The sequence below is a fragment of the Lissotriton helveticus genome, chromosome 2_1 (genome assembly GCF_964261635.1).
Source record: "Lissotriton helveticus chromosome 2_1, aLisHel1.1, whole genome shotgun sequence".
In the NCBI taxonomy this organism is placed as follows: domain Eukaryota; kingdom Metazoa; phylum Chordata; class Amphibia; order Caudata; family Salamandridae; genus Lissotriton; species Lissotriton helveticus.
In genome coordinates, this window is record NC_136059.1 from 622,144,989 (window position 1) to 622,433,346 (window position 288,358).

Below are 288,358 nucleotides of genomic sequence, written 5' to 3' on the forward strand. Positions count from 1 at the left end.
CTTTTTTCTTCCCTTTTTTTTCTCCTCTAATTGTTCTATTCTCCTTTCTTCTCCCAATGCTTGATTTCCTTCATTCCATGTATGATTCCGTCACCTGTTTCTCTGCATTTTCCTTCTTTCTTCTTCCTTTTTTCTTCTTCTTTCATGTTCCTTTTTCTCTTATACCCATTGTCATTCTCTATGATGTTCCTAGTACTGTAAATGTTGTTCTTGACAGATTTTTAATGTTTTTGCATTCAGAGTTATCTCCTGGAATGTAAAGGGTTTTATCAATCCTATTAAAAGACAGAGAATCCTTTCCCACCTCGCTTCTTATAATCCTGATATAGTCCTCTTACAAGAGACACATCTTACAGAAACTGAATCACTTAAGTTAAGAAGAAGCTGGGTGGGTACGGTCTTATTCTCTCCATCTACTAATAAAAAAAACTGGGTTGTCATTCTATGTCATAAGAAATTAAAATATAAAGTGTTATCGCAAGAAAATGATACTGAAGGTAGATGGATTTTAGCTAAATTGTCAATTAATTCTGTTCCTTTAACTGTTTTTAATATTTATGGTCCTACACATCCTGATTGTTCTTTTTGTCCTTTGATTACTCAAAAATGTATTCAATTTCAAGATGATTTGTTTATTCTGGGTGGAGACTGCAACCAAATAGTAGACCCTTTTGTGGATCACAAATCGACAGTTTGTTTTATGCCAAACAAGACTCACTAGCACTTACTTGATACTATCTCCCAATCACATCTCATTGATTCTTGGCGACTTTCTCATCCTGACACTCTTGACTATTCCTTTTTCTCTCCCCCTCATTCATCCCTTTCTCGTCTAGACTACATCTTTCTTTCTCAATCTTTGTCTCAAAAATGACTGTCTTCATCTATTGAACCTATAGTTATCTCGGACCACGCTCCAATTGTAACAGACCTTGATTTGTCCAATCCGCTTCCAAGATCTTCCCAATGGCGTTTCAATCATTTCCTTCTAACTGATCCTCTCTTTTCTTCCTCTTTTCGCTCCTTCGCTAATTAATTCTTTCTCCTAAATTGTGATTCTAGTACTCCCATATTATCTGGGATTCTTTTAAAGCTACTGCACAAGGTTTCATTATAGACTTTGTTTCTAAGCAAAAGAAACGCTTTCTTCAGAAACGGAAAACTGTATTAGCTCAAATTAAAATTTTGGAACACTAATTTTACACATCTTCACAAACTTCTGTCTCACCAGAATTGATAAGAGCTAAGCTGGAGTTTAACAAAACTTCAACTGACAATACTTCTTCAATACTCCTTCGCAGTAGTGCTTGCTTGTATGGTGGTCGAAATAAAGTAGGGAAACTTCTAGCAAATTCTGTTAAAACACTCAAAGAACGTACTTTTATTGATTCGATTTTTTCCTTCTACATAAAGATCAAGAAATACTTGATGAATTTAAACTTTTTTATCAAAACCTCTACACACCAGAATCTCCCCCACTCCCCCACTCCTTCTCTCATTCAGACTTATCTTGACAAACTCCCTTCTCCTTCTTCTTCACATCTTAATCTTCTTGATCTTAAAAATGATCTTTCCCTTAATGAACTTTCCAAAGCTTTAAATACCCTCACTAAGGGTAAGTCACCTGGTCCGGATGGTTTCCTTAGTTGAATTTTATTTACACTTTTCTGATTTGTTACTCCCTAACCTTTTGCCACTTTTTAACTCATTTTACTAATCTGGTAAGACAGAAGGCATTTTTCAAGAGGCAACCATCTGCCTCATTCCCAAAGATGTTCGGGTTCCTACATTTTGCAAAAATTATCGCCCGATTTCTTTAGTTAATGTTGATTATAAATTATTTGCTAAATTGCTTGCTTTACGTTTAGATCCTCTCATGCCCCATCTTATTGGAAAAGAGCAATATGGTTTTTTCAAGGGTAGGCTAACTTCCGATAATTCTCGTCTTGTCTCAATGTTTTAAATAAAGTCTCTGCCCTCTCTATTTCGCAAGCTGCTATCTCTGTTGATGCAGAGAAAGCTTTCAATAGAGTCGATTTGTCCTTTCTGTTTGCGTCATTACGCTGGCATGGTTTCGGTCCTAAATTTATATCACTTATAACTTTATTATGCTCTGCTCCCAAAGCCTCGGTTCTAGTTAATGGTCACGTTTCATCTTCTTTTTCTCTCCGACGTGGCCTTTGTCAAGGATGTCCCTCATCCCCTCTTCTCTTCATTTTAGCTCTTGAACCCTTTCTGACTTCTATCCATAACAACAATTCTATTTCCGTTTTTCCTTATAGTGCCCACCAACTGAAACTTTCTGCTTATGCGTACGATATTCTTTTTTTTATTTCTGCTCTGGAGACTTCTATTCCTCCTTTACTTCTCAAATTTAATTCTTTTTCACAGGTTTCTGGCTACAAGATTAATTCTGACAAGACTGAAATTCTCCCTCTCAAGAAATTCTGTCTTCCCCATTTCTTCTCTTCCACCGGTTTTGCCTGGAATAGTTTAAAAATAAAGTACCTAGGCATTTGGTTCTCGAACTCTATTACCTCTTCTATTAAACTGAATATGTTGCTGCCCTTTCTCGAATTGAGAAATTATTCACCTCTTGGAATCCCCTTTTTCTTTCCTGGTGGGGCCGGCTGGATTCGATTAAGATGATGATCTCCCCAATCTTAATTTATATCTTCTCCATGCTCCCCGTTCATATCCCCTCCATCTACTTTAAATGTATTGATTTGTGTCTCTCTAGATTCCTTCGAAACAATAAAAAATCCAGAATTGCTCTATCTTCTCTTCGGAAATCAAAATCTAATGGTGGTGTGAATTTCCCAGATTTTCGTCTTCATCATAAATCCTTCTCTTTGCTACAGGCCTCACGTTGGCTTACATCGGACCCTTCCTCCTTTTCTCCTCTTTTGCTGTGCATTGAACAAACCCTATTATTACCCTCAAAGAAGTTATTTGTTTTTCTGCTAAAAATTCTCATACTTCCCTCCCCATGTTTCGACATACTTGTCTCCTCCTGAAACCTTTAGTCCATCCCTCTACCGTTTCCTGTGCATCTTTCTTAGACTCTCCTATTTGGCATAATTTGCTTATCCTACTCAACAACAGACCCATTTTTTGGAGCGCTTGGAGGTCAAAAGGTATTTCATGGGTTAATCAGCTTTTTGATGGCATTTCACCTTGCTCCTTTCCTCAATTTCAATCCTTGTTTCATTGTCCTCGTTCCTTTTTATAGAGATTGACGGCTCTTATGGCAATTATTCTTGACATCTATTAGTTCCTTCCTCATTCTTCTTCATCTGATATCCAAAACCCCCTTCTTAATATACTTCTTACTCTCCTCAAATGCTCTCTCATAAACAAAAAAATGTCTGCCCCTATTCCTGATCGCGCTAAGTCTAAATTAGAACTTTCTTGGGAATCGGATCTTGGATGCAACTGGCCTACCACTTTCTGGGATAAACTCTGGTCCAGAGCTTTAAAAGTTTCTTGCTCTGCTTCTCTTTCCCAATTTATGTTCTTTCTTTATCACAGACTTTATCTCTCCCCTGTCTCCGTAGCTTGCTTTTCTTCCTCTACTGACTCCAACTGTTGGACTTGTGGTTCTTCTAATGCTGACCTTTTTCATCTCTTCTTTCTCTGTCCTTCAGTCTCCAAATTTTGGGAGAAAGTTTGGTCTTACATCTCTCGTATGTTTACAATTTCCATTTCCTAATCGATACCTCTTCTCTTTGATGGAAGTCTTTCCAGTTCTTTAGACCTTCCTCCACATGACCATGGTCTTTTCGACCTCATGCTTGCTTTGGCCTTTCAACACATTTCCTTTAACTGGAAACATCTTGACAAACTGTCTATACAGCACTGGTGGAATACTCTCTGTCATTTCCATAGACTTGATGTTGCCTTTGCTTCTTCTTGCAAACCATTCATGAATAGGGATTTATTTTGGTTGCCCCATACCATCTATTTGGACCAAATTGTTTTAAATAATACTCTGCATATATCGTCTGAAAATTTCAAACACCCTTGAAAAGATTTCGTCTCTGTTCTTTTTTTATCCACCCTGTTAAGCTAATATATATATGTGTTTGACTTGGCCCTTTTTGCAGGGTCATCCCTGAACTTTTTGCCTTCCTCCTATATTTTTTCTGACCTGTTGTTGGCTATTTTATGACTCTGGGCACTTTACCACTGCTGACCAGTGCTAAAGTGCATATGCTCTCCCTATTGTAAATGAATATATTCATTGGTGATTCTATGATTGACTATATGGTTTACTTGTCAGACCCTAGTACAGTGCACTGAGTGTGCCCAGGGAGTGTAATTCCAAATGCTCCTAGTGGGCTTGCAATTCAGAAAAGGGGGTGGTGATGAACAGAGTGTCTGAATTAAGCAGAGATCCCAGGATGCACTGGGCCAGGGACAGACTAATTTGCATACAGCCAGGTTCTGAAACTGGGATGGTGCAATGAGCTAAAAAACGGTGTTGGATCTAGCCCTGATCTCTTGACTGGGTGAGAGTACTCTGCTTAATTCAGAGACTCTGTCCATCACCACCCCTTGTTGTAAATAATTTTGTCCACCCTAAGCGTGGAAGGGTATACTCAGATGTGAGTCCCTTGCTCATTGCACCATCAGGATTCAAGCAAGCCGGGCCGAAGACGGCTGTAATGCCAGAAACCGGTCCCCGGAAGCTTGTTTCCTTCCCAGTGTAAGAATTGGCTTTTGTAGTCTGGTCTGCCCTGTTCCCAGGATGCACTGGGCCAGGGACAGACTAATTTGCATACAGCCAGGTTCTGAAACTGGGATGGTGCAATGAGCTAAAAAACGGTGTTGGATCTAGCCCTGATCTCTTGACTGGGTGAGAGTACTCTGCTTAATTCAGAGACTCTGTCCATCACCACCCCTTGTTGTAAATAATTTTGTCCACCCTAAGCGTGAAAGGGTATACTCAGATGTGAGTCCCTTGCTCATTGCACCATCAGGATTCAAGCAAGCCGGGCCGAAGACGGCTGTAATGCCAGAAACCGGTCCCCGGAAGCTTGTTTCCTTCCCAGTGTAAGAATTGGCTTTTGTAGTCTGGTCTGCCCTGTTCCCAGGATGCACTGGGCCAGGGACAGACTAATTTGCATACAGCCAGGTTCTGAAACTGGGATGGTGCAATGAGCTAAAAAACGGTGTTGGATCTAGCCCTGATCTCTTGACTGGGTGAGAGTACTCTGCTTAATTCAGAGACTCTGTCCATCACCACCCCTTGTTGTAAATAACCTAGTGGGCTTGCAGCACTGGTTGTGCCACCCACAGAAATGGCCTTGTAAAACATGTCTAAGGTCTGCCATTGCAGAACCTGCGTGCAGTCTGGTACTGTCATGCTGACTGAGGAAGTGCACCCACTTGCCAGTCCCTAAACCGTCCTTCATATTAGTCACCCCTATGGTAGGCCCAAGGGCAGGGTGCATTGTAAGTACAAGGTTGGACAAGCCCTGATGTGTGTGGTATGTCCTAATAGTGAATTACAGCCATTTTCGTTTTTCACTATTGCAAGGCTACCTGTTCTCCATGGGCCAGAATGGACAGCTGGATTGTTACATGTTTATATTCCTAGCAGACTCAGAGAACATGGTAGACATTTAAGTTCAGTATGCCTGGACTCAGAATAATAAAATACATCTTTTAGTGAAGTTTATTTTAATATTCTGTGTTTGCAAATACCACTTTTTGAAAGTAGGTATTTGCTTGCCAAACCATTTGAGCCTGCCTCTGCGAGGTTGTATATTCCTTGTCTGGGTTTGTGTGTGACAGGGCTGGGGAATTCCAGGAGACAGGCTGGGGCTGCCCGGTGGTGAATAGGGAGATCTGCATCTAGATGGGAGGGAAGAGTTGCACCTGGGACCTGAATAGGGCTGGGCCTTCCCTCTATAATGCTGGCTCCACCCCCTGTGGTGTGTCTGATGTATCTGCCCTTCACACTGAAAGAAGAAGAGGAAGACTGTCAACAAAGTGTTCAAGGACTGTACTTGTCTTCCACAATGCTGGCTCCACCTCCTGTGGGGCGTCTGATGTGCCTGCCCTGCGCTGTGAAAGGAAAGGAGAAGGCTGGTAAACATTGTTCGTCAGAACTGTCTTGAACTGGGCACAGGCCCCTCTCCCCTCAGAGAACAAAGGATTTTGGGGTATAAATATTGGGACCCTGATCCCATGAAATTAGATCACTTCTGGACTTGCAGGACGAAACCTCTGCTGAGGAGAAGGAACCTGAAGAAACTGAGGAGAGACTATTCCCAAGCTGAAGTGCTGCTTGGGGGATTGGCCTGCAGTGGTTGCCTGACTGCCAAGGAGAGGAGAAAGAACTTTGTGGGCTTTTCTTTCAACTTGTGCAAAGATCTCCAAGGGCTTGGAAGAGAGCTTGCTCCCTGACCGAAGTCCCAGGACCAGTGGACTTCACCAGCCTTTGTGAATTGCTGCTGGAAACAAGTGGTTACAGAGGCAGGGAGCTGTGACCGACTCTCAAGACCGGGTCGGTGTCCTGTAGGCACCCCACCAAGCAAAGTCAGCCTCGAACAACGCAAACTCTGCGCTCACCGACTCCGTCAATGAGCTGTAGCCTGCACCGCGACTGGAAGGACACTGCGACGTACAACGCCTCGCTACACCGAATCGAACTGATCTGACCGACACAGTCACTGCTGCTGACTTCGAGTCCTGTGACCCCACCGGAGTATGGCACCGCCTCGCACGCTTTGCGACGCACCGCCCGACTCGCACCACTGTCCGGACTGAATGACGCCAGCTCCCGAACTCCGGGTCTGTTGCCGCACCGTAAAGCAGGAAGCACCGCAATGAGCAACGTCCGCCTCGAACAACGCCACCTCTGAGCTCACTGACTCTGCCTCGACGCCGCCAACGAGCCGTAGCCTGCACCACGACTGGAAGGACACCGTGACCTGCAACGCTTTCTTTTTCTACACCGCGACGAACCCCGGAACCGGCTCGCACATCCGTGCCGGCCGCCTCAAGGAAAAGGTACTGTGACTGAGCCTGTCGACATTTGAGTGGGCCCGGACCGCCGCGGTCCGCTGGATTTGTTAGATTCTGTGTTCTTTTCAGCAACGCTGTAGCCGGACAAGGCTACCGACTCGCACAGAACCTAGAATTAAGCCTTTTTAACCTGAACTCTTGAAACATAATAGTACTGTGGATTCTTTTTGTCGTTTATTGGTCTTGTGATAACTCTATATAAAGTATACTTATTTTACACTGGGTTACTGTATGTGGTCATAAATGCTTAAATTACACCGCCTCTGAGATAAGCCTTGACTGCTTGCTCAACGCTACCTAGAGGGTGAGCAGGGGTTATTTTGGGAGAGTAATTCCCTTGCCCTGACTAGAGGAGAGGGTCCCTGCTTGTCACAAGTACCTACCTGTGCCAACCAGAGACCCCCAATTCTAACAATATTGATATACTCATTAGATGTATTTATATTGACTTATAACCAAGAATCCAAGTTACTGAATTCGTAGACCTAGCTCAAGTTGTGGCAACTGACCTGTGTGGTCGGTGGTGCCTACCAAGAAAGAAAAATTTCTTTCTAGTGTCCCCTCACTCACCGGAGTTTCCTCACGGTGACATGCTTCATCATTGGGGCCCTCCCAATTCTCTACGAAAAGGGGCGTGCTACGACTCACGGACTACGCAGGAGCACTTTTGCGTGAAAAGACTATGTGTGGTGCAAAATGATGGAGTGGGTGTAAGTGGGTTAAGAATACCGTGATTAGTGGGCCTCAAACAACTTTATTTTGCTCCTAGTCAGGTATGTTAAAAATGGGGTGAAATCACTAATAACCAACCTATAATGGGGATTGGTTCAGTGATGGTCGACATGTTTCATGCTACCCCTAGCATTTCTTCAGGACCATGTAGGGACCAGCCCTACATATACCACTCCTGGGTCTATTATTTAGACTGTGATAAAAAAATTAAATACAAAAAATATGGCATGCGTTCATAATAGAATACATAGGTTTTTTTTTGGCTTTTTCCAAAAATTGATGCTGTGCTCAATGGCACTTCATGGTCTCTTTGAGGGTTCATTTTCGCCACATGGACTCAATGTTCCTTCTTGGATAAAACGCGAGGTTAATACCTACAGACAGCTCCCCTCAGGACCGCATCTTGACTTATTCATTTTTAGTATTTTATCTAGTTTGTTTTTCTCTGTTTTCTTTCTTTATATTACAGTATTAATTTTCTCCTTTCTTCTCCCTTCTTTTCCCTCTCCTGCTCTCCCTTTCTTCTTCCCTCCTCTTTACCTTATATAAACCTCACAAATTGCTTTTACTCTTTTCTTCCAGGCATCAGCCAATTTATTTTTGACAGGAACATTTGCTGCTGTGGTGTGGTGCTTTATGCAGTGTACCTACATGATGTAGTCAGCATTGTTAGGATCTTTGCTCTGATGAAAAATAGAGACTTTACAACTAAGGGCAACACTTCAGTGTTTTCAAAGGCCAAATGTGTGCCATTTCAATGGCTTATGTGTAACACTTTGGGTCACAAACTATCACAAGTAGAAAGGGGCACACCGAAGACACAAGCAGGTAACAAATAATAACAATCAGCGAAGGGTGGGATGTGATGGGGGAGGCGCGGTATGGGGTAGTGAGACTAAGTGAACTGCAATCAGCAATAGGCAATGACACTGAAGACATGAGCAGGAAAGAATTAATAAAAAAGAGTTCCCCAAACGAATCCATGAACTCAAAAGCATAAAGAGACCAGAAAATGGGCAGTGCTCACTGGGAGGATACAAAAGGGAAAAAGGAGGGGCACAGAAAAAGGATTAACCACTAGCAAGCAAGCCTTTTTGAAGGACAATTAAAGTGAACAATAAAAAGGCAAAGGGTGGGCTGTAAGCACACAGAGTGACTACAGCATGTCTCGAAGCGACAGTGCATGCAATGCATATGCTCGCCCTAAAAAAGAGAATGCTGTTCTGGAGGGATTGCTCATCAACAGATAACTTGGGTATTACACCTTTGAACTGTAAAATTTGCCAAAACATAGCCAAGTGTCCAAACTCTGGACAAAGCATGGGCTGCAGAACAGATGATTTGAAAGGTAGAAAAGTATTGGGGTCTCACTTAGGCCTGGGCGGAGATTGCAGAGTTCCGCTACATGGGGTTCAGCTAAGTGCCCCTGAAACTCTGAGGAGTTCCACAAGAAGGTGGAGCTGCTCAAAGCACCCGTATGCGCAATGTGTTTACGGTCTGGACTGCGTGAAGTGTCTCCTTGCGCTTGTGCACGAACTGCACCACGGGGTTTGCATGGGTGAGGTCATTTTATTTTGTTTGTTAAGAATATTATGTGATCCAGTTTGAGGTAGCCAGGTGCTTGGTGCTACCTAATTATACTTGTCTGCACTAACTTTGGCTGATTATTCAAGAAGCCATTGCAGACTCCTCCTGCCACCAAGTCAGTGATATAATCGAGTTAGCATTCTCTGTGACTTTCTTTATGTAGCTTGTACAGTCCCAAGCAATCTGGCAGTGATGTGTAGTATGCATCTACGCATTGCAAAAAAAGGAAGACTAAATTGGCCCTTCAAGAGGGTTGAGAAATGAGAATAGAATCAAAGATCATTCATTGGAATCTATTAGTTCCAAACGTAGTTTTTGTTTAGGAAATTTGGAATAGGGATTTTAGGATTAATATGGCCATCTCAATAGTCCATACTAGTACTATAGGTGATCTGATTTAGAAAAAGTACAATGTTACTGCATTTGCCGGCCAAAATATTTTTAGGGAGATTAACTGTACCACTAATCAAATTTTTGTATCTTCTTTATTTCTTACATCAACACCCAAGAATAAGAAGAAGGGGGTAGTTCAATGGCTAGTTCAGGAGCCGGAAAGGAGGCCACCACAAGCCCTGCTGCTGAAGGTTCTGATCATCCCAGTCCCATTATTATTATTATTTCCCTAACTTTTACCTCTGCCTACTATTAGACTAATTTTAATTTTGCGTTTATACTGTCTCCTTTTTTTAACTTTCTTATTGAATTTCTGTTCAATTGTTGTTATCCCTGCATTATTCTTTTTTCCATATGTCATGTTTTTGTAGCTGACTTTCTCCTGTCGGTACTAGTCTGTAGTTGTCTTCTGCTTAGTTAGTAAGCTTTCCCTCTTGCCTCTATATATTTTGGTACTGTAAAACTTAGAACAGATGTTCAGTACTCTACTGCCTATTGTGAAGATTGTAGGCCCATATATGCTCATATTATTCTGCGCGCATGTTTGTTGACAAGGCTTTCTTTTTCTTGCCCCTGCTGTAACAGTTAACAAGAGAGTGGCCATGGTGGCGCCTCCCCTATACCAGCAGGCCCCATTGTATTTGTCAGCCATCTCCGTATGTCCTTCGTTGACCATTATTCCACCCCTTCATTGCACTTCAATGATTCAGATTCATCTTCGTAGGCTATAGCTCTGCCCTCCCATTACGAAACGTTTTTGGTTCCCTTGACTACCTTCTTTGTCTAGCATTGTCTACCTACAAAATGGCCAAAGTGATATTTTTGATGGAAGACACTGCTAACAAACTGTAGTAATGTAATGCAGTTGTATTTTAAATAAAAACGTATAATAAGGGGCTGCGTATCTGGTATCTAAAATGTATAATGTTTTTTCTAGCCACACAAGCCACCAGTGCCAGTTCTGCTGCAGACACGGAGGTGGTTGGAGAGGGAGATACAACGGTGGCAAGGACAAGTGCTGGTAAGTCACATTGCTTGCTTATTAAAAATGACTATAATACTCACTAAAAGGGAGTCATGAGACTTGTGACTCATGAACCCCATGCTTTACCAGCTACTGTGTTGGTTGAGTTCTGAAGGCCTCTTATATTTGAATCTCAGCAGACGTCAGCTCACATAATCGAAGCTAAAAATGATGGGATGATGGAAATGGGAAAGAACAGAAGGTTACAAGAAAGGGTGAATGAAATGGTATATGAGTGAAATAATGTGTGGAGGAATCATGGCTGGGTAAATAGATGGATGAATGAATGGGTGGATACTGAATGGATGGATATATGGATTGGACATGGTGAAAGACTGGATGAGAGAAAGTAAAGCTCAAATGGTGGCTGTCAATGGGTGCACAGAACAATGAAAGAATTAATGAATATTTGCTTGGATGAAGAAACAAGGGAGTTTTCCTGAAGAGGAGCATGTTCACCTACTTTGCTTACTTGATTTTTATCAAATCTATAGGTCAAAGGTGAGGGGAACTTACATTTTGTCTACTTCCTTGACTCACTGTATTTGTTACATGAGGCAGATATGAATCCCACTCATCATCATTCATCACCTCCCTCCATGCCCATGGCATTTCGCTACCCATGACCTAAGTGCAGCATGGTTCAATTTGTGACTGCAGTTTTGGCTGTGCAATGTGCATCTGCTTCAGTTAATGCGGCATTGCAAAGTTTTCAATGTATTGAAATCCATACACAAGGTGTGTTTCCCTTCGCTCACTTAGTCACCTTTTATTACTTCACTCCTTTACTCTTTCCTAAGTTCTGTCCCAGCCTCCCCAAAAATTTAAAAATCCATTCTTGGCATGCAGCTAATTTTTATGGCCATGTGAAGTGATTCATTATATATTTCATGTTTTCCATAACAGATTTGTACCTGTTGAAATTTTTCCCTTTTGACTTTCGTCAACTACTGTGACTGAATAAACCAAAGATTAAGCATGTGATGATGATCAGTGACACCCCTCTACGCTATATCAAAAGCTCTACCTACCCGGCCTAATCCCTCTAACTTACCCTGCAGAAGAGTAAGTTAAGTTTCCTTTCCGTACCGCCATGAGAATGACTTTGTTGGAAATAATTTGTGGTGAAGGGCAAGGCCAGGAAGTGAGTGGGACTTGGAGCCTGATTTCAAGTTTGGCAGATGGGATACTCCGGTGCGAACATCCTTTATACAATATATATATCCCATTCCTTAATCTGTAGTGAAGTACATAATTTTTCCCACTCTCTACTTACAGCAGACAGTATATCCGCAATTTATACGTGACATGTGTGACTTAGTATGTCATTTATTATTCATCTGCCTTTTCGGAGTGACTGCATAATTTGAAAGGCATTTGGAGAAGAGCAGGGGCATTGGAATTAAAGTAAGGTAATTTTCCATTACAGCTGTTTCAGCTGCAGAGAGTACCAAATTTCCAGATGCACTGGATAGCACGCCTCCATTAATTTAGCACAACAACTTGTACTCAACAAGGATAATGCTTACTCATTATTGACAGGTAATTTACTTTTATTTTTCCACAAGGAGTGTCTGTTTAGTTTTTTTTTTTAACTAGGAAAGCCTTTAGAAGAAAACAATTAAAGTCACTCGGTTTGGAATGTGGTATAATTCTGCCTTAATTTATTTCAGCCAGTCACTGCTTTTTATGTGAGGCATGTATGGGTAGGAAATTGACCTGTGACTCTCCTAATCACATCAAATTCCAATGGCCTTAAAGGACCAGTAATGTGCTGCTACTGTGCCACTATTTAATTTTAAACAAGTGTTTGCAAGGAGCATTGCTTGTAATTTGTCTTTTTTCTTTTAGTTTTTTTCTTGATTTAGCTACTCCTGCTGGTCCACCAACATAGCAGTAGATTGCAGCACTGCTGCGTTGGCGGAGACTGGAGATGATCTAGCAAGAATATTACCAGCTAGTGGCCCTGGAGGAGGAGGAAGCATCTGCCACTGCCCCGTGCTCCAGTTCTGCCAGCCTGCTGCAGCCTCCAGCCTCCCGCTATCATCACCATCATCCTGCAGCCACAGGCCCTCTTAACCACCACTGCTGCCCCCGCTCAATCCACCAGTTGCTGTGCTGCCTCCCGCAGCGTATGAGGCAAATAGAACAGAGGATGGCCAGGATGGAACAGAATCTTGTAAGCCTCTAGACCCATGAAGAGAATGCCCTCTTCTGAGCTCTTTTCTAATCTTTTGTATTGGTAGAGGGACTTTTGTTTTGGGTGTAGAGGGTGAGAAAGGCTGGACCAGAGTTTATTCATTCATTTTTATTTCTACATTTATGTGGAGAGGGGTTGTCCTGTTCTTGGTAGAAAGGATAGGTTTTATTGTTCAAAATAATTTAAGGGTAATTATAATTTCTAATGATTTTACTTTATTTATGCCTCAAATCTTCTTTAGGGTATTTTACTTTGCACTGCTGCCTTTCAGAGCAGCTTGTTTTTTTACAGCTTGAAAAAGTGTATTCTAGTTAGGTATACCCTTGTCCTACTATCATCTGTAACTATATGGACCACTAGGGGGGGATTGCAATTGCCTATATTGCATACAGCCACGCTCTTACCGCAATAGATGAAGAGAAAGCAGCTACCTCTCTCAGCCATCTTAATGCAGGGTTTCCCAAGGAACTATCTCAAAGTGGTGGTAGTAGTAGCAGGCTAGCACGCTAATAGGGAAGGAATCACAAGTGATGTCCCCCTTCCACCTAGGTGAACTTAAACTGTAGGATGAATCAAAGTATTATCCATCACAGGTAACTAGATTGAAAGAAAACAGAGAGTGAGTGGGTTTTATTATTTATATCATAACTTTAGAAAGACTGACACCAGATTATCACCATGACACAATAAAGGAGACCTGATATGGTAACAAAAACTAGCAATAATAACTTGGGGCCCAAGTAATTAATGAAAACTAAACTTATGATATCCTCGAGTCAGAGTTAGGAGTGGACAACGTTAAGTGTTTACGCAAGACAACACAAGGCCCGAATGATGATGTTGATGAATGATGTTCTTCTAAATATAAAATATGGATCACTTTTATGCGTGGGTGGGTAAATGGGGCCAGTGGGGGCTATTGCTCAGGTAAAAGAAGATGCCGCAGTGGGTTGAAATCGATTTCACCTCATCCACTCCACCAGGTATGATTCACCTATGGTGTAAATTAAGTCACACCTTAACAAATCACTCACACAGCCTGGGGAAAGATGGTTAGGGGCTTGATGACATTGTTATTCTGAGCAATGGGCAGGACATCATAATCGATCTGTTGTAGAAGGAAATAAAGCAATGAGTATGACACAGTTCATGTAAATGTTTTGCAAATTGTCCTTCAGCACCAGAGACCCAAGTTATTATTATATATCTAAATGTTCTGTCATCTAGGTTTCAAAATTCCAAATTATGGAGAAGTGAAGTGAATCCACACAGTTTTACACAATGATTCTTTTTTTTTAATTTAAAAAAATATATATTTTTATTGAAGTTTTTTTGTCAGCACACAGAGCATACAGAATACAGTTTAAGTACATCAGCTAATATACATAAAAGGGCCTATAAATGTACCAAAATACAACAAAGCGACCAGCATGAATAAAAATATAAGGTTCTGAATAATTCAAATTAATGCAGTCACTAAATCTTATCATGTATTTGTACAATTAATCGCATTATCTAACACTAAGATCCCAACCATGTAGCGATTGGATCCCATAGCTGGTTTCCTTGCCTTTTTTTCCGAATACCCTTAGTTCTATAGAGTGCCATCTCCAGACGATATATTAAGAGCAGCCTGGTTTGCCAGTTAACAAAGGATGGAGGATCGGTATCGAGCCATTGTGAAGTAATGCAAAGGCGATACAAAGCCATACATATGAATATCAGACCCTCCTCTGCAGCTGACAGCGCGTTTCCTTGCCATCCAAAGATTGACAATATAGCAGTAAGTTGCACTGGAATACCCAGACTGCCCGAAATAAACGTTTGAAATTCCCTTACAAAATTGCTTAGTTTAGGGCAGTTAAAGAACATATGAGAGGCATCAGCAGCATGCTGGCCACAGCGATTACAGCTAATTCCCCGTCCAGTGTTCCATTTTGCCAATTTTCCCGGAGTGTAATAAAGCTCGAAAATTGCCATATAGTGCTGGCTCTTCAAAGGGCCATTAAACAGTACATTGATTGAAATTTCAATGCTTCTAGTCAGATTAACCCCTTCCATACCTAATTTATTAGCCCATTTTGTCTCCTGAAATTCTAAATCATCTTTAACCTTATTCACTAATAAATGATAAAGAGGGCACATTTTGCATCTAGACTTAAGTAGTTCAATAACCTCGATTTGTTTTTTTTTCTGCTCACAGTATCTACGCAACTGCAAATATTTAAAAAAATCCCCTCGAGGTACCTTATGTTTGCTTTGTAGATTTTCAAAAGAAGTAAATTGTGATCCCAAAAATAAATCCCCTAAAGAACAAATTCCTAAATTGTGCCATCTTTTCATCACAGAATCGGCAAACATTCTTGGTAAAAAGTACAATCCTGGAGTGGGGTATAGATGTTCAAATTCGGGCCAATACCCAACCTCTTTTTTGTTTTCCTCCATATTGCATATGCGGCTATCACTGGCTTAAACCTAGTTTTTTTAAAGTAGCTAGGCTCAATAATACGATTAATGAACTGCTTAGATTCTTGCCCCAGAAGCATCTCATAAATTGAGGGGGCGGCGTAATCAGGAGTTGGATCTATAGGTAATAATAACACCCCCATATTTAGTAAAATTGAAATCCAATGATATAATTGGAAATCAGGCATCGCCCACCCTCCTCTTTCTCGAGGCAAAATGCATCTTTTCATGGCACGCCGGGCACGGTGATAGCTCCAAAGGAACCTTGAGCACATTCTCTCTATACGAGAAAAAAAAAACGCAGGTATTAAAAAAGGAATAGACCGGAAAACATATAAATATTTCGGAAAAATAAGCATTTTAATAACATTACTACGGCCAAAAAGGGAAAGATGAATATTATTAATTCTTTGCAATGTTTTATTAGAAAAGGTAATGATCGGGTTGAGGTTTTTAGCAACTATATCCTCAACGTTTGCTCTAATCTTTATACCTAAGTACGTTACCTCTGAATTAAAAGCGATATTCACGGGTCGGCCAGCCTTTGAATGAATCACCTGAGTTTTTGCGACGTTTAGTTTATACCCTGAACAAAGTCCAAAAGCTTCGGCGGCCTGGATGATTCGAGGAAACGCCTCTGTAATGTTAGCAGTAACCACGGCAATATCGTCCACGTATGCGTAGACTTTATGACATTGTGTTCTGATCTGAACCGGGTTGATAATACTGTCTGTCTCCATTGTAGTGATAAATGGGTCGATATATAGCGCAAACAAGAGCGGGGAGCAGGGACACCCTTGTCTTGTACCCCTTGCTATCACAACCTGCTTAGAGACCTCGCCCCCTACCCGGATTGCCGCTGTCGGATGAATATACAACGTTTGTATTGCTTTTATAAATTCAGAGGGAAATCCCTTCCAAGCCAAGACTGCCCATAAAAACCGCCATGTGACCCTGTCGAATGCCTTTTCGGCATCCAACAGGTCCACTCCGACAGATGAATTACTGCTCTGAGCCCAGTCCAAGATAGATATTATTCTACGAATATGGTCCGTTGTATCTCTACGTTGAATAAACCCGTGTTGACGGAGTGATACTAATCCGGAGATCAAATCATTGAGCCTGTTGCCAAGAAATTTTGAATAAATCTTGTTGTCTGCATTAAATAACGAAATGGGCCGGTATGAGCCCATTTCCATTGGATTTTTCCCTTTCTTTTTAAAAATAACTATTATAGCCTGAGACCATGACTCAGGTGCCCGACCGAGAAAAGCCTGTTGACAAACTTCCAGCAGTTCCTTCTGAATTGCATTCCGGAACTTCCTATAAAATTCTAAAGGAATACAGTCCGGGCCCATCGCTTTCCCCTGTGCTAATCCCCGAAGCGCGGTTTCTACTTCATCCCAATCCGGTGGTGTAGATAAAATTGCCCGATGATGTTCTGACAGAGTATTGGTTACAAGAGGGGAGAGATATTCTGACTCCTCCTCCCCTGTCCTACCTACTACCGACTCACTATATAATGATTGATGGAATTCATGAAATGCATGGTGTATCCCTGATTTCACCTCTTGTGTCCTACCATTCATGTCTATAATTTGAACTATATCATTATATACAGCCTTCTCCCTCAATCTTTTTGCCAGAAATCTTCCAGTATTTTCACTATACTTGTATGCCTCTTCCTTATATTGTGTGTACTTCTCCGCTATCTGTTCTGCGATATTAGCGTAGGCCAGAGTCTTCGTAACTGTACGGTCTTGCTGAGCCTTTTGAATTAGTTCTGGATCTCCACCCTGAGATATTACATCAGCTAAATTATGTTCTTTCAGAACAACCTCAACAAAATCACGTTGATGTTTGATCAACCATTCTTTATGTTTAAATTTAGAAAAGCTGAGCGTTTCCCCAGGGACAACAGATTTAAATGTGTCCCACACTACCTCCTGGGAAGCTGTACCTTTATTTAAATCAAAAAATTCATGGATATGTTTAACCATTAATTGACAATAGTCCTCATCACCCAATAGCTTCCTATCAAAAGTCCGAGTCCGTGGGGGAGCCCTCTGAGCCGACTCCAAGGTTAGTTCTAAAATCACAGGGTTGTGATCGGAGACCACTTTCGGATGGATAGCTATACTAACCTTAGTCAACAAACCATCAGAAATAAGAAAATATTCTAAACGAACAAACTTAGTGTGTGGAGCAGAAAAATAAGTATACCCAGGGCTTTCAGGATGTAAGGTGTTCCATACATCATAAAGACCTTGTTCTGACATTAAACCCCGTAGGGCACCGTACATTAGTGTCTTTCTTCCAGTATACCTATGATTCAATCTGATATTTAAATATGCAGGGATATTTATATTCAAATCACCGCATAGTATCACGGGTTGCGCCATTGGGCCAATTCCACATTAATAAAGTTAAACAATTCCGCATCATCCAAATTTGGCCCGTAAATATTACACAAAGTAAACATGCTGTGATCAATCTTTATCATTCCTATTGCCCAACGGCCCCATTTATCCGCAGCGGAATCCTTACACATACCTAGTCCACTTTTCATCAATATAGCAACCCCTCTTTTTATCCCAGTTTGCCTAGAGCAAACAACCAATTGCATACCCAAATTCTTCAAAATGTCCCTTTTTAGCCATGGTACATGTGTCTCTTGCAGACATATATACCATTTGCAATATTTGTACAATTTTTGCCAACATTTGTTGCTTTCTAACATTGTTCAAACCGGATATGTTCAACGTACATATTTGAATCTTTTTATCCATCATAAAAATAAAAAGTTCCCCCCTAACTTCGAAGCCTTAAATGATGCCTCTTCCATTCTCGGCACTTAAAAAATTTCTAAATAAACATTACTCTTATTCATCTGAATCTTCATAAGCTGCTTCACAAACTGCTTGTCTTCTCATGCTGACTTTTGACCCTCCCACCACCACACCTCTTCCCCCCTACCCCCCTACCAACTCCCTCCCTGAAGTCCCCCTCCCCCCACCCTTGGACCCCCCCCACACATGAGGCCCAGGGACCAGCAGTCCCTGCATAATATGGGGTACCGTGCCCCCCTCCATCTGAGTCTGTCCGGAAACACTATATCCAACTCTAACAAAATAATCTCTGCTAAAAGAGCAATAGAGTAAGTAAATGGAAAAGAGAAGTAAAAAGCAGAAATAACGTATAAGAGATCTAGTTCATCTAAATCATAACTCATTAGTCATTTCCCTCATGACCTACTGCTAAATAGATTCCAGATACTCTTTGGCCTTGACCTCACAATGATTCTTAAATGAAAAATGATACTGTATTGCCAAATTGGGCAGTGCATCTGCATTCTTCTCGAATTTTCCATCAATCTTGAGTGCCTGCCTGAAATGGTCTGGTAAGGTAGGCAGGAGTGTCATGGAGCTTTTTCCTTTTGTGCAGGTGCAGAGAAGGCCTGCAGATTGTAAAACAGCTTGTAGAGTCAAGGAGAAGGCCAGAAGGGAAGGGAAGCTTCACAAGGAGTGCACCAGGAAGACTCAGACACAAAGCAAGAGTATAGTCTCATGCAATCATTCATTGTATTACTCATGTGTGATTGATTCACTGAGAAGTGAGAGCAAATTACAAACGATCATGGACACGTGGCTACATGTACTATTGGGCTGAGCAATCTCAAGACTATCATCATAACATTTAGAGAAGTATGTGCATAATGTGATGATGTGACATCACATGTCTGTCTCCTATTACATACAACAACAGGCCCCCCACCTGGCTACACCACCACATAATAGAGGAGATTCAACTTTGAGCCAACACACACTAAGCAGCATTGAATTTCCCAAACCACCACTCACCAGTCCACAGACCTGAGTAGGCATGTTGGTTTCCCTGAAGTTGCTTCTTTCTTCTGGCTGTTGTTGAGGTAGTGCAGCATAAAGAGATAATTCCAATTTTATGTCACTGCTCGTCGGTATAGACATGATTGCTGTGGTTGCCTCGCAGAGAGACATGGCCTTGAGATTAGGTTGGGATGGTGTTGTTGATGCTGGAGGGCTGCTCCAGCTTGCTCCAAATAGGTTGGTGTGGCAGGCACAAGTTTGCTGAAAAACATTCTGGCTGGTACACCAGTGGTGGAAAACTGCTTCATCTTCTTCTCCGCACTGGCCACTTTCTTGGCATCACCTTTCTTTGATGATTTCTGTTGGCAGCAGCACTTAGCTGCACAAGCGCAAGAGATTTTAGGACTCACATGGCTGTCTGCCATTTCTGTGGGTGATATCTCTTGTGCACCTAGAATAAAACAAAAAAGAAAACCATCAGCATTGCTGCTGTTCAAATTAGTACAAACAACATCATTTAGTGTGGTTACTTAAGTTATGATTTGTATCCTAAATAATTAACAGCAACAGTGCATTATAAATTCAAACCGCACCACTAAAACATAATATTTAATTTCCAATCAGGATAACAAAAAGGTACCATCACCTTTCATGAAAACATCAGTCACTGGTACCGTTTCATAGATGATATTATCTTCATCTGGAGCAGTGACAGTAACCATCTAGAAGAGTTCATAGTTTGGATAAATCTAGGTGATCCAAACCTTACATTCACCTCCCACTGGAGTAACTCTCATGTTAACTTTTTAGATATTTGCATCAAAAGTAACGATAATGTGCTGGCGATTGAACTATATAGTAAACCAATAGACAAAAATACTTTACTACACTACCATAGCCATCACCCGAACTCGCAGAAAGATAATATCCCCTTTGGGGAATTTCTGCGACTTCTTAGGAACTGCACAACGCTGGAAGACTTTTATGTACATTCAGACAATCTCAAGAAGAAATTAGCTCAGAGGGAATACCCGAAAAAATTGATTAAAAATTATTTTAAAAGAGCTAGGTTTTATGATAGAGAGGCCATGCTCGATATGAACAGAAAGAGAGAGAAGAACAAAACCACTGAGAAGATAGTGTTTGTCAGCAAAATCTCACAAGTGAGTATTCAAATCAAAAACATGATCAATAGAAATTGGAAGATCATCAACGATGAAAGAGAAGAACCCTTTGAGAAACCTCTCTTCCCCTTCAGGCGTAACACTAATCTTGGTACATACCTACTCAGATAAAGAAGAACATTTTCAATGCACTATGTTCCAACCAAGAGCAATAGGGAATAACAAATGTGGATACTGCTCAGTGTGTGAACAATGTCTAGTTCATAAAAAGGTAGAATATAGGGGCAATACCTCCTTCTCCAAAGAATTGACTAACTGCAGAACCAAAAACAAGGTTTACCTCCTGGTCTGCCCATGTGGCCTAGGATACGTGGGCGAGACAGGAGAAAAGCTACGCTTCAGACTAACAGAACATAAGTCTGCTATACGCACCCAAAAAGAGAATGCACCGCTGATAGCACATTTTTTCCAGAGTAACCACAAATGTGAAGATTTTAAGTGGTTTATACTAGAAAAGATCAAATACGCGGTGGCAATGTGTGTAAATTGGACCCCATTAACAAGGGTCTCAATTCAAGAGAAGACTGGGTGTCATTTATTACTTAGATATTCCCTTCAATGCAGGGAATATGCCGGTTGCCTCCCCTTTGTCTGTATGTATGAGCGGGGGGTAGTAACTAGCTCTCATATCCTTCCTGGTAAGGTGTAGATATGGGGCTACCCACCTACTGGGTATTAAGAAATCGGGGGTGGTAGAGTAGTACTTTGATAAAAACCCATTCCCTTATATGTCTATATATATGTGTAGGGATGCTCTGGGACTGGGAGCAAAGAGAACATGAGGGACAGAAGGGACTCAATTCAGAAGTCCGTACCTCTTTCTCTCTTTATATATATCTATCTGTGACATCGTAGAATTGGGGTCATGGGCTACCTCTCAATTTAATAAAAGAGAACCGTGATTAATGTAGCAGTCTGTAGTTAGAACTGCATACTCACATACATCCATAATAGGATGGCGTATAGTGGCAGTGCAGAGTAGGGGCCATAGGTTTTCTCTGAATCAAGCAAAGAGAACCATGTTTCGTATAGCAGTCCAAAGCTAGAATTGTAGATTTGTATACACAAACAATAGGATGGTGTATAGTCTTTTGACAGTTGGCGTTATCTATTCGAATTACATCGGGGCTTTCGAAAACTTCACTTGGAACAAATGAAACTGCTTTTTAATTGGAAACAGGAGTTGTCATCGATTCCATTTGAAAACCTATACAACTAAAGTGGTAAACGTAGTAGTAGGTTTGTTTAATCTTTTTTGGGAAAAAATTAGTTTTTCTAAATGTGAGAAGCCAGGGATGTATAAACCCCATACATTTAAAGATGGTACCTGATTAAGACGTCTTTACTCCACCATTTGCTCCACGGTCTCTATGGGGGGGGTCGAGTCCGGAAGTTATTGTATATTTAACCCGGAAGCCATGGCGCCCCACTCGGAGACGTATAGGCAAGGATTTGGAACAGGTGTTGCCCTAGAATCGACACGGTATATAAATACCAGGGGACGCACTACCTCCCTGATACTCTTTTATTACTCCGCTGAGAGACTCCATGCGGGATCGTGCATCCATTTAAGTAAGTGGCGGATTTATGTGGTCCGAGTGACTGCTAATATAGAAGGGCAGTTCGGGAGTACTAAAGAGGAGCCTGCGTAACAAGCAAGTTGGCATATAGGCTTACTTAAGAGGGATTGCTCCCTACAGAGCGTATCTATGTGGATCTCAGGGTAACATAAAACATACAGCCCGGCGCGCTTTTATTTAACATCTAAACGCGCAATGGCAGGTTGATAATTTGACCTCCCAATAGAAAATTTGACTCACTAAGTAGAACACATTGGCAGAGGGTAGTCCTCCGATACCCGATTTAAAGTACAATAGTAATGGATTTTTCATATTGTTTACCTATTATGATATCACCCCCTAATTATAAACAGGCATACAAGAAGACAAACTATCCTGGAGTTACCTCCAACAAAAATTGTGGCACGAAACTAGGAAGCCTTGGCTTCATCTGCATATTACTACTGCTTTAACTAAAGGTAAAATACTAGAAACATCTTGTCTCTTAATTAAAATCAACCACATATGTGTTTGACCACCATATAATTACGTGTCATTTACAGGGGTGAAAACAGATGTATAATTCTCTGTTCATACTGTATATATTGATTCCCTGGAATCACCAGAAACCGATTAGTATGTCTATATATATGATTAAAAAAACACGAAGGTGAGGCCCCTATTGTCCCAATTTGATTCTAGTCAGTATTAGGAATCCTTTGAGGGCAGAAACTTATAATGAAAAAAATCCAAAGAATAATATTAAAAGAAAGCTTAAATAAAATTGAGGGTGTACTAGAGGATACTAGGAAACTATGAGAAACACATTGGAGGCAAGGGGTTACAGGTAATATAAGACTGTTGATATATAAATAATACAATGATCCTCAAGCATAATATTAGACTGATATCACGAGAAAAGTTAAAAAATTAAAAAACTCAAAAAGGTATAGCCCTCTCCTATAAAATCTCCCTTTGGAAACTGGAAAAAAGGGTGGCTGCACAAAATACCCACCAGCCATATGGTCCACCAACAACAGCAAGCAAGGAGGAATGGCCACAACAAAGAGCACATGCAGGCCTATGGCAAAAGCACACTGGCTTGCTAAACAAAATGACCACCGACCACATGGTGAAACAACAGCCAGCAAGGAGGCATGGCGACAACAAAGAACACATGCAGGCCTATGGCAAATGCACACTGGCAGGCTACACAAAAGGGTCACTGGCCACATGGTCAAATAACAGCAAGAAAGGAAAAGGGCCAAAATAAAGAACACATGCAGGCCTATGACAAAAGCGCACTGGCTGGCTACACAAAATGGCCATGGACCACATAGTCAAACAACTGTAAGCAAGGAGTCATGGCCACAACAAAGAACACATGCAGACCTCTGGCAATAACACACTGGCTAGCAACACAAAATGGACACCGGCCACATGGCCAAATAGGCAGGAAGGAGGTATGGACAACAAAGAAGAGCATATGCAGGCCTATGGCCAAAGGACACTGCTGGCCACACAAAATGGTCACTGGCCACATGGTCAAAAAACAACAAGCAAAGAGTCATGGAAAACGAAGAACACATGGAGACCTATGGAGACTAACTACACAAAATTGCCCCTGTCCACAAAATATGGAGAACAAAGACAAATGGTGGCCTATGGCAAACACACATACTCACACACTGCCCAGATAAAGGAGGCATAGGTAACAGATTCATTCAGCAATGCAAAAATCGAAAATTAACTAAGCTATAAAACTGTTACAGGTCACTACACATCCTCCCAAGACATCAAATATTACCCCACATATATACTTTTGCGCACAAAAAAGATGTGAAATACAAAAAAACACTACATTTTCAATGTAAACCAATGCCATCTGAGCCCTAGATGAAGTTTTAAAATAACTTGTTACACAGAAATAGTTGTTTCATGCATTCATGACAATTACTGGCCTGGGCCTACATACTGGATAGGCAGTTGGCAGACTAGGCCACATAGTAAAATAAATGAATATTGCAATTTAACAATCATGGAGAAAATGTACTGAACTATGAAACATTGTTCTTTAACCAAAGAAGACAAATGAAATGCAAGAATATAACTAGGCCCCTATGTCATATGGTTTATTACTTTTTCAGTAAAAACTGTGCTTTTGTTGGACAACAGAAACATCAGGATGCATGAGACTGATTCTGCGTACACCATAAGGATATGTTGGCATTTGTCCTGTTAGCTCAAAGCACACCATCTGCACCCCAAACCTGACAAGGTAACAAATGGATTGTGCTACCTCGGAACATGACAACCCTGACTCCCCAAGGAAATTGTGGTAACAGACCTAAAACCCTTTCATTGGGGTACCCAAACAGATACACAAGAAATACTTAGCATGGTCTTTCAATATTTATTGAATCATTGTGATTCTTCTATGAAAAATGTGTGCTGCAGTAAGCAATAGAAGGAAATGGATTAACGTGATCAGCATTACGAGAATGGTGAAAAAGATAAAAATTAAATCATTTTGCTGTAACGGAGAATATATGCATGCATAAAAGTAGTATATTATATTGTACTCCAACCTAGTGCTTCCTAGTCTAGTGTACCTAGGGTGGGTGAATCTGATAGAATACCTGTAGGGTGATCTAACTTCCCTGTTACCTGTGGGTAAGGGTCAATGCAGTGCCTGTATTGGTGGAGAGCTGGACATTGTTCCTCGCAAGAGGTAAACAGGAATCAGCTGGGCTGGAATTCCAGCATGGGGCGAGCTTTCAGTGCCAGCAAAATTCTCCTCTAACTAAAAAAGGAAGTGATGTCATTTATATAATTAACATCATACAGGTTACCATGCTGAATTCCCAGCAAGGCTGCTCTTGTTGATTCTTCCATGATAGCTTAGTTGAGGAGAAGACAATAACAAATAACAACAGTTTGCACAGTGAACTTAGCTCTTGGACGGAATGTTCAAGGTAATTGATACTATGCCTATGAAGTGGAAATGAAAGCAAAGCCATGTGTTTTAAGAAAAGAAGGCAACTTAAAAACATGAGCATGTAAAATGATGGGGTTCCTACCTGTGCCTAAATGTCTGCACATGACACCTACTGAAGCTGTAGGCCATCCACAACAATAGATTTTAAAATTCGAATAAACGTACAAATAAATACGGGTGCATGCCCTCTATCAAACAAACAACACCCTTATACAAGAGTTTTTTAACTTACTTGTGAAATCTCAAAAACAAAGTCCTTTAATCCAATAGTATATATGCAGCAGACAAAAAGAGTGATCCTTCCAGCTCCAGGAGGAGCCTGACGGACAGGAACAGTAAATTGGAGTCTCTAGAGCACTTCTTTCTTGTTGGGGAAAAAAGTAAAATAAGAAGAAAGCCTGTTTGCACTAAAAAACAACTTGAATTGTCACTCAAAAATCCCTTTTCAAGAATATATTTTGCTGCTTTGCGAGTAGAAAATATGCTCCTGGTGCGGCTGAGGACGTTCACACTTGCCAATGTCATAAAAAAAGCACTGGAAGCTGTCCTAGAGCCTCCCAAGTGTTGCACTCGCTAGCGTCCAAGAAGTCTTGTTGTGCTCTTTAGCTCACCTGAAAACAAGTTTCAAACATGCCAAAAGAAGAATAAAACTCTGCTACGTAGCAGAAGTCGCAATTTGGCTGGAATTATTTATCAATTGATAGCTAATTATTTCATGGAATAGTAGTTTTGTAAATTGATTATTTTTTTTACTCTTTGTTACGAATGTATATATATTAATGTTAATTCATATTTTATTTAGGAAGAGTTTAATTTTTTTTCTACATTCATAGTGCTATTTATATATGTATTGAGTTTGAAGTAAAGTTATCTTCCTACCCTTGTTGAGACTGCAGTAGGAATATTAAAATTAACCTCTTTGCAGTTCAACACTTTGCCTATTGTTGAGCTGTTTGCAGTGGAAATAGTAAATGTCACCCCTCCGAAATTCAATGCTTTACCTATTGTTGGGCTGTTTGCAGTGGGAATAGCACATTTCACCCCTCAAAAATTCAACGCTTTTCCTACTGTTGCACAGACTGGACTGGGGATAGTACATTTTACCCTAGTCATGCCAGAGAGTTCAAACCTTTCCCTACTAATATGCAGACTGGAGTGGGAATAGTACATTTCAACCCTCCGAACCCTAACGCTTTGCCTACTACTGCACCGGTTGACCTCTCCTAAACCTACCCAACACATTCCCTACAGTTCCGATCTTTGGAGTAGGACTAGTACATTTTATTCCTCCAAAATTCAACGCTTTTTCTACTGTTACAGACTGGAGTGAGAATACTAAATTCTACTCCTCCAAAGTCCAACACTTTCCCTACTGTTGCATTAACTAAAGTGGGAATAGTATATTTAATATTGCTAGAATTCATTAGTTTTCCTAATGTGGGTTAAATAGAGTTTATAGCATTAATTGTTTTATTTTCTATATTTTCCGTTATTTGTTTATATTTTTAAGTTACTGTAATGTTAATAGTATTTTTTGTAAATGTGTTTTCTTGATTATTCAATTTTTTATATCATTAATTTTCTACATCAATCAATATATTTCAATATTTTTTTTTAATTCATATTGTTATTATTTGCATGACTTTATTATGTATGAATGTCATGTATGACATATATTTTTTATACATATATATATATACATTTATATATGATACATATATGTGTGTATATACTATATATATATATATATATATATATATTTATATATATATATATATATATATATATATATATATATATATATATATATATATATATATATATATATTTATATATATATTCACTGAAAAAACCATAGGTGAATTTCAATGTTTTTTTAATAGCAAATATCAAAAGCTGTAAAATGTATTCTTCTTTTAAAGGAAAATTATATTTTATATGTATTTAATATAATTTTTTTATGTATATCAATTTTTTGAGGGAACGAATTTATCAACTATCATGCTGAAGAAGAGTGTGGGGAAAAAAAACAAAGCGGAGGACTAAGAGGAAAGAACAATCAGTTCAAAAATACAATTGCTTTAAAGCATGAAGTGCTTTTCCACACATTTACATTTAAATAACCCATATTAGAACATACAAAATATCTACAGAGGAGACGGTGTACATTGAATTTTAGACTCTTCATTGGTACCTACATGTTGGTACTTACATCACCCACACAACACAACAACCGGGACGCTGTCACAGATATATATATTTTTTTGAACGTTAATTTCTCAAAATCCACTGGAGCACATATCTTGAGACCTAGCAAAGGCACATCGGGCAAACAGTCTCTACAATTTTGCCAAGTTTCATAGAAATCCATTCAGCCGTTCGAGCTAAGAGTCCAACCACCCTATGGAAAACTCAATGTTAAAAACACGTTTTGGGACTCCCCTTTTTTCTCGGCCCCCGCTTGACGAAACCCCTCCAAACTTTAAGGGGACGCTCAGACACAAAATGTGCCATTTTCCTGAAAATTTCAGCCAATTCCGTCCATCAACGCCAAAGTTATTCAACATAGAATTTTCAGAAATCCCAATTCAAAAAAATCCTGACTATATATACCTACTAGCGACCGCCAGTAGGTAATATATATATATATATATATATATATATATATATATATATATATATATATATATATAAACAGACAACCATTCCCGGCTGCTCCTAGTCTCTCGTCACGGCGAGCCTGTGCGGGTGCCGGCCACCCTTGATATGTAGAAAACCTTCTTCCTCCCGTTACGAAGAAATTCACAGGCTACTCATGATGCTTAAGTGATTTTATTAACACGAAATCAGCAGCTCCCTTGGTAGGGAGCTGCTGATTTCATGTTAATAAAATCACTTAAGCATCATGAGTAGCCTGTGAATTTCTTCGTAATGGGAGGAAGAAGGTTTTCTACATATATATATATATATATATATATATATATATATATATATATATTTATATATATATAATATATATATATATATTCACTGAAAAAACCATAGGTTATAGACCATATATAGTTAGGAATTAGCATTTATAAAACCTTGAAAATTCACTGAAAAAACCATAGGTTATAGACCATATATAGTTAGGAATTAGCATTTAAAAAACCTTATTTTACTCACACAAAACCATTGAAATTCCATATATAGTTAGTTGCACTAACTATATATCGCGCACCCGCAATCCACTGCTGATCATGTCACATATTACATCATTCATGACATGGTCAGTGACATCACTGATGACATCACTGATGACATCTCAAATGACATCACTGATGGCATCACTGATGACAACATCCAGTGACTGTATGTTTCTGTAAAGTTAAAATATGTCTTACATATTGAAGAATGAGTGGATGTATAAGTGTCTGGATGAAGGATTTAGTAGGTGCGTGACTGACTGTATGAGTGAGTGATTAAATGTGTCTCACTGAATGCATGGGTTAGTGACTAAACTGTCTTAATTTGTGCATCATTATGTCTGTTGTGATGTAAACTGCTGCATGTGTTGATCATTAGCTATACGAGAGGCTATATGTGTTATTAATTGGTTGCCCAAGTATTTCTATGGGAGATTGAGTTTGTGTGGGGGTGGCTGGAAGGTGTGTGACTCTGTGCATAGATGTGTGAGCAGTTTATTCACTAGGTGTATGAGTTCAAGAGTGCATGTGGAAACAGCTACATGGGCAGTTGACTGTGTGCATGAGTGTATTGATGAGTGAATGGATATCTCAATGCTACATGTCATAGTAAGTACATATGTAAAACTGTTGAAAATTAGTACGTTTTGGTGAACATTATCTGCGCCATCTTGCCTCTTCCCCTGATGCCACACTTTTGTCGTGCGCGCCCGCCATTTTTTTAAGATGCCCCGATCAGAGCGAACCCTTTTGCATGCTGCTGGCCCCTGACATAGCCCTTCGCCTTCACTAAGCCTGCACGCTGACCACCCCCTGCTTGCACCTGCCTTGAGTCATAAACCCCTCTTCGGCGCTGCTCTGCCCCAGGCCCTCATCCTGTTCCCAGCGCGACACCTCCCTGCTTCCCTTTCATGATCTCCGGCCCTAAGATGCAAACCCCCTTTTTCCCTGTGTGCCCGTTTTGTCTTCCCCGTTCCCAGGCCGACACCCAGCTCTGCCGATACCATTCCTTGCCCCTCCCCGTACAATAGAAAGTTTCCCCCATCAAAGGATCCCCGGGTTGATCAAAGCCCCCACTCCATGAGATCCGATCAAACCCCCCACATTCCGTGAATCGGCGGAATATCCAGCTGCGTGATACTCATCACCTGTTGTGACTAGGGTGGGGACTTCTACTGTAGATATGTGTGGGAACGGGCCCAAAAGGGGGATTCCGGGAATGTCTTTCCGTATATCAAAGCTTTGTCATGTGTATGTAAACTGTAATAAAAACCACCAACACTGTATATAAGGGGCCAGGCCTCAAACGTAAGTTAGAGCACCTCAGAACGATACCTTCTGTCCGTTTCGTTGTGTTCTCCTCCGGAGAGAATAAAAACCTTGTTTCCTGCTTTCCAGTCTCCAGCGCCTGCCTCTTCATTGATTAAATAACTAGAGGGTCACAGAGGCAATACCGCCGGGCAAATATCGATTGCCCCCGACCCGCCACAGGTTTTTACAATTGGCGTCCCAAGCGTGGGGCCCATCAGCGACTCGTGGATCCAGTGGGAGAGGTCCCGACGACAGAGTGAACGACTGCAACGATCGGGAGAGCTCTTGCCCAATAGACCCTCGTCTGGCAGCCGATCATCCGAACTTCACTAGTTCCGAACAGACCTCTCTCGAGTGATCTACGGTCCTGACTGGGGACCATCAGGAGTGCCGTGAGAAATACGAGAAAAAGAGGACGATCGGGCGCTGGATTCGGAAGACAAGAAACTGTCCACATGGTCCGGGTAAGGTCGTGTAATCACGACAAGTTGCGAAATGATTGCTTGATTGCTTGATTGTTTAAAAATACTAGTATTGCTCTTTTTATTTATTTGGAGATTCACTGTCTACAAACGGAGAAACAACGGGCTCTCTCTTTGCAAGCAGTGGAGGATAGGTAGGGCAGCAGCCGTGCTTATTTTTTCTCCCCCACTCAATAATTACTTGAAACTGAACTGTTGTTCGCAAAACTATTGTTTCCTGGAGATTCCCTGTCTGCAAACAGGGAAGAGACCACCCTTTTTGCAGATAGTGAAAAGGGTAGGTAACGCAGATCTTTGCGGACCTACTCATTCTCCCCATTGTTATTTATTGGTCTTTTTATTATTTTTGATCCATGAGGTATTCACTGCCTGCAAACAACGTTGAATAGAAATATTCTGTCCGGTCTTTGCACCTAGTGATAAGATAGGCAGTGCTGACTTTTTAGTCCCTCGTTACGAGCCGTCATGTCTGTCTTCTCCCCACTGATTAATAGCCTGTTTAGCCCGGACCGTGTATTAGAGGTGGACCATATAGCTCCACTAGAAGGCACCCCTAATAAGGACATGTTCATAAACTATGGATTAGTCACCATAGCCTATAATAAATTGTGGCACAGGTATACCGAAGATAGTCAAGACAAACAGTGGCCACTGGCAGGATCCTTTGACCTCGATAAAATAGAAACGTTAGAAATAGCCCTTCGAAATAATAAGACAACGCCAATTATGCTCGACCGTCTCGGTATGTGGCGCAGAGAGGCTATGCAACGACAGAGAAAAGACGAGGACAAACCAAATAGAGAAATATACCGACAGGACAACCCCAGGACATCGCTACCCACGACTTATCCCCCGACACTATGCAAAAGACGACCAGACTTAGGGCCAGACCAATGCGCTTTTTGTAGGTATGTCGGACACTGGAAAGCCCAATGCCCGACTCTACTGAGCGTGAGTAAAGGCAAAGGGCCGACAGGAACGACAGACCGGCAGTACGAGAAAAAGCGCGAGACAAAGAAGAACCCGACTTACATAGACAGACCAGACAGAACCACCACGTTCGATTATGCCCGATGGCACAGATTTCGCCAGGACAATTTCAGCGGCATGCTCAAGTTCTCCTAGGTCGGGCAACGTCAAGACGGGAACCCAGCCTCATTTCAAATTCACAGACGGAAAGAGATAATTATGACCAATAACTGTTTTATATTCGTCTTGGGTCTTTGTATGTCGTACTTGTACTGTCCCCCCGTCTGAGTTTGTGTGTATGTAATGTACAAATCTGCGTCATCCCTCTACACGTGTTTCCGTGTTACTCAACCTCTGTTAGCAGAAACTTAGCATAAAAACAACCTGAAAAGAAAGAAATGGTAAAACAAAATCCGTAGACCATTAATGAACTTGAACTTTTAATTTAACACAACAAACAAGGAATAATAACGGTAAACTGTAGAAAATGAAAGTCAAACAGAACATTCGCCCCCCCCCTCATTCTGGAACCTTCCAAAGTAGGGCAGGGTTACGGCTACGCCCAACCAACGGCAACCCATATAAGGCGGGCCCGGCCGCCAACTCTTGGTCAGGAAATCTTAACGTATGGGGGAGCCGGAGGAGAGGCAGGAGCCAGCAGCCGGGGCAGTTGTAGGTAGTCCCGCCACATGTCTCCTCAGCCAGCCGCAACGGGCCTGGATAGACTTAAGTAGTCCCGCCACATGTCCAGAGGAGAACGAGGCACCTTTTTTTCCTTTTCTCTTCCGTCACAGCCGCAGCAGCCCTGGACGGCGGGATGTCCTGCACGTACCTCCACAACAATTTGTCCAGGTTGGGCTGGGAGGGAGAGGCGACGCGGACGAGCCTCTCCCACCTCCACCGATAGGAGGTCTCCCAGCCCCCGGCCCGACGCCGAACACCCCCAGTCAGGCGATGGTGCCAATACTTCCACAGCACCGAACACACCATGGTGGCGCCCCAGTACTTGCGCAGCACCGAACGTGCAATGGTGGCCATATTTTCGGAACACCGAACCTGCAATGACTGCACTGATACTCGTGCCGCGCCGAATGCGCGCCACAGGTGGCCATACTCCCACAGCACTGAGCACAGGACTTGGGGAACGCCGGATGTGGAGAGACCTTCATGCGGGGCGATGAAAAGGAGCGGCATGGAGTGCACCGGGAGAAGGAGACGATGCGAACGAGTCTCCCTCGCCCCCCCAGGTGGGGGCATCACAGCTGCACCCCAGCTGAACGTCCCGCCTTCACACAACAGGGACCTCTTCCTTTCACTCCGAAGGATCTCTCCCACTCTTGCAAACTCGACGAGAGTGGCCCCTGTAGGGCCCCAAAATGGCGTCTGGGTCCGCTGGAAGGCGGGCCCCGGCCACTAGAGTAACTTTGACCAGCAATATAACTCGAACATTTGCCCCCTGGAGCACGAGCCCCCATCTCCGACAGCATCTCCGCAGCCTTGAAGATCCTACAAAGGTCCCCGGCGGAACCTTCGGCCTTTGCAGGCTTCCGGTAAGGGACGGCTGCCTTGATCGCCAACGAAATAAACATGACATTGCCACTCCTTCTGTTAGCATGAATTCTAGAACTGCCGAAAAGGACTCTGGTCCAAACTGCCAGTAATGGGAAACATTTCCCCCTGATGCTGCTTCCGGACTGAGCCGGCCCCGCCCAAAATGGCGCTGGTATCAATCGGAACTTACGAACACCTCGTGGTGTTCCTTCGCACTAATATAAACCTGATGTTCTGAGACTTTATATGATCCTTTGTACACTTGGCTAGAAAAGACAAGGAGAACTCACTCTACGAACAGTATGAAAGGATCCCCGTTACAAATGTTGATTACAAATGTACAATGTATTATATTTTTATAACTGATGTAAACCTCATTTATGACGCACACGTACGGTATGCATATAGGAAATCTGATTACAACTATTATGATTATGCTTCTAAATTATGTAAATAAATGCCCCCGAACCCCCAGCCAATTAATAGACGTTTTAGTCTCTTACAAATGAATAAGTAAAACTTTCCGATGTTTTTATTGCTGCAAACGACACCCCCCACTGTACGCACTTTAGCCATTGCCACGACCGGCCAAATACGACCGCACCCTCATAATCCAAATGCTGAAATGATTTTGCAAAATAAAGTTTTTGAAACTATGAACGGGTATTGCATGCTTTATTTTAAAAATGTGGGATCGGTGGGAAAGTTCTTTTCTGTGCACCCTACTCTGCTCTCTCTTTAAGGTTAAAAGAAGATGGTTGCCCAGCCCTGGAGGACGGATCGGATCGACAACACGACACTCCGCCTTCTAAGTACGCGACTGACTCATGAACTCTCGCGTAGAGGAAGACCTTGACTTCCAAGGATGGGTAAAACGAACGGTGTAAATGAGGGAATGTAAAAGGAGGGTGAAATGAAATAATGTAAATGTGATAAAGTACAACGTTCCAAAGTATCAGGGAACGGAGCTGACCCAAGAACCGAAGAACCTTAGAACGCCACAGCGTTGAAAGAGGTTTGAGGATCCCGATAGTGAGATACATCCTTTGACTAGATACCTCGCACTAGGCACCTCTGGTTTCCTTTTTACGTTTCCCCGCACACGACCTATATGGACACACTACCCCCCTCGACTCCAGAAATCATGTCCCCGGGGACCCTGCCCCGAGGAGGAAAGACGAGTAAGAGGTAAGTAAAGACCTTATGAATCCATGTATTTGAATATGCGCGAATGCTGTCTCCCCCACCCCCCCCTTTTTTCCTCCCTCTGCAGGTTACATCAGAGATTACAGCCGAAGTGTGGCGAAGATCTAAAGCCTTGCCATGTCTAATACACGAAGCGGACTAGCGCCGCAAGGTGGTGTCTAAGCACGCCTGCAAACTACTCACGTATCGAACAAACCCGGAAAATTAGCGCAACCTGATAAAAAGTGATCACCCTTAAACCAGACCGGACGAATGAACCCATGTCACGTATGATGCGAAACTGTGAGGGAATGTGTGTGTGTGACTGAAGCGTCGACCCAACTGGTCGAAGGACCGAGAATGCGAGAAGTGCGACAAAATGGTACCTCCTTTCTTCTTTCCTTTTTCTCAAGGCACGTCCCCTCTACCCTGTCTAATGCTCAAACTGCATGATTACAAGATTCTAACGCAGACCCGTGAATGCCCTTTACTGTGTAATGCACTAAATAGCCTTTCTTGAATACACCGCCACCCTCTCTGTCGCACGTATACTATTTAGCCTGCCGTTGCACTCTCTCTCTCTCTCTCTCTCTCTCTCTCTCTCTCTCTCTCTCTCTCTCTCTCTCTCTCTCTCTCTCTCTCTCTCTCTCTCTCTCTCTCTCTCTCCCTCTCTCCCTCTATTTTTGCACTCCCACTCTTCCGAGTGATTAGCCCCGAAATTGGCAGATTGCCACCCCTAGCACACCACCTAATTGGCTTCAAATACCGTCAGTATTTGCACAAAGACTTGTCTTTAATACAATCACCCTGAGGCCGCGTCATTACCTCTCCTTTTCCGCTAGAAGTCAATGAACCAAGGTTGGGCCGTAAGGGAAAGGACAGGTAAGACGACAGAGGTTCCCTAATCTGGCCCGAAATAAGGGAACTACATGTCGACGGCTCCTATGGTATAAAACAAGGACCTCAGAATACGCGACCCTCCCCTCCCCGAATTGTCGCAATACCCAAACCAGAAAAATGATCACCCCTGTTACCCCCCCTATATCAGCCGCCCAAAAACTGGAATTATGAAACTACCCCTCATTTCCGGTTGTGAGAGATGGGTCGATTTATGCCCTTACCACAAGTTTCCTATGTCCCTGGTTGTTCCCCATAAAACCCCTGTCCTTCCTAATTAAGTAATCGGGCTGTAAAAGGTTACGTAGGATCCAGAGTGATGTTTTACAAGGTTAGCAGACTAGTCCAAGGTAAAGAAATCATCGAAATGAACCCCGTAGTAGTTGAAAGGCAGGATGTATCGATAGAAAGGAAATGTTTAGCCATGTTCGTCTCTCAGCAAAATACCTGTGTAGTACTATGTTGACGACTCACAGTACCCTTTGTAAATATAAAACTCTAGAGAACGGCATATCTTTGCCAGGTTCGTCTCACGAAGGTGGGTCACTATCAGATGAACTGTCGTGACTGTGATAAATAATTGTAAAGGAAAGTCATAGTAAATCCAACAGGCCCGTCACCGGTCATTCATATGCCAGTTGTGAACACTAATATAACGGGCATTTTTTCATTCTTTGCCTGGAGCTGGGAGAGAAATAGACTTTTTGATTATCTTCATCTGCAAATTCTCTAAAGACTGTCTTTTCAAACTTGTTTAAGGGTACTGCTGTTGGAGGAGAGAAGGACCGGATGTGGGAGCACGAGGCCTGACTACAGACTAAGGAACACCTGCGACATTAGCCAAGGCTAGACCACGACAGAAAAGAGCTGCAGGACGAGGCACTGTTTTCGACAACATGAGAAGAAAGGGTCGACCTGATGCCCCTGCTCGATGTCCAGTGTCTGTCGACAAGTCCCCGCTCTCTGAATTCGGTCACACGCCCGCCTATTTGAAGTCTCTCGTTCCCCTAGTTTGTTCCTAATTTGGCCTTGCTCCATCCCCCTTTTCCTCTGACCTACCCTATGGACTGTTTTGTACGCTCTTCTTCCATCTGAACTTTCTGACAAACACCTCAAAGGACACAGGGCGAAAAGGACCTTTCCGACCAGTAACGCGAGGAAAGGGTCGTGCCCTGCAACGCAGAACTTAGAACAGAGCTGGACTTGTAGCTCCACCGCCGGTGCTCAACAGCGCCAACGAAAGGCAACAAAGAATGATGAGAACTCGTTAAACTTCGAACATTTGACATCCCCAATCGCCGTTTCTGCTAGACCTCATTTCTCTCCCAGCCGCCATCGTATTGATCATGCTCCAATCCGAACCTGATATATATGTAATCACCTGCCTGTATGAAATACTTGCTCTCGCTACAGAATCGTTTTTGTATTGCATTCCTATGACTTTCCTGCTAAACAAATTGATCAAAGTTTATCAAATAGGCCCACCTCCTAAAAACTAGAAATGTTAAAATGTATTGTTTACAACTCTTTTCCTCTAGGGTTCCTACCGTTTTCTTTCTCATGCCCACCACAATAGAACCGAGTAGAAAATGAACCAGCAAGATGTCTTGAATATGTTAAAGGGAGGACTGTTGAAAATTAGTACGTTTTGGTGAACATTATCTGCGCCATCTTGCCTCTTCCCCTGATGCCACACTTTTGTCGTGCGCGCCCGCCATTTTTTTAAGATGCCCCGATCAGAGCGAACCCTTTTGCATGCTGCTGGCCCCTGACATAGCCCTTCGCCTTCACTAAGCCTGCACGCTGACCACCCCCTGCTTGCACCTGCCTTGAGTCATAAACCCCTCTTCGGCGCTGCTCTGCCCCAGGCCCTCATCCTGTTCCCAGCGCGACACCTCCCTGCTTCCCTTTCATGATCTCCGGCCCTAAGATGCAAACCCCCTTTTTCCCTGTGTGCCCGTTTTGTCTTCCCCGTTCCCAGGCCGACACCCAGCTCTGCCGATACCATTCCTTGCCCCTCCCCGTACAATAGAAAGTTTCCCCCATCAAAGGATCCCCGGGTTGATCAAAGCCCCCACTCCATGAGATCCGATCAAACCCCCCACATTCCGTGAATCGGCGGAATATCCAGCTGCGTGATACTCATCACCTGTTGTGACTAGGGTGGGGACTTCTACTGTAGATATGTGTGGGAACGGGCCCAAAAGGGGGATTCCGGGAATGTCTTTCCGTATATCAAAGCTTTGTCATGTGTATGTAAACTGTAATAAAAACCACCAACACTGTATATAAGGGGCCAGGCCTCAAACGTAAGTTAGAGCACCTCAGAACGATACCTTCTGTCCGTTTCGTTGTGTTCTCCTCCGGAGAGAATAAAAACCTTGTTTCCTGCTTTCCAGTCTCCAGCGCCTGCCTCTTCATTGATTAAATAACTAGAGGGTCACAGAGGCAATACCGCCGGGCAAATATCGATTGCCCCCGACCCGCCACAGGTTTTTACAAAACACAGTACATGTGAGAGTTGGCATATATAAATAACTGTGCATGAGAGCCACTGAATGAGTGAGTGGTTGTATCGATCATTGTGAACTTGTATCAGGGATTGTATAAGAGAGTAAATATGTGTTAGTATATGTTTCAATAAGTAAGGTGTGTATAACTGTATAGTTGAAGAAATGGAGGTGAGATTGTTTCTTTGCATGACTGACTGGGTGTGTGAGTAACTCCATGGATGAGTGGCAGTGTGTGAGTGTCTGTATACACTGAGTGTATCTAAGGTTATATTAGAGTCTGAAGAGGTTTATCGTATTAGCACAAGAATGATGTCAAATGAGACGTCATCAGTGATGTCATCAGTGATGTCATTTGAGATGTCATCAGTGATGTCATCAGTGATGTCACTGACCATGTCATGAATGATGTAATATGTGACATGATCAGCAGTGGATTGCGGGTGCGCGATATATAGTTAGTGCAACTAACTATATATGGAATTTCAATGGTTTTGTGTGAGTAAAATAAGATTTTTTAAATGCTAATTCCTAACTATATATGGTCTATAACCTATGGTTTTTTCAGTGAATTTTCAAGGTTTTGTAAATGCTAATTCCTAACTATATATGGTCTATAACCTATGGTTTTTTCAGTGAATTTCAATGGTTTTTTATTAGCAAATATCATAAGCTGTCGAATGTCAAGTACGTGGTAAGTAATTTTTTTTTCGTGTTTATGCACACTGATCTGCTTTGAATGCTGCCCCCCACCCCTCATTTCTATTAGGAGTACTCTCTCTTTGCAGATAGTGAAGGGTAGTTAACGCAGGCCTTTGCCCCCGTTGTAATCCGTCGTGCCTGCTTCTCTCTCCATTTGATTGATTGTTCTCTTTGGTTCATTCTCTATTTACAAACAAGCACAGAGTCGCAATACTCTGTTTAGTCTTTGCAGATAGCGAAAAATCGTGTAAAAAAACAAAAGGAATCGAGCAAAATCAGTAGGCCACTAATGGGATCTCTTTTTGACCTCCCTAAAATAGAAACATTAGGAACAACCTGTTGATAATACCAATGTGTATGTACATAAGCGGCGTTCATTTGTGTTCACAGTACCCCTTGTTGATTGTTTGAATCGACCATTGAATTGTTCGAAGTTGGTTCTCTTAAGAATCTTCTCTGCCTGCAAACGAGGAAGAATAGGAATATTCTCTCTCCCTTTGCAGATAGTGAAGGGTAGGTAACGCAAACCTTTAACACGTCGTGCCTATTTCGTTCCTCATTGATTGATTGTTTCCCCAAACATTGACTGTTTGGGAATTGGTTCTTTTTGGAGGTATTCCCTGTTTGCAAATATACGTAGGAAAATCTTTGCAAATAGTGAAAGGGTACGTAATGCGGACCTTTCTCCCCCGTTGTAATCTGTCATGCCTATCTACTCCCCACTGATTGATGCACCTGTTTCACCCGGACCATTTACTAGAGATACGTCATCTGGCCCGACCAGAGAGCACCCCTAGTGAAAAGGACATATGCAATAATAACGAAGTGATCACTGTATCCTGTTAACAGAAACTTTAGCATGAAACAACCTGGAAAGAAAAGAATAGGAAAACGAAAATCAGTAGGCCACTGATGAACATGAACTTTTATTAAACAACGAACAAAGAAACGATAACATAACGTAATGATAAAACCTATTAATGTCCTAGAAACAAGAAAACGTTAGAAATATGCCAGTGGTGAGAGACCAGAAAAACAGTAAGAGAAACCAAATCACCCCTCGCTGTCCCACCGCCTGCCACGCCAAAAAAATCGATAGACTAGGGAAAATGCAAGTCAATAGAACATTCGCCCCCACTCTGGAAACTTCCAAGGTGGGGCAGGGTTGCGGCTACGCCCAGCCGGGAGCAGCCCATATAAGGCGGGTCCTGCTGCCACGCCTCGGCCAGGAGATCCTAACGTAGGGTGTAGCCGGAGGAGAGGCCGAGGCCAGCGGGACCCGGCCAGGGGATTGCCTTTACAATGCTGAAGAGTTGCAGGGGGGGAATGTCTCCTCGACCCTCCCCTCTCTCTCCCAGTCCGGCCGCGGTGGCCCTTGAGAGTTTCAGGTAGTCCCGCCACATGCTCTTCCGGTCCGGCCACCAACGGTCGGGGGGCCGAGGCCGACGGGATCCGGCTGCAGCCGATAAACCAAGGAACCCGTTCATGGGGCCAGAGCCAGGGGCGTCCGGCCGACATCCACCGGAAGCCCGGCCCAAAGACGGACGGGACATTTTTTCTTTTCTCCTTCGTAATAGCAGCGGCAACACGCCAGGCACCACTTCTTTCTTCAAAAATGGCTTTGACAACACTGGGGGGGATGTCTTGCACATGCCTCCGACCCCCCCCCCCCGTCCTCTTCGCCACCGGCCATAACAAATGTCAAGCGGGGCGCCGTGGGGTGCACTGGGAGGGAGAGATGGTGCGAACAGGCCTCTCCCGCCTCCTCAGGTGAAGGCTTCCCAGCTGCACCCTCAGCGCTCCAGGCACCCCGAAAAGGGTTCGTCCACTGTGGCGATGCTGCAACGTCTCGCCCGGCAGGGTGGAGCCCGTCCGCTCATGTGACCCCGCGATCGCCGGTAGCTGCCGAACTCTCAAAATGGCGATCGACCTGGCAAGAGCGGGCCCAGCATGAAGAAATGGCCCGGTCACTGGTTGACTCCACCACCGTAGTCCTCCACGACCTTGAAGATTCTACAGGAGCCGCGGAAGTCTCCGACCCCCGATGGGGAATGACTGCCATGATCGCCCGTGGAGTGACGAAACTGTATCCGCGGGACGTCGGCGCTCCCATGCTGGCGCCAGCCTCACTTTGAATTACTAGAATCCTGCAGACCTCAGTTCCGGTGAAAGCACAGTGTGACCCAGTAGGAAAAATTGTTGCACCCCCGCCCCTTTTGAAGTGATAGTTCAAACCACCGATCCTTTCCTTTGCCCTTTTAACGGAACTTTGGACTGCCTCCCCCTCTTTTACATTTTCTAGAGAAAACAAAACATTAACCACTACATTACCATAGCAGTTGACACCAGAACTGTTTTCAAATTGAAAACCAACAACATCTTCAACAGAATCCTTTTTGTTTCTGCTGTGACCCTGCTACAGCACAGGCATTGTCCCCAGCAGTAATTCTGCAATGCCGGTAAGAATAGCTGTGGTGCCTACTGGACTCACTCACCCCCGCGGCGCCCCACGCCGTTATTTGCTGGGCGGCAACTTACTAGACATCACTTTCGTGCCATCTAGATTTCAGCGCGTTCTGCTGCCTTGGAACTATTCGCACAACAGACTGCTACTGACGACCCACCCCCAGGCAACATCTTCTGAATTTTCATAATTTAAAAGAACTAGTAACATGTCCTCATCAGGAATTCAAAAGAAATTGCCACGGTCTCTTCGTTGTTTAAATGTTTTTACTGTTTTTGTTTTGTTGTATATATTTATATGTTATTAAAGTTTTATATTCCTACTACTTTGTTGGAGTGCTATATATTTTTAATGTGACACATAATTGTAAAAACTTTGATGTACAAAGAGTCATTCCTAGAATCTTCCGCTTCAGGCTCCCCAATCACAATACAGGATGGTTTTCAGATAGTAGGAACACGTGTGGTGTGACGGATCTCATCGGGTGTGGGCCTTGATCTACTATAACTCCTTTGAAGAGGGGTGATTCTTTACAGCTGGAGCCATAAACTACATCTGCAGGGCTAGCTGATAGCCTGGACAATCGGACACAGAGGAAGAGGAGTGTCAGAGGGTGCGGTAGTGAATAGGGCGAAAGGGAGGTGTCGGGCGGGCACAGAGTGTGATTCTCAGGGAAGAGCAGCGCAGATGGGGGGAGGTTTATTGCCCATGCATAAGACAGAGAGCGGGGGTGACCAGTGCCTGGGGAAGATGCTTGCGAGGGTGGGGAGCCATGCTACGAATCAACAGCGTGCAGAGAGTGGGTCTGGTCAAGGCATCTAAAATGGCTGCCGTGCATGACAAAAGTGTGGCATTTCAAAAAAGGCAAGATGACGCAAACAATGTTTTTCAACACTTCCTCATTTCCTTCGAATCGAACGTTAACAGACGTTGGTGCATATTACCAAAGTTAAGCGATATTTATCGCTAACGATGCTTACCAACGAATTTTTTACCGCTAAGGATCGTCAGAAATTATCGAAGATAAACCTTGCTATTATCAAGGTTTATCGCAAATGCGATAAAAAACGGCCGCAATGCATGAATATCGCTAAAAAGTCAGCGATATTCATGCATTACCGAGCTAATGCTCTTAGCCATGTTATCCACCTCCCATTGGATAACATGGCTAAGAACTGCTCAGGGCAGGTGTTACTTTTTGGAGATATTCGCGCTTAGCGCGAATATCTCCAAAAGTTGGTAATAGGAGATATATATCTTGCATGTTGTAATGCAAATTATTGTGGTATATGGAACTCATACCATAATCTCTCAGGAAAGCAGAAACTGATCCTTTTGGGACCGCCTGAGAAGGCCTAGGGGGTGAGGGGTACTCTACTTTGCCCCCTTTTCACGTTCCGAACTATTTTATTTTACTCTCTTCTGTAATTACACAAAATAGCAGCGATAAGATGCATCAGAGACACACAGTGAGAGAAAGGAGGCCGGAGATGAAGAAGAGATGTCAAATACACATTGGAGATAATATAGTGGGAGAAGGGAAGTAAATATGAGTAAACTTACCATGTAACATAAAAATGTTGCACTCTATACTATAAGTCTCATTTTATACTACAATCACTTCGCTACAACCTCATAAATTAAAAATAAAAATGAATAATGTCTCAAACAATTTTTGATTTCTAAATATAAATTTATTCTTCAGAATTTTCTAAATTTGAAAGAACTAGTAACATGTCCTCATCAGCAATTTCCTCTTCAGTCATCTCATCTGGAATCTCCTCATTAAAAGTCTGCAATGATGACTCTTGTAACTCTATGGTCTCCAAACATTCGATAAATTCGCCATCAACAGATTGATCAAAAAAATCATTCAAGTCATCTCCTCCTTGTGACAATATTTCATTATTGGTGCTGTCAATTTCAATCAATGTAGTGGAATCATTCAAGTCATCTCCTCCTTGTGACAATATTTCATTATTGGTGCTGTCAATTTCAATCAATGTAGTGGAATCATTCAAGTCATCTCCTCGTGACAATATTTCATTATTGGTGCTCTCAATTTCAATCAATGTAGTGGAATCATTCAAGTCATCTCCTCCTTGTGACAATATTTCATTATTGGTGCTGTCAATTTCAATCAATCTAATGAAATCATACAAGTCATCTCCTCCTTGTGACAATATTTCATTATTGGTGCTCTCAATTTCAATCAATGTAGTGGACAATGCAAAAGAAATTGCCACGGTCTCTTCATTGTGAGCCATTTTATTTTGAAATTGCTTGCTGTAAATTGCAGAAAAAAATAATCACTTTCATTTATCGTTTTTAGTAATACATAATATAAAACTAACTTTATCAAGTATTTAGTATAACAGAAGGACTGCAAATAAATAACAGAAAACATTTTTCAAATTATCTTCAAGTGTACAACATAGTTCCCCTTACAAATTAACAACTCACCTTTTTAAAAGTAGGAGAAGTGTTAGTACTGTGTAAATCAAACACCAGAAATTCACCACCAAAAATTCCTCACAAATGTACCTCAGACAGTAGTATCACAAAATGGCTGTGGTTTCCTCTCATTTGAGATATATACATAACCAATTAACTTTCATCACACACAAATACAAAACCAAAGTAACATTTTAATTGGTTCTAAATTTCAACACTTTCAAATGTGTTTTCCCCATGAAATTTTCCATAGGACATTTACATACGTCTACAGCCTGAATGGCTGAACGGAATTACACCAAACTTGGCAAAATGGTACATCAAACCTAAGAGGTCAGGAAGGATCTACTATGCCCCCTTATGGTCATTTGCCCCTTCGCTTTGGCCTCCTCTTGTCTCTCGATCCTACCGAGAGACAAGATGGCGGCCGCTACGGACTGTTTGTAATGTTGACAGATGCCGGAGAACCAATCAGCTTCGCTTCACAAAGCTCCGTTGCGCGAAAAGTACGCGAACTGGAGCGCTGCCCGGTCCGCTGTTACAGATATATATCTTTTTTTAAACGTTAATTTCTCAAAATCCACTGTAGCAAGTTCTATAACTTCCTAAAAATTAAGACAGCAATAACAAAGGCTAACCTATGCGGAGGAGAGCCGGGGATCATCAAGTATCTGCAGCTCATCGACTCAGCAGGTCATCAAACGGCAAAAATCTATAAACTACTCAGCCCATCCAAGATGGCGCAGAACAAAAAAGCAACCAACACATGGGAAATGCGCCTGGGCAGGCAATTAAATGAAAAGGAGCGAGCGATAATGTGGAGTTCAGCGACAACAAACAAAATCACCCCACAACTAGCGCAAACAAAATACTGGCTGCTCCACAACGCATACTGGACGCCATCCAAACTCCACAAGGTCGGCATAGCAGACTCAGACAAATGCTGGAACTGTCTGAAAGAGGAAGGGACCCTCGAACACCTTATCTTCACCTGCGTGAAAGTCAGGAAGTTCTGGGCACAAATCAACACTTTCCTGAACGATATGCTCAAAACACATCTGGAGATCAGCTTCGTCAGCCTGGCTACTGAGCACCTAACAGCGAACCTAAAAAGTAAAGAAGAAAGAGAACTCCTAGACCTACTTCTCACAGCAGCCCTCAAAATGATCCTAACGAACTGGAAAAACACAGCCAAAGCAAGCTTTAAAACATGGATCAACTGGATTACCTTCCTGAGGGGAGCCGACAACATCACAGGCACCTTCTCGAAAGAACACAAAGCCAAGCTGCACATGTGGGACCCGCTTGATGAGCTCCTGAGGACGACCCAATAAAGGACAATCAAAGACAACTACGTGCGCACCCCCCCCCCCCCTCTCTTCTCTTTTCTTCTCCAGTGGAGGGAGAACAGTAGATATATATGACCGTCGTCTGTGTACCTATATCTGTATATATATATTTTTGTACGACCTTCTTTTGTATACCAATAAAAATTTCTAATAAAAAAAAAAAAACCTAAGAGGTCAGGGAGGATCTACTATGCCCCCTTATGGTCATTTGCCCCTTCGCTTTGGCCTCCTCTTGTCTCTCGATCCTACCGAGAGACAAGATGGCGGCCGCTACGGACTGTTTGGAATGTTTACAGACGCCGGAGAACCAATCAGCTTCGCTTCACAAAGCTCCGTTGCGCGAAAAGTACGCGAACTGGAGCGCTGCCCGGTCCGCTGTTACAGATATATATCTTTTTTTAAACGTTAATTTCTCAAAATCCACTGTAGCACATATATTGAGACCTACAAAAGGCACATCGGGCTACCAGTCCCTACAATTTTGCCAAGTTTCGTGCAAATCCATTCAGCCGTTCGGGCTAAAAGTGAGGCCAACCGCCCTATGGAAAACTCAATGTTAAAAACACGTTTTGGGACCCCCCTTTTTTCTCGACCCCCCCTGGATGAACCCCCCCCAATTTTCAGGGGCTGCTCAGAAACAAAATGTGCCATTTTCCTGAAAATTTCAGCCAATTCCGTCCACAAACGCCAAAGTTATTAGACATAGAATTCTCAAAAATCCCATAGAGAAAATATCCTAACTATATATACCTACTGGCGACCGCCAGTAGGTTATATATATATATATATATCTATATATATATATATATATATATATATATAGATATATATATATATATATATATAGATATATATATATATATAACATTTCTATGGCAAAATGAAACCCCTCCCTTTGTTCCTTTTCAAATTAAATGTATTAAGTGTTACCACTTTATTCCAATCAAGATGACTTCAGGTGTGCCATACCTTTGTCATAAGTAAGACTGTTAGCGTTCTAGTTGTTCTTTAGAACACTCTGGGACATTCTGTCATTGGGCTATAGTTGGGCTACATCTGGCTGATATTTGGGCTACATTTGGTTTTTTTTGTCTCTGGTGGCCATCTTTGGGCTACATTGGGCTACATTGGGCTACACTGGGCTACATTGGGCTACATTTGGGCTCTAACATATATATAGCCCAATGTAGCCCAATATATATTTTTCAAAGTTAATTTTCGTAAAAACCACTGGAGCATATATCTTGAGACATAGCAAAGGCACATCGGGCTACCAGTCCCTACAATCTTGCCAAGTTTTGTGGAAATCCATTCAGCCGTTCGAGCTAAAAGTGAGTCCAACCGCCCTATGGAAAACTCAATGTTAAAAACACGTTTTGGGACCCCCCTTTTTTCTCGGCCCCCGCTTGACGAAACCCCCCCCAAACTTTCAGGGGACGCTCAGAAACAAAATGTGCCATTTTCCTGAAAATTTCAGCCAATTCCATCCATCAACGCCAAAGTTATTCAACATAGAATTTTCAGAAATCCCTATTCAAAAAAATCCTAACTATATATACTTACTGGCGACTGCCAGTAGGTAATATATATATATATATATATATATATATATATATATATATATATATATATATATATGTGAAATGAAATGAAATGAAAAGTACATTTATAAAGCGCGGTTGCTGCCCAGGGGCGTCCAAGCGCTAGAGACCAGAATGGAAATAGCTTGACAGATGTAACTTGCTGAAATTACTGAGGAGGGTTAAACAGGAATGTCTTCAGCTGTTTTCGGAATAAAGAGAGGTTGGGGTTGGATCTAAGCTGAAGAGGGAGTGAGTTCCAGGTCTTGGCGGCATTATAGGTGAACGTCCTGCCGCCCGCCCTTGCCTTTTTTATTCTCGGAGCTATAGCCATGAAGGACTGGCTAGATCGAAGGTTTATGCTGGGTTGGTACTGTTTTACTAGGTCGCGGGTAATCATAGGACCTGTGTCCCAAAAGGCCTGATGGGCAATACACATGGCCTTGAAGACGATTCTCTGACGCACTGGAAGCCAATGCAGGCTAATCAGTCCAGGTTTGGCTGATAGTCTGCGTGGAAGCTGTGACAGTGTGCGGGCCGCACAGTTCTGCACTATCTGTAGTCTACGCAAGGTGTACTCCGGGGCGCCAAGGTAGAGGACATTGTTGAAGTCTAAGCGGGACTGTATCAGACCCTGGATGGCCACCTGCTTTGCCTCCATAGGTAGAAGAGGGAGGACTTTCTTTAGCATCCTAAGAAGGCCGAAGCAGGTAGCCGAGAGTTTTGTAGCCTGGATGTTAAATGAGAGGGTCTTATCCAGCCACACCCCAAGGCTCCTAATGTTGTCCTTAGGTACTGGAGGGGTGCCTAGACAAGGGGGCCACAAGGAGTTGAAAAAGGTGGGGTTTGAGGGGCCCAGGAGCATCAGCTCCGTTTTGTCCCCATTGAGCTTAAGGGATGACGAAGTCATCCAGCCCTTTACCTCCTCTAAGCACTTTATTAGCCCCCCTGACGACGGCAGGTCGGCCTCCTGCGCCAATGGGACCACCAGCTGGGTGTCGTCCGCGTAAGAAATGATCTTAACCCCAAATGGACGAACAACCTCAGCCAGTGGTCTCATATAGATGTTGAAAAGCGCAGGGCTTAAGTAGGAGCCTTGTGGGACTCCACACCTCAACGGCCTACTCATGGACACTGTCTCTCCATCAAATACTTGAAATGATCTATCACTCAAGAAGGATTTGAGCCAAAGCCAAGCTCCATCCACTATTCCGACACTCGAAAGGCGGCTCAGCAGGGTGTCATGGCTGACCGTATCGAATGCTGCGCTAAGGTCGAGGAGGATCACTGCCACTGATCCCCCCTGATCTAGGATTTTTCTGGTTTCCTCGGTGACTACTAGGAGGGCAGACTCTGTTCCATGTCTGGGTCTAAAGCCCGTCTGGGTGGCATCTAACAGCTGGTTGTTTTCAAGAAAATTCACCAGCTGGAGATTGATGTACCTCTCAAGGATTTTGCTCACCCAGGGGAGCAGAGAAATTGGCCGATAGTTGCTAAAGTCAGAGGGATCCAGATTAGGTTTTTTAGCAGGGCTCGGACCATGGCCCGCTTCCAAGTGGGAGGGACAGTACCAGAGGTGATGGATGCGTTCAGAAGGTCCATAATGGTTGGTAAAGTGACCTGGGATGCTAACATCATGACATCTGGAGGTGCCGGGCCGCATGGAGACCCAGATTTTACCTTGCGGCCACGGACTCCAAGGTTTCACGGTCTAGAGGGGGAAAGTGGTCCAGTGTTGGTAGGGGTTCTGATAAAGTGTCTCCCAGATTTGTTTGGTCCTGAGCTATGGGGACAATGGCTGTAGAGGGGAAGGATGAGTAGATTTGATTAACTTTTTGGTGGAAAAATTCTGCCAAGTCGTTGCAGTGGGCTGTTGTTTTTACCTCGTGCAGGCTGGAAGATGGAAGTTTTGTAAGTTTTTTCAGTATTTGAAAAATGTCCTTAGGTTTGGATTTTGCTAGTATAATTCTATCAGAGAAGTATACAGATTGGGCAGCTTTGACTTCGGCTTTGTAGGTGTTAATTGCCTCTCGGTATCGTTTTTTTTCCTCCAAAGAGTAATCTAGACGCCATTGTCTTTCTATTTTCCTGCATTGGCGTTTCTTTTCCCTGAGAGCCTCTGAGTACCAGGGGGCAGTTTTATGGGAACGTTTCAGCGTTATTTTACTCAGGGGGAGAGTGGCTTCAACGGATTGTGTGATCCAGTCTTCGTAAACCTGGTTGGCCAAACAAGGATCCTCATTGTAGAAGGGTTGATCACTTGCGAGCCTACTTGCCCATTCATCAGCTGGTAGGCGCGCCCAGGATCTGGCATGTCTTATCGTGGGTCTTACGGGGGGTGGCTTAAATGTGGTCCAGGTAAAAGGCACCAGTAGATGATCAGTCCACGGGAGGGAGATAGGTAGTCCAACCACAAGGTCTGCACAGTTACTGAACACAGGGTCCAGTAAGTGGCCCTTAACGTGAGTCGGGGTCTTCACTCGTTGGACTAATTGTAGAGCGGCTAGGTCATCTGCAAGTGTCGTAGCTGTATGATCCAGAGCAGTATCAAAATGAAGATTGAGATCTCCTAGCAAAGTATAATTAGAGGCAGTGCTAACCCGTTCAGCCACAATCGAAGGAAGGAGATTGTGGAACTGTTTGGGGGGGCCCGGGGGCGATATATTACTGTTCCCGAGAAGCAGTTGTTAGGGGAGTGTTCCAGAATAAAAGCTAAGCTCTCGCAATCTGGAATTGCTTCCGGGATAACTCGGCAGTGGAACTGCTCTTTATATATAATTGCTAGGCCTCCTCCTCTCCCCTCAGGACGATCCTGCCGGATAATTTGGAAGCCTGGAGGGAGGGCTGTCACTAAGGCAGGGTCGGAGTCTGTCACGAGCCACGTTTCAGCGAGAAACACTGCATCTGGGATGCGTTCCTCTAACAAAAGGGCAATTTCCACCCTATGTTTAGGCAGGGATCTGCAGTTTAGCATAAACATACAGTACTCCTGTTTCGTATCTTGGACCTGCTTAGGCTTAAGAGCTAGTTTACATTTTGGACAGATATCTGGGAGCTCTATAGCATGATAACAGTGCAAGCCACAATCAGTTCCTAAGGGCCTTATGCTGCGGAGAGTTTCCGCGCTATATTGTCTGGTCTTTTGAGGCTGAGATGTAAGGGGTATGGCCCTCGGCCCGGTCCAGGCGCGGACGGGCGCAGACGGGCTTGCCTTAGGCGGCCTTCGGCGCGCAAACGTCGCGCCCGCTGCGCTCTTCTGCTGCGCTTCCGGTAGGTGCACATACTTTATGGGAGTGGGGAGAGTGTTGGAAGGGGACGTGGCCGGCACAAGTGGGTGTGTCTTGTGGCTCCAGGAAATGGCGGCAAGAAGGACAAAAACACTTGCCCGCGGCAGCGATAAATCCGCTGTGCGGGGATGCCTGTGCCTGAAGGGATTAGATGCCCAGGCGATCGGTAAGTTTTATTTAAAAACAAAGTATAACACAGTAAAAAATCACTAGCTATCGCTACTCCCGGCTGCGCCTCAGGAGGTGCCAGTTACAGTGCGGCGCTTGTACTCAGCGCGCGTTATTTACCTGGTGAAGGGGGCGTGGCCAGCACAAGTGGGCGTGTCTTGTGGCTCCAGGAAATGACGGCAAGAAGGACAAAAACACTTGCCCGCGGCAGCGATAAATCCGCTGTGCGGGGATGCCTGTGCCTGAAGGGATTAGATGCCCAGGGGATCGGTAAGTTTTATTTAAAAACAAAGTATAACACAGTAAAAAATCACAAGCTATCGCTACTCCCGGCTGCGCCTCAGGAGGTTCCAGTTACAGTCAGTTATGTATATATATATTGTCTTGCAAAAAGCCCTTGAGCTTTAGAGGAGCACACGACGCTGCCTCCAGCATTCCAACCTTGATTGTCTCGCTGTAGCTTGCCTCCTGCACGCCTTTATTTATTTAACCTGTTCCGACGCGTTTAGAGGCAGCAACGCCCTGTAGTCATGGAGAGCTGCATAGAAGAGTCAGAAAAGCAGCGCTGTCTTTCACAATTTATTCAGTGGAATGTATCCACCCTCAGTGGGCGTGGCACATTCAGGACGCTGGAATGCTGGTAAATTGAGTCCTTACAACGCTGTTCAGTATTCACCTTAAGTAGGTTCTGGCCTTCTGTGACATATTGCGCATTATTTTAACCTACGGTTACGCGTACGTGCGCGTACCTCTCCGTGCACGAGCTGCATGCTGATTGGCTGCCACTGTCGGTCAACACTTCAAAACAGAAATTGGCGGCAGCCATCTTGTGCCTCGGTAGACTGAGGTACAGGAAAGCAGAAAAACAAACGTGTAGAACTCAAAAAGGGGGCAGGGTAGAAGCACCCTGACCCCCTAGGCCTGCTCAAGGGGTCCCACAAGGACCCCCAAGGCCCAAAAAAATAATATTTTTTTTTAAAAAAGGTCGCGGGGTACGCGTACCGTACGCGTACGTACGCGCGCGGTACGCGTACCCAGCAATTAAAAAAACAATATATATATATATATTTTGGGCATGGGGGGTCCTTGTGGGACCCCCTGAGCAGGCCTAGGGGGTCAGGGTGCTTCTACCCTGCCCCCTTTGGGGGTTTTCCACCTTTGTTTCACTGCTTTGATGGCTGCCAACACTTCCTGGTTTGGCGTGTTGACAGACAGTGGCAGCCAATCAGCATGCCTTCCCGAGAAAGCTGCATGCTCATTGGCTGTCAACACTTCTAACCAGGAAGTGTTGGCATCCATCTTGTGCTCGGTAGACTGAGGCACAAGAAAGCAGAAAAACAAACGTGTAGAACACAAAAAGGGGGCCGGGTAGAAACACCCTGACCCCCTAGGGCTGATCAGGTGGTCCCACTAGGATAATAATATATTTTAATGTTATCCGCTAGTAGAATTAGCATTTAAAAAACCTTGCAAATTCACTGAAAAAAACATAACTTTAAGGCCTTATATAGTTAGGAATTAGCATTTAAAAAACCTTTGAAATTCACTGAAAAAAACATAGGTTTCAGGCCTTATATAGTTAGGAATTAGCATTTAAAAAACCTTTGAAATTCACTGAAAAAACCATAGGTTTCAGGCCTTATATAGTTAGGAATTAGCATTTAAAAAACCTTTGAAATTCACTCAAAAAACTATAAGTTTTAGGGGTGTTATAGTTAGCTGGACATTTCACTCATACAAAACCATTGAAATTGCTCCTATATAGTTAGTTGTACTAACTATAATTCGCGCACCCGCAATCCACTGCTGATGATGTCACATATTACATCATTCATGACATGGTCAGTGACATCACTGATGACATCTCAAATGTATAAATGTAAAAATATAGGGCCTGAAACCTATGTTTTTTTCAGTGAATTTATACATATATATATAAATCTTACTTGCTGGAGGTCACGAGTAGGTGGTTATTTTTAGGACCTAGTTTTCATTGAAAAACCATTATTTGACTGGCCAAATATTTGGCGCTGGTTTACAAATCTTGATGAAAGTTTCACACAAAAGTGCACCGGTGATTCTAGTTGTGCATGGAAAATTTAGGGATTATCCATCAAGCGGGGGCTGACAAAAATGGGAGAAAACCAGACGACAGTCATTTATTTTATCTATTTTGAAAGTTTTATATAGCGCGAACAAGATCTTTGCAGATATCAGAGCGCTTTACAGACGAAAAGGTACAACTTGTGAGTAAATAACAATCGGGGGGGAAGGTACATGAGGGAGCATAGTCATACAGTTACATCAATAATGATACAAGTACAAATAAGTGGTAGCGTAGACACTCAGGTAGGTCCATAACACGAGTCATACAAAAATGCAAAAAAACAAAAAAAAGATCAGTAGAACTGAATGGTACAGCGACTGTAAATATCATCCCCAGTAATAATTCAAGTGTATTTAGCCATGAGGATAGCTTTTACTTCTTTCTTAAAGAGTATGGTAGAGGAGATGAGCCTGATTTCAGGGGGGAGTGAATGAGTGAGAAAATGAGTGAATGAAAATGAGTGAGCAAATGAGTGAAAGCAACCCCTGACACCATGAACAAGGGTATTTGTTACCCGAAACGCGTCATGCAGAGTGAGAGGAGGGATAATAAACCTACCTGAGAAGCTCTACATTGCCTGGTGGTCCGTTATTTCTGTGTTGCCGTCCTGGATAAACAGAAAGTACCTGAATATATATATATTACCTACTGGCGATAGCCAGTAGGTATATATAGTTAGGATTTTTTTCCTATGGGATTTTTGAAAATTCTATGTCGAATAACTTTGGCGTTTGAGGACAGAATTGGCTGAAACTTTCAGGAAAATGGAACATTTTGTTTCTGAGCAGCCCCTGAAAATTTGGGGGGGTTTCGTCAAGGGGGGGCCGAGAAAAAAGGGGGGTCCTAAAACGTGTTTTTCCCATGCAATTTTCCATAGGGCGGTTGGCCTCACTTTTAGCCTGAACGGCTGAATGGATTTACACCAAACTTGGCAAAATTGTAGGGACTGGTAGCCCGATGTGCCTTTGCTATGTCTCAAGATATAGGCTCCAGTGGTTTTTACGAAAATTAACTTTGAAAAATATTTATTGGGCTACATTGGGCTATATATATGTTGGAGCCCAAATGTAGCCCAATGTAGCCCAATGTAGCCCAAAGATGGCCACCAGAGACAAAAAAAAACAAATGTAGCCCAAATATCAGCCAGATGTAGCCCAACTATAGCCCAATGACAGAATGTCCCAGAGTGTTCTAAAGAACAACTAGAGTGCTAACAGTCCTACCTATTACAAAGGTATGGCACACCTGAAGCCATCTTGATTGGAATAAAGTGGTAACTCTTAAAACATTTAATTTAAAAAGGAACAAAATGAGGGGTTCATTTTGCCATAGAAAGTATGATTAGCGAATATATGACGAAATCCCGCATACCATCAGTCCGCAAAAAAAATCCCGCATGTACTATTAGGCCGCAAATTAAAATAACGAAAACTTTTAGAACGAATATGCCTTTAGCATACACTAAACAACTAAACTACCCTAAACCCTAAAACACTACCCCCAGCATGACCCTACACTACACAAACAGTACAACACTACCCTAAACCCTAAAACACTACCCCCAGCATGACCCTACACTACACAAACACTACAACACTACCCTAAACCCTAAAACACTACCCCCAGCATGACCCTACACTACACAAACACTACAACACTACCCAAAACCCTAAAACACTACACCCCAGCATGACCCTACACTACGCAAACACTACGACACTACCCTAAACCCTAAAACACTACCCCCAGCATGACCCTACACTACACAAACACTACAACACTACCCTAAACCCTAAAACACTACCCCCAGCATGACCCTACACTACGCAAACACTACAACACAACCCTAAACCCTAAAACACTACCCCCAGCATGACCCTACACTACGCAAACACTACAACACTACCCTAATCCCTAAAACACTACCCCCAGCATGACCCTACACTACGCAAACACTACAACACTACCCAAAACCCTAAAACACTACACCCCAGCATGACCCTACACTACGCAAACACTCCAACACTACCCTAAACCCTAAAACACTACCCCCAGCATGACCCTACACTACGCAAACACTACAACACTACCCTAAACCCTAAAACACTACCCCTAGCATGACCCTACACTACGCAAACACTACAACACTACCCTAAACCCTAAAACACTACCCCCAGCATGACCCTACACTACGCAAACACTACAACACTACCCTAAACCCTAAAACACTACCCCCAGCATGACCCTACACTACGCAAACACTACAACACTACCCTAAACCCTAAAACACTACCCCCAGCATGACCCTACACTACGCAAACACTACAACACTACCCAAAACCCTAAAGCACTACCCCCAGCATGACCCTACACTACGCAAACACTACCCAAAACCCTAAAACACTACCCCCAGCATGACCCTACACTACGCAAACACTACAACACTACCCAAAACCCTAAAACACTACCCCCAGCATGACCCTACACTACGCAAACACTACAACACTACCCAAAACCCTAAAACACTACCCCCAGCATGACCCTACACTACGCAAACACTACAACACTACCCAAAACCCTAAAACACTACACCCCAGCATGACCCTACACTACGCAAACACGACAACACTACCCAAAACCCTAAAACACTACACCCCAGCATGACCCTACACTACGCAAACACTACAACACTACCCAAAACCCTAAAACACTACACCCCAGCATGACCCTACACTACGCAAACACTACAACACTAACCTAAACCATAAAACACTACCCCCAGCATGACCCTACACTACGCAAACACTACAACACTACCCAAAACCCTAAAACACTACACACCAGCATGACCCTACACTACGCAAACACTCCAACACTACCCTAAACCCTAAAACACTACCCCCAGCATGACCCTACACTACGCAAACACTACAACACTACCCTAAACCCTAAAATACTACACCCCAGCATGACCCTACACTACGCAAACACTACAACACTACCCAAAACCCTAAAACACTACCCCCAGCATGACCCTACACTACGCAAACACTACAACACTATCCTAAACCCTAAAACACTATGCCCAGCATGACCCTACACTACGCAAACACTACAACACTACCCTAAACCCTAAAACACTAGCCCCAGCATGACCCTACACTACGCAAACACTACAACACAACCCTAAACCCTAAAACACTACCCCCAGCATGACCCTACACTACGCAAACACTACAACACTACCCTAAACCCTAAAACACTACCCCCAGCATGACCCTACATTACGCAAACACTACAACACAACCCTAAACCCTAAAACACTACCCCCCGTATGACCCTACACTAAACAACCACCACAACTCTACACTACACTAACACAACACTACACTACACAACACTACACTACACTACACAATCACTAACCCACGAAAAAATTAACACAAACCCACTTACCTCTCTCGTCATCGTGGTTTTCACAACGCAAATGCATTTACCATACATGCCTTTAAAACGTAATTCTTTGTAAAGGCATGTGCGATAAATGCACATGCGTTTTGAAAAAATGCGGGATAATGGTATGCGAGGTCAATGACCTTGCGGGATAATGGTATGCGGACTGAAAGTCTGCGGAATAAAAAATGCGGGAAAATGGCTGCAAACCATGATTAGCAGCAGACTTCCCTGGTGAGCACTAGCTTTACTACAGTGATCTAATGAGCAACTAGAGTGCTAACATTCAGAATTTATGGCAAATGTGTGACACATCTGAATGCCTTCTTGATAGAACCAAAGTAAACAAGCATTGAAAATGCAATAGATCTCGCCCTCGTTTAAGTTAAAGCCATTCTGTTTGTAATGAGGTGGCTTTTTAGCTTTGCTTTTATTAGTGTTTTTAAAACTTTCATGTAAATAACATGCATATGTATATGTATATGTATGCATGCATTTATATTTATATAGATATGCAGATTATATATGTTTATATATGTATATTACCTACTGGCGATAGCCAGTGGGTATATATAGTTAGGATTTTTTCTCTATGGGATTTCTGAAAATTCTATGTCTAATAACTTTGGCGTTTGTGGACGGAATTGGCTGAAATTTTCAGGAAAATGGCACATTTTGTTTCTGAGCAGCCCCTGAAAATTTGGGGGGGGGTTCGTCAAGGGGGGGCCGAGAAAAAAGGGGGTCCCAAAACGCGTTTTTCCCATTCATTTTTCCATAGGGCGGTTGGACTCACTTTTAGCTCGAACGGCTGAATAGATTTACATGAAACTTGGCAAAATTGTAGATATGGTTTGCCAGACGTGCCTTTGCTATGTCTCAATATATGTGCTCCAGTGGATTTTGAGAAATTAACGTTTAAAAAAATATATATATGTGTGACAGCGCTCCGGTTAGCGCCCCGTTTCGCGTACCTGACGCGTAACGGAACTTCGCGAAGCGAAGCTGATTGGCTCTCCGGTGTCTGTCAACATTCTAAACAGTCCGGAGCGGCCGCCATCTTGTCTCTCGGTACGATCGAGAGACAAGATGTGGTGAAAAACGAAGGGGGAAATGAAGGAAAGGGGGCAAGGTAGACCACTCCTGACCCCCTAGGATTGATGAGGGGGATATTAAAGTCCCCCGCGATTTTTCGCGGTAGAGGCGCTTCCCGGTACGCGAACCGGGCAGCTAACCGGCAGCGTAACGGGAGTCCGCCATCTTGTGTTTTTGGAGCGTCCGGTTCGCGTACCGGGTAGCGTCCCGGTAAGCGTAACAAGGGGAAAACCAAGAGAAACAGTAAAAAAAAATTAAGGGGATAGATTTCCAGCAAACTTGGCAAAATTGTAGGGACTGTTTGTTTGATGTGCCTTTGCAAGGCCTCAAGATATGTGCACGTGTGGATGTTGTCTAATTAAGGTTAAAAAAAATATATATATCTGTAAGCGTGCTCCGGCACGCTTACGTTACGGGTTTTGTTTGCGCTGCAGAGCCGATACGTCACGGTTATGCGACGCGTCATGAGGCGTCTCACGTGGCTACGTGATACGTCACGTAATAAAGAATATATTTTACAGCTATAGATATTAGCTTTTAAAAAACCAATGAAATTCACTGAAAAAACCATAGGTTATAGACCATATATAGTTAGGAATTTGCATTTACAAAACCTTGAAAATTCACTGAAAAAACCATAGGTTAGAGACCATATATAGTTAGCTGGACATTTTATTGACATAAAACCAATGAAATTCCATATATAGTTAGTTGCACTAACTATATATCGCGCACCCGCAATCCACTGCTGATGATGTCACATATTACATCATTCATGACATGGTCAGTGACATCACTGATGACATCACTGATGACATCTCAAATGACATCACTGATGACATCACTGATGACATCTCAAATGACATCACTGATGACATCATGACACACCAATACCAGTTACTACATACGCACTCACTGATTCCTATGTCTACACACACATTCACTCATTCACCCATACAATCACTCATACATACAGTCACTCATTATTACAACACTATCATATGCACTCATACACCTATGCAGACACTCACACACTGCCACTCATCCATGGAGTTACTCACACACCTAGTCAGTCCTGTAAAGAATCAATCACACTTCCATTTCCTCATCTATACAGTTAAACACAGAACACCATACTTCAGTGACATCACTGATGACATCACTGATGACATCACTGATGACATCTCAAATGACATCACTGATGACATCATGACACACCAATACCAGTTACTACATACGCACTCACTGATTCCTACGTCTACACACACATTCACTCATTCACCCATACAATCACTCATACATACAGTCACTCATTATTACAACACTATCATATGCACTCATACACCTAGTCAGTCCTGTGAAGAATCAATCACACTTCGATTTCCTCATCTATACAGTTAAACACAGAACACCATACTTTTCACACATATACTAACACATACTTACTCTCTTATACAATCACTGATACAAGTACACATTGATATGCACAGAGTCACACACCTCCCAGCCAGTCACACACACACTCAGTCTTCCATACATCCACTCATTCTTCAATATGTAAAACATATTTAAACTTTACAAAAACACACAGACACTAGATGATGTCATCAGTGATGTCATTTGAGATGTCATCAGTGATGTCATCAGTGATGTCACTGACCATGTCATGAATGATGTAATATGTGACATCATCAGCAGTGGATTGCGGGTGCGCGATATATAGTTAGTGCAACTAACTATATATGGAATTTCATTGGTTTTATGTCAATAAAATGTCCAGCTAACTATATATGGTCTCTAACCTATGGTTTTTTCAGTGAATATATATATATGCTGGGCGTCCCACTCTAACGAGAGTGGGAGGGAGTGGGTGTGGACCAATCAGAACTGAGCGGGACATACTTAGTAGAACAGGGATGGGGCACGCCTACTGCATTGATACTGGGCACTGAAGAAGGCCTTACGGCCGAAATGCATTTGCCAGCTGTATATCTTTGAAAATTAAAGCGGCTCCCTGGAAACTCCCCCGTTGTGGCTTCTGTACTCTCTTTTGGCGAAGGAGTTCATCTGTTTCATTTACTCACCGTGTTTGCCTGTGACACGGTACCAGAAGCCCCCGCATCACAAGTGGCTCCGGGCGCATTGGCATTAGCGGCCTCGGCTGTCTGTTCTTTGTTCCCGTGGTAGCGGATATGACCGGAGCCCACCTTGCAAATCCGGGAGGAGAGGACGCGATGTTGAGGTAAATCCTGCCTCACGCCGGGTCTGGTGCACAGCCATTCAGACCCTCGCTGACAATATTCCTGGAGGAAGAGGTTGATGCGGTGTTGGGGACTCGAGGGAGTGCTTTTTATTTTCATGAACACAGTGGGATTCCGTTAATATCCTTTTCCCTGACTTACCTGCCAGAAAATAAACATTTGTGGTTCTTTCCTGCCCTATGGATCCCCTTTACCGGAACATTGCATTCTGGGGCTTGATGTCCGTTGAACTTTCGTGGACAGCTTGCTGGGCGTCCCACTCTAACGAGAGTGGGAGGGAGTGGGTGTGGACCAATCAGAACTGAGCGGGACATACTTAGTAGAACAGGGATGGGGCACGCCTACTGCATTGATACTGGGCACTGAAGAAGGCCTTACGGCCGAAATGCATTTGCCAGCTGTATATCTTTGAAAATTAAAGCGGCTCCCTGGAAACTCCCCCGTTGTGGCTTCTGTACTCTCTTTTGGCGAAGGAGTTCATCTGTTTCATTTACTCACCGTGTTTGCCTGTGACACGGTACCAGAAGCCCCCGCATCACAAGTGGCTCCGGGCGCATTGGCATTAGCGGCCTCGGCTGTCTGTTCTTTGTTCCCGTGGTAGCGGATATGACCGGAGCCCACCTTGCAAATCCGGGAGGAGAGGACGCGATGTTGAGGTAAATCCTGCCTCACGCCGGGTCTGGTGCACAGCCATTCAGACCCTCGCTGACAATATTCCTGGAGGAAGAGGTTGATGCGGTGTTGGGGACTCGAGGGAGTGCTTTTTATTTTCATGAACACAGTGGGATTCCGTTAATATCCTTTTCCCTGACTTACCTGCCAGAAAATAAACATTTGTGGTTCTTTCCTGCCCTATGGATCCCCTTTACCGGAACATTGCATTCTGGGGCTTGATGTCCGTTGAACTTTCGTGGACAGCTTGCTGGGCGTCCCACTCTAACGAGAGTGGGAGGGAGTGGGTGTGGACCAATCAGAACTGAGCGGGACATACTTAGTAGAACAGGGATGGGGCACGCCTACTGCATTGATACTGGGCACTGAAGAAGGCCTTACGGCCGAAATGCATTTGCCAGCTGTATATCTTTGAAAATTAAAGCGGCTCCCTGGAAACTCCCGCGTTGTGGCTTCTGTACTCTCTTTTGGCGAAGGAGTTCATCTGTTTCATTTACTCACCGTGTTTGCCTGTGACACGGTACCAGAAGCCCCCGCATCACAAGTGGCTCCGGGCGCATTGGCATTAGCGGCCTCGGCTGTCTGTTCTTTGTTCCCGTGGTAGCGGATATGACCGGAGCCCACCTTGCAAATCCGGGAGGAGAGGACGCGATGTTGAGGTAAATCCTGCCTCACGCCGGGTCTGGTGCACAGCCATTCAGACCCTCGCTGACAATATTCCTGGAGGAAGAGGTTGATGCGGTGTTGGGGACTCGAGGGAGTGCTTTTTATTTTCATGAACACAGTGGGATTCCGTTAATATCCTTTTCCCTGACTTACCTGCCAGAAAATAAACATTTGTGGTTCTTTCCTGCCCTATGGATCCCCTTTACCGGAACATTGCATTCTGGGGCTTGATGTCCGTTGAACTTTCGTGGACAGCTTGCTGGGCGTCCCACTCTAACGAGAGTGGGAGGGAGTGGGTGTGGACCAATCAGAACTGAGCGGGACATACTTAGTAGAACAGGGATGGGGCACGCCTACTGCATTGATACTGGGCACTGAAGAAGGCCTTACGGCCGAAATGCATTTGCCAGCTGTATATCTTTGAAAATTAAAGCGGCTCCCTGGAAACTCCCCCGTTGTGGCTTCTGTACTCTCTTTTGGCGAAGGAGTTCATCTGTTTCATTTAATCACCGTGTTTGCCTGTGACACGGTACCAGAAGCCCCCGCATCACAAGTGGCTCCGGGCGCATTGGCATTAGCGGCCTCGGCTGTCTGTTCTTTGTTCCCGTGGTAGCGGATATGACCGGAGCCCACCTTGCAAATCCGGGAGGAGAGGACGCGATGTTGAGGTAAATCCTGCCTCACGCCGGGTCTGGTGCACAGCCATTCAGACCCTCGCTGACAATATTCCTGGAGGAAGAGGTTGATGCGGTGTTGGGGACTCGAGGGAGTGCTTTTTATTTTCATGAACACAGTGGGATTCCGTTAATATCCTTTTCCCTGACTTACCTGCCAGAAAATAAACATTTGTGGTTCTTTCCTGCCCTATGGATCCCCTTTACCGGAACATTGCATTCTGGGGCTTGATGTCCGTTGAACTTTCGTGGACAGCTTGCTGGGCGTCCCACTCTAACGAGAGTGGGAGGGAGTGGGTGTGGACCAATCAGAACTGAGCGGGACATACTTAGTAGAACAGGGATGGGGCACGCCTACTGCATTGATACTGGGCACTGAAGAAGGCCTTACGGCCGAAATGCATTTGCCAGCTGTATATCTTTGAAAATTAAAGCGGCTCCCTGGAAACTCCCCCGTTGTGGCTTCTGTACTCTCTTTTGGCGAAGGAGTTCATCTGTTTCATTTACTCACCGTGTTTGCCTGTGACACGGTACCAGAAGCCCCCGCATCACAAGTGGCTCCGGGCGCATTGGCATTAGCGGCCTCGGCTGTCTGTTCTTTGTTCCCGTGGTAGCGGATATGACCGGAGCCCACCTTGCAAATCCGGGAGGAGAGGACGCGATGTTGAGGTAAATCCTGCCTCACGCCGGGTCTGGTGCACAGCCATTCAGACCCTCGCTGACAATATTCCTGGAGGAAGAGGTTGATGCGGTGTTGGGGACTCGAGGGAGTGCTTTTTATTTTCATGAACACAGTGGGATTCCGTTAATATCCTTTTCCCTGACTTACCTGCCAGAAAATAAACATTTGTGGTTCTTTCCTGCCCTATGGATCCCCTTTACCGGAACATTGCATTCTGGGGCTTGATGTCCGTTGAACTTTCGTGGACAGCTTGCTGGGCGTCCCACTCTAACGAGAGTGGGAGGGAGTGGGTGTGGACCAATCAGAACTGAGCGGGACATACTTAGTAGAACAGGGATGGGGCACGCCTACTGCATTGATACTGGGCACTGAAGAAGGCCTTACGGCCGAAATGCATTTGCCAGCTGTATATCTTTGAAAATTAAAGCGGCTCCCTGGAAACTCCCCCGTTGTGGCTTCTGTACTCTCTTTTGGCGAAGGAGTTCATCTGTTTCATTTACTCACCGTGTTTGCCTGTGACACGGTACCAGAAGCCCCCGCATCACAAGTGGCTCCGGGCGCATTGGCATTAGCGGCCTCGGCTGTCTGTTCTTTGTTCCCGTGGTAGCGGATATGACCGGAGCCCACCTTGCAAATCCGGGAGGAGAGGACGCGATGTTGAGGTAAATCCTGCCTCACGCCGGGTCTGGTGCACAGCCATTCAGACCCTCGCTGACAATATTCCTGGAGGAAGAGGTTGATGCGGTGTTGGGGACTCGAGGGAGTGCTTTTTATTTTCATGAACACAGTGGGATTCCGTTAATATCCTTTTCCCTGACTTACCTGCCAGAAAATAAACATTTGTGGTTCTTTCCTGCCCTATGGATCCCCTTTACCGGAACATTGCATTCTGGGGCTTGATGTCCGTTGAACTTTCGTGGACAGCTTGCTGGGCGTCCCACTCTAACGAGAGTGGGAGGGAGTGGGTGTGGACCAATCAGAACTGAGCGGGACATACTTAGTAGAACAGGGATGGGGCACGCCTACTGCATTGATACTGGGCACTGAAGAAGGCCTTACGGCCGAAATGCATTTGCCAGCTGTATATCTTTGAAAATTAAAGCGGCTCCCTGGAAACTCCCCCGTTGTGGCTTCTGTACTCTCTTTTGGCGAAGGAGTTCATCTGTTTCATTTACTCACCGTGTTTGCCTGTGACACGGTACCAGAAGCCCCCGCATCACAAGTGGCTCCGGGCGCATTGGCATTAGTGGCCTCGGCTGTCTGTTCTTTGTTCCCGTGGTAGCGGATATGACCGGAGCCCACCTTGCAAATCCGGGAGGAGAGGACGCGATGTTGAGGTAAATCCTGCCTCACGCCGGGTCTGGTGCACAGCCATTCAGACCCTCGCTGACAATATTCCTGGAGGAAGAGGTTGATGCGGTGTTGGGGACTCGAGGGAGTGCTTTTTATTTTCATGAACACAGTGGGATTCCGTTAATATCCTTTTCCCTGACTTACCTGCCAGAAAATAAACATTTGTGGTTCTTTCCTGCCCTATGGATCCCCTTTACCGGAACATTGCATTCTGGGGCTTGATGTCCGTTGAACTTTCGTGGACAGCTTGCTGGGCGTCCCACTCTAACGAGAGTGGGAGGGAGTGGGTGTGGACCAATCAGAACTGAGCGGGACATACTTAGTAGAACAGGGATGGGGCACGCCTACTGCATTGATACTGGGCACTGAAGAAGGCCTTACGGCCGAAATGCATTTGCCAGCTGTATATCTTTGAAAATTAAAGCGGCTCCCTGGAAACTCCCCCGTTGTGGCTTCTGTACTCTCTTTTGGCGAAGGAGTTCATCTGTTTCATATATATATATATATATATATACACACACACACACACACACACGCGCGCACACACACACGCACGCACGCACGTACACACACACACACACACACACGCAACATCACAACAGTGAACAAGCATAGGAGTGAAAACCACACTGCATTTATACGGGATGTGTACAAAGGCCGGTTTTGGGATGTTTGCCACTGTGGTCATCATGGATGAGATGCCCAGCACGTGGCACATGGGCGAGTTCACTATGTGTTAAGTTGCCAAAAAGCTGCTCCTCCCTCCCACGAGCCCCCACACTTTTATACAGTGCGCTGTTGTATCTTGTGCACTCGTACAGCACACCGTTGGATCACTGAAATAATATCGACTACCAAAATATCGACTACTCAAAATATCGACGAGAAAATATCTACAACCAAAATATCGAGTTTGTATGTACAAACAGGTAAGTACAAAAATATCAAGTACAAAATATCGTTAACAAAAATATAGTTGTAAAAAATATCGACTTTAATAAAAACAATGTTTAATTACATTAATATAAAAAATTATTACTAAAATATAATTAACAATACTTAAAATAACTTTTAATAATTAAATAATTAATGAAAGTAAAAAAAAAAATATTTTTTTAATCATATTTCTTAAAACATATATATATATAGTAACAAAATTTAATTAAATAGCCAATATTATTAACGTACAAATACAAAAGAGTAAAAATTACTATTCCCACTGCAAAGAGTGCAACAGTGGATATATGACGTTACAACGCAACTTTTACAACGCACTACCATTACAACGTAAGTATTGGTAAGTATATAATAATTTTTTTTAATTTAAATTATTTAAAATTATTTAAATATAATTTAATTTCATTTCATTTCATTTAATTAAATTAATGTAAATTTAATTTTACTTTATTTTTACACTGTACCCCTGTACCCCTGTACCCCAAAACTGACCCTGAACCCTAAAAAAACCCTTTACCCAAAAACCCAAAACTGACCCTGAACCCTAAAAATACCCCTTTACCCAAAAACTAAAAACTGACCCTGAACCCTAAAAATACCCCTTTACCCAAAAACTAAAAACTGACCCTGAACCCTAAAAATACCCCTTTACCCAAAAACCCAAAACTGACCCTGAACCCTAAAAATACCCCTTTACCCAAAAACTAAAAACTGACCCTGAACCCTAAAAATACCCCTTTACCCAAAAACTAAAAACTGACCCTGAACCCTTAAAATACCCCTTTACCCAAAAACTAAAAACTGACCCTGAACCTAAAAATATTCCTTTACCCAAACACTAAAAACTGACCCTGAACCCTAAAAATACCCCCTTACCCAAAAACTAAAAACTGACCCTGAACCCTTAAAATACCCCTTTACCCAAAAACTAAAAACTGACCCTGAACCCTAAAAATACCCCTTTACCCAAAAACTAAAAACTGACCCTGAACCCTTAAAATACCCCTTTACCCAAAAACCTAAAAACTGACCCTGAACCCTAAAAATACCCCTTTACCCAAAAACTAAAAACTGACCCTAAACCCTAAAAATACCCCTTTACCCAAAAACTAAAAACTGACCCTGAACCCTAAAAATACCCCTTTACCCAAAAACTAAAAACTGACCCTGAACCCTAAAAATACCCCTTTACCCAAAAACTAAAAACTGACCCTGAACCCTAAAAATACCCCTTTAATTTAACATAATTAGCAATTAATCAATTAAATTAAATTATTTAAATATAATTTAATTTAATTTAATTTCATCAAATTAAATTAATGTAAATTTAATTTTACTTTATTTTTACACTGTACCCCTGTACCCCTGTACCCCCAAACTGACCCTGAACCCTAAAAATACCCCTTTACCCAAAAACTAAAAACTGACCCTGAACCCTTAAAATACCCCTTTACCCAAAAACTAAAAACTGACCCTGAACCTAAAAATACCCCTTTACCCAAAAACTAAAAACTGACCCTGAATCCTAAAAATACCCCCTTACCCAAAAACTAAAAACTGACCCTGAACCCTTAAAATACCCCTTTACCCAAAAACTAAAAACTGACCCTGAACCCTAAAAATACCCCTTTACCCAAAAACTAAAAACTGACCCTGAACCCTTAAAATACCCCTTTACCCAAAAACCTAAAAACTGACCCTGAACCCTAAAAATACCCCTTTACCCAAAAACTAAAAACTGACCCTAAACCCTAAAAATACCCCTTTACCCAAAAACTAAAAACTGACCCTGAACCCTAAAAATACCCCTTTACCCAAAAACTAAAAACTGACCCTGAACCCTAAAAATACCCCTTTACCCAAAAACTAAAAACTGACCCTGAACCCTAAAAATACCCCTTTAATTTAACATAATTAGCAATTAATCAATTAAATTAAATTAATTACCAATTACATTTTAATTAATTAACAAATAATATTTAATTACCAATTAATTAAATATTACTACCAATTAATACATTTACATATTTAATAAATAATAATTAAATTACTTCCCACCCTATTCCCCTATAAGCCCACAACCTGCTACAGGAAATACATTATTTTAATTTACATAATTAGCAATTAATCAATTAAATTAAATTCATTACCAATTACATTTTAAATAATTAACATATAATATTTAATTACCAATTAATTAATTATTACTACCAATTAATACATTTACATATTTAATTAATTATAATTAAATTACTTCCCACCCTATTCCCCTATAAACCCACAACCCGCTACAGAATAAAATTACACAATAATTTAAAAAAAATCATTAATTAAAAATAATTATAACATAAAATGACACTTTTCACACATATTATAACATACAAACACTATAAATAATTACATAATATATAAAAAAAGATATTTTTTACTTTCGATATTATTTACAGTCGATATTACTTCACTTACCTTAAAAACGATATTTTGGCTGTCGATATTCTGTCCTGTCGATATTTTCTCCAAACGATATTTAAAACTCGATATTTTGTCCATTCGATATTGTGGAGTCGATATTATGTCTGTGCACCCACACCGTAGTAATGCCTATTCGCGCATGTCCTGCTACATTCCAACTACACCATGACAGTGCTGTTTGGAGGTGGTGCATGCCACTTTACAACATCGACTGCTGCTGGCCTTGTGGCAGGTCACACCAGAACACAGAGACACACTTACCGCATTTCTTGTACACGGATATGTCAGAGACACCCCGTTCCTCTTGCCGGATAGGTACACCCCTGCGCTGACCTGTGTACGCCAGACCAGCACACGACGATTGTGCATGCAGGAGGATGCAGGCGTAGCTACATGTCCAGGCTCACTGCTAACGCTGAGGTAACAGCACACTGTGATGTTGTAGGGCCTGTGCCTATCATGCTAACACAATGACCACAGGGACACACTTGCTCAGAGGGTTTGGGGGGCGTTGGCGGTCCTGGAGTTGATGCGATGAATCTTGTAGCCCTCATGGGTATCCCTTTATCATGCTCATTGACTCTATGGCACCTGTGGGTGTTCTGGTGTGGCTCTTGGCTGTGTTCCCTTTCATGGTGCAGGTAGTCGTCCTACTTAACACCAGCAGAAAGCAGGTGTAAAATCCCTGGTGCTGACGTGGCTTATCGCCGAAATTTGTTTCGCATTGCAGTTGGTGTGAAAGTTGTGATGTAATTTTTTTCATGTGCAGAACAATATACCATCAAATAACAGTAATAAGAACAAGAAAGAGTCACACAGCAGGTAAGAAAACAACCAAAAACGTAATTAATTATTTTTTCAAACTTTATTTTTTTATAAAGATATATATGTAAATGATTAACTATTTTCAAACTTTATTTTATTATTAACATATATATGAACGATGAACTAATAAACAAAAATGTAACGAAAATAAGAGAAAACAACAAGGTGGAACACACCTGTGGGGACCATGGATGTGGACGACAGAGCCTGGAAAATAAAGCACAAAATAAGCACGTGTGGAATGAGCATATCAAAGGAGAAAGACACAGAGAAACAGAAGGAAAAAAATCTAGAGAGAAAAAGAGAGGGAAGGAAAGAAAGGGATTGAGAAAGGGAGAAAGAAGAGAGAGAGTTAGAGAGATAGAACGAAAAGAAGGAAGAGAGAGAGAGTGAAGAAAGGAAAGTGTGAGAGAGAGAGAGAGAGAGAGAGAGAGACACTGCTGCCCCTGCGCATCCATGAGCAAATAATTACCTGGTGCCACCGGAGTGTGCAGCAGTGGGCACTCCACATGCCCGTCAAAACTCCGTGCATATGTTGCTGAGTCCTGAGTCATGAATAGCAGAGACCACATCAGCTTCTTCACGGATCGCACAAATGTCGCTGAGTCATGAATGGCGGAGACCACATCATCTTCTCCACGGCTCGGCAGATCTCACACATGCCGGTGAGTCCTGAGTCATCAATGGCAGAGACCACATCAGCTTCTCCACGGCCCGGCAGATCTCACACATGTTGCTGAGTCCTGAGTCATCAATGGCGGAGACCACATCAGCTTTTGGTGCCGCTAAGCCTGTGGAACTCAAGACTGTGCCAAGTGGTGGTCGGTCCCTGATGGCCATATGAGCTTCGGGTAGCACTATCACTGTGCATCTGAAGTCCGCACCAAGGGGATGGTAGAACCCTGACGGCTGTATAGATTAGGGTGTGACTAATCTTCTGTGACACTTTTCAAAGACTCTTTATGGTTGTGACCCGTGGTGTGTCCGCCATCTAGTCAGCACCGGCAATAAAGGATGTGACGTTGTTGATCTATTTTATTTGCCTGGTCACATGGCCTGTGACGCATGTGCCGGATGGGTGTGGTGTGTGTGCAAACCTTCCCTCAGGGAGTGGGCATGAGATGTTGAAAACTAGACCACTGACCTGCACACCAACAGCGAGTACGCCTGTGACAGGTAGCTATGTGGGGCCAACGTCAGAACGTAATCGGAGTAACGTCGCGTGGCGTACGACGGCACAGGACAGGGATAGCCACAATGATGCGGGTGGCTTGCAGTACTGCATCTGTGAGTCGAGTGCACGGGCTGCAGCTGTCCCTCTGCGAGCCTGGGTGCGAACTGTTCATAACTCACACTACATAAGTATTGAAAAACCATTTTGTGATTCAGTCCGTCAGCTGGCAACTGTCCAAGGCATTTGTAAAAACATATCAGAGTTCTTACTGTGATAGATACCCATTTGACGCTGCCTCTCCCCACCTCAGTAGGTAACGCACCCTCTTCCCATATTACCATCATACCTCGAACAACCTTCTTGGGCTTGGAAGTGTCCCTGTGCAGAATCTTAGTCATGTATAGATTTACATATAAAAAACATTATTTAAAGAAAAGAACAACAAAAAAGACTGAAGGGAATCTGATGCTATGGTCGCTGCCACAAAGTTGTGCTGACTGTCATTCAGGACTCAGGACACAGTTCCACATGTGGGATCGGCTTGTGTTAAAGAGGGTCAGTGGGACTACATGTCGCCAGCCTTGCATATCGAAATATGCCTCACTGATCGAAGGGAGTGTGGTGCTGTGGTCGGTGCCATGGACTTGGGGTCACTGTTATTCAGGACTGAGGAGACAGTTAAAGAGGGTTAGTGGCACCAGAAGCATTGAGACTGTATGAGGCTGTGATGATGCTTGGTGTGGACCGGCCACACTGGGAGCAATCTGTCTTGACTACTGGACTGCATCATGTGGAATCAGGACTCTATCTGAATTGTGCTGACCGTAGTGTAGGCCAGAGGTAGCGATGGGCAAGGGCCCACAGCCACGTGTATACGTTGGTGGCCCCATCGGCCTGCGTAGTGCAGGTTCAGTGGCACCACGTGTCGCTGGTCTTCCATATGCAAATACCCCTCACTATTCGAAGGGAGTGTGGTGCTGTGGTCGCTGTCACAAAATTCGGGTCACTGACGTTCAGGGACTCAAGACACAGTTACACATGTGGGATCGGCTTGTGTTAAAGAGGGTTAGTGGGACTACGTATCGCCAGCCTTGCATATCGAAATATGCCTCACTGATCGCAGGGAGTGTGGTGCTGTGGTCGCTGCCACGGACTTAGGGTGACTGCTATTCAGGACTCAGAACACAGTTACACATGTGGGATCGGCTTGTCTTAAAGAGTGTTAGTGGGACTACATGTCCCCGGCCTTGCATATTGAAATATGCCTCACTGATCGAAGGGAGTCTGGTGCTGTGGTCGCTGCCATGGACTTGGGGTAACTACCATTCAGGACTCAGGACAAAGTTACACATGTGGGATCGGCTTGTGTTGGACAGTGTTAGTTGGCACCAGGTGTCCAAAATTTAAATTGCGAGCTCTGCTACCCGCAGTGTAGACTGCTAATGATTGTTGATTTGTACTTGAAAATGAATTTGGTTATTGTACTAAAGCTATAACTGATATAAAAAATGTTCAAAAAGATAGGATACTAAAAGGATATTATATAGATTTGAGGCCTGTAATAGTTACTTGCCTAGTGGACTCTGTAGTTAATGAATGAAGAAATAATTTTCATTGTGAGCCCTACTGAGTGCAGTGTAGGCGTATGATGAAAAGATGAAATAAGTATAGAATACATTGATGAAGTGTTGTATTTTCTGAGTACAATCTTGTTGTTAGAAATTAGCATTTAAAATTAGAGTTGTGAGCTGTACTGCCGGCAGTGTAGACTGCTATTCCATGTTAGTTTACATTTGAAGGGTAATTTGGTCATTGTAGTAAAGCTATAACTGATATAAAAAAAGTTATTGAAGCGAGGATACTAAAAGGATAAAATGTAGGGTGTAGGGTGTAGGACTGTGATAGTTACTTGCATACTGGAGTCTGTAGTTGCATATGGAAATACCCCTCACTGATCGAAGGGAGTGTTCTGCTGTGGTCGGTGCCATGGACTTGGGGTCAGTGCGATTCACAACTCAGGACACAGTTAAACATGTGGGATCGGCTTGTGTTAAAGAGAGTTAGTGGCACCACGTGTCGTCGCCGTTGCATATGTAAATATGCCTGACTGATCAGAGGGAGGGTGGTGATGTGGTCGCTGCCAGGAACTTGGGATCACTGCCATTCAGGACTCAGGACACAGTTACACATGTGGGATCGGCTTGTGTTGAACAGAGTTAGTGGCACTAGGTGTCGCCGGCCTTGCACATGGAATTATGCCTCACTGATCGAAGGGAGTCCGGTGCTGTGTGTTGCTGCCACAGACTTGGGGTCACCGCCATTCAGGATTTAGGACACAGTTACACATGTGGGATATGCTTGTGTTGAACAGAGTTAGTGGCAGCACGTGTCGCCAGCCTTCCATATGGAAATATGCCTCACTGATCGAAGGGAGTCTGGTGCTGTGGTTGTCTCATGGAGTTGGGGTCACTGCCATTCAGGACTCAGGACACAGTTCCACATGTGGGATCGGCTTGTGTTGAAGGCGGTTAGTGGCACCATGTGTCGCCGGTCTTCTACAGTGTAGGCCAGAGGTAACGGTGAGCAAGGGCCAACAGCCTCGTGCATACGTTGGTGGCCCCACCGGACTGCGTGGTGCAGGTTCATTGGCACCACCTGTCCCCGGCCTTCCATATGCAAATACTGCTCACTGATCGAAGGGAGTCTGGTGCTGTGGTCGCTGCCATTCAGAACTTAGGATACAGTTACACATGTGGGATCGGCTTGTGTTGAACAGGGTTAGTTGGCACCACGTGTCGCCGGTCTTCCACAGTGTAGGCCAGAGGCAGCGGTCAGCAAAGGCCCACAGGCAGGTTACGTTGATTTGAGCTGCACAGATTGGGAGCATTTGGTTTCCTTAACCCAATATAGTCTCTTACACAATTTGCAATGCTACTAATCTTGAATTGTGAATCGTGTAACGCCAGTGTAGGGCGAAGGCACCGGTCAGGATGGGCGCACAGCCACGTGGTGTTGAATTGAGTACTCAGCGTGTGCGCACCCTGTGATGATACATGGTGCTGGCCGGCTGCACTGGGAGCAATGTCTTTTGTCTAATGAATTCTGCCTTGATAAGGCCACGTGCCGATGACTTATGGTGCAGTGAGTTAGTAGCACCTGAAGCACACAGCTTGCGTGCACACTGCGATGATACGTGGTCCAGACGGGTCGTACTGGGAGCAATGTCTTTTGTCTAATGAATTCTACCTTAATAAGGCGATGTGTGCGCAGCCTGGGATCATGCATGGTCTGGGCGGGCCGCACTGGTAGCAACGTGTCTTGCGAACTGGACTGTGTCATCTGCAATCCCCACTGCATCTGAATTGTGAGCCCAGCTGTCCGCTGTGCAGATCGACCACCACTCCCCGAGGCTTTGTGTATTGTGGGACGCTCGGCTCTTGCAGTGTCCCGGGGTGTCCATCCCACCCTCCCATAACAAGGAAATCTGTTCTCTATTTTAAAATATAAATCAGATTGCTTTTTCACATTGGGAGCTGCATGTTAGTAGCTCCCCATGTGGAAAAGCAATGCCGGCTCCCAAATGCGTAGAAGTTGTGCACCAAAGGCGCTGGAGTCGCGCACCCTATAGAGTCGTGCATCCAGCGAGTGCACACCAGGGGGCCACACTGAGCGCTGCGCTGTGTGCGCGACTTTTAATTTTACCGTAAAAAAACAAACCCCTATCAGTAATTTCTAATATCCCTGGGGACCCTATCCCCTGGCTCTAATGAAAAATGTTGGGGACCGTGGTGGGAGCCACAATGCCCCTACGGTCCCACCGGCTCCCTGCGTCCTTTGGAAGCCGGCATTGCTTTTCCGTATGGGGAGATGCTAACTTGCATGTGGAAAAGCAATCTGGTTTGGATTTTGAAAGTGAGAACAGATTTCACTGCTGTGTCTTTCAAAATGCAAACTAATTTTGCTTTGGGAGGGCAGGAGCCGCTAGATTCCCGCCTTCTCATAGCACTGCAGGAGCCGGCCCTGGGGAGTGGCGGAGGGCCACACAGTCTGCCTCCCAGGGAGAGGTGTGGCGCCGCGGCCAGGGCGACTGATGCTGGAATCTGGGGATCAGGGTTCGATCCCCGGCTCCGGCGGCAGGTTAGCCCAGCACCATGTGACTCTGGGCAATAGCTTGCTTAATCTTCCCGACGGCCCCCAGCGCCTAGAGACCCTTACGGGTGATTGTGCGCTTTACAAATGTGGATTATTATTATTATTACAATACACAAATCCCTGGGGGTGGTGGTTCCCAGGGCTTGAGGGGGGTCGTTGAGGTCCCCACACTTCTAATTTTGCAGGGAGGGACCTTGGAGCCCCCCAGAACCATTTATTTTATAGCTCCGGGGGTGGTTCTCAGTCTTGTATAGGATACAGCAAGTAAGAGAAAATCTTCCGGTAAGATAACAAAGGATTTTGAAGTCCATTTTCGGCGTTTTTGTTGTAGTTTGCAGGTGTTAAAGCGACGACAATTTTAACTCCGTCTTTGTAAATATGCCACTAAGTTTTGTAATGTCGACAATCTTGTCTTCCATTTAAATAAGCATGAAGTATTTATTGAAGTTCATTTTCAATCATGAAGCAACACTGTCTAATTGTGATCGATAAAGAATTGAATGAGCTGGGTACTTGTTTTGCTCATTATTGCTCGTAATGTGCATAGGGGCATATTTACAAGTTCAATGCGTTACTATTGCATCACTTTTAAGATGGGAAAAGTGACGCGAAAGTGGCGCAAGGGGGCTGTATATCTGGTACACAGTGTTCTGTTTTACAAAGTTTGTCATACCTCGGCACTCAAAAATTAATGTCATAGCAGCTAATGCTCCTAAGGGAGTTTATTCCCCATCTTGCCCTGTTTAGAGAGTCAGGACCGCTAATTGCTCATATGTACAGCACCAATATTTGATCATAGACAGAACATCCGAAACATAGAATGGCTTTGATATTTTAATAACTTATTTAAGAAATATATCTGTACAGTCCTTTGTAGTAGTAACACACAAAATATTGTTGTCAAAGGTCCTTCTGTACTGACATCCCAGAAGAGAAAGGATGAAGCGAGCAGCCGACACGTGTTTTGTTACAAAAAAGTTACTTCCCCAAGGCTTTTTTATTGGTAGGGTCAAATGTGTAGTGACGCATGCGATGGATGGGTGTGTTGTGGGTGTATACCAGCCATGAGGGAGTGTGTGTGTGCCGTTCTGACAACTAGATCTGGAACTAAGAAATCAGTACAATGGAAATCTGGGCAATGATTTGTTTTTGTTTTTTCCTGGTAGCGTAAGTGGAGTGGGCTGGCCTGACGTATGCCAGTGTTGCCTGAGTTTCTAAAACCATGATTCCGGAGCTATGGGCGTGGTCCCGTCGTGAGCTATATGAGAAATCAAGTGATTCGGGTGTCCGTTTTCTATTGTTTACGTCACCCTGGTCTTAAACGCAAATGTATCATTATATCTGTAAAGTTCCACAACTTGGCCAACATGGAAGGTACGGGGTATCACTGACTCTATATTCGTTCATAGTTGCACACATAAAAGATGAAGGACATGACGCATTTCTGCGATTATGAATGTTTGTTGTACATTCAGTGGAGTGTTTTAGCTGTAGTAATACAGGGCTGTAAAAGGTTTAAGTTGCAGTTTTGGCACATGAAGGGCAGCTAAAATATAAACGTATGTGGTTATTCAGGTGCTCTGTGGAACTTGGTGCTGGAAATCAGTGTTCGAGGCTCGGAGTTGCGTCTACATCCTGTTATTGTAGAGTAATGCCATAATGTACGCGTGCCTGAAAATGTATTAGTTTTGGGTTGATTTTGCGCTATATAAATATGCTTAAATAAAAAAGATGTAATAGCCCACACTTACTGTCACAGGTAAGATGGTTGCATACGCTATGTATAGCACAATATAATGTGGTAGGGCGGAGGAGCATCATTTTACAAACGCAATAAATACACAGACACAGATAGATAGTTGAAGTGGGTACGGGCACGTGTGCTCGACTACATTTTATTACGTTGTTGTTGGTAACAAGAATAGTAATCATGATATCATATACAGATATTGAATCATAAACAGTTTATGACTTCTGCTGTACAAAGGTAGGAGCATTGTATGTGAAATAATACACAGAAGTTTCTATCGTAAAGAGTTCATGAGTTGTGGTGCACTGAGGAAGGGGCGGTTTGTGTGGAGCCTGAGATGATGAGTGGTACAGGCAGACCGCACTGGTAAAAATGTGTTTTGACTATTGAATTTTGCCTTAACAAGGGCATGTGGCGATTATTTACGGTGTACTGAGTTTGTGGTACGTCTAGTGTTTATCGTGTGCTCACCCTGCAATGATGCATGGTCTGAGCGGGCTGTACTGAAATCATTCACTGTTGCATACTGGACTATATGAACTTTGAGGGAGGAAAAAAAACTAGCATTGATGGTTATCAATTACTGTGCAAACTAGGTATACTGATTGCTCCCCATAACAAATTAAATGATTCCTCTTCACTCAGTGCATTGTAACTTCACAAATTGGGTACGTATGTCTGGTGGCGATGTTGAAGGTGATACCCGAGAGGTACTTGGTATTGCTGGTGGTGGAGGTACATTTTGGTGCAATCTTCTACATTCTTTGTTATCATAGTTCACACAATGCAGCTATTGAAGGTGCTTGCACATACTAGCAGGGCAACAGCACTATTTTTTTCTCTGCTTTAAATAAATCGAGGCTGAATTTAATGTTGTTTGCAGTGTAGATTAAAAGGTAAATTCAAGTTGTGAACCCTAGTTGTGAACCCTACTGTGTACATAGAAGCTAGTAGTCAGTAGTTATAGAACAATGTTTTTTCACTTATTTAAACAAAATCTTAATACATGCAGTATAATTGTCTCTGCATTAAATACATCAAGGTTCAATTTCCTACTGTCTATATTGTAGATGCAAAGGTGAATTCAAGTTATAAACCCTGCTCTCCGCAGTGTAGATCTTAGGGTGGAGTGCAGATAGAACATGTATGCAGCATGCATTTTATTATTCAACTAAATCTATAAGTGATATAAAATAAGATTTTCAAGGAAGCATAATAAAGGGATATTGTGTAGGGTTTGATAGGTGTTATACTTAGTTTGGTTTACACTGAGTTAGTGGTATCTAAAACAAGAAGGTTCTGTGGAGCCTGCGATGATTCATGGTCCGGGCAGGCCGTACTGATAGTAATGTTTTTTGTGTTGTGAATGGTGCCTTAGTAAGGCCGCGTGATAATCATTTTTGGTGCACTGAGTTACTAGTACCTTTGGTGCTTAGCGTGTACATATTCTGCGATGATGCGTGGTCTGGGGGAGAGGGGCACAGTAATTGGAGTAATGTCTTTTGTCGATTGGATTCTGCATGAATTCCACTTAAAAGGGATCGTATGCCTCTTTGCTGACATAAAACTGTTCACTCTTCTTTCCGATGATTTATGGTGCATTGAGTTAGTAGTATCTTTGGCGCTGAGCTTGTACGTACCCTGCAATAATGCGTAATGCAGGGGGGCTGTACTGGGAGCAATGTTTTTTGCCTAGTGAATTCTGCTTTAATTAAGCTGCGGGAAATGACTTGTGGTGCAGTGAGTTAGTGGTACCGAAAGAACTCAGCGTGTGCGCACCCTGAGATGATTCGTGGTTCGGGGGGGTCGCAGTGTTATAATGTCTCTTGTCTACTGGAATGCATCATGTACAATCGTCATTCTATCTGAAAAAACGTGAACACATACAGTACAATTGTCTCTGCATGAAATTAATCAAGATTGAATTCCTTACTGTCCGTAGTATACATGCAATGGTGACTTCAAGTTGTGAACCTTGCTGTCCGCAGAGTACATCGAAGGCTGTAGTTGACACAGACATCGAGGAATGCTTTTTTTTGTCACATACTTTAACAAAATCTGACAACACAGTACTTTTTTTCTGCGTTAAATAAATCAAAACTGAATTTTATGTTGTCTGTAGTGCTTATGCGCCACTGGTATCAAGTGGTAAACTCTTTTGATCGCAGTGTACATTTGAAAACAGAACTCACTACAGTCATTGAGAAATGTTTTTTGTGGCATCCTTTACCAAAATAGTCTTTGCCTTACATAAATGAAGCATAACTTGAATGCTGTCCGTAGTGTAGATGGAAAGCTGAATTCAAGTTGTGAATCCTGTTGTACGCAGTGTAGATTGAAGGCAGTAGTCGACACAAACATCGATGAATGCTATTTTGTCCCAGTTAACAGAATCTGAGGACACAGTACAATTGTCTTTGCCTTAAATAAATCGAGACTGAATTAAATGTTGTTTGTAGTGCTTCTGCGCTTCTGGTATCCAGTAGTGAACTCTGCTGATCGCAGTGTACATTTGAAGGCAGTACTTTGTACAGACATTGAGGAATGTTTTTTGTGGCATCCATTAACAAAATTGTCTCTGCCTTACATAAATCAAGGCTAACTTAAATGCGTCCCTAGTGTAGATGGAAAGCTGAATTCAAGTTGTGAACCCTGTTTTACGTAGTGTAGATTGAAGTCAGTTGTTGAGACAGACATGGACGAATGCTTTTTGTCACTTATGTAAACAAAATCTGAAGACATATAGTAGAATTGTCTCTGCATTAAATAAATGAAGGCTGAATTTCCTACTGTTCAAACTTTAAGAAAATTGTCTCTGCCTTACATAAAGGAAGGATAACTTCAATGCTGTGCATAGTGTAGATCCAAAGCTGAATTCAAGTTGTGAACCCTGCTGTCCGCAGTGTAGATGGAATAAAGTAGTTGTTACAGACATAAGTCTGCGGTGCTGTGGCGCTGGGTTCGCAATCGGCCTGTATCGAGGAGGCACATGGTCAGGGCGGCAGCCACGTGGCAGGGTGAGGACCTTCGCTGTGGTAGTCTTTTCTCTTTGCAGAAGTGAACCACGCCCAAGGCGTAGGCTAATTATTTATACTATTACGCTGACGTTGCGTACGTTGGATCAGCCCACTTCAGTTCTGTTTGAAAGGGGGGGGGACAACACAGCAACATGACCGAGATATTACCCAGAGTCTGAGATAATATGGTTGCGTCCACTGTGCAGTACACTACACGTATCAATGGTATATCTACACACGGAAAAGTTTTTGGTTTGTATAGTGAGTTGTGTATAGAATATCACCGGTAGTGTTAGCATTGTGTTCATTATTGTTGATGTGCGAATTCCTTGCCTTACACATAGTTGGTTGCTCATCTCTGAACATTGAGCTAGTGTACTGGTGAGGGGATAAAATATTTTGGGAAGGTCCGTTGTCCTGTTTTGCGCTGCCTCTGAGGTAGTAGAGGGGGAGGGGTCAGGAGGGGTGGTTGTAGTGGTAGTGGCGCTGGGTACTGTGATTTTGTTGGGTGTCGGAAGTGTAAAATTAGTACCTCTATCATATATTGCTCTTTAAATATGGGTGTGAGTTAGATGTAATTCACGCAGTACATAGTCCACGTCCTTACACTAGTTAAATGTTGATGTTAATTTGTTACTGGTAAGTGGAACTATTGCCTTTTTTTTTAAGTAGCATTGCTAATTTAGTTTCTTGTTGAAGATATGGGGAAGTGGTTGACAATATATTTAGGAATTGTCATTTAAAAACCCTTTGAAATTCACTGAAAAAACAATAGGTTTGAAACAGGTAGGTATTATCATTGATTTGTATGTAAAAGTAAAACAAAGCAGTGCAAAATGAGGCTTTGCATTACTTTGCATCAAGGGGGCGTTACATGGGTGGTACATGAGCATATTAATGCTACCACCCATGCTTTTTTTACTCTGAACCCTATTCTCAAACATCAGAAGAAACGTAGAAAGGGGTTAGCAGCAAAAATGTTTGCCACTGAAAAGCAAGCGTTAAACTGAATTTTCTTTTCATTTCTCTGTGCTTTGTATGTGGTTTTCTGACTTTGTATGCGTGCTGCACTGTGTTCACGCTCAGGTCGCAAAGACTTTACATGTTTGGATATCCAATACATTACACCAAACATCCAGGCTTGGGATCCAGACTGCAGTGCTAATTATTACTGAAATATTTCCTTTAGATTTATATGTGGGAACATAATTGTGTTCCCAATTATGAGAATTTGAATGTATGGAAACACACACCTGTTGCTATCAAGTACGTGTAATGAATTTCAGGAAAAATCAATTCTTCCATTTAGATTTTTTTGTGTCTGGAGTGCTCCTATATACTACTACCACACAAGGGTAGAGTCTATCCAATGTATCACCATCCTGTGTCAAAAATCCAGAACACATTCTAGGAATTATCACAATAGTCCCAGGATCACAGTCATTTCAAGAGTGGGCATCAGAATGCCATGAATGCCAACAGGACAGTATGATTTAGTGGTAATATGTTAATGGCACCACTAATGCCAAGTGTGGGCATCGAGTGGGCACAATCACTTTGTGGATGCCCAAAATGTACCAAAAATGATCACCAATATGCTGTTGTCTTCATTATACCCAGTTTCACACAGGATGCTATAGATAGCAAAAATAAGCTAAAAACGTTTATCATTATATAAGAGCAAGTACAAATTCCTTTTCATTTTCAGGAAAAACATGTAATACTGTGCAGCTTGTGATTGAGACATGTTTCTCAGTGGCCGCAAATCCTAAGAATTCTTTCAGGACTCTAATTTCCATGTCAGTCAATGTATTGTTGCTTAGGTTAACAACTCAGTGGCTTTCTGATGATAAATCACTTCATGCGCCCTCCGTCTGCTCCGGGTTACTATTGTTGGGGTCTTTTACTACCATAGGTTATTGTATTTACCTTTCCCATAACCACGTCCATGCTTCCATAAAGGCTCTGGTGCTCTGCCATAAAGTCCACCAAAATGTGGGTATTGCGTGTCTCCATGAATATAAATATTTGTAGCTTCCTTAGTATTGATCATCACTACTCCCCTCAACTAAAAGTCACATTTTGGGGAGTAACTCTTCATTTTAAGTTAAGTGTGTAGCATTCATCGTTCAAATAGTGATAGGTGACATCAGGTTTCAAATTTTTTGCATCCTAGCTCAGTTTTTATTTTTGGAATGTGTGAGTACTTCAACTGCCATATTTCCTCATTGATTTCTTCAAACATCTTTGTATATACCGAAAGGGATTCATGGCTCTAATACTTTCTTCCTTTTCAGTTATTTTTATGAGTAGAGTATCTGAAAGACATTTAGCAATGTTAAGTATAGGGCTGAACGAGCCTATGGTTAATTTCCACACTATTCAAGACCATTCTCTTCTGGTTTTGGGTACATCTGGGAAAATCTTTTGTTCATTGGTCACATCCAGACTTTGGAGGGCTGCCTTTGCTGTCAGATATTCTGTTGTGCTTACCTCAGGCAGGGCAAAATTGACCTCATTCCTTCGTAACTTAATTAAGGACTCCTATTCATCAACATGGCTGAGAACTTGTGGTATATTGAGATCTTCCAGGAGAGAAAGAGGTGGACCATTTCATTTGCTTAAGCTAGTCCGATTTCATCAGAAGTATTAGTAGCAACCACAGTTGTGGAGGTGTTCTGTGGTGGTGCCTGCACATTTGTGATTGTAGTAGCCATTAAAAAACTGCTATCAATAGACCAAGAACAGGCAGCATTGTCAGATGGTCCGTTATCAGTATACATCTATTATAACTCGACATATGAGCTGCTGCACTTAGTCATATGCACAAATGAGGGCGAGAGAGGAAGTGAACACTTGTGTAAAAAAGGTGCACCCTCCCTAACTTATAAGCAACCACAACAAAGTCTGACAATCAGATAAACAACAGCTTGGAACGCCTATTAATGATGTATGGAAGTGGACAGATCTCAGCAGATTGGGCATGAAGGGAGGAGATGGCTACAGAGAACCATGCTTCCAAGTAGCCACAGGTGACACTGCCCCCCCCGCCCCCCCATCAATGGAGAAATGGAGCTTGGCGCTCCTTGTGTGAACGCGGGAGGAAACGCTTTCTGTTTTTAAAAAAATTGAGGGAAAAAAAGCACAGAAAGAAAGGAGCTCCTGCTGGTCTCTTCTTTCTTCGTTCCCCCGCAGGAAGATAGCGGGGACATTGTACGGCTCTGGATTTTGCCGTAGGTGTTCTTGGGGTCTCTTTCCGTACACCGGACATGCCTGCACCGGGGCTTATGAGGCGCTGGGGCTGGAAGTAGGGGCCAGTGATTTACTTGTTGGGGGAAGACACAAGGGATCCAGAGCACCAGGAACATCTGCAATGCCAGGAACAACATTGGAGTTTCTATGGAGGCTGCAGGTGGAGGAGGCTGAAGGGGCATCGTGGCTCAGAGGTACAAAGTTGTAAATAGGCGGAAGGCGGTGGGACAAATTTTCTCCTGTGTGTACAACTATACAATAGTATGTAGAAATCTGGGAGCAGTTTTTTGCCGCTAGGGGGGGACTTGGACAGATTAGAGGGGAAAACTGAAGGGGGTGAAAAAATGGGAAAGCATTTTAAACACTCTACTCGGTAGCCAAGGTTGACTCAGCGGCCGGGCTGAAAGCCATAACTCAGTTAGCCCAGGCAAAGGCAAACACACTGGTAGCTAGAATGGAGCACAGCACCAATCCTCGGGGCTCAGGTGTTAGATTTGAAAGTTCAGAAGAAGATCTGCCCCACTCTGTCTCCGGAACAGGTAGAAGAAGAGATAATAGCTCCACCCAATTTGAGGGAGGTTCCATCATTGTCGGCCAAGGATCAACAAGATGCTCCAACAATCAGTGGACATAAAAAGGAGCTAAAAGGAGCCAAGTAATTTCCTCTTTTTTAAAAAAAAGCATCCTTACCTGCTCCTCTTGCTCCTCCCAAGATAACTACAAAAGTACAAGATGTGCCAGCATATTCACTAAAGGACCACGCACAAGGCCCAATAGCATATTAAGGTGCCCAAATGCCCTGACAGGCTCCATTTCCTTACCCAAAAAAGGGTCCGGCAGGCCAAGACCAGGATGGCTCAACAGAATTATCAGCTCTGGTAGAAGAGAAGGCTTACAGCCAGACCCAGATAGTGATGTCTCTGTTCAAAGTCAACAAGAAGACATGAGGAGAGGCGCAAAAACCTCCACAACTACGGGATCCGGTCCAGCCCCAGTTTCAGCCTCAGTCCCAGCCTCTGACACAGGAGGTACTGCCGGGTGAACCGTCCAGGAAATTGAGAATTCATCAGCTGAGAATTTGAACAGGATGGAATGGCACCGCAAACCAACTGCAGTATTGGGGTAGAATGGTATTTTATGTAACAGATGGACATAAGAGATATATTTAACTTTATTCTGGAGCAGCCCTGGGAAATGAAAAAATCACAAAAGCTTGAGATTGCCTCCCTTTATCAGCGGCTAGGCAAAATTGAAAAGGCAATGGCATGTTTCCCAATTAAACTGCAGGAGCTGAAACAAGAATCACGCTGATTTTAGATCAAATGAACGAGATGCTCGGCAAGGTGAATAAAGCAGCAAAAGACAAAATTTCCCTGGAGAACAAATTAGAGGAAATTGAGAATCATTCCCAGATGTCGAATCTTCGAATAGTGGTGGTCCCCGAAGGAATCTTCAATGGGTCAACACGTTTATTAAACAAAAGGTTCTTCCCGAATTTGACGGAGATTTAACTATCACAAGGGCACATGGAGCTCCTGCTCATCCTTTCCCGAACTCAAAGATACCACGAACAATTTTGCTGAATTTCACAGACTTCCGTGTTAAGGAGCTCATTTTGACAAAGGTGATACAGCAAAGACTGTTTTCTATAAAAGAAACCTCTAAATGTTGAATATTCTGACATGACAGCTCTGGCAGCGCGTAGGCAAAAGGAGTTTGTAAAGATGTTATATCTGTCTAAAGCACAGTGTGCCCACGCCTCATTAGCACAATTCAAGCTTTGTGTTCTGGTGAAGGGAAAGTTCCATCTATTTTCAAATTTGTAAGATACCCAGTGTTTATTGAAAGAAATCTCTTCTGAAAGTGGAAAATGATTTTATACAAAAATTTTAAGCTTCTTTTTTTTCCCTTTCTTGCTGGGGGTAGCAGGGTCACCAAGGGTGTGGTTCCAAGACACCCATGAAGTCAGTAGGGAGGGTAGGAATGTGGCTAGCATGGCTAGTGGGGTTCTTCCACATTTCTGTGGGTGGATTCTTTTTCCAGGGAGGGAGGGTGGGTTGGTGGAGCGGACTATTAGCCGTAAAAAGAGAGGTAGCAAAAGAAGCAAAGAGTGGTAAATGCAGGTGCTTGTATCCGAGCAAACAACTAGCTTATTTAAGAAATAGAAATCGCTAGTAAATGTAGGATTTTGTCAATCAATGGCATGCTCAACAAACAAAAATATGGTGGGCTTATTAGGTGGTTTGCTTCTTTTAATCCCCATGTCTTGTTTTTCCAAGGGACACATTTAACATCTAATTCACCTAAGCTGTATTTGCAGAGGGTATTTTCTGACGCTTTCTTCGCATCAGCAGGCCTAGCCATGAGAAGTGTTGCTATTTATTTCTCTAAAAATTTGCAATGGGAGTTTGAACTAATTCGTAGGGATCCACAGGAGAGATGTCTATGGGTAGTAGCAAAATTGAAGGGGAGGATTTAAAATTTTGTAAACTACTATGGCCCAGTTATGGATGACGCCTCAGGGCTGGTCAATCAATCAATCAATCAAAGACATTTATAGAGCGCACTACTCACTCGTAGGGTCTCAAGGTGCTGGGGGCGGGGGGGGGGGGTGCTGCTACTGCTCGAACAGCCAGGTCTTGAGCTTCTTCCTGAAGGAGAGGTGGTCCTGGGTCAGGCGGAGGTGGGTCGGAAGGGAGTTCCAGGTCTTGGCGGCCAGGTAGGAGAAGGACCTTCCTCCTGTTGTCGCTCTTCGGATGCGGGGGACGGCGGCGAGGGCGTGGTTGGTCGATCGGAGGTGGCGTTTGGGAGCGTAGAAGTTGAGGCGGCTGTTGAGGTATCCTGGGCCTGGGTTGTTTAGGGCTTTGTGTGCGTGGGTGAGGAGCCGGAAGGTGATTCTTTTGTTGATCGGGAGCCAGTGCAGGTCTCTCAGGTGTCTGGAGATGTGGCTTCTTCTGGGGACGTCGAGGATGAGTCTCGCCGAGGCGTTCTGGATACGCTGTAATCTCTTCTGGAGCTTGGCGGTGGTTCCGGCGTAGAGGGCGTTGCCGTAGTCCAGACGGCTGGTGACGAGGGCCTGGGTGACCGTCTTCCTGGTCTCGGTGGGGATCCACCGGAAGATCTTACGTAGCATGCGCAGGATGTTGAAACAGGATGAGGAGACGGCGTTGACTTGTCTGGTCATGGAGAGGGAGGAGTCCAGGATGAAGCCCAGGTTGCGTGCGTGGTCTGTCGGTTTGGGTGCGGTGCCCAGGGCGGGGGGCCACCAGGAGTCGTCCCAGGCGGAGGGCGAGGAGCCCAGGATGAGGACTTCCGTCTTGTCTGAGTTCAGTTTCAGGCGGCTGGTTGTCATCCACTCGGCTACGTCTTTCATCCCTTCGTGAAGGTTGGCTCTGGCGGTGGCGGGGTCGTTGGTGAGGGAGAGAATCAGCTGGGTGTCGTCGGCGTAGGAGATGATGTTGAGGTTGTGTTGGCGTGCGATGGCCGCGAGGGGGCTCATGTAGACGTTGAAGAGGGTGGGGCTCAGCGAGGATCCTTGAGGGACGCCGCAGATGACTCCGGTGGCCTCTGACTTGTACGGTGGTAGACGGACTCTCTGTGTTCTTCCGTCGAGGAAGGAGATGATCCATTCCAGTGCCTTCTCATGGATTCCGACGTTGCTGAGGCGCTGCACTAGGGTGCGGTGGCAGACAGTGTCGAAAGCCGCGGAGAGGTCAAGGAGGATGAGGGCCGCTGTTTCTCCGTTGTCCATCAGGGCTCGGATGTCATCAGTGGCAGCGATGAGGGCGGTCTCGGTGCTGTGGTTGGCTCAGAAGCCAGACTGTGAGGGGTCGAGGGATCCATTCGTCTCGAGGAAGGTGGCCAGCTGTTTGTTGACGATCTTCTCGATGACTTTGGCTGGAAACGGGAGGAGCGAGATGGGGCGGTAATTCTTGAGTTCGGTGGGGTCCGCTGTAGGTTTCTTGAGTAGAGCGCTGAGTTCGGCGTGCTTCCAGCTCTCCGGGAAGGTGGTGGTGTCGAAGGAGGTGTTGATGATGTCCCGCAGGTGGGGTGCGATGACAGCGTCGGCCTTGTTGAAGACGTGGTGAGGGCAGGGGTCGGTTGGAGATCCGGAGTGGATGGAGTTCATCATGCGGACGGTGTCTTCGGTGCTGATCGGAGTCCAGGCGCGGAGGGTGTGTGGTGGGGGGCGGTGGTTCGGTCGTGGCGTGCGTCGGTTGAGTGCTGAAGCTGTTGTGTATGTCCGCGATCTTGTTGTGGAAGTAGGAGGCGAGGGAATTGCAGAGGTCTTGCGAAGGGGTGATGTCGTTGTTTCCGGCGTTGGGGTTGGAGAGCTCTTTCACGATGTTGAAGAGTTCCTTGCAGTTGTGTGCGTTGTTGTCCAGCCGGTCCTTGAATGCAGTTTTCTTGGTGGCGCGGATCAGTTGGTGGTGCTTCCGGGTGGCAAGCTTGAGGGTGGTCATGTTGTCCGGAGTTGGTTCCCTTCTCCGGTCTTTCTCGAGGGTTCGGCAGTTCTTCTTGGAGCTCATGAGTTCGTCGGTGAACCATGGGGCCTTCTTGCTGCCGGGTCTGTTGGGCGGGGTCCTCAGTGGGGCTAGTTCGTCCGCGCAATTGCTGATCCACTTCGTGAGGTTGTTGGCGGCCTGGCTGGGGTTTGCTGAGCTGGCGGGAGGGTGCTGGCTCAGGGAAGCGGCGAGCTGGTCGGCTGTGATCTTGTTCCAGCTTCTTCGAGCAACCTGTTGCTGGTGGTGGTGGATCGTCGTTCTTCTGAAGGTGAAGTGGACGCAGCTGTGGTCCGTCCAGTGGAGTCCGGTGGTGTGGCTGAAGGTGATGTCTTTGCTGGATGAGAAGACGGCGTCGAGTGTGTGTCCGGCGAGGTGGGTGGGGGTGGACACCAGCTGCTTGAGACCGAGGTTGGCGAGGTTGGCGAGCAGGGTGATGGTGTTGCGGTCGTTGTTGTTCTCCAGGTGGAAGTTGATGTCCCCCAGGAGGATGTAGTCGGCGGACGGGAGGGCGTGCGGGCTGACGAAGTCGGCGATGTCCTCGCTGAATTGTGTGCGTGGTCCCGGGGGTCGGTAGATCAGGGTGCCTCTGAGGGTGGTATTGGGGTCTGTGTGGATCTGGAAGTGCAGGTGTTCGGCGGTTGTCAGGGTGTCGTCGGTGTTGGTCGAGATGCGGATGGTGTCCCTGTAGATGATGGCGAGGCCTCCTCCAGTCTGGTTGTCGCGGTCTCTTCGGGTGATCTTGTAACCCTCTGGGATGGCGATGGCGATGTCGGGCGCTGAGGAGTCGTTCATCCAGGTTTCCGTGAGGAAGGCGACGTCAGGGGCTGTGGTGTCGAGCAGGTTCCAGAGCTCGACGGCGTGTCTGTGGACGGAGCGGGTGTTGATCAGGATGCACTTCAGGTGGGTGGTGCTGGTGTTCGGCTTGGTGGGTGCTGGTGTGGCGTGGGTCCGGTTGAAGGTGAACTTACAGGAGTGGCAGCTGAAGGATCCGTGGGTGCGTCTCGGTGTGGCTCGGTAGCAGCCCGGGGTTCGGCCGGTGTTGAGTGCGTTGAGTTCGGTGGCGTCGTAGGTCCGGCGGGTCGGCTTCCGTCGGTGGGGGCCAGGGGTCCTGGCACTGGGCGCGGTCCAGGCGCGGACGGGCGCAGACGGGCTTACCTTTGGCGCACCGTCGGCGCTCATTCGGTGCTCCCACTGCGCGCGTCCGCTGTGCGGTCGCTCCGGGGGCGTCATAAGAAGGGGGACGGGAGGGCGGGTCTGCTGGGCAGGGCGAGCGGCTGGGCCAATGGGCCGGTGGTGGGCGGGGCCGCAGGGGGCCAGCGGCGGGAAAAAGTGGCGAGCGGCCGGCACAGCTGTGGCTGGGCCGCTCGGGGGTGCTGGGGGGCGACGCTATCAGCAGGCAGGATCAGCAGGCGAGGCGAGGCGGCAGGCAGGATCAGCAGGCGAGCAGGTGAGGGGGTAAGGGGGTGACCCGGCCTCGAGAGGCACAGTGGTCACTCCCGCGGCTACCAGGCTCTCCCCTTAAGAAGGGGGACGGGAGGGCGGGTCTGCTGGGCTGGTCGAGCGGCTGGGCCAATGGGCCGGTGGTGGGCGGGGCCGCAGGGGGCCAGCGGCGGGAAAAAGTGGCGAGCGGCCGGCTCAGCTGTGGCTGGGCCGCTCGGGGGTGCTGGGGGGCGACGGTATCAGCAGGCAGGATCAGCAGGCGAGGCGGCAGGCAGGATCAGCAGGCGAGCAGGTGAGGGGATAAGGGGGTGACCCGGCCTCGAGAGGCACAGTGGTCAAAATCAATGAGCTCTTAAGGGGGTCCCCGATCAGATTATTATCGGGGGAGATTTCAATTATAGACAGGATCTAAAGAATGATACCTCAAATAAAAATAAAAATCAATTGAAACCTAATACTAAAAGAATCTTTGAGGTTATCAGGCATGATTACCAACTAATAGATCACTGGCGGAAAGCCAATACTGACAAAAAATAGCTACAGTTGTCACTTGAACCGATGTCTGACAGCATCCCGAATTGACTTCTTTTTAACATCAAGATCCCTTCTTGTCCTAAAGGCAGATACTGGGATCTACGTCTTCTCCGATCATTCTTATATTGGTCTTGAACTCAAGATTGGAGAAGCGAGAAGGGAGCGACTCAGGTGGCAGATGGATCGCCTCCTTCTCCAAGATAAAAATGGGTCAAGAGTTTTAGAGTATGGATTTCTGAGGACTTCAAGATCAATGAGGAGATGGCTGGATCCTCTGCGGTTTGGGGGGGGGGTTTAAGGCCGCGGCTCGGGGTCAGATTATTTCCTTTTCGGCTGCTCAGTCAAGAGCTCGACGGGCCAAAATAGCTGAACTGAAGGGGGCGGTTGAAAGGGCACAGGCTCAGAGGGTTCTGTCACATTCAAAATTTACAGCCGAATCCAAAGCGTGTGGGGAAGACGGGTGTCCTATAGACTTTTATAAGGCTTTCTCAGAAGAATGACTCCACCTTTGAAAAAATTCTTCAAGTATATTTAAAGAAACGGCGGTCAGGTTTCCTCGTTTTTCAAAGAGGCAATTGTTGTCTGCTTTGTAAACAAGGACAAGAACCCGAAGGATGTTAATTCCTATAGGCCCATTAGCCTCCTCAACTCAGATTATAAGATTTTAATGAAGGTGTGGGCACAGTGTTTTATTACCAAATTTTTAATACAGCCTTTGGACTATTGTAATACTAATTCTACCCTGGCCTGTATTATGATGGTCGATGCGGAAAAAGCGTTCGACCTGGTGAACTGTAACACTTTGTTTTTTGCCCTTGGTAGATTTGGTATCCCTCCCCAGGTTATTTTTATGCTGCGAAACATTTATCAGGGGGCACAGGCTCAGGTTGTAATTAATACAAAACAGGCTGGTACACTAAAAATTAATCAGGGTACAAGGATGTCTGCTCTCCCAATTGCTTTTTACTTTTTTTATAGAATGTGTAGCCAATAGAATGCGATACAATGTAGCATTAAGGCTCCAATCTTGGGTATGACCAAATTGAAGCTTTTTATATCTGAAGCCTAATAATCACAATTTGGAATTGGCGCTGAATGAATTTTGTAAATTTGAATTAATTGGGGGCTATAAAATAAATCAAAATAAAACAGAAGTTCTCGTCCTGAATACCGATATAAACTTTCTCCTAACCAACCTCAAGGTGCAAGCCATAAAGCCTGACCCAAATAGATATTTGGGGATTTATGTTACTAACCAATACCAACAGATATATAATTTGATCTATGTAAGAATGCAAGGTAAAATCAGGAAATTGTTAGAGCAGTGGCTTTTATTCCCTCTGACCCTGGTGGGACAAGTATCTCTTATTAAGATGTCCATACTTCTGTTACTCATTTTTCTTTTTATTAACGTACCCATTAAAATTACTATGGGGCCATATTATCCAGAAAGGCGATAACGCTTTAGCGGCAGGAAACTGCGGCGAAAGCGTTGATAAGGGGCTAGATAATATGCCCTTGTGAATTCCCATAGAAACCCAGGTTCTGGTGTGAACCTGGGCTTCTATGGGAATTCACAAGGGCATATTATCAAGCCCCTTATCGCTGCTTTAGCGGCAATTTCCTGCCGCTAAAGCAGCGATAATGTTCTCGCTGTTCTTGATAATATGGCTCCCGGTCTTTTTTTAAAGAGATGGAGACTCTGATCAGCCAGTTTGTCTGGGGGAAAAAGACACCAAGGGTAAAGCTTCCATCACTACAATTAACCTTTGAACAGGGAGGGCTGGCTTTACTGGACATACAAACGTATTATGATGCTTCTTCTTTAGATTTACTAGCTGGTTTATTGGCCTCTAATGGGTTAAAAGATAATTTCTTTGTGGATAAAATGGTGTAGAAAACCGGTTCCCAGATTCCAATATTCTAAAAAACTCCAAACTTCCAAAAAAAACAAGAAATAGGACACTGAAGGACTACTCCACCAGACTTCAATCCTTTTTTAAGGGGATGGGCTCCTCTGGGTTGCATTACTTAAAACTGAGGGAATGCAAGAATCTCGACCTTCAAATTCAAGCATGCCACTTGAAAATTGGGAGTGCTGTGGGCTAGGAGAGCTAAAATATTTTTTTATTCTGAATAGGGTAATTACGTGGCAGGAGGTGTTGTCGAGGAGTGGTGAACAGAGGAAGCCAGCTTTTTTTGACTATTTACAAATCGTCCATTTTAAAAAAAAAATGAATTTTGTTTTTGATACGCCAAATAAACTTGTGATAGCCCTTTTTGGGGTAAAAAATTAAGTGGAGTAGGGAATTGGTATCGTTTGCTACAAGATCAGGGCCAACTTCCATTGATAGAGAACCATTTAGAAAGGGTGACCCGTGAAACACAATTAACCTTTTCTAATACTGAGTGGGAAGCTATATGTTGGTGTGGGAGTAAGGCTCTGAGAGCAGCCAATTTTAAAAGAATGGCTTTCTTATCCTGATGGTTGGCATACTTCACTCCGAAAGCACTTAATGAAAGGTAGCCAGAAGTCAAAAATAGATGCTTTCGATGCCAGGAGGAAGGGGAAGGGGGCTGGCTCCATATTTGTCCTTGATTGGGACCTTTTTGGGGGGAGATCTTCTCGGCTTTAAATAGCGCATTTAAAAAGAGGATATTGCCGGAAGCCGAGGTGACCCTGTTTGGAATTTGTAAAGATACGATGAATTTAAGGATAGCTGAAGAAGTTTTCCTCTTTATCACCACCTTGGTAGCCCGCTCATTAATTCTCCAAAATTGGAGGTCTAGGGAAGTTCCCACTTATGACAAATGGTTTAATAAAATGAAACGGATGCAGGCTTTTGAAGAAGCATACGCAAACCGGGTGGGAACCTCCAAGAATTTTAAGGAGAAGTGGAAGTTTTTAAGTAATTTGGAAAATTAGATAAAAGGGCAGTATTACCCTGAAAATGAAGTCTTGGGGTCAGATGTAAGAAGCCTAATACCGGTCGGTAATGGCCAAAATTACCGAATTTCGGCCGTTACCGACCAGTATTAGGCTATTCAGATGTAGGAGGCCAAATTGTAGGATTCGGTAATTCACCGAATCGGTAATTTAAGGAATCGGTAAATTACCGAATTCTTAAAATACCAATTCGGTAAAATACCAAATCCTTAATGTAGGGAGCACTCAAATGAGTGCTTTTCTCATTTCAGGATTCATTATTTACCACCAACTACAAGTTGGTGGTGAATATCGAAAACCGTGGAAAAAGCAATTTTTTGCACTTTTTAACAGTGTCATGTGGCAGACATACATGCCCACATGTGCACCCATGCACTATTCAGGGGTACATACATCCCATTTACCGATACTAAAATACCGAATCAGTAAAATTCGGTATTTTAGAATCGGTAAATCTGGATTACCTACATCTGGCCCTAGGTGTTGTACTATCATTTTTAAAATGTTTGGAGAAATAAGGAATATATTCTTCTAGCACTTTAGCCTAGTAGTTTTGCACTTTCGCACTTGCACTTTAGCACTGTGACACTTTATAATCTTTTCATTACTCAGCTACAGATATATATGATAGCTTTGCTAAAAGTGGCTTTTCTGTTTCTATTTTGCCATTGGTCATAGTTTGAATCTATTTTACTTAATATTTAAACTCATTGTTAATTTGTAGTAATGTTTGTTTATCTCAATGCTCTCGATGCTCTGCTCAATAAAACGTTAAAATTAAAAAAATGATGTATGGAAGTGTTAGTTCCCCTTGGGGGGGTTTCCCGGAAAAGGGCGAAGGCCCTCACCTACCCGTAGTGCCACAGATTAAACCAACATATATTAAAAAAACACATCAGAAGCTTTAAAAAACGTTAAACTGAGACATAGTGGGTGTCTTTCCCACATTTATTTACATTTGCCGAAAAGTGAAATACAACTTCCAATAAATGTAACATGTAGGATATTGTTACAAAAGGTGTGCACATCACATCATTAAATCACAATTCTAACCCAAGGCATGCAATTCTAAACAAAAGAATTCTTTAGGTTGTAGCACAGACTTTATCAGTTTTTTCACGATCCAATGGTATTGGAGGTCTTGATCCGTCTTGCCATAGCGCTAACCACATCCAATGGTATTTGAGAGATTTAATTGCTCAACGGTTACATTCCACAACACATTAATTTTTGTCACTGATCCTGCTTTAATTAAAGGTATTTTTTTCTTTCCCTTTTCATTGTTGCTTCCTCCCACCCTCTCCTGTCTTTGCTTGCCATTTCCCCCATCCCCTCCTGCTTCTCTGCTTGACCCTCCTCCCACTACCTCTCTTGTTGCTGCTGCTTTATTATTTTTTTTTGTACGATCTAATGTTATTGGAGCACTTGTTCCTTGTTCCATCCCCCATATTGCCATAGTCTCCCTTGTACACATACACATACTACTAAAATGCATGCACTTGAACATACCGCCTTTCTTAAAATGTTGTTAAAACATGAACAGCACCTATTTATTTTTTGCATGATTCAATGGTATTGGAGCGCTCACTTTGTCCTCCATCTTGCAATAGTGTGAACACGAGCCAATAGTATTGGAGCGCTTTAAGTGCTCACCAGTTACATTCCACAATGACACATTAATTTTTATTGCTGATCTGCTTCAATTAAGATATTGTTTTCCCTTCATTGTTGCTTCCTTCTGCCCTCTCCTGTCATTGCTTTCCCATCTCTCCATCACCTCCTGCTTCCCTGCTTGAGCTGTCCCCCTGCTACTTCCCTCATCGCTGCTGATTGAAATTACATTTTTTTACACAATCTGATGGTATTGGAGCGCTTGTTCTGTCCACCGTCTTGCCATAGTGCTAACACCAGCCAATGGAATTGGAAAGCTTTAAGTGCTCACCAGTTACAGTACACAATGGCACATTCATTGTTGTATGCTCTACCCAGAATCACAAACTGTGCCCAGAATCACAAACTGTTTAGCCGACACCAAGATTCAAACTTGGTTCCCCAGTTCCCCTGTTGGCAGCTCTGGCCGGTATGCCACATCCTTGCTTCACATCAAAGCTCCTCAACTGTTCCTCCCTATCACTTCCATATTTATTCAGCAAGACCCCGTCAACATCAAACAAGCACTGGCAAAGCCAATAGTTCATGGCAATGCCCAAGCTCTTGGCCTTGTCAACATGAATCTCTTTCAGCTGTTGTCTAGCAGTATATGTGCTGTTCAGCATAGCTGAAAGTCACTGTAAAAAGTGCTATGGTGCAGCCAGTGCAGTAAACATCCTAGCGCTCTTTTGTGTTAAGAGAGGCAGAACAATAAACTCAACATGGGGGGCGAAGAGACTCGGTGTGGGCTCAACATCCTGTGATTCTGGACTTTCAGCAATGCTGAACAGCAGAAGGGCTGCTAAACAACATGTTTAAAAGACATTCACATTGACAAGGCCAAAGGTTTAGGCCTTGCCGAGACCTATTGGCATTGCCAAAGCTTGTTTAGTTTACATTTATTTATATATGCAGAAAAGTGAAATACAACTTCTAATATATGTAACATGTAGAATATTGTTACAAAAGGTGTGCACATCACATCATTAAATCACTATTTAATTACTGATCTAATCTAATCTGTAATCCAAGGAATGCAATACTGATAAGGAATTCTTTAGGCTACAGCACAGACTGTATCAGGCCTTATTATCTGATATTGTAGAAATGTTTGGCTACGTGGATTGCCGGGGAGCACAGAAACACAGAAGGAAACCTGATGGTAGTAAACAAGAAAAACAAGTGAAACTGCGGAGGAAGATGGCTACAAAATATATGTGTAATGTGCAGTTCACTTTATATATTGGTCAAGCGTTTTTCCAAAGTACTTTCAAATATATTTTCAGTTCTCCTTTTTTATGTACCAGTTTTATGACTGTATAACTGAAATAAAAAATTGCTATATCAACATTTTAAAAAAATGTAAACCCCATACTTCTGTGTAACATATGTTAATCTGGCAGCCTTAAAAAACGAGGGTATAATACTAGCAAGTTTTGAATGTTTACAGTTATTATCTGATGGTATTTTTATTGGCATACCATTTCCCTTCTGCATAACAGTTTATTCAACGTTCAGTCAACATGGTAAACAAAGCTTGGCAGTTATGGCATTAATTTGGCCCTCTATCAGCCACTTATTTTGGATGTAAAGGAGTGTGGTCTATGTCTGTTGTTTTTCATCAGCCTTCCACATACAACTTACTTAAACACTGCACTTGGGTCCAAATTATAATTAAAGCACTCTATTCATTCCTTGCTTTTTGGCTCGGGGCCTGCTACTTACTCACAGATTACGTGAGCTGTGATTGATTGTTGGCTGCCCATAACATTTGGATCCCTGATTTCATTATTTCATTACAGAAAACATGAGTCACCATTCCCATTCTCAAGTGATGCTAGTGTGTGACAATTCACGTTTAACGCACTGTTCTGGAGCACAACAACACGATCTCTTACCAAAGTGAGAAAAGCCTGATTAAAAAAATCTATTACTTAGTCAGCAGCCCAATTATAACTAGAGTTTATGAGGATCCTAAATTCGAAGTTGAACTTTTACCATACTGCTTTGTTTTCGTCTCCCTCTAGTCCTTACTAGGCGAGGAGATTCTGTCCTTACAGATATGTTCACAATAGTCAGCAGCCTCAGCCAGCAGAGGGAAGGTTATTTATTTGTATATTGTTTCATTTTTCTATTTTTCCTTAATGTTTTGTTTCCAATGCTGAGCCTGCTCTAGCAGCCTTAATTACAGGGATTAGGCTTTGGGACTAATAAAATGTCAAACAAGTACACCACGCTTTCGAGTCGCTAGGCGGCCCACATAACGTGGCGAGCCCCCCTGTTATCGTTCAGTTCGGGTATGTGTTATTTATTACATTTGGACTCTCTCAATCTTAGCATGGGAGTTTTATTTCACAGCCTGTTTCTGCTATGGCGGCCTCTCGTCTTCTCAGGATTTACGGAACTGCATTCCCATAGAAACGGGAAAGGAGCCGGAAGCGGTGTTCGCCAAGGAACACACTTCACTATGGAAGGGGAATCTGCTCGAGGTACTCTGCATTCTACTTCCTCGCAGACAGTAGATGGCAGTTTGCAGATGTGGCCCAGCATGGCTAACTGCAGTAGATGTACCTGCTGACACTGCTGGTCCCCGGGGGAAGTGAAAGTCTCAGACTAGTCTTCCCCGGGGTCTTTCGCGCTGGGAGGGCCAGGCTGGTGGTCAAGGGGTGTGGTTTGGGTGAGTATAAGAATGCAGGAGAGGAAGGCGACTTCCTCTTCCTGCAATTTGGCATCGTCGGGTGGGAGAGTTTAAAAAGGCTCTTCCTGCATTCTGGCATCGTCGGGTGGGAGGGTTTTAAAAGGGAAAAGGCAGGAGTAGTTGTAGGACCTAGGTGCAGGGAAGGAACAGGTGTTTTCGGCGGGCCCACTTGTCGGTGGTGCTTGGTCGTGTGGGCGACGGTTTTGTGGTGGACAGCGGCCAGCGGTGCAGGGCGGAATGGCCGACGTATCGGCAGAACAGGTGAAGGAGGCCCTGAGGGTGCTGGGGCGGACCGGCAGGGAGGATCTCCTCCGGCCTGGTGTTTTGTTGGAAGCATGGGTAGGGCTTTCCCGGGCCCCGAGGGTGGCCTCAGCGGGTGTGTCAGAGGTGGTGGTGGCGTGCATGGAAGAGCCACCACTGTCGGGGAGAAGTGCAACGGGTAGGGGGCGGGGCACGGGGAAGCAAGGAGTGGCACGTGGAGGCCAGTGCAAGAGCCTGCCTCCATGCCTGGAGCCATGTGAGCAAGAGGTGGGAGGCTCATGGTGCTAGAGGTGGCACAAGGCGTTCCTTCGCTGTGGTGGGGGAACCGGGAGTTGGCAGCTGGGAGAGAGGAGGAGGGGGCCTCAGGGCATTTGAAGTCCCGGCGCAGGGAACTCGGCAGCAGGCTGTTGGGAGGGGGAGGAGGGGTCGAGCAGTATGGCCTCTGCTGGTATTGTGCATGGGGATGACAGCAATGGGGATAGGTGTCTTGTGAGGAGGCAGGGGGCCAGTGGGAGGACGCTCCCATTGACCTCTCTAGGGGGTCGTGTGCCAGCACCCTTGTAAAGTTGGGGAGTGCTTTTGGGGTCCATAAGGCAGTCTTGGAGGCAGGGGGGGTGGGGACTCTAGCCATTTGGGCAAGGCGACTCCGTGGGTCCACATGCAGGGCGTGGGGCCTCAGGGACACTGCCCCCCTTTGCTCCCCAGGTGGGAAGCCATGCAATTGGAAGACAGGATCAGGGAAAAGCACTGCTTGGTACAAGAATCTGAGGCGTGCTGGGCTGAGTTGGAGGCGGCCAGAGCAGGTGCGGTGTGGGATGACGAGGCGGTGGGGACCCCATGGCCACCTCAGAGGAGGAAAGTGGGTGGAGCAGGAGGACAAGGAGAGGGCCGACAGGGCATGGAGGGAGCAGACAGGTGGCAGAGTGGGGCAGCAGTGGCAGTTAGGGACAGCCATGACAGCGATGAGGCCAGACGGTGCCGGAACCCGCCCAGGTTGGAGCAACCTGGGGGGTAGGAAGGATCCCATCTGGCGGAGGTCAGCAGAGGGGTAGTAGGCACGGCGGGCAGCAAGACGGCTCCCATTTATCGGACAACATTAAGAACAGGATTTTGAAGCATGAATACGTAGACGGGTTCAAGCTGTTACACAGGGAGGTGCAGGCAAAGCAGGGCTCAAAGGAGGAGGAATGGGAACTGACAAGGAAACCCATGGTGCCGGTGAACATGGAGAATTGGACTTCGGCCTTTCTCATTTACGCAAGTATTTATTGCGAAAAACATTTGGACAGGGCCATACCCGTCTTGAAGTACATGGATATTATAAGGAAAGATCAGTTGTAATTCACGGCGTTTGCCTGGTTGAGTCACGATGAGGAGTTCCGGGGCCGGGTTAGCGTGCACCCTGACAAGCCGTGGGGGGAATTCGACCAGGAGCTGTGGATGCAGTGGATGGCGTTGACGCACTCATTGGCGTTCACGCACATGGCCAGTGGTTTGCTGGCTACTTATCGGTCCTTTCCGCTGCAGCCTACCCAGTCTGGGGTGGGAGGGTCTGCCGCACCTGCAGGAAGCGCCAGTCAGCCAGCTAAGCCAGGCACCAGCACAACAGGTGGGTGCTGGAGCTACAACAGGGGATATTGCTCTCGGTACCCCTGTAAGTTCAATCATGAGTGCTCCAAGTGTGGCGGACGGCATGCCCTCACACAATGCTATACCTTGGTCATGCCTTCGGAGCCGTGGCAAAACTCGAGGGGAAGGGGACAGACTGGACAGAAGGGTGCCTACACCGGTTAGAGTGGAGGCGATGGCCCCGTGGCTCTCGTGTTACCCGGACAGGGAGGCGGCTTTGAAGTTGCAGTGGGGTTTCACAGAGGGTTTCCGAGTGGGCTATCAGGGACCTAGGGTGCGGTGATGGGCAGACAATCTGAAATCAGCCAAAGATTTGCCGGGGGAGGTGGCGACCAAACTACAGAAGGGGGTGGTGGAAGGAAGGATAGCAAGACCATTTGCAGACTGGCCCCTTGACGATTTGATTGTCTCCCCATTGGGAGCCGTGCCAAAGAAGGAGGAGGGTGAGTTTCGCATGATACATCACCTCTCGTGGCTGGAGGGACCGTCTGTGAATGATTTCATCGCAGAAGCAGACTCGAGGGTGCTCTATGCGTCAGTAGATGATGCGATCGCCTAGTGCGGGTGTGTGGGCCGGGGGCGGAACTGGCAAAGTGTGATGTTAAATCTGCGTTCTGCCTCCTGCCGATACACCCCGCGGATTTCTCTCTGCTCGGGATGCAGTTTGCAGGGGCCATTTACGTGGACAAGGTTTTGCCCATGGGGTGTGCTATTTCCTGCGCGCTGTTTGAGATGTTTAGCACATTCCTGCAGTGGGCTTTTACACAGATCAGCGGGCATTGGGATGTGACTCACTATCTGTACGACTTCCTCTCTCTGGAGAAGGCTCAATCTGGGGACTGCGGCAGGGCCCTGTCGCGGTTTCAGGAGATGACACAGCAGTTCGGTGTACCCTTGGCACCTGAGAAAACAGCTGGACCCAGCTGCTGTTTGACGTTCCTGGGAATTGAACGGGACGCCATTCACCAGATAGCTTGGCTCCCTGAGGTGAAGGTAGCAGAAATACAGGCATGCCTCTTGTGGGTGATTGGAGAAAAGAAAATAGCGTTGAGGGTAGTGCGACAACTGTTGGGTTTTCTGAACTTCGCGTGCCGGGTGGTGAGTGCTGGATGGACTTTCTGCAGATGGCTCAGCATGGTCATGTCGGGGCAGTCTTACCGCATCACAGGGTCTGGATTTCCATGGGGGTTCGGGCTGACTTGAGGACATGGCTGACGTTCTTGACCGATTTCAACGGGGTGTCATTGGACTTTGTGGACGAAAGGATGGTTTGGCAAATTCAAATTTACTCTGACTCAGATGGGGCAGCAGGTTTTGGCATTTTTTGGGATGGCAGATGGTGCGCTGAGGAATGGCCGGCCCATTGGGTGAAGCAGGGGAGGAGCATTGCGTTTCTGGAGTTTTTCCCTTGTTGGTGGCACTGGAGGTGTGGGGGTCGGAGTTTCAGAACAGGTCAGTTTTGTTCCATGTGGACAATATGACTGTCTTCGAGTTGGTCAACCGGCAGAGAGCAAGAGATCTGAGACTGCTGCGTTTGTTGAGGAGTTTCATGCTGAAATGTCTGAGATTGAATGTGGTTTTTCGAGCCAAGCATTTCCCTGGGGCGAATAATGACATTGCGGATGCTTTGTCTCATTCGCAGTGGCAGCGGTTCCGGAGACTGGCACCTGGAGCGGATCAGTTCAAGACCAGGCTGCCGGCCGGCATCTGGGCCTTGGGGGAGTGAGGGTGTTAGGCCTGGTGGAAAAATCTATAGCTGCTTCAACAAGATGGGCCTACAGACTGGCGTGGGCTGAGTTTGGATCCTTTAAGGCATGGCGAAGGGATGCGGACTTTGGAGATCGTTCGTCGTGGAACAAGGGGTGCTGCAGTTTGTATTGCATTGACAAAGGGCTGTCTTCCGCGACCATTGCGGGAAAGTTGGCGGGGATGTCTTTTTACTGTAGCTTGCTTTTTGGTTTTGACCCTACGAAAGATGTGATTATAGGTAGGGTGCTCAGTGGTTGGGGCAGGGAGAAGAGGGGAGAAGGGGCGTTGAGGGAGGCCATTACTATTGACTTATTGGTCAGTTTGGTTGAGGTTTTGCCGCAGTTGGGGAGGGGAAAGTGGGTTTGGTTGTGTGAGAATGGTTGTGGGGGGTGTTCCCTGTGGCTGAATGGAGGGACTTTCTGCGGACCACCAGGGCCACGACTGGAGACATTTTTTGTCATGCGTCTGGGGCTAAGGTGACGGCTGCACAGCTGTTGGTGATTTTGCTCATGGCATTGGCCCGACTGGGGGTGATTCCAGCAGGCTTTGGGACGCATTCTTTCTGTATTGGTGCGGCAACTGCGACAGCGCACCTGGGGTGGTCTTGGGATAGGATTCTGCGGATTGGCAGGTGGAGGTCTAGGTGTTGTGAGCGTTATGTCCAGAAGTAAGGACTTGGACCTGAAGTTTGTTGCAATGGGGTGGGGGGATAGGGGCGATGTGTTTCAGGATGTTTTACTAATTCCTTTTTCTTCTCGTAGGTTGCGTGGGTCGCCTGGGGGCCATGATGGTCACATGAATTGTGGGGCATTCGTTTGTGCCCTGGCCCTCCAAGTATGCAGAACAGCAGGTGTACGGCCGTAACCTTGGACTTAGAGGACAACAACATGAGTGCATTGGTGGGGAAAAGGGGGGATGCGATGGGGGGTACTATTGCCCTGGCTCGCGAAGATGGTCCCTCAGAAAGGATGCCCTGATCTGTTGATCATCCATTTGGGTGAGAGCGATTTAATTCGGCTGTCGGGTTTGGCACTCTTACAGCTGATGCAAAGAGACTTGGAGGTGATGAGGCAAAGACTGGCTGGGACTTGTGTTGCATGGACGGAATTTGTCCCTAGGCGAGTTTGGAAAGGGGCAATCAAACATGGGGCAGTTTAAAAAGCTCCACGGAAACTAAACAGAGCTATGAGGATTTTGTGTGCAGAGAAGGACATTAAAGTGATAGCTCATATGACTGGAAGAACCTCTACTCTTTAGGAATGACGGTGTGCATCTTTCAACAATGGGAAACGCTTATTACATGATGGCGATGAGAGAAGTTGTGGAACAAGGCAATATGGTGTCCCAGGAATGCTTGAGTGGAATGGGGTGAAAGATGCACAGTGGGTCCCCGGGGGGGGGGCATAAAACTGCCCTAAAGAGGGTTCCCTGGTTGGCGGTACTTGGGGGGTGGGGGAGTCACTAGCAGGCACACCATCCCTCTTGGGGGGAAGAGTGAATGATGAAGGGGGACTGGAGGCACGAGGGTAATGCCAGGTGCTACCGGGGTGGATGCTAGGAGAATTCCGAAGAAATGGATGAAGAACGGAATGGGTCATGGAGTGGAATGGAAGGTGAGTCTGGAGGGTATGGAGGTGGAGTTGATGTTGGGGGGTTTGTTGTTGTTTATGTTATTCAGACCCTCCAGCATTTCGCGATTTCACGATTCACGAAAAAAATCCCGAAATCAGCCAATTACCGCGATGGCCGCTATATTTACAAATATTGCCGCGATATTTACAAATAAAAGTGACAGCAAAATAAACAATGCTCTTTCATTGGCTGTGGGCGCACACGTCACTACGTGCCGCCGTCCAGCCGTCCAATACCTGCTTCCTCCTGGCCAAGATCCAAGCCTTTAGCTATCCTGAAATCAAATAACACAAGTCACAGAGAACGGCCTGCTTTATTCTACAGCTCTGGGAATGTGCTTTTCTCTGTAGGTAGTACTGTACAGTGAACAGTTTTAAAATGGTAAACGTTCCGAAGTAAGGCTTTTTATGTTATGCAGGCGAGCCCAGCAAACTTCGGGAACTTGTTACGGGAGCAGGCAGTCCTAGCAGACGGAGCCCGGGGCTGGAACTGTGGGAGCTGGCGGGGCTGGGGCACTGCAGCTGAGGGGGGCTCGACGAGAGGCTGAAGCGCCGGGGTATTTAAAAAACAAAATTGTGCTTTGGGTGAATCTAGCTTGCAATTCTGAACTGGTAGACGAGGAAAGAATAATATTATCGAAGCACTGCTTGTTCGCACTGTACTTTACTTATAAACTGCAAAGCGGAGTTAAGACAGGCTTTACAAGCTTCTTTTAACATCTAATTTTGCTGGCTCACCGCAAGTACTGCTCTCAAATACAGTGTTGTTTTAAAGGAGTAGACGTATAAGCAGCGTTGTGTTATGAAAACGTCAGCTCGGCAAAAGAACAGAAGGGAATGCATGGCTTCATTACCATTACAATAGCGACCGCCTAGCGGAAAATAAATGGTTTTCTCCTATTGGTTATTCAGAAGAGAGCGATTTTTGAATAGTTGGAGCTAGCTCAACAGCAGTCCCCGCCTTTCATGCATGAGGTTGAGAGTTCGAGTATGCAAGACGTCCAAGCATGTCAGGCTGACCCGGTGCCTCCCGTGCATTACATGCTTGCTAGATCATATAATGGATTAAGTGCTCGATTTCTGAATTGTAGGAATTGTGGGTCCATTTACATGTTTTGTTTACTTGCTCCAGGATATAAGTCCTAAAAAATAGAAGTGTGGTACCAACTAAGTTGGGCAGTATGCAAGTGACATGATGTGTGGCATCATACAGCCCATGACTTCACAGGAAGTGATATCACAAGTGATATCAGATCTTCAGACCTCACACATGTTGAGCAGGTCTATCAAAAGCACATGTAAGCGCATTAGGAGATTTTGCGTTGAGTTTTTGCCAAAAAAGTGACGCAACCTTGACACAAAATCTAGGCCTCAAATTATACATTAAAAAAAAAACTCTGCAACAATGAATTTGGCAACAAGGAGAAATGTGGTTGTAAATCTGTTCTGTTCAATTGGCTGCAAAGTCTGGATCTTAAATTATCTTTTGGGGTTAACACACCTGCTGCAGAGGTCTTTGTGTGCCCAGTAAATCCCAGGGAATAATAATAATGAAAAAACTCTGGAAGTTAACCCCTTCGACGCTGCTGAATAATGCTCCTGCTGTTGCGAGATCAGCGTTTTTCATGATAAAATAGGGCAGAGGATTGTTATGCCTTCTGCAAAGTATGTGAATAAAGTTACAACGGCACTTGGCTAGTGTCCTTCCTTTTCTGGCACTTTGCTGCAGTTTCAATACATTCTTAGGGCTTCTAATTGGTCAAATGGCGGTAATTTCTGATATTTATCTGTTTCCTTAGACTTCATTGCTCTATTTTGTTCAGGAGGAAATGTCAGTCATAGTCAGTGAATGTCACTCATATTTACACTGAATTTATGAAAATTTCACACTTAAGCAATCTGAAACCTTGGGAGCTATGTACCCAGCAGCAGTGCTTCAGAACTGCTGGGGATATTTTAATGTCCCTTTTAGACCATAGGGTTTCAGAAAAGAGGATAGTTTTTTTAATGAATTTCCTTGCCTTTGTCCACTCACAAAGTGTCACTTAAATTGTCACACTTAATTTGCTGCATTACTTTCTAGTAAAGCGCTCAAGCAGCAAAGCAGGACTTCCTGTATGGGTCATAGTGGTGTTATCAATATATTTTCAATGTTAAAAAGGGTGATAGAAATGACTTTTTTATAAAATGAACGGGTCGAGGAGGTAGCTGTGCCCCGGCAGGGGTGCATACATGGGTGCTAGACAACCCCAGGGAGAAATAGGGCTCCCTCTCACGAGGTGCAGATTGGAGCTGTGCTTCTGTAGAGCCACAAACACTTTAAACTTGCCAGTTTCACAGTGGAATACCTTGCTAAATCAGTTTACATTGATTTAAGGCTGAAAAGGAATGATTACGAGTAAAATAAAGTGCCGCAATAATGCCGCTAAATTTCCATTTTTGTGCCGCTAAATTTGCACATCTATGCCGCAATATCCTGGGTGGTCTGGTTATTTGGTTGATTATTTATGTTGTGCAGCCTGGACATACTAAATGGTCTTTTACGCTTAAAGACATAAGTGTGGCCTGTTTATTGCGCAATGCTGGGCCCCAGGGGAAGTAAAAGTCGCAGACTAGTCTTCCCCCGGGGTCTTTCGCGCTGGGAGGGCCAGGCTGGGGGGCAAGGAGTGTGGTTTGGGGGTGGGTATAAGAATGCAGGGGAGGAAGTCAACTTCCTCTTCCTGCATTCTGGCATCGTTGGGTGGGAGAGTTTACAAATGCCCCTCACCTACCCTACAGTTATTAGGGTTCTGGGGTAGGGTTGCAGAGCGTGCCAGTTTAGGACGGGCTGAAGAGTTGGCGGTACTTGGGAGGGGTGGGGGAGTCACTAGCAGATGCACCCATCCCTCGTGGGGGGAAGAGTAAATGATGAAGGGGGACTGGAGGCACGAGGGTAATGCCAGGTGCTACCGGGGAGGATGCTAAGAGAATTCTGAAGAAATGGATGAAGAACGGAATGGGTCATGGAGTGGAATGGAAGGTGAGTCTGGAGTGTATGGAGGTGAAGTTGATGTTGGGGGGTTTATTGTTGTTAATGTTATTTGGTTGATTGTTTATGTTGTGCAGCCTGGTTCTAATAAATGGCCTTTTACGCTTAAAGACATCAGTGTGGCCTGTTTATTGTTGAAGCGCTGAAGGCCAGGAATGCTCCTGTTCCTCCTAAGATTCTCAGACTCGAGGTGGAGGATTCTGTTGCTGATCCTAATGATGGGATTTTTGTGCAAAGGGTAGAATTGGCTGAATCATATTTGAATTTTGCTTGCCTTACAACTACACACATGGCCTGTTCGCCCTCATACAGCAGTGATCCCTGCTGCCCTGCTCTCCCTCTCAGACCTAGGAGGCGTGGACGGGTGCTGGTGCTACCACGCAGTTCCAGTAAGCGCGCCCACCCGTGCTACCACCAGACCTGTGTGCCAGCCCGTGTGTGACTCGGCAAGCTAACAACTTACTTTGAATGGGAGGCTGGGAGCAAGGAGTTCCTGGAAGATGGGGTGAGTACCACTGAGTGCATTTGCGTGCTGATTCATCCTGCTTCTGCCGGTTGCAGAAATGTTGGACTGGATACGCTGCCAGGTTTAACGAGACTACTCACGTCTCCAAGTCGCTTCTCACAGGTTTGCAACGCGTGTCAACCGTCCTATTAAATTTGCGGCCACTCTCTGCTCTCTGTAACCTCTTCTTTGCATGGCCTCCGATTCATAGTGATTGGGTCCCTCAGTCTTCTACCGGTTGCCTCTCCCCCCAACCCCTACCCCTGGCCCTGGGCCCTCTTCAGTAGCCATCTTAGATTTGGCACCTTGTGTGATTACCTTTTGGTTGCTCGGCCTGTCGGAGACACAATTCCATGATTACTCCCGCCCCCACTGCAGGATAATGCTGCTGCCCCTACTACTCTCCCCATCTCCTGGGAGTGGATCACTGCTGAGTGGGAGCTGTGGACCTCCAGGGCCTTTGCTCTGGCACTTGGCAATGTGCCCCTGAACTATTACTACTTGGAGCCCGGTTCTTTGGTTGGAGTGGATTTGGGGCCTGTCTTGCCCCCTACCTTCAGCAGGTGCCACTTGGGGGCCACACCTGCAAGTTCCAAGAGGCCTGGGAAAAAAAGCAAGCTGACTCATACCAGGGGAGGAAAGAACCCTCAAACACGTGTCCACCATCTATTATTAACTATTTGCCCTTTGTTATGGGAGCAACTGACTCTGAGATTGGTTTGGTGGAGGAAAAGATTTACGCTAGGTACCTCTCCGGATCTGTACATTCCCCAGCCAGTATTTTAGAAAATCCTGTCTCATTTACTAATCTCAGGACGGATCCCTATATTGTTGCTGAGAGTTGCCACCTAACAACTCTAATCCAGGAAGTGTTGCTGCCACGGGAAATTGCCTAATTAGTATGCTGTATGTGGCTCTTAGTACTTCATTGGAAACTATTGAGATTATCGCTGACCCCTGAGCTAAATTTGCCTCACTCAAAAAGAATTCGGGACAACTAGCTCATAGTGCCAAAATGGAAATCCCACTCAAAAAGGTTTTGGACCTGATGCCTGCTATCAAATCGGGCTGCTCCTCCACTTCCAGTATTCAGTTGGCTGAAACTATGAATCTTTTTTCTGTGGATCACCTGAATTCCACTATCAAGGAACATTTTGACAGGCTGTTTTAGCTGTGTCCTATGCAAAAGGATTTTCGATCTGAAGTTTTGTCGCATTTTGAACACGATGTGGGGAAAATCCTAGTTTTGGCCGTCTTCAGCTGAGCCTCTAGGCCTTTTTTGACCGTTTTAACTTCAAGTCCTGCTGATCATAAAGCTAATTTTCTCTCAGGGATGTCAGTATATCCATCTCGTTAGTAGGTGGTTCGCTCTCTAAACAGAGCCCAGGGGTGCAGCTGTACCTTCTGCTTTCGTCCTGCCCCACATTCACCAGCAGCCTCCAAACTTTGCCTGAAGTCAGATATTCATCTCCATCTGATTCTCACTTATCTCATTTACATCTACTCCCAGAGTGCACCCCCTTTGTCATCATCCTGGACCAAGTCCTACATATGTTATGTTATGTTATATTAACTGTGTTTGTATAGCGCTCGGCTGCCCCAGCAAAGGGGCGTCCCGGCGCTTTCACTCACAGAGACCAATCCTGAAATCCACGGCGCGAAGCTCCAGTAAGAAACCAACAGCGGGAACCATTATGATGGAAAGAGGTGAGTTTTAATAGCTCTCCTGAAGTCCAACAGGCCCTCCAAGCCACGGATCTGAGGTGGCAGAGAGTTCCATAATTTGGCCGCCAAGCAACGGAAGGAGCGTCCTCCTGCTCGACAGTGCATCACACGGGGAACCATGACCAGGTGCTGCCCGAAGGAGCGCAGCGCTCGAGAAGGAACATACGGGGTCAGCAGATTGCAGAGCAGGCCGGGCGAGGCAAGTTTCAGTTTCTTAAATGCAGAGTTTTAAACTTGATACACTCCGCCATAGGAAGCCAAAGAATTGTCTGGATTGTATCAGAAATAGGGCAGAAACGAGGTAACCCTAACAAAGTTCTAGCTGCTGTGTTTTGAATACGTTGCAGTCTGGCAATCTCAGCTTGATTGGCCCCCAAGAGCAGGGAGCTAGCGTAGTCCAGTCGAGAAAAAATAGTTGACTGGACAATCACCTGACGCGTTGAGGGTTCAAAAAACTTTAGAAGAGGTTTAAGAACTCGTAATAGACCAAAGCATGTGCTAGCAACTTTTTTAGTATGAATCCAAAAACTGAGGGAGGAATCCATCCACACCCCCAGGTTCTTAACCTCGTCTTTAGGTTCAGGAGCCTTGCCTAACGCCGTTGGCCACCAATGTTCACCCCACAGGCTATCATTCTTACCAACTAACAGCACCTCAGTTTTGCTTGCATTTAACTGTAGGTAGTTGGAAGTCATCCATTCCGCCACAGCCGACAGGCCGTCTCTGAATCTAGAGGCAATCAGAGTGGAGCCATCAGTCAATGCCACCACTAGCTGCGTATCGTCCACATATGAGATGATGGAGAGATCCCACTGCCTGGCGACTGCAGCCAATGGCTGGACATACAGGTTGAATAAGGTGGGGCTCAGGGTATAGCCCTGAGGCACCCCTTGTTTGATGGAGTGCACCTGAGAAAGAAAAGGGGGAGCAGTGACTCAAAAAGATCTTCCGGACAGAAAGGATCTGAACCAATTCAGAGCCAGACCTGTGATACCTGCCTCCTCTATTCGTTGTATCATAATATATACAGCCAAATAAGTGGGAGACATGGTTGGATTTGAAACATAAAACAATCTTTTGGATCAAGTCGAATTCATGATGGGCAGGTGACCTCGACAGTGAAGATCCTAACAGTAAGGGGAGTGTCATGAGTGGGCTTTGTACCAAAACTCTCAATTAGCAACTGCATTCTCATTAATTTTAGAAGACCTGTGCTGGTGGAAAAATGATGTGTTGCCTTGAATCATTTGGCAGGTGCTTAAGGCAGAATAAGAGCCTTACTTTTAGTGTTCTTTTACAGGCCTGGGCATAGTGCGTGCTTGGAGGCCAGTGTGATAAGCCATGACAGGGTACCCAGCCTGGGTTTAAGCAGGGCCCCTATCATCCCTTTAAACAACTGATTCTCTCCATTTGGAAATCTCCAGGATATTAATTGATGCCATGTGTCATCCAAGTCCCCAATTCTCACTGTGCCCCCTTTGATGTCTAAGTCCTAAAGCTATGCACCCTACTCTTGGGATACAGGGAAGAGTGTTAATCTTTTCGAGAAATGGCTTCTTGCTGGGTCTTTTGGTGGTGACACTTAGAAGCCAGTGGACAACGATTTAAGCTTTGAGTGGGTCCGAAGTTATGAATATTTCTGACTTGGCGCCTCAGCTACTTAAAGGGTTTTTTCTTTAACGCACGGTGATTCACTCTTCCGTCCTACCTGGGGCCAATCTTTGGTCCTCAAGTCTCTGCAAGGTCCCCTATTTGAACCTATCATGACAACGTACTTTAAATGTGTATTGACCAAGGTTGTGTTTTTAGCTGCCATCTGTACTGGCACACGAGTAGGTGAAATTGTAGCATGACCTTAATACCTACATTTATTCAGATGTGTTTTCTGACAAAGTGGTTTTGAGACCAAGTCCTTTCTTTCTCCATAAGGTTTCCACTACAATAGTTCTACCTGTTTTTTTGACCAGACCTGTCTTCAAGTGAGGAATTCACTCATCATACTCTAGATCTCCACAGAGTACTTTCCATCTATTTATCTAGAACCTCTTCATTTTGTAAAGCTAACTTTGTTTTTGTTATTCATAGTTTGTCTTGAAAAGGGCTGCACCCTTTTTCCTCAACACTATCAAGATGGATCAAGTTATCCATCTCAAAATCCTATAAGATAGTAAGCCAAGAATTACCTTTGTATGTGCAAGGCAGATCCACAAGAGGCATTTCAACTTCATGGGCAGTTTTTAAAGTGGCCTCTTTGTCAGCAGTGCATGATGTTTAATTCATTATTTCTTTTCACACACTAATATTTCTGTTTGCGCTGCAATTATGTTTTGTGTTTTATTTAAAAAGAAACTCAAACTTTCTGCTTGGGTATTGTCTCACCAAGCAAGGAATGTGGGGAGGAAGATGGACAAGGAGATAATCTGCCTTTGACTTACTGGTAATCTTCATTACTTAGATTCCAGGTCTTCCTAATAACAGTCCTGATTTCCCACCCCCGCCCCCTTACCATCATATCTCTTTGGTTTCCTTCTCTCTTTTTCTTAACTTGTGATTTACAGGAAGTGGTGTAGCTAGGAGTTCCTCTTATGGTATGATTGTGAGAGGGCGGCCCTATTGGGTGTATTTTTTCTCCGGCTATGCCGTCAATATCTGTGTTGATGGAACCTTCTCACCAAGTAAGGACTGTTACGAGGAAGACCTGAACTTGGGAGTAAAGGAGGTTATCGGTAATTAGATGGGCCATTCTACGACTATCTATACTGGCAGCCAGTGGCGTGTGGATCCATTTTACTGAATATATTTCTTATCTGTAGTGCTATTCTCTACTTGTGAAAAGGCCTTTTTATCACTTTTAGTTTGATAAGTTGCAACACTGGTTCAGTGTTACTGTGCGTAATGCTCATACATAGCTTGATAGTGTATGCCCATGTTTTATTCAATAATTAAACGTTTGCTTACATTTGTCAAAAATCTGATTATTTATAATGGCCCATAATGATCTGAGAGGGTACCATTCTATGCTTTAAAGGTGTGTTTCAGAGTTGTACAGCAGTCGGTCTTGTCATGGAACCTAGAACTAACACCCAATGTCACAATGGAGCACAAATACCTGTGGGAAGGTTTTGGAGTATAATATTCATAAATGATGTGAAACCTAAACTATTAGTGCCATATAATTTCATTTACATTATATTTTAAGCCATTACTTTCACACCACACATTTTGAGAAGTGCATTACCCTGCAACAATGTGCTGTATAATGATTGATGGCAAACTTACTCAGACAGGAGGATACTGATAACTGTGCTTTCATTACTTTTAGCCACCTTATCTTTTCCTTCTTAATTAGACAAACACATCGGTGATACTGGTAGGCTTAGTAAACTTAGATTTCCATGCTCCTAGATATAGGCTGTCTGGGATGATGCAGTGGTCTCTTTCTTCATTGTACCTTTTAAAAGCCAGTTTTTGTAAAAATATGCTGATGTCTAAATCAGTCCCTCTCTCCTTACATGCATTATTTCATTTCAAAATAAAAGGAAAACAAACCCGACTAATCGCCTATCTATTTCGATCAAATGTATAACAGCCGTTTTACAACAATATTAACTTTGATGTAGCACTTAAAGTAAAGACAATGATCAACACATGCTACAGTTGTATATAAAATACATTGCATTTAATTTATAATTGTTTTCCGTAACCTAAGTCTTTTGTTTTGTCTTGGTAGAGTTCTTCTGGTTTTAACATCCGTGCAGTTAGCTCCATTTTGCTCTCAGTACAGATGCGAAATTTGGGTTATTTAATACTATTTAATAAAGATACTATCACATGTTAAGGCCTGATCAGATAGTTCTTTGGCTGGGCACTGCCAGTCAACTTAATCCTTGGATCAGGGCATCCGACATTGCATGTAGTACCCCCAATTGTAGATCGAACGGATATTGCAAGTCACAGAGGGGTTCTGAGAGCACATAGCCTCAGAGGGCTACATACCAACTGCCTTTAAAGGGTCATAATACTCGGAGTTGAACTGCAATGGCGTCTTCATGAAATGTTAAGGGTATTTTGTTAATAGTAATATATATCGTTTTGCTGCTTCGAATATTTACTGCAACAAGTTTTTGGGGACAGGCCCATAACGAGCTGAAGTATTACAATGAAAATGATGCCTTCTGGTCAGTGACCTTTTAAGACACGGACAAAGTGGACAATTGCCCAGAGTCCCCATCTTCCAAGGGCCCCCCTGGAAAAGCGAACTTTTACTCTACTTGACCTCATTCTATCCTATTTCTCTTGCTAAATCTCTACCTTTACCTCTGACTGTCTCTCTACCAGATATCATTTTAAGGGTGTTTTGGGTTCTGAGCAAGGCATATTTCAACTGTTTTTGTGTGACCCTGGTAAAGTTTAACATAACATTTTGTTTTGTTCGGCATCATGCGGGATTGACTGTACTTGGCTGTGTGTGCTTTTCCCTCTCGGAAATTCTGAAGAGAGAGAATGACACTTGTGCCTCAGCGGAGTAAATCTGCCTCACACCATGCATGGACATATCTCTTACCTCATTTTCACACTCTGAGCACAAGTTTTTTCTAAACAAAAGTAAAAAGGGAATCTGGCAGCTTTCTTTGGGTATTTTGGAACATATTGTTTTAAAAACGTTTAATGTTTTTTCTCATCCATGTATTAGATTCAGGCCAAGGAATTTTTCTCTTTACCACTGCTCTTCTTTAGCTGGGAAGAGAAGCGTCGTTTTAAGGATTTTGGAGGCCCTGGGCCAGACATATCTTGGGGCTCCCTGTATGAAACAAATGTACGTTTTATGACCAATTTCCTGTGTCAGAACAGGTACAGGATTTCACTGTCCCTGTTTCTGGTGCACATAAAGTGTGCTTATGCAGCTTTGAACATTCTTTCTCAGTTTCTGAAATAAGGCCCTCCACTATGTGCAAGGAGGAGGACATGGGACTGTGACAACACTACTCTCATTTCATACATTATTATAACTGGGTAATGTCTTAATTTCCCTATCACAAGGTGTGCCTTTAATAAGAAAACATTATGGCGAATGATAAAGAAAGCTTGCCCTTCCATGTATTCAAAGCAGCTTTCGGATGACTTGAGTTTCCTTTATTCTCAACTCCAATGCACACTGCATATGATCTGCATTCAGTACAATATAGTTACTAAAATCAGGTTATTGTTGCATGTTACGTCACGTGGCTTTCAGGAAATGCCTTTCAGAGGCATGTGCCCTAAAACCATAAGTGCAAAGTAGGGCCAGTCTGATTTACATTCTGGTGGCTGTTTCTGTCATTTGACTTGTCACTTAAATAGTTAATCCCAAAGGGAACACTGCTATCCACCCCTGATAACAAAACGTCAACTGTAACAAAAGAGGGATATGGTAAGGTAATCTATTAGCCGTCGATCATTACAAAAGCCTAAAACGAATCAAAATCAGAAGTGAAGAAATCAAACGAGAGGTCGATTTCAGATGCCGACTTTTCCATATATTATTCCATTTAGAAATTTGTCATTTTGTGAAAAATAGGTTAATATTGAGATACTTCTTTGTAGCAGGAATAACCTTACCTGGTAACAATCGAGTGCAAATGTCTGAGAGCAGGAATGCAAGTGTTTCTATCTTTCACAAATCTTGGAATATCTGTTCAGGTCCTAAAGCCTTTATAAGTTATGTGACAAGATAACATTGACAATTCTTAAATTTAAAGTCTAGAAAAAATTATGAAAATGAGACTGGAAGTAAATTTTCAACTTCCTGGCTTCAAAAATAATTTAATTGAATCATTGTGTGCTGGTGATATATCTGGACACTTCTTCTTTGGGAGTTATAGTGTGCTTCACACTTATGAGATATACATCTTTGGTCATTGTTTGGTTATATAGTCTTGTAAGTAACTCATAACTAATCGCATATGTTTCCTATTGGATAGCGCTCTTTGGATCCAGAGAAAGTAGTGCAGTAAATTGCGTTGAACTTTATTACGTTTTAGGCAGAGATCCTGTCTTACTGTGCATGCTAGGTACTTAAGAGTGATTCTCATTTGAAAATGTTCATTAGCAATCAGGAGAGCAGCTTGTTTGCACTTGCTGTGTCTTACGATCCTCACCCACATGGACCACTGCCAACTTGGGCAAATCCCTTTGCCTTAGATGTCAATACAAGGAGGTAGATATCTCTTAGACTCAAAATACTGACTTGTCATCATATGTGGTTTGAGTACTCTAGTGATGTTGGGGACAGGGGATTAACAACCTGTGGAAAATAATATGTGTATGCTAAACAGAACAGCAAAAAATAAAAATATGCCCCCCCATGTCCTCATTCAGAAAGAATCTTAAAACCTGGCTTTTTAATTTGCAGATGCACATTTAGGTTGCTTTCCTCTTTTCTTAATTCATTGTTGGACTAGCGCCAAGATGCCCATGGGCAAACAAGCACTTTGTAAAATTTATTTTCGATAACTTTTTCATTTCAGTGCATGCCCAAAGATCTGCTTTTATTTTTCAGCCCCTTGCAGCACTCACAGGTGTGTTCAGCCATGTTCTTGCGAGTGTACAGTAGACTATAATTTCCACAAGAAGTATTGATTTCAGTGGTCATCTTGAGCTGAACAGAATAAAAGCTGTCATATCCTGTTCTTTGAGCTTCACAATGAGGATTCCATATCAGCATTAGCATCCCTAGAAGTTCCTAGATAGAGACAGAATAAAAAGTGCACAAGATGCAAGAAAATACAGTATTTTCCAGTGTCACAGTAATTTGATAACCTTATGTAGTGTTGATCATTGTCCGCCACTATTTATTCTGAACTCCAGGTTGGGAAACACCTATGAAAGTCTGTTATTCAGCTAGGCCTTTTTTGACTCTCTGAAGTAAAGATGCTATTTCTCGAGATCATATTTTGACAGTACATTTCCAAACCTTTCCTTAGTATGTCAAAACCAGAAATTGCTTCTTGAAAAACAATTTCTGTGGTTTATCCATAAAAAAACTATTGTGTGCCTTTGCCTCTTCGTTTCAAAATTTGAGATGTGAAACCATAACATATTTGGGATTGTCATTTAGAACAGCATTGCTATATGGTAAACTAGAATTGAGAATAGTGTCAATAGTGGTATGTAGTACAAGAATACTAACATCTGCCAGTTGTTGTAAGGTTGTAAGCCAGTGAAGAGCAATGTCGGCATATTTAAAAGGTCAGTCAGAGAAGCACATTTGAAATTACAAGGTGGAAGGCAGTAATGACATAGGTATACAATATGGAGAGACGGGAGATTCAGTTTACGACCAAGTTAATACAGAGACCTTGTTATTTTTATTATTCTTTGTAGAGCAATACCCACAGACCGGAGCATGTGCAGTGATGTTGTTTGGTATCTACCTTATTCCCTTATCACTCCTTATCCCCTTTATCATATTTTTGTCCATTTCCCCCAGAGAGATACCTTCCACCTTGTGGGTGCCCTTAGGCAGCAGGTCATTGCATCTTTAAAGTGGAGTTTGGCATAATGCTGCCTGTATGGGAGTACCAGCCTTTATCAATACTATCCTTTCAAATCATATTTATGATATAGTTAGTTAACAACAATACAAAGCAATAACATATACACATAATAAAGCACATTTAAAATAGGAAAAAAATAATTAGGAAATTAAAAAGAAAAACCCAGATATCAGGACACAATAACAGATGTTAAAAGCAAGATTAGTCATGGCTTCGGGCATAGGTAAATTCAAAGACGAATAGGATCATACACCTATTTAGTGCTTCAGTGATGATCATCTAATAGTTCAGCACTTTTCCAATTAAATATATACAGAAAGTCATCATATATAAAATGAAGTGAAAATACATCAAAATAAATAGAGGAGAAGTGTTCAGTTGCCAAACCACTATAAAGAAAGTTAGAACAGATTAGTTAAACAAAGAGTGACAAGACATTTTAATGATGCGTGTCAAGAATTATTCAACAAGATCTTGCATTTATTTAAGGCACTTAGATCAAATGATTCAAAGACTGACAAAAACTTGTGTACTTGACAGCTTCCTTAATCTACACAAGGGTAGCCAGAAGGTGTTCAGCTTTGCAATTAAACCATGTTTCAATGGCTTCTAACCATATTCATAGCCCAAATCTGAGAAATTACATTTTTAAATGGGATTTTTCTTCGCACTTTAGTGCTGTGCAGATGAAAGGAAGTAGAGATTTTTGGTGGATCTAAAATTACACAAAATGCATTTACCAAAGCCTACCATATTTTTTCAATGGGGACTGTACTCAGTGAACGTATAATAGACCAAATTGTATTTTAGGCAGTCAATTTTAGTGGATGTTATACCTGAGAAAGCAAAATAGCTTTGAATACCACCTATCATTCTGAACACTTTCCTGCGAATGAGAATGACGGACTCATGCATTTGCAATTTCAATTTCAACTCTTTTCTTTTAATTCTTTTAAAAAGATTGCATGGCACACCCATGTTTGACATGGATTCCAATCCTAGATTTTCTAAGGCATTGTTCAAGGATAAGGATCCAGTGTTATGCTTATTCTTAAAGTCTTCCCATAAAATTAATTTTATGGGAAATCTGGTCAAGCAATTTTATTTCTGTTCATAGAGGCGTTTCCAACCGAGAGTTGGTTTGTAAGACCTAAGCCTAAATTAAGCTGGTCTTGGGCTGTCTAATTAGGAAGTCTACAAGCAAAATATCAAGTGGTTGCATTGTGGTTTGTAAAGACAAGGAAGTAGTCTGTCCAGGAAAACCTAATGTTCATACATTGAGCCTGGCAGGAACTTTTCTCTTGTCAACTCCAATATTGGTATCAGAGAGGGGCCAATCCGGCCGAAAGAAGTAATATGACAGAAAGCAAGATTGCTTTTGATTTTAGATTAATTAAGTCATGCTGGTTGCCACATCATGTGCAGCCAAATCCCTAGATATTTCCAACTGGATGCCATGGAAATAGGTTTGTTTCTGACTGTCCAGCTGCGCATTGATTGTTTCCCCCCTAAATATAACTATATTTGTTTTTGAAATACATGCCATCAAGTTATTGGAGGCACAGTAGGACCTATAAGCATTGTAGGCCAATACCTGGATTGTGTAATAAAACAGTGTTACAAAGGGGGACCCCTGTAGACAATTGATAGGCAAGTGGAGCAGGGGAAAATTAGCAGAACCAACACTAACAAAAATCACCTGCCTATATTTAAGGATTACACAAATGGCCCAAAGGAAGGGTCCCAATATTATACACCGCTAACTGGGGCTGACCCAAACATATTTTCAAACCATATAACCACAAAGTTAATTAGAAAAATAATTTTTCTTTTATTTTCATAGTGTCAAACATAGTTAGCAAACTTTAGCAATGCATAAATAAATACATAGGAATCATCAGTAATAATATACAAAGTCCCACACATCACATTCATAATCATCACTCATACTTCCATTCACTCATAATAGCATACATTCATTCTACAGAGCAAACAATTTCCTGAAACATCACACATTAATCAAGGTGGTAAAACTGAAAACTGATGTTGAGATGGAAAATTCTCGTGAATTATCCAAATGGTGAGTGGGAACAAGGTCCAGAAACATGGAAGAGTTCAAAGGCCTACGCACATTTCGGTGGTACGGTTAGGTCGGAAATAAGGGCTCCGTATTGGATTTGGCAAACTCAAATCCGATTCGGAGTCCTTCCTAATGAGGTTGGAATTGACCCCTTAATGTATAACAGCTGGAGTTTAAAACATTTTATAGGGATTTGGGGAAATTTGATGCACTGTGACTACAGCATGTAAATGAAGTTGAAGTCTTGAACACATGCAATTGTCTCAATGCCTAACTGTAGACACTTCCAACCCTCCGCATTCCAGGAGCAGAAAAATCAGTTGTAACAATGGTTTTGATATGTTGTGCTAAATTTCAGTTGGGGCAGTTTCCCTAAAGTTAGTGCTGTAGAAAGCCGAGACCAGTATACCTTTTCTCTCAAAATGTGCTATAATGTGATCCTGAACACTCAATCTGAATTTGGTGAGAGCCATGTTTTTCTGATCAACTCAATAAAAAATCTTATCCTGTACTGCTGTTATTAATCATCTTCTTTGACCCACCTCCTAATTACTATCTGTATAGACTGGTTGTAAGACAGTCAGATAATGGGGCGTAGCTGGTCTCATGGTTGAAATTAATCAGTTTTCAAAAAGAGGGATAAAGTTCAACACCAGGGTAAATTTGACAAATTCAGTGTTGATACTGTGATTGATGTTTAGCTTTTGCCTGCAAAGCACTTGTGATGTGCTTTCTAAATCTTATATATAAAGACAGTTTTTAAAAGGAGCTTAGAGCCCACCCATTACTAACCTTTGCTTACCATTGGTTGCTCCCGCATCCCTTTCTTTGTCCTTGCTTTCTATTGGTCTGCTGCTCCTTGTGACCTCTGGCTTCCTCCTGGGCTTCAGAGTCTTCATCCATGCCGTGGAGCGTGGACCAAGTGCTATGTCCAGTGACCATTGTCCTTCCATTGGCCACAGATACTGCAAGTTTTTTGGTGCTCTTGAATATGTGCTATGGAATAGTATGTCTGTACTTCATCTCCTGCCCCTCCCTCATGTTGCTACTCTTCCTCCCCACTCCTTCCTCTGTCCTAGTGTAGCTGTTCCCTGACTTATCATTTTTGTTGCTTATTCATCAGCATATTCATCATTAATGCCTCGAGAAAATGCTTAATGAAACAGAACAGTTGCCAGTACTGAGTACTATTATCTAGATTACTTAATAATAGGACCTCTGAAACCGAATCACCAGGTCCACACTGTTTAAAGTGCCATTATTTACTTTATTTGGCAGTAAAACCTTTTATACATATATTGCATTTCAAAATAGCTCAATACAAAATTTATATTTACAAGACAACATCAGAACAACATATTTAGTGCAAATCATTGAACACAAAAACACTCACAATCTTTACATACATCCCTTCATTCATTCCCTCATTCATTCAAACCCATTCACACCACAGATCACACAGCCACCTATCAAGGTAGGGCCGCCCCAAGCTACTCAAATTCCAGGCTGGCCACTAACCAAGAAGGCCTACAACAAAGTCAAAAAATCAAAAAATCACCAAATCCCATAACCATCTCACAATGGCGCAAACCTAACTCAAGGTATAACAATATACAATGTCCATCAATGATTACAATGCACCACTGGACAAGCCTGATTATCAGCTTAATTTGTTTGACGATGACCAAGGAAAAGGGTCTACGCGTTCCGAGCCCAACACATTCTAGTGTTTGGGGCACTCTGCGTCACACTCTGCAACTGAGTGAGGTGTGCGGACGGCTCTCCGAACACTGCCTGGGGGCCCATATTAAACTGGACACGCACCACATGAGGAGAGCTGGCATCCCTTGGGCTTTGTGTTTAAGGATTTTCACTAAATATGTTGTTGTGATGTTGTCTTGTAAATATAAATTTTGTATCGAGCTGTTTTGACATGTAATATATATATAAAAAAGTTTTGTTGCCAAATAAAGTAAATAATGGCACTTTAAACAGTGTGGACCTGGTGATTGGGTTTCAAAGGTCCTGTTATTAAGTAATCTAGCTAATAGTACTCAGTACTGGCAACTGTTCTGTTTCGTTGTTATTTTGACTCAGCCTCACTGAGTAGAGTCAGGGTCCTTTGGTGTTTCTCGAGAAAATGCTTAGCCTCAATGGGCTGGGTCGGGGTTACAACACCCTCGCTGCACTTATCTCTAGGGAAGGGTTCATGTAAAACAACTGACACTGCACACAATTCCACTGCCCCATTCCCTTCCCCCTACACCCCACACCTCTCTGCTCCACTTTTCATCATTTCTTGTTACTGTCAAGTTCAAAGTCCTGTTACCTGTTATTTGGTAATCTGCACTAAACCTTCGGGAGATGCATGCCTCTCTTGTTTTCTTATAGTGCTTACTTAATGTTTACATGGCACACAATCCTTGGTGTACAGACACTCTTCTTTAATACCAGTACCAAGTCCCCTGTTGAGCAAGCAGGTGCCCGGCTTACCCACCCATCATCTCCCCTCCTGCCTTCCAACTTCTGAGTGAGATGAACACCTTAATGTTTCAGCAAGAGGATTAATTAATGGAGAGGGAGAGGGATTACACTCTACAGCCTACGGGACCCCTCGGCTGTGAATAGCACTTCTTAATAAGTAATGTGTTCATAATAAACCTAGTTTAACACAATTGAAATGAAAAAACTTCTGTAAACTTTCTAAAGTTATTGGAGGGGGTGGGGGAGTGGGTGGAATGTTTAGGCAAATCCCTCTTGGTTAATTGCTTGAAAGCCCTCTAGCAGTGCTTGATGAGCAGTAATGAGACAGTGGCTGTAGAGAGGGCCTGGGTGAGGGAAGAGGAGGGCAGAGAAACACTGTCCCCATAGAGTTTTGTCCTAAAGTCTACACTGTACAAATCCCCAAAAGGGCTCTTATTTGGAAAAACAGAAAAGGTGTTGTATTAGCGAAGGTTAAAGTGTCTCCGCTGAGCCTCCGTCCTGGCTTCGAGCGCACTACTAGCTCTCAGAGCTTCCTGCGCACACTGCTCATTGTGTTCACAACACATACTTTGGGTGGTGTTGCCGTTGTAGTCTTTGATTTGTGGCGTGTTTTCCTATTGAGTACATCTTTGTTGCTTATTGCAAATTATTATTATTATTATCATTATTATCATTGTCATTGTTATTGGTATGGTTATTGTTATTAAAATTAATAATAATACTACAAATAATATAATTATCATGATTATTGTATTTATTTATTATTATTTCCTTCCCATATTGGGCCAAGAACTCAGTCTCCCACCGTCTACATCATTACCAATTTCCTCAACATTTTTTTGCAGTAAGGAAAAAGTAAAGACAATCTATTAGTAGCACCTACATGAAATGTTGGCTGTTGCTGACATCTGAATAGGATTTTAGGGAGATAAGAAATCAGAGCTCAGGAACTCCTGGACAGCATCACTACTAAAAAAGAAGAAAGGAAGCATGTGAGCTGGGGGTTTAGGGATCGAGGGAGTTGCAGGCATGAAACCCTTAGCAGAGACGTCGCCTATCAAAAAGCTATGCGGTTTCTTTATTTTTTTGGGGAAGTGTGGGAATCTTTTTATTGGATTTTCTCACAAACAAACAACATGTACATCAATAAATAGAACAACCAAACTCCAAGGTTTTTGCAGCACACAGATACAGAGGAAATGTCAAGTGACAGTGTCAGCCTGATGGTAGACTGTAAGCATAAGCACTCAGTTTGGAAAGTTATAGAGGCCACCTCCAGCCCCACCCAGATCACAAGCACAATTCTATTCCAACCTGAGCACTCAAATGTGTACAATCAGTCCATCAGTAACAAGACCTCCTCTGTTGCACTTGTTCCACTTTATTTCTGTTTTGGGTACTCAGTGTTCATTGTTCCAGAGTGCAATGGCTTTCAATATACAGCTTCCAATTGAGCTGACATGCAAGACAACAAAATTCAACAGCCAACACGTGTTTCGACGTGTGTTGTTGCACACATTGAATTCTTCAGGCCTGTATATCCAAAACACAAAAAATTACCACAATAATCTCTTAAATTTGGTAACATAGTCATATCCACACCCTAGTGTAATACACACAGAGAGTCTCCACCACCAAGGCGATAACACAATTAGTGACAACAGGTGATGGCCAACAGTACCATCTACTCAAGCACCTAAGTGACACCAGAAATTGATATGAACCAAAGCCATAACGAGAAAAAAAAGTGACTCAGTTCTTATTACTCTACTAAGTAGAAAAAGAGGGAATTCCCTGCCACTGATACCCGAAAAAGTGTAGGTGCATGTATCATACAATTCATAAGTAAAGTGTATAGGGAGTGGAGAAAAACAGAGTAAACAGATAATATCTATTTGTAACAACCTGATGCACATACTGGGTTCCTCTTTACAGCCAATTGCACAGTAGTCCCAAACTACCAGCTATATCCTGTACAGTGATATTCTTTAAATACAAAAAATACCATATTAAATCCTGTAATCAGATAGGCACATATTACTAGTTAAAAAAACACACAAAATTAAAAAAAATCAGTATGCCAGTCACCTCAAAGCCCCTATTTTCACACTCAGGGGCAATACATAATAATCGTCTATTATCAGTCACAGCATCACAGACTGAAAAAGAGAACCATAAATACGTGCCCTCATTAGTTGACACTAAAAGAACATATTCGTAAAAGTGCGATCTCAATATTACCAGTGTGCAAAAAGCAGCATTCTTGCACTCACCTGAAGACCCCCTTAATTTTGTGGAAGTCGATCCAAATTATGATGATCTCATGAGAATCCCTAATCCATTCCATATTAAAATCACGAGCCCATGATCTGAAAAATAAGAGAGTAACACCCTCAAGATGTAACTAAACTGCCATTCGTATCGTAACAGATGGAAATACATCACAGCCAGAGTAAAATACCTCCACTTAGGGTTTATTCATAATATCACTACTAGTTCCGTACCCATTAAAATGCATTGACTAGCATGTATCAATTAATGGTTATATCCCCTCTTACCCCGCATTTATAACTGTTGTGGTGCCCGAGTCACTTGAGCACTGCAAACAAGTAAATGCAATAACCCCGGTACATTCTAAAATAGGATATGTACCCAACACAGACCAATAAATTATACACTAACACTGGCTTATACTCTGCTCTGACAAATGCCTCAGTCCGTTTTTGCCTGAGACACCAGGATTGAATTTTAGGTAAGGCCAGACTTTGGCTAAAATCTTGAGACCCAGTTATCCACGACCGATTAGAAGCAGCTACTGGCTTAAAGACAATACAAAGGGGTTCTACAAGTGTGGACGCTGTAGTACATGTAGGTGGACACTTAACAAACTGAAGCAATTTAAGTATATTAACACAGGTGATTATACTATATCTGTGTTTAAAATTTGCAAAACGAAATTTGTGATTTATGTTATTGTCTGTTCTTGTAAGAAAATATACATTGAAATCACAATCAGATGCCTGCGAGAGAGAATGGCTGAGCACTTTAGAGCATTGAAAAACAATAACACAAAATATCCGATTATTTCCCATTTCATGGACGTTGAACCAGGATCACACACCCACAATTTTTGCTTCCATGGTATTGATCATATAAAATCTGATACAAGAGGGGGGAACAGGGAGCTTCAGTTGAGATGGAGGGAAGCAATGTGGATAATGAAATTGAAGGCGGTGTAACTTGGAATGAATGTGGATAATGAATTACAGTATTTTCTGGGACAATGAAACTATTAATCAGAACACTGATAAACCTGGAAATACACGTGACTAGTTGTTAGAGAATGTCATTTTTATACATGACTTAAGTTTAATTATATTACTGTTACCTGTCCTTTGCTCTATATAAACTAAAAATTGAGAAAGAGAATACATGCTTTCTAAATATGAATAATGTATAGGGAAGAGACAGGAATCCCTGTTTGTGAAAAGGGTATTAATTGAGCCGAATGCACATGGATGTTCATACTAAATGCTATGTTTTGGTGAACCTTAGAAAGATAACTACAGTAAATATATATTTATTGTATTTTTTGTATTTTGGTACCTGAGTTTCTCCAAAGGAACTTATAGTGAATAGGCGGTCTTCATAGTTTGTTAGGATACATTTCCTATGCAAATTGGTGTTTTTATACTATTCTTTTTACGAAGTACCCCATCTGCCTCACTATAGCTGTTCTATACTCTCGGATTTTTCGTATAGTAGATCATAAATGGAGGCAGCATGTAGGATTTAGAATATACAGTTTTGTGTAGACTTTGCAAATACTTTGTGCCGAAGAAGAAAACAGGATAATTCCTGTTTTTCCATAATTTCAGTTATTGCCCATATTCTTACTTGGGACACATGACCAGATTTTTTCACTTTGATTTAGAATAATTTATGTAAATGCCTTAGCTCTATTCCTGTTGACTACTGACAGAACAAGGATGTATAGTACTTTTTTTTATGGATCAATTAGACACTCCAAGATGGCGTCATCGCCTCTCGGACGCTCAATGGTCGTATTCCCATTTCTAGGATTCCCGATTGCTTGTAGATACGCGTGTTTCTGGTTGAAGTGTGGGGATTCTTGAAAAGAAATTATTTTACTGATAAGTAATCGCGTTTGTAGAATATAGAGATGTGTACAAAAGAATCCCTGGCTATTTGGATTCGCTTAGATAGTGCCTTCGCATTACGCACGTTAAATTATTATGTGTGGTAAAGGTGATGTATACAGTTACTGATTATTGAAAGATAAATGTGTTTCTAGTTGGAGGACTACAGGGACTCCTGATAATTTTACTGACAAGAAATTTACTTGTAAAAATACGGTGAGTTGAGTTGGTCAAGAGGGCGCTTTTGTATTGCATGCGTTGAATGATCACGTGTTCCATAGGTGGAGTATATAGGGAGCGAGAAACATGGTGCTGGTTGACCAACCCAGACGCAATATAGCCCGGTTACTACGATTACCGAATGAGTAAGTAGATTTTTGGGGGGCATGGGGTAGGTAATATCCTGTGTGTGTTGACTTGAGTTTGATTACTGCGCTCATGAGTTTGCAGTAAATGATAGTTGTTTTGCAGATAAAGGCATTTTGTTTTATGTATTTGTAGGGACTTGATAACGTGCCTGTGTGTTGGGTACATATCGTATTCTAGAATGTACCGGGGTTATTGCATTTACTTGTTTGCAGTGCTCGAGTGACACTTGCAAGTGTATTAGGTACATATCATATTTAGAGTGTACCGGGGTTATTGCACTTACTTGTTTGCAGTGCTCGAGTGACACTTGCAAGTGTATTAGGTACATATCATATTTAGAATGTACCGGGGTTATTGCACTTACTTGTTTGCAGTGCTCGAGTGACTCAGGCACCACAAATAGTTATAATGTCTAGATGAGAGGGGATATAACCATTAATTTACTCTGCTGTGATGTATTTCCGTCTGTTATGATACAAATGGAAGGTTAGTTACATCTTGAGGGTGTTACGCTCTTATTTTTTAGATCGGGGGCTCATGATTTTAATTAGGAATGGATTAGGGATACTCTTGTTTTCATCATAATTTAGATCGACTTTGAGAATTCCTCAAAATTAAGGGGTTCTTCAGGTGAGCTCAGGAATGTTGCTTTTCGTACACTGGGAATATTGAGATAGCACTTTTGCGAATATGTTCTTTTAGTGTCAACTAATAAGAGCACGTATTTACGTTTTTTTTTTTCAGTCCTTGACGCTGTGGCTGATAATAGAAGATTATTATTTATTGCTCCTGAGACTGCAAACAGGGGCCTTCAAGTGACTGCCATGCTGAATTTTTTGAGTTTTTTTAACTAGTAATATGTGCCTATCTGATTACAGGATTTATTATGGTTTTGTATTTACAGGCTACAAGCGTACAGGGTATAGGTGGTAGTTTAGGACTACTGCCAAATCTGCTGTAAGAAGGAACCCAGTAAATGGATCAAGTTGTTACAAATAGATATGATATTCTCTGTTTAATCTGTTTTTCTCTACTCCCTATACACGTTACTTATGATATTTATGATACATAAACCTACACTTTTTCGGGTATCAGTGGCAGAGAATTCCCTCTTTTTCTTCTTAGTAGAGTAATAAGGACGGAGTCACCTTTTTTTTGTTATGGCTTTGGTTCATATCAATTTCTGGTGTCACATAGGTGCTTGAGTATATGGTACTGTTGGCCTTCACCTGCTTTCACTAATTGCGTTATCACATTGGTAGTGGAGACTCTCTGTGTGTATTACACTAGGGTACGGATATGACTCTGTTACCAAATTTAAGAGATGATTGTGGTAATTTGTTGTATTTGGACTTACAGCCCTGAAGAAGTTAATGCGTGCAAAAACACACAACACAACATGTGTTGGCTGTTGAATTTTGTTGTCTTGCATGTCAGGTGATTTCGAAGCTGTATAATAAAAGCCATTGCACTTTGGAACAATGAACACTGAGTACCCAAAACAGAAATCAAGTGGAACAAGGGCAACAAATGACTTCTTGTTACTGATGGACTGATTGTATACATTTGAGTGCTCAGGGAGGAATTGAATTGTTCTGGTAACCCCTCCTTCGGAGAGACTATTGTGGCAGAATTGGCAACGGACCCCTCTTCCCTTGGAGCACCAATACTGTACCGTATTTGAATACTAGCCCTATAATATTGTTGAGCGCCAGTGTTGCCGTGTTTTTACCTGGTTGCCAAATTTATTGTTGTTCAGCAGTACCGGAACTCTCCTCCCCACCTGAATCCTCCCCCATCACACCCTATCGATTTCAGTCCACCAGTCCCATATCTTTGAGAACTTCTGGGGGCAACCCTGAGCCTGGTTTATCAGCTCCTCTGCCTACCTACACCACTCCTTGTTGGACTCCCAGTCCCTCAGTGTTGGAAGCACTTAACAGCCCCAATGCCTTACCACTTCCCTCCTGGTCACCGCTAATGCAACATTATGGCGCTAACGTGTGTACCTATCCAGGGTCACCTCACCCCAGATTCCCAGGCAGACCAGCCAAGGAGTGAGCACCAGGGCCTCCTCCAACGTCCTGAGAGCTTACTTTGAACCCCTTCCAAAATGCCCTCACTCACAAGCACTACTAAAGTGTGTGAAGCGATGTTCCTCCCTGTCCAAAACCCCTCAGGCAGTGGTCTGAGTCAATCCTCCCCATAGCATAGAGCCATGTGCATGTAAAGTATGCCCTTGTAGCAGCTTCACCTGAATGAACCAGGACGTTGCCTGTGAAAGGTATTGTCAACTGGATGGATTCCCATTTTTTAAAACTGAATACAGACAAAGCAGAGATGGTTTTCTTTAACCAGAAGTTCCCCACCACACTAGCTTCTGGTAGCCAGCCTCTTCAGCCAGAAATCTAGGGGATCCTGTTTGATTTTGATCTTTTCTTTGTCTCGCAGATCAGGCACATCTCTTCTATCTGCTTCTTGAAGCTCAGATCAGTCAGGTCGCTGATACATCTGCTTCTGCCTGAGACTTGCAAAACAGTTATCCATGCTATGGTGGCAACATATTTGAACTACAAGAACAGTCTTTATTTTGGGCCTCCCAACTTTTGTGATCCACAGGCTCCAAATCTTTCAGAACAAGTCTGATAGGCTGATCCAGTGGGTCCCTTTCCGTCATCATATCTCACCGCATCTGAGGCAGCTAGATTGGCTTCCTGCAGCAAAAGGATCAAGGTTGACGCCCTGACCTTGACCTTCAGATCCCTTGCAGACCAGCATCTGCAATACCTTGGAAATAGACTCAGATGTTACCAACAGGAGAGATCGCTAAGGTTGAACAACCTCTGACTTTATGCCAGGTTTCCCAAGGTCCGACAGAGTGGCAGATCTTTCTCAGTTTTGACTGCAAAACACTAGATCCCCCTTCCAATCAAACACTGCATGGCCAAGTCCGAACATTGTTTCAGGACAGATTTAAAAACCTGGCTTGTTGATCAAAACTAGGTTTGATCATCCAGTCATGTTCTCTGTCTCTGCTTTGAGCGCCGGGGCACTTCTTCTGAAGCAAGTAAGCACTGTACAAATGACATTGATTGATTGAATGGTTGATTGAGGGCCTCACCAGATAGAAATCCCAGCTTGAATGGAAACACTTATTAGCCCTGTATTAAATTTCGCAGCCGGCTTGTGATCTTGCCTGCAGGACAGCATACTTTAGCAAGCTTTAGATCTCTAATCAGGAATCATAACTTGGTAACCCTACTTTGATTTCTCAGTCCCTATGAACTGTTTGCAAGAAGGTGTTCCACAGTAGAGCTCTATGTAGTGCTTCTAAATTATCTAAGTATCTTCCTTGATCATGTATTATGTTCACAGAATGTGCAGTCGAGGAATCTGACAGTTTCATCCTTTGGACCTGGCATTAGAGACCATCATTGTGTGTAATATGCCCGGTCTGGTGAACCAACCTGGCTCAGCACTGTTCCAGTGATTCACAATATACAGGTGGATACCACAGCCTGAAGGACTGGGTGAATTCCGAACCTTCAGGGTATTTGTCAAGAACGTAACCAAATTGCCTTGGGCACCTACACATTGACCATGGCAATAGTCCATTTATAGATAGAAATGGCTATTGATCCTACTTTTTATTAAGTCTCCAGCAGCTATTTATTGAAATACATTGTTTGTTAATTTTCTTTTAACCAAGTTGTTTTTTATCATGTTTGCAAATAGTATCTTTCTAGTTACATTTTACCATATACTGACAGCTGTCACCAGCAAGTTTAACAAGTTTAACTACTAACAATAAATCATTGACCTCCATTGCTACCTAGGACTAGCTTACTGAAACAAAACTTCACCCTTTTTTAATTGTGTTAACATGAATTGTTTTGTGGTTTTTAATTGTCTTTACCTGAGCAGTAGACAGAGTAGAAAGACTGCCTTTAATATGCTTTTAGCTTGTAGATCTGAGATAATGTTGTCTCTTTCAACTCACACGGTTACTTTGACTTGCCTGTTGAACAATAGTTCTTGGCTAGTGAAGGCAATGTTTCTACTATGATGTTCTAGTTGTTCTAGAATTACATCATGTTCCTGAATCTAACACTCTCCTTTAAATAGGTAGATACGACTTTGATGGCATGTGTGTTATCTAAAGTTTTCAGTTTATTATAGGCCCCTCTGCAAGTTTGCAGGCCCCAGGTCTTTAGTAGAGGCTTCAGTAGTCTCTCCCTTAGATGCCGATAAAGGCTACAAAATAATATACAATGAATGTTGGACTGGTGTGAGATGTTGTCGCACGGGCAGATTTTTATATCCCTTGTCCAATCATTACACTGTGGGAAAGTAATTAGTCTGAAGAATGTATCCGTGCAAAAACGAGTCAAAAGCATGCGTGTGAAGGGGGATGGTTCTAAAAGCAAATACTGCTGTACCCCGTCGACAATAGTGGTTAATTGATTTTCTATCACCGTGCTTTTGCCCTTTTCTATCAGCCATCTTTTACTATCTAAATGTTGTAAAAGCACTTTTTTCATACCAGATCTGGGCAGGGTCTCCATACTTACAGGACTGGAGAAGTATTCTGGGTGCCCAATGTCTTTAAACAATTCTCTTACATATTTGAGCCATTTAATATTATCAGCACCGTCTAAAGCTAGGCAGTCCTTTATAACTTCTCTATTCAAACTTGTCTCCGGATTTACCCAAACATTGTGCCACAGCAAAACTGGTGAAGATTTAATAGTTTCCAAAATGTATGGGAGACCTAATTCATTGTGCACAACGTATGTGGCTGTACTCTTAGGGGTTGCCAATAAGTAGCGAAGAAAAAAGTTCTCAGAGCGTTGTATAGAATCCGCGTACTCAATCCCCCAAAGACCAGCTCCATATGTGCCAGTCGATGTACATTTGACTTTGTAAATCTGTATGAGTTCTCCAACGGGTCTATCTCCCAATCTTTTAGTGAAATTGGTCAGGGCGCCCATAGCCCTGGAGAACGCTAAATGCCTTGCACTTGCGGCCGCATGCCATATACCCCTTCTATCGACATTAATGCCAAGGTAGGAAAACCTATCTATATTCTCCACCTTTCTCCCCTCCAGGAACATTGGGCATGGTGTTCTTTTGTTCCCTGTTCCACAGGACATGGTGTAAGTTTTTGAAACATTTATGCGTAGGCCTCTGTGTTTCATGAAATCTGAAAATGTACCTACCGCCCTTTGTAGACCTACCCTTGTCTGGGACATTATTGCGGCATCATCCGCATATAAGAGTATAGGAATTGGCGTCCCATTTACTGTAGGGCAGTCATGATATTTTTAATTAAGGTGTTGGCCAACCGCATTAATGTATAGGGTAAAGAGCTGGGGAGCTAGAATGCACCCCTGTCTTACTCCTCTGTGGATCTTAAAAATATTGGAGCACTCACCCCTCCTACCATATCTGACTCGTGCTCCTGCCCCCCTATAGAGTTCTTTTATAAACAGGATGATATGTTTATCCAAACCGATCTCAGAGAGTGTCAACCAGAGCATTTCGTGGTCCACGCATTGAAATGCGGAACTTAAATCCACGAAAGACACGAAAAGATTTCCTTTTTTAGCCTGGGTGTATTTAGCTATTATTAATGCCAGATTGAGTCCCTGTTCTATTGTGCCTTTACCTGCTCTAAAGCCATATTGTAGGTTTGATATGACCTCGTGCTCTTCCGTCCAAACCTGGATTCTGTTTAGAATGATCTTCAACCTTCATCAGGCCATCGAGTAGCGAAATTGGGCGAACGCAAGTGAGGTCATTTCTGTCCCCTTTTTTGAAGATCGGTAAAACGATGGCCTCTGGCCCGGTTGAAATGAATCCGGTGATCCAGATCGATCTCTGATTTAAATACATCTATAGGGACACAGTCCGGTCCAGGAGCCTTCCCTGAAGAACTTTCTTTCAACGCCCTGATGACTTCCTCACTTCCTCACATTGAAATATGATACCCAGGGGGAAGGAACTAGATAAGGTATGCTCCACAGGAGCACCGACAGCGTTGCCCTGTATAAATCCGTGTCCTGTAAGCTCTACTTTGTCATATAGGCCTTCAAAATGTGTGACCCAGGTTTCGCCCGGGATTACTAGATCTATGTGTGCCCCCTTATTGTTTTGCAGGAAAGGGGCATTTACTGCCTTCCAAAAGGCTATATTTTCCCTCCTCTCAGAAGCTTCGTGGAGAGCCTGCCAGGCCTCCTTTTTTTTAGACTGCCTTTAATATGCTTTTAGCTTGTAGATCTGAGATAATGTTGTCTCTTTCAACTCACACACTTACTTTGACTTGCCTGTTGAACAATAGTTCTTGGCTAGTGAAGGCAATGTTTCTACTATGATGTTGTTGCAAGTCAGAGTGGGTTTAAAAAAAATATATACTCCCCTACCATCTGGGCACCAGCAGTCTATGACAGACCTTTAGCACCTTAAATAAAAAGTCCACTTTAAAAGCTGCCTTGCCTTTCGGAAACAGCTTGTCTTCGTCAGGTATTTAAAAAGATTAAAGAAAGAGCCCAAATATATATTTGTGAGTATCTTGAATCACCTATGGAAACTGAAGAAATTGCTTCTAACTTTGAAGATTATGAGCTTGACTTACTCTGGAATCCTCTGCCAATGTCTCTTTTTGTCTGCATAAAAGTGTGGAGAGGAGAAAGAATTGTTAGCCAATCTTCTCATCACTGTTACAGTGAACCATGACTCTGAAGAATCACAGACACTTGGTCCAAAGTTAGTTGATTTATTACAAAGTCAAAAACAGTTGGACATACAAACACCTCAAGAAAAGGGTATAGATATACATTCGAACTAATACAAAACCAAACCTACATATACAAAAGATATCTGCTCCGTTATCCAGTGTCCTCTTCATTGGAGGTTCGTAAGTAAAAAGCATTAACCAGTCTCCACACTATCGCTAACATGACATCCCTACTCAGCAGTTTCCCAAGTCAAGTTCTGAAAAGGTGTCAACACATGAAGGCTTCCTTAGAAGACCATTCACGATGAATGGGTCAAGAAGTGTAAAGCTACAAAAGCTTGTTTGAATATGCTCTCTACTCTCAAGGCAAGGCAGAAGTCCCCGGACTCTGTCCCTAACTCCAATACAAGAACGAATAGGAGACTTCCCACAATACTGTGCAGCATCACCCCCTTCACACAGGACACATCCTTGTAGGTAACTTTCCATGGGTCAGCGATGCTCCCAGGCCTTGGCTCGATGACCTTGATTCCCAGGCTCTCTCTGGTGAGAAAGAACTCCAACCCACATTATCAGCATCGCCGTTCAATGTATCTTCTCCTCCCTAAGTCTAACTCTTAAAACAGAGACATTATTTTAACTAACAAAATGTATTTCTCCACCTGCAGCAAAATGTGAGAAAAAACAAATTATGCATACATATGAATTCTACTAGCAAACCTTACATGAGCGCCTCAGGGAGAAATACACGTTAGGCCTACAGAAATCGGTCAACATAAAAAACAGCACATAAATCCATGAAACACACGTATACATGCATATCGTTACTGAGCTCAGTTAAATAAATGCATTACATAAGTACCCAAATTATAAAAATGTTCATTAGTCACATGCCCAATTCTACACACCAACCGACAGAGCAAATCTGCACTCTATCAAGCTATACATTATGATCAGGGGTTTTCAGTTAGCAGTGGCACCCCCAGAGGGGTATATGAAAATTAGTCAGCTAGATGTAGCCACTTTATAAATGGGTTCGTTACATTTATTAAATTAGATTTTATAAAATCGAAATATCTTTGGATTCAAAGAAAGAAAGAAAGTTTATTGATGTTCAATTAATTAAAATCTTTACATCTTGAGCAGAGCAAAGAATGGGAAATAAAAATATACTAAAAGCATGCAATCATGCAGTAGGCACAAAGGGCTGCCCTTCAAGCGAAAACTCACACTTATGTGGCCCTGTTCGTGCAATCTGTGACTCAAAAAAGTGCTTCATGTTTTTATTGGTAAAACATAGGTTTACCCACAAGTCCATAATTCATCTTGCTTTAAAATGCTTGCTCACTCTTTTTTTTTTTTAAATGGCCACCTCAGTGAATAGCGACACAGTTGATCTCATATGGTGATTCTTGCAGTATGTGATTGTTCTTCTTGCAGGTATTGTCATTGGTATGTTTCTAGAAGCAGTGCTCATCATGGGTTTTTCTGCTTCCCTGTTGATAATTTCATGAATTCTAAAATGCGCCTGGATAACTGGCACAATTCTCCTTGTAGGCAGGTGAATACAGGCACCTCTCATGATCTTATTTATGTAAAATTTCGAAATATTGGTCATTGCCAGTAGCACCTTTGCAATTTCAGGATTTCACATATGCAGATTACATGCGTTAGTGTTTCTCCTGCTTTGTTGCACCATCTGTGTCGTTTGTCTGCTACCCCCTCACTTCACCCGTACTGGTAACCTCCTAGGGGGATCAGCCCGAAACGCATTCTCATTAGGGCACACTTAGTGTGATAGGGGAGCGGCGAGAGTAGATAGTCGGGAAAAGGGCCAAGATGATAACATTTTGCAGCCAAGCTGCCAAGCTGCCATGATGTTTAGTATTTAAATCCATTAAGTCCTGTTCCTAAACCGGCGTGGCCCTAGCTACTTTTTAAAGAACTGTATTGTTGGGATTGATTTCGGGCTCAAGCTTGTCTATGATTGACGCATGCAAATCAGCCTCTTTGCAAGGACCAAAAATCACTGCACACTATCCTTAGAATGAAGAATAAGCACATTCCATTGTCACAATACATTGTGCGAATGCAGCCTTTTTAGGTCTCTCTAAGGTATATCGACATCATCCAGGACACTCAGGGGCAGATTTATAATTCTTTCAGGCAGCGCAATATAGCAAGCGACCTTGCGGTACTGCGTTAAAGGAAAAAGGGCAGGAATGTGCTGTATTTACCATTATACAGCACATTCCTATACTTTACTAGCACTGGCACACTTTTGACTGCCTAACGGCAACGCAGGCAGCCTTGCATCATGGTGCAAGGGTTCTTGCATTGTATGCATGATTGATTTTGTACAGGATGGGGCACCTTCCTGCACCCATAGAACGTCTCCCTGTCACAGAGTAACGCAAGGCAGTGATTTATGCTGCCTTGCGTTACTCTAGATTTATGAAGCCATGCAGGGCCATGCAAGGTGGCCTTGCATGGCTTGATGAATCTCACGTAGATTTTGCATCACCCTTGCGCCCCTTTGCGTGGAGCAAAGGTAACACAAAACCTTGAAAATTCTGGTCCCGATTTTTTTCACATTGGTCTGTTATATAAAGTTCCTGCCCACTGGAGTAAGTACAAAATATTAAATGCTGAAAGAAAGGACGTGGTTTTGTAATTATAATGAGTTCATGTGACTTTTCACATTTGGAGAGCCATCACTATTTGCGACTGTTGCATCATATTCACTATTTCCCTTTGTTAAAACATTAATACGTACATTTTTTTAAATCACACACCAGGAGGAAGTCATTTTTGAGATTTCTTCAATTTGCAATAGAGAAGTAGTCTGCTTTGACACCTATAAAAGATTTATCTCATTTTAATTATCTCTTAAACCATTATAGAAGCCAGATCAACATACTTTTATTATCACTTTCTCAGATGAAATCAGCAGCTTTTGGGACAGGGTCATCCAACTGTATTAATAAATCACAGGGTGGAGTGTTTACTTTTTTGCTTTACTGAAACAAGAGATGTTCCACTCACATACAGACCAAAGCACAGGCTAGATGGCCACACTGAAGCCCTTGGTTCTCAGATTGACCTCCAAACTCTTGCATAACTTATAACAACTCTATTTGATGGCCCAGAAAAAGAAAGATTTAGTGACTGAAATTAAATGACTGATTAGTTAGGGTTCTCGCTGGTTGAGGTTGCGAGAGCTTCTGTTAGAGATTATTATTAGCTGGAAAGTTTGATCAGTGAGTTAATGCGGCCTCTTTAAAACGTATAGTCAAAACAATATCTCCTAACAGAGCTGCCTCAGACTTTCATTGTTATGAGGTTGATAATAGATGATCACGTGAGATCAGTTGAGTGATTTTAACCTGGGTTCTGCAGTTCTTGAATGCACTAATCATTTAAGGAACTATGTAAATACATGTTTATATTTTAGTACTTGCACAGAAGCATACATCCTGTAGCTAAGCATGAATGTTAGACAAGTGTGATCCTTGCTTTTAGATGACTGTCACATACAACTATCCAATGCATACCTGTTTATAACATGCTACTTAATTGTGTTGTGTTTCCACTCTAAGCCACTGTCTCACTGATCCATAGCACTTCTGAAATTTCCTGTTTCTTATACATGATTTGATTAAGTTGTCGAAATGTTTGTCATTAGCTTCAGTGCCCTACTATCCTGCAGAAAATACTAAGGGGCATATTTACAAGAAACTGATGCATCTCTGCATCATAGCAGAGATGCGTCAGTTTACTTGTCACACAGAAAAAGTCATCATGGATGTGTTGAATTTACAATGCTGCGCACTATTTTGCAAGGATTGAGAGATGCATCATGCATCTGTTGGTGCAAAGGTCACGTATTGCTGGAGTCGTGTCGCAAGTATGAAGCAACTCCAGCTATGCTCAGGAAGGCCTAAAGCTATTGTGCTGTGTCATTCCTTACGCCTCCTTCAAGCAGGCATAAGGGTTTGATACAGTGGCATCGTAGAAGTGTTGCAGTGAAATCATGTAGATTTCACGGTGTCACTTTATGAGGCTTTATTGCGTCGGAAAGCCCAACCTGCATACATTATACCTGACACAGGTATAATGTGGCACAGTGCTTTACAATGTGACACCTCTCTCTAGATGCGTCACATTGTAAATGTGTCGCAACATGGCGCATTGTTCACACCGCTGCTGCGTCACAAAAGTGATGCAACGGTGGCGCAAAAGTGTTGCAAGGGGCTTGTAAATCTGCCCCTTAGGGCATAATTATATTATGGAGGTCCGACCACCCTATTAAAAGTTTGGTAGTCTGACCGCAACAGGACTGCCTCAACCGCCAGGACTCAGAGATCCCTGGCGGTGTTGCGGCAGTCTTGAGGCTGCAATATGCTTGGCAGTGCTGCTGCAGCACCGCCAAGCATATCACGATTTTCCTCTCTGCCACAGTTTTCATGGCGGTGAGCCCCCATAAAAACTGGGGCAGAAAGGAAACAATGGGGTCCCAACAGGGCCCCCTGTTGCCTCAGTGCAATGAGGGGCATGCAGGGGGGCACGTGTTGTGCCCCCCATGTGCATGCACCTCAGTTCCTGCACGGCATGGACTGCACCAGTCCATGCCATGCAAGAACTGCCTTTGACACTCCCATTGTTGTGCCTTTTTCATAGGCACTGCCTTGGGACAACCAAGAACGGTCCATTAGAGACTAAAAAAGTGGTAATCTGGCGGACAGTGTCAGTACAGCTTTGGCTGTGTTAGAGCAGGGCAGTGGCATGGTGGCCCCGTTCCAAGGCTGCCTAAGTCATAAGTAGGCCCTAAGTGCCTTTCTTGGGGTGTCTAGTGTAAATTCTACACACGATTCATACCCATCTTTGAACAGTCTGAAATCTATTATAGAATGAAAATGTTACCTATGTTAATAGTGGAAAGTGTAGTGTTGAATTGTTAAGTATTTCTTCCTTATTTATTATTAGCATCATGCATCATAGCTTTCTCATTGGTGATTGTATGTTCCATCATAGAGTGTGCTTCTTTGAAAATTGGCCAAGAGGTTGTACCCATAGTGGATGATCCATGCCTCTACTGTAGTACCTGGAGTGGAGGAGACCTGCCTCTGAGGTAGTACCTAGAGTGGAAGAGCCAGCCTATAATAGCTTCAATAAACAAGCATTGGCATAGCCAATAGGTTTTGCCTGTGGGACCTTATAAGTGTTTAGTTATCCAGCACAATGTCCTTAGTCCAACAACATCAAGTATTGCATGGCTAAACACTTATAAGGTCCCAAAGACGAGACATATTGGCTATTCCAATGCTTGTTTTGAGTGAGTGGCTTGTGCAGGTTTACCACTGTGAAGTAGAGATGCTGCGAGTGCTTTTACAGGAGCCCCTGTGACATTGCGCCTCATCAAAATGTATCTTGGGTCTGGTGTAATACCTATTCCCATCTTCTCTCACCCAATGCATCCTTAAATCTCCCATGTACAGCTGGGGTTGACACTCCTATTACCCCTGCTCTCCAGTGACACTTTACCCGTCATGGGTGGTGGTGATGGTGAACGTGGTAGTGGAAGTGGTGGACATGGTGGTGGTGGATGTGTTGGTGGTTGATGTGGTGGTGGACATGGTGGTGGTGGTGGATGTGGTGGTGGAAGTGGTGATGATCATGGTGGTGGTGGATGTGGTGGTAGAGGTGGACATGGTGGTGATGGTGGATGTGGTGGTGGACGTGGTGGTGGATGTGAGGGTGGACATGGTGGTGGACGTGGTGGTGGTGGCGTGGTGGTGGTGGACGTGGTGGTGGTGGATGTGGTAGTGGACGTGGTGGTGGTGGTGGACATGGTGGTGGTGGACATAGTAGTGGTGGGTGTGGTGGTGTTGGATGTGGTGGTGGTGGATGTGGTGGACGTGGTGGTGGTGGACATGGCGGTGGTGGACGTGGTGGTGGTGGAAGTGGTGATGATGGAGGACATGGTGATGGTGGACGTGGTGGTGGTGGTGGATGTGGTAGTGGTGGATGTGGTGGTGGTGGTATATGTGGTGGACATGGTGGTGGACGTGGTGGTGGACATGTGGTGGTGGAGGTGGTGGTGGTGGATGTGGTGGTGGTGGACATTGATGTGGACGTGGTGGTGGAAGTAGTGGCGGTGGATATGGTGGTGGACATGGTGGTGGTGGTGGACATAGTGGTGGATGTGGTGGTGGTGGTGGACGTGGTGGTGGTATATGTGGTGGTGGTGGACGTGGTGGTGGTGGATGTGGTGGTGGTGGTAGTGGACATGGTGGTGGTGGTGGATGTGGTGGTGGTGGACATGGTGGTGGTGGACGTGGTGGTGGTGGACGCGGTGGACATGGTGGTAGTGGACGTGGTGGTGGTGGATGTGGTGGACATGGTGGTGGTGGATGTGGTGGTGAAGGACGTGGTGATGGTGGATATGGTGGTGGTGGACATGGTGGTGGTGGGCATGGTGGTGGTGGGCATGGTGTTGGACATGGTAGTGGTGGACGTGGTGGTGGACGAGGTGGTGGACGTGGTGGTGGATGTGGTTGTGGTTGTGGACATGGTTGTGGTGCACATGGTGGATGTGGTGGTGGATGTGGTAGTGGTGGACGTGGTGGTGGACGGTGGATGTGGTGGTGGACATGGTGGTGGTGGTGGACATGGTGGTGGCGTGGTGGTGGTGGACATTGTGGTGGACGTGGTGGTGGATGTGGTGGATGTGGTGGTTGACATGGTGGTGGTGGTGGACGTGGTGGTGGACGTGGTGGTGGTGGTGGACGTGGTGATGATAGAAGTGGTGGTGGTGGACATGGTGGATGTGATAGTGGTGGACTTGTTAGTGGTGGACGTGGTGGTGGTGGATGTGGTGGTGGTGGACGTGGTGGTGGTGGAAGTGGTGGTGGCTGTCGTGGTAGTGGACATAGTTGTGGTGGATGTGGGCTGGTGGACGTGGTGGTGGTGGTGGACATGGTTGTGGTGGACAAGGTGGTAGTGAATGTGGTGGAGGTGGCCATGGTGGTGGATGTGGTGGACATGGTGGTTGTGTACATGGTGGAGGGGGACGTGGTGGTGGATGTGGTGGACGTGGTGGGTGGTTGTGGAGGACGTGGTGGTGGTAGTGGACGTGGGGGACGTAGTGGTGGTGATGGTGGACAACTATTGGGTAGGAGGGTGCTGTTAGAAGGCAGAAGGAGAGAAGGATCTCGAAGGGGGCACATGGGAGAGCAGAGAGAGGCCGAATATTAGAAACCAGCCACAACAGCGCTCTGGTTGATGTTTGGGAGGTGGGAGGGGTGTTCTGTGCATAAAGGCATTACGACGCTCTAGTAAATAAATAAATTAAACAAGCGCGGTGCGCAAAAGTGAAAGCGACCGCGTTTAGACCTGAAAGTGCAAGACGAGGGAGAAAAGCCGCTCCCGCAGACCCTAGGCCAGGGCATAAATAAGGCAGGACATGCACGCGCCTTTGGCTAATTGCGTGCTGTCTTTCTTAGAAAGACGCATGCAAAGGCCAATAGCGGGTGAAGAAAACAAAAGCACACGCACAAGCCTGTGTTCCAAAGTTTAAAGCCCTTACTAAATGTCTTGCAGTGCAGCGAATGCGCCCTGGCTCAAGCGAGACCTAATAATGACTTGAATCTACTTTCTTGTGGTACATTCTTACTCAAAATGACTGTAGCAAATGCAGTCCTGGGTATAGATCTTCACAAGCCACGGATGCCATTCCTTGTAAAGGCAACATCTGAGGTAGCTGTGTAACCCTTGCATTGACAAGCACGTATTTCATGGTACAGCATTGGAGCTTGTGTCTGTGTAGCATTCTTTGTGCTGCAAGCACATCCCACCAATAGTGTTGCTGATTCTGACATAATCATACAAGGTTACGCAGACATGACCGTACAGTGCTTGTCGGTCATAGTAGACTTTCCGAATACGCATTGTCTATAGAACACATGGCACAATGGATGTATTGCCTCCAGCTGTATGACGTTGTAAAGAAATTGCCCAGATGCACCAGATTGCTTCAAATTCTTGCATTTTTAAGAAAAATGTCAAGAATAGGGCACACGCTGTGTCATTCTTTTTGTACTATTCCAGCATGAGATATTTTTATTAATGCATTACGAGATTTGACATGCATCATTCTCCTAATACATATTTTGCTTTTAACAGAACCAAGATTTGCCAGTGAAAATAAGGTAACATGGAAGTGTTAGATGATTATATGTCTGTGTTAAAAAGACTAGCTATTAGTTGCTGTTTTGGGTATTTACCTGATAAATTCATCAATGATCAGAGCATTATGCATTCAGACAATGCCCACATTCAGGATGGATTGTGGGTGAAGGGTGGCTGAGTTGTTGGGACTATGTGCCTGAGCTTTGCAAGAAAAAAAACCCAGACTTAAACAGCAACTAATTTTATGTAAGGCTAATAACAAATGTCTTTCTTGTTCCATGATTTGATACACATTCCGATTTTATATACTAATGGAAATAGGAGTATAAGGAAATAAGAGTTTTAGAGAAGTAGCAGAGTCTACAGACATATAGTTCAGTGCTATGTGTGTGACAGAGTTTCCAAAGCTTTGAAATGGGAAAAGGAGCTATGAAGCCATTTCTATAATATGACTGTGTGGATGAGATGTTCCCATTCACAAGTGTGGGTCAGACACAGGCAGATTCTGGGCAAGTGGCTATTAGAGAGGGCATGAATTTTCTGTTTGTCTTGAACTGTCTCCGTTTAGGTGGCCCTTCCCAAACTTAGTCTGACATTCCCTTATCTCAGCTGCAGCTGCTTCTCTGAGAAAAAACATAGCTAGGGAACTCTGCATCTATTAATTGAAGGATGTGTGGCTGAGGTGCTCACTAAGTGGAGAGCAGTTAAGATGTGCATGCACCCCAAAGACGGGGAACTTTACACATCATGACAGACTGCTTGGTGAGTCACCAGCTCTATCACTACATAGAGAGTGAACACTGCCTCGGTGCCACTCACACAGTATGCCCATGCAAAGCTGACAGGGTGCTGCAGAGCGTCAGTTCTGTAATGCTGCCCACAATCTCCTATGGAATTCACATGTGTTTCCAGAGGGTAGTCACATGGCATGGTACTGAATATTTAGTTCACCGTTTTATACTGCCTACTGTTGATAAAAAAACTGTGGGCAGGAAGGCTAAGGGTCTGCATGCAATGAAAACCTTGGGGAAGAAGAGAGTGAGGATGGGGGGGTTCTTTGGGGGTAGCTTGTTGCAAAGCTCCTAGGCATGTCACTGGGGGCATGGTATTTATATTTTTTTATTTTACACATTTATGGATGTTGGAGCAAAGAACAGAAGAACATTCATTCATTCATTAGTGAGCAACTGAGTTCAGAAACATTATGAAACCCGTAATCAATGGTAACTGTGAATATAAGTTAAAGTTAGAGGATGAAGGAGACTAAAAATACTCAGTAAGAATCATTGTGTCTTCCAAATTAAAAGGTGAAGGAATAACAGAGAGTCTTAATCTACCATAAAAAGTCCTAAGGAAAGGATGCCTGCAAGAAAAAGAACCTAATGTCACTCATGTTTCTGGTTTGAAACCAAAACTAAATCCCATCTAGGGATGAAAGGCCTAGAAGAAGAAGGGCATTAGACAACTGTCAGAGAAGGTACAAAGCAATTGAGTCATAATCTGTGGTACAAAACCAAGTATGTCTAAAAGCCTTAACAGATGCCCTTTGCGCTCCAAGAGTAGCTACTTACAGGAATAACATAAGGCCTGCCTGCCAGATGAAAGAAGGGAATACAGATACCCTCGGCTCTCAAGTGATCTACCCTTCTACTCTCACACCAGAATTTGAATGAATTCCAATAAATCAAGTTTGATCTAAAGGTTGACTTTCTTCAGTTTGTACTGGAATGGCTAACTACCTGCATAAGCCTTTCTTTTGTAAACCTTCCCACTCAGCCACCAGTATGCAAAGAGCAGCCGACTCAGAATTTCCTGGGTCAATAATGAATAACTCAAGAGAGATAAAGGAAAAGAGAAAAGGTATAAACCCTGGGCCATGGGTAAGAATGAAAATGTATCTCCCAAGATTGTTTTCTCAAGCCTTTGAGCATTAACTCAGGAGGAGAGCATTTTAAAAACCGGAAAACAGACCTAAAACTTCTATTTCTCACCTCTGCCACAGGTTTTTAAACAGAAAGAATGAATCAATTTTCCACAGGAGGTGAGCCTATATTCCGCATTGTCTGTTTATATAATATTTTGCACTAATACTGTCTGTCTGAATCTGTCTGTCTGAATCAGGACTGTTTTCTTTGTTAGCAAAGGAAAAAGCCCCATCAAAGCCTGCTGCACTGCCTCCAGCTCCTTCCAGTTGCCTTGAAAAGTCTGATTCTCCATCCAGGTTGTCCAGCCTTGTCCATTTTCAATTACAGTCACAGCAGCTCAGGCTCATAGAGAGAGAAAAGAACTCCCTTCTACAGGGGCAAATAATCCTGTCCAGTTTGAATGTGTGACTCAACACCTTCAGATGGAAGTCTTGACAAACTGGGTGTCAAGAATATAGGGGGTGGTTCACTGTAATCCACTGATGAAATTTGGCCCTGGGTAATATTAACATTACTGTCATATCTCTCTTAATCTACAACCAGGATCCTATTCTTGGTGCTTTATCGGTCATGATGGACATCACATGATTCTTGATGTTTTTAAATTCTGCCTCCTTGAAGAACAATGAATGCTAAATCCATCAGGTACTGGGCTCATATGAACTTTCTCTTCTGTGATGGCTACAGCTGAGACTTTTCACAGCATATCAAAAACTCATGATTTTGAAGCATTGTGACCACTGCAACAGCTGAATTTTAAATGGTGAATGGAATAACCAGGCATCATGATTAGGGTGTAATAAAATGCCTTATTTGTATAGCAACCAAAGGAAAGGAGCCGAAACCTTTGTGAACACTCCGGAAGCCGATGTGTGTTCTAAGGTAAGAATGGCAAATTGAAAATGCAGGTCTTCTAAAACAAATCTGAAATGCCCGCCATGCTCATTAAAGTGAATTTTAGAATGGACCTGCATTTCTCCTTGTTGGTTTTAAGCAACAAACTATGCATGTGCTCCTCATAGTTTCCTGAAGAATGTGTGTGTGCCTTTTTGCATTCTCCCCTACTGTGCCAAAGTTATATTGGGCAGTAGTTACTTTACTTGATGTAGAGATCATGTGCAAGCCTTCCAGTCCAGGTAAAACTAGAACTGCAGAGTGGCCGTGCTGGACCAAGATGCCTAAATATTTTTGCACTCATCTCAGCGCCATCTAGGTTGGGCAGCTGAAGACTGTGTTCTCTTTCTTCTGTTTACCCATTAGTACTGTACATTAGATGCTGAAATCTTTCCCTTAATTCATGTATTTCGTTATGGATCTCTCTACCGACAACAAAATTTATTTTCCTCACTGAAGGGCATTTTAAAATGTACCTGTGTTGCTGCATTTTGTAGGTCGAGCATAGTGGCAGCGCAAATGCGCTGCTCGCTCTGCGAGACTGCTGTAGTAGAATATAGGAGAGAAGCCAGCGCCCACTCTTCTTTGATATTTTTCATTGGCTTGTGTCTTTGTCTTTCGTAAACGCTGCCTTCGGATTCGTTAACAGGCTTGTCAGTCCCTTCTTAGTATGGCCTTGTCTGTATTTGTGCCCTCCCATGGCGACTGGCCCTTTTATTTCAGTTGTTACATGGGACCTATTATTTAGTCTTTCAGCACTATTTACGTTATAGAGTTTCTCTTATTGCAGGCCGGTCATGCGCTATCTGAAACCATTTGTGATTTTTTTAAGCAGCACGGACGCCCCCGTAACATAGGTGCCCGCTTTCAATCACTTTAATCCACCATTATCTTGCATCTATTTCAACCCCCCCCCCCCAAGTAAAATGGATTCAGAAAGGATTAGCGAATTAAGTCACATGAATTCCAGGTGGCACAAAATCCTCTGCTATTGGGCTGAAGCTGACAACAGCACATCTGTGTTACAGGTCATCTGTAGTGGAGAAGTGTGGCTCAATGGTTAGAGCGGCAGACACTGATGCAGAGGTATTGCCCGGGACCAGGGTTCAATTCCCCGCCTTGGCGGGTCTTGGGCTCAAAATTCCACGGACCTGATAATTCTCGCCTCGGTGCCTATTCCAATCATGGAGTCCCACTCTGCAACTCTGGGCAATAGCTTGCTTAATCTCCACAACGGCCCCCACAACGCAAAGGATGCCTGGCCTCCACCTTGGGGGTGCCCAGGAGTGGACACCTCACAGGGAAAGCCAGGATGGGTTCCACAGCGGTATTCGTACAAGCGCCTTGAGACCCTTGCGGGTGAGTAGTGCGCTATACAAGTATCAATTTACATTTACATTTACATCTGCACTAAGCCACCTGACAGGTTGTTTTCAAAATTCTGTTTTATTAACAACAACACCACCACCACCACCAATACCACCACCAATACCATCACCACCAATAGCACCAATACCAATTTCACCACCACCAATACCACCACCATTAATGCCACCATCTCCCCCAATACCACCACCACCAATACCATCATCACCATCAACGCCACCAATACCATTACCACCCCCACCAATACCACTACCACCACAATACCAACTCCACCACCAATACCACCACCACAAATACCACCACTACCAATACCACCAACTCAACCATTAACACTACCACCACCACTACCACCACCAATACCACCATCACCATCAATAACACCACCAATACCAACATCACCAATACCACCGACAATACCACCACCATCAATACCACCCCCATTAATACCACCAACACCACCACGAATACCACCACCACCAATACCACCACCAACACCACCACCATCAATAACACAACTAATATCAATACCACCAATACCACTACCACCAATAACACCACCAGTATCACCACCACAAATACCACCACCAATAACACCACCACCACTAATACCACCTCCAACACCCCCATCACCACCTCCACCATTAATACCACCACCTCACCAACCAGCAACCCACCAGAATACCACCCGGCCAATACCACCCCCATTAATTCCACCAGCACCACCACCAACACTACCACCAATAACACCACCAATACTAACACCACCATTACCACCACCAATACCAACCGCCAATACCACCACCACTTATACCACCACCGCCAATACCACCACCACCAACACCACCACCACCACCACCACCAATACCACCACCAATACCACCACCAACACTACCACCAATACCACCTCACCACCAATACCACCACCACCACCAATGCCACCAACAATACCACCACCAATGCCACCACCACCAATATCACCACCACCAATACCACTACCACCACCAATACCACCACCACCAATGCCACCACCACCGATATCACCAACACCACAAATACCATTACCACCACTACCAACACCACCACCACTACCAATACCACTAACACCACCACCAATACCTCCAGTAACAGCACCACCACCAATACCACCACCACCAATACCACCACCACCGATATCACCAACACCATAAATACCACCACCACCACTACCAACACCACCACCACCAATACCACTAACACCACCACCAATACCACCACCACCATCAGTGCCACCCCCTCCACCACCAATACCACCACCACCACCACCAATACTACAACCACCAATACCACCGCCTCAGCGCCTCTCACTCACTAGTAATAGCAGGGGCACTGTACAAGGCCGGAGCTTCAGCTGAGACCATCCCTCCCTCTCTCCATGCCTGCCATAAAGCACAGCCTGCCCTGCACCAGGAGGTGAAGTAGGGGCCCTACAACAGCTGGAGTGTTTTTTATTCCGCCAAAGATAACAATGACATTACTCAATATGACACTACACACTCGAATCACAGAGAGGGCAGGGAATAGCCCTCCCCCGCTCTTCTTCCTGAGCCACAACCGTGTAATCACAGACTGAAAGGCGCAGGACCGCTTTGTTAGTGTTTATAGCTCATATAATATGCAACTCTCACTTCACACTTTGTGTCTGTGTAATTTACAACACTTACACATCTTCTTGACTGCACTATTTATCATTACTTTGATGACATCGCAGGCCAGTCTCTTCCTCTGATATTTACAATCTAACAAGCGGTCGAGAAGGCCCTTTATTGCAATGCAATAGGTCTTGCATTTTGAAAGAGTTTAAGCTATTAGTATTGTAAATGACAATGCCTTTTATTTATGTTTTAAAACCCAAAACATAAATAAAAGGCATTGTCATTTACAATGCCAATAGCTCTAACGTGCGTGAATGTAAGACCTATTGCACTGCAAACGTTGTTTTGTTTACATTAAGAACTCTGTAGTTGCACCTAATTGTAACCTGAGGTGCATCAGTATGAAATGCTTAAGTGCTCCATTTTGCCAGTGACTTAGCCATTTTGGGAAGTAAGGCTGAAGTGTGTTAATGTCTCATTTCTTTTATTGGTGCAGGGACCATGTGTAGGGATTCTCATCACATTAAACATGGTCCCATGGCCTGGCAATGCAGGAGGCACCTAAGCGGCACACCAAAGGGCCTCCAAAGGCAAGCCAGGCTTCACCCATTCATTCAAAGACAGCACATCCACAGGAAGATGCTGCCTCCTTTTAAAACAGGGTGTGTCATTGACAGCCGGAGGTTTAAGATATTCAAGTTACAGGATCATGGAATTACTTCACTCTTCTCACTACCCCCTAAGGACTTTAGTGCTGAGCTGCCTCAACTGGGCTTAGGGGATATTAGTTGAGAATAACACACTGCAAATGTTTTTATGTTGGTTTAGCATACACTTTAATTAATTATAGGTCTTTGATTTAACACCAATGGGATGCAGCTGATCTCTTTGTTTGCAAGTGGGATAGTCGGACTGCCACGGAAACATAGTTATATGATAGCACTCTTTCTGATGTAGCTCATGCTGTTTCAGATGTCCATAAGATAATGTATTATTATCAGAAAATAGGTAAGGGAGGTGGGCTTGCAGTGATGTTTTTGAAGGCTATTATCGGATAGCACATAACGACATGAGACACTCTATGTTCAGACCTGATGATATCCAGTTACATTATGTCCCCATTGCCATTCTGCACACCTGATGTAGAAGGTTTTATTTAATAATATTTCTCAAAAGTGATGTTAAGAATTATTTGAAACAAATGTAATCATAGTTTAATCAAAAACAATGCTACATACGTTGTTTTACATTTAAAAACGATTATACATTTTTTGAATGAACTAATAAATATAGTTTATTTTTAGATATCTTATTTAACACTAAACTATACTTATTTATGTGTTTGACTACTTTCAAAAATGTTATTTAATTTAACAGTATTTCCTGTGGAAAATTATTTAAATTTCTACCTCCATTATTTTCTGTGGGATAGTGTTGCAGTAATAATAGTTGGCTGTGTGTAGTTCTAATTTTACTACTGCTCCCTTTTGGCAGTAGTAACTTACACTTATAAACTGGGCTTCACCCCCTGTTTCAGGGGCTGGAGACATGTAAGTCTACCTTTTCAAGTAACTTTACACTTGTGAGTGGTGAATAGCCAAAAGTAATAAAGTTACTGAAAGGTGTAAGGGTAAGCTTATATGTGTAACTTACTCACAAGTGTAACCTACCTGAATAATCCCATATCATTTAGCATACTTATAGAAGCATAGCAGAAGCACAAAATACTCCTTAGTACACTGCTGTTCCTAAAAAATACCACAAAATAAGAAGTGTAGAACTTTATATTTGGAATAAAATCTGACTCCCACAACAGCCCAGGCCTAGCCTTCATCTGGAAACTTTTTGCCTCAATTATCATTTACAATGTTATGGTGTTAATTCATTCAGGTATAATTCCAGACTGCTAGAAAACTGGAATGCAGATTCCTAGTCCCCAAACATCTACAGTTAACTAAATAAATGTACCCAAATATCATCCTATTGTGCTCTTTTGGGGCAAATTTGGGAAAAGATTGTGTCAAAACAAGTGTCTACTCTTCTGGAGGTACAAAAGGGGGTGGTGATGGACAAAGCATCTGAACCAATCAAACACTCACACCCAGTCAAAAGAGCTGGGTTTAATCCATCACCGTTCTTAAACCCACTCTGCCACCCCAGTTCAGACATGGCCATATGCAAATCAGTCTGACCCTGTGCCTCATGGTAACAGTCCAGCCTGAACTGCCAAGCCATGCCTTCCCTGGACCGGAAACAAGCTTCCTAGGACCGGTTTCTGGCATTTCAGCCGTCTTCAGCCAGGCTTGCTTGAATCCAGTGGCAAAGTGAGCAAGGGACTCTCACGTCTGAGCATACCATGCCAACTTATGGCAAACAAAGCAGTACAAAAGGGGGTGGTGATGGACGGAGCATCTGAACCAATCAAACACTCACACCCAGTCAAAAGATCTGGGTTTAATCCATCACCGTTCTTTAGCCTACTTTGCCACCCCAGTTCATACATGGCCATAGGCAAATCAGTCTGACCCTGTGCCTCATAGGAACAGTCCAGCCCGAACTGCCAAGCCATGCCTTCCCTGGACTGGAAACAAGCTTCCTAGGACCGGTTTCTGGCATTTCAGCCATCTTCAGCCAGCCACTTTTACTCTTCTAGAGAGGCATGATGTATTAGACACGTGGATGTTTTGGTTTCACCGTAAGAGTGGGATGGGAGATGCTATGGTTTTAACCACTGGAGAACTTTGGATGATGGTGCTACTGCTGGAGTTAACTTTTTATATTTCTCTACTGCTTTTGACACAATGGAGCATCCAATCTGCTCCCCCTACCGCACTTAGATGAGCTGGGATTAAGGGGAGCTCTTCTCCAGTGGTTCTCGTCTTTCCTAAATGGCTGTACCATTGTTTCTCTGAGGAGGCCCACCAAGATGTCCCTAGTATACAATACTATCTAGTCCTTATGTGTACGCCCAGCCTCCTCCACAGTAAAACCTTTGGTTGTAAAGGATCAGCAGTGGCGTAACAAATGGGACCTGCAATGCAGGGGACCCCAAGCTCCAGGAGGCCACCTCAGAACAGTACCGTGGTGTGACAGCTCCTGACTGAGTCTGGAGAGGGGCCCCTCCATGTAGCTTGGAGGAGGCCAGCTCAAGTTTTGTTACACTAGTGGAGATAGGTGACAGCTTATTTCCGGCTTTAAGTACTTGACTGAAGCTAGTAAAGTAATGGGTGGCACTTAACTATTTAAAATCAAATGCAAATACAACTGAAGTCCCAATATGTGAAAACAACAAAGTGTGCTTGGAAACTCTCCCTGGCCAATGAACAGGACTGTAGCAGCCCTGCTAGCTGCTACTCATATATGTTTGATCCAAGACCTGGACAGGAAGGCACAGGTCATTACCTCCATGTCCTTACGTCCCCGTCCCATTCGTGTCCCTCCCCCATAGACATTACCTATATGGTACACTTTAACCAGCTTTCCTCCTGGACTACCAAGCTTCCTCAACCATTTTAAGGTCTTGATAACTGGGAGGGCAGGAGGGACGTAATGAAAGGGACAGTGACAAACAGGACTAGGAGTAATGAAGATTCCTGGTGAGCAATTGAAGCAACGCAGCTTTTAGTCACTAGTTTACACTCTCTGTCTACTTAAATGTGATTGCTGCCTCTTCACCCCAAAGAGCTTCATGCTACAGTGACAGCCGTTTGCATACTTTCGAGGCCTGATTACTGCAATGGCCTGTACATTGGTTTGCCAGATTAGGCATGAAAAAGTTTTAGTATGGTCAGATTGCTGCTGTTTGGCTTATTTACCATTTGAAAGAAATATGCACATGTTTATAACTCGTAGGCTTGCAAAGCGGCATGTAAAGATTTTAAAGCATATTTGTTTTCGTTATTATGAATTAAGTGCAATTTGAGTTGTTAAATTATAACATAATGATTTTCCGTGTTTTTTGGAGGAAATTAAATCTATTTTAATGGGTCTGAATATTTGTCTTAGTAATTAGGTCTCAGCCTGATCCAGAGCATGCGCTGGCCTCGGCTGAGACATTTAGTAGGTGCTCTGAGAAATGCTACTTTGCCGGCGATCAGCTTGCTAGAACGCGCACAAGAACCCGTGTGCATGCGCGTTATAGCAAGCTGATCGCCGGCAAGGTAGCACTTGCAGAGACGCGCGTGCGCACCACTCGCATTTTTTTTAATTTCATTTCACGGCCGCCAATATTTGTTTCCAGAGCTGCCCATGCTAAAGCCCGGCCCAGCCCTTCCCACACGCTCCCTTCATAATCTTCCACAGGTCATGCCGAGGGGCTTTCCCGGCCCTTTCAGCCACTATGCTGCATTCAACAAACAATCCTTCTGAACCACGGCCGGCGGCTCGGCCATCCTGCCTCCACTCACGTGAGGACAGCTCTTTATTTTTGGTTCACTCGCTCTGTATTTTTTTTTTGCTATTTCGGATGGCTCATTTCCGTGCCGGGGTCGTGCTTGTCAGGCCCCAATTAACATTCTTCTGTGCTCTGTGAACAGAGAGGTATTTACGCATCCTCTTCCCAGAAGACATAAAATCTCCATTGATGACTCCGTTTACTTCAAATAGAGCAATCAGTGTATCTGTGAGCGGCCTCTCTGAGTTTTGATATGCATTGCGATCACGTGCGCACACAAACATATCTTGGCATAACTTTAGTGTATCTTTGAGTGGCTTCTCTGAGTTTTGATATACATAGCGATCAAGTGCGCACACAAACATATCTTGGCATAACTATTGTACTGTGCATATATTGTCCTTGTTTTGTTGCCATATTGACGTGCATTTGTTTTTATCTAGCTGTATGTTTATGTATGTAAGGAAAAGTTAATTGTGCATAACGTCTACTTTGTTATCCGTATACAGATGTATGTTTGTTTTCATGGCTGTGATCTCACAGCTGATCACACACACTAAATCCCACGACCCAACCCTCCCTGGGGGAAACACGCAGTGGCTCGGAAGTAGCTTCAAGCTTGGATCCAGTGGTACAAACACAGCCAGGCACGCACTGCGCTTTTACAAAAAAAATGTTTCTCACTTTATGAAAAGGATTTTCTCACCCTTAATATCTTTGGCCTGGCAACTGGCAATAGGACTGGCGCAGACCCGAAATGGCTGGTGACTGACTCCTCCCAGCCGTACGGGATGCTGCCACAGCCATACCAGACTATCAGAGGCATGGCCTGACAGGGAGGCTCCAGGTACTTCCATAGGGCAACACACCAAAGCCTGTGTCATGGTCTGGCTCAAAGGTCATCCATTCCATTGGCTACACAGGGTTTGCAGAGATTAATTCAAGCACTTTGTGTTGTCGTAATTCCTTCATAAACCCATTATTCGACTCAATGCAGGCCCTCTGCCAGTATCCAGTGCCTTGTTATCCTGAGAGGGCCTAATGGGCTGTAGTGTTGTCTTTGGAGTGCCTAGTGAGTGAAGAGGGAAGACAGAGGAAGTTCAATAATGTGCTGCATACATGTATGGACTCAGCTGAAAACCAGCTAGGGTTAGAATGCTACCTTCTGTAGGGATATGACAGCCTGAGAACCTTCCTCTACTGACACTACAATGGCTATTTAACCACCCTTCGAGCATCTTTGCCCCTCACTGCACCACACTAGCACAAACAAGGCAATTAGCGTCTGTGGGACACACATACCACCAGCCGTCAGTGCACGCTTTGCCACCAGGCACACACACCACCAGCCGTCTGTGCACGGTTTCAACAGGCACACACACCACCAGCCTTCAGTGCACGCTTCCAGACACACACTCCACCAGCCGTCAGTGCACACTTTGCCACCAGGCACACACACCACCAGACATCAGTGCACGCTTTCAACAGGCACACACACACCACCAGCCATCAGTGCACGCTTTCACCAGGCATACACACCACTGGCCATCAGTGCACACTTTCACCAGGCACAGTCACCATCATTTGTCAGTGCACGCTTTCACCGGGCACAAACACCACCAGCCGTCAGTGCACGCTTCCACCAGGCACACACCACCAGACGTCAGTGCACACTTTCACCAGGCACACACACACCACCAGCCATCAGTGCACCCTTTCACCAGGCACACACCACCAGCCGTCAGTGCACGCTTTCACCAGGCACACACACCACCAGCCTTCAGTGCACGCTTCCACAAGGCACACACACCACCAGCCGGCAATGCACACTTCCACCAGGCACACACATCACCAGCCATCCGTGCACAATTTCTACAGGCACACACACCACCAGCCATCAGTGCACAAATCAATTGTTAACACATCCACAATTAACTATTGTAGCAATCGCAGTATGGCGCACTTTACTTTTAAACACGTCAGTGCCCGCTTTTCCACCAGGCAAACACACCACCAGCCTTCAGTGCACGCTTCCAGACACACACACCACCAGCTGTCAATGCATGCTTTCACCAGGCACACACCACCAGCCGTCAGTGCACGCTTTCATCAGGCAGACACACCACCAGTCGGCAGTGCATACTTCCACCAGGCACACACACCACCAGCCATCAGTGCACAATTTCTACAGGCACACACACCACCAGCCATCAGTGCACACATCAATTGCAGTATGGCGCACTTTACTTTTAAACATATTCATCTCAAGTGCAGCATGCAACCATTGCTACAAAAATAAATACACATTTTTTTGGCCTACAATTTATAGACTTTTGTTGCAATTCGTGTTGCAATATTTAGCAATGCCAATAGCTCAAACGTAATTAATGCGAGACCTATTGCATTGCAAATGCTTGTTTTTATATTCCAAGCTCTTCTAAACTACTTGGATAAGGCAAAATGCGTTGTACCTTTTAAGGCCGACTCTAAGATTTTTTTTGCAGAACAATGATGTGCATAAGAAGGGTTCTTTCCGCGCCCCCTTTGTGGTAATTGTAGTTTATCTTTCTCAGCCCACCCCACTGACCGTGTCCCTGACACTGCGTGTGTAGAGTTTCCGGAAATCACCACATGCGCTACATGAATATCGGCTGGTCATTTTCCTTCTGTCTCATTTCCAGCTGTGCTGGTGCCAGGCTTCCGAGCGGCAGGGGTTCAGGCCTTCAGCACATGTCATTCCAAGCATGGTGCCTGTCATCTGTACCAAAGCCAAATAAACATAATTTTTCTTTCAAATGGAGGGTAACGCATTTAATTATTTATCAGATCTGTGGTTGATTGTGTCCGCAGGCAAGGTCATTTGAGGGGCAAGGCTCTCTACAATTGTTATCACTCTAACAACACAAGTGCTAGTGACGCGGAGCATGCACATTTCACTGGGTATTGTACGTGAGTGCCTGCATAAACCTCGCACAATATGGGGATAGCTCAGTGGAAAAGGCAACGCCAAGTGTGGGCCATGTGCATGTGGACCAGTGACCTGCGTAACCACTTGTAACAGGTAACAGATCACCAACTCTTCTTCATGTTATCTGCCAGACGACAGTCGCACACAAGTGTTCAACCAGCACCACCTCAACCTCATGCTGTCTGTCAACAAGCAACTTTATGTATGTAAGACTTTCATGACAAATCCATAGCAGAGGTGACATAAACGAAACGTTAGGGGTGGTGGTATCCTGACTATGGAGCATGATCTTTATGCATGTACCATGCAAATATAGTCCTCTTTGTGACTGCATGTAAAGTAAAGTAAAGTAAAGTCCACATTTGTAAAGCGCACAATCACCCTTAAGGGTCTCTAGGCGCTGGGGGGCCGTCGGGAAGATTAAGCGAGCTATTGCCCAGAGTCACATTGTGCTGGGCTGACCTGCCGCCGGAGCCGGGGATCGAACCGTGGTCCCCAGATCCCCAGATTCCAGCGTCAGTCGCCCTGGCCGCGGCGCCACACCTCTTTCACGTATTGCCACTCACTGCAAATCTGTCAAGGATGTTGCCTAGAACATTATTTTCACTGTAGCTCTTTAGACAGTGTCCATAATGCATTATGACCATTATATTTAAAATTAAACAGGGAGAATCAGAAAAGCAAACATTAGAATGTTGGAGCAGAAGGCCTATACCAAAAATGATTGGCCCTGAGCCACTGCATTGTCTTCACTGGATCTCGCAACATCCACTGTTCGAATTTAGCATATGCTGGACCGTTTATGCCATAAAATCCCAGCAGTTTATTCAGAGCATATATGAAGGTTTCTTTTTTATACCTTCTCAGTTGTAGCAGATGAAGAAGGCATTTTATTGTTTGCTAGTGAGATGAATGGCTCAGTGAGTCAATCGTCACAGGTGAGATATGTGATGATCTGCAGGTCACGTGTGTGAAACAAAGCAAGGTTGATTTAGCTTTCCATAATTCTGAGGGCAGTAAACAGAGTACCATCAAATTGGCTTATAATAACATTTGGGTATTTACAGCCCTTAGAAATAGGAGAAGTGTAGCATGAGTTGCTATGTAAAAACAAATTATAGATGTATTATTATTATTACTACTAATATTACGAATAATAATCGTAATAATCTTTTTATATGACAATTCAAGGAGGTTACAGTGTCAGACATTACTCTTTGAGACTCAGTCAAACCCTGTCTTTGCTTTACCTACTAAACATGACATATGCTAGAACAGAGAGACCTTGAGCTAACTGGCCTGGCACACATAGCAAGGTTAGTAAGAGAACTGCTCTTGCCAATATTTGCCTAGTAGACATCAACATAAATATTACATTCCTATTTTCCAATGGGATCAGGTGAACATTGCATCATTTAATGGCTTCGTGATGACATTGCTACTGTAGTATAGTTTAATCCTGTAGACTGTATTGACTCGCATTGTTAAATAGACATCACCTTCCACGGCTCCTTCCACAATGGCCCTCAACTAATAATTCAAGATCTCCTTCCATTTGGAGTCACTCGACAAACGTTTGTTCTCTTAACTCACACGGGCCAGCAAACCATTATTCACGTCCTCTGGTGATGATTCACTTCAGTGCACTTTTCCTGTCCCTCACCCACAGCAGTCTGTTCTCAACTATTCAGGCCCTTTCTCTCAGTGGAACTGCTTGAGCAGAAGTCTACTGCTCCTACACTCAATGGCCTACGCCCAATTATTTAGGCTTTCTGCCAGGTGCCTCACATCTATTCCATATGTCGTTCTAGTCTCCGCTACTTGAAGAAGAACATCTTCCTTTCTCCCTCATTCATCTTGTCTCAAACAGTGATCTTCCCACAAATCTGGAACATAATCCCACCAATTTGAACATGCCATAAATCATGGGAACTACTGCATGAGGCCCCCCTGGGCTAGGAAGATACAGGAAACTTGCAGAATAACAGTTGCAGAGGAGCAGCAGCTGCATGTTGTCAGGGTGGTAATATCCCTGGCACAGCCACATCCTCACAGGCAGCCTCATGAGGGAGGCCAGCCCTTCCTTTAGCTACTCCTCCTCATATGCTCCTAGGAATCGCAGGAATGCGTATGATGTACCATCGTTATCACAATGAGCAGAAACACATCTCCTCTTTACTGTTCTGCAGCAATTATTGAAGATGGCAGATGCAGTCTAGCTTTGCTCTGCCACCTCTGCAGAGAGCCCAAACAAGGATCACAGCTATGGCCAGGTTGGCATTGGGTTTGGTGACGGGTTGCTAGCGCCTGTCATTCCTCCTGATCCTAGTAAAATGTAGCCTATGTTGCAGTGACTTCATCCTCTTATCATTGAACCAATGGCTGTAACTTACAACTCCACTATAAAAGCAACGTCAGCTTCAGCAGCAGGCGCGGCTGACCCTGGCACGTCTAATTCGTCATTACCATCTACCACATCTGCTCCTTCAACAAGACTTTCATGTAGACATCTGGCCCTTTCGACTGGAAAGTGGGAGAAATGACTTCAAGGAAGTCTGCCAAGAAACTCTACTCCACAACTGACCACTTGCACTAGACAAGGAGTCCAGAGCCTCTGACAACTCCAACCAAGATCTACTCTTTGTAATAAAAACGGACAACTTTATTTTAAAGAGATCCAAAATAAAATGAAGCAATGATTGAAATAAAATGAAAGCAAAATACACAATACAAAAACTAAAATGCACAAAACCCAAACACACTCCTGAAAATCAAAGCAAAAACATAGCTAAACTACTAGTAGCTATTACATCTGCCTCAATAATATCAACTAAATAAATACTGCATTAAATAAATACTAAACAAAGCACTGTGTATAGTCGTGAGTGTTGTGTGCGATTATTTGCAAACAATGTCTTGCACTAATAATGTAACTAATGCTATGATTACAGTGTACCTTCCTACCCTCTTCTTCTGCATTCGAGCAAATCTCACAAAGGAACTAGTAAGTGTCTGAGGCCTTTTAAACGACTGAATCAATGTTTAGTGTTTAACGAGACTTCCCACAGTCCAGAATTCCAAAGTTCGTTTCAGAAATCTTAGGACTCTATCTGAACAACTGACGATCCAAGGGAGATTTATACCTGCCCAGTATGTGACAAATGCTGGGTTCTGATGTGTAGACACATAAGATCTTTTGAATTTCAAGGCAGACTTTGCTAAGCTCTGCAAACAGAAAGAAAATACCAGATTCGTACCTTGCCTGTCTCCAAGATCATAAAATGTGTGTACATGGCTGTCTGTAAAAGCAAGCTCTTTAACAGACGTTGCCACCAAGAAATGCAGAGCGTCGTAAGGAGCCCAAGGCCTGCTCGCCTGAGACAAATTATGAACGCAAGAAATAACAAAGCAAAATTAGAGAGCATGGTGCAGCCCTTAATTTCACCAGTCTACAAAATGTTTGCTAAATCAAGTAGCATACCAAGTAAATTTAGCTTTCTAAAAGACCCAGTGGACACAATGTTATTTCATCAGCTTGAGAAGGTGGGACGGAAGCATGGGCTACCATCACCAATCCCGCCATTTACTCATATAGAGAAAACAACACCAAAGACTGAACAAATTAATACAGGGCCCACAATTCAAACTCAAATTGGGTCCCAGCAGGACCAAGAATGCAAAGAACAAATGGACCAATCGTGTGGGTCTATTAAGGACCAGGATCTCCTGACGAACGGGGACCACTCAGTATACCAGGACAAATTTTCCGTGGAACCCCCAGTTAAACAAATGTTACAAAAAACGCAAGAGCAATTTGAGAGTACGGGGGCCCACCAACCAATTGAAGTACATGTAAAAATTAACAAGCATTTCTCAAACCTCACTCAACATGCGTATCAACAGGTGGAAACAAGTGAAATTGATAGTAAAATCCAAATATTGATTTGTACAGCACGATCTGCTAGTTTACAAAACAGCATGACTTACGAGGAACCAGGAGAAAAAAATCAAGAGGGAGTCTCAAACCACAGTAGGTTGGTTCAAACACCGGAACACATGTTCCCACATAGCAAAGACCATACGCAAAATCACCTAACAGTTAAAAGTGAACTGTCTTTTAATACCATCTCTGCAAGGGACAACCACGGTAAAAACATTGACAGTGTACAACCAGTAGCAACGACAGACTCTGGAACAATATGGGACATATTCTTTAAGACATCCCAACTCACACTTGAGGCCTTGAATTACCAATCAAACAAGATGGATGTCCACGTGGACTTGCTTAACATCATGGCAACAACAACCTCAGGGATTGATCAAAAACTGGCGGATTTAAATCTGTTGATAACACGAGCTCAAGCATATGCAACCACTTTAAATACAGAATGTACCTGCGGGACAACAATCGACAAATTGGCATCAATCCCAGAAGTCCTTTCCACACTTATCGAAGATTTAAAGATACAATCATCTCAAATAGTAGGCAAAAGAATACCTAAGACAACGGAGCAATTTACCAATGAAAAAGCATTAAAAAAAGGACTGTATAATTTGTAACTTAAACATAAATGTGGTTCCATTAACTACCCCTCAATCGGTGGAAACTAGAAGAAGCCCAGACAAGGAAAAGAAACAGGAAAATCCAACTAGCATTATTAATTCGAATCTGTTGCGACGTATATAGAAAAAGCAAAAAAAAACAGTTAAAGCGCCAAAAGTCCATACAAATCAGAAGGAGCTGGGGTCAGTCTACATATGTCTCCACAAAAGCCACAAGCAACGACTCGTTAATCCAGGAAAGGCAACCATCAAATAAACTATATCCAATATTCATTAAGAGCCAACAACAAAATAAATCTCTGGGTGATGATGCACATACCATTAATACCACGGTACAGGAATCAATCTCCACTGAAACTGGTGGAACAGTAAAGAAAATGGTGCAAATAGTAAATGAAACTGTTAAGGACAAAAATGAATGTGGATTGCTTAACGGTATAATGGGAGAGGGCTCAAAAAATCAAAACATTGTGCATACCAACTTTGAAAACGCACTAGTAGAGATGCACTGTAAAAAAATTCTACACCCTGAACCCTTGTCCGGTACAACAACAACTTCTGCCCAAACCAGAAATATGTGCAAAACAATTCTCAAACCACAGTATAAATCAAAGGGTAGACACAATATATTAAACAGGGGGAATTTACTTAGGCTCCTTCAACATATACCTTCGTTGACTCACATAAAGAGTGAAGACATAGTTTGGGTTCAGTTTGAACCAAAAGAGGGAGAAATCTGCAAAGAAGACACTGTAGTGACCTGGTCAAACCATCATACGTCTGAAGCAGTCCTTAGAGCAAAATATATTTTTAGAGACTGGGGGATTGCAGTAAGTGCACCAGAACAAGAAAAGTATCCATCAATTCTTCTAGAGCCTGCAAATTTAAATTATATAACAACAAACAGACAGTAACCACAGGGGATACTGCGAGGCACAACAAATATATGTTTAGATAAAAACTATAAGAAACTAACCATACTAGTAAGCAGACAGGAAGACAAAACTATAAGTAGGACAGTAAAAGACGAAGGGCAACTGAAAATTCAATGGAATGATCAATTTAGCAGGACAGTCCGAGAGTCACAACTCGCACTCTTTATTCCTGATGACCAAGCTGCCCTTTTAGATACCCCATGGAATCGACAAGGGTCGCCCACTGCTAAAGCCATATTATCGGAAACAGCAAGTCTACCTTACATGACTCATAAATCATCTTTTAATCTCAAAATCATTTCATGGAACGTGGCAGGAATACGTAAAGCACTCAAACACGAAACAGTAATCAAGTCACTGCAAGAGGGGGACATAGTATGCCTACAAGAGACCTAGGCTACAGAGCATGTCCACCTCGAAGGCTATGTCCATTTCCATACACTGGCAACTAAACACAATCGGTTTGGTAGACCATCAGGAGGAATTTCGATTTACGTAAAACATCTAAAACAGATAAAAGTAAAAAGGGTTCAAATAGAGTCAGAAGTGTTACAGGCGCTCTTATTAGAGGGAAGTAGGGACAGAGATGTACGTGTGGCAATCCTAGTTATAAACATATACTTAAACGCATATGGCCAGAAAAAGTTGGAAGTTACAAAAAACACCATAACTTTAATACAGGAAATTCTACACGCAAAGTGATAGTAGGAGACTTTAATCTCCACCACCTGGGAACAAAAAATGACATGTCACGTCCAGCCAGCTCTGAAAGAATAGTCAATGCATTTTTGAAAAACTATGACCTAAAATCTGCCAATGAAACCTGGAAAAGTTTAGACCTCAAATATTCAGGTACTGCCACTTTTAAGAACTGCTCTACAATTGACTACATCTTCTTATGTAACCTCCTCACTCAGAAATGAGTCAATTTCGAAGTAAAATCACATGAAACTAGCGATCACAAACTGTTGCAGGTGGAATTAAATCCCAGTATTATACAGAGGGAACAAGCGGTTGTAGTATCCCATTCAACAGGGACTGAAGACCATACATTAGTCAGAAGGTTAAAATGGAACAAGTATCAGGCTACGTTATTTAATGTATGGAAAAATAAACAAGAGTACAAAGGGAAGCCTCTTGGAAAACAACCAAGTGTGGTCAATTGCACCAGTTGAATTTGTGCCTTAAAAACTATACTTGCCAACAATGACAAAGACATCCCACACGGAACGACAATGTCCACTTCATATTTTAAACATAACAATAAAATACTATGCACAACAATAAGTAAGCTTAAGAGGGCTAAAAGAGCACCTAGGATTGCAGGAACGGAAGAAACAAGGGAAATGTGCAAAGATCTATCGAAAAAGCGCAGACACCAGTCATGGTCTCTGAGACAAAATAAATTAGAAAAAGACTGGATAACGATACACGAGCTCTCAAAACCAAACAAACAACGTCAGCTCTGGCAATTTATAGCTAGCTTGGAGAAAGGTAAAGTAGATAGGCGCAATTCTGTACATGCAGACGCCTGGCTCAGACATGTCGCCACAATTTACATTGAAAAGGAGCGTATCACAATCCCTGGAATCCCTGAAACTTGTTCCTCGGCCAGCGTAATAACAGAGGAGGACGCCTCAGTGGAATTCTTGGGCAAAGAACAAGACCGTACCACAGTCAAAAAGGTAATTAAAAAGATAAGAAAGGACGGGGCACCCGGGCAGAACGGTCTTCCAGGAGCCATCTTTAGAGAAGATCCGGTATATTGGGGCAAAATTTTATCCAATCTGTTCATTGAATGTCGATTGAAAGCAAAGGTGCCGGATTCATGGCGAGGGTCTTTTTTACATCCCATCTTCAAAAAAGGAGATAATACAGACCCAAAAAATTATAGATAAATCGCCCTTTTGGATGTCGAAGGAAAAGCATATGCCAGCACCTTATTGAATGAATTAAATAGTTGGATCAAAGAGAACGGAATCCTCCCCCCCCTACCAGACCGATTCCGCAAAGGCTGCTCCACAATCGATAATATCGTGGCCATGTCGCATCTGAACCAGCACGCAAATGGCAAAAATAATAAACCAATCTTTGCATGCTTCGTTGACTACTCAGCTGCCTTTTATGGAGTGCCTCGACACAAGCTTTGGAATATGTTATGTTATGTTATGTTACACCGGTTAATATAGCGCTCAGCTGCCCCAGAAAAGGGGCGTCCCGGCGCTTCATGGCAGGAGAGCGACTGACTTCAAGGATATAAAAAGAGCGTAGGAGCAGACAGGTTTAGTTTCGGGGAAATAAGTGGGTTTTGACAGTCCAAAAGGTTTTTCCGTTCACGTATGTGTGCTGGTAGTGAGTTCCACAATTTAGCTGCCAAATAGTGGAAGGAGCGTCCTCCCGCTCGGCAGCGCTTGATCCGGGGTACCAAGACTAGATGCTGGCCAGCAGAGTGAAGTGCGCGGGTTGGGACATACTGAGTCAGGAGGTTACCTAACATTTTAGGAGTGCCAAATTTTAAAATTTGGAAGGAAATACAGTGTCTTGAACTGAATACGCTGAGCCATGGGGAGCCAGTGAAGTCTCCGGATTGTATCGGAGATAGAGCAGAATCGGGGAAGGCCTACTAAGGCTCTGGCAGCCGCATTCTGGATGCGTTGCATCCGGGCAATCTCAGCTTGGTTGGCTCCCAGAAGCAGGGAACAGGCGTAGTCCAGCCGAGAGAGCACCGTGGCCTGGACTATCAACTGTCTTGTGGAAGAATCAAAAAACTTTAAAATAGGTCTAAGGCCTCGTAGAATGCCAAAACAAGTGGCAGCCACTTTTTTAGTCTGATGGCAAAAATTAAGGGAAGAATCTAGCCACACACCCAAGTTTTTAACTTCTAATTTGGGTTCCGGGGTTTTACCCAAAACAGTTGGCCACCAATGATCCCCCCAAAGATTGGCGTTCTTTCCAACCAGAAGGACCTCTGTCTTATTTGCATTTAATTCCAGGCAGTTAGCTGACATCCACTGTGCCACAGCAGTAAGGCCACTTCTAAATCTGGAGATATTGGGAGCTGATGCCTCAGTCAGAGCAACCACCAGCTGAGTGTCGTCAGCATATGAGACGATGGTAAGGTCCCACTGTCTGGCGACATCAGCTAGTGGCTGGACATACAGGTTAAATAGAGTGGGGCTAAGTGCCGAGCCCTGGGGGACACCCTGTTCAATCGGGTGTACTCGAGATAGAAATGGGGGAGTGGATACACGAAAGGATCTCTTGGCCAGAAAAGATCTGAAACAGGTGAGGGCCAAATCGGTAATCCCTGCCTCCTCCAGCCGGTGGAGTAGAATTTTGTGGGAGACAGTGTCAAAGGCGGCACTGAGGTCCAACAGGATCAGTGCCTCCGTTTGACCATGGTCGAGAATATCTCGAAGGTGTTCCGTCATAGCCAAGAGAGCAGTCTCGGTGCTATGACCGGCGCGGAACCCATGTTGTATTTCGTTAAGGATGTTGTTAGAGCTCAGGGTGTTAGTGAGTACAGTATTAACATGGGATTCTGCCACCTTCGTTATCCAGGGGAGAAGGGAAATAGGCTTAAAGTTCTCAGGCTTTGAGGGGTCCAAACTAGGTTTCTTAAGGATCGGAGAGACCCACGCTTGTTTCCATTTCACTGGGACAATGGCGGATGAAAAGGAGGCATTAATCAGCTGGTGTAGCGGGGTCATACAGGACAGAGAAAATTCTCTGAGCTGCGCAGGCTTGGGAGGATCGGCCGGAGAGCCGGATTTTATTTTCACAGCCAATTTATTAAATTCTTCCCAAGAAATTTCGGGAATAGCCGTCAGATTAGAGGTTAAAATAGGCCTAGTAAGAGGAGAGGGACTGGGCGTAACCATAGAAGGAAAAGATCGATAGATTGCCCGTATTTTTTCAACAAAAAAAGAGGCCAATTTATCGCATTGGAGTTGCGACGCAGGTATAAGTGCAGAAGATTTTTTTGTACTGAGATCTTTGAGGATGTTAAAAATGATTTTAGTAGGATTAGAGCTCAATTTGATCTCAGCAGCATAGTACTCTGCTCTAGCCCTACATACAGCTCTGTGGTATGCTTTAAGTTCGGCTAAATAGCGCACTTTGTGTTCAGGGGCATAGTCATTCGTCCATTTGCGCTCAAGTTTTTTACTAGCCTTCTTCTGAGGAATCAAAGAGTCATTATACCAGGGATAAGAGTTTAGTGTACGACCTCTAACCCAAGTTACCGGAATAAGGGTGTCGAGAGCCCGAATAATCCAGGCGCAGAAAGAGTCATATCCCATTTCGACATCAGTAAAAGGGCCTAACGGGTCGGCTTCTAAAAGAGCGTGAAAGTCTTCCAGTCGAAGCTTACGCCACGGTGTTTTAAATAGCGAGCGTTGAGTATTGTCCTGTGGAGACAGAGATAAGTTGCGCAACTGGCAAATCCCAGTAGGTCTTCTTAGCGCCATTATTTCATTGTACAGCAATACCTGGATCAAAGTGAAGCTAGCAGATAATACCACAACGAAGAAGTGTTGGACAAACCGTGGCCTAAAACAGGGATGTGTCCTTGCCCCCACATAGTTTAATTTATACACGCGTGACCTGGGGAAGAAGCTTCGAAATGCCAGTCTTGAAACACCGAAAATTGGAACCAACAAACTGCAAATATTACAGTATGCAGATGACTTGGTGGTAATGGATCACACAAAAATCGGGCTACAAAGGGGCCTAGACGCCCTCAATAACTACAATGAAAGAAATGAACTTATAATAAATGCTCAAAAAACTAAAGTAGTTATTTTTGGACACTACCCAAAAAAGGCTCAATTGAAATGGCATGTGGGCAAAGAAATCATCGTCACAGTAAAATCCTATAACTACCTAGGGTGCTGGCTAAGTGAAACCGGTAAAGCAACAATACATCTGCATAAATGAAGGCTAAAGCACAGTCAACAATTTATGCCCTATGTAAACTAAATGAGATAATGCAAAGCCCAACAACTGTTCCGATCAGGAAAGTAATACAAGCAAAAATCAGGGCAATTGCAGGTTATGCACAGCAGGCATTCCCGGGTAAAATGGAATTAATGCTAGACAAAGCACAATGCCAGGCCTACAAACACATTTTCAAACTGCCTAAATATACACTCAACAGCCTAATTCGTTTAGAATTCAGTTTGAAGCAACAAAGTAAAGAATGCTTGGGAATGCATGTGAAATACTACTACCAAGTCCTAACAGCTCCAGCCGGAAGCCTAAAGAGCATGCTGAAGCCAACTTACGGGGGTCAATTAACCCGTGGCATCGTTACACAGAGGGAGCAGTGGAAACGCTGGGATTAGCAATGGAAAATTGGGATCAGGGGACGGTAAACTACCTGGCTATCAAAAATTCAATTAATAAACAATGCTATCAACTGTCGCATCGAAGCGATCTAGCAGACTGCGCAACAAGAAGAGGCTCACCTTGGCTGATCAAATCATTTGCCGGGAGTAAAATCCAGCCATATCTCAAGCAAGCTCTGCGAAGGAAAGCACTAAAAAACATTGTATGGGCCAGACTTGTGCCACTCCCCATTAAAGAATTAAATCCCGGGTGGAGATCTCTAGAACATAAAATCAGATGCAGAATCTGTGACTTTAAATTTGAATCTTTGCCACATTTGATTTGTTGTTGTCCCGGTATTTTGCAGTCCCGTCAGAACCTTTTAAAACAAATATGGCTGCGCAAGGGGTACGGACAGTGAAAGAAGCAACTTCGGTTCTCTTTTCCTGTACTACACCACAGGACCTGGCCAGATTTGGGAGATACTTGGCTGAGTTGCGTCTTAGGCTTATGGAAGAAGAGGGGCCAGGCAACATAAAAGGCAGGGAAGTGACGGTCACTAGAGAGGGGCTGGTGCTCAAGTGGACGACCACCCCTGGGTATCCAATTTGTTGGATATAATGGCCTCACACACCCTTGCGAGTGTCATGCTTCATCATAGGCAATGCTCCTCGTTGGGCAGGCGGTGCAATGCCCAACGGGCTCACCTCAAAGAGGGGCTCTTTGTCGGAGATCTTTTATCCAACTGCCTTATGGTGAAGTGCGGGTGAGGGGCCAGGAGAGAGTAGATAGTGTGGGTGAGGGTAAAATGTGGCTCAAGGTACCGGAAACAATTTTATTCTGGTGGTCCCCTGCCACAAGTAAAAACAAGGATAGCCGGTACCCGTGGGAGCTATAGTTTCTCAGAGTAAACCAAGGCTACAGGTGCAAAAAGTGTGTGGTCGACATGTTTCTCGCATCTAGTTCATTAACTGCGATTCTTCAGGACCTATATAAAACCTACAATCTACTTAAACATGATCTATTCATAAGTATCAGTTTAAACATGGCACATTAGTGGTACTACCTCTCTGACACTGTTCCTACCTAAAGTAGTGGGAAACAAAGGAAGGCATTACAGCAGGTAAGTAGCAACAAATGATACTGTAGTGACCGTGAGAACACTGTGCGTGGTTGTGAACACACTGTGCTTAGGTGACATACTAGTGAAGAAGGTGACTAGTATATGATTAAAAACAAGTTAAAAAACACAATACAGCAGTATCCATTAGGATGTATCACAAAACCTAAAAGAGGTGTGTATGTTACTCACCTAAGGGTTAGGATAAAGGGGTGTCAACAGTACCCGGCGGAACTGGCATCGGGCATGAAGCCAATGTATTTGGGCTGAGGAAGGAAGTCAATGAGGATGAGTAACATACATCAAGCGATTCATATGGTGGATTGTTGTGTATGTGCCCCATTATGTCAAGTGGACCTAGTGATGTCCAGATTGTGTGGATGTTAGTCTTGCTCCTTTATGGGTGTTAACTAGGAATGCAGATATAGCCCCAAATTTTGGTATGGATCCTGAGTTGACATTATAAACACTGGGTGAGGTGTGGGGTCATATCCCAGGAAGTGTGGTACTCCTGGTAGCAGCCAGCCTACAGTGTTGTATGGTTAAATGGTGGCAAACAACTTATCAATGCCCATTGCTCCTGACGATTAATTTGCCATTATTTATTGTGCTATAAGAATATACCGCCTTAATAGTAGACCCAGGTTCAGATGATAGTAAATGGCAAGTGACCGTGGAGTGCTGGGGTCGGGACGGGATATGCCGCTCAGCGTATGTCGGGTAATAAGACATACATCGTGCGCCGTTCCTGCCAATCAAATGTGCTACCGCAGAAAAAGCCCTGTTACTTTTTGATCAAACCCTGCGGGTTGTAAGTGGTTATTAATTTAGATTATTGGCATACGGCGCAATATAGCCGTGGTCAGTGTGGCGCGCTACCGGCGGTGCCGCCTGTCTTATGCTGCGGTTAACATTAAGGCCCCCGCACAAGCTATGGGGTCGGGGATCGGGGAAGTTGCGTGGGTGGTGTGGTGGGAGGAGGGAGGGAGGCAGAAGGACCCTGGACCCTGAACCCAATGTGTTGAAGCAAGGTACCGATTGTAATGTAAATCGGTTCCGGATATGCCAGACGTGGCGGGGGTCAGACTACAATGTAGCCACAAGTCTCTCATCAACCCACACGGAACACTTACTTTCAAATGCCTGTGCCGGAGCCTGCTACGCCTACCCTTCACGCCGGGTCCGGGTGGTGAGGACCCGGTCCTAAGCTTCAGGATTAAGTAAGAAGCCGGGTTACGTGTAAGGCAGGAAGTGGTAATCACACCGGGTCATGTGATAGGTGTAGTCAAGGTGGCGGCCATGATGGAGTGGTGTAATTTGTTGTTTTCTGGACGCCATGCCACTTACCTCAGACATTCTGTGATCCAGCCTGCTGAGCCGCTGCTGCTCGCCGGACCCGCTGCGCGGGTCCCGCTTCGCGGTTACAGCGGCTGTTGATTGATTGAAAGGGGCATCACCTGGTGACCGGCAGGGCTGCGAGGGAACAGCGGGTGGACTCCACGGACCAGGAGTCCCCGCGCGCCCGTTCCCAGCTGGGCTCCTCTCCCTGCCGGCCCCGCCCCCTTGGTGACTCAAGCTCACCTACAAAGAGGAGTGGACATACCCGCTGCGCGGGAGCGCGCGGGAGGGCGCCGGGAGAAGCCCGGGACAAGGGCGGGACCGTCTGTGGCCGTCCGGGGCCTCAGGAGGCCGGGCTGGGCCACCCCCCTTACCAACGACCCATAGTATCTTCTCCAGTAAGTGACATTGACACGTTGGTTTTGATTGGTGATGACTATGGCAATGTCTATATCGACAAGTTCTGCTACTAGCCACTTGATAACTCCCCCGGTTGAGTCTAGTCCACCAGCAATTGGCCCCCTAGATAAATTCTTTTTTAATCGTTCATTGTCAATTGACAAAGAGCTATCCCTGGCAGAGAGGCGCGCAGAGCGTAGATTATCCATAGAATTACTTAAGAATTCTGTGGATAAGCTTCCAACTCTAGCGTACCCCACCCTGGTAACCCCTTTATCATCAGTGAACCTCCCTGTTGCAAACGAACACTTTGAGGGTCAAGCACAAATAACAAACAAGGACGTTGTGACAGAATTGAATAATCCTTGTGGGAGTAATATCCAATCTAAAGTACTCCATGATTCTGGTGCTCAGGTTACATCGGCCCAACCTAAGCTTGGGTCTAAAAGGAAAAGACTAGCCCCAGTAAGAAAATTTAAAATGGTGGCCAAACCCCCTCAAAAGCACAGGAAGCTACACAAATCCGTGAACATTGGAGAGGTCGTCACTGAAGAAACTCAAAGTACAGAAAGTGTCTCACACACCAATCTTGCCCCTTTGGACAGCCAAGACACAGAAGATAACTCTTGTACTGACTCCACTGTACCAAATAATGAAAATGTGTTATCACTTGTAAATGTGCTCCCTGAGTTGGAAAAATTACTTAGATCATTGCTTACCCCTATTGAGGATAGAATTGCCAAGCTTACAGATAGGCTAAATCATTTCGAGCAGACAACATTAGACAATTTCTACTCCACAAAATCGCTGATTAAAGCGAACACTGGGGTGGATGCAAGTACAAAGTCTCAGGTCCTTAGTAACCCTGTTACCCAGGATAAGGGAAGAAGGCCCCAAAATAACTCTCCTTTACCTCCTAAGCAAAGCAATCTTACAGCCAAAACAACTGTAAAACCCGCAGATAGATCTGACAGAGCGAAAGTTGATTCTGTTCTATCTCAGCCGACCACTATGCACCCCACACAGTCCACAATTCCCCAGATACAAAATCCTCCAATCACTAAGAGTGCTGAGGCTACAGCTTGTCCCCAAGTGGACAAAGCATTAACAATTGCAAAAGCAACTAATAACATACAGATAGCCTCAAACATTCCGGCGGGAGGGAATAGGGCTAATGTATGCCCGCTGGTAGATAAAACTCTAGTACCGACCCAATCAAAAAATAAACAACAGGCGCTGAAGCCTGCCTCCCAACCCGTCCCCCAAGCTCCTAAATCAATCCCACCGCCCTTGGTAAAGCCACCTTACAGAAAACCCCCCATTAATCTCACTCCAGATTCCTTCCCCTACGTAGCAGTTCTTATAAATGTACCACCATTACCCTCAGGACAGAGAGAAACTTTCCAGACGCTTAAAAACAAGATCATGCACTGGTTAAAGGAAAATCGTCCTCTGCCTGGTGACATCGACGGGTTAATCATAGGGGTAAGGAGAATAGACTGGATGGGATACACACCGAAAACCTTGGGTGGGGACTGTATAGTGGTTAATTTCCAAGATCCAAGGGTGGCGGGATGGATAACTAGGCAGGGATGGGGAACAAACAAGGGAGGTATTGGAATTGTGGACCTTACCTTTTTTTACCCCCGACCAGCTAGCGTAACGACTAGCTTGCTTAATGAACCCCTAATCCCCCCTACTGTATCATGGCCAGTCAATTCTTTACCACCTCCTCCAGTTGGTCATAACCATACCACATACATAAATTACAACTCTCATGTAGGATGGCAGGACCCTGGATGGGGATATTGACAAACCAGCACAGTTAGGAAATGTGGGAATAATAACGAGCCAAAAGGGGTTTGTGATGTTTGTGTTGATACTATAGTTACAAACCTAACGGTTAATAATATTGAGACGGGGAGTTTGGCTGAAGAAGGTGGTTCTAGACTGGGAATTTTAAACACCAATGTTATGACACCACCCTCAATGACAGTTATCACGATTGTAGAACCCATAGATGATCGGGAAAGGCCGATTAATTCTACTGAAAGTCCAATGACACCTCAAGCATTTCCAAACACCAACACTCTTGATGATTCTGTGGCTAGCATTGGTACGCTTTTATCCTGGAATGTTGCGGGGTTGGGCAGTAAGTTGGATTCCCAATCCTGGGTGAACTATATAAGTGGGTATGATATCTGCTGTTTTCAAGAAACCTGGGCTTGCGATCCCCTTTTTTGTTTCGGTTATTTAAACCATTGTATACCAGCACAAAAAGGTGGAAGAGGGCGGCCAAAGGGAGGCCTCACTGTATGGGTCAAACAGGATTTGCACATTAACATCAAAATGTTGGACCTGGGAAGTAGTGATTTACAAGTATTAAGAATCTCCACAGGCAAGGGTCCACCAATAGATTTGTATAATGTCTATGCGAGAGGTAATAATGTAACTAACTCACCCACCATAGAGCTGTTATCCGCTGCCATAGAGGCCAAGTCCCAAGAAAGTATGATGATAATAGCAGGAGACCTCAACAGGACTTTTGAACCCTTGGACTGTACAAATGACCCCTTGGGGAATGAAGAGGACAATCTCTGGGGAGTACCCTCTCTATGTTTAAAACCTGTTAAGAGATGGACAAAAGAGATTTTATTATTGAATGGAATTTGTATGGAACACGGTCTAAGAGCACTTAACGGGAGGACACCAGGGGACAAGGAGGGCGGCTACACTTTTGATAACGGTACCAGCAGGAGCAGAATTGACTACATATTGTGTAGTCTCCAGCTGTGGAAGGGGGTTGTTGACATGACTATTAGGCCCCGGGTTGAAAGTGATCACAACCCCCTCTGTGTGACTCATAGGTGGTGGAACGCTGGTGTGGGAAACTCTTTTGAAACAAATGATGATATTCCGGTCATGAGTAACGATGAACGCAGGTTAAAATGGCCAAAGGTATTGGCAAATGAGGCTACTATGACCTATATCAATAATGTGGTTGATAGTGCAATTTCCGCGATGGAAGCAGCGGTTCCAGTGGTTCCAGGGGATAGTGGTATCACCGAAATCCACAACAAGTTATTCTCCCTTCTAAGACCATGCTTCTTCATCAAAAACAGGAAAGGGAAGAAAGCTAAAGATGTGGGAAGGTGGTTTGATAGTCAATGTAGATTGGCACGACTTGAACTGGGACAAGCCATAAGGAATAGGGACCGTGCTGCAGTAATAGAGAATAGGAAACTGTACAAAAGGGCCATTCATCGAGCTAAAAAGAAATGGGATGAAGACCATTGGGCCGAATTAAAAGATGCTTCAGGTAACAAAGACTCCAGGACATTTTGGAAAATCATTAAGTGGGGCAGAGGAGCTGGCCCTGCGAAGCCAGATAACAATGTAGCAGAAGATGCTTGGGTCGATTATTTTAGACCACAGTATGCTGAAGTCAACCATCCTGTGGTGGCGGACAGTATAATACCAGTTTATGCAACCGATGATCTGTTTTCCCTTAGAGAAGCGGAAATTGCCATTAGTACCGCGAAATGTGGGAGGGCGCCAGGGCCAGACGGGATTCCCCCTGATATTTTTAAATACGATGTGACTAGATGGGCGAGGTATACCTTCCTTGTAGCAAATGCCCTAGCGAAGGGGGAAGTGGTCCCAGACCTCTGGAAAGGCGCAACCATTATCCCCATACACAAGAAGGGTGACCGTTCACTGCCTGCTAATTATAGGCCTATAAGCTTAATAGCTACCATGCAGAAGGTAGTTGGGAGAATGGTAACAAACCAGCTTATGGACTGGGTTGACGATAACAACGCCCTTTCTCCATACCAAGCTGGATTCAGGCGAGCAACCAGTACTATTGACCAGGTCTTCCGCTTCACCATATTGCGGTGGAAGACTGTTGTACTGGGAAGGGGCTGCCTGTATGTCGCGTTTGTCGACCTGCGGGCGGCATTCGACCTAGTCCCCCGGTTTAAGTTATGGTTGGTTCTGCAAAAGATGGGGATTCCTGCAGATCTGCTTACACTAATCATGCGATTGCACGAATCCAACTTTGCAAGAGTCCAGTGGGGTGGAAGCGGGGAGACAACCATGGATTTCCCAGTGGAAAGGGGCGTCCGGCAAGGCTGTTCCATGGCCCCTTTACTTTTCTCGTTATTTATTAACGGGATTGTTGAGAGAATGTTGAAGGCTAGTGTAGACGCCCCATCGTTAGCGGACACCAGGGTGCCGATCCTGATGTTCGCTGACGACACTCTTATCTTGTCCAAGACCCCTATGGGGCTACAACGTGCACTAAACATTTTCGATGCTTTTTGCACTGAACATGGGCTAGAAGTGAACGTGGGAAAAACAAAATTAATGGCCTTTTCCCCAGGTCATAGGAATTACCCCAAGGTAACCTTAAATAACAGCAGGTTAGATACTGTCGCAGAATTCACGTACCTGGGAGTACAGATCGCAGGGGGCACTGGCTGGACGCATCATGTGGATAAAGTGGTCCTAAAACACCAGCAGCTTTCAGGTGCTTTAAGGGGTGAACACCGTAAATCTAAGACAAAGCCTATAAAACCCGCACTTATGGTGTATGACGCGAAGGTCTTGGGTGCCACATTATATGGCGCGGAGTTATGGGCTTGGGATAGTCTTGTGGCTCTACAGACTTCTGAGAATAAGTTTTTGCGAGGGATCACAGGACTCCCACAGAGCACCCCCTTAACCCCACTGTTTCTGGAGCTGGGTAGGCGTTCTATTGCCGACAGAGCCCGATTGCGCCCAGTCCTTTACTGGAGACGCCTCTGGACGACTCCAGAAATAAGACAATATGCGGAGGGTTTTCTATGGATAATTCAGGAAGATATCTTCCACAAGATAAAATGGCTAAAACATCTGAAGTCCATGCTAGTTAACTTGGGGTTTTCAAATCTTTGGAATAACCCTGTGGGAGAGATCTTCCCTAGCAAAGAAGCCCTCAAAGAACAATATTGGGATTGGGTGGGTGGCAAGCTGCTGAAAGACACCAGGGCCGACTCTATGTCTGGTCGTTTCCTGGAGATAAAAATCTTTCCTGCCCTAGAAAACTACTGGGATAACATCACGGTACCAATGGACAGGAAACTCGTCTTTTAGTTAAGATCTGGATCTATCCCCCTGAAGAAAATGACAGCTGGCTGGTACAGACCGACCAATAACTTATGTCCAGCATGTGAAAATGCAGAGGAGAGCATAGGCCATTTCCTATTTGTATGCCAAGCTTACTCAAAACCGAGGAGAAAATGGCTCACGCCGGTATGTAAAAACCTGGGGACACGCGACAGCGCTGTGGCTTTAAGAATCTTATGTACAACAACTCAGGATTCGATAGTCGTAGGGGTAGCCAAATACCTGGGCTGGGCCTGGGCAATTAGACGACGGTCTCTGGGGGGAATTAGGTAATCAGGTATTTCTTTTAATCATGATTTATGTAATATTATTTTCACAAATGGTTTTTGTATGTAAACATTGTATGAGCTGCACTTTATGTTTAATGAATTTTTTTATCTGTAATCATGTATTATTGTGTAATTGTTTTAAATTCTATGTGCTTTTATGAGAATTGTCTCGAATAAAGCTTATACAAACAAACAAACCGTGTATTTCAAATTATCACAAGGGGGGAGTGGATGGTATTGAATTGGGCGGGGTCTGTCCCTAACCCGATATGTTACTGAAGGCAGAGTATTGCAGAATATTGCAATTTTGTGGAATATGGTGGTGTTATAGTTAACCCAATGTCCGAAGACCGATTAAACGGGGGGTCTGTCACATCTTTAGACCGTGTCCCGATATGTTCCTGGAAGCAGTGTACTGCAATTCAGTGGTGCATGGTGGGGTAGTATTGGACCCACAATCCTGGTGCTGAACCAGTTGGTGGGAACAGAATTTTGCACTTTTCGCTCATTTAGTCAAGTCTGTGGTTACGGTGATGGGTTCACAGGGAGCTCCAGGGGATATCCTCATTCAGTCCCCGGCTATCAGTAGACAGACGATGTATCCATCTTTGTTCCTTTAAGAATAGATTGTGTTTTGACTTGTTTGGGGAGGCCTCAAGAATTAACCAGGATATTGAGTCAGCTGAATGGTTCAGTTCTTGAAAGTGCCTGCACATCTTAGTGTTAGTCTTCTTACAGCGGAAATTACTCCTATGTTCGGAGATGCGGACTTTAACAGGACGAGAGGTCATGCCCACATATTTAAGCCCGCACGGGCATATCAGTAGGTAGATGCAGTTCGGGGTATTGCAGTTAGTGTGGCCCCGTATTTCCCAACGAAAAGTGTCAGTCAGGAGAATGGTTTTGTAGGTACTGGTAAAGGGGCACACACTGCAAGAACCGCATTGATAATGGCCCTGTACAGGTGGTAGTTGCCACAGGGTGGTTTGTTTTATTGACTCAATCTTTTTGGGCCTAGTATGTACCAACATATCCTTTATATTTCTGGACCTCTTGAAGGCAAATCTAGGTGTCGTGAGATTTAGTTCGCCTGTATTAAGAATTTGCCAGTGTCGCTTAATTATCTTTTTCAGTTCAGTAGAAGCTGGCGAGAAGGTGGTTACACAAGTGAGGAGGTCTGTCTCCTGTGTGGCCCTTCTATTGTATTCAAGAAGAGCACCCCTGTGGTTGTTCTGTGCACGTTTTCGCGCCCTTGTAACCTCTCAGGAAGGGTATCCTCTGTCCCTCAGGTTTCTGGACAGAAGTGAAGATTCGGATCTGTAGTCTGATAGATTAGAACAATTGCGTCTGACTCGCAAGAATTGTCCGAAGGGCAGGTTTAACCTCAAGGCCTTTGGATGGTGACTGGTAAAGTGAAGCAAACTGTTACGGTCTGTTGCCTTACGGTACATGATGGTATCAATTGTACCCCTATCTAGTCTTATCGTGAGGTCCAAGAAAGCAATCTTGGAGGCAGATGCTGTGATGGTGAATTCATTCTGCGTGTTCAGCCAATTAAAGAACTCCTTGTATAAGTCTTCCGTCCCCCTCCAAAGGATCAGGATATCATCAATGAACCTTTTCCATAGCTTGATGTTGGGATGGTAGGGGTTTGTAGGTCCATTGATGTATCTTTCTTCGAAATCCGCCATATATAGACAGGCCACCGAAGGAGCAAAAGTACTGCCCATGGAGGTCCCCTGGGTCTGATGATAGTGCTGCCCCTTGAACTCAAAACAGTTTTCAGTAAGAGCAAGGGTCGCACATTCCATGATAAAGGAAGGTGGTGTGGGGGAGCTCCATTCCTCCATACTGAGGGTTCTCTCAATCACCCCGAGTGCGGCCCTCTGAGGAATGTTGGTGTAGAGGGCCTCTACATCTAGGGTGATGAGGAAGTCGACCTGGATGTCTTCCTCTAGGTTGTCTAACAGGCGAAGGACATCTGTAGTGTCCTGAATGTATGAAGGTATTTGTTTGACCAGCGGTTGTAGAAAGTGGTCACAAAACTGTGAAAGGGGCTTAAGGACAGAGTCAATGCCCGAAACAATCGGGCGTCCTGGAACGGGGGTGGTCCCCTTATGTATTTTAGGGAGGATGTAAAAGTAAGGCACCTTGGGTTCTCTTTTTGATAGAAAGTCAGCCTCCTTTTTGGAGATCCACTCCTGACATTCTGCTGAGTGGACCAACCCAGTAATCGTGGTTGTTAAGCGATTGGTGGGGTTGGACGGGATTGGGGTGTAGTAACGCCTGTCCCCTAGTTGCCTTAGACATTCAGTTTCATAGTCTATAGTATCCATCAGGACTGTAGCTCCACCCTTGTCTGCCTGTTTTATAGTGATGGTCCGGTCATTGGCTAGGGAGTCTAGCATCTTTCTTTCAGGGTTCGAAAGGTTCTGATGTTTCTTACTTGGTCTCATAGACCCAATATCCATTGAGTACAGCTTATTCGTACGTTAGAATTTTATTGGGGACCAACCCACTGTGGGGGGTAAAGGTCGAGGGATTATGAAGACCAGAATCAGTAGGAGTCTCTTGTGGCCTGCCATCAAAGAAGGCTCGCAATCTAATCTTGCGGAAGAATTTCTGGATTTCGCAACATTGTTGAAAATGGTCAATTTGGGGTGTAGGGACGAACCCAAGTCCCTTTTGGAGCACTTTTTCTTCATCAGCAGTAAGTTGGCGTGAAGAAAGATTCACTACCAGGCTTATTTTTGTGCTGTCTTGCTCCTGGTGTCCATCCCTTGGCCCTGAGTGTTCTCCCATTGCACCCTCTTGTCCGGTCCGTTTCCTCGCTTGCGCCCGCGCCCTCTGCCCCAACCTCTGTCTAAAAAAGGCTGCTGGTTAGCGCTATGGGGGGCAAATTGAGGTGGATATTGTGGCGCGTAGGGCGGCATCGGGTGTGGGAATTGGGGGTATTGCCATAGAGGTGGGCCCTGGAAAAGAGGTTGTGGGTAAAATTGTTGTCCACGTCTCCCTCCTCTCTTACCCCTCCGAGGTTGTGATTGCCACTCCTCATTACTTGAGTTGCTATCACTGTTTGATCCTCTCCTAGAGGAATTGGCACTGGAATCAGAGAGGTAACCTGTCCCAGGGGGGACGTAGTCATCCTTCAGATATGGGTAGACCTTTTCTTTGGAGAAACGATCGATGTCTTTCTGTAGCTTAGCTACTTTTTGTTTCATCAGAAATTCTTTGTGCTCAAAAATTTCTTTGTTCAGTTCGGCCAACTTGGTTTTGAAGCCGGTATTCTGCCCGGTACTTTTCAGTGCATTTTCCGCTGCCTGAATCTTAGTGAGCAAATCGTCCGCTAAACGTTTGGCTGTGTTGACCAGCAGGATAAGAAGATCATGTGTACATTTCCAGGAGATTAATGACCATTCGATCTTAAATTGGCCATCCTCCCAGAATATCCTCGGAAATTTTTTCACGATAAGGCCATTCGGTGCTATTTTGGCCTTGAAGTACTCAGCCATGAGTGCTCCATGTAGGGTAATCCTAACCCATTCTCTCTTCATGTCGGAGAGTGATTTCCAGTCCGCTGAGTTGCTCCCAGAGGTTGTTTCTGTTACGAGTCCAAGGATTGAAGGTAATCTATGGATAGCTGCTGCATCATCGTCACCAAAACTCAATCCTTGACCTTCCATCTTGGGGTGGAGAAGGAATAGAGAGGTGAGATGAACGTGTGGGTATAGAAGAAGGGGGGGGGAGAAGGAAACCAAGGGGGAGGTAGAAGGAAAAAACGAGCCCTGATGAAGGTGAACAGGGTCCGTTGGTCTCTCAATAAATTGGTTGAGGACAATGTATTTTGGGGAATGAGCTAATCTTACCCACCAAGAGTGAATCCCCATGGTGGTTAACCGTGCAGAGAATGTAGCAACAAGTAGAGGAAAGGGAGGGATCAAATGCGATCCAGTAGGGCTGGTATTACCATTCACAAGGAAAGGAATGGAAGGTCCAGCCACAGTCGTAGCCCCAAGGGTGGAGACAGCAAGGAAGTGACTGGGCTGTTCCTAAAAGGATAACGGGAGGAAGGGGGGGAGAGGGGGGGAAGGGAGGGAAGTGATGGTCACTAGAGAGGGGCTGGTGCTCAAGTGGACGACCACCCCTGGGTATCCAATTTGTTGGATATAATGGCCTCACACACCCTTGCGAGTGTCATGCTTCATCATAGGCAATGCTCCTCGTTGGGCAGGCGGTGCAATGCCCAACGGGCTCACCTCAAAGAGGGGCTCTTTGTCGGAGATCTTTTATCCAACTGCCTTATGGTGAAGTGCGGGTGAGGGGCCAGGAGAGAGTAGATAGTGTGGGTGAGGGTAAAATGTGGCTCAAGGTACCGGAAACAATTTTATTCTGGTGGTCCCCTGCCACAAGTAAAAACAAGGATAGCCGGTAACCGTGGGAGCTATAGTTTCCCAGAGTAAACCAATGCTACAGGTGCAAAAAGTGTGTGGTCGACATGTTTCTCGCATCTAGTTCATTAACTGCGATTCTTCAGGACCTATATAAAACCTACAATCTACTTAAACATGATCTATTCATAAGTATCAGTTTAAACATGGCACATTAGTGGTACTACCTCTCTGACACTGTTCCTACCTAAAGTAGTGGGAAACAAAGGAAGGCATTACAGCAGGTAAGTAGCAACAAATGATACTGTAGTGACCGTGAGAACACTGTGCGTGGTTGTGAACACACTGTGCTTAGGTGACATACTAGTGAAGAAGGTGACTGGTATATGATTAAAAACAAGTTAAAAACACAATACAGCAGTATCCATTAGGATGTATCACAAAACCTAAAAGAGGTGTGTATGTTACTCACCTAAGGGTTAGGATAAAGGGGTGTCAACAGTACCCGGCGGAACTGGCATCGGGCATGAAGCCAATGTATTTGGGCTGAGGAAGGAAGTCAATGAGGATGAGTAACATACATCAAGTGATTCATATGGTGGATTGTTGTGTATGTGCCCCATTATGTCAAGTGGACCTAGTGATGTCCAGATTGTGTGGATGTTAGTCTTGCTCCACTATGGGTGTTAACTAGGAATGCAGATATAGCCCCAAATTTTGGTATGGATCCTGAGTTGGCATTATAAACACTGGGTGAGGTGTGGGGTCATATCCCAGGAAGTGTGGTACTCCTGGTAGCAGCCAGCCTACAGTGTTGTATGGTTAAATGGTGGCAAACAACTTATCAATGCCCATTGCTCCTGACGATTAATTTGCCATTATTTATTGCGCTATAAGAATATACCGCCTTAATAGTAGACCCAGGTTCAGATGATAGTAAATGGCAAGTGACCGTGGAGTGCTGGGGTCGGGACGGGATATGCCGCTCAGCGTATGTCGGGTAATAAGACATACATCGTGCGCCGTTCGTGCCAATCAAATGTGCTACCGCAGAAAAAGCCCTGTTACTTTTTGATCAAACCCTGCGGGTTGTAAGTGGTTATTAATTTAGATTATTGGCGTACGGCGCAATATAGCCGTGGTCAGTGTGGCGCGCTACCGGCGGTGCCGCCTGTCTTATGCTGCGGTTAACATTAAGGCCCCCGCACAAGCTATGGGGTCGGGGATCGGGGAAGTTGCGTGGGTGGTGTGGTGGGAGGAGGGAGGGAGGCAGAAGGACCCTGGACCCTGAACCCAATGTGTTGAAGCAAGGTACCGATTGTAATGTAAATCGGTTCCGGATATGCCAGACGTGGCGGGGGTCAGACTACAATGTAGCCACAACTCTCTCATCAACCCACACGGAACACTTACTTCCAAATGCCTGTGCTGGAGCCTGCTACGCCTACCCTTCACGCCGGGTCCGGGTGGTGAGGACCCGGTCCTAAGCTTCAGGATTAAGTAAGAAGCCGGGTTACGTGTAAGGCAGGAAGTGGTAATCACACCGGGTCATGTGATCGGTGTAGTCAAGGTGGCGGCCATGATGGAGTGGTGTAATTTTTTCCAGCAAGAAACCTGTGATGATGGATCAAACCGTGTATTTCAAATTATCACAAGGGGGGAGTGGATGGTATTGAATTGGGCGGGGTCTGTCCCTAACCCGATATGTTACTGAAGGCAGAGCATTGCAGAATATTGCAATTTTGTGGAATATGGTGGTGTTATAGTTAACCCAATGTCCGAAGACCGATTAAACGGGGGGTCTGTCACATCTTTAGACCGTGTCCCGATATGTTCCTGGAAGCAGTGTACTGCAATTCAGTGGTGCATGGTGGGGTAGTATTGGACCCACAATCCTGGTGCTGAACCAGTTGGTGGGAACAGCATTTTGCACTTTTCGCTCATTTAGTCAAGTCTGTGGTTACGGTGATGGGTTCACAGGGAGCTCCAGGGGATATCCTCATTCAGTCCCCAGTTATCAGTAGACAGACGATGTATCCATCTTTGTTCCTTTAAGAATAGATTGTGTTTTGACTTGTTTGGGGAGGCCTCAAGAATTAACCAGGATATTGAGTCAGCTGAATGGTTCAGTTCTTGAAAGTGCCTGCACATCTTAGTGTTAGTCTTCTTACAGCGGAAATTACTCCTATGTTCGGAGATGCGGACTTTAACAGGACGAGAGGTCATGCCCACATATTTAAGCCCGCACGGGCATATCAGTAGGTAGATGCAGTTCGGGGTATTGCAGTTAGTGTGGCCCCGTATTTCCCAACGAAAAGTGTCAGTCAGGAGAATGGTTTTGTAGGTACTGGTAAAGGGGCACACACTGCAAGAACCGCATTGATAATGGCCCTGTACAGGTGGTAGTTGCCACAGGGTGGTTTGTTTTATTGACTCAATCTTTTTGGGCCTAGTATGTACCAACATATCCTTTATATTTCTGGACCTCTTGAAGGCAAATCTAGGTGTCGTGAGATTTAGTTCGCCTGTATTAAGAATTTGCCAGTGTCGCTTAATTATCTTTTTCAGTTCAGTATCCTTTTAGGAACAGCCCAGTCACTTCCTTGCTGTCTCCACCCTTGGGGCTACGACTGTGGCTGGACCTTCCATTCCTTTCCTTGTGAATGGTAATACCAGCCCTACTGGATCACATTTGATCCCTCCCTTTCCCCTACTTGTTGCTACACAACATAAAAGGCAACCTGGTCTGTTAAATAAGTATTCTCCAACATGGCTGAACTGACAATCACTTTCCGATTTATAAATGTATATAATATATTTTATTACTCGGTATTTATACGGTTGTATGTAAACTCATTGTTTTTTTACAAGAATGTCTTTTTTAAACAATTGTTCTAATTTGCTTTTAAAATTGCATGTAAGTTATATTGCAGATGGTTTTAAGTAACTGTGCAATATAAAAAATAAAATACAAAAAAAATACATACACAGGCTATTAGAGTAAGTCACCAGAAGGTCGAGCCTCACTGAGGATCCCGGGCTTGCGATCACTATTTAGTGATTATCCCTGCTTTAGCTGGCCTCCGTTAGCCTATTACAGTGGTGGCATTGTTACTTACTCCACTGCATACACAGAGAAGTCCGCTGTCCAACTTGCCTCATGCCTCCACCCCCGGACTTCTTGTAGCACCCCTCCTTGACTTTTACCTGACAAGAATGAGGTGAGCATCTTAGACGGACCTCAGTGGGCGCTGACGGCGCCCAGCAGCCTGTGCCTGGTTGAAACTTTAGGAGCCCCTCAGTCCACTGTGACCGATTAAGGGGTCGTGGGTATTGCCCGCATGTTACTGCACTCACCCTACCTGCTCACTTTCTCCATTCATCGATATCCGAAGAAGAAGCTCGACATTTTAGATTAAGACGGTGAGGGGTCTGTCAGTCCCACTTCCTATCCTGGAACTTGCTAGCACCAAACAATCCACATTTAAAGTTGCCCCATCGTCGGCTTGCAGTTACACTCCTGACTTTGCCGCGGAATCACTGCAGCTGCTACATGCTCTGCTGCCCTCCCCCCACCCGGATAACTGGAATCCTGAAGCAGTACAACTGGAGCCCAACACCTCGAAGGGATATTTATTGTATGATGGAAGTGAGAGGCTTGTCTTTTTATAGGGTCGACATCAGCTATTGAAGATCTGTGGCTCATGGAGGTCTTTTCACTCGCTCCGCTGTCGTTCTTCCAGTCTTAGCTGCTGCTGCCAAACACACTCACTGCTGCTCACGCGTGGCATTCAGTTGATGGAGCTACTGTCCTGGGGCTGTTTTGTAGCTTTATAGTGCTCACTGCAAGGAGCTGATCGTTATTAAACCCTCTGCCTGTCGCCCACACCCTCTCCTCATTGTCTGGGCTATTACTTGCTTCCAACCTGAAGTGCCCTGTAGCACCGCAATACTGCCATCAGCATTCCATTTCTTCCATCGGTTCCTGAGTTAATACTGTGCACATTGGAATGTCCTCACCCTCTATTCACAGTCTGGGCTTTCACCTGCCAATAACCCGATGTGCCCTGCAGTGTCGTGTTCTCCCGCTATATCGCCAGCATCATTCCACCTCCCTCAAGGATCCCACCCCTTGAAGCCCTATCTGTACACAACTTGATAGACTTTTGTTTCTATAGTTATTGACCTAGTATTACGGAGCTTGATGTTGACCTGATTATTCAAACACTGCTTATTATTTTCTTGTCTGGATTTACATGTCCTACTCAATGCAATCTGCCATTTATTTTTTTCGTTGCCTAGCTGTACATAACACGAGACAATTTTATTTTCTATTCATTTAACTGGTAGCTAGCGGCTTCCTTATGTTGTACATGACTTACCTCCTACTAATCAAGTGCTTTTTATTCTGTGAACAACACCAGGGATACTGAGTCTTGTTTAATTCAATGTGTCCTATATTTTTCTATTTTACCCTCACCTGCTAATCTTCATATACGATCTTTTGCACTACTAGGTGACTCGGTGCATCTCCTCTTTAATCCTAGAAGTGAAACTCTTGGCCATTCAGAGTCCACTTGCATGGCCTTGTAAAAGACTACCTACAAGATAGGATCGCGACACTGAATTGGAACGCCTAGGCCTATTAATCCTCTCAGGCTAATCTGCCACTGCCCATTGCTCACTGAGAAGGCAACTCCCTACATTAACACTCAGTTGTGCTCACTCCTACTACAAAATTGTCATCCAATTTGTAGCGGGTCCCGTTCCTAAACATGGATACTCTAAATATAAGCAAGCTGAACCCCCTACTATCCCAAGCTGGAAATGTCTCCTATCTAATAAATTACCACCCCAACTTAACTGAACATGCAATGAAAATCTCAAACATAAAACCCCTCATCCTGACAAAGAAATGCTTATAAGTGATCCCTCCTCTTTCTACAACAAGGAAAACCCATGGAATGACCTCATCGTCACCACCAACCAACATACTCAATAGAGAAAAATCCTATCCTCCTCTCTCAGTACCACCAACACCAAGAAAATTCCACATGGTCACAAACTCACCATAAAACTCTCCTCGCTGTACAATGCAGCTATCACTATTTCTATCTATAAAAATAGCACCGTGCTCATTCGTTCTTTTGATATCTTCTCCTCCATCAAGAACAAACTAAACCCTGAGTTCCTCTGCACGCCTCCTCCCAATTCTACTCTGTCTCCTCCACTTGAATCTATCCCATTTCCCCCACCTCACCTTACCCCACCATCCTACTCTCCCTCAAGCCGACACCAATTGTTCCTCATGCACCACCATAATACAATATTCCCTTCCCGCCAGCGACTATCCTGGCTCTCCTCGACAACAATAATCCAGAACCATTATTTCCCACTCTCCAGGCATTCCCGGCCCTCAGCCTTCCATCAACAGTATTATCACACCCTTGCGACCAACCAGGTCCAAAACTTTAACTGCAGACCAATCAATTATTACGAAGACTATGCTGGCAGCCCCAACATTGCTGGATCCCCCGGCTACCCTGATTCATCTTGCTTTCTATACTACCAGACTTCTTCCAAACTGGAGCTTCCATGGTTTCATTACACCATTGCCACACTCAATGCTATAAAATCAGAGTTGCTGCTGATTAGACCAGACAACCTTTACCTAACCCATATAACCTCCAACCTTGAATACAAGCTGGCCTCACAGACAGCTCACCTCCAGAATAACTAAACTCAACTCCAAATTGCCACTCTGATACTCTCCCTGGCTATGCCTGCGCCACATTTCATTGATGGAGATCCAGACCGAATTACAACCAGTCTTCCCGACCCAATAGACTAGACAGTCAGCTACAAACAATGACTTACTCTCCCTCCTAGACACTTATAAACATACCCTGACCATCATTGGTACTCTCACTGAAAAAAATCAAGACTAATATTACTCACCCTCCCAGGACACATCACCCTAGCACCAGGTTCATAAACAAAGAGAACCTCAAACAAGTCCCCATTTTTCACACGTCCATAAACACTGCTTAAACCTCCCTTAAATGTTCGTTACTCAACTGTCTCTTGGCTGTCAAACTTGCGGCAGACATAGCTGACTTTGAAATTGACATCCTTATACTCACTGAAACTTAGTTGAACAAAGCCTCATTCATAATTCTTGAAATACTAGTCCCCCAAACATCAGACTAGAATCTCCAAGCTTCATAGGTGGTGGACTAGCCTGGGTCTAAAGGAACACACTATCAGTAAAACAATCACCTTAGAGTAAACATCACAACCTCTGACAATTCATCCTGCTCTATTCACATGTTCTACCACCTTTCTGGTGGCAGCCATATTTTCATCAAACAGATCATGGAAATGATCTCCTTTAACTTTTACAATCATAATAACCACATTTTTCTTATTGACTTCATTCTGTTAATCTAGAACAGAATACTCATCAACTCCAATGCTCTCTTCAGTAGCATTTACCAAACCCCCCAGCGAATCCTCTGACATCCCTCCCTTCCAGGACCTCTGCAACAAACTCGACTCCCATTTCCATCTGAAGATCAAGACTCTCTACAGCAACTTCGACGAGCAGAAACCACACACCGACCCTACTCCTTCAACCGACAACGCAACCCAGCCTACCATCCCCGTCTGGACCCCTGTCACCACAGAAGACACCGCCAAGTCCATGAGAGCTACACACTCAGGAGCCCCCACCAACTCTGCCCACCCCACATTTTCTACAGAGCCGCCTCCACCATAGCACCCGAACTTCGACGCACCATCAACTGCTCCCTCGAAATAGGCACATTCCCCGACGACTGGAAATGTGCAGATGTCAAGCCCCTCCTTAAGAAGCCCACCGCAGATCCAACAGACCTCAAAATCTACTGACCCATCTCTTTCCTACCCTTCGCAGCCAAAGTCGCTGAGAAGATCGTCAACAAACAGCTCACTAACTTCATAGAAGCAAACTCGATCCTCTTCTCTTCCCAATCCAGATTCCCCTGCAACCACAGCACCGAGACCACCCTCCTAGCCACTCAGGATGACAGCAACACCCTCCTCGACCAGGGCCACACAGCTGCCCTCATCCTGCTCGACCTCTCAGCAACTGTTGACACCATCTCCCACCACACACTAACTGCCAGATTCCACGTGGTCGGCATCCAAGGAAGCACCCTCATTTGGATTCGCTCCTTCCTCACCAGCTGAACCCAAAGAATAAGACTCCTGCCCTTCCTCTCCGAAACCACAGAGATCAGCTGCGGAGTACCTCAGGGATCCTCACTCAGCCCAATGCTCTTCAACATCTACATGGCAGCTCTCGCCAACATCATCAGAAAACACAGACTCATAGTATCTTATGCTGACGACACCCAGCTAATCCTATCCCTCACCAACAAATCCTACATCACCAGACACAGTTTCCTGGAAGGTATGAAAGACATCGCAAATTGGATGAGCAACAGCTGGCTAAAGCACAACTCAGAGAAATTTGAAGTCCTCCTCTTTGCATGGGACAACACCTGGTGGCCCACCCCCTCTGGCAAACCTCCAACAAACCACGCTCGTAACCTCAGCATCATACTCGACTCCTCCCTCACCATGAACAGACAAATCAACGCCGTATCTTCCACATGCTTCAGCACCCTCCGCATCCTTCGCAAAACCTTCTTGTGGATCCCCTCCCGAATCCAGAAAGATTGTCATCCACACACTCATAGCCACCAGAGTGGACTATGGGAACACCCTCTAATCCGTAGTAAACAAATCTCTTCTCCACAAACTCCAGACTATCCAGAACGCTGCAGCTATACTTGTCCTCGGCATCCCAAGACAACACCACATCACCCAACACCTATGAGAACTCTACAGGCCTCCCGTCGCAAAGAGAGTGACCTTCAAGCTCCTCACCTACACCTACAAATCCCTCCACATCAGACCTCAATACTTCAACAAAAGAATCTCCTTCTACGCACCCAAGAGAAGCTTCTGATCCACTGATCTCGCCCTGGCCGAAATCCCTCTCATCCGCAGAGCCAGAGCGGGAGGACGGTTCTTCTCCCACATCCCAGCCAAGACCTGCCACGACTCCCTCTTAGCATCAGACTAAACCCCACACTGCAAACATTCAGGAATAACCTCAAAACCTGGCTCTTTGGATGAGACGAAGCTGCATGCAACCCCCCTCCCCAGTGCCTTGTGACCCTCGCGGATGAATAGTGCGCTTCACAAATCCCTGACTGATCGATTGACTTCAACATTCACTGGAACAATTGCAGCAACCTTCTCATAAACAACTCTAAATCCTTCCCCAGGACCTCAATCTTACCCAAGCCTGCAACAGCCCAACCCATGACAAAGGGGCCACCTTAGATCTAATCATAGCAAAAGAGAATTCTATACAGATTGAATCCATCCTACCATACCACTGGACCGACCACCACTGCATTACTTTCTGACTATCTCAAAAGGCAATCACCAAGAAGGGCCAACCTGTAAAAGCCAAATATTGGGTATGAGACACAGACAATATTAACTCACTCACTATGACATCTTTTTGCAAAGTCATCCTACTCCCGCCCTCATCTATGTATGACACCCATAATCTCACTGAACACTACACTACCTCCATGCCAAAAATCATGGACACCCTTGCACCTATGCAACTTAAGAGAATCCCCTCTAAAAGATCCAACCCTTGGTTGAATTCAAACCTCAACAATGAATGCAGACACCTCAGACTTGCATAAAGAGCATCCAGACATACCCCCTCTCTCTTCAATCTATGACAAAAACAGTGCGCTTATAATAAGAACATCAGGAGCACCAAACCAGCATTTTTTTTAAAAACAACTTGACTCGGCAAGCAACCGTCTGAAAAAACTGTTTGAAATCATTAAAAACCGGCCAGCTCACATTAGGGATTAGCCACCCTCAGACATCAAAACACTACCGACCTGCAAAACATTTGCCTCCTTCTTTATTGAAAAACGCACTAATTTCCACTGATATTCAAAATGCTACAAATCTACGACCTGTGTCCTCTTTACTCACCACCTTTCTCAACATGTTTTTGCAGCTGTTGGTGCTATGGATCCTGATGTGCTGGCAGCTGTTGCTTCTGCCATGATCCCTGTTGTGGAGAACGTTGTTGTTACCGTTGTCATCAATGCAATTTTAGCAGCCCTTGCCCTTGTTGTCCTTAAAGATGCAATTACTAATGTCTGTGCTTTTTGTGGTGGCAGCTGTTAATGATACTGTGGTTCCTGCTGTGGAGACTGATATTAGTCGCACTAACCAAAATAATGAAAATGCAAAAGTGTCAAAATCTTCCATTCTGCTGTATAAGAAGATACATGCACTGAGCAACATGACACTGTCGTCCACTGGAGCGCAGAGATTTTGTGGAAGGAACGTGTTTTGATATAATTGTCTACCTTTTGTTTATGTTTTGTTGAGGCAGCAGCATAAATGCATGAAGCTGCGTACACAACTACCCTGTCCTCTCTCCATAAAGAATCACTGAGGAAGAAGATATAAAAAGACCTGGGAATTAGGGAGGGGCAAACACGAAAACTGGTTGCATGGGGAGATTGTGAAAGAGCTGATATCCGACTGAAACGCTTCTCAAAGGTAAGCGGGGATAATACACAACTTGGCATAATATAGAAACAGATGGCACTAATAATTTAGCCAAAACCATAATTGGAAGGATGACAATAACATAGATGTAAAGATAGTCAGGGATTTATACTAAATACTATAGACAGGTAAGTAACGTTACTGCAGCCTCTCCTGCGCGCTGTTACTGAACTCTCTCATTCAACGAAATTACACGCGCCTGATAACATCAACTAGGGCTGCAGCTGGGCCTCAAGCGGGGGAACACGCGCCTGCTAACATCAAACAGGCCTGCATCTGGGCCTCACGCGGGGAAGACGCAAATGAGCGTGTCTGCGGGGACAATTACTGCAGCCTCTCCTACTCGCTGTCACTCAACTCTCTCATTAAACGGATTTACCCGCGGCTGATAACTCTCTCATTCAACAACATTACACGCACCTGCTAACATCAACCAGGGCTGTAGCCGGGCTCAGGCGGCGGATCACTACACCAATTACATGCGCCTGCTAACATCAACCAGGGCTGCAGCTGGGCCTTCTCTGTCCCTATTCTAATGAAACAAAAAATGTTGCCTACCGCGAGATTTTAAAATAAATTGCCCTTGCCAAATACACACATTACACACATTCTATTTCATACCCAGACAACGTCGAAAAGGGCTGCTAGTGTGATATAAAATGCTTTGTGTTTTTCAAATATATATTTTGCTATATGTGATGACTGCTGAAATAATAATATTAGTTCTCATCAATTATATATTCAAGATGTCTGCGCTGATTGTACTAATAAATTACTAATGATTATAGTTGCGGTGTGCCTACAACATTCAGTGATCAGGGTAAAGGTCTGCACAATTACAAATTTCCCCTACAGCTAAGAGTGTCTCTGACAGAGTTCTCTGGCTTAAAACACTCTAAATCTAGATGATCCTAACTTATTTAGAGAAGAGTGAGTTACATATGTGTGTTTTCTTTTTTTCCAAAGGGGATGAGAAGAGGATTTAAAGGAACTACGAACAATTATCGAGGTGTGCCCTACATTTAGCGACGTTCATGATATCCTGCAACTATGACATCTGTTGTTGCTGTTGAGGCAGCTAATGATGCCATTGCCTCTTCTATGTTTACAACTGATTTTGTCTTTGTCCCTGTTTTTCTGGAAACTGTCTTTACTGCTCTTATTCTTACCATGGTGGTAGCTGTTGTCACTACTATGCTTACAGCAGTGGTTGCTGCAGTGGCTCCTACTGTGCAGGCAACTCTTGTTGATATCCCTCAGATGGTGAGTTCCCTACTGTGTATATAGTATCCAAAAGGTAACCCCTGCAAATAAATTATGGGTCTGGGAGAAGGGGGAAAGAACAGAAAATATGCAAAAGCCTCCAGAAGCACTCCCACTCAACCTGTATCTCTTCAACAATGGCTAGGAGCAGGGGGCGTGGCCAACTACAGAGGGAAATGGCCACACGATAGCCGAGCTCCATCGCGCCACTCCCAAACTATCGGAAATTGCACATCGTGCCCCGGTCAGAATTGGCTGTGGTGGAGCCCGGCTGACCCTAACATCGTGCCCCATGGCTGGGTGAAAAACGGCCTCAATCAGAGGCGTCCTTGAGGGGAGGCAGTGTCCAGTGCGGTTCAGCGACTTTAGCAGTCCTGTGGGTGCCCCGTTCCTCCCTGGGTGTGTGCAGTAATCTACGCTGCGGCGTGGTGGACGGGCCTGCGGCTGTGCTGGTAGGGGTCATGCTGTGATTCCTGAATCGGCGGTTCCGGTGGTCAGTATGCCACCTCAACAGCTGACCTTTTGGATTGCAGCCTGAATCCCTGCTCGCCTCGAGAGCTGCTGTGCACTGATAGACTTTGCCAGCCTACGCACTTTATCATCGTGGTCCCGGGGCTGGCGTGGGGCCGGTCCTCCATCGATCTGGAGAGGCGTCCCGCCCTGGGGGTGCTGGGGGGGCAATCGAGCCACACAGACCTTCTTCTGGAGAACTGCACCCGGCCCTCCCTTCGCCTTGAGCCTCCACAACGTGACACCGTGCACCACAACTTCAGTAAGCCCGGAGACGACGCCCCGTGGGAGGTGAAGCCTTGTAGCCGTATAAAGGGCCAAGAGTGTGTAACATAAGGCATCTCACAGTCGGTTGGAGCATCTGTATTATAACAATGGTGCATGATTCGAGCCAGCACTCCCCTTGCTGCCCAGGTGTGGGGGTGTGGTCTTGGGGCCCACACCCTCTTATCTCTGTTGGTGAGGACAGAGGTTCTGACTCACTCTGGCGTGCCATCATTGCATCCCCTCAGTGATTGGAGGCCACACGGTGAGGTACTTCTTGGCTATCCTGCTAACTGTTGGTTGGGGCCCTGCCGGCAGAAACCGACAGGCCAGTGTAGGCTTATACTCACTGCAGGCTGTGGTGAGTAGCTGGCACGACTCAACCCCCCTTTCCTGGCATATCAAACCCATCAGCAACATCATGGCAAGCGGCCGCAGTGGTCCCAAAGCGGTGCAAGCGAAATTGGAAATATTTGCGTGGCGAAAGGGCCATGATGGGGAGCAATCTAACCCCAAACCAACTGGGGAGCAACCAGATCCCAAGCGGCAGGACATTTTAACTGCCATAATGACAGTACGTACCTCACTCAAAGCCCGTAAAGATACAGTCACCACAGAGGTTTCTTTGATTAGAGCGGACATTGAGGAAGATGTCTGACCTCATTAGTGCAGTTGAAAGTACTACCAAAGAATTGACGAATGATACAGAGCTACTCAAGCATCACGTAACTGAACTTCGAAATGCAAAGGAGCCACTGACCCTGCAACTTGATGACTGTGAAGGCCGCATGAGACGCAACAACATTCGTATTTTGGGGGTGCCATAACAGGCCGAGGGCCAGGCAGCTGACCTCTTTGTCGAGGAATTGATTCTCCAACAGCTTCAGCCAAGGGGCCTTTCCAAATGCTTTTCAATTCAACATGCGCGTTGTGTACCTGGGGGTAGACCCAAGCCTGGAGTGCCCCCACAACCTCTTCTGGCAAGAGTTTTTAATGTTCCTGATCGAGATGCCATACTCCAGACGGCGAGGGCGGCCCCTCTGCTGGCGATCGACACCAGCAAAGTCACCTTCTTCCCTGATTTCACCGTGTGGGTTCAGAAGCAGTGGGACCAAGAAATCAAGTACGCTAAGTTATTTCCGGCTAAGCTGCGGATCGAGTCAGAGGGTAAACTGTGGTTCTTCACTAGACAGGAGGATGCTTGGGACTGTCTCGAAGGCTGGAGAACCGTCAGCAAGCATCCCCACAAGCCCGTGTGAGGCCCTGGTAATGCTGGCGAGCGATGCCACCGGCAGGGGTCTCCGACCAGTGGTGAATCAACGGCCCGGAGGGATAACGGTCAGAGATCGGCAAGTATAAGAGAGTGCCCCTGGAGTCGGATGGCTCCTCTAGAACGCATTTCATAAATCCTGACTGTTTTGGAATGCACCACCTTTTACAGGGGTTCAACTTTTATATATGCACACTTACTCTTGGCTATTGGTTTGCTGTGTGTCATATTGTCATATGATTATTGCAACAGATCATTCATGATATTTGAATAGTCATTATGGGGTCAATGGACGGGGTTTCTAGTGTCTTCACGAATGAATGCCTCAGGGAGTGGGGTTGTATCATGTTCCTGAATCTGTTGACGGTGGGCAACAGGCACTCTGCAAGTTGGGGGTGGTGAGTGGTTTTGTACCTGTTATGCAGGGAGTCAGGGTGGGGGGTGGGAGTTGAGTATGGGGGTAGGGCGGGTTTGTTTCCAGTGTTAGTTTTGGTACTTGTGCAGTGATGCTGCTTGTCTTCCTCTACATCGATTGGTCCAATTGATCTATGCAACCATACACTTTCGCTGAGGCATGGCTTGTTCACATTCAGACTCTAATTGCATCACCATGGGGTACACTGGTGATACTTATAGGTATGTTCACTTGTCCACTAGTGGATCCTATTACTGATCAGACTGATTCCCTGCCGCACTGTATGCCTGTCTGCCTCCACAGCCACCATGGCCCAGTCCTGAGCCTGTCATCTGAACCGAGACACTATATTGTTCATGCAACTTTACACACATGGGATCACACTTAGTTTTTAAACTCCTTACATGGAACGTTAATAGCCTGGTGTTAGAACCGGGGTCTCTAGTTGGCAGGGGTATGCACCCTAGTCCAAGTAGGGGCCACCGCTTCCGAACTGGTAGCTTGGCGCAGAGCAGCAAAGGCGTAACTTCAGAGGCAATGTGTAAAGTATTTGTGCAACACACAACGGCGATGACACAGTAAAAACACTCACAAAAGGAACACCACACCAGTTTTGTATAAGAATAAGAATTTCTTTATCTAAAAATTATGCGAGAACCAAAAGCAGGTAAATCCAGCTCCAGGCAAGATCAATAATAAAAAGGATTCCAGTTTCCAAGCAAGATCAATAATCAATAAGAAGGAATCCAGTTCCCAGGCCTGATCAATAATAAAAAGGATTCCAGTTTCCAAGCATGATCAATAATCAATAAGAATGAATCCAGTTCCCAGGCCTTATCAAGTCACCAAAAACTCATGTGTGCCAAGGGCTCCTGCTGGTAATGTCTTTCTCACAGTGTCCTTGGATGGCAAAAGTTCACTTGAGGTAGGTTCTTATGGTCAAAATTCACTGGGGAAGGTTCTTCGGCCAAAGTTCCCTTGTAGCGTAATAAGTGTGCATCTCATAGAAATGATGCTCCCAGCGTAGGAAGTGCGGCTGCCCAGGCGCTGCTGGTAATGCAAAAAAAATGCCCCAGTGTCAATTACCAAGTAATTATGCCCCCGTAGGCTGGTCAGTGAAGGACGGTTCCCAGCCAAGCACAAAGCTCACACTCCAGGTACCCAGCCAACCCGCACCCAGCCCCCTCGCAGCAGCCTGGTTGCACTGAGGCATTACCTGGAGTGGTGGTTGCGGGCGCGGGTGCGAGGCTCCTCTCCCCCTGGGACCTCGGGCTCAGCAGGCGCTGCACGGGTGGGGGTCACGGCCACACAGCGCTCCTTTAGCACAGCGCTTAACAGTGCCTCCAAGTCCGGGGCAACGACAGAGCCTCCTGCCACACAGCGCTTCGCTTCTCAGCGCTACACAGCCTGCTCCGGTCCCAGTGGCGGTGACCTCAGGGCCAGTTTATGTCGGCTTGCGCCAGAAGCAGAGGCAATCACAGAGCCCTCGGGAGGATCACTGGGCAAGCAGTGCTGAGGGCAGGCACAGTGTGGCAGGGCTAATCTTGAGAGTGTTGTTGCTGTTCCAAAGGGCAGTCTTTAAAACGCTGTGGTCCAAGGACAGGTAGTTTCCTTTCGCTTAAAAAGGGTGCAGTCCCAAAAAGGCAATCTTTAAAAGGTTGAAGACTCTTTAAAATGTGGTTCAAAGAAAAGTAGTTCCTTTGGGATGTTGTGGAGACACTCTGGTGGTGATGTTGCAGTCTCCCATGCAGGGCAGGATCAGCAGACAGTAGGGCAGCTCAGCAGGTTGTGGGGTAGCAGTTCCTTGGAGCAGTCAGCCTCCTTCCCGGTGGCAATCCTCTTGCGCAGCAGTCCTCACTCCAGCAGGGATTCTTTCAGGTCCAGCAGTGTAACAAGAATGTGAGGCCAGGACCCTCCCTTATATATTCTACAGTCCAAGGGCTAGAAAGTGGTGGAAGTCTCTGGAAGGGTCTGGGGGCAGAGGCTTCTGGAAGAGTCCAGGGAGTTCTGGTATGTTCCCTGCCTTCCCTGACCTAGCTATCACAGTGACGAGAGACAGGCCGTTAAGGCTACAGTGGGCAGCCCATCATAGCTCATTCCAGGAAAGAAGGTATGAATCACCACTCCCACATCCCAACCCAGGCAGGCTATCAGTATGCAGAGGGGAGGGGGGAGTCTGCAGAGCCGAATCTAAGTGTAGGCAGGAAAAGGTCCCCTTTATAAAAGTGTGATCCCTAGCGTAGTAATGCCCAGACCCTATATATCATTGGAAAGGGTTCCCCGCCCGAGTTCAACAAGAGCAAACATGACAGACTTATTAGGTCCCTGTCAGAAGTTATCCCATAAGGGGAGGTTCCCAATGTTAGCCTATGGAGGATTAAGCCCTACTGCGTTAGCAGTGGCTTGTGGCAGATATGCCAGCCTCACAAGCTTTTAGGGGAGAGCACCTGCACCTCAGCACTGTTTAGCAGTGGCGAGGCACCCAGAGTCCTAAGTCCAACAAAAGGTAAGGTAAAAATGGGAGGCAAAAGGGCAAAAGGGTAGGGGAAGACCACCCTAAGGCTGACAGGTCCAACACGTGTCCCCCCTGCTGAAAGTGGGGAGAACTACCCAACCTCTAGGGAGTTCTCATCACTAAGGCGGAAAAACCTAGAGAGACCATCAGCATTGGCGTGGTCTACTTCGGGTATGTGTTCCACCCTGAAATCCATCCCCTGTAGGGAAATGGACCACCTCAACAATTTGGGAGTCTCGCCCCTCATTTGCATGAGCCACCTGAGGGGCCGGTGGTCAGTCTGAATCAGGAAGTGGGAGCCAAACAAGTATGGCCGCAGCTTCTTCACAGCCCAGACCACCGCAATGGCTTCACACTCTATCGCACTCCACCGCTGTTCTCGGGGGAGTAGCCTCCTGGAGATGAAAGCCACTGGTTGGTCCCGTCCCTCCTCACTGAGTTGCGAAAGTACTGCCCCTATGCCATGCTCTGAGGCGTCCGTTTGGACTATGAACTCTTTGGTGAAGTCATGGGCCCTGAGTACAGGAGCTGTGCACATGGCCTGCTTTAGAGAGTCAAAGGCTTCTTGGCAAGCCTCTGTCTAAATCACTTTTCATGGGTATTTCTTAGAGGTTAGCTCAGTCACAATGGTGCCATAGCCCTTGACAAATCTGCGGTAGTAACCTGTGAGGCCCAGGAATGCCCTGACCTCGGTCTGTGTTTTGGGAGGCTCCCAGGCCAGGATCGTTTCTATCTTGGCCTGTAGGGGCTGCACCTTGCCCCCGCCTACCAAGTGTCCTAAGTAGACTACAGACCCCCGCCCTATCTGGCATTTGCTGGCTTTGATAGTCAGGCCTGCCTGCTACAGGGCCTGAAGCACTTCCTGGAGGTGATCCAGATGGTCCTCCCAGCTGCTACTGAAGACAGCTATGTCATCCAGGTAGGCAGCAGAGAAGGCCTCTAAACCGGAGAGGACCCGGTTCACCAGCCGCTGGAAGGTGGCAGGAGCGTTTTTCAATCCAAAGGGCATCACTCTAAACTGGTAGTCGCCCTCTGGGTGTAAAAGGCGGACCTCTCTTTAGTTCTGTCTGTTAGGGCGATCTGCCAGTACCCTGACGTGAGGTCAAAAGTACTCAGGTATCGGGCAGCCCCTAGTCGGTCAATGAGCTCATCCGCCCTAGGGATAGGACGAGCATCAGTCTTGGTCACATAGTTCAGTCCCCTGTAATCCACACAGAACCTAAGTTCTGATGTGGTGCCCGGTGGAGCAGCTTTTGGTACCAGAAACACCCGACTGGACCAAGGGCTGTTGGAGGGCTCTATCACCCCCAACTCCAGCATCTTAGTGACTTCACTCTGGATGCTGGCCTTCACCTTATCTGACAGCTTGTAAGACTTTAACTTGACAGGGGGGCTGTCTCCTGTGTCCACATCATGGGTACACAGGTGAGTAATCCCAGGGATAAGGGAAAACACTGTGGCGAACTGCCCCAGGACTTGACGGCAGTCCCTCTGTTGCTCAGGAGTCAAGGATGGGGAGAGGACCCTCCACCGATCCATCCTTCTCTTTGGAAGCAAAGAGGTCCGGGAGAGGTTCACTTTCCTCTTCCTCTGTCCCATCAGTCACCATCAGTAAGGTGAGCTCAGACCTCTCATGGTGGGGTTTGAGGCGGTTTGCGTGTAGTACCCTGTGGGGTTGCCTGGGGGTCTTAAGGTCCACCAGGTAAGTGGCTCTACCCTTCTTCTCCAATATCTCATAAGGGCCTGTCCAGCGATCCTGGAGGGCACAAAGCTCCCCAGGCTCCATGACCCACACCTTCTGTCCAGGTTCTAGCTCCACAGGGTGAGAATTCTGGTCGTACCATTCCTTCATTACCGCCTGGCTGGCCTCTAAGTTGTCAGAAGCTTGCTTCCACAACTTAGCCATTTTGCTGCAGAAGGCCAGCATGTAGCTCACTACATCTTGGGAAAGCCTCCTTGGAGTCTTCGCCCACCCATCCTTCACTAGACTGAGAGGTCTGCTAACAGGGTGAACGTACAAGAGCTTGAAGGGGCTGAAACCCACCCCCTTCTACGGTACCTCCCTGTAGGAAAACAGCAAACAGGGCTGTTCGGTAGTTCGGTAGTATCCTCCTGTTTTTTTACCCTTCGCACTATTAGAAAGTCTCATGTTTTTTTTCTCTTACTGCACTTAAATTAATTGTTATGGCCATGGTTCAATCCAAAATTGATTATGGGAACATCATTTACAACGGCGCCCCCGCCTACGCACTCCAACACCTTCAGCTAGTGCAGAACCAGGCTGCTCGCCTGGTACATGGCCTGCCCAAATTTCATCACTCATCACCCCTTCTCTTCTCCCTCCACTGGCTCCCCATCAAACAAAGGGCCCTATTCAAACTTGGCTGCCTTACCTTTCAAGTTCGAATGGGCACAGCTCCTGCATTTATCAATTCCACCGTCACTAACTATTCCCCGTCCAGAGACCTCCGCTCTTCCACAAAATCGCTACTAGTCACCCCTCGCTTCAAGAAATCTAGATCTGGAGGCCAGAAATTCACGGTCCTTGCGCCTGCTTTCTGGAACTCCCTCCCACTCCATATCAGAACCTCTCCCTCCTACATGGAGTTCCGCAGAGCCCTCAAGACCCTTTTATTCCAACAGGCTTTTGGCCTATAATCCTCCTCCTATCTCCCGCCCAGGTAGCTCCTCCAGCGCCATGAAACTGCATTGTATACGAGCGCTTTACAAGTTCTTAAAATTCTAATTCAAATTCAAGAGGGCGTCCCACTATTTCCTCAGGCCCTCAGGCAGACTCCTGATCATGCCCTTTAGGGTCTTGTTAAATCTCTCCACTAGACCATTAGTCTGTGTGTGGTGAGGGGTGGAGAACTTATAAGTAACCCCACACTCCTTCCACATGGATTGCATGTAAGCAGACATAAAATTGGTGCCCCTGTCGGACACCACCTCTTTCGGGAAACCCACTCGGGTAAAAATCCCAATCAGGGCCCGGGCCACTGCAGGTGCAGTGATGATTCTTAGAGGAATAGCCTCTGGGTACCGGGTGGCGTGGTCCACCAGAACCAGGATAAACCTGTGACTAGAAGAAGTTGGTGGATCCATGGGCCCAACAATGTCGATGCCCACCCTCTCAAAGGGGGTGCTAACGACAGGCAGTGGCTCCAGGGGAGCCTTCAGCTAAGCCCCTGTTTTACCACTAGCTTGGCAGGTCAGACAGGACCTGCAGAATGTATCTGAGGAGACCCTCATCAGCTCTAATAAAAATGTGGGACAAGCCTAGCAAAAGTCTTGTTTTGGCCCAAGTGTCCTGCCAAAGGGATCTCATGAGCCAATTCCAAAAGAAAGGCCCTGTAGCACTGGAGGACCACTAAGGCCCTTGATGACCCATGCACAGGAGCCTTGGGCTCACTGTAAAGGAGCCCATCCTCCCAGTAAATATGATACTTTGCGGAGGCATTGCCTGCTGCTTGGGCTTCGGCCTATCGCCTCATGCCCTCAAGGGTGGGGCACTCCTTCTGGGCCCGGCAAAACTCCTCCCTGGTGGGCCCTCCTTCCACCTGCCACCCTGCAGGGGTAGGTAGGTCCCCCAAGGGAACAACGTCCCCCTCCGTGGACTCCGGTGCAACCTCCTCAGGTGCACCATTCATCTCACGGGGTGACCGCCCCGGGGCGGACTTCCCACGCCCTCGGGTTCCTCCCTTTCTAGCAGCTGGCTGGGCCATTTTCCCAGGCTCCAGCCCTGGTTGACTCCCTTTCCGGGCAGCCATGGACCGTGTGGTAGCACAGATCCACTCTGCTAACCCCAGCATCTCCACATGCGCTTTGAGCTCTACCTCCTTCCAGGCAGTGTGCTCAAGGTCATTCCCTAACAGACAGTCCACTGGCATGGCAGGGCTCACAGCAACTCTTAAATGGCCTGAAAACCCTCCCCACTCAAATGGAACCTGCGCTACGGGATAATTACCCCCCGGTTGTCAGCTATCACAACAGGATGGAATGCATCGGGAATTATTTGCTCTGGGGACACCAGCTGACTCCTTACCATAGTCATGCTGGCACCTGTGATCCTCAGGGCCTCCACCCCCTGACCATTGAGGGTGACCCACTGCCTATACTTAGTAGTATTGGAGGGCACATGGACCTTAGGAACCATCTCACTGTCTCCCAGAGACACTAGGGCAAGCCCTGCCCCCTCACGCCCATCATCTAGGGACAGCTCCTCCCCAAGCGCTACACTAGCCACCCCGGGGTTTTTACCTCCAGTGGGCTGTGGTGCTCTCTTGCGACACTTGGGATCCCCCTTGTAGTGTCCAAGTTCACCACACTCATAGCCCCGGACAATTCTGGGCCGCTGACCTTTGTCAGGATAAGTGGGCTTCTGGTGGCCAGATTGGGGCTGGGACCCAGGCCCTTTCCCTTGCGAATTATTTTGGGGGCCTTTGGGGAACTCTTTCTTTTTGTCTCCCCCCTCTTTCTTCTGGTGGGAACCCTGACCACCCCTTTGGGAGTCCCTCCAGAACCCCTGTTGGACACCCTGTTACTGACCCAGGTGTCCACCTCCTGCGCAAGCTTCCTAGGATTGGTCAACTTGCGGTCAACCAGGTGTTGGCGCAGTTCTGGAAAACATTTCTCTAGAAGGTGCTCTCTTAAAAACAAGTCATACAAACCTTCATAGTCATGCACATTGCTGCCCCGCACCCAGCCCTCTAAAGCTTTACTAGCATAGTCCAGGAAGTCTACCCAGTTCTGTGTGGGAAGTTTGTGGCTATTCCTAAACTTCTGCCTATACCTTTCAGGGGTAAGACCGAACCTCTTAAGCTATGCATCTTTCATAACAGGATAGTTGGTCTGGTCTTCCTTTTCTAGGCTAAGGAGGGTGTCCCTAACTTCCGGAGGTATGTACTTGTACAGACCACCCCCCCAGTGACTCTCTGGGACCCCATGGGCTCTTAGTGACACCTCATAGGCAGCTAACCACTTATCAATATTATCGCCCACCTTAAAACTGGCCATCACATCTTTAGGCATAAAGACCCTGGACTCACGTGAAGCTTCCGTAGGTATGCTGCCACCATTCTTGTTGCTGTTGGCCCCTCCTTCTAGGGCCCCGATTTCCAGTTCCTTCAGGCTGAGCTCATGGGCAAGTTCTTTTTCCCACATAGCTAGTCGCTTGTTCTCGCGATCCTGCTCCATGGCCCACCTTTCTCTTTCCCGCTTATTCTCCAGCTTGGCAAGCTCCAACCTGAGCTCTCTCCTCTCTCCTGTCCTCCAAGTCCTCGGAGGACAGGGTCTTTACTGACACACTACTGCCTGCCCTGGAAGGTACCCTTGTACCTGGTAACAAATTACCATTTTCCGCCAAGTGCACTAGGTCAAGATTTCCTGTGGTGTCATGCTCTGGTCCTTGCCCGTCCCCATCTCCTTCTGAGTGGGCTCTTACCCATGCTCTCAAGGCTTTCTGAAGATCTGCCTTCTTGGTGCTTCGCTTGAAGGGCACCCCTTTCTCCTCGCAGAACTCTTTGAGTTGCGCCACTGTGTAAACTTCCAGGTTGGCCAGCTCGAATTCCATCTTGCTAGGTGGGGCCTCAGACGTTTGTAGAGAAAATCAAATGGGACTTAGGTAAAAGGGACTTTTTAAAAAAAACAGCAGCCAGTCAGGGAGAATGTAAAAAAAATTCAAAAATGCCAATTGGAGAGGGTAGATAGAAATTCAGTAGAGTCAGGTGTAGGGTTGCGGTGTACACTGCGTCGCTGCGTGGTGTTACACAAGCACAAGTCCTATCCCACCGCTGCCACCAATGTTAGAACCGGGGTCTCTAGTTGGCAGGGGTATGCACCCTAATCCAAGTAGGGACCACCGCTTCCGACCTGGTCGCTTGGCGCAGAGCAGCAAAGGCGTAACTTCAGAGGCAATGTGTAAAGTATTTGTGCAACACACAACGGCGATGACACAGTAAAAACACTCACAAAAGGAACACCATACCAGTTTTGTATAAGAATAAGAATTTCTTTATTTAAAAATTATGCGAGAACCAAAAGCAGGTAAATCCAGCTCCAGGCAAGATCAATAATAACAAGCATTTACAATGCAATGGTTTCGCCTTTGGAAAAGTTAGAGCTATTGGCATTGTAAATGACAAATTTTTTATTTATGTGTTGGTTTTGAAAACAGATAAATAAATGGCATTGTCATTTACCTTGCCATTAGCTTAATCTCTCGCAAATGTGAGACCTATTGTACCCTACGGACGAGCTCAGCAGACAGCAATTACTACCACACACACACACCCAGAGCCACACACACCCACCCAGAGCCACACACACCCACCCAGAGCAAAAGCTAACTGCGATAAATGTTGACATAAATCATGCAAACAGTCTATTCAAAAGAGGCAGCAGCTGAAGTGTGACACCCGGTTATTTTGTTTACCGGCGCACCGTGCCAATTAACTCAACACAGTAGTGTGGTTTCTAAGCAGGCAAACACGGATGTGGGCCCAGGTATACAGAGAAGGTTTCCAGTATGCTATTTTCGCATTTAAAACATTTGCTACAAAATGTAAATAGATGCATGTTAATCAATATGGATATTTTATTTTTGGTCTGTGATAAGGAGCAGTATGAGTCACCTGCTGTGGATTTTGTATGCACAATTTAGCTGCTTTGCCACCAGTCACACGTAAAACGATCAGAGCTAGAAACTAGCCAGCCTAGACATGCAGAATCTTTAACAGCATGAGTGGTAGCACTGCCCTGGGTTTACGACAAAGAGGCACTGCAAATTGTGTTGGCATCTCTAATGTTAAAATATGAAGAGTTGGTGCTCACAGACAAACAAGCCTCTCCGTTAGCAGCTTCTAGTTCTGAAAGCAGGCTCAATATTTGAAACATCGAATATACAATACACTAAAACTAAATAATGAAAGAAATCACAGTTACCTTTTGAAGCTCCTTGGCATATAGGGAATCCTTCGATTGAACTCCCACTACTGGAGTGGAATCATTCTCCCAAGGCAGTTTGTTTTTCCCTTTCCCTGCGCTTAACACCCTCCTGGCACCAACGGTGGGATCAGCCAGAAGCAGTAGGTCATTGTAGGATCCATGACGCCTGAGGGCACTGTCACCGCTGGGAGTGTGCGCATTCTGAGTCCTACATCCTGACAGAAGCCAGTCTGAGTCCGCTCCTTGAAGAATGTGAGCACCTCTTCCCTGAGCAGAGGTAGGTAGATGGGTGGCATAGTCTACTAGACCTTGTGCATCAAGTTTGGGAAGGGTTTTCTGGCTAGCCTTGCCTGGACTGCATGCATCACTCCATCCCCCTCCTCATTAAGTTCCACAATATCCACGGCCTTGAAGAGGCTGGCTTTATCTGAACCCATGGACGAGGCCAGCACAGCAAATGCCTCCAGCGTTGCATGGCGTACCTTTTATTTAATATCCACAAGACAGGGGGCTATGTCCCGGGAGAGTTGAGGCAGGTTGAAATCTTCACTTGGGTAGGTGAGCAGAGCTGCAATTGTGATGTTCACAACCTCCTCCCTGATTCGGGCTTGCTTGTGCTTCACATGCTCCAGCAATAGGCAGAGCACCTCCTGTGGTCCTACGACTTTCATTAGCTTCATGTAGGTCTTCATGTACTCCTGCCTGATGACTGCCTTGTTGTCCCCCAAGACTTTGACCGTGGCGGACATGACGGGACGCAGGTACTGTCCAGTGCTTTGACCAAGGTTCAGCACCAACAGGTTGAGCACTTCCAGTGCACAGTGCAGGATTGTGAAGTTAGAGTCATCCATCAGGTTACCCAAGAAGCTGAGAAGACCGAGGACACTGGAAGAAGGAGCCAGGGCGGGCGAGAAGTGCTGCGCCTTGGCTTTCAGCTCCTCCATTGCACGGGCATGCACACACACTCAGATGCGTACACATATATAGGCACACACACATAGGGACGCACACATCCCCAGACTCAGATGCTTTCACATACAGGCAAACACACACACACATACACACACACAAAGATGCTTTCAAATACACAGGCAAACACACACAGATGCGCACACACGCCCAGGCACGCACACAACCCCTTAGTACACAATTTGCACCGCAGCTGGGATTCAAACTTATTTTGCAGCACATCGGGATGTACACAGCCCTTGGGATACAGAACCAGTGTCCATCAGGAAACAAGACAGACTAGCCTCCCATGCCATTAGTTCACAGAGATAGAGCAGGCAGGCACATATCTGAGCAGTTAGGCAGGTCTCATAGGAGTCCCGATATAGAACAGGCAAACACACCTCCCAGCCGGTCGCATAGGTAGAACAGAGAGTAATTCGTTTCAACAAATCACGGTGATACAGCAGGCAGGTAATCCTCACAGCAGTACATGTAAGTAGAGCAAGCAGCTTCGCGCCCATCATTTTACAGTATAGAACAGACAGGCACGCTCCTAGAAGGTTGCAGAAACAGGGCGGATATGCGCACACTCCCAGAAGTTCACAATGGCAGAGCAGGCAGAGACACACCCCAGCATTTCACAGCGGCAGAACAGACAGGCCAGTAACCGTGACAGGCTCAGAAAGAGTGTAGTCATAGAACTGTTGCAACCACCACAAACCATGTGCCGCCCTGCAGGAGGGCCGTGGGCACGTCTTACGCCCTTAGCTAGACCAGCCTATGTAGGCAAAGTAGTTTGCATTGCAGATCCTGTAGTTTTGCTTTCCTACATGTCCCAGCATGCAGTGTGTTGACTTGAAAGGCAGGAAGGAATGTGACCACATCACGTTATTTCACCTTTAAATTGCCGACAATCCCATATGTATCGTGGTTCATTTCAAAACACACTCATCCCTTTAAATTTATTTTACGTCCGCAGGTTTACCAGGGCCAGACATTTCCCACAGCCGCTTGTTCATGGAAGGAGCAGATGAAATGAGGGGGGAGGAGCATATGTCAAAGGCATTGCGACCTCTTTCTCTGGCCCAGTCTCCCTTCCTGTTCCCCGAATGTTTGTAAAAGAGACCACCATTGTTTACAAAGAGGATGAGAAACGGATTATGCAACAGCTAATGTGTGAGTATGTAAACCAGCGAGCTGGAGTGACAGACACACAGGCTTGTCACTGTGCATTATATTTCTGAAGTGTGATGGGCACCACGGCTGCCAGCCCATGCCACAGTGCTGCGTCTGAAGGACGTCTGTCTGTATGAACTGCCTACATCCACCCCATTGAATACAATTAATTAGACGTGCAAAACATACTCTTTAAGAGGCGAACGCTCTCATCAGATGGCTTGCCCGATATATTTTTAACTTCAAAACTGACATATGTTAAATTCGGAATATTTGACCGGAAATCACGAGCGCCTTGTTTGGGGGCTTATCTGGACCCTGCCATGCATCTCTCCCTTCCCTGCACACATCTAGCAATGGTTACTCGGGAAATTAGCCGCCACTCACTTTGCTTTCTACCATATTTGCAGACATTTTCCATCATAGAAAAAGCTTGGTTTAATCACCTATAAGCTGAAGCACGCAGAGGGCAGGCAGTTCGCCGGCTCCAGGCTGGGGGCGAGCTGGGAGGCGGCAGCACGGCGGGAGTATGTGCGGGTTCTCTCCTCCCATGTGCGGCTCTGCACTGAAGGCAGGCTTAGGGGACATATCATTTCGCAGCAAAATACTTAGAAGACTTCTCTTAAAATAGCAAGCGTTGATGAGTGTGCCGTTGTAAGACGCTTTAAGAGCAGGGACGCGGCGGGAGGGGGGACGGGCTCACGGACAGCGGGAGGGGGGCGGGCAGGCTCACAGACAGCGGGAGGGGGGCGGGCAGGCACACGGACAGTGGGAGGGGGCGGGCAGGCTCACGGACAGCGGGAGGGGGGCGGGCAGGCACACGGACAGCGGGAGGGGGCGGGCAGGCTCACGGACAGCGGGAGGGGGGGCCGGCAGGCACACGGACAGCGGGAGGGGGCGGGCAGGCACACGGACAGCGGGAGGGGGCGGGCAGGCACACGGACAGCGGGAGGGTGGTCAGGAAACAGCCAGCGGGACAGGGACAAGACGAACAATGAACACGAACATCGGTGGTAAAAAAAAAAAAGTACAAGCCCACAGTGGCCACGTCTTCATGACGTTGCGGAGAGGGAAAGAATCGGCGGGAACGCCCACCAATCGCCTCGGGAAATGACGGACAGTTCTCTCTTCCAATGGCTAGCCTCCATTTATGGAGCTAGCCAATGGAAGAGAGAGGCTGAACTAAAGCACACAGTGTAAGACATACGATTTTTGCCGAGGGCGCAGCACTGCTTCGCATTGCTACGGCTAGGGCGAAACCTAAAAAGGATTCCAGTTTCCAAGCAAGATCAATAATCAATAAGAATGAATCCAGTTCCCAGGCCTGATCAATAATAAAAAGGATTCCAGTTTCCAAGCAAGATCAATAATCAATAAGAATGAATCCAGTTGCCAGGCCTGATCAAATCACCAAAAGCTCATGTGTGCCAAGGGCTCCTGCTGGTAATGTCTTTCTCACAGTGTCTTTGGATGGCAAAAGTTCACTTGAGGTAGGTTCTTATGGTCAAAATTCACTGGGGAAGGTTCTTCGGCCAAAGTTCCCTTGTAGCGTAATAAGTGTGCCTCTCATAGAAATGATGCTCCCAGCGTAGGAAGTGCGCCTGCCCAGGCGCTGCTGGTAATGCTAAAAAATGCCCCAGTGTCAATTACCAAGTAATTATGCCCCCGTAGGCCGGTCAGTGAAGGACGGTTCCCAGCCAAGCACAGAGCTCATACTCCAGGTACCCGGCCAACCCGCACCCCGCCCCCTCGCAGCAGCCTGGTTGCACTGAGGCTTTACCTGGGGTGGTGGTTGCGGGCGTGGATGCGAGGCTCCTCTCCCCCTGGGGCCTTGGACTCATTAGGCGCTGCACGGGTGGGGGTCACGGCCACACAGCGCTCCTTTAGCACAGCGCTTAACAGTGCCTCCAAGTCCGGGGCAACGACGGAGCCTCCTGCCACACAGCGCTTCACTTCTCAGCGCTACACAGCCTGCTCCGGTCCCAGTGGCAGTGACCTCAGGGCCAGTTTCAGTTAGCTTGCGCCAGAAGCAGAGACATTAACAGATCCCTCGGGAGGATCACGGGGCAAGCAGTGTTGAGGGCAGGCACAGCGTTGCAGGGCAAATCTTGAGAGTGTTGTTGCTGTTCCAAAGGGCAGTCTTTAAAACGCTGTGGTCCAAGGACAGGTAGTTTCCTTTCGCTTAAAAAGGGTGCAGTCCCAAAAAGGCAATCTTTAAAAGGTTGAAGACTCATTAAAATGTGGTTCAAAGAAAAGTAGTTCCTTTCGGATGTTGTGGAGACACTCTGGTGGTGGTGTTGCAGTCTCCCATGCAGGGCAGGATCAGCAGACAGTAGGGCAGCTCAGCAGGTTGTGGGGCAGCAGTTCCTTGGAGCAGTCAGCCTCCTTCCCAGTGGCAATCCTCTTGCGCAGCAGTGCTCACTCCAGCAGGGATTCTTCCAGGTCCAGCAGTGTAACAAGAATGTGAGGCCAGGACCCTCCCTTATATATTCTACAGTCCAGGGGCTAGAAAGTGGTGGAAGTCTATGGAAGGGTCTGGGGGCAGAGGCTTCTGGAAGAGTCCAGGGAGTTCTGGTATGTTCCCTGCCTTCCCTGACCTAGCTGTCACAGTGACGAGAGACAGGCCGTTAAGGCTACAGTGGGCAGCCCACCACAGCTCATCCCAGGGAAGAAGGTGTGAATCACCACTCCCACCTCCCAACCCAGGCAGGCTATCAGTATGCAGAGGGGAGAGGGGAGTCTGCAGAGCCTAATCTAAGTGTAGGCAGGAAAAGGTCCCCTTTATAAAAGTGGGATCCCTATCGTAGTAATGCCCAGACCCTATATATCATTGGAAAGGGTTCCCCGCCCGAGTTCAACAAGCGCGAACATGACAGACTTATTAGGTCCCTGTCAGAAGTTATCTCATAAGGGGAGGTTCCAATGTTAGCCTATGGAGGATTAAGCCTTACTGCGTTAGCAGTGGCTTGTGGCAGATATGCCAGCCTCACAAGGTTTTAGGGGAGAGCACCTGCACCTTAGCACTGTTTAGCAGTGGCGAGGCCCCCAGAGTCCTAAGTCCAACAAAAGGTAAGGTAAAAATGGGAGGCAAAAGGGCAAAAATGTAGGGGATGACCACCCTAAGGCTGACAGGTCCAACACTTGTCCCCACCCAGCTGAAAGTGGGGAGAACTACCCAACCTCTAGGGAGTTCTCATCACTAAGGCGGAAAAACCTAGAGAGACCATCAGCATTGGCGTGGTCTACTCCGGGTCTGTGTTCCACCCTGAAATCCACCCCCTGTAGGGAAATGGACCACCTCAACAATTTGGGAGTCTCGCCCCTCATTTGCATGAGCCACCTGAGGGGCCGGTGGTCAGTCTGAATCAGGAAGTGGGAGCCAAACAAGTATGGCCGCAGCTTCTTCACAGCCCAGACCACCGCAAAGGCTTCTCTCTCTATCGCACTCCACCGCTGTTCTCGGGGGAGTAGCCTCCTGGAGATGAAAGCCACTGGTTGGTCCCGTCCCTCCTCATTGAGTTACGAAAGTACTGCCCCTATGCTATGCTCTGAGGCGTCCGTTTGGACTATGAACTCTTTGGTGAAGTCATGGGCCCTGAGCACAGGAGCTGTGCACATGGCCTGCTTTAGAGAGTCAAATGCTTCTTGGCAAGCCTCTGTCCAAATCACTTTTCTAGGGTATTTCTTAGAGGTTAGCTCAGTCAAGGGGGCCACAATGGTGCCATAGCCCTTGACAAATCAGCGGTAGTAACCTGTGAGCCCCAGGAATACCTTGACCTCAGTCTGTGTTTTGGGAGGCTCCCAGGCCAGGATGGTTTCTATCTTGGCCTGTAGGGGCTGCACCTTGCCCCCGCCTACCAAGTGTCCTAATTCAACTACAGACCCCTGCCCTATCTGGCATTTGCTGGCTTTGATAGTCAGGCCTGCCTGCTGCAGGGCCTGAAGCACTTCCTGGAGGTGACCCAGATGGTCCTCCCAGCTGCTACTGAAGACAGCTATGTCATCCAGGTAGGCAGCAGAGAAGGCCTCTAAACCGGAGAGGACCCGGTTCACCAGCCGCTGGAAGGTGGCAGGAGCGTTTTTCAATCCAAAGGGCATCACTCTAAACTGGTAGTGGCCCTCTGGGGTGGAAAAGGCGGACCTCTCTTTAGCTCTGTCTGTTAGGGCGATCTGCCAGTACCCTGACGTGAGGTCAAAAGTACTCAGGTATCGGGCAGCACCTAGTCGGTCAATGAGCTCATCCGCTCTAGGGATAGGATGAGCATCAGTCTTGGTCACAGAGTTCAGTCCCCTGTAATCCACACAGAACCTAAGTTCTGATGTAGTGCCCGGTGGACCAGCTTATGGTACCAGAACCACCGTACTGGAACAAGGGTTGTTGGAGGGCTATATCACCCCCAACGCCAGCATCTTAGTGACTTCACTCTGGATGCTGGCCTTCACCTTATCTCACAGCCTGTAAGACTTGGACTTGACAGGGGGGCTATCTCCTGTGTCCACATCATGGGTACACAGGTGGGTAATCCCAGGGATAAGGGAAAACACTGCGGCGAACTGCCCCAGGACTTGACGGCAGTTCCCCTGTTGCTCAGGAGTCAAGGATGGGGAGAGGACCACTCCCTCCACCGATCCATCCTTCTCTTTGGAAGCAAAGAGGTCCGGGAGAGGTTCACTTTCCTCTTCCTCTGTCCCATCAGTCACCATCAGTAAGGTGAGCTCAGACCTCTCATGGTGGGGTTTGAGGCGGTTGGCGTGTGGGGCCTGTGGGGTTGCCTGGGGGTCTTAAGGATTCTCCTTCTAGGGAAAAACAAAGATTTATGGAGTTCTTCCCACTGGCCGCCCATCTTAGGCAACCTCCCCACACCAGCCACTCAAGTTAGAAATTTGGGGGTTACCATCGACAATGCACTTTCTATGAAGCAACAAGCAAACAAAGTTTATGGCCTATGCTTTACCATCATGAAATGGCTGCGTAAAATTTTGTGGATGCTGCCCCCTGCTACCCAGAAGACCGTAGTCAATGCACTCACTACATCTCGGCTTGACTACGGCAACATCCTTTACCTGGGCTCAAATCAGGCGGTCCTAAAACGGCTTCAACTTGTCCAAAATTGCGCCGCAAAATTACTGTGTAAAATCCCGAAAACCGCCAGGGTATCGAAATACCTTAGGGAACTTCACTGGCTCAGGGTCGAGAACCGGGTCAGGTTCAAAGCCCTGAGCTACATGTTTAGGATCAAAGCCGGCACGGCACCTAAATATTTGCAAGAGCTAGCCAGTCCCTACCTTCCTACACGAAATCTGCGCTTCCTATCAGCAGCCAACTTTGGGGTGCCCAGATTAAAACTGGAAAGAATGGGAGGGAGGTCCTTCTCCCATCTAGGGCCCACCCTATGGAACTCACTCCCTTCTCACATCCGTAAAGAGGACAACTATGCAAGATTCAGGAGAAACATTAAGACCTGGCTTTTTGAGAAATGATTTGTCCACTTTCTGCTTTCCATACCTTTTGCTCAGCTATAATGTCTCGGCGCCGGGAAACCCTTTGTGGGTAGCTGCGCGCCTTACAAATGCAAAAAATAAATAAATAAATAAGGTCCACCAGGTAAGTGGCCTTACCCTTCTTCTCCAATATCTCATAAGGGCCTGTCCAGCTATCCTGGAGGGCACTAAGCTCCCAGGCTCCATGACCCACACCTTCTGTCCAGGTTCTAGCTCCACAGGGTGAGAATTCTGGTCGTACCATTCCTTCATCACCGCCTGGCTGGCCTCTAAGTTGTCAGAAGCTTGCTTCCACAACTTAGCCATTTGGCTACGGAAGGCCAGCATGTAGCTCACTACATCTTGGGGAAGCCTCCTTGGAGTCTTCTCCCACCCATCCTTCACTAGACTGAGAGGTCCCCTAACAAGATGACCGTACAAGAGCTTGAAGGGGCTGAAACCCACCCCCTTCTGCGGTACCTCCCTGTAGGAAAACTGCAAACAGGGCAAGAGGATGTCCCACTTTTTCCTCAGGCCCTCAGGCAGACTCCTGATCATGCCCTTTAGTGTCTTGTTAAATCTCTCCACTAGACCATTAGTCTGTGGGTGGTGAGGGGTGGAGAACTTATAAGTAACCCCACACTCCTTCCACATGGATTGCATGTAAGCAGACATAAAATTGGTGCCCCTGTCAGACACCACCTCTTTCGGGAAACCTACTCGGGTAAAAATCCCCATCAGGGCCCGGGCCACTGCAGGTGCAGTGATGGTTCTCAGAGGAATAGCCTCTGGGTACCAGGTGGCGTGGTCCACCAGAACCAGGATAAACCTGTGACCAGAAGAAGTTGGTGGATCCATGGGCCCAACAATGTCGATGCCCACCCTCTCAAAGGGGGTGCTAAAACCCCTCCCCACTCAAATGGAACCTGCGCTACGGGATAATGACCCCCCGGTTGTCAGCCATCACAACTGGATGGAATGCATCGGGAATTATTTGCTCTGGGGACACCAGCTGACTCCTTACCATAGTCATGCTGGCACCTGTGTCCCTAAGGGCCTCCACCCCCTGACCATTGAAGGTGACCCACTGCCTATACATAGTAGTATTGGAGGGGACATGGACCTTAGGAACCATCTCACTGTCTCCCAGAGACACTAGGACAAGCCCTGCCCCCTCACGCCCATCATCTAGGGACAGCTCCTCCCCAAGCGCTACACTAGCCAACCCGGGGTTTTTACCTCCAGTGGGCTGTGGTGCTCTCTTGCGACACTTGGGATCCCCCTCATAGCACCGGACAATTCTGGGCTGCTGACCTTTGTCAGGATAAGTGGGCTTCTGGTGGCCAGATTGGGGCTGGGACCCAGGTCCTTTCCCTTGCGAATTATTTTGGGGGCCTTTGGAGAACTCTTTCTTTTTGTCTCCCCCCTCTTTCTTCTGGTGGGAACCCTGACCACCCCTTTGGGAGTCCCCCCAGAAACCCTGTTGGACACCCTGGTACTGACCCAGGTGTCCGCCTCCTGCGCAAGCTTCCTAGGATTGGTCAACTTGCGGTCAACCAGGTGTTGGCGCAGTTCTGGAAAACATTTCTCTAGAAGGTGCTCTCTTAAAAACAAGTCATACAACCCTTCATAGTCATGCACATTGCTGCCCGCACCCAGCCCTCTAAAGCTTTACTAGCATAGTCCAGGAAGTCTACCCAGTTCTGTGTGGGAAGTTTGTGGCTATTCCTAAACCTCTGCCTATACCTTTCAGGGGTAAGACCGAACCTCTTAAGCTATGCATCTTTCATACCAGGATAGTTGGTCTGGTCTTCCTTTTCTAGGCTAAGGAGGGTGTCCCTAACTTCCGGAGGTATGTACTTGTACAGACCATCCCCCCAGTGACTCTCTGGGACCCCATGGGCTCTCAGTGACACCTCATAGGCAGATAACCACTTATCAATATTATCCCCCACCTTAAAATTGGCCATCACATCTTTAGGCATAAAGAACCTGGACTCACGTGAAGCTTCCCTAGGTATGCTGCCACCATTCTTGTTGCTGTTGGCCCCTACTTCTAGGGCCCGGATTTCCAGTTCCTTCAGGCTTAGCTCATGGGCAAGTTCTTTTTCCCGCATAGCTAGTCGCTTGTTCGCACGATCCTGCTCCATGGCCCACCTTTCTCTTTCCCGCTCTTTCTCCAGCTTGGCAAGCTCCAACCTGAGCTGTCTCTCCTCTCTCCTGTCCTCCAAGTCCTCGGAGGACAGGGTCTTTACTGACACACTACTGCCTGCCCTGGAAGGTACCCTTGTACCTGGTTACCATTTTCCGCCAAGTGCAGTAGTTCAAGATTTCCTGTTGTGTCATGCTCTGGTCCTTGCCCGTCCCCATCTCCTTCTGAGTGGGCTCTTCCCCATGCTCTCAAGGCTTTCTGAAGCTCTGCCTTCTTGGCGCTTCGCTTGAAGGGCACCCCTTTCTCCTCGCAGAACTCTTTGAGTTGCGCCACTGTGTAAACTTCCAGGTTGGCCAACTCGAATTCCATCTTGCTAGGTGGGGCCTCAGACGTTTGTAGAGAAAATCAAAAGGGACTTTTTTTTTAAAAACAGCAGCCAGTCAGGGAGAATTTAAAAAAAAATTCAAAAATGCCAATTGGAGAGGGTAGACAAAAATTCAGTAGAGTCAGGTGTAGGGTTGCGGTGTACACTGCGTCGCTGCGTGGTGTTACACATGCACAAGTCCTATCCCACAGCTGCCACCAATGTTAGAACCGGGGTCTCTAGTTGGCAGGGGTATGCACCCTAGTCCAAGTAGGGACCACCGCTTCCGACCTGGTAGCTTGGCGCAGAGGAGCAAAGGCGTAACTTCAGAGGCAATGTGTAAAGTATTTGTGCAACACACAACGGCGATGACACAGTAAAAACACTCACAAAAGGAACACCATACCAGTTTTGTATAAGAATAGGAATTTCTTTATCTAAAAATTATGCGAGAACCAAAAGCAGGTAAATCCAGCTCCAGGCAAGATCAATAATAAAAAGGATTCCAGTTTCCAAGCAAGATCAATAATCAATAAGAATGAATCCAGTTCCCAGGCCTGATCAACAATAAAAAGGATTCCAGTTTCCAAGCAAGATCAATAATCAATAAGAATGAATCCAGTTGCCAGGCCTGATCAAATCACCAAAAGCTCATGTGTGCCAAGGGCTCCTGCTGGTAATGTCTTTCTCACAGTGTCCTTGGATGGCAAAAGTTCACTTGAGGTAGGTTCTTATGGTCAAAATTCACTGGGGAAGGTCCTTCGGCCAAAGTTCCCTTGTAGCATAATAAGTGTGCCTCTCATAGAAATTATGCTCCCAGCGTAGGAAGTGCGCCTGCCCAGGCGCTGCTGGTAATGCTAAAAAATGCCCCAATGTCAATTACCAAGGAATTATGCCACCGTAGGCCGGTCAGTGAAGGACGGTTCCCAGCCAAGCACAAAGCTCACACTCCAGGTACCCGGCCAGCCCGCACCCCGCCCCCTCGCAGCAGCCTGGTTGCACTGAGGCTTTACCTGGGGTGGTGGTTGCGGGCGTGGGTGCGAGGCTCCTCTCCCCCTGGGGCCTCGGACTCAGCAGGCGCTGCACAGGTGGGGGTCACGGCCACACAGTGCTCCTTTAGCACAGCGCTTAATAGTGCCTCCAAGTCTGGGGCAACGACGGAGCCTCCTGCCACACAGCGCTTCGCTTCTCAGCGCTACACAGCGCGCTCCATGCCCAATGGCGGTGACCTCAGGGCCAGTTTCAGTTGGCTTGCGCCAGAAGCAGAGACAATCACAGAACCCTCGGGAGGATCACGGGGCAAGCACTGCTGAGGGCAGGCACAGCGTTGCTGGGCAAATCTTGAGAGTGTTGTTGCTGTTCAAAAGGGCAGTCTTTAAAACGCTGTGGTCCAAGGACAGGTAGTTTCCTTTCGCTTAAAAAGGGTGCAGTCCCAAAAAGGCAATCTTTAAAAGGTTGAAGGCTCTTTAAAATGTGGTTCAAAGAAAAGTAGTTCCTTTGGGATGTTGTGGAGACACTCTGGTGGTGATGTTGCAGTCTCCCATGCAGGGCAGGATCAGCAGACAGTAGGGCAGCTCAGCAGGTTGTGGGGCAGCAGTTCCTTGGAGCAGTCAGCCTCTTTCCCAGTGGCAATCCTCTTGCGCAGCAGTCCTCACTCCAGCAGGGATTCTTCCAGGTCCAGCAGTGTAACAAGATTGTGAGGCCAGGACCCTCCCTTATATATTCTACAGTCCAGGGGCTAGAAAGTGGTGGAAGTCTCTGGAGGGGTCTGGGTGCAGAGGCTTCTGGAAGAGTCCAGGGAGTTCTGGTATGTTCCCTGCCTTCCCTGACCTAGCTGTGACAGTGACGAGAGACAGGCCGTTAAGGCTACAGTGGGCAGCCCATCACAGCTCATCCCATGGAAGAAGGTGTGAATCACCACTCCCACCTCCCAACCCAGGCAGGCTATCATTGGCGAGGCGACCAGAGTCCTAAGTCCAACAAAAGGTAAGGTAAAAATGGGAGGCAAAAGGGCAAAAAGGTAGGGGAAGACCACCCTAAGGCTGACAGGTCCAACACCTGGGAAACAAGATTAAGCGGGGAGTAGTTCTGCAATACCTGAAGTGCCAGGCACCAGACATTGTCCTACTCCAGGAGACACAGGTAATTGGTAACTCATGTGGGACACTGAATAGGTGGGGGTATTGTTTGGTCCTTCATTCAGGGTTTAACTCGGGTTCATGTGGGGCACTCATACGTGGGGGATGTCCATATATTATACGCAAGACTTGGTCGGATGAACAGGGTAAATATGTAGCGCTCCCTGGCACTTGAGAGGGGAAGACTCTCAATGTCATATCCGTCTATACACCCCTGGACTGCAGCGTCCTGCATTGCGGGATATTGGAGCGCTCCTGCTTGACCTCCCAGTGGGGTTATTGTTGCTGGGGGAGACTTTAATCTGGCAGTAGACGGCTCCAGGGATCGCCTCCCACCCCGTAGGGACCCTCAATGGGGATCTCAACTGTCTGAGTTCTTGTCCGCAATGGGCTTGGTGGATATCTGGCGATTGCTTAACCCTTACACCATACAATTTACTTTTCATTCTGGGGCCGACGATAGTCAATCACGCATTGACCACATGTTCACACTCGCTCACGATATACAGGTTTTCCCTGATTCCAGGTGCCTCGTGTGGGAAATCTCTGATCATTCCCCAGTTCTCACGACGCTAACCTTGGGGCAAACCAAGCACCTCACCACCATTACTATAAACTCTTGGGCACTTAAGGTACCCCATAATAGGGAGGCATTGCTCAAAGACGCTGACTGCTATTTTACAGAAAATGTGGGGTTGTTCACTTCAGCTTATTTTGCGGGGGGCATTCGGTGCCGTTGTGAAGGGCCGAGCCCTGTCGCTGATGGTGGGGCATAAGAGGGAACCCATTAAGTGAGTGGCTAAGCTAGAGGAGGAATTCCTGGCAAAGGAAAAATACCTGGCTTGTACCCATGACTCGGAGGAACAACACTCGCTAGACATGGTGCGCCTCGACTATCAGCAGCTTTTGACGGAGGCGGCCAAAGGTAGCTATAATGCCACCAGGCATAAGATATGAACATGGCGAGCAGACGGGTAGGCTCCTGGCCTGGTTGGAGAAAAGTGAACAAGCACCTCGGTGGGTGCACTAGATCTCTGTGGCTGATGGAGAACTGCTCACTGATCCCCAGAAGATTGCCGACACGTTCGCCTCTTACTTCTCATTGGTGTATACATCCGCCGAGACGTCCCAGTCCTCCATGGCTTCGGAACTCCTGTTGAATATTACAGTCGCCTGATTGTTGACGCAACGTTTGACCCGGAAGCTGTACACTGCGAGCAGGGAGGCCGACAGGAAAAAAACAGGTGGTTAAATTAAAGGCCAAGCGAGACGCACATTTGGGATCCCATAACCAAGTTGGCGTACTCCCATGAAAGCGCATCAGCTTAAGCCCCAGTAATCCAATCACGCCAGCAGGGTTGGTTTTAATAATATATTAGCACACCAAACGTATTAATCCACGGTGGCTCCAGTGTACATATATACACAGTGAATGCCTTACATGATAAGGTCGAAACCCTAGAGAAGGTCATCATTTGCCTCTCTTGTTTTTAATCCCAACGATTTTATTCACCAGAAGTGGTAGACAAATTGTAGTCTATCATCACCTCTGCTGTGTTTAGAAAAACTGTCATAAGCAAGGTGTTAATCACAATGCCGAAAGGCTGCGTCGACATCAGTTTTTCCAAAATATTTTTAATGAAATGTTTTAATGTAATATGTACATGATTATTTTGTATGGAATAATTTTCTTTTTGTACTATATGATTTGTTATTGTTAATTTTTAATTGTAATTTTGCTAACATTGTAGCACTATTGGTTCCTTTTGCTTTGTGAGCTGACTTGACCACCAGCATTGTCGAATAGACTTTTTCAAAGTCTTACAGCACGCTTCTGTTGTTAGGGACTTCTTTGTTTCACATACTTTCCCCTGTCCTGAATTTTACAGATCGACTCACTTATATCACTTGACGACAATATTGTGATCGAAGTATAAAGTAGGCCCCTATTCAAACCCTGAGAATTATATCACTGTTAATATCTTGTAATGTGCAAGACATACATAGTAGAAGTTCTGAGTTTCTTTTTCTCTCTTTAATAATTGAATGTGCTTTTTGAAATGATAAAATCGCAGTTTTTAACTAACGTAAAAAGAGCTGCTTGCTCTGTTAACTATTTCTGTTTATTTAAACAAAATGATAAAATATGTACATACATATAGGGGATTTTGGTCAGTTGTTTTCATCCATTGGTCTGTTAGGCTGTCAGTCATACTTTACTTCCACCCACCCCAGCATATAGCATGGGGCAATGGGTCAACCTATTTCAACCATTGGCTCCCTTCTGTCTGAGTGACTGCATTTTGCTTGTGGTCCTCCCCATGCAAAATTGTGCACTTTAATGCTAGGGAGTGCAAAAGAGTCCAACTCATGATACCTCTTGCAGCAGTCTTTATTTGGCCATAACAATCATTGAGCAAATCTGCTGGCTACTGTAAAGTCTTGTTATGTTGCAGAGGGTTCACCAGCCTGCCGGGCTTCCATCCTGATGTTGTATGGCTTTATACTTTCGCAGGAAATACTGTGCGTTTGTGGTGGTGCAAACTGATTTCTCAGGAGTTGTTACCCTATACCCCTGCTAGTTCACAGTGCACTATTTGCCCCCCTAACCTTACAGGGTAACACTATGTATGTAACCTCAGAACACAACCACCCTGACTCCCCAAGGAATCAGGATAACAGATCTAGAACCTTTTCATTCAGACACTAATGCATATCCAAAGGCAATAAGCACAAAATACACAATCTGGAGGTTCAATATTTATTGAAGCAGTGAGATTCTTGAGTAAAATATATGCACTACAATTACTAATGGAATGAAACATATTACCATAATTAGCAATGGAAGATCAGTGGAGAGAATGAATCGTTCCACCATTGTGCTAAAACAATGAATTTATGCTGGCATATTTGTAGTGAAACATAGTATAATGTAGTGTGCTACTACCTAACAATCCCTAACCTAGATTGGCCTATGGTGGTTGATCTGCCACGATACCCTGCTGGGTGATCTTACTCCCCATTACATGTGGGTAAGTGTCATCAGGCTGTCCATCTTGGTGTAGAACGGGATATCTCTTGTGAAGGTGAGAGGAATCAGCTGAGCTGTAATTCTGGTGTGCCGTGACCTTGAAGTGTCAGCAGTGTGATCCTTTACTTTAAACGAGATAGTAGATTTATATATATAATTAATAGTGGCAATGCTGGCATGTCAAGGTCTACGTCAGGCCGCAATTGTTTTTGTTAGCTAGATAGCAATGTCATTTACCAAGCAACAATAAGCCGTGATATTTGTGCAGTGAACTCTATACATCACACTGAACTTTAAAGCTGTCATGATAGTGTGCCAACAAAGTTGAAATGTAAGCAAATGCAGTTTCGGAAAATCCTATCCTGCACTGATACGTACACAAATGTATGTCAAAAGTCACTGCGTTGCAAAAAGAAGGCAACTTAAGTAACGTCATCATAAAGATGGTATTGTATCAAACCGAGCTAACTGACACCCACTTCATGCACGGAAAGCAAAAGAAAACTATCACTACAAAAACGCAAACAATGTTGAAACAAATGGGCTGTAAAATGTATAAACCACTAAAAAGCTAAAATAATAACTGCTTCCTTAACACTGTAAGCATTATGATAGCCACATTAAACAGTTAAAGTCAAAACAAATTTTAAAAGCATTTTAGCATTAAAAACAAAGTTGCATTAAATAACGTCCGATGACTCAAATTGACCAGATTGTTCAAATGTTCTGAGAACTAGATGAAGCATTGCTGTTCCCAGCTACCGAAGATGATTGTCCCACAGGCATCCATCGAATCAGATCCATAGAGGAAATACGTTTCTATTCACTTACCTCAGCTGCTAAATCTGCAGAAATCAAGCCAAGATCCAGCTGACCAGGAGCAAAAGCATCCCAGGAAGGCTCGTAAAATGCATTTAGGAGCAACAGTAAGTGCCATGGACAAGAGTACAGATGGGCTGTTAAGAAACCAGTCAGTAAGGAAATGGCCAGTGACTGAACCAATTGTGTCCCAAAGCATATACCCAAAGCACGCTTCAAGGTTCACAGAAGACCGTGGGATACCAGCTGCACGAAGTGTAGTCACACAGGCTGGAAGGACAAGAACCAATGTTCATTCAGTTCTTGAAGCAAGTCGAATGCCAATATTGGCAGAGAAATAAAGCAGTGGATTATTCATTCTGCGGAAGATGTTTCAGCAACAGTAAATGGAAATTTCTGTAACTACTCTACGTGTAACATTGTGTATGTCGAATCCTTCCTTGCCCTATGTTTTTGTTGTTTGTAAGATTGCATGGTACAAACAGATTTGTGGCATTAAGGTGTCATCATGGTATGTGACCAGTGCGAAGCATATGGAGTGTCCAACTTTCTAACATGATAGCCCTAAGCTGGAATTACCCATGTTGTAAAGTAGATATGTCATCCTGGATGATGTCTATTGCAGAAGAGACAATGTTACTCAAAAAGTATATTCTAGTCAACAAGGTGGTCATACCATTATCAACTTTCGTCAAAGCCCTTTATAAATTTGCCTTGCCAATCTCACATAGTCTCTCTGCATCTTTCTACAGAGAAACCTTCCAAACTTCATTGTATGTTGCATACAAGAAGCGCTTTTGATGTGTTTTTAGAGGACCTATGAAAAAGTCCTGTAGTCCCATGTCATCAGAGAGAATAGACAAGTGTTGTTTCACCTGAGACAATGTTGAGGTCTTTGGCCAATGTAGGCACAGCTTCCCAAACACTGTATTTGGTTACAACCCTGAGTGTTGTGTCTGCGCATAAGTTGGGTCAGGTCTGCTGACCTTAAACCTTTTTGTGTCACCTATGAAACGTGCGTGACATCCGTTAGTGTCTAACGGCCACACTAACCACCCCCCATGATTGGAACCAGTTAAACTGTATGTGCCATTGTGAACTTCCATCTCCAGTGTTTGCTCCATTTAATTGATTAACAGCTGCCAGACTGTTAAACATGCCAATGTTGGAATCTTTGGTGTGTTTAAATCCTTTATCCTGGCCAGATCAAGACATGATGTTTGTTGCACAATCTTGTTCAGGAAAATCATTTGGTGTGGTATAAGGCATACTCCAAATATTGTCTCATTCCCTGGATCTGCCAATCCTTGGTTCCTTAAATTGATTTCACCTCTACAGTATCCCTGCAAAAGTCAAACCCTTGTGTGGAAAACTGGGAAAGAAAAGATGCTAAATATATCAGCTTGGTGTCTGTGACCATATTTTTCTTAGCTGGTGCTTGTGTGAGCCTATAATAATAAAACCCTGTTTCTGTTGAACTGTGACCTGAAAAATATGCAACATTCTGTACAAAACATGTTGGGGCTACCTAATGGTGGTATAGGGCAGTGTTCCTATTATGTATAATTAAAAACTGCACATGGAGTACTCGCTTTATGCGAAAAATGGTTACCACATTGTTGAAAACAGAACATTTCTTCATAATTAGCTCTACCAATATACAGTTAATCGGAACAATAAACAGTTGAATGCTCTACATCTGCTAGCATCTCATGCAATACATTAATGTACCAATCATCAGAGCTAGAACTAGGGGTGAAAAAGTAATTCAATGATAATTTGAACAAATATAGAATTTGTAAAACTTCAGTCGGACCGACTATATCATACAATACCCTATCTCAAACAATTCCACCAGGAACTGAAACAGCAGGGAACATGACCAGGGAAAGGTCTCTTGGCGCTTTGTGTGATGGAGAATGGGGTGTTAAAACTAAGCCTGGGCGTAGTGTGCGTAGCGGGGCTACGCAGAGTGCCACAGAGCCAGAAACAAACTCCATGAAACTCCACGTAGCTCCACTACGCTACTTGCCTTCCACCCCTATTAACAATTGAAAAACAATTACATTAAATAACTTTAAATTACAAAAAAACACTTACCTCAGCTGCGGCGTCCCCGGGCTGCCCTCCTCGTCTTCATGACCTTTTTTACTGGAAAAACGGTGCATGCGCGCAGGCCCATGCATGCGCAGTTCTCATGAGAAATGCACGGGCATGCGCGCATGTGCAGTTTTTCCAGAAATGGCCATGAAGACGGGGAGGGCAGCCCAGGGACGCCGCAGCCCAGGTAAGTGGTTTTTATGTACTTTAAATTTATTTAATGTAATTTTTTTCAATTGTTAATAATGGGGGTGGGAGGCAGGGGCTGGCCAACTCCGCTCCGCCGCAGAATGTGCAGAGATTTGCCTACTCTGCCTTCTCCATGGAACAGGCAAATGCGGATAGTGCGCACACTCAGCGGGCAGGCAGAGTTTTCCGCCCACGGTTAGTTAAAACCCAGTACATAAGTTCGACAGAAGAGTGTTCTGGGAGGCAATGTTCATTCAGAATCAGGAAAAAGAATGTCACAAAACCATTCCAAAGAAGCAGGAAAGGTAAACAAATTGTAATCGTAAGGCATAATCATGCAGCAATTAAGTATGTCTTCTTCAGACAAAAGTATAGTACCCACAGCCTGTCTCTGAGAGGTGAAAGAGGAGGTGGAGGTGAATCTGATGCATTTGCAAAAGAAGTTATCATGGTTGATGAAACAGCCTGAGTCTGTTCAATCTATTTTCAGCAACTTTGGAACATCCATAGAACTTGGAGTTTGCTCAGACTGTGGTACATTGATGAAGACAGAATCCATTTTGGGTTGTAGAACAATAATCTGTGTTTCCTTACAAGCTGTTTGTATAGTATTTGTTGATTTAGTAGGTAGAAGGGATACTTTGTTGCTAACTGTCTCCAGCTGGGAAGTAGAGGCTCCATCGAAGATCAAAGCTTCTAACAGGATTTCCTGTGTGGTAGTGAGAGGAGACAGGTAACTACCCAAGAGCCCGTGTGGTCTACTGTGTAGAACCGGCCACATTATGTGGTTTGATGAGATCTATTGACACAAACCTCTTGTTTATAAAGCCAGCAAGTGGCGGTAAAAACACAGTTCTGGTACCTTCAACAGTGAGGGCAGGTACAGGTAAGATGGCCCAAATTCTTTTTTGTCCACTATTTTCTCTCTGATCAGGTCCCAAATCTTAGGGATCGATCCAACCAGGAATCACAGGTGCTGGTTTCCCTTCTTCCAGTGATGATGTGTTTTACTTGGATGTTTCTTTGTGCATTTCGGAAGCTGTTGAGTTCCTGTAAAACATCCAAACGTTCATTTATTTCAAATGGTGTTACTGCCACCCATGTGCTGCAACCTTTGATGTCTGGTTCAAACACCGTAAAACCCGAACAGAATCTTGTAGGGAGTCCAAACACCCAGGGATTTTCTAGGCAGATTGCTCAATGCTCTTTGGACCCTATGTAGGTGATGGACTCTACTGCGACCGAGCCTAATACCCTTGCTGTTAAAAACTGCTTTAAGTCCCATTTTTCGCTCTGCACAACCGAATTTACCCCTGGATGGTATAGGGAAGAATACTGCACGTTCACACCCAACCTTCCCATGGCGTCTTTGTATGCCTTAGAGGCGAAGACCGGCTCCTGATCGAAATGGAATGTTCTAACTGGGTATGTTCCGATAAAGACTTGAAGTCCTTTATAACAGTATGGGCAGCAGTCGATCCATAGAAATCAAGAGCAAGAATCTACTACAACCAAGATGTATTTGTAAGCCCCATCTGATTATAAGGGGCCACAGTGGTCTGGATAAATGTATGAATGTGGCTTCTTTGATATTAATAGTTGTGTCTGTGGTGGGGGACGTACTATGGTGGAACCCTTCATCTTCATGACAGATATCACACTTAAGGACAAAGTCCTTAGCCCATTTGTAAAGATATGACCACCAATTGCATTGCTGCAATAATGAAATTGTAGCGCCCACGACTGCATTTGCAGCTGCTAAGCCTTTAAGTGCTGCTAGGATCAAACCTAACCTGCAAGCTGAATTTGGTACTACTCTAGCCCCTACTATGGGAATAGTAGCAAATGGTGTGCTTTGTGCATTTAACTGGTAGGAGTAGTTTGTGGGAAAGCCTTTCAGAAGATGGGTGCTATTCCGTATTCTCCAGGGCCAGAATCAAAGCTCTGAGTTCTGCCAGCTCTGCGTGCAGTCATCCTGCATCCTTTTATGGCTGTAATGCTGCTGAATATTGATGCTTCATCCCTACGGCACTCTAAGAAGAGCCATAATTATAGATGATGTAATAATCATAGTGATCAAGAGGCAAGACTTTCTTAGGCAGAGGCTATTCATGCTCATACTGTAGGAATGCTTGTGTTCGTAATGTAGTTTCAAAGATGTAGCCTACATCTGTTATGGTGAGTGAGTTGCCCATTATATCCACCGTGGATGTAATGCTTTTGCATTAGGAACTATGGGCTTTGTTACTGCCTCTAATGCTGGAACTAGGATAACAACAATTATTTGTTTCCCTGAGCCAATGCTCTCTCTCTCACCACAGCTGTCTATACCATCATCAGTATTTTTTTTCTGTTGGTACGTATTTCAGCATTTGAATGAAAATGCGAGGTCTATGCAGTTGGTACTGTGTCACCTTCATTGAATGTATCGTAGTGGTATTCTGATGCCCCACAATATTTGGATCACCAGGTTCATAGTGTTTACACATATGTGTAAGTGTTTTGAAGGTACCATGTAAAATATGTTACGTTACCACGAGATCATTTGCATCGCAGTACGTTACATCGCAATTATAACAACGCAAGTTGTTACAAAGACTTGTGCTAGAAACACTGGACTAAGGAATAGTATGATTTATTATTCCTACCCGGCCTACGTAACAGTAGAGATGGTGTTGGGATAGTAAATCAAACTATTCTTTAGTGTATAGAGCCACCCAGCGCATGTTGTTGTAACAACCTGTGTTGTAATGACCACGATGTAAATGTATCACAGTATGACGACCGCATTGTAAAGGTCGTTTGCCACCATGTCTGCTTGGACTGAATGTAAAATCTGTGTTGTACAGTTGTCCAATGTGTACTTGAGAAGTCAAATATCTATGTGTATATGCGCATATTTATGTTTTGTCTGATGGTTGGGATACCTATATGTGTCAATCACGAAACACCTCGGGTCTAGGACAGAGATCAAGAAGTGAGAAAGGTGAAAGACAAAACATGTGTAACGCTAAGACAACAGCCTCCTAGGTCAGAGAAGAAAACCTCTCCTGCCAGATCCCATCATTCACAGAAAGTGACTTATCATCATTTGGATCCGGCCTTCTCTTGCACGGCAACCCAGTCTAGACAGTTAACTGGGATAGCCAAAAGGATGGCTGATGACTCCGCATATAACACTCTGAAAGCCACAGACATATCTGAATGTTATGTGAAGAGGGTTATAAAGACAAAAGAGTGCAGCGCAAAATGATAATAAAGAGGGGTGTCTTAAAAATGACTAATGGAACTCTATACTAATTTTATTTTCAGAGTGCCCTTGCCATACTTAAAAAGCAGTGCGTAGACACTTGTAATTCTCAAGCTGTCAAACACGGTGATAGGTCGACATGTTTCTGCCCTCATAAGATCTACTAGTATCGGGGCATTCCTCAGGACCAAGCAAACAAATACTGCTGCTGCTACATAAAAGTGTGAAAACAATATATGTACAGTGAAAAAGTCACATAGAACACATCATATACTCCACCGGTATTATCCAGTTTGGTAGGAGTGGAAATCATTACCGGGAACCTGAAAGAAAAAAAACAATTTGTATATACATTTGGGGATATTACTGTCCACACCTAACTCACTAACAATAGATCTGCCTCTCTCTTATCGGGGGCATATACAGAACCCACCAATGGTTCCAACAAGGTCTATAGAATACAGACACTTACCCATATCAATTGGGTGTCACCCTCACCTCAACCTAGTCACTACTCAGGGAAGGGGGCCCGCTCTGCAACAAATAAAAAACCAGAGTATATGAACAACCTGCATCACACCTGGTATATTTGCTGCATGATTCTAATTCTAGGTGGCTCTGACAACAAACAACACTCTCAATTGTTTCAAGAATAGTGAGAAATACACTTTCACAGTCTTCTTCGTCTAAAAATAAAAAGTACTAAAATAGCAAAGACAACATTTGCATTCAGTGTAAGTGTGTACATATACTGAAAGGACCTTAACTCTATCCCAGATTTTAGTTCCACGAGAGAGCAAAAGGAAACCTAGTCAACAAAGCCTTGCTGGACCGTGTACTCACATATATATATATCACAGAAACCCAAAGGAGCTGTGCCTCGCTTACCTATCCGTCGGTACCCCGGAACGGTCATTGAGTGTTGACCGGGGGTACTGACGGCAGCCATCGTCATTGCTTTTAAACAGAGTCTGGAAAACGCGGCCGCGTTCCAGAGAGAGGGGTCCTTGACGGTTGCCCTCGCGATGCCTGCAGGTGTAACCCGCACTACCGGCGTACCGCGCATGTCAGGAAGGACTGCCACTAGTCTGTGGTGTAATCACATGGTATCGAACAAATTCGTCATAGCGCAAGCGCAAGCTCAAAATCAACGCGCGCTGTGTACTGATTCTCTACCATGTCTCAATAAAGTTACAGTTAAACCTAACTACCATAGGCAAAAACAAGGAGATGTGCAGAATGCTTTAAGCCATTGTGGTCCCCCGCAAATGGATCTAGCTCATGTACTGCTAATATCGAGTTGTGACCCAGCTAGTATTTTGTTTGAAAAATGTCAAGGGGCATTACATTATTCGAGCCATTGTGGTGCCCTGCAAATAGATCTTGCTCATGTACTGCTATTATCGAATTGTAACGCAACCAATATTTGTTTGAAAAATATCAAGGGGCATTACACAATTCGAGGGGAAACTGTTGGGGAAATTGCAAATGTGGACCTCAAACGTTACTTCGTTATTATCGATAGGTATATTGCGTCGGGGATATTCTTTATTCAGTGTAGGAGTAAAGATAACCAGACGCTATTGTCCCAGATTAATGTAGTTTGTAGGTTTAGTAGCTGCAAAGACACATTCTATACTCTACGTGTGTAGTTATAAAATATGTAGGACAGGGTTCAAAGCAATAACCACGGAATTTCATCATTGAGCCCGTGGAGGTCACTTTGCAGGCGGTATACCCATCTCTGTTCAATTCGTAGCAGAAAATGTTGGATGTTAATCACAGGTGACGGTAAGTGTGGTTTTTCTAGGACAACCCAATGCAACTCCGTGTCTGTGTGTCCTGCAGCGATATAATGATTGGTGAGCTTGGTCGCACTCTTTTTGCACCGAATGGTGCTCCTGTGCTTGGAGATCCTAGTTTTAATTTTTCGAGAGGTCATGCCCACATATCTCTTCTGGCAAGGGCATGTTATTGCGATATAATGATTGGTGAGCTTGGTCGCACTCTTTTTGCACCGAATGGTGCTCCTGTGCTTGGAGATCCTAGTTTTAATTTTTCGAGAGGTCATGCCCACGTATCTCTTCTGGCAAGGGCATGTTATTAAGTAGATAACCCGCTCTTAGTATGCTTGTTAAGAGAACAATGTTTACCCCCCCTTGTTTCCACCTTCAGCGATCTTTCACTTTGGAAGTCGGATGAAGAAAAGAGCCCTGACGATTTAAACCCGTGGTGGCATCTGACTTCACACACATTTTTAATGTAAGTAATTGTAAGGCTCGACCGAGATGGACCAAGGTCACCATTATAAGCAGTGTTTGACCGAACTCTCTTTCTAAATGGTTTAATTGCAGTTGATACATTCTCTCCTGCACCCTCTAATTCCAGTGTGGGTTCACAAGCACGCCAGGAAAGCTTCATCGATCAGCTCATCGGTTGATACTACATGTGAGTGGATCCCCTTCACAAATTTAGTCGTTTGAGGGGCCACTGGCCCAATACCATTTTTCCTCTGTATAGATGCGAATTTATATCGCAGAGTTCGACCGAGATTTTCTGTTTGGTCTTACTCCAATTCCTACGCTTGGAGGCCTAGGTGGCCCTAAGCCCATGGCTATTGTTTCTGCTAACGTAATTAAATTATGTCCATTCAGTGACGCTCGTAATAACAATGAATAGTGATTTTACCCATTCTTTTTAATTTCACAGATATCTTCGCCCCCCCACCTTGCCCTCCCACTGCACTTGTCCTGATGAAGACCCCGTAAAAGGACCTAATTTAGCCTACGCCAAGGGGTCGAAACGTCGACGGCTCTTTTTCCTTTGTTGTATACCTCCGGCACATGCCCTCTAACCAACTCGAATGTTTGTTATGTGACCGTTGAAAGGTTTTTGTATAATTATTCCAATGGACGCCTTGAATATATAGGCTTCTTTGTGTTAGATTTGGCCTGAGTCATATGCCAATATTGTGTATGATTGTTTTCTTTTTTGTGACTATATCTATCTTCTTTTGACTATACACAGCTTTGAGCACACCCCCCTCCTTCACTACCCTCGTTCCCTTCTCCCCTCTGGGGCTTTCTAAAATATTGTTGATATAATGATAAAGTGGTATTGTAAAATAAATGACAATACTCACCTCTATTGTTTCTATTGATCTTCATGAATTTGAGGAAAGTGTTACCAACTACGGTTGGCTGTGTGTGTTGTACATAACACGTTTCCCTTGCGAGGACCCCTTCTTTACACATACCTGTTAAGAGAACAAGGCCTGAGTGTGCCTATGTCTATTTCTGTCTGATGGCTGGTCAGCGGGCATACGGAACAGTTTCCACAAGGAAAATGACCCTTAACTGGTGGTAGACCCCATAAACTGGGTCCTGTACTTGCTGATTTGATATCTCGGGGACGGGTATGCACCAACTGGTCCTTCATGTTCTTTCTTCTTTTGAAAGCAAATAATGGTGGAGGTAATTTTTTGCCATCCACTACAAGTACTTTCCAATGTTTGAGGATGCTTTTCTTCAAAGCATTGGAATAGCTACAGAAGGTGTTTACACAGGTCATACCTATATTTGTGTCATCTGCTTATGCAACCACACATATAACAGAACGTACAGTCATTACAACAAAGAACACATTTGTCTGAAATAACTCAGAACTATTGGCATTGTTGTTGATTTGCAAGGACTCACCAGTTGCATGCATGCTGCTACCAGGCTACACTTTTGTCTTAATGTGTGTTACATCCTGTGTATACCTTTTTTTTAGGTTACCATTTCAGAAAAAATATTTCCAACCTAGATTGGTTGAATATTGGCAAAACTCATTTCAGGATGGTGTCCAGTGTGTGCACCTGACATGTACCCACTGACAGCCACCTTTAAATATTCTTTGTAAAAACTAGATAAGAAATTATTCCAAAATATCTGGATATATCTGTGCATGCATGAGGGCCATCTTGCAATGTTTTTCAATACTTTCTATCTTGGAACAATATACAATGCTGAAGGATTTCTAAAACAATCAGAGATGGCTGCCTGTGCATGTGTATGCACCTGCGGCTATTTTTGAACAATTTTGAGCTATTTTACTGCTCACTACTGCCCATCAGCATTGCAAACACAAGCATTTGCAAATTCAAGCCAGACTGCTTGGATTTGCCAAATGCTTGTTTGTGTGGTCATTACCCTCTCTATGCGTTGTTTTTCTTATTCAATGGAGCTGCCTTAGCTGAGCCTTGGATGAGGAAGCATCCATTAAGAATCCAGTGGAAGAGCCTGGGACATTTACTAATCTGTTAGTTGTATCTTAAAAATGATAACAATTCGCTCACTAAATGTCAAATCACTTGATTCCCCTTGAAAGGCTTGTTTGGGTCTTAGTGTTGATGTGTGGCTCCAATTTCAGTTATTTTTCTGGACCAACAGCCACAAAAAACCCAATTCTGATTCTGTGAGCGGTTCTCAAAGTGGCTGAAACTATACAATGTTTCAGCAGTGAATATCAATCACCTTTCAACTGATCAGGACTGGTCTCTGTGTTTCAACTATTTTCATTTGCTGCTAATCAGAGCAGTTGATCAGAATACGCAAGCGAGTCAGTTCAAAGTATGGGGGGTTGGGTAGTGTGATCATCTCTCAGTGGTCTATACCCTGTATCTTGTGACTAATATAACAAACAAAATATACATTTTCTCTGCTCTTACCTTTTTAGTGGATCTTTTCATTATTATGAGACTGACAGAAAGTTTAGACAAGGTTAACCTGTATGTTTGGGTAACAGTATGCTTGCTGGTATATCATTGTGCCCCGGTCTGGTACTTCTGGTTCTCCAGTGCCTTTTTGCACATGGGCATACATAGATGGTTTACTGTGGCCATTGGCTTGGTGAATCTTTGGAAAGACATATTTGTGTGTATGTTTTAGCTTCAAGACAATACCCGCACAAAGGTCTTGATGTATTTATATATCATGGACAACTGCCTAAGTTTGTTAGTAGATGACTTGGTCATTTACTCATATTGTAAGGACTAAAATTATGTATTTTTTGTTATTTGAATACTTACTTAAGAGTAACCGTCATTAGATTATGACTACATTTTCACATTCATAGTTTCCCATCATGTATTCTTCCATTTGGGTGCTGCTTGAACATTATTAGAATTAATATTGTGTGAAGAATCAAGTATGTTTGTCATTATGGAAAGGAGGTGAAAATAAGCTGGTTTGTTACATTTAAAGAACGAACATAGGTTTCCTGTTTTCTTGACATTACTCACCCCCAAATGTAAGTATTTAATAAAGAAATAACAGGGCTCGATGAGGATTGACAGAAAGTTATACGAGTACAAGTATTAGGGCTGTGATGCATTTTTGGAAAATGTTGCATGTCTTTTAAACAAGTGGAGTTGGAAATAAAGTAGGCATCACATTACCTGCATCAGTGCGAAGAGGGCTTCCATTCCTATAAGTCATGCCACAGTGCTTTTGACAGACAATAATGAAGGCTCTTATTCTTTCTTACTTATTGACTGTTGTAGTTGAACAGAAGTGTAAAGAAGAAAACATAATGTTATTGGTGTTCGAACCTCACAATTGTGATAATTCTATGTTTCGTTAAAGCATGCTGTATAGAGTGAATGATTGGTGTAAGTGCAGGAGCTAAGAATGATTTGCAGTCTTTGAAACAATAGGCGGGTTCTGATTCTACTTGTAGTTTGGAGATTGTTGCTTTCACTAGGCTCAAGGAAAGACAAGGAGCCAGACAACTGTCTGATTCTGAACATTTTTATGTAATCTAACTTAATAAAAGTTGTTTTGGTTTGTTGATGCACAGTTATATTACGTATAGACTATTTATTATTTTTTGTATTTGAATTTTGATGTGTAAGTGCTTCTTATTCAAAACTAGGTTCCAATAGATCTTTTTTGTAATAGTCTCTATGCCGCTGTGCAAAATGGCTTAAAGTAACTGGAAAAAAATGCGATATGATGTGGTCAATGGTGGCTGCGTCATTGCTCTGTTTTACCCTTGAGTTTAAGATGTGCTGCGTAGCAACTCGTTCTGGTGTGAGACCTGTCTAAAACATTTTTTTTGCCCATCAAGGAGAGGTGTCTGCTGTCCTCCAACATCTATACTAATATAATAAAGAGAGAGCCCAAACCTTTGAGGCGGGTAATCTCAGGAACCACAGCACCAGTCACAACACCCAATACAGCATTGGAAAGGACAGTTGCAGCAGATGGACATAGGCTATACAAGTGGCCACCATATACATTACAAAGGTAAAACAACCTTAGGGGTAAAGTAGTCCCTTGGGGGCGTGGGCGTTGTGCTCTCAGCGATAGGGCGCGGCAAGCAAACCATCACAGGACTCCCTTGTGGGCGTGGGTGTTGTGAGAGGGGCGTGGACAAACAGCAAACACCAATAGGCCCGGCATTCACGGGGCGCGGGGCGCGCCATTCCCCGTCATTACTGGTAAAAGCGAAAACGGCATTGTAAACAAAAACCTTCGTATTACTCCGTTGTCGGCCTGGCTGTTGTTAGATGTGCGTGGCAAAACTTGAATGGGCGCCGCATTCACGGGGCGCGCCTCCTGGACGTTGTCAGAGTGGCGTGGCCAAACACCAATGGGCAAGGCTTCACGGGCCGCGGCATTGCTACGGTGCTCACGCGGGGGCTCAAGCCACTCAGCCTAACAGCGGGTATCACAAAGCTTTGCATACTGCTCCGGTGCTCAGGCGGGGGCTCAAGCACCAACTTCAATAAACAGGTACATAACGACGTGTAAGCTCAATGCTAAATAACGCTCCAAAATAATCTTACAATTTGTGATACTTACCTAATGCTGCTGAGCTCACGGTTTACTTTTTTCCAATGACTACAATGAAAAGGCTTTCAGAGGCACAGTTGCTCACACTTTCATTATAAATCACGTATGTCACAGGGAGCGGATTATTGGTGATGTGCCACACATTCTATGTCTGCCCCGGACAACGTCGGGACGGGCTGCTAGTCTCAAATAAAGATATTTCTTTTCAGTGCTAAATAGGGTATAAACCCCTCATTGTACTCTGTCTGATTTAATAGTTAAATGACGACTGTTGGAGAGAAGATGGACAATTTTACAAGGAACATAATTTGAATACCATGAGGAATATAACATGCATTATGGAAAGGTCAGATATGGGCTACCAAGTAAGTTGTAAGATGTTTTAATAACACCTTCAAATTTTCCTTGGCAACCTCAGCAACTGTACTGAAATATGAGAAAGATGAACAGACACTGTATGTGTGTTCAAATATGTCACATCCACATATGTTTTATGCACAAGACGAAAGCTCTAGTACCGATGGTGAAAATTAAATACTATCCACCATGTGTATTTAAGAAATGAAGAGGGCCAATTTGAAAACATACATCATGCTGCAGCCATTAGCAAGCCCAGAGTGATCTGCAACACAGCAGCAGTCAGTGGGGCTTTCTCCAGAGCTCAGAATAGTATGGCTATACATCGGATCACTTAAATACATATTGGGAGAGATATTGATTAAACCTTTTACTTATGAATGTCATTTTCCTTAGCACCAATGTAATGTGGGATTCTGGATTGTGTTTGAAAAGTAGGTTGAGGAAAACTCTGTGACAAGGCATAAAATCTCTAACAGTATTCAGTCAGGTGCTTCATGGTTAAAAGGACTAAGCAGAAACTGAGGATGGGCAGTGCTTGAAATTACTGTTGTCTCACTAAAAACAGAGTTCCACTGTAAATTCTTGAGTAGAAAGAAACGTGTGGCATGTCGAAATTGAATTGACTGAAGAACGTAGGAGAGGGTGCTTGTATGATCCTCCACAGATAAGCACTATTGGCCTTGGGCAGTAACAACAAAGTTTAATCTTGTGGCTACTGAAAGAGGAAAAATATTAAAATCATGGCCTGGTCTTGGGATGGTCATTGCTTGTGGTAGCAAAAGATGATTACTCAGTGGGGATGTGCATTGCTGAATGCCTTTTGCAGTATTATTGTACCAGTATGTGTCAGGCTGTTTTTAGGAAAGTCTCAGCCCTGCATATTGTCCAAAAGCGTTGGACAAAGGTCAGATGCTAATTTGTATCCAAAAGTCTTTCTGGTCATTCTTCAATTCCTTCGTGAATTGTTGCTCTTTAATACTTAAGCTTTATCAGTCATATTTAGCGTCTGGTAATCATTCAGTTCTTTGATAAGTTAATTTATATCTACAATATGTGTGCTTCTGTAAATAGCTCGTACAGCGCAGTGGATAATTGTTTTTAGGACGGCATACATCCTAAAATGGCAATCAAAGGGCCAGAGTTAATAAAATGTCACCAAACGCAGGGCGGCAGCTTCAAATACTGCACTGTGTTGCATGACAAGCAGGGAGCATACGGCACTCTCTTCCCCTCAACCTAAGACTAGCGCAGATTTCTGCTGCTGACCGCCACGCACATGCCTTTGCGCATTAGCACAAGGGTGTGTGTGTGTATCAATGCAAATCTAGTATAGGTTTTCTACTGGAAGGGTTCCTTTCCAGTACAAAATACTATGCCTAGACAACTTTTACAATTTTGTTTTCTTTTTTTCTTTTTTTATTTTATCCTCATTCTCTACCCAACTAGCTCCACTCTACCCAAGAAACATCCACACACTGCCTCAGCATGCTGGAGATGTAGGTGTCTGGAAGTGTGGGCCCTTGCCTACCAGTGTATAAGGATACTCGAGGGCCTATATGGAGCATTATGGGAGACCTCTTTACCAGGCTTGCCAAGCCTAGTCATACTCAACAATGCACTACCACAAAGACGCATCCTAAAGGCACCGGGATTGTCTACAGAGTACCAGGGCAGCGTAATCATGGGAGAGTTAAAAAAAAAACTGTCGCCACTAGCTCTGGATCAACCCCCATTTCAAAAGGTTCCAGAAGGCACGCTTGTTTTGATTGCCTCTTCTCCTAAGATCTAGTTTGGAGACTTTTAGCACCGATGACTGCCAATCCAAAAAGGAGGGTGGTAAAGGCTCTGTCCATTTTTTACAGATTTCTCTTCTGGCCAACAGGATGGTATAAAAAAGAAGTTGTTTAGCGGGGCCTGTCACGCCCTCCTCGAGGCCAAAAATAACCAATGATAGATCGATAGTGACAGGACACCCAAGGGATATCGTCAATATTTTACCAATGGAGTCCCAATAGAAATAGAGGGCATGGCATTAAAAAAACATGTGAATACCAGAGGCAGTGATAGTCCCACACCTCTTACAGCACACAGAAGGGTCCTTTGAGATTCTTGATAGTCTCTTAGGTGAATAATAGGCCATGTGTATAGTAAACACGTGGTTCCTACGAAGCCATGCTGGTTTGACTACCTCCCACAGTGTTTTACAGGAATGAATCCACAGGTGTTAAATGTCATGATCCAGAGATTACTGGCTAGTTCAAATTCGCCATCTAACTCTTCCAATATAGCTTGATACCAGAAAGAGACTTCCTTCCTACCTGGAACCTTATTAACAAGCTGATGTTCTAAATAGTTCCCCCACCAATTTGGAATTTACTCTGGGTAGACCTCTGTGACTCGGCTCAACTGACCATCTGTAGGTATTTAAACCTAGAAAGGCCTATGCCCACTCTACCTCTAAGAGACTCCCATGAAACTAAGATCCCTTCCACAAACAGGTCACCCCAAACCTCAATCCCAGCTTCTCTCAGGGGTAAGACCAGTCTATCTTTAAGCCATCCCAGACCACCCGGCGTACCCCACAGAGGGGCATGCTAGAAAAATATCCTAGCGCTACTGAGCATCGCAACTTAGCCCATGTTTTAGCTGAGCCTTCTAGAACCTTTAACTTCATATTTTTTTTATTTGGGATCACCGAATTTAAACAAAAAACCCTCCTCTGGTAACCTGGCGCCTCTTTGCATAGGTAAGAACATGCCACCAGCCCCGATGTTAGTTGGCGTTTTTAAAAGCATACGAGAATGAGAGAATTGGAAAGCCCAGGCGTCCAAGTGGAGATCCGGAGCCGCTAGGCCTCCCTTTTCCCTCCTCCGCCTTAGTTTTTTCCAGGCGATCCTAGGCGAATGATAAGCCCAAATAAATGAATTAATATCACTCAGCAGCTTAACTAACAAAGCGTTCTCAAAGTAAAGGGGAATTGTATTGAAAAGAAACGTAATTTTAGGAAGAATTGACATTTTCACTAAGTTTACTCTTCCCACAATATACAGAGGTAATAAAGCCCATGCTCGCATTAGTGTCCGGCATTCCCTCGCCACATCTGAAAAGTTGTTTTCAACAATCTTAGAAACATCCTGAAGGATGCTAATCCCAAGATATCTCATTTTAAAACTAAGCTGCAGCCCTTGCTGAATATCACCCATATTTCAAGCCATGATATCTGTTTTGGAGGCATTAATTTCATACCTAGAGACCGCTCCGAATTCCTGGGCTAATTTGACAACCAAGGGAAGAGCTGTGTGCAGATCGGAAGAAAAAATCAAAATGTCATCTGCATACAGGGCTACCTTCCTCTCCCACTCCCCATACCTAAAGGGCCTGATGTTACAATCATTCCTCAACCGTTGGGCAAAGGGCTCGATATGCAAATCGAATAGTAGAGGGGAGACAGGGTAGCCCTGATGAGTGCCCCTTGTAATCTTGAAGGGGTCAGACAGAGTGCCCTTCACCAGAAGGCTCGCAGAAGGATTCTGATAAATCAACCCAACAGCACGGCAACATTTTCCCCAATTTTAAATTCACCCAAGACCCCCGACAGGTATAACTAATTTACCCTGTCGAAGGCCTTGGTGGCAACAAGAGTCAATACTGCCAAAGGGAGAGATTGAGTGGATGCAATGTCTATTGCCCCGATCAAGTCATACGTCAGGTCTGAGAGCTGTCGAGCCCTAACAAAGCCCCTCTGATCCTGATGCAAGATGTCTCCAGCTACTCGCCCCAGTCTTGCCGCCATAACTGAGGCGAAGATTTTATAATCAGAATTCAGGATAGATATTGGCCTGTAAGACCCACAACTAGATGCAGTTTTACCAGGTTTTAAAATCAGAGTTATGGATGCATTATCCCACGAGGCTGGGGGGGGCTACCCCTTCCTAAAGTATCTGATTGAAAAGAATGTTCAAGATAGGAACAATTTCCTTACCCAGGACTCTATAAATTTCCGAGGGGAGGCCATCAGGACCTGCCGCCTTCCCTTTTTTACACCTCACAATCGCTTCATTAACCTCTTCCTGTGTAATAGGTTGATCGAGATAACCTTTTTGGTCTGTGGTTAATGAAGGCAATGTGACCTCATTCAGCCAGGTCTCAATGCTAGAGTAGTCAATACATTTATCCTCATTGTATATGTCTTGAAAAAAAGACTGAAAAGCCCTACAAACATCTTCATCTGATGTGAGCATTAGGTTGCCTTGCGTGATTGACCCAATGTTGTTTCTGACTTGATCAAACTTTGCTTTCCAGGCGAGGAGCTTGTCTGCTCCTTCGCCATACTCAAAGTGAGCAATTTTGCTTGCCTCCCACCTACGAAGTAGGTGTGTACTTAACACTGTTTCCAGCTGTCCTTTCAAACTCATCAATTTGTTTTGAAGCTCTTGAGACATTTCAGGGGAGGTACTGTTGATCGAAATAATTCCAATTGCAACCTTTTAATTCCAGCCTCAATAGTAGAGACCTCCTCTCTATATCTTTTTTTCCTAAAGCTAGCCCTGCTGGTAATTTCGTCACATAGGAAAGCTTTATAGGCATCCCAAACTATTGAGGCAGAGGCTATGTTCATTTTCATGAACCATTCTGTCTCCAAAGTCAAAGATGAAATCACTTCATCCTCCAACACGAGTGAGCGACCAAAGGACCATGACCTAGAAAAACTAGAAACTGTGCCCTCTACTTCCAGCCAGACTGCACAATGATCGGATAAATGAGAGGGGAAATATGAAATGTTCTTAACTATGTCTTTCAATGAGTGACTAACCAATATAAAATCGATCCTAGACTGATGCCGATATTTATAGTCACGAAATGAAAATCCTAATTGTTGGGCTGATCTTAACCTCCAAATATCAGAATAGGCATATTGCCTCATGTCTTCTAGTAGAAAAGCCCTGGTTTTAGAGGGGACCAAAGCAGGGCTGTTAGGTGATTTATCTAAAAGTTGGATCCACGACAATATTGAAATCCCCTGCCAGAATGGTTGGTTCTGGAAACTCTAGTAGGTGAGAAAAAATAATTTTAAGAGAAGAAGGGTGTTCTTGGTTAGGGCCATAATATCCAACAATGGTAGTCTGTGCCCCCAAGATGTTAACATTCACAATGACCCATCTGCCACCTGGGTCCACCGCCTGTGATAAGAGCCAAGCCTTTGCTGTTTTCTTAAAAAGGATCGCGACCTCCCTAACATTTACAGTCTGAGTTGTACTGATTATGAAATCGATCCATTTGTTCTTCCCAACAAGAGAGATCATCTCTGTTTCCAGTAAATGAGTCTCCTGGAGGATAATGACCTGCACACTAGAATCCAGCAAATATTGTAAAATCTTGTCCCTTCTAGGTCTAGTTCGCAGGCCATTTACGTTCCAGGAGAGAATCTGCAGACTAGTCATAACCAGGGTAGCCTCCATTCCATCGTATCAAATTTTGGCTATGAATCCACATCAGCCTATCCAGTCCAGACATGTTAACACCATAATTTATTCTGAAAAAGAGAGGAAAACTGAGAAGAGAATGAGGAATTTTTTTTAAAAAATTAATTTTGTTTTTTTTTGTATATGTGCTCTTTGATGCACCATATATGCAAAGTCAGAAAAGAACAGAGAAATGAAAACATTTCTTTTTTTAAATCCTGATTCCAAGTGACATTAATTTTTTAAGCAAAACCCTGTTTCCATTATTTTATACATAGGGTTTTGCGTCAAAAGCCATGGGTGGTTGCATGGGAATAACCATGTATCCATGGAATGACCCTTAATGCTAAGTGATGTAGAGCAGTGCTTTGCGCTGCTTTGCATTACTTTTAGGCAACCTTCCAGTGGAGAACAAGTTTTGCACTGGAAAGAAAATAACAAATAAAATATTTGACGAAAACCCAGTGCAAAATGTTAGTAAAACTGTCTCTGTATGTTTGTGTAAACAGTAGTAACTGGAACCATGGCATCTCACCAAGCAATCAGAAATCGACAGGACAATGCCAGATATTCTTATATTGCAGATGACCGACTTTTTTCAGGAAGTCAAAATGCGCATTTGCTTCAGGATGAACATTGGATGAAGTGAGAAGGTTGAAAGCAGAGCCCCTTTTGCTTCCTAATTGTAGAAGTACAAGAATACCAATTAAAAAACGCATATAATACATTATTTCGGCATTCATGGAAGAGGAGGAGGAGAAGCCAGATGGAAATAGGTTAATTTATATATTAGCTCAACAGATGATTTACAAAAAAAACAGGCAGGAGTGGTTGAACCAGATTTGTGATGCAAGGGACTTCACAAGTAATAGGTGCCTTACTCCCCTTTTTGCTCCACTAGCAATGCCCCTCCGTAATTGTTTAACTCCAGAGGGCTCTTCCATAATGCAGCCTTGTGATAGCACTGCTAGCAAGAGGAGAGGGTTGTTGAGCATAATCAGCACACATGGTAGCAGAGCATATGCTTGACAACACCGTTTTGTCTGCTCATGCTGACCCATCCCCTTATTTGTAGTGCGAAAAGCCACCTATGGCACCCACTGCAGATTAATTAAACTAGCTACCAATCTCCCATATTTTTCTACCAAGTTTTCTTTTCAAATCCATGATTCATAATGCACAGTGATATGAGAATGTATGTGATAGGAACAAGCACCTGGGACCTTGAAGTACATATATTAGGCCCAAAATGTAAAGTAGATGGGTTTTAATGTCATTGTACACAGTGTACATACCTGAAATACATTTATGCTAATTTGTTGTAGTGTGGTCACAATACAAACTTTGGAACTGAAATTTGTGGTTCGTAAGTGGTGGTGCCTTGGAAATAATTAAAAAGTTCCATCACATCACATCACAGACTAACATTTTGGCAGAGAGAAAACGCTTTTAAATATGCACATGTAGTTTAACTACTACGTTCTTCATTTTTTGATACATGTCTCCACTCCCTAATTTCATGGGGTGGAGACATTTAAGACAGAATTTACCTGTGTAAAGTTACTACTGGTAACATTTCACATGTAGGTGGCAAACTGTGTCACTGGGGCAGAGATCTCCCTACAGTAAACTATAGGGAAATATAGTAAAATTATTATTCCTTTAAAAAATATTTGAAAGATTATTGTTTAATCTGTTTTATTCAAGTTTTTAATTTGTTACATTGAGTAGCACTTAACAAATAACTCACCCTCTTGCCTCCTTCCAGACTGCATTTATTTACAAACTCACTTACCAACTTTTCAGTAAATTACATCTCCCAGGAGTGTTAGCCATTGATTCACCAGATCCGGTTCCATCTTGCTAGTCTCATAATCATCCCCTCCTTCTATTATTCCTTGCCCCTTATCTCACCACACTTCCCATTCTAGGAATGAGTTCAAAGTGTACACCAGGCTTTTCCATGGGCCCCAGACTTTGGTAAATTTGCTTGGCATGCACAGATTTTGTATATCTGTTTTTCTGCACTGATGCACCAGTCCATGCTAGCTTCCCTTCTGTCCACCGTCAGGCCATTAGCCCTTCCACGCTTATGTAGGAGATTGGATCTGACTACCATTAGAACTACATCATATCTATTTACTATTTGTTCCCCTCCAAATTCCAAGAATGAACACTCTAGAATTAAGCTCCAGCAGCCTTTCCAGGGCCTGTGACACCCGGTGTTTGACTCCCCTTCAGAAGGGACACAGTTATGGGCAGTCCCGCAGAGTGTGTACAAGTGTTACCCACTGTGCGCTTTCTCTTAGCAGTGATCAGTTGTAATCTATCCATGACATACAGCCGCAATCTGGTGAACTATGTCCTATGTAGGTTTTTGAGGTGAATAAGCCAATTCTATGGTATATCGGCATGCCTCCCCCATTCTTCATCCTCCAGTCTGCCAAGATCCTCCTCCCACCTATCCCGCAGCGTAACCAGTGGGGTGGGCACTATTTGTGAGCAGCTTGCCATATATCACTGAGATAGCTTGGTGAGGTAATAGGGCTCCTAGCACTCTGTATTCCAGTGGGTTCACATCCAGTATGACATCCTTCAGGTCTTTACGGCCCCTTAGGATGTGCCTGACATGTTTGTATTGCAAGTACTGGCTCCTGATCAACTCATATGGATGCAAGATGGCTGCAAAATTCATCATGCCTTTATCCGTCCAAATGTCACCCAGCATTTATAGGCCCAACATGACACGTTTTCTACCTCCTTCAAACCCCTGTAATGGCGTTAAGGATGCAGCATCCTACAACAAGGTCTCGAGAGTAACTGTGTCCTGTCACCTAATCCTTGCCCTTTCCCATGCCTTCATTAAGGGATGATAGTGTGGGCAACTTCCCCTTACCTTCCTTCCATCCTTTTGTAAAGCGCTCTAATATCCTTCGGTATCTTGTTCGCGCTATATAAAACTTTATAAATAAATTAAGTACCACTAGTTTAGTCACCACATGTTTTGAGATGCAGGTTTGGTAGAGCTGTTCCCTTCTCAAAGGTTTTTCTGGTCAGCGCTGCCAGCGCTATTTGCTGTGCACTACAGTCCAACAACAGCAGCCTCATTTCGGTATCAACCGTTGTGAAGAACCCCTCAGGGATATCAAAAAGAGAGTTATGGAGGGCATACCGGAGCTTAGGTAAGTATGTGATTTTGTATCAGCTGCATGGGCCTTTAAAAACAGAGGCAGCTGGCACAAGTGACCCATGCCCCTCTTGTTCTCCTTGAGAAGCCAGCCAATGTTCCTCTCATGAAAGAGTATCCATCCTCTAGTTATGTAGTTTCCCAGGTATTGAAAACTCCGCTCTTCCCTGGGCATGGGCACTGCCAATCTTCCCTGGATCTCTTCCCCAAAAGCTGGTGTATGCAAGATTTGTCCCAGTCAATGCCAAAACACCTCAAAGGTACCCAGTATTCTGGCAAAAGACTCTTCTGGCTCCTTTATGTATAACAGGACATCATCCGCATATAGTGTGACAACATCCTCTCAGTTGTAGTTCCAGCACAGTCCACAGATCAAGGTATCACTGATGATCAAGTTGCCTACCGGCTCCATTGCTAAGTCTGTCTTGCCCGTCATTCCAGTTCGAATTCCTCAGCCAGTGAGCTGTTCACTCGTTGGACCCAGGCCCTAGGATGTGTGTAAAGGAGTCACATCGAACTCGGAAGAAGAGTTTGGAGCTTAATGCTCCAGCAGTGTCAATATGTAGGACCATTCAAGAGATTCAAAAGTCTTTGTGGCATCTATCGCAGAAGAACTGACGGTTCCTGCATGCCCCTTTCAAGCGCAAGACTTCTGAATAGGCACCTGAGGTTATGCAAGGTGGACCTGTATGGCATGATGCCCAATTAGTCTGGCGCTATAATGTTATGGATCACATGCATCAGGCAGTTTTTCAGTATTTTCACAAGTACCTTTGTTTTGCTGTTGAGGAGGGATAATTGCCTATACGAGGAGCAGAGTTTCAGAGGCTTCCTCTCTTCATGAATGAGGACTGTTATGGCATATATAAAGTCCTTTGGCAGTTCACCCTTTGTTTGGATTGTAGAACAGTGCTTGGATCGGCTTCACCACCTGACTTCTTTCTTATTTAAACAATTCAGAGGGCAGGCCATTGGGTCCTGGTGCTTTCCCCCCTCTTCAACCGCATCAGGGCAGCACCATCTAGGAACTTCATTGCCTCCCTCCCTTATTTTGATAACAAAATGTCACTAAGAAAGCTGTTGCAGGCATGTCCACGTCTACTGTCCGTACATGAGGTGTAGAGGCTTCTCAAGTAGTCTGCAAATCCCTGTGCTAACTGTGTTGCCATCTTCACCATGTGCTCCTCTGCCGTATATAATCTCTGTACCCATCTAAAACCTTCCTCTCTCAGTGCTAGCCGGGCGAGCAGCTTTCTTGCCTTGTTACTCACCTTGTACAGTTTATATTGCTTGGATTTTTAGTTTGCTCTAGCGTTTCGTGCATCAGGTGATGACAGGCCATCTTTTGTACTCTTTAGATGAGCAGCTACTGTTACCTAGTGTACCCCCCAGGCTACCATTTTTTCCTCAAGCTCCCTTCCCTCTTTGTCTCTTTCCTTCTTTTTCCCTATTGTGTGTGCAATGAGCTACCCTCTCAACACTGTCTTTTAGGCCTCCCACATGCTTAAATACAAAGAGACCAAGCTTGTTCTACTTAAAATATGTTGTTGTGACATCTTGGATGAATTGTTTGGTTGTCCAATCAGTTAATACCCATGGGTCTAGTCTCCAGCCTAGGGTAGTATGAAGAGTGGGTTGTGTCAGTCACATGCTCGCTGGTGAGTGATCACAGATTCCCTGTGGCAGGTACTGTGTGTCATGCAACCCCCAAAGGGCATGCCAGGATCTACACATAGTCTAACTTTGACATAGATGTCATTGACTTGACTGAGTAGGAATACGGTCTCACCTCTGGAAGGAAGGCCCAGCAGGGGTCTTCCAATCAGAAGGCTCTCAGAAATGTGTGTAACCTTGTATCATCTCAGTGTGGTCCTTCCGCACTGCTCATCCTTGTAGGATCAGGTTGGGATCTCCTCTTATTTATAGGACTGCCTCAATCACCATCATATACCATTCCAACAAAGACACTATAACCCTGCTTATTGCAGTTCCAATGGAAGTATGATGATGCAAAATACAATTCTTCTCCTTACAATGTACCTCCCACTGAAGCCCAGCAACCCTGGGGATCCTCCCACATCTGGGATGCTTGATATGGCAAGAATTTGCGGGCCAATATGCATGTGCCACTGGAGCCTATCGAGAAGTCTGCATGTATGAGCAATGTGTATTTGTATCTACGTAGAAATCCACATTTGCTACCCAGCAGGTGGATTTCTTGCAGTAGAATAAAGCCAGGAGGATGCTGTGCCAGATATTTTAATTCCATTCCTGTCTTTAGTTTGTTGCCCATCCCATTTACATTCCAGGATAAAATTGTGAGGAACATTTTGTTCTCATTATTGAATCTCCGTACCAATGGCATGTGGGGACTATCAAGGTTCACTCCGAGTGATCCCTCCTGGGCCTTACTTTGATTGTTGTTGTGTCATGCCACCATAAATGCCCCCAAAGTACCTAACCCTCACTTTCACCTCCAGAGGCAAGCTTTCAACTACCTGCCCGCCTATGCCCGAGATGCCTGTCGCCTTCCTGTAAAAATTCTATGCTTCATTCAACAATAACATTATATGCCTATCAAAGCAAAGGGGTCCTGGCCCCTCAGACCCATTTGCTGGATGCCGCTCCAATAGAGGCATTTCATCCCCCTTGGATCTCTGTAATCAATATCTCCAGTATCTGTTCAGCCCAGGCATGAACTCCTAGGCAATTTTGTCCACAGTCATAGGGGTGACCACTGCCAGTGTGTTCTCCTCACCCTCCTCGCACAAGGCCACTAGGCTTTCTCCGGTCTCTGCTGAGTCTCCTGCCATGTCCGACCTGTGGTCATTGGGTGATCCTTCTTCACCTCCTGCAAGCTCTCTCTAGATCTGCTTGGTCATTTGTAGCAGTTGCCCATACTGCGAAGTTTGGTTCCCCTCCAACCAATCAACTGGTTGGATGTGTTCCAAAATGTCTGGCATCGGGTATCCTTTTCTTTCCAACGAATACCAAACCTCAGCTGTGGAAGTAAAAAAAGTATGACTCTTCATGTCTGGACACTCTCAACTTTACCCGGAAGAGCAAAGCCTATTTCAGATTCAGACTGTGCAAGTGTCTTTTTACTGTCAGAAAATGTTTCCTCTGCCACTGGACAGCATTGGTATTGTCTGGTTAGACGTTCATTGGGCTTGCCTAAATTGCCCAGGGCCCATGAGACTGTGTCAACCGCAGTAAACAGCCGTGTTCTTAAAGATTGAGCAGTCTGGCTATTATTATCAATCTCAGTGAAGCCCCTAAGGCTGGCAGCCTGCCCGGGGCCCTGTGGGCACGCTCCACTGTGTAAAGGTTCAACGCCTGCCCTCTGAGTACTGTTTCTAACAGCTATTATTCAACAAACACCTCAGGACTCAGGGTTTCATCTTTTTCAGGGACTACAATTAGGCAAACATATTTAAAAGATTTAAGGTAAAAGAACAATTTTAAATTCAATTAGAATAATTATTATCCTATAACTAATAAAGGTAAATGTTACAGCACATTAACTCATCAAATTAAATGTTAAGTAAATAACTAAATAATGAAAATATATTAATTGTATAAATATCATTATTATCAAATAAAAAAACATGGCATCCACACTAATATTTTATGATTTACTGAATAGTTAGTCTATTTTATTGAAAGGTATGTGTTTATATTAATTTGATAGTGATTTATAAGTTGAAACAAGCTACTTTATTTAATATTATTTCCTAAGAGGTGTTACATTAAGCTCCTATCTATGTTATTTTCTATCAGAGTGTGTTGGTGTACCTGTGAGGGGGTGTGTGTGGTGCTAGACTTACTCCAAGCATGTGCTGGAGTATGTCAATTTTGTTTTGGAACTGTTTTTTGCTTGTAGCACCTTTCTAGGTGCAGTTTGTGAATAGCAGTGATCCTACTCTTATGTGGGAGAATGTTTCTAGTAGCTTCGCCCTCCCTAAAGCCCTCATTTGCTTTTCTAAAGCCCTTCCTACTTATACCTAAACCCCTTTGGCTAAGTAGTGAGCATTCCTCATTTTCCAGCCATGCCCTTTGGCCTCTCTCACATTTACTACTAAAAAGTGTGCTCAAAGACTCAGACCAATTTTTGAAAATATAAGTTGCATATTTTATGCCACTTACTAAAAAATATCAGATAGATTTACAAACTTTAAGGACATTTTTGTTGTTAAGATATGTACGATATTGTAGTAGCCTACAACATTTATATAGTACCCACTCCCCAGAATCGTACCATATTGTATTGTACCATAATATTTATTTAAGCACATTGACATCACCTTTTATGGTTTTCAATATCTTCATTTCTCAAGATATTTCAAATGTCAAACGCGCTCGACAAAAAATATTCCTAACCCTTCAACCTCAAATGAGACAACTCATTATTCGTTATGGCCTTCTACATCCATGTTTGTGTAAAATCATCCATGACGGTATCTCATGACCTATTGATCATCTGACTAAACTAAGATCTTTTATCCTGAATATTTCAAGTCATACTATGGATACTAACGCTCAATAGGCCAGATGTACAAAGCTTTTTTCAGCTCGCAAACCGGCAGATTCACAGAATTGGGCTGTTTGCAACCTGAAAAAATCATTTTAAAATGTACAAAGCCCTATTTGCAATTTGGTAAGGTATTTAAAAATCACAAATTGGGTTTGCGAGTCGCTATTAGGAAGGTGGCGTGCAAAGGGCGTCCCTTCCTAACTGCGAATTGCACTGGTATGTATGAATGTTTTGCAACCGGAAATGCAGTCGCAAAACATTTGAAGTTACTAGCAACTTCAAGTTGGTGGTAACCCATTTGCAAATGGGAAGTGGTCCCCAAGGAAACTTTTAATTTTTCTTTTTGAAATGCATCCTATTTTCCTATCAGGAAAATGGGCTGCATTTCAAAATAAGAAACTGCTTTATTTATAAAGTAGTCACAGACATTGTGGTCTGCTGACCCCAGCAGACCACCATCTCTGTGAGTGAAAGCCATTCCTAATGGGTCGCAAATTGCGACCTGCCTCATGAATATTAATGAGGCATGCGACCCATTGGGAGTCACAAACAGTGTAAAACACACTGTTGTACATAGCTGTTTGTGATTTCCTAATAGCAGATTCACTATTAGGAAATGGCAAACTGAAGTCTATGTACATCTTGTCCAATGTTCTTAAGCATTTTGTTTTATGCATGGCCTTCTTTCTTCTTTATTCTGTATTTTTCTAACTATATGGCCATGTTTCATGTATTGTATTGCTTTTCTCTTCGATGTTGTTCTTGGTTTTGGTGCTGACATGCCTCATGCTCATTCGCCATTCTTTTTACTTCAGATCTGAATATTTATGCTTGATCTGTCTATTCATTCTTTTTTTCGCATCATATTTTATCTTTCGTCCTTTTCTTTTCTCTTTTCTGCTCTTCTTCCACTGTTAATTTGTTTTTTCTTTTTATTCTATTCACATTATCTATATTACATTATTGTTAATACACAGTGTCTTTTATTTCCCTATTAATTTTTGCAGCTTTTTGTTCATGTTCCTGTATCCAAATTGTTATCCCCCAACATGTTTAACATTGTCTTGTGGAACGTTCATGGTCTGGGACATCCTGTTAAGTGTCAAAAGGTACTTTCGTATTTCGCAAAACTTAACTCATAATTAGCTTTTTTACAGGAAACTCATTGTAATGATTTGAAATCACTTAAGTTGAAGCCCAATTGGTTGGTCAGATTGTTTTTTCTCCTGCTATTAATCGTAATGGTGGCATTGCTATTTTATGCCATAAGTTGTTAAATATTCAGTGACACAAGTGGATGATGGGTATTGCTTGATGGCACTATTTATAACAAACAATTTTCTTTTTTGACAATACCAATGTTATTATTGCTAGTGATTTCAATGAAAGGTTAGACCCATTTACTGAAAGGAAATTCAAATGTAAATTCAAACCTGGTAAATTACATAAAGTATTCTACTTTGCCATTGCAAGTCATCCATTTTGCGATGTATGGAAAACTTCCTATGTCCAGAATGAATTATATTTTAGTTTCTAAATCCTCACTTCCATGAATTCAATCTTCAGAAATTGGTTCTATGTTTATTTCTGACCATGCCCCTGTTTTATCCTCTTTTGGTTTAGCATTCAATAATTCCAAACAGGGTCGCAGATTTAACAATTCCTTGTTGTCAAATTAAAATTTTATTTTGGAACTACTTTATTCATCAAATAATTTTTCCAATTCCACTCATAACAATTGAGATGCTTTCAAAGCTTTCTTTAGGGCCTTTACTATTGCTTACTTTGCTACAAAAAAGAAGTTAAATTCCCAATATCTTTCAACTTTTCACCATATTAAAACTCTTGAACATATTATTAGGAATTGATTAAAGAAAAGCCTACAGTCAATAAACTTTCTAGTAATGATTAATGTAATATCTTTCTCAAAATTAAATCTAAGTATCACAATAAAGCTGGTAAAATGTTAGCCATTTATGTAAAAATGAAATCGGAACGGAAAAATATTGGACCTATTTGTAATGAATTTATCAACATTAAAATCCCCTCTGACCTAGATATCATTACTGCCTTTCAATCATATTGTGAATCATTATATAAAGACAATTCCACTCCTTCAGAATGGGCCTTTAAAACATTTTTATGGCCTTCCCAACCCTACATCTATTCCTGATACATTTAATGCTCTTGAAAATGATATAACTCTTGAAGAGGGTATTAATCCTATTAAGCCTTTAAAGAAAGCTAAAGCTCCTTGCCCAGATAGTGTTTCTATATAAACGAATATCTTCTTTTTTTTCGCTCCTAAATTACTTCAGCTTTTTAACTCTTTTTTTACTGAACTCCAAGACTAATGACTCATTTTAAAAGTCCATTGTCATTATTTTTAAAACAGACAAGGATCACAAGCTCTGCAAAAACTACTTTCCAATTTTGTTAATTAACTATGATTGTAAAATCTTTGCCAAAATTCTAGCATCCCCTTCTTGTTAAAGCTGAACAAACGGGTTTTATTAAGAATAGACTGGCTACAGATAACGCCAGGGTGTTTTTTCCGAACATTCTTGACCATATTAATTGCCAGTTTAGGTTTACTACTCTCCACTGGTTTGGTATTGGTCCTAAATGTATTTCATTTGTCAAACTACTATACTCTGAACCTTGTGCTAGTGTCTTTGTTAAGGGACACTTCTCCCCTTATTTTAACTTACATAGATGGACTAGGCTTTCTCCTTTGCTCTTTCTTCTCTATTTGGAACACTTTCTTGAATGCATTCACTGTAACCCCCTTAAATATGGCTTTATACATAACTCCCTTGAAATCAAACTTTAAGTTTATGCTAACAATATTTTGATTTACATGTCTAATCCGATAACCTCTTTAAAGCACTTTTTGGTAGAAATCAATTTATACTCCAATATCTTTGGTTATAAATAAAACTTTTCCAAAACAGAGATTTTGCAATTAAATTCTGCATGCTATCTGCACATATTAACTTATACAAATTTTGCATGGGGCACTTCCAAAATTAAATACCTGTGTGTTAGGTATTCTCTCAATATTTATAACATAATTATCATAATTTTAATACTCTAAAACTTAACATACAGAATGTATTTTCTTCCTGACCTCCTCTTCACTAAACGTGGTGGGGCAGATTGGATACCAACAAAATGATGATCATACCACATTGCCTTTTTATACGTTCTATGTTACCTTTCAAAATTCGCAATTCTAATTTTTCCCAAGTTAATTCCCTTTGTACCAAATTTCTATGGAATAACAAATGTGCCTCTATTGCCATCTATAAACTGATTCATTCTAAGAATGGAGGTGGTGTACGATTCCCTGATTTTAAGTTATATCATACTGCTTTTTTAAATTGACAATTTTATGCACAGACTAAAGACTATCCAGACTCTCTCATGCCACAATGGATTGTTTTTTAATGTTATTTTTCACATGATTTTTCATTTAATTATGCAATTTTTACGTCTAACTGTACTTTTTCTTTTAAAAAACAGATTTTAAAATACTCTCAACATTTGGTATAATAAATTCATTAAATTTCATCATAAAAGGGCATTTTATATGTTCATCATTTGGTTTCAACTAATTCTATTATACCTTTTTCTAAACTACAAGTACGATATAACTAGCCCAGCTCTAGTTTTCAAGAACATACCTAGTTATAATTAGCTCTCTAATCATTTCAATAAATGATAATTTTCCTCCCAATTCCATACTGTTCACTTTCCTGACACCATTATACAATATTAATCAGAATTCCATTCCAAAACATTCATTCATATATAATAGTTTATTATTACCCTTTTCTGTAAGGCTTAAACCCTCTATTGAAGGGAACATGACCTTTCTGTATTGTTTTCAATACATCAGTGGGATTAAATAAGGCTTATGTTCAATACCTCTAAATCTGCAAATATTACCCAATATTTGTTTTTTGTTTATCATTGAGCTGTTATTGCTCCCACCTTTATTCATAAAATTGATCCATCTGGATCTCCATTATGCTGGCCGTGGTCCTCTTCAAATGCTACTTTAACTCATCTACCATACTTATGTCCACATGTGTTTACATTTTGGGAATCCATTTGGTCTAAATGTTTAAAGATTTTTCTAATTAATATTCAGTTATCAATTCATAGTGTTTTCTTTGGAACTATGACAGCTGCTTTGATATTCTTTCACCCAAGTCTGTTTGATCTTTTTATATGCACTTGCTATTAATATATACTTTGTTGTTGGAAAGAGACTTCTAAACTATGTAAGTTAACATGGCGGAACCTAATTTATGATGAACATAGAATATCTACTGTTTCTTCATCTTCATTACCTCAAAAATTAAATCTAATTTATATTGCCTCTTTCAATACTTTTATGTCTCCACATTAATCTATAGCCTTGGTTTTATATTTCTGCTTTTACTTTAGATTATTTCTCCTTTCCTCACCACTTTCCATTCCCACTTCTTCTCCCCATCTTTCCTGTCTTTTATACTTCTTTTCTGTCTTTTCTTCTTCTTTCTCTTTTTGACAAGCTTATTTATCATGGGCCCCACAATTCGCAAAGAGCCAATTATCACTGCAATATGTAAGTTCTGCATTAATATAAAAACTGAACAATTCTATTTATAGGCCATTTGCCCCTTTTATTTATTAAAGTTTACCAAGCCAAGGGAGTTGGAGCCTCAGTATATGGAAGGGAGCTATGGTGCCAAAATAATGTAGAGGCCATTGAACAAACTGAGAATGATTTTATGAGAGCAGCTCTGGAACTTCCCTGAAACACCACCTTGACTCCCATGCACCTGGATTTGGGCTACAAAATTTAGCACGTGTGATCACTTTTAGGCTTCTTGCCTTCTAGATTCAAGTATGCGTAAACAATTCACCACTTCCACTGAGACAATCACTTCATGATGTGATCGCATTGGACAACAAAGGAAATATCCTGTCGTTAAAGTACATAAAGAGCTGGAGTACAGACTGGGTATGAATGAGCTCTGGACCAATCCGTTTAAAAAGAAACATTGGGATCATATCAATGAGCTATGGTTAAAAAGGGGAAATACCGGGGACCTAGCAAAGAGGGTTCTGGATTTTAAAGATGAAATGTATCAAGAGAACTGCTGTTAGCAATATCCTTGTTTTTAAAATTCAGATAAGTATTTTGCCAGTAAATACATTTTGCAATAAGTGGGAGGGTGCTAGTAGTTCGCCCACTTGCCCCACATGCATGGCTAATCATGAAAATTAAGAACATGTTTTGTTCATCTGCCGGAATATATTGAGATCAGAAGAACCTGGCTAATCCCAATTTGTCATATTTTTTCAATGAATCATTTAAAAGACATCATTTGAATCCTCAGAAGTGATTGCTCAGAGTGGTCTTCACACTGCTCAGATATCTGCTGTATGCCTGGAGATTAAGAAACAGGAAGATGACACTCCCCATAAACCAATGAAAATGATTCTCTGCTGTAATGAATATCAACTCAATGAAATATTAGATTTTAAAACGTCTTTATACAGTATTAAGAATTTAAACATAATGGGGTCACCAATAATATCCCACAGTATTAGGAAGTGTAAATGCTATCGTACATCTGAAAAAAAATGATACTGGAATATATTGCACTTGTTATTTTATTGATCCAAATATTAGTGCATATGATATAAAGTGGTCAACTATTGTGGATTCGAACCAGAGGAGTTGTTTAGTTCTAGCCCATCCTTTAAAGAGTTTTTAGCTAACTGTAGTGGAATTATTATATTTAATAGGATTCTTATTTTTATCATCTTAATTCACAGGTTTTTTACATGTTACTACAAATGAGAGAAAAATTATTGTATATGTCTGTGAAATTGATTGAGCGTTTATAGTTTTTGTAAAAAAAAAAACAATAAAGATATTTCTGCTACTACTAGTATGTATCTCCAGTTTAAAAACAAATGTTTTCTTTATTTATTAAAAACAAATTATTTTCTAAAGGACCAGGACCTGCTTTGTGTGATAATACCTAACCATGTTTCAATCTCACAGCAGCCAAATTAATGTGCCACAAATTATTCTGCTTCAACTGAATTTTCTCAAATAGAATCGGGCCTAATTAGTCTTTTCCATGTCACAACATTCAGCCAACATTGCCATACAATGCGATACCAAATTGTAAAATAATTCCAAAGACAGTGTTTGCAGGGCAGGCTTCTAATGTATTCCTTGCACTGAAAGTCAGCATTTTAAATCCCAGTTTTTTCACACTTGTCTATGTTATGTTTTGCATAAAAAAAGGAAAGTCAAAAAAAAGTTTGAAAAACGTTCTATGGCACGGCCAGCACTAGCCGCATCATAGAGCATTTTTTTCTTAGCGCGGGTGTAGTAGGCAACTTTGACAGTGAGAAGGGTGTAAGGTAATGGATAACATGGGCAACAGATAACTGAGCATTTTTAAAAAAGTGATATGACCACGGCCCTGATGAGCAGGAACTTTTATGTTTTATTTAATGAATGAAGTGCAAGAGGTTTTGCATACAGACATTTTTTTACCAATTCTAACTTATGCCAGTGTATCGCGAGGAGGGAAAACACATGATAATGCTGAGGAACTTGAGCAATAATCCTACGGAAAACAAATGATGGTGGCAGAAGACGAAATATGACTTTTCGGGGCTGGGGACATATACTTCTGAAATATGTGTAAATACACAGTCATAGTAGAAAATATATTAGCTGGGTCTTTACAGTAAAGGGTCTTGCACACAAGTGTAGAGGAGTTGCTGATTCACAGGAAGAGTATATATGAAGCGAAGACAACCACAAAGGCCTAATTACTAATGGCCTCTTAATTCCAATGGGGATAGTACCAGCTTTCACGTGCCCCATTAGAACTAGGAGATCAGCTGAATCTGCTGATCTCTTAATTTTCACCCGGCGCTGTAGGCTCCTGAAAACAGTGACATCTTCGAAAGAAAGTCTGGCCAAAAATGGGGAATTACATTCAAATTTGATCCAGAATTTCCAATTCCCCCCTAAAATTCCTCATTTCGTAATGTATTCTCAGGGTCCAACTCATCATGGGACAGATTTTCCCCACCCCTGGAGTTATGAGTAATGCTGTATCAGTAACTCTGAGGGTGAGGAAAATTTGATCATTTTCTTGAAACAGTCATACTGAGTACCAAAGTGGTGTCACTTTAGCATACGATAGAAGATATGCTAGTCATCGGAGCATGATGGTCTGATTATAAAGCTGAAGTTTGAATGTGACTCTCGAGTAAAGCGTACATTTATATCTCATTCTTTATGGATTTTGGTAAAATCTCTCTGGGGAAAATGTTTCATTTTTATTGGTGAACAGAAATGTTTTATTGTGTCTTTTTAGACGTGAGGAAGATCTTGAGTCAATAATTAATTCAATCTCATTGTACCATTTATATTTTTATATTTCATTCGTTTGGATTTTGTTAAAGTTTTCATTGGAAATATATTTCAAGGTTACTTGTGAATAGGACATTTTCATTTCCAATAGTGACTTTCTAAATGTATGGAGGATCTTTTGTTCAGGATACAGAGGTCTAATGCAATGGCAAAATACCAGTATGCCAGAGGTGATTCTGACTTCTCATTAATACCTGTTCCTTTATCATGTGTTGGAGAACTTTGGTCTTACCTCATTTCTTTCTGTCTCAGCTCCCAAAGTTGCTGTGGTACCTGTTTCCTTCCCTTGATTGTGTCTTAGTTCATGTCTCTCTAAATTCTTAATATAAAGAGCTCACCAAAGTGATACAGATGTATATCTACCTACCTGCTCCTAAAAGAGTTTTCCTACAGAAGTCAAACCCTGATTGTTTGTAAAGGCCTCATATGTTGTACAGGATAATTATGTGAAGGTCTTACATGGGAAGGCTGAAACCACCCAGGCCATACAAATATATTTATTAAGATCCCATCAGGCGATTGCTTTTTTGCATGAAAAAATCTTAGGCTCAGACCACTGCAAAGAACTAAATAGAGTTGCGAGGACTCTGTACAAGTACTTAATGGAACTCAAGAACATCACTCGTTATCAATATTTACATGAGAACCTAACCAAGGGGTTCACCATACATACCACTTTTCTAGCATGGATCACTTTTCATGTAATCAAAGAAAGAGAGCTTCATTCCAGCACTGATTGTCTTCAACTACATGATTAGATATCATGTAACACCAATACATGTTATTATCAGATTACATCCTCATAGGTGCGATTTTAAGTGAACTGTATCTACTGTTTGCCTGTCCCAGGGGATGGATGAAACAGGACAATGAAAAGGATATTGGACATTAAAAGTATTGTCAATGGCATTGGGTTTATGTCCTGACAACTCCTCAATCATGGCTTCCTAAAAACCACATTCTGTGGCATTCATGATATCTTTGTGATCAATTGATAAGCTGCCCTTATATTTCTAGGTTCTGTACAAAATAAACTTTGTGCCAAAACATTGAATAGGAAATTCGTAAAAATCAGATAACTTTTGCAGTGTAGCAAAAGGCTCTACATACTCAACGTTTAAGAAAGCTTAACCTGTGGCTCTGCACTACGATATCCAAATGCTAAAATCTTCTGTTGTATTAAAATTGCTATTGGGCCTCTCTTTCACCGTAGAAAAAAACAAATCCAGAAATCCTACCTGAATTCACAGTTATATGAAGAATTACATAGTATTTAATAAAGATGTGTTGACTTTTGGAGGCTCACTGTGTCATTGAAACAAGAAAAGATTTGCTTAGACTGAGCCATACACAACTTATTTGTGGTAACTGATCATGAACATGCAACTATTAATAGATGAGATGGATTCAAGTTTTATCAAGATAATGTTTGTATGCTAATTTAGAGTTTGGAGAGCATGCTTCCCTTCACAAATGTGATGGAGTACCTCTCCCCCCACATATGTGGTGGAATGCCCTGTCATTGAAACTCTCAGTTTGGCCACTCTATTTAGAAATCTGCAAACCATCATGTTTCCACTGATGCAGCCTCCACACGCTCTGCTGGTGAAAACCTCGGACCAATGCTCCAATGGACACTGGGCCATCACTCTAAAAACCTCAGATCCTCTACTTCTCCTACTGTGAACAATCCTTTTTTTTTGTATTTTTTTTTGTATTATGCTCATTTCTTTATTGCAACTTCTCAAACAGCAGCAGACCACACATTTCAAAACTGCATTCATGACCTCTGTCCAGTGAAGACAATATGCCAAGAAGGTAATACATATTCTTTTTTTTTTTTTTTTAAACATTTTTATTGAGTTTTTCCCCCCCTCATTTTTCCAATAAATCCAATGCATTTTTACAGTACAGATATTTCATATTGATAAAAAAGGAAGAAAAAAAGCGTCATTTCACAGAATTCAAAAACAAACAAAATTCATGTTTTTAACCTCTATTTACCCCTATTCTTCCATTGCTCAATGGGTAACCATATCCTACCCCCCAATGTCCTTGCTCTTCTGCCTTTCCTATCATAGATGGCCTTCTCCAGATTGTATATGGAAAGGAGCCTTGCTATCCATGTCTGAAATGTAGGTGCCGTCTTATCGAGCCAGGCCCTTGCAATAATAATCCTAAAAACTGCCGTAACCATAAACAAAAATTCTGGGTATTCGTTATTATCTCCAATATTCACCCCTAGTCCGACAATTTAGTCTTCATCCCCAGAGAGCCCTTCAGAAACTCTTCAATTGCCAATTTTAATGTATAAAGTTGTGGACATTGTGCAAACATATGTATAATATTGGCACTACTTGAATTACATCATGGACAAGTTATTCCAGTGCTACCCCCCCACTGGGCAATTCTAGCAGGAGTATGATAGAGAGAATAGATTGTCTTATAGTGCTGAGTTTGTAACGTAGCCGAGCACAGAACAGACCGGCCTAGATCTAATGAGGCTTGTAATCCATCGGGGTGCGCCCCTACTTGCTCCACCCATTTCTTGGCATATTTCTCTCTATCATCTGTTTTTAGAGCATAGAATTCTGCATAGAGTTGCCTAATCGTTGCCCGTGTGCTACGCTCCAAATAGTCCATTATCCTACAATGAGTCAGCCCTACAGGCCCACACTGTTTCTTATAAAAGTAGCTCCTAACTTGTAGGTATTTAAAGAAATTACTTCCTGGAATCTTGAACTTAGTTTGGATATCCTGAAATAGTAAAAACACCCCTTTTGCATCCAGCAAGTCCCCTAATTGTTTAATCCCCTTGCCATCCCACTCCTTCATAACTGTGTCCCTGAAGATCTCTGCGGGAAAAGCATTATTTGTATACAGCCTAAGATATTTGTTATACCTCCCAATTCCTAACTTTTTCCCAACGACCTTCCAGATTTTGTAAATTGCACTTAGTGTTTTGAACCTAGTATGTTTAAAATAGGCATAATCCACTGTGTTTACCAAGGCATTCCCTGTCTCCTTCCCCAGAACCGCCTCATAAACATTCACGCAGCCCAAGCTCTCGCCATTCTGACTACAACCTCCTAATAACCCTTGTGAGTATTGAAGAGCTACTGCCCAATAGTACAATCTGAAGTCAGGTGCCCCCCAACCCCCCTTCTCCCTCGGTAGTGTCAAGAAACGATACGCTCTACGTGTCTTCCCCTGTGCCCATATTAACCTATTCAAAAGTGCTTCTATTCTGTTAAACCATGTGCATTCGAAGTATAAGGGAATTGCTCTGAGAATATATAGAAATTTTGGAAACGTAACCATTTTTATCATATTAATGCGCCCCATTAACGTCAAATGTAAATTGTTGACTCTCTCTAAATTTCTTTTAACCTTCCCTAGGAGTGGCTCCATATTAATCTCTACTACTCTATCCAATTCCGCTGACACCCTAATCCCCAAATACATTGCTTCCGGAACTACTCTCGTATCCTGGAATATAGTAAACTTGTTCTGCACTATCTGCGTCTTTCCTCTATTTATAAGATACCCCGAGAACTCCCCGAAGTCCCTTGCCTCTTGCTCTATTTCGACCAAAGCCCCCCCCTGGTGCTGATGTTGTGATTGCTACATCGTCCGCATAAGCGAATAATTTATATTCCTGTTCGTGTAGCCTGACTGGGGGGATCCTGTGATTGCGCGCAAGCCTCCTTAACAGCGGGTCCAGATATATAGCAAACAGTAAAGGTGAGGCTGGGCACCCCTGCCTGGTCCCTCGCCTGATCTGTACTGCCTTCGTATATGATTTATTGATTCTTATCCTAGCCGACGGGTATTTATATAGTGCCTGAACTGCCTTTATGTAGCCTTTACCTATCCCAGCCCATTCCAGGGCTTTCCACAGGTAGGCCCAGGAGACCCTGTCAAAGGCCTTTTCAGCGTCCAAAAAAATAGCCGCGACAGGGTCTCCTGCCACCTCGGCTGCATCCAGAATGGTGATCATCTGTCTTGTATGTTGGGTAGTCCCTTTGCCTGGAATAAAGCCATGCTGTGCCGGGGACACCAACCCCTCGATAACCCTACTGAGCCTTTTCGCTAATGTTTTAGAGAATATTTTTGCGTCTGCATTCAGAAGCGTAATTGGCCTATATGAGCCTGGCTCTGTTGGAGGCTTGTCCTTTTTTAGTATCACGATTATGTCCGCCCTGGCCCAGGACTGCGGAACAACCCTTCCCCCCTGTGCCATGCAGCAGATTGCCCAGATGTCTGTCCCTAACACATCCCAAAAAGTCCTATAAAATTCTACTGGAATTTGATCTTGGCCTGTTGCTTTGCCGGAGGGGAGACTAAATGTCGCTTCTCTTACCTCCTGTAACGTTAACTGGAGGTCCAGTTTTCCCCTCTCTTCCATACTTAACCCTCCATGCGGTATCTGTGACAGGTATTCTGTAATCCCTAACTCAGTATTACGTGAGTCCTGCTCGAATAATGTTTCATAAAATCTCCTGAAGACTTCCTGTACCTCCTCCACCTTATTAACTATAGCCCCTGTGCTGTCCTTGATTTCTTTTATTTCCCCTGCAGCTAATGTTTGCCTAGTCCTAATTGCCAACAAATGGCCCACCCTCTCATTAAATTCATAGCATTTTTCTTTTTTTGCTAGAAAGTTCCCTGCTGCCTTTTGCACCAGCCTTACTCCTGTCTCCGCCTTCTGTATCTCTAGATCCAGTAAAATCTGTTCAATAGGTTCTTGTCTCCTTAGAGAAGCCACTAACCCCTCCTTTAAACTCGCCAGGCTTCTAAACCTCTCTTCCATCCTCTCCTTTTCTTTCTTATTTCTTAACATAGTATAGCTTAGTGTCTCTCCCCTCACTCCAGCTTTGAAAGCATCCCATACCATATCCGCTGAGGCCGAGTACCTATTCATGTCTCAAAATTGTGTAATCCATTCCTGCATCCTTTTCACATACTCCTCCTCCTTCAGCAGCCCCCGTTCAAAAGTCCATTCACTAAACGTCCTGTCCCTTTTTTTAGCCAGTGTCAAACTTAAAACCAGCGGATTATGATCCGACACTATCCTAGGGAGTCGTTCTATTGCGGCTCCACCCACCAATGAACTAGAGATGAAAAATTAGTCCAATCTAGCAACCGTTTCATGAGGAGCTGAATAGTAGGTGCTGCCTGTGCCTATTGGGTTTTTCGCCGCCCACATATCCACCAAGGCGTTGTGTCGTATTAGATTCTGTACTGCTTTGTATGTCCTTCTCTTCCTACCCCGATATCTGCCCCCATCCCTCTCGATTAGACCATCCAGACCATTAATATTAAAATCTCCGCAGCATACTACGGGCTCTGGCCACAGTGCTAATTCCCCATCCAAATATTCAAGCAGTTCAGGTTCATCTTCAGTTGACCCATATAATGAGGTAAGTGTAAATCTCCCAGCCAAGGTTTCCACATCCAACAAGACCCATCTCCCATCTTGATCCTCTTTCTTCCTTTTAGTTTTTGCAGCACCTTTCCTAGCTAATATCGCCACCCCCTTATTTCTAACTTCCTGTCCTGTATAGGCGAGCACCTCAAACCCCATTTGCTCCAGCATGTATTTATCTTTGCTAGCCACATGCGTCTCCTGTAAACAGCCTATATCAGTTCTCCAGAATCGAAGTGCCGCAGCTAGTTTTTGCCTTTTCTCTGCATTATTTAACCCACAAATATTGAGCGTAATTATCCTAACTGCCATTTATTCGTGCTTAACTTTACCAGCTTTCCCATTACTCCTATGAAATTGACCGACAGTTGCCTCTCTCCTTTGTGTAATTTATAAGTCTGTACTGTATATCTCACACCCCCTACACCAACACCATTCCCATCACCTCCCTCCCCCTTTACCCCCCCTCCGTCCCCCCACCCTCCGCTGACCCACCCCCCCTAGCACAGGCAAATAGGTCAGAGATGACCTATGCGTGACCACTGTGCGTTGCAGAATCGCCCCCCCTCTCCTTCCCTCTCCTTCCCTCAATACTGGAACCCGCCATGACTCAGGCTTTTATCTATTCCTTATTCCTAGCTCTCCCTTGTTCTGTTAATTCTGCCAAAAATTCTCCCGCCTTTATTTCAGAAAAAAACATTCTTGTACGTCCTGCAGAGATAACTTTTAGCTTCGCCGGGAACATTAAATAAGCCTCTGCCCCTTGTCTCTGGAATGCTGCAATTAGTTGTCTGAGTCGCCATCGCCTCTCCACTGTCACATGGCAAAAGTCAGGTCTGGCAAAGAATGTTACTCCTTCAAAAGATTTCTTGGAATCTGGCCTGGCTTTCTCCATCAGCTCTTGTCTTGCTAGAAAGTTTCCAAAAAACACCAGCATGGCCCTTGGGAGTGTAACTGTGCCCCCGTCCTGTCTTTTCTTCCTAGTCAGTGGAAACCTATGGGCCCTCTGGACTTCGAGCTCCCACTGCCATGGCACATCTGGAAAGACCCCCTTTAGCAGCTTGATAACAAACCCTCTTGGGTCTTGCCCTTCCACACCTTCCTCAAGCCCAAGGAGTCTAACATTATTTCGCCTCTGGCGATTCTCCAACTCCTCCAGCTTCCATTGTAAGTCCTCCACAGCCTTTGCCTGTTCCACTTTAACTACATGCCAGTCCGTAACTTCGTCTTCCAGCCTGCCAGTTCTCTCTTCAACTCCTACGACTCTCTCTTCAACCTCTTCATATTTTTTATTTACTTTCCTGATTGAGGCTTGGATTTTTTTGGTATCGTGCCTAGCTCTTCTGCTTTCCGCCCTAGCCTCTGATTGTATCTGTTTTAGAGTGGCAAACATAATGTCCAATTTCTCCCCTTCACCTTGTCCATCTTGCCCGTCCTCTGTATACATACTGGGCGTAGCGGAATAGTCCCATAATAGTTTCTTGTGAGTACTCAGAGGGGAACCTGTCCGTCTTGCTACCACCTTGCGCTTTTTCAGGGTGCGTCTCCCCCTGGAACCCCTGGAGCCTCTGGAGCTTCCGCTATCACCCGTACCCAGACTTAGATCTGAGGTTCCTTTCTCCTCGTCACTGCTGGCAATGGTGGAGTCAGACTCTTCTGGGACTGAGAAGAACCGGTCCCCCTCGGCCCCCTCGACGATTTCTGGCTCTGTCAGTTCTTTCTGTGAGCCAAGGCTCACCAGGCTCCCCCACTTTGCTCCCTTGGGCCCCCGCAACTGAATCTGCTCCCCCAGCATCTCCGCTTCCACTTCCTTTAATGCATTTAACATTTGGGATGTATTATGGCACTCTGACCCATCAATATCCTCTCTTACCCTCAAATCAGCATTTTTCAATTCTCCTTGGCTCTCCGGCTCCTTCTGCAAGCCGTCTGCCAGCGCTGCCGAGATTGCCGCGGGAAGCGTGAGGTCTGCGCGTTCCTGTTGCCTAGCAACACTGCCGCTTGCGTCCTCGAGGACGTTCCTGCTTGCTGCTCCGGGCGGTTGACTTGCCGTGGCTGTTCCTGATTCCCCCGCAGCCGCCATCAGCTCGAATACCTCCGTTACCGATGGCTGCCTTAAGGTAGGGTCTCTATCAGCCTTCCTCCTCTCCGACAAGCCCCGGGCCGGCCCTTCCTGCGCCCTGTTGCTACGGGCAGCCGCACTCCTTCTCAGCTTGGATTCCTTCTCTCTCTCTTTCTCTTGCGCTTTCTCCAGTTTGCGCTGCTGTGCTTTCATCGTCGCCGAAGCAGCCGAAGCAGCCTGTGTAAGTTTCTTAACTGGGGCGGCAGCATCTCATTCTTGGGGATAGCGCCAAGTTTTCCTGCGTCCCTCTGGTTTGTCTCCTTACTCATACTGCCAGGCAGCAGCTGTTATTTTTCTTTGCCGCGTTGCGCCATCGCCTTCTCCGATATAAAAATGTGTAATGCTTCAACCAAGGAGATAGACAAAGTCTTAGTCCTCTTCCATAGGCATGCAGCTCTAAGAAGCACGCCGCTCTTCCTCTGCCAGAACGCTCTGACCCTCCCGTTTTGTTGATTCTTTACAAGGTGAAGGATGGACTGCATCCTACTATTTCTGAGTCATCTATCTCCTCATTTGGCTTTGGGTCAGAGAGGGGGTATGATGCGACTTCCCTCTACAGCGCTACAGCGGCCATCTTGCCAAAATCATTCATCTACTGTGAACAATCCAAGGTACCTTCTTTCTGTCTGAGACAGTCAGGGATAGACTGACAGTCTAAAACAGCAAAACAAATAAGCTAACCACACACTCCTAGAAAGCTCTTAGAGTTTGAATGACATTTGGATTTAGGTTTAAAAAAAACAAACCTCCCACTGCAAGAGTTTGTTTTTGAAAAACATTAGAACTTTGCGGTGCAGATGGACTGATCATGGTGCACACAGAGCAAAGCTTCAATGCCTTCTGAGGACGTACCCTCACCCCAACTTCTTTGTAGGCACAGAGATCTTTGTCAGGCAGGTGGATGTCTCTAAATATTGGGGGCTGTAGTCCGCCAATGCAGCGAAGTAAAGTTCTCCTTTGCACTGTCCAAATGAAAAATCACCTGACAAACTCTAAATAAGCTCATTGTGTCATCATCGTTATAACAACACCTTCCAGGAGCATTCAATCTCAAGACTGAAGGAGATGTCAGGTATACCCTGCAAATATGAAAAAAATAAACTTGTGATTCCTTGGTGGATGATTTTCTAACATCCTGACAGCAGTCTCTGCAGGATGTGGATAATGAAATATAGCTATTGCAAAATCCATTCAACACTATTGCAAAAATGTTGCTTCAAGATGATTATTTTTTTCGGGCCCACTCATACTGTACAACAATTAACCCTAGAATTCTGCTGTGTTATCTATATCACTATGAGGTTTTTTTTTTTTTAAATAAAACAGGTGATTTCCAAAGGAGCAGTGCTTCATTTGAGGCTGTGGTTTCAAGGTGGGCCAAATGTCACTCGTTTTTTTGTTCTAGGACTTATTTTTATTCATCAGATCGACCGCGAGCAAAAGAGAGAGAGAAAGCAAACAAACAGGAATGAAAGAGAAAGATAGAACAAGCATTGAAAATGCAATAGGTCTCGCCTTTAATTAAATTAAAGTTATTTTCTTTGCTAATGGTATTGTATAGCAAAGCAAATGGCTTTAACTTAATGAAAGGCGAGACCTATTGCATTTTTAATGCATGTTCTTTTAGCAATTAATTGAAAACTGTGATCCTCGTAATACTAGCGCGTGTTCCTTTTTGAACTTTTTCGGGACAGAATTATATAACATTTTGAGGGTGCACAATTTAGAATTTTGCAGGCAAGGCTTCAAGGTGCACGTGCAGCCTCCCCTGATTTGTGGAGCGGGTTGTACCCCATTTATGAACTCATGGCAAGACATATAGGGCCAGATGTAGGTAATTTTTATTTACCGACCTCTTAAATACCGAGTCATACCGACTCGGTATTTAAGAGGTCGGAAAATAAAAATACCGAGATGTAGGTAATTGCAGATGTGCAATTACCGAATCGGAAACAGTCGGTAATTTCCGATGTGGTAAATACCGACCAGTTAATGCCCATGCATTCCTATGGGCTTTGAAGCCCATAGGATTGATTGGGCATATACCGGTCGGTATTTACCACATCGGAAAATACCGACTGTCACAAGGGTGCAGGGGGTGTCACTTTGACACCCTCTGGCACCCCCAAAAGAGGCTCGGGTGCCATGTGGCAGGCATACCTGCCCTAAGGGCAGGTCTGCCTGTCATATGGCATAGGTGTGCATGCACACATGTGCATGCACACCAGAAACGGTATTTTACCATCAAGTAGTATTTGATGGTAAAATACCGATGTGGTACTGCTTGTGGGACTCAGAAGAGTCCCACCTACATACCAATTGTCCGGAATCAGTAATGATACCGACTCGGTATTTTACATACTCGGTAAATTTACCTACCGGTAAATTTACCGAGTCTGTAAATTACAGGGACCTACATGTCAAATTGCTTTTACCGGGTGGTAACGGCCGAATTCGGCCGTTACCACCCGGTAAAAGCCTACCTACATCTGGCCCTTAGTTTGAGTGAAAAGAAACCCAGCAGCAACAGTACTTTGACCGGAACCATCCAAGTAAAGACTAGCCAAAGGAATTTGGGTAAACAGGTTTTCAAGCCCTCAGCGATTGTCGCGGATAGGGCGGGGTACCAAGTGATAAGCGCAAGGTCTTTGTTTACAATGTAATATTTGAACAGAACTATATTGGATAGTACGTAACACCAAAAAGGGGAGGAACAGATAAATACAAAGCTTAGCTGTACCTACGGTGTAGAGTGAGCTTTACATGTAACAAGAAATACAAGAAAGAAGGGAAAATTGAGAGTTAAGAGTTTTCCTCATCAAAAATCCTTTCAGGGCAGAACGAATGACTGGTCCGAAAAGCTTGTGGTTCAAGCCCTGTAAGTCGGCATTGAATGGTGGAGAACACCTGTGCGCCAAATTAATTAAATAAAAAACATAGAGCGGCTGCTAAAGTCAGTGGACCGCGTTCTAAATTAAATAAATAAACAAGCGGCGCGGCTAACTTTGCCCTCCGCCTTGGGAAGCCGATTACAAAATGAAGACCGCAACTTTGGGAAGTTTGGTTTGGGATGGGGAAAGGGAAGGGAGAAGTGGGTAGGATTACCAATGAGCAGCCAGTAAACAAGCTACCAGCACACCCTCCAATGTCACGCCAAACCAAGGCATCGGCCTGCCCAGATGGGCTGTCCTAAAAGTGGACAAGGCGGTAATCCCAAAGGCCATTTTCCAATCACGCGTCAGCGTTTAACATAAATGATGATGCGCGCCAATTAAAAACAAGGGATTTAAGTCACTTCAGAATCTGTATCGATTCCAGGAGGCCCTCGCATGGCAAGGGCAGCGCATGCGCACTGCTAATGCCAGACGAGACCTAACAAGGGACAAAGTAGCAACCAGCAACAGTGAGATGAAGGGGCAGCTGTCCCTAGAAGTGGATTAAAGACGCCTGAGGTGAAGTCAGCACAACACAGCCTTGGTTTTCTGACAACTGATTTTTAATAGCACTGCAGAAGCAGAGCTTTGGTTACCAGCACTTTTTTTGTTGCTAATAAAGCCCAGCAAGGTAGTAATTTTTGCCACCACCATGCATTAAAGAAGTTGAGTGCAGCTGGCAGTATTGTGTTTTGAAAAGTCATTTTTCTTGCAAATACCATTTGTTTATTTTTTTAAAAAGTGTTTTGCAATCAAATGTGAAATATTTAAAATGTGCAATATATTATGAGTTTAGGGACACCATAAAAACAAATCAAAAAAGCATTTGAGTGTAAGTGGTTGCATACTGATGGTATGTGTTAGTTCATAATGAATTTACCAAGCAGACATTTAAGAATCTGTTTTTCCAACTTCAGTTACTTCTTGACTATGATTCAATCAATCAATCAATCAATACACTTGTAGAGCGCGCTACTCACCCGTGGGGGTCTCAAACGGGGGGGGGGTGTCGCTACTGCTCGAAGAGCCAGGTCTTGAGGTGTTTCCTAAATGTGATGTGGTCCTGGGTCAGTCGTAGGTGGGTGGGGAGGGAGTTCCACGTTTTGGCCGCCAGGTAGGAGAATGATCTTCCTCCGGCGGTGGTTCTGCGGATCCGTGGCACGGTGGCGAGGGCGAGGCTGGCGGAGCAGAGTTTGCGTGTTGGAGTGTAGAACGTGAGGCGGTTGTTGAGGTATACAGGGCCTATGTCATGGAACGCTTTGTGTGCGTGGGTGAGGAGCCTGAACGTGATCCTTTTGTTGACGGGGAGCCAGTGCAGGTCTCTCAGGTGGGCTGATATGTGGCTGTGGCGGGGGATGTCGAGGATGAGTCGTGTGGATGCGTTCTGTATGCATTGGAGTCTTTTCTGAAGTTTGACTGTGGTTCCTGCGTATATGGCGTTCCCGTAGTCTAGTCGGCTGGTGACGAGGGTCTGGGTGACCGTCTTTCTAGTTCCGGTAGGGATCCATCGGAAGATCTTACGGAGCATGCGCAGGGTGTTGAAGCATGAAGATGAGATGGCATTGACTTGCTTGGTCTTCGTGAGAGAGAAGTTCAGGATGAATCCCAGGTTGCGTGCGTGGTCAGTGGGTGTCGGTGCGGTGCCCAGTTCTGTGGGCCACCAGGAGTCGTCCCAGGCGATCCTGTGTATTGATGTGGATGATTATTACAGGGACCTAGCTATTTTCTAAAATAAATCTACTCACACCTATAAAAGACAATGCCATATGCCCATAAAAGACAATGCCAGCATTTGGACAGTCAAAAAACAAAGCATTCCTAGTATTACCAAAATGAACTAGACAAGGGGAATGGTTTGCATGTCAGGCACAGGGGTGGCTCCTCCACAATGGCGATGGAGCATTGCCCCACTGGCTCAGAACCAGTAACTGAGAAATAAAACAATATTTCAATATTGCCTATTAAAATACCCCTGCTATAATGGTGCTCACTTTGACATTTTATGAGCAAACTTGACATATTTGTGGCAATTCCTGACATAATGGTGCTATAGCCCGTCGGTAAATAATATTGCCAAATTGTGGGTATTTAGAAGATACATGTAGCTATCCATAGCTTAATGATGGCCCTGGCATTAACTGCCCCCCCTTGCCCTCTACCCTAGCTTATAATGACATGATCCTTGACCTAGTAAGTGTACATTAAGGGCCTTAATAATGAGAAATTGGACTAGGTCAGCGGCACAACTCTTTTTGCTGCACTGCCCTACACCAATGTGAAAGGGCAGAAATGCACTGTATTTATGAAATATGGTGCATTTCTGTCCTTTCCCCTGCACTGGTGCATAATTTTCTGCCTAGCGCCAATGTGTGCACCTTTACACCATGGTGCAAGGGTGCTTCCATTGCAGGCAGGATTATTTTTGTGCAGGAGGGGCACTTTCCTGCACTAAAAGAATCCAGTGAGGCGTGTTCTCTTTCTATGTGTGCTGCAGGATGCAGCATAAATGGAAAGAGTTAAAAACAAGGAGAAGTATGAATATTTCTCCTCCTTACTACTGGTTTCAGGAGGCCAAAGGTTGTTGCACTGCCTAAAATGTATGTGATTAAGTAAATCTGGAAATATACTGCAAGTGTTACCTGATCACTTGACCCTGCCTGCACTGCTGATGCAAACCTGTTGTTTGCTCTGTTTGAACCTCAGTTTCAACACTTTTGTGTTCTATTCACATTTTACACACAATGACTTGTATCACAACAATTTTCACTGAATACATTAAACATCACTGAATCTATTTACTAGAAGTTCACACTTTGATCAATATGAATTGTACAGTTTACAACAAAATTATACAGTCCAAAAACATAAAATAATCCATTTACAACAACGTTGTAGAAGATCCCAATGCATTTCGGGATTAAATCCGCAAAACTGACTGTGTTTCCACGATTGAAGATGCAGCTCGTAGTGACCTGAAAGTGAGACGTTTCCGGGACCCCAATGAACCAAAAAGGACCTGTCTGTCTGGCACCCGTTTCTCCGAAGAACCCAATTCTAAAGGTAACCCAAGCTTGTAATGGCTGCCGTCCTCTAATTGCTGATTAGCGCGACGGACCGGACCACCTTTATCGGTTTCCAAAACCAATCAAACACCCATTATTCCCTCAATAGTGCTGCGTTGGTCCGTAAATATTCAGATAGTATTCACTGTTGCACGCTGATTAAATCACAATCACGGCTCCGCGAGCCCGTCTCATTTCAAAGAGTCGATGCTATTCCACATTTCCCTTCCTGTGTCCCGAAACCACGGCAGTTATTTGAGATAAAGGAATAGAGATATAAATAATAATAAGAAGGAGTGCGCAGTACAACCCAAACATTTTTAAGTAAATCTGGGATAGCGTCAAAATCTATGTGTGTCGCATGGGAACACCTACTGAAATGCCCAGGGAACGCCTCCTGGACACAGAGTAAGGCAAGGCAGCAACTTGTCTTACTCCATATCTATGAGGCTATGCAAAGCTACACTGAGTGGCTTTGTGTCACCTCATAGGTTTGAGAGGCTTGCACCACAGGAGCATAAAAAAATGACTGCAGAAATCAGTGCTGGGCAAAGGATGATAAACTTGGGATTCGACTTCATGTACAATATTGTTGTCAATATTTTCTCGAACTTTGCTGTGGCTATGCCTTATAATCTGGACTTTACAAGATGATGATCTATACATTGAATGCTATCCAAGGTTCCCAATATAAGCTGAGTTGCTCTGATTTCAGTACTTGATTGAACCATATATCAGAAGGCATTCCTAAGTTGTGGATGCATCACAACAAATTCATTCTATTATTTTTTACCACATTCTTCGCACATTGCTTCTAATTTTATGTCCCTAATTTATTTGTTTATTTTAGCAACTGGAACTTCCACTGGATCACTTTCTGGATACTTAGGCTGTACTCTTTTCTCTTTTCTGAAGTCAGGAGGAGTTTGGTGCATTTTTATTGCTTTAATCTTATTCTTCATCTCCCGCTAAGAGGTGCAATATTGCCTAGGAGTCTGTTTACCATTTGTACAGGTTAACTTGGCCTTTCTAAGCATTATTCTATGCAGGGTGGCACCATCACTACTGGGAGAAGTCACCATTTCTTCAAACAACCAGAAGTGGACTAGAAGGAAAACTCATTCTCTACTATCTGCCCATCCTCGCATGATGGCTGGATCTGACCTGATTGCCACTGGATACAACTCCTTCACCATTGCCTACCCTCCTAACGTTCCCAAGTCCGCAGCCAAATCCTTTAAGCATTCCCTCATGAGAAGACACCCTGAGACTCTGATCTCTGACCGGGACTCTAATGCCGACAGGGGCATCATCACCAATGACCTTATCTTCTACACTAGGAAAACAGCATTATGGTGCATGACCATACTCAACGTACTTAGGGCTCCATTACGATGGCGGGCGTATTTTGACCCGTAACGGAATGCATAACTGTCCGCAAGGGGTGCGGCGGTCCCACAACTGGAATTAGGATGCCACTGTGGCAGTGGCAAACCCTATTCCCAGCATTGTGGCGGAGGCCATCATTTTACCAGAGCCACCATTATGGCAAAAACAGACATAATTATGTCCAGGAGTCTCTGAATACACCAAGAATGGTCACCATTAGGACACAGTCATCATTAGGCAACCGATATCGACAAATATTTCAAGTGTGTTCATAATATGTCACTGAGGGCTCCTTGATCCCAGAGCCACCATTAGAAGCTAAGGTTAGGTGCAGCTTATAACATGGCCACTATCATGCCACATAAAGCCACAATTATCTCCATAATCTCCTGATATGTCAGGGATTGTAGCCTAACACAAGTACCTTTAACCTCCCCTTCTTACAACACTTGCACCGATGCTCAACTCTCTGGCCTCCTTCTTAACTGCCGCTCAGCTGAGAGACATGCCTCGGAAATCGCTGCCCTCATCCTAAGCCATAAAATGGATGTAGCCATCCTAACCGAGTCATGGCTCAATGATTCCTCACCTCCTTACCTTGACTTACTGATCCCACCTAACTATAACATCATTAGACTTGATAGACAAATAAAAAAAGGTGAAGGCATTGCACGGATCTACCGCTCAGACCTCCTTGTCACAGAACTCCATGCAGAACCCACAGACTGCTGTAAATATCTTGCTCTCTCAATTAATAACAACACTACTCAGTTATGCAAATTGCACGTCTTCTACCACCCCCCAGACAAGAATGACACTTTCACTGATCTCCTCATGGAAATCTTCACTGCTAAGTTCTACCCCCACTCCAATGACAGTGACTTCAATCTGCATTGGTACGACCCCAATGACCCCCAAGTCAACGCAATCAAGGTCTTCCCTGCTGACCAATCACTCGCCAAGGCATGCCCCCTGCATACCCACACAAAAGGCGCCACTTTGGATTGGATTATCAATAAGGCATTAGCAATCAGACTAAATTCATTTTTTGTTATACTACAGATCTCGGTTTTGGGGACTGGTTTTAACATTATTTTGCAGGTTTAAATTGGACCGCTTGTCGGAAGACATTTCAATATTTCAAGGTAATTTGGGACCCCTTGGCTCGGGTACATGGATTGAGGCAATAAGTGGGAGGCTAGTTTCGTGACGGATTTGGCTGGGTGGTACGTTTTGAATCCCCGACCTATATTAGCTTATAGATTCATAGCGCAGGAATTGTTTGCAATTCTACATCACAAGGCAATGTAATATTTTATTCTTTAGAGGAAAGCTGTAACCTTGGCACTCGATGTGGAGGCGGCGTATGACTGGAGCAACGCCTGCTGCCTTTCCATTTTAAGTTGGAAATTGCTGTACTCTATGTTGAAATCAGAGATACTAGATGGGGTGGGAGCGTAGGACTATAACAGCACCCGCCTATACAGGCATAAGCAGATTGTGATACATGTCTGACTGTGAGCCTGACAAATGGAGGCTCTAATAAGTATTATATGTTTTCAGATTAAATCCCGTTCTTTATCCTGGAGGACCGCATTTAAGTACAGTGACAGCTCATTTTATAGCAGAGATCTGCATATAATACCTTCTTAAGGTAACTAAAGGCGGGTTTTTGTATAATCAATAGATTGAATGTATTCTCATATATGGCTATTTGGGGTAATGTAATTTTCCTCATATGCTGGCACAGATTGGTTCGAGTTCAGTATTTAGGAGGACCGTACTTAAGTAGATTGACAGCCCAACTTGTATTGGTATATTGGGCATCACACCTGTCTTAGGTAACTACAAGCGGCCATAATACAGACAACAGACCGGATGTAATACTCATAAACGGCGTAGTTGGGTAATGCAATGTTCCTTATATGCAGGCATACCTTGTCTCGAATACCAGGTGGCAGCTCTGTTCCGGAGGCGTGTGTTTGCATTGTTGAAACAGGTGGACGGATTAGCCCGGTTTGGCTGTTATCAAAAGAAATACTGCAGGCAGGTGCAAGTTTCTCTACTATATCAGTTTGTTGGCCCTCTGAGTACGCAATGATGGAACCTTTTCAGCCCTCTATAAATTTTAAGGAATTTGTGCAATATATGGATGTTCTTTGGCATAATGGTGTATAAGTAGAGATCAATATCCTGATAGCTAGGATGCTCTTAACCGGCTATGAGCTTTATGAGCAGTGTTTTGTATGATTAGTGTGAGATCTGTATGTGTGAGCCTCAATCTTTTCACCAGTGCATTGAGCTTTGGTCATTGGGATGATGTATCAAACATGGTTGGGATCTGGTGTAATTTATTAACTAGATATGTTTTTTTAAAATATTTATCTTTTTGTTCATGTATTTTTTATTTTTTACAGATTGTTAACATTGTGATTGGGACTTTATGTAATTTTCCTGAAGAAGGTGATGGCCGTGTATTAAGTGCCCACCGAAACGCGTCGATGCTTATTGAAGAGGAAACTGTGTAACATCTGTGATGACAATTGTATCGGATAAATGTACTTGGATAAATATCCATTGTGGTTACAATTGATCTAGTTCTGATTTAGTGGTTTCCTCTCTGGAAATTGGAATTATTTTTTCTTTCTCTGTTCCCAAATGTTAATACTTCAAATTGTATTGTGTATAAATGTGCTTGGATTTTAATGTCTTGTATGTTTCTCTGATGTTTGTAATATTTTGGCACAGTTCCCGAGACTGTTAACTTTTATGAAATTTACTGTGTTTTGTGATCTATATGGTACCTATGATTCATGAATAAATTTGTATCTTTTTAGATTGTTTTTTGATCATATCATTTTTGTCTACTCTCATTCTACTGGTGTGAGGCGGTTCGTGTATAAGTGGTGTGTGACGTGTGAATCTATTCAAAGGGGGTTCTCTTTATGACTGAGGTCAGAGACACTAAGAGCCCTGACCTCAAGAAGCTGACTGCTTGCTGCGAGAGCGACCCACAACCTCACTAATCTTTCCATGGTCTATGACCTCACTGAGCACTACAATTTGACTATTAGTAACATTCTGGATGATCCGGCCCGCTAAAACTCAAAAGGTCCCAAATCAAAGACAAAAACCCCTGGCTCAGCAGACACCTCAATAACAAAAGGAGAGCTCTCCAACTCAAAGAAAGAAACTGGAGGCAGCACCCCTCAGCTTCCCATCTTAATCTACTCTGCCAGGACAGAAATACTTACATCAAGAATATCCTCTTGTCCAAAAAAGAGTTCTTTAAATCAGAACTGGAAAATGCCATAAACAGACGACGCAAACTTTTCGAAAAAATCAAACTTCAGTCAAACAAACTAGCAAAGTCATCAAAAGAAACAACACAATTCCTAATAACCTGCAATGAGTTCTCCTCCTCCTTCACAACCAAAATCAACTTTCTAGGTAACAAACTCAATGCCCCTCAAACTTCCCTCCTCCGCCTTCTGGGACTCATCTCTCCTCTCCAAACAACACCCAAAAACAAGGGTCACTGGTCCAACTTCGAACTTTATGATGACCAGTCCACCTGAAAAATTCTAGCCTCCTTAAAACCGAACACCCACTTCAACGACCCTCTCTCTGCCAACTGCTTGGCAGTGACCTCCCCACTCATCGTTCCCATCTGGACTACAATTATCAATGCTCCCCTTTTTCAAGGATCCATACCTGACTCCCTGAAATCCAGGCAAGTCATCACCATCCTAAAAATACTCACTCTGAATCCTGAGTTTCCAGACCGCTTCAGACCTATTTCGAATATCCCCCTTCTTGCGAAAGTGCAGGAGAAATGTGTGCTGCTACAACTAAGTCAAGCACTGAAACTACTATTCTTCATATCGTAGACGATACTCTCTTAGACCTTGACCAAGTCCAAATCTGTCTCTTGATCTTTCTGGATCTCTCCTCAGCATTCAACCATGAGAAACTTCTTGAACGCCTCGAACACAGAATGGGCCTAGTAGGTACTGTCATCGAATGGTTTGGTTCCTTCCTCCAGAACCACACCCAGGGATTCTTAATCAACAACTATCTGCTCCTTTCCCGATCTCTATTGGTGTCCCTCAAGGCTCTACTCTGTCCCCTACCTTCTCTAATGTCTACCTTGAACCATTAGCTGAAATTCTTCACACAGCCATCTCTCACAATCGACGACGATACTCAGATATACATAAAAATCTCCTCTCTTGAGGAGATTACCTATCTGAATGATGCCCTGAAATTGACTGTTCAAGTGGCTTGCCAACAACCAGCTCAAAATTGAATGCCCAAAAAACAGAGTTCCTTCTCATCTCCCCTCAAAAAAAATCCAATGACATCCCTGAATGGATTAACTTGATCACAGCACTTAACTGCATGCCGACCATAGTGGATTCAGCCAAATCCCTCGGGATAACTTTGGACAGTAGGCTGAATATGCGTGAACACATCAACTCAATGGCCAAAACTGCCAGATTCCATCTGAGCTACTTGAAAAAATGAAAACCTTTCCTGGAAACCGCTGACCTAAAAACCGCAGTTCAGGCGCTAGTTATTTCCAGAATTGAATACGGCTGCTCTACCCTACCTGGCCTACCAAAGACTTCGAAAGCCCCCCTGAAAGCTTGCCTCAATGCAGCAGCTAGACTCTTATCTGGCTCAAAACAAATTAACCACATTTCACCACATCTGAAAGCCTTGATCTGGCTTCCTCTTGAAGGCAGAATCCAGCTCAAACTAACCTGCATCATTCACAAATCCTTGTAAACAAACTCCCCGAAGTATCTCGCACAGAAAACTTGATATCCAGGAGAACCAGAAACTCCCAGTCCACCAAAGATCATGAGCTCCAGCCACCCCGCTTTCGCGATGTAAAAACATATAACCTAGCGTTCTCTGGGGCCGCACCAAGAATCTGGAACTCACTACCTCCCTCCATCAGGAGAATTCCTACTTTGTTGCGCTTCAAAAGGATTATATGGAACAAGGGAACCCAAAGGAGCAATTGGTCAGGGAGCTTGGGTGCTTAGACTGTTTTGAAGGACAATGGTCCCTAGACAGTATATATAACATGAAGTAATAAATATAGAGCAAGAGTCGTTTCTATATAGTCTGTCCAGCTGGACAGTGTTTAATAACAAGTATATTCGTATAGTCATTAAACCTTGTAGTATCAAGCGGGACACAGTCTGTGTCCAACTACCACACAAGGACACTTGTGACATACATAGGGAGTGTCGGTTTAGGCAAGACAGGAAAGTCTGCATACAGATCACATTTGGCAGACTGATAATGCATAAATACACTATTGTGACTTTATATATATAATATAGTCTAGCATATAATGCAGTATGTCGATGGCGTTTCGATCCTTATTAAAATGGTAGGATCATCTTCATTTAGTGAGAGAAAAACAAGGAGAGAAGGGGAGAGAGGCGAAATATACACAAGGGATTAAAAATAATTTACAAGGGAATGTACATATAAACATCAATTGGGCATGTCTGAACCGTTCATTTATATCCATTAGTGACAAATTCATACATTGTGGTGCTGCGTGGAGAAGCACGTGAGGAGGATGAGCGGTTTATTTATGATATTTGTATATATTGTGGTGCTACGTGGAAGAGCACACAAGGAAGTTGAGCAAATGGTGATGCTGAAAAGAGAAGTGCTGTTCTTAAAACAATGTAAAAGGGCGGTTCCCGTGAAGTGACCCTAATGGTACACGCGAGTGGTATCGGTAAGAAGGCAGAGTAGTGAATTATTGCGTAAGGAACGATTGTGCTGACCGAAACAGTGACAACGAAGGCAACCCGTGAATACAGCATTTGATCGGCGTAGAAAGTTCAGGGACCGGCGGAGTTAGTGCCTGGACCAAGGGTGCGGGGACAACTGTTCGGGACCGGTGGTGTGTGTGAACCGATGTTGGGGGCTGCGCATGGCGAGTCAAGGCTGAGAGCAGCGGGGATACAAGATTACCTCAACTGCGTGGCAAGAGGCGTGGAAATGATAACCGAACCAGCAGCCTGAGGGCAGAAGGGATTACAACCATGAGAATAGCCATTGTGAATTAACTTGTATGCTCTAGAACGTGAGCGGAGTGAAATTACGGGGAAAAAACTTACTGCGGTAAGATGCCGGAGACAGGGAAGGACACCTGGCAGGGTAAAGGAGGCGAATTAGAATGGACCGGGGGATGTGTGTAGGGCAGAGGAATTGGCCGTAGGGGCTCAAGCACTTACCTAGGTAGGTGAGGTGGCGTGATCCTCAATGGGGTCCAATGGTGAGAACGAGGCAATGCCCCGGATACATCTGAGTTGGAAGGGGTGGTGGGGCAGCCATTTCTAAGGAGCCTAGGGCTTCTCTTGATTCCTTAGTATCAGAGGTCACTTACTATTACAACTGTTATTCAATTCAATTCAATTTATTTATTATGTTTGGCTCTGGTTAAGGGCCACATAAAATTCATGACAAATACAGACAAAGGAAAGAGACTACATCACATATACAAAGAAAATTTCATCCATAGAATCGATGGCACGAGGGCGCAAAGTCAGATCTCTCCAGGTTGCCTTAATAAAGAGCTAAAAAACCTTTAAAGAAATTAAAAGTATAGAAGCAAAACATTTCATTTGGGGGACAGTATAAAGCTCGCAAAAAAACATTAACATCAGATATACCCAATTGGAGACATATCGATTTTAACCATTTAAAACGCAATGGTCGGAGTGCAGGGCAGATTAACATAACATGGATACAATTCTGAGTACTCAAACTACAGAAATTACAGATGGGGGAGGTTCCGTACCATTTAGAGAGTAGCGAATTTAAGGGCAGTAAATCATAGCGTAACAGAAACCATAATCTACGAATACCATGCGGTAAATTCCATGTTGCATAGGGTTGGGGCAACTTCATGGTATAGGAATTAAGGAGGAGATTACTACCCCCTTTCCCTTGTATTGTATTCCTATCCATTTGGTAACAAAGTTCCCACGATGCCTGTTTCAGGACAAGTTTTAGCTGTGATGATGAATATTGAAATAACATACTTTCATCTAGCTTTAAGAGTGACACAGCTCTTCTGAAATTCCTTACCATCTGTGAAAACTCGTTAAAGTTGCCCAACAGTTCCTTTTTAAGAAGGGCCCTCATCGACCCTGATTCAGCTCTAGCCAAGCAGGCCACCCATCTTACCAAGGCACATAGTCCCTGAACCCAGCTGCTTCTAAGGCCGAAATCCAGCCTACAGGCTGCCAAGGAGCAGGAAGTATTAAAGCTGGATAGAGATCTTAGGAGTTTCCCCTCAATTTTATTACAGAACTCCCAATGCTTCTACTCTAAAAGTTCTATACCATACAGTATCGTAGGAGGAATCTTGGCCCTAAACACTTCAAGAAGACAAGCAAAGTGTCTCTTTCCAGTGGCGGAATAAAGGGAGTTTAAGGCTCTGCCGTGGGCAAGTGCTTTACGTGAACAGTGCTCTATATGGGGCCTCTCACTCAAGTTAGCCGCAATAATTTTTCCCAAAAAGGTGTAGGTTTTAACAACCTCTAGTTTTTGGCCTCCAATAAACCATCCAAAATTTACAGAACGGCATTTCTTTTTTCCAGCGATACACATAATTTTGCTTTTAGATATATTAATTTTCATACAGTGGGTATCAGCAAAAACGTGTAAAGCTTGCAGCCGATTAGCAAGACCTTTAGGGGTTAGATCTAATACGAGAATATCATCAGCGTACATGAGACAAGAAATCGGGGTCCCACCTACCACCGGAGCTATACCCACACACGCTGCTAAATAGGCAGGAAGGTCAGCAGTGTAAAGTGAGAACAATAGAGGTGCCAAGAGACAGCCTTGTTTAAGGCCATTCTGGGAGGGAATCTTAGGTGAAAGTCCCCTCTCACCCCCCTGGAGAACACTGCACCACGTCTCTGAATGGAGCGCACGTAACAGCTCCAATAGATACACTGGTAAACCAAAAGCAGCTAATTTTCTCCACAGCGTTCGACGATCGACTTTATCGAACGCTGTGGAGAAATCAATGAACGCCGCGAACACCACTCCTCCTCTTACACGTGCATATTTATCCGTAATCACATGCAGGGTAGTGAGATTGTCCAATGTACCGTGTTCCTTACGGAAACCTGTCTGTTCACATGGAAGAATATTATTCTCCACGACCCAGTCCTCAAGCAAGCCCAAAATACATTTAGCAAAAACCTTTCCGACTGAGTCGAGGAGAGCAATCAGACGGTAATTCATGGGACACTCCCTTGTTCCTTTCTTGAAAATAGGGATCAATATACTTCCCTTCCATGAGGCTGGAACAATTTTAGTAATAAAGCAGGATTTAAACACTGGATGAAGAATCCTACTCCAGAGTAAAGGATCCTGCTTTAAGACTGTCATGGGGAGTTCGTCAGGTCCCATTGCCCCCGACAAACGCATATTCTTTATAGCCATTTCTATTGTTTTCACAGATGGGAAGTCAATCAGGTCCTCAGAAAGGAATTCAGGAACACTGTCTAAACCCGTGTCATTATTCCCTTCATACAGCTTTCTAACATAAGCGGACCATACCTCTTCCGAAATGGGTATAGGACGAGGACTACTTCTAGTACCACAGCCCCTCCCGACTATGGACCAGAATTCTCTAGTTTTTCCATGAACAACTGCCTCCCGTAAGTTTATCCACAGTGAGTCTTCCTTCTCCTTTTTTAAACTCCTTCTTAATCTGATTCTCCTTCTTTTTAACCTCGAGATTTCTTTAGAAAGTTCCCCAGATCTTCCTATATATTGCATTCGCACGAGTTTATTTATTTCCTTGTTCAGGGTGCGCAATGCGCTAGGGACAAAAGGTTTTTTTCCACCACCACTAACCTTTTTTACATCTGAAGTGATCTTTCTCACCAATTTTTCAAAATTAGCGATTTCAGAACCACACCAGCTATTTAATTCTAGTATAGTTTTGCATAAAATATCATGTACACCTCTTATTAGAGTGCTGTTCCAACAGCACCTACCCGAAGTTCCCTGGAAGGTGACCTCATTACCACCAAGCGACCAGGACTCGGTGGATGGAGGTTTAAGAGAGAGTATTATGGAAATTATGCAATGATCACTCAGAGAAGTGGGGGCTATCATTAGATCCTGGACATGAGGAAAAATGTTAAAGTCAGAAATCACATAGTCCAGGATAGAGGAGCTGAAAGGAGACTTATGCGTAAAGTTCGCAGGTGTATCAGAAGGGAATCTCCCATTTAAAATAAGACCCTCAACCATCGACAGCTCCTCCAAGAGAATCTTCCCTCTTTTATTAATTATAATTTTATCGGGGAAAATCGATTGCGGAATAAAGTAAGCCTCTTCTTTGGGTATATTTCTAAATAAATTTAAACTGGCGTTCGAGATTTTACAATTCAAATCTCCGACTAGAATGACATCAGGTGGAGAGGGAACATTCTTAATCTGTCCAATATATTGAAATACATGCTTCAATAAAATGTTGTAACACTCTTCAGGTGGGACATACACATTAATAATTACAATGCCGGATTTATTAGGAAAATTTGGTAGATTCGATATTCTTATAGCTTGAAAGAGATTACTGGGATCAATGTAGTGCGAGAATCTCCAGCTCAGTTTATTAGTTAACATACAAGCTATTCCCCCTTTAGCATGGCCTTTCCTGGAAGGGGAGGCAGGTGCTTCCAACACAAAGTATTCCTTCCCTCCATAGATACTATCAGTGCACCATGTTTCTTGGATACAGATCACACTTGCTCCTAACGAGAATAAAAAGTCAAGTTTCTCGGGGCTACTGTGTGTCCCGGCTGCGTTCCAAGAAATTAATTTTATTTGATTATTAAAGATGATGGAATAATTTGGAATTATCGGTGCTCTTGGTTGCAAGAACACCATGCAGCCAATTCCACCGGTGATTCTCGTCTACTGGGGCGGAGTTCTGGATTGGCGGAAGAGGCAGTACTTTAGAAACTGACCGTTTCCCCTTTGAGACCCAGATTTTTAAATCCTCAAACAGAGAGGGTGCCCTATCCAACTTATCACCCTTTCTGGTCATCCCGTGGGGAGAGATGGATACATCAGAACTAAGAATAGGCAGAACATCGATACCTCTACATTGAAAACTCTCCATTTGCTGTAGTATCAAATTTACAATGAGTTTAGAATAAAATTTGACTCTAATACTGGTTACACTATCTTCACCTAACAGAGACACTAGCTCAATATCCCTTGATTGAATAAGGTGAAGAGATTCCTGATCACTAAGACAGTTAAGCAACCAAGATCTATTTAGAGGCAGATTTACATCAAATAAAGGAACAAAGTCCAAAACAAAAGTGTCCACATAATTCAATGATTTTTTTGCCTGAAGGCAATGGTACGGGCCTATATCTGCCCCGACCGCAGGGGCAAAAGAGGGAGCAAAAGGGTTAAGGTCCCCCAGTACAACCGGGGTATTGCTTCCTGTCTCAACCAGCTGCGGGGTAATCGGGCCATGACCACCCTTCTGGGACAAGTCTTCCAGAGGCAAAGGTAAAGAATTATCATTAGTCTCCGTACCTAAGTGTTCATGATAAGATTCACTTGCCCTTTTGATAGTCCCCGGGTTTGAATTAGTGGCATTCTCCTCATTGTTAATAGACACGATAGAGTCTTGAAAGATTATTCGCCTTTGTCTTTTCTTCCTATATTTACGCAGAGGTTTCCTTTTTTTCCCTTTGTCGTTTCTGTGTTTTCGGCTTTTTTTGCTGATTTCTTGATCGTCCTCTTCTTGTAGCTCTAATTTCCCGGTTTTAAAAATCGGGAATAATTCCTGTACTGCTGCACTTGGTACATCAGAGTGAATTTCTTCCTCTATTTCAATATCAGAGTTTTTTACACAATTATTTGCCACTGGAGCAGACATAGCCGTAAAAGAGTTTTCTTGAACCATAACTATCGGCTTTATATCCGGCTTCTCCAAAGGGACATTTAAGTTCCCCATTGTTTGGTTGGTATCAGTCACATTCCGAGGAGCACTCCTGATTTCAGGGACCTTATGCAACATTACATTCAAAATTTTAGTGACTGACTCTAAGATGCAGTCCGAGCTGCCCACGAATTTACCCAAGAGACATAATATAGATGAGAGCAAATTTTCAAGGGCAATCAAAGACTCCGATATTGGTTTTTCGCTAGTAGCAACAGGAGGACAAATTCCTGAGAGATGGAATTCAGGAGACACAGAGACATTTAACAATGCGGACATATCCTGCGCATTTATTGAGGGAGTACTACTGTATAGCAATAGGCCAGATGGAGTCTCGCCCACAAATGGTTTGGAGGTTTCAGAAAGTTTTGGACTTCCTGTGCTCACATAACGGCCACAAAGTTCGAGGTCAATAGATGATAGAGAACCTTCTCCCCCTGAGCCAACACAAACATTACCAGCCTGTGGCGCCGGAAAATTGGTAAGATGTTTTCCCTCCATAACATGGACAAGGGGCCCATTGGGACCGTTATTAGTGAGACGAGCAGGGCTAATCCCTACAGTAGTTTCTATTTGCAATGGGGCTATCAGTGTTGGAGGAGAGACGATATTATCAGCCGTTTGAGATGGACCTGCCTGAGAAATAGGTAGGAAACCGTCAATAGCATCCACAGCTGCTTTCTTATCCACGGCTTTTTCCCAAAGGTCAAAGAGCTGGCACTGTCCTTTAAGTGAATAATTAATCACAGATTTATTTCTTAGGGGGTTAGATTTTGTTTTTGCACAGGTCCTTCCCCCCACTAATCTCCAAGAGCGGAGTTTCTTAGTCATCCTCACGAATTTCCAGATGGATTGACACCACAAAAGAAAAGGGTATGTCCACTAACGTTACGAAGGTTAAAATTGAGTAAATGAGCTTAAGATAGTAAAAACAAAAGGAACACTGGAGTGATGGGAAAAATCAGCCCGCAGACAAAGTCCATGGACAAAAGAAGGTACACTAAAACCTCGGAGCAGGCACTTCTCTATCCGACAATATACGAATATTTGTATAAATGGAAATGGAAATGACCAGGCCCAGCCCAGCCTACCTCAGCCACTGAGGGCCACAGAGGGCCCGCCCTTTGCCCGGGCTTAGCCCGGCATCCCGCACGCGTCCCGCTTAGCGTCAGGGGAGTGTCTTTATAGGCGGAGCAGGGGCGGGAAGAGACGCCAGGTGCGCTCCGGTGATCCTGCGCTGTACCCTGGGTCTCGCAGTCCCGGCCCCTGTTGCAACAGCCTCACACGCGGTCCAAATGCAGTCTTGCACCCTTAGTTCGGCGGACAGCAGGCAAAGAGACAAAGAGCCAAAATCACGATATGTGAGTGAAGCTACGAGCGGCTCCCGCGAAGCGGGGGCCGCGAGCAGTTAGGGAAGCAGGCAGCCAATCAGGGCGGAGCAGGGGCGGGAAGAGACGCCAGGTGCGCTCCGGTGATCCTGCGCTGTACCCTGGGTCTCGCAGTCCCGGCCCCTGTTGCAACAGCCTCACACGCGGTCCAAATGCAGTCTTGCACCCTTAGTTCGGCGGACAGCAGGCAAAGAGACAAAGAGCCAAAATCACGATATGTGAGTGAAGCTACGAGCGGCTCCCGCGAAGCGGGGGCCGCGAGCAGTTAGGGAACCAGGCAGCCAATCAGGGCGGAGCAGGGGCGGGAACAGACGCCAGGTGCGCTCCGGTGATCCTGCGCTGTACCCTGGGTCTCGCAGTCCCGGCCCCTGTTGCAACAGCCTCACACGCGGTCCAAATGCAGTCTTGCACCCTTAGTTCGGCGGACAGCAGGCAAAGAGACAAAGAGCCAAAATCACGATATGTGAGTGAAGCAACGAGCGGCAACTGTTAGTTTTTTACCTGTTTCAAGGCACGCCCTCGTCTGTACTGAGGAAGCTTTTATGATGCTCACTGCTGCTGTGTGGATGGCATTCGTATGATTGGTGAAATTGATCTTATAGAAGCTGTACGTTCTCTGTAAACTGAACAGCATCACTGCCACCTGCAACGCGTCTACTTTTGCTATCTTTCGAGAGTTTGAAATGTGCAACTTGTGCTTGTTTCACTCCGCCTACTCCACGCATATTTATTAATGACTTACTTAAATTCTACAATGGAGAGACAGAGTTAAAAAGTGAAATTGAGTGGAACATAGACAACTGTATGGATCCTAAAGCCAGAATACAATAATGCACACCCTCAGCTCTCACAAGAACGTCACGATCTTGAGAGACTGCCTTTCTGACAACTTGGAGAAAGAATCCATGTCTTCATTGGTATCACTAATCTTCTTTACACCAAGAGAGAATGATGCAAACCTCCATCTGTGCATAGAAATAGACAATTCAATAACATCACCATGAAGAACTGATACCATTTGCCTTTAAGTTTTGTGTTCATCTATCACGTTCAGAGAGCTGAAATACGTGCCAGGCACCACTTCTGCTGGGCTTGCAATCTTATCCATGTTCGTTCCAGAGCGCGAGGTACTAGGATTTGCATTAACTCTCATGATGCCCTTAGGGTAACATAGGATTCCCTCTGCTGGCCAATACTTTTTGTATGATTGTTTCGTAGGTGTACTCAACCATTACATGATGTTATGTTACGGAAATGTTATTCCCGTGACGACCCTGAGGCATCCGAGTGCTGATTAAGCAACACAAACTGTAAGCACATGCTTAATGGAGGTTAATTCACAAACAGAAAGGTTTTATGCTGGTTTCTGAAAGACAGTTAATTATCAATTGTCTACAAGGTAAGGGGCAGAGTTTTCCAAAGTTGTGCCACATTATACCTGAATGTGGTACAAAAGGGGGTGGTGATGGACGGAGCATCTGAACTAATCAAACACACACACCCAGTCAACAGATCTGGGTTTAATCCATCACCATTCTTTAGCCCACTCTGCCACCCCAGTTCAGACATGGCCATATGCAAATCAGTCTGACCCTGTGCCTCATAGAAACAGTCCAGCCCGAACTTCCAAGCCATGCCTTCCCTGGACCGGAAACAAGCTTCCGAGGACCGGTTTCTGGCATTTCAGCCGCCTTCACCCCGGCTTGCTTGAATCCAGTGGCAAAGTGAGCAAGGGACTCATGTGTGAGCATACCCTGCCAACTTATGGCGAACAAAGTGGTACAAAAGGGGGTGGTGATGGATGGAGCATCTGAACCAATCAAACTCTCACACCCAGTCAACAGATCTGGGTTTAATCCATTACCGTTCTTTAGCCCACTCTGCCACCCAAGTTCAGACATGGCCATATGCAAATCAGGCTGACCCTGTGCCTGATGGGAACAGTCCAGCCCGAACTTCCAAGCCATGCCTTCCCTGGACCGGGAACAAGCTTCCGAGGACCGGTTTCTGGCATTTCAGCTGTCTTCAGCCCGGCTTGCTTGAATCCAGTGGCAAAGTGAGCAATGGACTCACGTCTGAGCATACCCTGCCAACTTATGGCGAACAAAGTGGTACAAAAGGGGGTGGTGATGGATGGAGCATCTGAACCAATCAAACTCTCACACCCAGTCAACAGATCTGGGTTTAATCCATTACCGTTCTTTAGCCCACTCTGCCACCCCAGTTCAGACATGGCCATATGCAAATCAGTCTGACTCTGTGCCTCATGGGAACAGCCCAGTCTGAACTGCCAAGCCATGCCTTCCCTGGACCGGAAACAAGCTTCCGTGGACCGGTTTCTGGCATTTCAGCCGTCTTCAGCCCGGCTTGCTTGAATCCAGTGGCAAAGTGAGCAAGGGACTCTCCATGCAGGCTGAAATGCAGTCTGCACCGAGAACAGGGAAAGTGTCCATTAATGGTTTGGGCGGCCCGAGAGGGCCGACCAAACGGTGATTGCTTACCTAGGAGTGGGCAAACCACTTCTCCCCTGCCCCGCTCCAAGATCAGAGCAGCCCTGCCCACCTGCCCACCCACAAAGCAGCATGATGCATAAAATGATAATAATTCAAAGTTATTATCATTTTATGTTTCATACTTTGCACAGCTTAAAAGCAGTGGGGCAACGCACCTCCGCCATAGTGGTAACGCCACATCAGAACGAGCCCCATGCAGCTCGCCGTCTGACCCGAGATTCATTCTCAGAATATCGATCATTGTTGGATCGACATCCGGACACCGCCTACTCCTCCAGACCTCTGCTGGATCGGCCATGGAATCCTTTGATCGGGCCCCCACTTATGCGTATTAACACCGTTTTGCCTTGACGTCCTCCCAATACCGCATGGCTTTCTGACTCCAGTCTCCACAGATCAACACGCTATAGACGAACCCTGGCTTGTCCCATGGACTTTTGCCGTGCACCTGCACTCACTCCATCTCAGCACTGCTTCCAACCCAGTCCTGATGAAGATCCCGATTAAAGTGGATCGAAACGCCGTCAACCATTCAGCCCGATCATAGGCGCACTTCACAAATGGTTCACGAATAATACAATCCAATCGAATTGAAACGAACTCTTCAAGCTATCTGGAACCACATTGTGTCATTCATTCACTGTACACATATTTGCACTAGTCAATATGCGCCGTCCTTGCTGATCACATTGTCACCTGCGTCGCTACCGTGTTTTTCACTCACACACCTTGAGCACCAGTTACAATTTGGGTTGTTATCAATCGTTTTATTTGTATATCACAGTGCTGTCATAACTGCCAATTGCCCTGTTTACCTTTTTCCTAAGTTTTCTATATAAATTATGCCATGAGCACATGCAATAATCAAACAGAGTCTCCTTATTTCCTTTTGATAATGTTGTATTCATATCCTTCCTAATTGCCTTTGAATTATACCAGTTGGGATACCATATGTTTGTACCATACTTTCTACCCCAATCCCAACAAGGTTGACGGGTTCTTGCTCCTGTTATTGATACAAAAAATAAATAGTGGAGGTGCCAGCACTGGCAATCAGCTGTCGGGAGATAGAGGGGCCTTAATTTTGGAAGGCTCTGTTTCAGACGCACAGTGCTTTGAAATTAATCCACTGCTCGACAGGGATCCAATGGAGGTCATCCAGGGCAGGACGTGCTTAGAGGTGTCTAGGAATATTTAGCAGGGTCTTTATCGCTGCATTCTGCACCATCTGAAGTTTAGCAACCATGGCTTTTGGTGCTCCCAGATAGAGGGCATTTCTGTAGTCTAGGCAAGAAAGAATCAAAGCCAGTACTACTAGCCTCTTGGAAAGAAGGGGGATCAGGGGAATAATGTTTTGCAGCATTCTACGGATCCCGTAGCAGCAGGCTGAAAGTTTAGTTGTTTGTGTCTTCATGGAAAGGGTTGTGGCAATCCCTACATCCAAACATTTGATAACCATTTAGACGGTCATGCCAACCAAGGGGCTTTTGACGGTTTGCGTTGTTCCCTAATTTCCTAAGTTCGGGTTTGTTTCCATTGAGCTTGAGGCAGGACTTGGCCATCCAGCTAGCAACCCTATATATCTACATACCATCTTAATTTGTCTTTAAGCGCACACTGGACATGTGCAGTACTTTTAAAGATGTTTAAGAAAGAACTATCCCTTGCCAGGGCATCAAATTGTGAGATTCCTTTGAACAGGGTTGCTTTTGGGGGCATACACATTTTCATTGTGGAAACGAGTCCCAAAAAATTAATTGCCATTCAAGAATTACCTCCCCTACCAACCTAAATGAATTGCAAAGTTTATACTGGCATTTCATAAAGGGGTATTGCCTAAAGAGTTCATCCACCCTGCCTTGCTACAGGGGAGGAAAAGATTTGTATGAAATCCAGACATCCAAAACCATCGCTTATATAGTAGCCCCAGTTCTACAAAAAGCCAGCCCTGAAAAGCTGTACACTGTCAAAGTAGAATTCTTCAACGTTGCCACTAGGGCAGTGCTGTACCAGTCCTTGTCTACAACCACATAAAACATTTTAATTTATTTCAGGTTTTTATTCCCTAATGATCCCTGCAACCTTCTGTAACTGGAAACACAACACTTGACATAAATTGATCTAGGGAATTGATCAAGCATGTGAAGCCAAACCTCATTGCTAAGACAACACTTTGATAGAATAAATGCTCACCTGGTGTACTAATATTCTGTAAGTGGCTTAAAATAAAGTAGCTCCTTATAAAGTAATTAAATTGATTTGTTTTAAGCGCAAGTGGTTCTCTCCCTCACACCTTTTCGAGAGGGCACTACTGATTGAATGATAAGCTCTTTGGAAATGGATTTTTTTAGTGCATGGCAGAGTAGATACAAATTAAAAAAATACAGCAATCTTTTGCATGAAGCAAAAGAGCAATATTTTACATCTAACATGAACAAACCGGAGAATACTATGAAACATCTCTTCAGGAACTTAAAATCCCCAGTTTCCCTTCAGCCACTATGAAAGAGGTTTCTCCCAATACATCTTTAGTAGATTCCCTTTTCCATTATTCTGTTCTATCACCCAAAATATTATAAATGATCTCCATATAGAGTGAATAGAGAAACCAGGTTATTGGCCCATAAGGTGGAAATATACCAAAGATTTGCACTACACTTGAGGATATTCATCCTCCTTTGCTTCCTGATTTATGCCCATTGCCGGGATGGCAATGTCTCCTGCATCGTGTACAATCATGTTCCCAAGCCCTGAGTGTCAGGTTGCATGGCCTGGTATCCTGAATTTTGATTTGTGGCACTCATGCTAACCTAGCATGTGTACAGAGGCCAAGCCCTGTGCCTGAAATAAGTAAGACCTGGACACATCCTGTGGCCTGGAGGGGTGCACCAAGCATTCACTCGTTGAATATCATTGGACTACTGAGTCCATATTAGCCCATAGAACTGTGGTGGAATCTTTGTGTCGTTTGATGATCCATAGTGTTACCAGACCTTTTTATCTGTATGAAGTTCAGTTTCTATGGACTTACCCAGACCTCGGCCCAAACCTGATGCATCTAGCTGATGTGGTATATTGCATGGTTGGAGAGTGAGCCAGAGCAATGGAGCCCTGTGGGATTTATTCGGTATTCCCCTGGCCTTGCCTTTACACCAAATGGAGGTGAGAGTTATTTTTCCACGCAGTGGAAATGTATTGGTCACGTTCCTGAACCTGGAGGAAGAAATGGCTCCTTTAGGTATTCAAGCATGCCTTTTGCTTGGACATGAGCTGCTGGTTAGATTTCATGAACACTACTATTTGGTGGATGATAGTCGTCAGGGACTGGACTGCAGGCTGTTTGTGGAAGGTGAGGAAACCTGTAAAGGAGGCCTTAATTGTTATCCTTATCTGATTACTCCTTCAGGTTGGCTGAAGAGAGTGTAGCATAGACAACTCATTCCTCTTTGTGCATCTGTTGTGGTTGCTCCTGGTTGGGGAGTACCCAACTGTAGGAAGCATCCCTCTACACAAAGCCTATGTCTGTATAACTTCCAGGACATGCCCCTTGAAGGGAGAATCACCTTTAACTGGTTGTGCAGTATCAGACAGTGGATATACAACTCCTGTTTGATTGTGGTGTATAAAATCGGAACCCCCAATAGCCCATTTGTTGTTCCATTGCCATGTTCTCATTGGCAAAGGAAGTGAGTGCTCCACAGAGTACTCAGAGGACTGCTGTGCAACTAAGGCTGATGGTTGTCCAATACCCTCTCTCCCAGAGGGGAGGGGACATTACCTGAAATCAGATTATTTAGCTGGATGAGTAGTATACCTATCCTGAACTGCCTATAACCCCTCCTGCCTGCTACTCCTCATGAGTGTTGTGTTGTGTGGGGCGTAGAGGGGTACCAGCCAACAGGGATCCCTACACTCAGGGGGCACCTGGGACTAGTAGGCCTGACACGTGGCCTGGTATTGCAATAAAACCACACGGACACTGGGGTACTGCTTATGGCTCTGCACGCCGTCGCCAATTGGCGTACATGCGTGCGTGGGCCCTTTTTATTAACCTGGTCACGTGATCACACGTGAGACACACACTGCGCCCCGTGCGTAAATAGACTAGAACACAACATTCCTCACCAAGCACAAAAAAAAGCAAACATGAGAATGCTGCAAACAAAACACATGTGGAAGTACTACGGGCAGTCACTTTCAATCTCTTGGACTCATACCACAGTCTCATTTAAGAAATTCGAATAACTGGATAGTGGAACAGTCTTGCGTGAAATGATCGCGGAGGCGGCTGGATGGCTCGGGGTTTCTTCTTAGTCGATATTGGGACACCCCTCTGCCCGGAGTGACACCAGCCCCGGCCAGTAGCAGGGAGCCACTGCTGCACCCTTCTGAGCTACCTCCGCTCGGCTCTTCGTTGATCTTCTCTGATTCCTCAGGAGGTGAGTCATCCCCACTGGCTAAGTCTATTGATTCCTCTTCCAGAGGGCAATCTGTCGGGATTGGAGATCCGACGGCCGCCGGACTCGCAGATGCCCTGCTTTCGGGCGTTTCAGTCGTGGATACAGCCAGTGTCTCTGGATGAAACAGTTTGAAGTGGGATACGTTGCGAGTTACAGTCTCTCGACCTCTAGTCGCAATGACGCGAGTCCCTTTCACATTAACCACTGTCCAGGGCCGTGTCTCGTATGTCAATCAGAATTTTCCACTGGTGACTCGATTCTTTAGTAGCACGAGGTCTCCCCTGGTGATTTGGGATGTTCTGGCCCTTCGGCGCTTGCTGGTGCGGGTATAGGCTTCCTGCCGCCGGGCTTCAATCCGGCTTTCATTGGAGGACTCTGGTCTCCAGTGCGGGTGATGAGGAATGGAATCTGCGACCACTCGCCCCATCAGCACATGCCCAGGAGCGACCCCGGTGGTTGTATGGGGGGTCTGTCGATAGCTCCTCAGGAATGTGAAGATTGCCAATTCCACTGATTGTTCCTTGTCATGAGCTATTCGAATCACCTTGAGGAGGGTTTGCATGAAGCGCTCCACCTCACCATTGGCTTGTGGCCAACGGGGGGGTTATTCGGCGATGCTTGATTCCAAGGATGCTGAGATAGTTGGCTAATTCTTGTCCCTGGAATGGGGGGCCATTGTCGGTTCGTATTTCTCTCATCAACCCATGAGCTGCTATAATCTTCTCGAGTTTGGGGATGACCTCCGCGGCACTGGTGGTGGGTATCACCTCTACTTCCGGGTACTTGGAGTGGTCATCGATGACTACCATGGTGTGCCACCCATCCGGAAGGCTGCCAAAGTCCAGACTGACAAACGGGTGCTTCTCGCGGCGTGTCCCCAGTGGCCTGACAGGCTGTGCACGATCTCACAGTGGCCTCCACAAGAGCGTCCATGAGAGGAAACCACACCTTGGATCTTAGTCTGGATTTTGTTTTAACCATTCCTTGGTGGCCGACATGGGCCAGTTGTACTGCTTGAGCCGTCAAGGCCGACGGTATCACCAATCTGTGACCTCTCAACAGACACCCAGTGTCATCTTCATTGAGTTCCTCCCTCACATGATGCAGGCTTTCCATGATGCGTTGAGCCTCAGGCGTTAATATTTTCCACTCTTCCTTGGCTCGGTGCCAGTTTCCACTTTGAATGGCCTTCATAGCTCTTTGTAAGCAGTCGTCCTTTCGGGTGGCTTCGGCAATACTCTCCACAGACATGGCCATTGGGAATGACCGGGCCGTGATGCATCTCACGTATGATTCAGTGTCAGCTGCGTCCTCCCTTTCTACTCGTGTGGCGGCTCTCGGGTGTCGGGACAGATAATCCGCAGGATTCCTGGACCCTGTCTGGAACTCCACTCGGCAATTGTAGTCTTGGAGTTGGAGCATCCACTTCTCAATGCGAGGTGGGGGCTTGGTGGAAGTTCCGGAGAATAGCGCAACCAGTGGTTTATGATCGGTAGCCACCACGAACGGTTTTCTGTAGACATATAGGTGGAAATGCCGACATCCCCAAGGAATGGCGATCGCTTCTTTCTCGATTTGAGAATATCTTTGTTCAGTCTCTGTGAGTGAACGGCTGGCAAAGGCCACTGGAGCCCAGTCCTCATCCACTCTCTGCCTTTGCATTAAGACGGCCCCTAGTCCAACCGGACCAGCATCCACGGCCACAAGTGTCAATTTCCGGGGGTCAAAGAAGGCAAGTGTGGTGGCATCAGACAGAGCTCCCTTGATTTCCTGAAACGCTTTTGCCTGCTCTGGACCCCACCTCCATGGCATGTTGTCTTTTGTGAGTTCCCTCAGTGGAAGCGTCAGATTGGCGAGATCGCGGATAAATCTTCCACAGTAGTTTACCATGCCCAAGAAGCTTCTGACTTCAGTGACTGTGGTGGGCGGAGCAGCTTCCTTGATGTCCTTCACCTTGTCGCGGTCCGGGTTGACCCCGTCAGCTGAGAATGTGTACCCAAAGAATTGCAGTTTTCGTTTCAGGAATCCACACTTCTCGCGATGCAATGTGAGGCCAGATTCTCTGAGTTTTCGAAACACCAGCGCCAAGCGAGTGTTGTGCTCCTGGATGGTTCTAGCGTGTACCATGATGTCATCGCTGACATTGATTACCCCAGGTATGTCGGTTATCAGTTCTTGTATGACATTCTGGAATACTTCTGCCGCACTGGACACGCCAAAGCTCAGGCGAGTGTACCTCCTAAGGCCCACATGCGTCGAGAAGGTCGTGATGTTGCGCGACTCTTCATCAAGCACCAGCTGGTGATATCCGGATCGCAGGTCAAGCTTAGAGAACCAGCTGGCCCCTGCCATTTCTCCAATTAGGTCGTCGATGGTGGGCGTTATGTGGCGTTCCCTTTTTATGGCAACGTTAGGGAGTCGCACGTCCACACAAATCCTGACTGCTCCTGGTTGTTTTGGTTTGCGTGTGACCACAATGGGTGAGACCCACGGAGTGGGGCCCGTGACCTGTTCTATGATCCCGGCCGCTTCCAGTTTTTTGAGTTCTTCTTCCACCTGGGGTCTGAGGTGGAATGCAATGCGGCGGTGTCTCAGGGCTACCGGCTGAACGGTGTGGTTGATGTGGAGATGTATCTTGTTCCCCGTGAACTTTCCAATGCCCTTGAAGATGTCGGAGAATTCCGTAATGAGTTGTTGAACTGACTCCTGGTGGACTCCAAGAGCAAACATGACCACTCCTAAATCTTCCGCCGCCTTACACCCGAGTAGCATGCCTTGCCCATCTTCTGACACGAAGATGTTGGTGGTAATGGATTGGTCTCCATGCGATATAATCGTCTTGAACTTCCAACGAATTCTGAGCGGGGTGTCCTGGTCATAGGCGAACACAACAATGGGTGACGGACATAGCTTCGGGGGCGGGTCCAAGGTCTGATATAGAGAGGCGGCCATGAGATTGATGGTCGCTCCTGTGTCCACCACAGCCATAAGTTCTTGTTGGCCCACTCCGATGTTGCACTGGGGCAATCGCCTGGTTCGACGGATTGCGGTGCCAATCATGTGCACCTTGTGCACAGTCCTTTCCTCCTCCTCATCATCGTCCATGTCACTTGGACTGGGATCACCTTCTGGCACAGCGTTTACTACCTGTCGGGGTCTGCGGAACTTCTTGGACCGACACACTTTCTCGAAATGATTGAACCGGCCACACCCAGAGCACCGCTTTCCTTTGGCGGGGCAGTCTGCTGCCTGGTGCGGTGGCCCGCCGCAGTATCTGCAGGTCTTCCCTGGCGTCCACGCAGCAGCTCCTGTGCTTTTCTTATTCCACTTTACTGGGGCTTTCACAGTCACTTTGTTGACGGGTTCTGCCTTCACCGGCGCTTAGAGGGCGGCTTCCATATGGGCTGTGCGGGCTTTCGATAATTCTTTGGTCCTGCCTAGGGTTAGGATGTCCGCAAGAGGTTTTCCGGATTCCTCTAGAATGCGTTCTCTGAGCTTAGCAGATGCACATCTTTGTATGATTTGTCCCCGTATTTCTTCTGTGACGTCTGCGAACCCGCATGTTGATGCCAGGTTCTTTAGTCGTGCATGATATGTGTCCAGGGATTCCTCCGGCAGTTGTCTGGCTTGCGGGAATATGAACCTCTCATAGTCCTGATTGGCCATGGGCTCGAAGTATGCATTCAGGGCATTTATGAGTGAGTGGTGGTTTTTTGGTGTGGCTTCCACCAGAGTCTTAGCAATATTGTGGACATCTTTTCCCCCTAGGTGGAGAACCATGGCTCGCTTCTGGTCCTTGTGGACTTTGGTGGCTTCGAAGAAGATCAGCAGTCGCTCTACCCAGTCCATTCACTTCGGGGCCAATGACGACGGTGATCCTTCAACCACGAATGGCTCTATCGGGGGTATTGTGGCCATGCTTGTGGTGGTGAGGCGCTTTGCGGCGTACAGAAACTGCTCGCGTGACTCCACGAACCAGGGTGTGGTCTGGAGGTGTCAATGCTTATTGACTCTTGCAGGCTGGGGAGCCTGTTGGGCTTGACGCGTCGTGAGGCGCTTCAGTAGTCGCTCCCCGAAGATTCCCCGGTGATGTCGAGGCGCTCTTCTCCCCCACGGGGTCAGGTCTGCTCCCTCAGCAACCCGGAGCGTGATCTCCTCTTTATGGCCGGGCCTCGCCATGGCGCACGTGGCGCCGGGTACCGCGCCCAGGCCGCGCGGATGCAGACGGGGCGTGGCCGCGGTATCGCCGAGTGTCCCCTAATTCCGGCGCTAGCAGCGCGCTTCACGCACCGGAAGCCAGCCCAAGTGCGGCGCCGCACAGGGTCTATTGTGCCAACCGGGAGGCGAATGTGGGCTGCAGCAGGTGATTCGACGCTCCCGGGCCGGCCTGTGGGACCCGGTGTGGCGAGCAGGCGAACACGCACTGTGTGTGCACGTGCAGGGCACAGCGGCTCACCTGCACGGAGTATGGCAACCGGAGTACCCCAATCTGGTACCTCTGACGCGTGGCCGCACTGCAGGCGGATTGTGGGGCACGAGCGCCGCGAGCGGGTAGCAGAGCTCGCGGCCGCCCCAGCACATCGGGCACGATGCACACCCACAGCGAGGGTACGCCCACCCATGTCGCCAGCTGTTGTGTTGTGTGGGGCGTAGAGGGGTACCAGCCAACAGGGATCCCTACACTCAGGGGGCACCTGGGACTAGTAGGCCTGACACGTGGCCTGGTATTGCAATAAAACCACATGGACACTGGGGTACTGCTTATGGCTCTGCACGCCGTAGCCAACTGGCGTACGTGCGTGCGTGGGCCCTTTTTATTAACCTGGTCACGTGATCACACGTGAGACGCACACTGCGCCCCGTGCATAAATAGACTAGAACGCAACAATGAGGAGTGACTGTCCAGGAGAAGTTAGGAGCAGAGAGTCCCTAGTGTTTGTTAGGCACCCAGAAGAGAGGACTGAGGAGAGCAATCTGTGGGACCCCAGTGTCAGCAGGCCCACTGTCCATGCTGCTTTGTAAGGGAACCCCAACTGCCATTGCAGCAATTGTGTGTCTTAATCAGCGTGTGCATTGCCACAACTGCCAAGTATCATGATCACACATGTCATTCAAGAGACTAGTAAATGTACTAGCCCTGTGATTTGATTTAGGTTAATTAGGGTTTCTCACTCCCTGTACCTATTTGGCATTGTCTTGTGGGGTAAAGGAGCCCCTGGGTATTGATGATGGTTCCCTTACAGAGGGAGAAGACATGTCGTGGGGAATACCACAGCTCGACTTACCACCGATTGGGAAATGGTCTTGCTCCGCCACATTTATCAAGGGGTTGTGCCTAGATCAGGGCCTGAGAGCAACTAATGGTAGCGTAAGATCAGACAGGAAGGGTCGGCACACTTTCAACAACGGCAGACACAGCAGTCGCATCGACTACATTTTAGTCGATGTGCAGCTGTGGGTTGCAGTTGTTGATATGGAAATCATTGAACGCCCCGAAAGTGATCATGACCTGCTTGTATTGGCTTTAAGAGACTTTAGCTTTCAAAGGACCAAGAGTTGTGAGTCAAACGTAGTCCCAGCTGAGGTTACCATAAGTAACGATATGAGAAGGGTGCGCTGGCCTAAAATTGCTGTGGATGAAGGGGCGAGAAAGGAGATTAGAACTTTAGTGTCCAGCTCTTTGGAGCTTTTGAATAATTGTGGGTCGCAGGTCGAGATTAATGCAAATCTCACAAGTATACATACCGATTTGTTTCTGGGCCTTAAAAAGCTGTTTATTAAGACTATCCCCAAACAGGTCAGGAAGATGAAGCCTAGAGTAGTCACATGGTATGATGATGAGTGTCGACGGACACAAGGGGACTTGTTTCTAGCTATCAAATCTAAAAACCATGGTCGAATTAGGTCCTGTAGAAAAGTTTACAATGAAGCTAAACATAAGGCTAAAACTAATTGGGATGAGGACCGGTGGTTAACTCTGACCAAAGCTTGTGGTTATCGAAATATGCAACATTTTTGTTTGGCACCTACTAAAATGGGGGAAATGCCAGGATGATCACCCCAGCCCAGCACATGTTGGTCAACAACAGTGGGTAAGCTTCTTTGAGGAACAATTTAGGAGTAACAATGTTGTTTTGGTTGACCTCCCATGCTCCGTTTCTGAGGAATCACTCATGTTTTCTATTTCTGAGGTTAGAAATATTATGACAACAATCCCGAGAGGTAAAGCACCTGGCCTCGATTGCATTCCGGCTGATGTATTTCTGCAGGATCAGGATCTCTGGGCCCCGTATATCTGCCATTTGGTAAATGCTCTTGCTTCTGGAGCGAAGGTCCCAGACTCCTGGTACGGGGCAGAAATTCTACCAATTTATAAGAAAGGCGATCGCTCGGTTCCCTCAAACTATAGTGAATTTACATGCCCACACTTTTGCACAAGTACGTTGGGGTAAGCCTGGGGAGGTTACGGATAGATTTCCAGTTGCCAAAGGTGTTAGACAAGGGTGTGTTTTGGCCCCTACTTTGTTTTCCCTATTTATTAATGGGGTCACCAATTATTTTGTGAACCACCCCACGGATGCTCCTACACTGGCGGGGATGAAAGTACCTCTGCTCATGTTCGCCGACGACACCCTGTTAATATCTAAGACGAGGCAGGGTCTCCAGCAGGCCCTGTCAAGATTTGAGTTGTATTGCCGCGAGCATGACCTGGAGGTTAACATATCCAAAACAAAGTTTATGGTGCTGAGAGGAACATCTCCAACTGCTGCCAGGGTTACAATGGGTGGCACCACCCTTGAGCAGACTACGTTATTCACATACTTAGGTGTCACTTTTAGTGAAAACCTTAGTTGGAAACCACAAGTCGAGCTCTTGGCACTAAAACATGCGCAAATAGGAGGAGCCCTCCTCAAAGAACATAAAAGTTCTTACACCCGGCCAATGTCCCCGCTCATGAAAATCTATGGCACAAAAATGTTGCCCTCTGTTCTGTATGGAGCAGAGCTCTGGGGCTTCAGTAATCTGGATCCCCTAAAGGTAGCCCAAAATAAATTTCTCAGGGCGGCGATTGGACTACCGAAATCATCTCCGCGCAGCCCGTTCTTGTACGACCTAGGGTGCCAACCAGTGGAAGACCTAGCGAGATTCAGACCCCTAGCATTTTGGCGGCGCTTGTGGACCACACCTGAGCTGCTGCTCTACGCCAAAGCATGTCTAGAGGTAAGGGATTTCCTCGGCTCTGACAACATAGGATGGTTCAAAGGGGTAAGATCTACTCTGTGCGCCATGGGGCTTGTCGAACTATGGCACAACCCTGACTCGGCCACCTTTCCTCCCAAAAAAGAGCTGAGAAATCTATACTGGGAATGGGTTGTTGGTAAAAGACACTCGGAAATGACAGGAAGTTCCTTAACAACGACATTTGTTCTTTTGAAGGATGTCTCTTCCTTTGAAAAGTACTGGGATGTCATCACCAAGCCCCTGGATCGCAAACTTTTCCATCAACTGAGAGTTGGCTTGTTACCACTGAGGTGCCTAACTACATCATGGGGTAAGGGAGGGCCAGAGCACTGCCCACTGTGTATCAGGAAGGGTGAAAGTGTGTGTCATTTTCTCTTTGTATGCCCCCTGTATGTTGCCCCTAGATAAAAGTGGCTACGTCCACTATGTAGAAGTCTGGGCACTCGTTCAGCATCTACAGCCTGTAGAATCCTAAAATCTGATCTATCGCCCTTGATAGTAATAGGGGTTGCAAAATATCTTGGTTGGGCTTGGATTCTACGCTTGAGGTTGATTAACTCGCATCAAGGTCCCAGTTAAATAAGCTATAAGGTCCCAATTAGACTGTGACATCTTGTAATAACTGTTTTTTTTTAATTATGTTTAACTTTTAACTCTGCAAATGAAGTCGTGTATAAATGATTTAATTCTGTCTTAGTTCATGTTTTTAACTTCATATTAAGTTATTTTTTTAAACAACTAGCCGTGCACTTTAGAAATTGAGACATAATGTTGGATGTGTAGCATGTCTTTTAAGATGAACAATCGAATAAAGACTTCTTTTGACTTGACTTGACTTGACTTGGAAAGGGAATTGCGCTTCCCGTTTTAGAATGATTATTCAGCTCACAGGACTTCTAGTTTTTTTGAGAGAATTAGAACGTTTTCAATCTTTCCATTTAAAAGCACTTCTCACTTTATGCCAACATTGTGGTTTGCCCGCAAGAAAGTCGGTATAGGTTTTCAATTTCTATCTTTCGTGTTTTTTTATTTAATATTTTGTGGTTTTATTTGTAGCGACAAGTTACCATTTGACAGTATCCGAATACCATTGTTTACAGAAGATCATCCTCTTCTCAATGGACTCTTCTATTGATCAGTAGAACATCTCTTCATTCCTAGCGTGTATCAACCACAAGTTTGAATATTCAGCTAGTATCACTGAACAATAGATGCCATTTTCTCCATGTTATTTCTACGAAACGTCTTCCCTCAGAGTGTACTACGTGTGGAATACTTTTCACCTCTATGTGTCTTTCATCAAGGTTTTGCTGATTTTGTGGCTATCTAGAGGTCACAAGTTTGAATCTTCACAAGGCTCACTGCGTCTCCCATCCTTCTAAGGTCGATAAAACTGAGTCGTATTTATAGTTCGTATTAGTAATGTATTATTTTGTTTCCTGTTTATGTGCAGGATGGAAAGCCAATTGAACTGCCTGAATCAGTGACAAAATAGAGTGAGCAGAATATTCCATCCAAGGAGGCCAGGAAGTCTACGACAAGTGTTTGTTACTAATCTGTATGTTCTTCTCGTGCAAAATCCAGATATTTTTAAATCCCTGCAGCGTTCCTCACACGAAATGTAAAATGCGGGGAAGTCCGGTCTGGAATTAGTGGCACCTTGTTCATGAACGCCCTTCTGACTCATGAGACTAATAAACATTACTTGACATTATGTTAAAAGGTTTCCAACAAAAAGCAAAATAACACAAATTGCCAGAAGTGGATAGATGAGTGAAAACAGTACAAAGCGTAGAGATTAGTGTGCACATTTGTGATAAGAAAAGGTTAAGGTGCATATTTGTTTCTTTTTCGAATAACCATGATTGTGAATGCCATAGCTATAAAAACAGAATTAACCAGGGAGGCCTAAATATATAGAAGCACAACTGAAGGCTGTGTGCAGTGGGCATTAAAAAGTAGGTCATGTAAAACTACTGAAATTCACCCGTTACAGTTATTAACACACAAACACCCCACACAATTACTCCCACTGACTGCAAGATTGTTCTCCAATAGGCGTTTGTGTGCTTCTGTTCCTTAGGCAAATTGGCATTTTCAGCATAGTGGACCCTAGAAGTTATGGCGTTTGTTGTGTGTGCATTGATAACCTGAACTGGTGAATTTCAGTGGTTTTTCACTTGTAAGCCTGAATTATAACTCAATTGGAGGCTT